Source organism: Manduca sexta, chromosome 13 (assembly GCF_014839805.1).
Source record: "Manduca sexta isolate Smith_Timp_Sample1 chromosome 13, JHU_Msex_v1.0, whole genome shotgun sequence".
Lineage (NCBI taxonomy): Eukaryota > Metazoa > Arthropoda > Insecta > Lepidoptera > Sphingidae > Manduca > Manduca sexta.
In genome coordinates, this window is record NC_051127.1 from 2,692,972 (window position 1) to 2,975,063 (window position 282,092).

Below are 282,092 nucleotides of genomic sequence, written 5' to 3' on the forward strand. Positions count from 1 at the left end.
ACAAACACGTCATTAGTAAACAAGTAATACCGCGATATCGCCACTTTCCTAACAACATTACAAACTTCGGCATAACCGAACGGCACCGTGCCGCGAGCCGAGTGGCGCAAAGGTCAGACGAGTAACTCGATCACGTCAATATGAGTTAACTAAGTTACTCCACTTACGAGGCTGATTGAGAGTAGACAGGTCTTAAATTTAAGTGAGTGGTGTGTGGCGAGACTGATTGTGATTTTAATGCGATGAAGTAAACGGCACGCTAACTTTATTGTAAGCATATTTATAATGCATATAGAAAAAGATATTAAAATATATTTTTACATTATGTTATGTTTACTTTCGTTGTTACCATTTTTTATTAATGTGGACATTGTTTCACGAATTTCATTATGAAAATCCATCTGCTATAATAATCTTAATATTAATTTGCAACCAACAGTATTAGATAGACAATTTAATAAGAAACATTTTGGTAGTTTAAAATTTTCAAAAATACCTAAAATTTATTCAGAAATTATTTGTAAATCTTTACATATTCCAACTCAAAACTCGTGCACCGTAAATATGTGAATGCTCAAGCCCGTTTGGTTGTTAAGGCAGATAAACAACTATAGTAATACGATACAACATTTATCGTTTATAACAATCATTTTGTTAGCACATACATATTTTTCTGTATGAAAACAATTTAATTGTCATTTTGTACAAACATGTTACATGGGTACCTACATTGAAACCAATTATCATGATTAATAATTAACTTCTTTGTTTTATAACATCGCATTAGTATTACAACTATTGTGGTATTATATGTATATATGTATAAATAATTCATAAATAAAGTTATTGTCAATTGTTTATTTTTTTACACTTTATCCAATAGTAACTGTTTATACAATCGTTATTTATTGTGTTATTTAATTATCATTTATATATAATAACTGCGACATATCGTTCCACAGTGAATCGTCATCTTGTGAACTTAAATGGTTTGTCAAAAAATATTCGTTGATCTTTTTTTTGTAATACGAATCTACATAAACTTTGAATTTATCTCATCTTTATTCCGAAAACGGTGTTTTACGCGGACAGAGTTGGCAACAGAGGCGAGTTACATAATATCTTGAAAATAGTCAAAATATATTGCGCACTGCCCGCGTTAAAATCCTTTTTCGCAACAAAAGTCACTAAATCACTGTACCGATCAAAAGCACCATCTTTAGGACGCCAGCGCCACCTAGATACTTAGATACTCAAAACTAAGGAACCGGGATAAAAAGTAGCCAATGTCTCAATCCAGGACATGGTCTATGCGTGCGCCAAATTTCACCCAAATCCATTTAGCTGTTTTTTAGTTTACTTCTAACAAACATTCAACATACTTTACCATTTATAGTATTAGCGACATAAGGTAGAAAGAAGTAACATTTCATAATGAAACATAAATAAAAGTTAATATATGCAACCCTTCGACAGACGCTGGTGTCAAAAAATCGAATTAATGCAAAATCGATTACCAATCAACACATCGATAACGAGCGAGATACAATCACCATCATGAGTCAGCACGCATGCCCACCATAAAAGGCAGGTGGTGCTTACCAGATGTCCACAACAGTCCATTAGCGGTGTGACGTGGGACGCATGCGTTATCCAACAGGTGGGATTTACGTGACAACATCGTTAAGATAAAATTAAAAAAGTAGTATTTAAATGGAATAAATTGCATCGGAACCGGGTTCGAATCCCAGATCGGCAATATTGTATTTTTGCTGAGTATCAGTCCGGAATCAGGAATTTGTGTCCGATAATAGATCCCCCACACCCACTATGTAACATTATGGGACGGAACATGCAGACGACAAGTGGGTGCCTTGGTTGAACCTCTGTCTACCCCACGTCGATAACTTTAACCGATGTAGACTTGATGTGTGTTTCGTTTGGAATAAATCGTAAAGGGTATTTAGGCGTTACTTTAAACATTGGTAACATTTGATGTCCACTAGAGAGCTTAGTTAGAACACACTGCAAGTCACATGAAAATTAAATGTAAAACAGATTATAGCTGTAATAAGCTGTGTTGAAATGACTACCTATTTACAATAGATACGAAAAAAAATTGTATTAATATTGCACACTACCCCACTACTCCCAAATGGTAAGTGGTAATAAACACATTAAAAGATACGTCAATCCAAGAGTTAATCCATTCGACTCAACACCGCTCGTGATTTCACGACGTACAAACACGTCCATTATTTTAGCGTTGACGTATCGGAATTAGCACGCGACTAAACAACGCCGTGGACACTGGACAGTGTCGTCCGGTCGGCCATTAGCGTTAAAAGCTTTATTGATTTCGCAAACGCACCCACGAGGGGGCCGAGTGCCCGCGCGGACACCGGAAGCCGGGCCACCAGCACGCGCAGGGTTGGCGAAACGATTACATTTATAGAAGGTAATTTATAAATTAAACCATATATTTGTCTGCGTAGCTAACAGTGTGCCAAAAATCATTAATAAATAAAAAATATTTTGCGCCAAAAATCTCGATTTTACTTGATAAATTTTTTGTGAATATGATGAGTGGATAAGTGTATGTTTGACTAAAATATGGTGTTGCCGGTCCGACAAATTCTCTTCGTATAATAGAAGACGCCTAAGGGCACGCCAAATTTATATCCAATATTTTTTATTAACATTTATTTTGTTCGAAATACATACTTTTTTTATTTTAAATCTATAATTAGAATGGTATGGTAATGGTATGGTAGTGTTATTTTCAAGAATACAAGTATATGGTTTCATTTATTAACGCAATGACAAACCCTGTGTAATATACTTAGTTGATACACCATACCATGTTTTATCATGTTAATGAATAGGCTAATGAATCAGATTTTAAAGCGCAAAATACGAATTCACGTTTACTACAAGACTTAGATCTTTCATCGTGCTGCGCGGAAGTTTGAGTTTCTAGCCAGCCGTAGCGATTGCTCCTGCACTTCTTACCTAGATCCACATCTACCACACTTAAAAATAATTATCATCCAACTTCATCTTTTATGTCAGAAACAATAGAGACAACCCTAAACACTATCAACAACTCGTTCCACTATCAGTTCGCTTACGTGATTAGTTAAATCACTCGGCCCTGCTATTTGTTAAACAAACGCCATGCAATTTTCAACCTTAACATTTCGCAATAAACTCGATATGGGATGTCGCGTGCGCTTTCCACCGGCAATTAGCTAGCAAAAAGCAGGCAGGCCAGTAACCCCGGCCAGTGCGAAAGTGAAAACAGTCACTTGTTGCCGAATGGAAGGAAGCGTGCCTCGATTGGCAACTAAGGTGGACAGTGCACTGTAAAAACAAAACTGCACTGAGGGAAAATCGCCCTTAAGCCCTACAGCCGAAGTGCGATCCTGCCAAACAGGATTTGCTATATCTAAGTTGATTATTATGGTTGAACTGTTTAATTATGCCAATTGAATAGTGTGGCAGATTAGGCTGTGCGGCTATGGACGTCGGCATTGATGATCCGATCACGTGATTGGCGGGGGCTAATTAAAATTCGCGAATGTATGACAATGTTGTTGTTAATTTTAATGAGTTATTGTATTGTTTAAGAATGCCTGCGAATGTGTTAATTTGAATTAATCGTTTCGTTTTGCTCGTTACTCTACAAGCCAAGTTCTCTTATATGAATTTTATATCATTTGTTATGTTTATGTATAATCTCGCAAATTTCTTTTTCATACCAATTTTTCGATGATTTCAGAGTCCTGACAGTCCCGATTTTGTTTCTCATAGTAACTACAAAGTTTTGATGGTGTCCAAGTTTACCTGAAACCAAATAAAATAACATTAAGAACATTACTAACGGTAGTTAGTACATTGTTAATAATAACGTAATTAACTTTCTCCACACCATTTAAGATATATGCAACTGTAAATTAGAATCATGTAGACATTTGACAGTAAAACAATTAGATCTCGATTTTTCAAAACGCTGCAAGCACCGGTCTAGAGTATAGATTCTTGAATCTAAATATTTTATACCTAATATAGCCAAATGCTTCGGCGGAATCGTTGTATTGCGTGCGCGATACTTCACCCCATGGGATCGAACACATATGAGAAAAGCAGGTGTCCTAATTGCACCATTGCCTGCTCCTCTGGAGATAAAGGCGTGAGAGGTATTATAGCTAAACGCTTTGGCAATGGCCATATTCTCCGTAAACTTATCAGAAACTCAGTAAGTATTCAAAACCAGAGTAAAACTTCGAAAATTGCGGTTATTTAGTTCTTTATCATCATCATCATCATTAGCCGCAGTATCTCCACTTCTGATCATGGGCCACACCCAAAGATTTCCAGCTCGACCTATTGAAAGCGGCCCACATCCAGCGACCTCTTGCGACTTTTATTTATTTAAATGAACATAACAGCCATTGAGTATGAATGTAATTGAGAAAGATCAAGCAAAATTTCACATAATAGGCAAGCAGCGCGAAACGCAAGTCAACAAATGCCAAAACTTTCTTCCATGGCAATTTTGTTCATGTTTTATTCAGATACCACAAACTGTTAACAACTACGCTAGTTAAATCAGAGAGTAGATCCATTTATGTAACATGCCTAACTAAAATGGTTATGCAAACAAATTCCACCCGTATGACGTTAACAATGACAAATTATTAAATTATAGGAATCTAGCTGAAATAGAAACGACGCGGCTTGGAACAAAGGCACACATACATGTACAATCTGTACAGTGTACACACACATACATACATAAGTGATGACGTGACGAACTATCACATTACACTAATTCACACCAAGTTAATTGTAACACATCAAAATGTAATTAACTCGACGGTATCAACAGTTACTTAATATAAATGAAACTAAATACAGGAAATTAATAATTAACGCCTTTCTACAATTGTTAACGTTAATAAAATACAAAAAATGGAAAATATCTTAGCGATAAACTTATCGATCGGATATGTCATTCTTATATTTACTTTTTTATTTTCTTTTATTATTCACGATTGTAGAAAGGTGTCTTGGCTGCGGCCAAATATTCGAATTATATACTTTCCCACTGTTGGCTATAAATGTCTTATACCATTGTATAGGATAAGGTAGTCTATCACGCTAGGCAAATGAGTGATGTTTATCACACACTACTCGACATAATTTTGTCGGCTGGATTTGGACTCGCGCACAGAGGGTTTTAATTTTTTTTTCCTTTACATGTGCTTTAGGAGATTGCTGCTTCTTGCAAAATTTCATGATTCTAAGTCAGTGGAGAGATATGGGTGTTGATTCCCTTTTGAAATCGTAAGATATGTGCCATAAACGGTCACATCTCTTGCTCGCATTGACTTACAAGTTTGATGTCCACAGCTGAAAATGAGCGTAAAGATCGAGTACCTATTTCAGTTTGTATAAATTACAACTTGGTAATCTGTTCTTGAAAAAAAGGGTCTAGTGATAGACAAACAGACTTACAGGATAACAAATTGATCCCATAAGAGTTCCTTATGAAACATGGAATCCTAAAAATATCTTACACATTCTAATTTATAACATCGCATCCATTTCATATAACAAAAGGTCCCCAGCACTTCCAGCATATATCATTTCAAAGCGCTCCGGCTGATTTATTACGCTCGCTGTGTGCAGCGCATGGCGCTTTTGAATTAATGATATCACTGTGTACTACCGACGCAGATTAATGTCAGGATTTAGTGAAATTAGCTGCTGTTTACGGACAACATATTTTTATGAGCATTCCCTCTGGGATATGAAAGAAAGAAAGAAAGAAAAATATTTATTTGCTCACAGAAATAGTAACAATATTGACCCTGTATTATATACTCCCACTATTGGGCACGAGCCTCGTCTACTACAGAGAGGGATTAGGCCTTAGTCCACTACGCTGGCCTAGTGCGAACTGGTAGACTTCACACACCTACCAAATCCCTATAGAGAACTTCTCAAGTTTGCAGGTTTCCTCACGATGTTTTCCTTCATCGTTAAAGCAAGCGCAATTCACAAAAAATACACCCATAATATCTAGAAAAGTCAAAGGTATGTGCCCTTGGGTTTCGAACCTGCGGACATTCGTCTCGGCAGTTCATTCAACAACCAACTAGGCTATCGTCACCTTTCAATATAATTTACAATAAATTTATGTAGTTATGATGTAGGAGGAAAAAATATGTACAGTAAAGTGGGTAGTGGGTATCTAGAGACGTAAGTACTCAGATACACAACCAGTGTGGATTACCATCCACACTGGTCGCATATACCTATGCGCACGTTCAATTCCAATCTGGCGTAAAAGTAGCCTTTAGATTTCAGAGGTTATCTAGCTTTCTATTAATAAGAATGATCTTAAAGTGTTTCTGAGATAACAGCGTTAAAAAAACAACAGGTATTCTTTCAGCTTTATGTTTCATCCTGGTAATGCTGGCACGGTATATTTATTCCGTGAAAAAAGGCGGGCGTAACCATGAGCGTTTTTTTTTATTTATTTCTTGAAATGACGAGAGGAGTTTGCCGTTCGCCTGATGGTAAATGACACGACCGCCCATAAACAGTAGAAACACCAACACCTTAAATTACAAAGTATTGTTCGGTATTCTACTGCGCTCGCCATCCTGAGACATGAGATATAAAGTCTTATTACGTCCAGTAGTTACACTGGCTACAAAGTTTTAGAGGCGTCATGGCATACAACTCTATAAACTAATGACGTCACACGGACTGCTGTAAAAATAAAAAGATCTACACTTTCTATTAAATAAACGAAAACACATTAATAATAGTAATTATAATAATAATTAGTGAAACTGTGTCCGCCGCAGAGATACCATTAATCAACTCTAAAGGACGGGACGAGATAACCAATTAAATTAGGTCTAATTAATTTACGTTACCAGAGATATTCATTTCTCCGCATTCCAACGAGATAAAGGAAATTTGTTTGTTTTATAAAATAACTAGGTTTTGTTCGCGGATTCGCCTTACCTATTACATACATACGTAAATCACTTTAATCATGTTTATAATACTAGTATGATATGTAATATCAACTTTAAACTACAATATTCGCTAATATCTATCCGACTACACTTTAACATACAAGAGACCTATCAATAATGGCCAGTTATTACTAAAAGGTATTACTAAAATTCGAAACTTAAACCAGTCTATTTCTTTTCGTACAATTTACTCCTACCAACATTCGCAACTAAACCCGTTCGGAGGAATTTAATAAATAAATAACAATATCGTTATATCTTGACGGCCTATACGTTTGTTTAATCAAAGTGTGTCACAAAACTAACCCAGTTACCCCACAACTAAACCCTTTAAAAGACACTTTAGCAACCCCCAAATGGTATCACCATGAACCCACACCCGCAGACGAATGATAACGAGAGGTCAGCAGGTCATTGACTGATAACGTGGCTGGTTGGCGCACCGGCCGCGACCTAATCACATCTACTGACTAAAGACTTACTTTAATAGCTGCAGATATCACTGAGGTGTGTGCTGAGTTTATGCGTTGAATTATGTTACGATTGTGCGTGTATAAAATAAATAAAATACTTTATTTATCACGTAGGCGAACAAAGTAGCACTTATGATACGTCAAAACAAAGCATAAGAATAATTATTATTATTTCTAAACAACTATTAAAATTACTTATATAACTATGGATATTTTAAATTAAGGATAAAATTTATACTAAAGACAAGGTACAAACCGAAGTAACCAGCTCGGGCTGGCAAGTAGGGGGAAATAGAAGGGTAACGCGTCGCGATCTTCACCGGCGAGGACATGAGCCCCAACCTAGCTAACCTACCAGCCTTTCACTACTGACTAGAGATTAACTTTAACAGCTGCAGATATCACTGAGGTGTGTGCTGAGTTTATGCGTTGGATTATGTTACGATTGTGCTTGTATTGATGTGGTTTTGTTTTATACGTGCAGGACAATCTGACCTTACTACACCTAACAGTAAGTGGAGTGTGGTCTAGTAGAATGTCGACTGACGAGAGATGATTACCCCTCGATAGTCGGCACAATTATGCCGGTTATATACAGACTGATTCCGGAACGCGACACTTACGTGGGCCACTATGGCGGGTTTTAACACCTTGTGTACGGTGGTCGCTGTCCGAGCCGATATATAATATATCCTACCACCAGAAAAATGGTTATGTAGGTATAATTGCAAGTATAATTTAATCTTGAAGGTGTACAGGTTCCACTTAAATTAATTATTTACCAATAAAGAGTTCAGGTGTTAATAAGTAGCAAAATATTTCTTAATCATTTCTTATGTACCAGGAGAATTTTATTGAAAAAACTACATTGTTCCCAGAATATTATAAAGCTGAAGAGTTTGTTTAATTGCGCTAAGCTCAGGAACTACTAAACAAATTTTGATTATTTTTTCTCTAATAGGAAACTATATTACTTCTGGGTGCTATAGGCTACTTTTTATCACAGAAAACTTTATTCACACAGGCGAAGCCGTAGGCAAAGCTAGTTGAATATAACAACGCCAATTTCTAACCTACGATATCTAACAATTGTATAAAATATATTGAAATCGTACATTCGTGACAAGAATTCAAAATTGGCATAGAAAATACACTTTTAACTAACATTACTATACAAATTATAGTCTTCACATGAATGAACCGAACAAGCAAGTTCCTTCACCCTTCCCGTAGTAAAATTAACAACTGAATTTCAGGTCACCGGTCCACTTGCTTGTATTCGTTTCCACTGTGAGTCAGCGCATAAGTTATTCACGTGGGGCAATTATTGTGCCCATAACAATTAGTGTGAAAATACCACGTCGACGTTTTCGGACATGACGGCCGAGGGCACGCAACACGTCACAGAAAAAAGGCATTTACGAACCCGCCATACACGCGCCGCGATTATTGGACCGGTGTCGGTCAATGTCGAAGATAACACAAATTCATTTGACTTCTTATCTTATATCAAGGCGAATCTTTGTGAAAATGTTTGGCTGTTTGTTATAAATATTTAGCAGAAACAGGTGAACGGATTTGGAGGAAATTTAGCACACAAGCAGTCCATGTCCTGGATTAAAATAAAGACTATTTTCAGTCCCGGTATCTTACACTCGGGAAATTTTATTTTTATCTGATTTGTTAAATAAATGGCGGATAGGCATAGTGATAAAGAGACTTTTGTAGCGGGAAAAAGATTGAACGCGAGCGATGCCGCGAGCAACACATAGTACATAATAAACACTTTAATACCGTACAAATACATTATGTAATCCAAAACTTTCAATTCATTAACCAGAGTCCACACCCCGACAAAGCATTATAACTAATTAAAATCAAGTTAAAAGGTATTGCTTTACGCACTCCGTCGCGAGTTGGAAACGTAATCTCTTCGCATAATGAACGGACAAACTTTTTGTCCGTCGACAAACTGCGGGCTAAGTTTATGAGTCCGCAAACTTCTTACTTCGTATTTCATTTCGTGGAGAAATGGCGCATTCGAAAACGGCTAAGCGTGGATTATTAATGGTTCTTAAATTTTCATGTCAACTTTAGCAGTAGAAATGTGAAATTAAATCGAAAATGTTTTTTTACAATTTACTAACAAGACAAGACAAGCGGCGATAGCCTAGTTGGGTGTGGAACGGACTTCCAAGACGAATGTCCGCAGGTTCAAATCCCAAGGGCACACACCTCTGACTTTTCTAAAATCATATGTGTATTCTTTGTGAATTTATAGTTCGCTTTAACGGTGAAGGAAAACATCGTGAGGAAACCTGCACATCTGAGAAGTTCTCTATAGGAATTTCGAAGGTGTGTGAAGTCTACCAATCCGCACTAGGCCAGCGTGGTGGACTAAGGCCTAATCCCTCTCAGTAGTAAAGGAGACCCGTGCTCAGCAGTGGGCGAGTATATAATACAGAGCTGATATTATTATTATTATGTTGTATCTTTCTCAATCTTATGTATTCAAGGCAGACGGTGACTTGCCCCCCACTAGATGGGCATCCCATAAGTGGCGTAAGCCAAGGACGCAACACCGGTGTGGGTGGCTTAAGAGTGTCGAGAGGTGTGCACCGATTTCACCATCGCGGGTCGCTGTCGCGTCCCGGAGCGGGTTTCCTCGCTATTACGCAGATTGAGCGCTTCCACCCTGGAGCTGAGGTTCTTAGCTCTTGCGACTTCCACCCCTAGCCAGCCAGTTAAGGCAAGCCAAGAGTCAGGGGGTCTCATTTAGCCCCTACGGAATCAGGGAACGCAGTGTCGCCACTCACCGTCGGCTCGCCACAAAGCCGCCCCTGCGGGCTTATTATTATTATTATTATACTAACAAAACGCACTACTTTTCCAACTCCTTATCTTTTTATTTGTTTGATTTAATTGCTGGATAAAGACAAATTAATGTTCTCTGAGACTCACTGAGCTTACCGCTCGGTGTCACAAAATGCGTGCCACTGCAGATCTTGGCTCACAGGAGACAGCACACACACGACAAAAAATGGGTGCAATAGTTGCGCCTCTGCCTGAGAAAAAGGAGTGATTGTATCGTATATCTTGTTCAACTGAGAGTTTAAAATGTTTATTGGCAACACTACGAGTATAGATATCGTATTCGCGAGACACTGCCATAAAACCAATAATAAAAAGTAGATCTATTTACATGATGTGTTTTGTTCGTGTACACTCGAGTTGGCAATCGTTAATCGAGTTTCCATCCAATCCATTGGTTCCCTTCGTGACCGTCGTGTGAGCAAGGTTACGTTTTATTTTCAGTGTTTAAAGTAACATTTAATACACTATTTGTAATTGGCTTAGCGCGGTTGGATCTCTGCCCGGGACAAAACGATGTTTTTTCTTTTTTCAATTGTTTCTCGTAAAGCGATTGTTACGGTGTGACGCACGCATGGCTTAGGGCACGTTCATTATGGAGTTTACGTTCCAAATATATTGTTTTCGACCGAATGATTAGACTGAACTGAAGTAATTTAATGATTAGTAATTAAACAAGCTACACAGCCTTTATAGCCGGAATATAATGATTATAGTGCTTGCACACTTCCTTGCCTGTACAGTCAGCCACAACGCTAGCTGAACGAATTAAAAATTTAACATCACCTTAAAACGGTTGTGTACTTATCATCCATTGTTTTTTCTTCACCAAAATAAACTTCAGAGTTTACTATTTAAACAAAAAAAAATTATTGCCATTAAAGTTAATGTGTAGAAGAGATTCTAAATTTTGAATTTGTTCCCTCACTTTTATGGCTGACGGTACAGACTTAGCCTCTGTATTATTTACGCTAAGCTGCGTGCACTATTTTAGTACCTATTATCTTTAAAACCTTCACCGTATCGTCGGGGTTAGTAAGGTTTTATGTAGCACTAAAGATAACTTTTATGCGTTTGAGGTCGGAACTTTTACCTCAGGTCAACATTTCTTGTGAAAATTTGTTGACATGCGCTTGATAGCGTGTTTAGGTACTTAGGTGGCACTCAGCGACCCCTCTCGCATAATGAGGCGCATCTCACCAACCATTATGTTCATGTTAATGACTTCCGTTATGAAATCTTATATGTCCATTTTAATTACAAGCCTTATTAATGGGAAAGTGTTAAGTTCTTATATGTTTTATTTAAGTTAATGAACGCTCATGTCTAAAAAAATGTTTACTAAATTGTTAAACTTACGACACAAATTTACTATTAATTCGTTCTAGTTCTTTTAACAATACATATTACTTAGTATTTGAACATATTATTTTATTGTATTATTTTTGCTCAGATCAAATAATTAAACCATAAAAGAAACACAACTGAAAATAGCTTATTTTATTAATAAATATATACGCCTGTGGTATCTGAACGCAAACCATACTATCCCTTAATCTACACCGGGGCTTGTTTCATCCAATTAGCTCGTCTCGTGCGCAGGTGAACGTTGCGTGCGTGTATGCGTGATTGCGTGCGTTATATATTATTGTTTATATATACCGTGGTGTGAACGCAGCCTAACATTCCAGCGATCGATTGGAATGTAATTGATTTGTGGAATTCATTTTATTATCGATTTTGTTCACCGATAAAAATAAATTTCGATGTGTGTTTTAGTATTGAGTTTATGCATTGGAATGTTAATTATTTTAATGATATTGACATTTATCTAATGTCGACTGGTAACACTAACAAATCGCGGTTTTTAAAAATAACTAATCGTTTCAAATCGCATCATATACGCGAATAAGCCGTAATCTGTACCTATTTTTTTTTTCATGTTTCTTGTAAGATGAATCATATACAAATTGTAGATAGATACAATACAATCACTTAGATTTCCCGTAAGAAACAAAACAACTAATTTTAAACTTAATAACATGTATCAAAGTCTCAAAACAGAGGATATACAAACTCAAATTTCCATACACGTGTCTCAAACATCATATCTCAGTGCACAGACATTATTAGTGACACCAAGCAATGATTGACAACAAGATGAAAGAGATTGCAAGTTGTTTGTACTCGGAAGCACTAGACCGATGGACACAAGCCAGCAACGTTTCAGCGTCATTAGTGATGGTTATTTATGTTTATACGTAATTTCATGTAATTATCGCGTAGAGTGTATGATTTTTTTGAGGTAACGTTTTGAATAGGGGACCGGCCTATGCTTGATTTTGTACATTATTCTATATGTAATCTATACTATTATATAAAGCTGAAGAGTTTGTTTGTTTGTTTGTTTGTTTGTTTGTTTGTTTGAACGCGCTAATCTCAGGAACTACCGGTCCAAACTGAAAAATTCTTTTTGCGTTGGATAGCCCTTTGTTCGTGGAGTGCTATAGGCTATATATCATCACGCTATACCCAATAGGAGCGGAGCAGTAATGACTAATCTCAGGAACTACCGGTCCAAACTGAAAATTTTTTTTGCGTTGGATAGCCTTTTGTTCGTGGAGTGCTATAGGCTATATATCATCACGCTATACCCAATAGGAGCAGAGCAGTAATGGCTAATCTCAGGAACTACCGGTTCGAACTAAAAATTCATTTTGTATTGGATAGCCCTTTGTTCGTGAAGTGCTATAGGCTATATATCATCACGCTATGACTAATAGGAGCACAGCAGTAATGGCTAATCTCAGAAACTAGGAGTTTGAACTGAATAATTCTTTTTGTGTTGGACAGCCCTTTGTTCCTGGAATGCTATAGGCTATATATATCGTCACGCTATGACCAATAGGAGCGGAGCAGTAATGAAACATGATGCAAAAACGGGGACAATTTATTAGTTTTGAGAGCTTCTGTTGCGTGCGCTGCGTAAACGGTTAAAGTTAAGCAACAATAATGTATGACGGGATTGTTCCTCTTAAAAAGTTCTACAAAAATATATCATAAAACAAAGTCCCCCACTGCATCGGTCTTCCCGAACGTGTTAAACTCAAAAACTACCCAACGTATTAGGATAAAATTTGGTATGGAGACAGTTTGAGACCCTGGGAAGAACATAGGCTCCCGGGAAAATATATAGCGTGACTTTTATAACGGAAAACTTTAGCCCGAAAAACTTTATAACGCGGGCGGAGCCGCGGGCAAAAGCTAGTGGTTAATAAAACGAAAAAGAAGCACTCCTGCGAAAACTGCATAAAAATTGTTAATAAATGAGCGAGTAATTCATATTTAAAATATTGTAATGTGCAGAAGTGGGCGCGATGTGGGGATATCGCTTCATCTCTTTCTTTCGCACGTGTCGTAATTCCCGATGACGTCACATGTGGGTATTTCGTCTCTTTTCTGTGTCCTGTAAATTACCCCTTCCACCGAAATTCAAAGACTTATAACTTGTTGATTTTTTACCGGATTTTAATAATTCCTTCTGTGTTATCATATATATTATATAAATATTTGATAATAGTAAAGAACAAAAATTAGTCCGGTACCCTATTTAGAACTGTCAATGGTGGAGTTAGATTTGTACCAAGATCTCATTCCTTGGACGGTGAGAGGCTCAGCCCAAGAGCCGATTCCTGCTACGGTTACGGTTGCATGCACATGCGCACCCCGCGACCTTCGATATTCGGGAGAAAGGGTCGAACGGCAGGGTTTTAGTCAGTAGACGGTTTATACCTGCGAACGGATTTCCCCGTGTTAAAAAAAATATTGTGTAGGTAGGTATGTGTGGTATGAATAGGCTGGCATCACAATTATAGCGGTCTTATCTTTTTTCTATTGCTTTGAATGACGAGACGAGATTGCCGTTCGCCTGATGGTAAGCGGTACGACCGCCCAGAAACAGTAGTAACACCATCCAAAACCTTGAATTACAAATATTGTTTGGTATTCCACTGCGCTCGCCATCCTGATTCCTGAGACATGAGGTGTTAAATCTCATTAATATATTCAGTAGTTACACTGGCTACAATGTTCTTCAAACCTGAACACAACATTGAACGCTCTGCTCGGCGGCAGAAATAAACATTGATAATATACACAACATACAAGAAGCTTACCACCAGTAAATAATTATAATTCTTTACCATAATTACATAATACGCAGATTTATTAGAAATAAGTTAATTGCGATGTATGTTCCGATTTCGATCGTTGCGAATAATTAATCTCAATATTATTCGCCGGAGCGAGCGGTAAATGGTTCCGTCCGAATAATTCGATACCATTACGCGCATTATATCAACCTTATTGAATATTTTGCTACGTTGATTAAATCTTTTGATTGATCGACCAATCGATCAAATCGACATTTTCCTTTGAATCGAAGTTATTTTTTTGGAAATTGTGAAATGAGCATGGGGCTCGCGTGGTGGCAAGCGATACGACTGCCCATAAACAGTAACAGTAGTTGTCTTACAATGTCAAATTTATATAGGTATTTCATCTTCGCAACAATTCTAATTACCATGTTTTATGCAAAATAAATTGATTTGATTTGTTAAATAATTTCTCTAATAGACAGCTGCACTGTCTCTTAGTAACAGATGCTGTTTTATAATTATCCTGGAAAATACTTATCCAAGGGGAAACTAGTAAAATCTGGTATAAACTATTACGTTATAGCAAAATAAAATATGATCGTCACATAATTATAATATCAGCCCTGTATTTCTTATATACTGTCCCACTGTTCGGCACGGGCCTACTCTACTACTGAGATTAGTCCTTAGTCCATCACACTGGGCTAGTGCGGATTGGTAGACTTCACACACCTACGAAATTCCTATACAGAACTTCTTAGGTGTGCAGGTTTCCTCACGATGTTTTCCTTCACCACGTCGTCACTTAGACGATGTATAATCAAAGAGTACCTTATTATCACAACGCACTCTCGCCCGAGTGAATTAGTGTGAAATGTAACCAGGGCTACCACATCTTAAATAATCAAGCGAGACGTGATTATATTTAATTAATCCGAGCTTGCACGGAGCAAAAATGACATTAAAGGTTATAGGTAAGAGTGGTACGGTATATTATTATTAAAATATAATATACCCGTTTTATTAAAATACTGTTATTAATATAATTATGTATAGAGTGTATTTGCTATATAATTTCTTTGTTTCGTCATTTTCATTATTTCTCGTTGGTATTTGTTATTGTTTATATAATTTAACAAACACTGTGGCCATTCGTGATTTATTGTATATTTATTAATTACATAAATAAGTGAGCTGCTCTAAACAAAACAAATAAAAAATGTTACTGCCTTAAAAAAAAATATAAATAAAAAAAATATTTAATATGTATTACCAACAAACGGGTTACCAATTCTGGAGTCCTTGTCTAATTGTAATGTGCCAACATATGTGTGTAAAAAGTAGACTCAAACAAACACAATTACAAGTCACAAGAAAACAAAATTCTCAATATCGTTTTATGTCGAATGGAGAACCTCCTTATTTGTTTAAAGTCGGTTAATAAGAAACTATTTTTTTTTTTTAGTAATATACACTGTAACTAATTTACACCTTAAAAGTTATTTTTAGTTCGGTTCACAACCATCGTAATCATAATTTTCTCTTTTTTTTTTAACTCTACGAAATACAAACAATCATTTTCTATCAGATACTTATGCTAATTAAACCCTACATTGACATCCATACAATCATAAAACCAAAACTTAATTACATTCACATAATAAAACAATAGAATTATCTAATACGAATCTGACAGCCCTATCCGTTAGAACAAAGCCGCACATAATCGTACATTTTCCCACGATACACGATAGCTATGAACTAAAGAACGCCGTCGCAACGCTTGCGCATCGACAAACATGCATACATCACGCAACGTAATTAAAAACGTAGTGTATTATGTTCTATAGCTGTTATTTGAGATATTAAGACCGTTGCTGTGTATAGATTTCTTCAAACTTTACGGCAATTAGAGATATCAGAATAGGGATGATTTTAGATAACCTTTAAAAATCTAGAGGAGGGGACAAGAAAATCGATTTAATAAAAATAAATTTATTCGATGATTGCAACACATGATAACAATTTACAACTTATAATATACTACGACCACCGCCTGTGTAATGCAGAGCTTAAGGGAAAGTCGACGAAGTAGTCTATTATTATGGGAAAAGCTTTTCAAGCGAGCGAAGCAGCAATCAAAATCTAGTCCTCTGTAGTAAAACTATAAATTAAAATTATTTACACACATACACACACGACATCACGCATTTATCCCCGAAGGGGTATGCAGAGGCGCAACTAGGGCACCCACTTTTCGCCAAGTGTGTTCCGTCCCATGATGTGATAGGGGGCGAGCTTATCGCCATATCGGGCACAAATTCCAGACTCCGGGCTGATACTGAGCAGAAAAACCCAAATATCACTTTGCCCGACCCAGAATTCGAACCCAGGACCGCAGAGCGCTATCGTACCGCGCATGCAGTACAACTACGCCACCGAGGCAGTCTAAAATTATTTACATCTACATTGATCCTACAATAGTTATATGTGACCTTCACACGAGTTAACTATTAAGGTCAATTAATGAACAAAACAAAAGCCAAGGTATTACGGAATCCGGATGAGCCGATACACTTCCGTCACCCAGTAACGGTCAATGGTGAAAGTGACCGTCACAGGTCGCCGGCACCGCTAACAATGTCGATTCAAACACTGCTGTATCGAAATGGTCGCAGTTTGATAACTGGGTGATATGGTACAGCATGAACTGACTCTTGGGTAGGTGGTGTTCGATTGTGGGCGTGGTATTCAAATAATTTTTTTGATATTATTATCTTCAATATTTATAATTTGAACTGTGATAAGGACGACGGACATGTTAGTCGGTAGACGACTGTAAGAGAGAGAAAAAGGCATATAGATTATATAAATAATATCTATGGTCTAACACCACATACCTCAGAGAAAATCTACACTACTAACCAACCATTTTACTGTTGTGTTCTATTTGATAAGTATGGATGCAGACCTAAAATACCCCTCTTGGATCTAAGTCTTTCAATGTTCATTGACAATCATAAAATACCCACGTTTCCCTTGCCCTTGTGAAAATTCATATACGAATGACTCAGTTGCTGATCTACCAGCCTTATAAAACAAACCATCCATCACTCTGACTCAGATTACAATTGACAAATGATTAACTAAACATGCGTAACAACTACGGGGAAATCAATTCGTATCACCAACTCTGTGGAAGCGATTTATCACCTTTATCTGCCTGTTATCATAAACTCAAGCTTCGTTGAAATTGTAACAGAAGCTAGGCAACGAGCTGATGAACTTATAAGCCACCACGACTTAGCACATGCGTAAAATGAGGTTAAGACAAATGGAGAAGATTGGTTGGATCGTTTGAGGGAGAAATGACAGGCGGAATGAAGTTTCAACTCTCACGTGACTTTTTTCTGCAAGTTACATCCGAGATGCACATTCATCTCTTAAACAAAGCGTGATTCGACGATATGAAATATTAAACAATAACCTTCGACCATCTGAACCTATCAAAATTCAAACAAAATAAATAAAACACCAAGCATTTCTTAATACTTTCAAGTCCAGGCAGATGCAAGAGCATATTCCCAATACCGTCGTGAATTCAGAAAATGCAGTAAAGTAGACGGAGCGAGCACGCTTTGAATTTCTGATATATGAACAACATTTCCCCGGAGGCATCCAAGAGGAGGCAAATGGCCTCCCGGTCCCTCCGTGTCTGATAGAATTTAAAATAGAAAGTGTTGCCAATGATGTAACTGCGTAAAAGGATGGCGCCGTGTTTCGAAATACAAGTTCTCTAAAGGTTATTTGATGACGTAATAGATCGGTTTGGTGAAATTGTCGCTTTGTTTACTTTCGCAGTTTTTATTAGTGTTTGTGACCAAAAACATTCGAGTGAACATAAAAGATCTCGTTTTAATAATGTCAGCTTTCTAATTTGGTTAAGCAGTTGTCATTTTCTGTTAAAATCCTCGAAGAGCTAAGCGTTATTGTGCCAAGCGCTGATGGAGGTAACATTCTTCGTTCCTCAACATCATATCGGGACCGAAAAGAACACCTTTGCCGTTCCGAAATTTTAAAAGTGTAGTAGATACAGCGTAGTACTCTTAAAATAAACAACAAAAATTTATTACAGCAAAATTGTATACTCAAGTACCTCGTTTTACGTAGGTCAGAATGTATAAATTTAATTATTTAGAAGGGCTTAATATAACAGCAATTTGATTAATGACTTTCAAATTATGCATTCAACTTAGGATTTAATAATTCAATATTCAATTATATTAACATTGACGTATTCTACCGAGATACTAACATATAACTGATTATAATAATATTTCATTCTTTTTGAATTATCGCTTGCTTTAACGGTGAAGGAAAACATCGTAAGGAAAGCTGAGAAATTCTCTATAGGCATTTTCGAGGGTGTGTGAAGTCTAGCAATCCGCACTAGGCCAGCGTGGTGGACTAAGGTCTAATCCCTCTCTGTAGTGGAGGAGGTCCGTGCCCAACAGTGGGACAGTACATAATACAGGGCTGATATAATAAGATTTGCATTTTAATGCCGATCAGCGACGATTGATTCCGATACATCTAGCAAATAATAATGTCATTAAAACTAAGGTGAATGTCAAAATATTAGCATTTATTATAAAACGTATAATATTATTTAAATTATTCAGTGGATTATAAATATCTACTAAACGTGTGTTCACTGTGTTATGTATACATAATCTGCTATATTTTACATATAAATTTCATCTAATAAAACTTTATTAATAGATGTTTTAAACTTTTAATAAACTATTATAATTACTTTTTGTTTACATTTTTGCTGTCGAGTCGCACAATTGTGCTAAACTAACTAAATAATAATTTAGACACAGTAATTTTTCGCCACTGTATTCACAATAATATATCTAAAATTTACTTAACAAAACATTATATTACTAAGAGCATATCTGGCTGAAGTCTTTAGGGACTAATAAATTTGTCCCTCTGAGCCTCTGAGCATAAGACGTGTCGCCCAATCCACTAATCTGAAGATCCTTGTCGAGGTCAATATAAATTTTCACAATTATTGCCAACTTACAAAAAAATCAATACTATTTCCTAATCGTATACTACAACATATGCGAAAGTTTTTGAAATGTTTGACACACACTCACGCCTTTAATCTCCGAAGGAGTAGGCAGAGGCGCAACTGGTGCACCCATATTAAGTCGTGCGTATTCCATCTCATAATGTGATAGGGGACGAGCCTATCGCCATATCGAGTAACAATTCCAATCTCCGAGTTGATAATGAACAAAAAAAACAATTTCACTTTGCCCGACGCCGCGATCGAACCCAACACCTCAACACTGCAGCCATAATCCTAGATATATACTGAAAAATACCTATAGCACTACATCAAAAAACACATCAACATACACGCAAACCACATAATGTCATATACCCGCTTATTACGTAATTTTAACACTGCGCCCGTTTATAATTAAGCCTCACAAGAGGCGGTAGTTGGCGTGCCTCACCGAAAATAACAGCCCGCTTGATGTTTAAGCACGAATAAATTGCAACGTTTTGCAATTTGCTCGCGCCATGAGACCTGATATTAGGTTAAACTGTCAAGGGAATGTGTTGAGGGGCTTGAAGCTTAATAAATACATGCAGAGCTACCTGTCGAGTCCTTTCTTCCCTCTATGGAGCGAGTCGTGGGTTCAGGAAGTACGTATGTATAGATCACAATACCCAAACAAGATATCTATATGTACTACCTAAATATTTGTATGTCATCGATTACTCAATTCATAGACGAGTGAACTAACGTGCAACTAAAGTCCAAATAGTCCAAAGACATTATCCACAACGCCATACGAAATGGTTAACTTAAAACATCATTAACTATTGCAAAACTACATAAAATTGCTTACAAATCGTTCATAACCACAATCTAAGATTATCCACACCTCAAAACGGTGTAGAGTTAACCGCTGCACTCGGAAGGGAGATATCTACAATTTTGCTTTAGTACTTTATTTAGTACTTTATTTAAAATGACTGCCTCGGTGGCGTAGTTGTATTGCATGTCCGGTACAATAGCGCTCTGAGGTCCTGGGTTCGAATCCCGGGTCGGGCAAAGTGATATTTGGGTTTTTCTGCTCAGTATCAGCCCGGGATCTGGAATTTGTGCCCGATATGGCGATAGACTCGCCCCCTATCACATCATGGGACGGAACATACTTGGCGAAAAGTGGGTGCCCTAGTTGCGCCTCTGCATACCCCTTCGGGGATAAATGCGTGATGTTATGTATGTTATGTATGTACTTTATTTAAACAGCTGAATGAGTTGTATGCCTGATGTAGAGACACAGTTACCCATTAACGGAAGCAACACCATCCATAACATTAAATTACAACTCACGGACAGCACTACACTGCACCCATTACCCTGGTATTACATTTCATATTATGTGTAGTAATTTATTTGAATCGAGGTAACTTTTATAACAAGGTCATCAAAACCTATCATTAACGTCATCAATGTCCTTGAATTGCTGGTGGTAGGTCTATTTTATTTCCGCCGGATATCGACCACCGTACACAAGGTATTAAAACCCGCGATAGTGATCACAACCCATAACCAGCGTATGTATACTCGGTTCCACCAGGCCGGCATAATTGTGTCGACTGTCGAGTGGCAATCATCTCTCGTCAGTCGGCATTCTCAATGGAATGTCGACTGACGACCACTCCACATACCACCAGGTGCAATGGGGTCACATTGATGTGACCATATCAAACAATGTCCAATATTGTCAAAACGGTATCATTTATATCCAAAATTAACCACCAAGACAATATCACATCAGACCATAATTGCTCCACAAGTTATACTAAAAATATTGCCCGATCATCTAACCCGTAATATTTACCAAGTCCTCGTGATTGCTTCACGTCTGATTACCGATAAGTGTTCTATTTCTTAGTTAAGTACTGGAACTAATAAGAAATCGAACGAGATTCTTTGTGTTAAAGTACGTTTTATTATTTGACGATGCGTAGGTACTTTTTGATTAAAGAACCACGCCTTTAATTTATAAATCCTTACAATTCTCTACATGCAAACTTCGAACATAATATCTACGAATAAAGAAACGTCTAGTTATTGTTCCGTGCAAATACGAAACGAGAAAAAAATATGCCTTGAAATGAGTGTTCATTGAGGAATAACACTTCAACTGTAAACAGGGATGTAATAAGGAAAACAAGGGACGTTGATTACGGAGAAAAGACGCAAAAATATTTTTTTTCATCAAGTTTAATTAGCATATAATTGGGATCTTACATTTGTATTTATTCTCTCTTTTAGTTCAAATATTATTACGCTATTTCCAATCTTTACCAGGATCTAAAAACGTTAACCGAACGAGCAACTATAACCAGAACGATGACAACATCTATGCGTAAAATACACTATAATTTCTTCCTAAACGCCTTCAGTTCAACCGTATCTGGTTGCAAGTTTACAAAAAGCGTTCGTTTTGCGATCGCCAGTCGTTGGCCGCTCGATTGAGCGCCGGCGCCCGTCGACCGTGTCGGGGAGAAAGTGTCGCGATTACTGCTCGATTTTATTCCCATTACGTCGGACGGAAGCAGGCGGGGCGCGCGGGGACTAGACCTCACGTTAATTTGCGATACAAGTAATGATTAGTGATTTTGCTGTCACTAGGCTGTGCGGAAGGTCCGAACTGTAAGAGAAACACGAAAATAATAATAGTACTTCTGTTTTATTATAGGTGTTGCTAATAAAAATAACGACAAGTAAAGTTATTGTAAACGTAAAAGTTAAATACGTTTGATATAAAACTATACAAACAAATCTTTTTGGTTCGTCTTATTCCTGTATGAGAACCATAAAACATTCCTAAATTTATTCGTATTAGAAATTCAAAGCAGTTGCACATGAAAAAACGTAATAAAGGCGATACTAATAAACTAAATTTCGCACATGACTTATTATAATGCATATTTGAATAGCCGTGACCATAATTCTATCTTGACAGGTTCGTGTTTAATAATTATAATTAATCCACAACACTCCAGGACACCTACAAATGCAAATACTAAAGCAATTGTCAATAAGTTTAGCAAATTCTTTTTATGAAGATAAAGTTTGGGGTGTGGAATGTTTTTCCTACAACAATGTCACTGAATCAAGGAAGTTTTTTTATATATTTTCTGTGTCTCCTCATATAATTTTCGTTTCTTTTCCAAATATCTAAAACAATTATAACCCACGGTTGCTTTCCGATTCCGTGCCGCACCGTCACAATCCCAAGTTCAGAGAAACTCAGGATGTCATGACGAAATGTGTCTTGAATACCTATTAGTGCATTTGAATTGCAATCTCGTAACTTAAGCAAGCGTGTTCGGTTTTAATCTTTGTCGATAGTTTGATTGGCTTCCGGAGGTTTTTGCTAGAAGTAAGTGGTCAAAACTGAGGATATCTATTTATTACCATAATAAAAATAAAACGTTACCTACGTCTATTGTAGAAAAAGTACTCTGTAATCACTTCATATCTCGTTCTGTTCCTCTCGGAATCGATGCGGAATCTTACAACGTTAACCCCACGAAAAAAGACCTTGTAATATGGAATTTTTAATATAACGCAACAGTTCTCCATGAATACAAACTTGATAATAATATATTGTCATATTTATATTAGCGACATGCCTCAAATTACTCACGAGGTGAACAACATAGTGGCTTCACATACGGAAGCCCAACTATATTCAATATAACATCAGAACAATGTGGGGTTTTCGTGAAAACGCCGGCATGCGACAAAGTTTTTGAAAATAGGTCACCAGGAAACGAGGACTTTTGCAATGTTAATGTGATGTTTGTTCTAATTTGGACTTTATGTGACAAGAGTTAGAGATCTTCAAAATAGTTTTACAGATCATAAACTACTTTATTCCTGAGGACTATAGGCTACTTCTCATCCGGGGAACGAGCTATTAACCCGAAAATGGTTTGATAATCCAGTATACCTACCTTCATCGAATAAAAAACAATATCAGCCTGTGAACAACCTACTTTTTTATCATATCTTCGCTACGGAGATATGTTGAATTGTAGTATAAAAAAAAAACCTTTCCGCATCGAACAACTCATAAACTTATCAATATAAATAATGATATACCAAGATAGTAAAAAAACAAAACGATACGGGTACTAAACAAAATTGTGCAATATCGAGTGTTTAGGTTATTGTTTATATTTCGTTAGCGAAAATGGGTCTGGGAATAAACAACAGCACAACACTATTTTTTCACATCATACATATCCTACGGGAGAGGAACGATCGTAGTTCCAACCGCAATACGCAGCATTTGTCATCAATAATCTGGGCTTTTTTGTTATTATCTAGAGAATGGCGCTTACCGTTAAGGGAATAAATATCTTGATCGTTTCACATTTAAATTGTTTATAAAGCTTAACATAAAAAAAAATTGTTAACAATGCAGAAATAGCAACTTACCGCCTCTTTTGATAAACGATTTCAATCTTAATCTTCGATAAAATCCCGAAAATAAACCAATCAAAATAAGTCATTTGTGGGTATCTCAACAAAAAACTATTCTGATTGGTCCATTCTACCGATCGATGGAAAAGAGCGACTGATTACTGAAATACCTACACAAATATTAAATCGTCCCCAAAGGCACCATCTGGTAAATAAAAACAAAAGAGGATCTCGTCCACGTCGATACCGCACCACTCGAGACCTGCCGAAGTTCCCCGAACAGCACTCGGCCGTCTCGTTACAGACTGTAGCACCCTCGACGGCCGGCAAGCAGTGGCCAACTTTATCGGCAAGCGACGATAAGTTTTCATAATGAGCGCTCGAGATCGACGAGGACCTCTGCCAAGTGCCGGGTTTACGTAAACTGGGGACTGCGCGTTACGTTAACGTTTGCGTTTAAGTTGCCGACGGCTGGGGTTGCTTTGAAATGTTTAATTGGAACTACATATTGCATTTTAGTCAAAGTGTAGGGATGATCGAACCCACAATTTTAAATGAACCACGAATTTTATATTTCTTTATTTTTTGATTCGCTTTAGTCCCCGCAACAGCCTAGGAAACGGGTATGTCGACGTCCACCAGTTTACCATGCCAGCAAACCGGTTTAAGCCCCGCAGTATCTTTGTTCGACGCATGACGGACTCCACGGTCCAGAATACAGCAAGGTAATATCCCCCACCACCATGCAAAACGCCAAAGCATGAACTGCATATAAAGCAATCCGTTGCTTTTATATCGTCACTGACGAGGCCTACCTACAATTGTACCATATCTATCTACAACATAACGTTTAAAATATACAAATATCCATAAATTTCCATATATAGAATATGTTTACAGAAGCGCATGCACAGGAAAGCGGCTTCCCGCCGGCGGCACGGCCAGCACCACGAGTACAACAAAATCTAAATTGTTTACGCGATTGCGTACGTGTTGCTACTTCAAAGGGGAATACATCAAAAGGTATTGAGATGTTCGTGTCGATAACGTAACAGCGACATTGTTACACTATAGTTTTTTATCCGTACGATCAAGTTTCAAAGAAATTAAAAGCATATTTAATGAGTATGTAAGTTGTAAATCGAATGCCGGTCCCCTTCTTGCTTAACGCCAAGACTAACCACAATAACAATAATAACACAGTCGAGTTGGATGCTACTAGAATTTATACTTGACTCAGCAATAAGCTCTTCTATTAAAAAGCTCTTCGACGGACGAGTGTAATGTTTACCACTCCGTCTAACCATTCGGGGGAAAACTAGTATAATTCAAAAAACATCAACCCATTGTCCTAGAGTCTATTTACCGAGTGACTATCTGAACTGATACTGATGGAAAAAGGTAATAAAACAAGACGAGGTCACATCTAAACGTCATAAAGCACATTAAAGTAATAACTTTCTCACCTATACAGCAATAAATTAGAAAGTAACCCTCTAAGGTAAATAAAACCGCAAGTAACTGTCGCAGAACATTAATTCAGAAATTTTACGAGTGGCACTTACCACCGAGATTATTGGAACCCGTTTTATTACTTCTAATAACTCTTTGTGTAATTGCGAAATATTTTATGAGATATCAGGGCAAAGACCTTTTAGTTTGTCATTGAAAAGAAGTCAAATGATAAATATTCAAACCATTATGTTACAAACAGAACAAATTGGTGTCAAATGGATCTGGATGTATAATTTTATATTGAAATAACAACTAAAAACGTCCACGTGTCAAATAGAAAACACAATAAATAATATCGATACTTTCTAAGAGTATAAATAAGTCTACTACTAAACAGTATCATTACTTTGTTCAATAAGTCGACTTCTTACGAGAATTTATCTTCATAGAAAGCTTCACCGTTATCCTTATAGAATTTCATATCTATACTAATGTTATAAAAAGGAAATTTCTTTAACTTTGTTTGTTTGTAGGGGCTAATGTCAGGAACTACTGGACCGATTTTGAAAATTCTTTCACTTTTAGGAAGCTAAATTACTCCTGAGTGCTATAGGCTACTTTTATTCCGGAGTAAATAAAGCGGGTATTTTATCCCGGAAAAACGTACCACGCAAGCGGAGCCACAGGCAAAAGCTAATTACGTTTACATATATTAACTAATTGATATACTTACATAAATTATTCAAGACCTGAAAATTTACACAATCGCTCACAAATAAAATAATGAGGAAATAATAAATGCGCCATAACTTTCAAGTGTTTAAACACTTGTACCAATATTTACTTTAATATTTAAAAGTGAATGTTCAAACACATTTAGTACTGAGTAGTGGCGACACAAACTACGTTTACCTAAGTAAAATAACTGCTTGTTTTAACGACGAGTTGACGATTGAGTAGGTTGGTATCCTGATGGTAGGATATCAGTAATCTCACATCCACCACACTAAACAAAGGTAAATACAAAACATAAATACATTGTAGGTCTTGAAGGACGGACTCTTCTAAGAAGTCAAGTTAAAATTGGAAATACCGTAAAAGGCGATTTATCACAGCAAGAACGATATATATCCTAAAATACCATCACGTTTCATTTCCCTAAGGGAAATGCAACGGATGCACCGAAACGATACATCCATAGTAATGAGGTAAAATCAAAGTTGGTAAAGTCAAGGAGATAAGAATTCTACTACGTGTAATATCGTTCGTCAAATTGAAAGAAAACTCAGTCAAGTTTAATTTGCAAGATAATTCTAATCAATTTACGTTACTCCTACTTTGTATGAAATTAAAAATTGTTAATTGATGCAATTCGTCAATTTCAAATATTTTAGATGTGTACCATAGTTACAATGCAATTAAAAAATCAAGACATCCACGAAAAAGAAGCCGAGAAAGAAATAATTATAAATCAATATATTTCTTACTTCTCTACATCACATTATTTGCCAAAGAGCTGCCACATCGCGGATTTCACGTAAAATAAATAACTACGGTCGGCCACCGCTGGATATGTTCAGCTTTGATCCCCGGACGTTCCCAGGGCAACTTTTAACTTTGCTCTCTCGACCCTAACGAATCGATTATGTATACTCTTTCGCGAACTTCGATTGGATTTCACTTACAAAGGTCATAAAGAGAAATATGTATATTGAAGCTAAACATAAAGAGAACTATTCTTTTATAGTCTTAATCGATTGACAGCATACAATGTGAAATTGAAACTGAAATACTGATGGCCAAATTTGTTTTAACTGCATAATCGTGTGTCGTTTGTTATGCGAGCACGTGACCCCACTGCACCTAATGATAAATGGAGGAGGGTCCAGTCAAAGTATCAATAACGAGGGATTAATACCACTCGCCAGTCAACACAATTATGTATAGACAAATAGTCCTTTAAGAAATTTTAAATTAGACAAATCAACAAGAATTAAAATCAAATTGGTGCCAATACTAGCTGAAACATTTTAAATCTAAATTAAATTGTACATCTTGCCACGTAAACACAATAGCAACGATAAATTGAAGCGTTGTAAAATAATACATGTCTAAATGTCGGTGCATATGCGTCTATCATTAGACGACAAAACAAATAGATCAAGTGTTAATGGAAATTCGCACGAAGGTGAAGTGGGTATCATCATCATTCATCACGGTATATTAGTCTACTATTACGCTATATAGAGTCGACCTAGATTAGTTCTAGAATGATCGTAACACACTTTAAATCTGCAAACATATAGCATTCTGGTTTGAAGAGCATCTACTGCATAACATAAAGTTTGCTTTTCATTGGCTTGAAATACAGCCTTCTTAAATGTAATAGTATACTTAAGCGTTCCATTTACGTCAAAAATGTGTTTTCATGTCTTATTTTATTAATTTCACTTCATAACTTCAAATTTTCTGCCCACTATGCACTTAGGCTAAGTATGTAATAAAACAACTTCGAAGAAGGTGAACGAAGTCTTCAAGATATGGGCCGGCTGGCCGCTGACGTCTGCATGTCAAAGGCATTGCTCGACATAAGGTCACAGTTCATATCGTGACTAAGTACCATTAAATCCAGACTAATTTAAAAATCTTACACCAATCTAGTTTATAGGCCCGTTATAGGTTGCTCCAAATAGTCCTCTGGCTTATTATTGTTTTTACTAGAATTAAAACTTGTTTTTCTAGTATTAGTTATTATTAGGACGTTATTTTAGTATATACCTCCTATCGTCATTGCGTGCTCAGCACGAGCCTTTTCTTGATAAATGGCATCTGCAAATTAATTTATTTGATATTCTTTACACCATCCATCAGTAACTAAGAATTATTTCACCTTGGCAAACAACAATTCATTCGAATAAATCAACTCAACTGTAATAAACCGTCTCGTAATCTCTAAAGACACTAAAGTTTGTTTAGAAACTAAGTTTAAAACAATCAGACACTTTCACCTTCGCAAATAATCAAAGTGAACAAATCTTTGAATGACAACGTAGGTATTGATGATAATATAAATGTTAAAAATTAAGAGAACGTTGCTTATCAGATGCATAAACCGCTAAATAGAATTGAATAAAATCTGGCACACAGATCAAGTCCTAGGAAAAGGAAAAAAGGAATATTTTAAAAAGTGTTCCACGTGGGCGGAGCTGTGAGCAAGCCAGTACTAAGTAAGCTCAATAAGGCATGCGCTTAACAATGCCTGGAACGATCCAGACAAATCGCTGAGGCTGTTCGCATAAACATAGAAATGGAACGGCGAAGGCGTGGGAAGAAAGGCCGGGATGCGACGCGTGGGCGACTATTCAAACTCGCGAAGAAACTAGAATGAAAGGATAAAATATGAAATCACTGAACGGTGAATAAAATGTTTACTGTAAAGCTTTGCGAGATACTTTATTACAAGAGAAGTGTATGATAAAAGTTTTTGACTAATTCTGCCTATTTTAACTACTATATCTTTAAGATAAAGTAGTAGCACCACGTGATTACAGGAATCAATGAACTTTGGCACATTTTGAGCAAACTGACGTTGTTTATCGAACCTCTCTGAGAAAACTGAATTTTATGACGAAATTTATCGCAATGGAAAATATATTGAGGGTTAAACACAAAATACGCGTCTGTGTGTTTAGTTGATTCTTTTCGATCATACTTAATCAACCTTGTTATTGAAGCATCACTAGTTTCTTAAAAGCTATTTTCTATTTCTTCGAAGAATTCAGAATCAGTACTAATAATATAAATTATTCATAAGTTAAATAGAAAGTAACCATCATTCAGAGTGCATCAAGTACACGTGAACCAAATCACGGGCAAATCCAATTTACCACATTATTTCATGACGCAACGCGGACTGCTCATCAAGCCATTGTGATGTCAGTCAATCCGATCCGATGAACACTTTCCCGTACTTTACATAACACCCCGATACGGCGAATCGTTGACGTCCAACGAAAAATATGCTTTCACCGTCCCATTATATTCTTATGAGATGTCATCGAGATTTGTCATTGTGTGGAGATTGATTCGAGTTTTATTTTATTGATAGCAATGACTTTCTTTCAAAGAAGCATCAGTTGTCTGATAGCGCCAGTATTTAATACTATACTAAGAAACATATACAGTTACCAGAAAGATACTTCTACATACTGTAGTTTGTATTTCTTTGTATATAAATATTACCAAAGCGTTAGATTAAATCACTAGGACCATAGCCTTATCTACATAATGAAAAATATTTGTTTTACTCGAAAGCATTCCGGAACATAGAAGGCAGCTCATTCGCGCAATTTCCATTCCTCGGGATTAATACATTTAAATGTTACATATAAATAACATTTGCTAAATATATTTATATACTACGGTCCCCGAAATCTACCTTCATATTTTCCAGCTAAAAAAATGGTAAGTAAAGAAAAAATCCGGAACACAATTACAGCAGACAACGGAACGCCCAACCGGAATCCAGCTTGCATACCTCCCTACCGCGTAGACGCGCTGTTAATCAAAGTGCCTCGAGATCTTGCAAAAGAATGCTAAATATAACGCTAAAGAAAAATTTTATGCGACGTCTTAAAATTGTTGCCTCCTATGGAAAATCCCTAATTTTGATGATCCAGATCGGCAATAAACTAAAAACAATCTTTCCACCGTCCAACCCTACTATCTTTACATGGTACATAAAAAAAATCACTAACCTAACTTACCTAATACTCATAACAACATTAACAACATAAAAACAATCACAGACGGTCAAGTTTCTCTCGTAGCCAATAGAAAGTGCATCGTCGATTCATATATCACTCAAAACGGAACGTAATCAGGTATAGAAACTGCAGCGGACCTAGACCGACTAGTCTTACCGCTAGATACGCAGCACACAGATTTCAACCGCCCACCTATCGGTACAAAAACATAATCTATCGATAGTCTAGATAGATTAGTGTGCGAGAGATCAGATGAAAGATTGTATATTTATTAGCCTTATTTGTGTGGTAATAGCGTATTGAAACTGGTGATGTACCGGCTTCTAGTACTATGTACTGAGTTTAATTAATCTTGTTTAAAACATCAATAGAGAAATTTTTGAACTCATCAAATTATGAAAGGTCGGCGAATTAGGGCAATCCTAAGCCTATCAGAGAGGAACACGAATTATTTATATATTTTTTTTTAATTTCTCGGCAAAGATCCCCCGGGACTTAATGGTAAGTGGAGTGGGGTCAAATACAATGTCGGCTGACGAGAGATAGTTACCTCTCGACAGTCGACACAATTTTGCCGGCTTGTTGGAACCGGATATAAACAATTGATTCCGGAACGCGACACACTTACTTGGGCCACTGTGGCAGGAATTCAGAATAATTCCTTTGGCCTTGGTTTGCGAAAAACTAAAACCTTTGCCATATCCTTTCTACTACATGCCCAGAGAATTAGATGTAGAAGATTGCTAACCGTGATACACAGTGGTTATTTTTCAGTACCTATTTAATAAAGGCAAACAACCTAACTTCATACCAGATTTTCCATTAACACGTAACGTGAATAACTGTTATGTTCAGGTGTCAAAACCTTTAATTGCAATGTCCATATTTGTAAATTAACACTCGCCTAGTGCTGTTAGTTGAATCGTCGCAAATTGGCTAATGGCGTGTTAAGTTTAATTATAGCGTTTAGATGGCCTTTGCTTTAAACAAACCACTAGTTCTGAAGTGTAACAAGTATGAAACTTGTTAGGATTAAGTTAAGTTAGGGAACACAAGCTAAAACGCATTACCAACTGTCGTCTTCTGTGCAATGTATTGGTTTGATTTAAAGCAGCATATTGAATATAAATTTTATTACATAGTGTTTTTAAATAGCCTTAAAACAATTCCGTGTTCTATTAAATTTAATTGAGTTCCGTTTCGGTCTCATGCATTTCCAGAATATTCATCGGGTCATGGATGTATGCCGATACCCAAGCCACAAATCAACCAATTTTTAATATACAATCTCAGTAATACCAGTTGCCGCATCTATGTCGCAAATGGTAGAATAATATATTCCACATCTTCATAACCAGCAGCAGTCATCAGTTCCCAACACACCCTCGGTTCTTCTCAAATATAAATCTATTGTTTTTGTAAACCGCAAGCAATAATTTAATAGCCTACAATATTCCTACGCCCTTGGTCGTAGCTGTATTATTTACTCACACACACAGCCTTAAAGCTCCAAACACGTATCAGACAGATACAAATAAAATCACACGCGTAGGATGTAAAGATATTTTTTGCATATCAAATGAAGCGTTAATTGCCGAGTTGGTGGAGGTCGTGACACATCACTCAGCACCTCAAATAAAATGTTCTTTGTGTGATGTTTCATTTATGAAAATATATTTTAATTGGGTATTGCTTTATGCCAAGACTTAATAATTGGACTTTCGAAATATACGGCTATCAAAGAAATTAAAATGAAAATCCGTTCTAGGCCCACTATTCTAGAATATAATAGTATACGAACTACTCGATTTCACTTCTAACTATATACTAATATAAGCATTTGCGGACAATGTACTAGTCATAACAACCAGTAACACCAACTGAACTTGAAACGGTTATCATCGCGCTCCGACGAATTGTTACATGGGGCAACAGAGTTAAACTAACATTTGGATAAGAAAAAACCCTAAAAAATCCTTTATGTGTACACACAACCAATATAAAATATCAAATTAAATTAGACGACCTCAAAATCGACCTCAAGACGCAGAAGTTCACGGCCACAATGCCGCTAGACAAATGACCTGAAGACCCAAAAAATAAACTCTAAAAAACACATTAACCGTATACAATATTACCAACATTTCATTGCGAAAACAAAAACGGTTCAGCCAATTAAAGTGCTCATTGTTGTGTCGCGTAATATGCTCTAGTGAATAAATTATACGAGATGGGATGCAAGTGTTGGTACACCTGCGCACGACGCACGGCGAGGCGTGACTGCAGCCTAGGGCTGTACTGACAAAATCCAAATAGAACGATATATACTAATACATAATGATGAAAAGCTTTTCTTTGTTTGCTTGAACGCGTTATTCTCAAGAACTACTAAAACGATTTTAAAAAGATTTCACTAATAGGAAGCTAATTACTCCTGAATGCTATAGGCTGCTTGTTATCGCGGGATTTTTTAAACGGGGGTCTAGCCGCAGACAAAAACCAGTATAGAATAAGAATAGAATATAACCCAAATCAATGTTTTGAGGAGATTTCAAGTTCTCTTTCTCACATAGAGGTTCCTGTCACCCTATATCCTCTGAGATGTGGCGCCCATGACTAACCGATTACGACTATCGTTAGTTATTTAGAATATCCGTGTAGGAATAAGGAAGAAACAAATTTCGGAGGTAAAAATATATAAATTTTTCCTTACGGCTTCTACTTATCAACCCAATTTACCTAATATCATTTTGTTAACTATTCATTGTATACTTGAATAAAAGTTAATTACATAGGCGCAATTTCATGTTTTTCAACTCGCTAAGTTAATAACACACAGACCATGCACATTTGAATGTGTCGCGAAATTACTGTTCCGTAGTTTTGAATAAATTACGTGAGATGAGTTGTGACAGCGCACGACGCTTCGCGACGCGTGACCGAAACGGTAATGGATAATCTTCAATAGCAGTACTTGAAATACGGTTTTGGAGCATCATTGGAGAGTTAGCAGCTAATTGGTAACATGTACGGTAAAAATAGATCTGGTACATTTTCTTAATAATTGATTAATTATTGAATGGTTCGTAGGATATATTAGGCCTTTAAACCTCAGCACAATCATAAGTAACTTTTGGATACTCATCACAGAATTACTTTTAGAAAGAAACACTTTAGATATTTCATGCACCAAGACGAAAACACAAAAGCGTTGAATTTTTTCTATAAAACAATATATATTCTAATAGGAAACTCACTACAGCCTACGACAGCCTACGACGCGACGTCGCTGAAGATGTCTAGTTTCCGTTTCCCGGTGCAACTGACTTTCTCCAACACATCTTCAAGGCGAGAATGATTTCCTGTTGTTTCCCATGACCTACTTCCATTTATTCCAGACCTTTCTCCGGCAGGCAGGGTGACGTAGAACATTTGATATTTAAAACTATCATCAAGGTCGACAAAGAAATCGATATCGTCAATATAAAAACTAATAACTAAATACCTAATAACGTCCGTATTTGAGTAAAGCGTACAATATATTGTTAATTTTCCTCATGAGTCACTGCATATGAAGATAGTGAATCCTTTCATAGTCTTTATGTTGTCTGTTTGTATATAAATTATCGTCATACAAATACACATCATGTTGGCATCGTTATTAACCTACCAAACTTTGAGCGTTTTACACGATCACGTTTCTTCTTCAAATTGATCCTCTGTGTTCATTCGTTTATTGTCCATTTTTCAAGAACTTTGCTCCGACTTGGGAGCCCACGTTTCGTACACTTCAAACACCTTTCATCATATTTACATACATAATGTCACTTGTAAATTGCATGTTTTGGTCAAATTAACTTGAAATTAATGGTTTTATGCACTCTCGGATTTCGGGTATTCTTGAACTGTCACTAAGTAATTCATCATAGTATGGTCTCTTATCAATCCTTCAACGAACTGCGCACAATGCACAATTTATTATTATTAATGATTCCAGCTACGAAGTAACAAGAATAATTATTTAAAATAAATAAACATAACGCACGCTGTCAGTCTGATGATTCAGAACGTAACAATATATGATTCACTGAAACTTTATCACGTAACGAAGGTGACAATGCGAAGTCAAGGGTACACGGTTTTGTATTTGTAGATGTTCAATATGATCTGGTGAAGAAGAATGTATGAAATCATTATTTATTTCAACAACTGCACGACATATTTCTGGTTCCTTAACGTGCAAAGATGATTCAAGAAAAGCGAAGAAAGAGCCGAGAGTTGAAGATATCGAATGTATTTTTAAACAGAAACCGGTTTTTACTTCACAGCCAAAGCAAATTGCGTGCAAACTGCGCTAAGTGTAGGCGACGGCACTCGAGAAAGAAACCTCATTTGTAAAAATTTAAAAAGAACAAGAACCACATAAAACCATTGTGAAAAAAGAAATAAATAACGGTGTTGCCAGAATACATCCAATACCGTTGATTACTGTAATGAGTTCTCTAAATCACCTTTGAACGAGCTCGCAGCATACACAACATGTACGTAGGTAAACAGATAAGCTGGCAGACCTAGCCTATATATATTGCATATGGGGCATTCCACGTGAAGCGGGCACGAAAAAAAACTCGATGTCTCAGATTTTCGTAATATTTGATTATGTTATACCTGTATATGTCCTCGATCCAGATACAAAATATTATTAAAGTATAAAGCCTGGTAAGCGAGTTAAAGGACTTTGAAGTTTTGACTGGCCGGCTGGTATACGCCACTTCGAATCCAATTATCAAGTTTTAAATGTTACAATAAAATAAATAAAGCAATGAAATAAATACTTCATTTAATGAGCTTTTGATTGTATTTTTGGAAATTGAAAAATGATTTTTTTCTTTGAAAAAATGTGTTTGAAAGTTACAAACTTGAATTTCACAAAGTTGGCATATTTATATTTTTTAATTTTTTTCTAAAAATAGCTACTATTGTATAGATAATCCCTGCGAAGTTTCATAATGGGCTGAGAAGTAGTTTAGGAGCTAGACCGATTACAGTGCCGAAGGGCGGCGGTCGCCAGAAAGAGCGAAGTAGTAAAACTTTCAATTAAACTAAATACTTTCGATTAGAGTATTTTATCATGTCTTGCATCGCTCTAACGATTCAATTACATCTGATTATAATATAAAAAAAAATATATTTATATTACTGACGGTGCACAACAACATTTTAAAAAGATTTAATTGTATTAACTTGTTATATTTCAAACAGGATTGTGGTAAAAATGCAGAATTTCATTTTCGTGGCACTTCACATGGCAGAAGGGCAATTTGACGGTCTCGGTGGTAACCTAAAACGCCTGGAGACACAGGCTAGTTTACATAACGCATCAAACAAAGCCATCACGATACTCGACCGCTTATACATATAAGCTAGAACATCAATGCCACAAACTCATATTTATTATTACTACTACTATTTATTATTATTATTCACATATATTTTAATATATTTTTCAGAATATAATGTACGTACGTAAAATCCTTAGTACTTTTATTAAAAACAGTGTCTTGCATAGTCTAAATACCAGAAATAAAAATAAATTGGTTGTCCCTAATCATAGGCTCTGTAAAACCAATAAATCTTTCTTAGTTAATAGCATTAAGTTCTATAATAAACTTCCCTTCGAAATTACCAATTTGACCGAACAAAAATTCAAGTGTTATGTTAAGCGTGAATTAATGTGTAAAGGATACTATACTGTATCTGATTACCTTAATGATAAGACGGTTTGGAAAGTTTGTCCTGCACACAATGACCCACCATGTTAGCACACATTAGTAATTAATTAACTGCCTAAAATGTCTTTGTTACATGTCTCACATGCTTTTTTATAATAATGACATTTCTATAGTTCTAATTTGACATAATCATATCATATCTTTATGAAATGTAATTTTTGAAAGACGACCACCCGATCATGTTGTGTTTGCCTGTTCAATATCACTATTTTTTTTTTTCTTTTCATGATTGAAAACTATGATTGTAAATGTAGGCGAATGCACGCTGTACGCCATTATTTAAGTATGAATCTATGTTCTCTTTTATTAGCTATCGCTAATTTTATTTTATGTCGCTCCAGGTTTAATCGATTGGATTTCATCTTATCCCATGGTAACGGTGATGTGCGTGCATTAGCTTATATAACTATTGTGACTATGTACAAGAAAGACTTGGAAAAAAATACAAAAGAAGTACTGAACAATTGATGACAAAAAAGAAAGCCCGGAGTTTCTTTCTGCCTTTCTTCTTCGGGTAGTCATCACTTAGGTAGCTAGTGAAAGGCTGGTAGGTTAGCTAGGTTAGGGCTCATGTCCTCGCCGGTGAGGATCGCGACGCGTTACCCTTCTATTTCCCCTACTTGCCAGCCCGAGCTGGTTACTTCGGTTTGTACCTAGTCTTTTGTATAAACTTTATCCCTAATTTAAAATCTCCATAGTTATATAAGTGATTTTAATAGTTGTTTAGAAATAATAATTATTCTTATTCTTTGTTTTGACGTATCATAAGTGCAACTTTGTTCGCCTACGTGATAAATAAAGTATTTTATTTATTTATTTTTTTTAATGTTTCAAACTTGTATTTCACAAAGTTGGCATATTTATATAATAACTTTTTTCTACTAAAATAGCCAATATTGTATATAGATTATCCTTGCCAAGTTTCAAATGTTGTTGTGCACCGTCAGTAATATAAATATATTTTTTTATATTATAATCAGATGTAATTGAATCGTTAGAGAGATGCAAAACATGATAAAATACTCTAATCGAAAGTATTTAGTTTAATTGAAAATTTTACTACTTCGCTCTTTCTGGCGACCGCCGCGCTTCGGCACTGTAATCGGTCTAGCTCCTAAACTACTTCTCAGCCCATTATGAAACTTCGCAGGGATTATCTATACAATAGCAGCTATTTTTAGAAAAAAAATTAAAAAAATATAAATATGCCAACTTTGTGAAATTCAAGTTTGTAACTTTCAAACACATTTTTTCAAAGAAAAAACATTTTTCAATTTCCAAAAATACAATCAAAAAGCTCATTAAATGAAGTATTTATTTCATTGCTTTATTTATTTTATTGTAACATTTAAAAACTTGATAATTGGATTCAAAGTGGCGTATACCAGCCGGCCAGTCAAAACTTCAAAGTCCTTTAACTCGCTTACCAGGCTTTATACTTTAATTAGGTCACTAATATTCATGATTTAGGCATAACAATTGACACAAAACTTAAATTTACCGTTCACATTGATAAAGTTCTAAACTCTGCATACAAATCACTTGGTTTTATCCTTAGAAACGGTAAAGAATTCAAAAAACCCTCCACAACATTAATGTTATACAATGGCTATGTCAGAAATAAGTTAGATTACTGTAGTGCTGTCTGGTCGCCACAGTATAAAGTTCACATCAATAGAATAGAGAATGTCCAAAAAAAACTGCTCTATCATCTGTTTTATCGTTTTAGACCACCTGCCCACATAAAGTCATATAAAGATAAACTTCAACATTTTAAATTACAATCTTTAAGCGAGAGAAGAGGCCTTTTGGACTTACTCTTCCTCCATAAAATTATAAATGGTGTAGTAGACGCACCTTCATTATTAAACAAATTTGTATTAAAAGTTCCTAATAGACCACCTCGCAAACCTGGACCCTTATTTCATGTTCGCTTCAATAGAACAAACACTGGGAAACAAGCACCTGTGCCTCGCCTGTCCTGTCTGTACAATCACACAGTTAGTGTCTGTTACGACATTGACATATTCGGTGATAAATTATCACAATTTAAAAAGAAAATATTAGCCATTGCTGAATCTTAAGTTTGTATTTTCTCCTTTTGTTTTTATTTTATTATTAAAATTTGTAGTATAAGGTTTGATTTAATTTTGTTTCTGTTACTTATATATATCTACATAATACATATTTATTTGGTTGTTTTGTATTTGAAATATTATATCAATATTATGTAAATATTTGTTATAGATCTCTATCGCAAATTGTTGCATTTAAATAGTTTTTTATTTCTTTTATAAGTATTGTAATAGTGTTATCTGTACAATTGATAAACTAAGTACTTGAGCATTTTCTATTGTCTTAAAGATTGTGGCTCATGCTGTGATTGCTTATAACCAGAGTTACAATTACGTAAGGTATTATAGCTATAAATATGTGTAGTTATTATAAGAATTATTGTAAACTCCGTTAGCAATCCTTATCCAATAAATAAATAAATAAATAAATAATATTTTGTATCTGGATCGAGGACATATACAGGTATAACATAATCAAATATTACGAAAATCTGAGACATCGAGTTTTTTTTCGTGCCCGCTTCACGTGGAATGCCCCATATTGTAAATCCGTTAGCGTGTGGTATAAACGTTCGGAATTCTCTGTTGGCCAATTTTACTGTCACAACGTTCAACTTTTTGTCCGTCTAGTCTATTTGTTTTCGTCAACGGTGACACAATTCAAGTTAACTATTTAGGTTCTGACAGCTGCTATTTAACAATATCTTGAATATTGTCAGAGCATTTACTTTAACTTTTTAATTTTTGCTGACGACATGACATTATTCTGTAACATGTTAAGACACGCTTCTTGTCCCTTCATGATAATTTTCAAACTTATTCAAACTGACTGCCTCGATGGCATAGTTGCCATTGTACACGGTACGATTACGACTATTGCGCTGAAGTCCTAGGTTTAAAATATAAGGACTGGATTTTTCCATCTTAAAAAAATACTTAATGGGAGATCCGAGTTAGGAAGTTGGCGGTATGACACCCCCGTTCTTCGGAAATTGCGTAAAGCCGTTGGTCCCGCGCCATCTCACCGGACTATAAGAGTGAAAGAACAAAGAGTGCACCTGTGTATTGGGCACACACTTGCACTATTATATCTCCTGCGTACTAAGCTGATCGCCGTTGAGATTGGCCGCAGTAGCCGAAATTCGGTTAGGAAAGTATCAGTCATTTTCAAACTTATTGCCGAATGACTTGCTGTTAATAAAATTTACACGGAACTTATTAAAGTCGAAGATACAAAACAGCATTACAATCTAATAAGAGATAACACGTTCCAGTACGTGAGTCGCATCTTCGACATAAAAGCGTTTCTATAATTCGATACCATTTTTCTTCTCACTCCAATGGCACAAAGTGAGTTATAGGATCAGTTTATCTAGAGCGGAACCATTTACGTTAGGCATTGGATGGCCTAAGGAATACAAATTACTGTAAAATAGAACATACAAAAGGAATTGCAAATAAATGTGACAGAAAAACAAAAGCATTGCATATTATGATGCGCACTTAGTTAATTAAAAATATAGAATATGGAACACGTGTGTACGATCAGAGGAAAAACAAAAGCCAAGTGCCATATGCAAGAGCTCTGACCTCACCATTCCTTACGTATTTAAACCACAAAAACGATTTAATAATTAAAAAGCGGTGTGTATCGGATTCCGCTTCGGAAGAATTTCATTAAAGATTTTTATTATGTGATTACTAATAGAATTGTATGATCTCCCATAAATTAAAAAATGATTTCTTTGATGATGTGCAATAGGATATATATTTGTGTGCACTAGTACGATGTATAAAGTGCGTCATGTTCATCTGTTTGTATAAATTGTACCCAGCTGTACACCACATTAAACAATTTCGGTATTGTGTAACGAAAAATAAGCAAATCCAGTAACATAAACTTGTATTCGAAGAGTAAATTACCGTGAACATGACTCAGTCGCATTTGTGATACATGCCAAAACTGTTTAATTGACACTCGAACATATAGCCAACATGTTAGATATAAACGTACACTGAAAGACATATGTTTGAGCAAAGAAACGATAATGGCCAAAACACTTATTTAGAAAAGACGTAGGCATTTATATTTCCTATTTTATAACACTTTCTTTTGCTTTGAATGACGAGACGAGCTTGCCGTTCGGCTGATGGTAAGCGATACGACCGCCCATAAACAGTAGAAACACCATCCAACATCTTAAATTACAAAGTATTATTTGGTATTGCATTGCACTCGCCATCCTAAGGTATGATATGTTGTATTATTATGTCCAGTAGTTACAATACAATGATGTTCAAACCGGAACAAAACAGTGACTACACACTGCTGCTTGGCGGCAGAAATAAACATTGCGGTGGTACCTACCCAGAAGGACGCTCACGTATGAAAAGCCTATACACCAGTAACACGCCAATTCACCATACTATGAATACACCAGTATTTTTCCTATTTTATAACACATCTAATTATGTTGCGAATATACGTTTGTTATTTGTGTTGTTAATTTATGCAACACAAACAAAACTTTCGTTTACGTAACTTAATATATTCTACGATGTTTTTTTTTCACCGCGATGGGTGATTTATGATTTTTTATTTTTATATTAAAGCTGAATTGGGCTATTAATAGAGCAAGTATGAATTCATTTTCTTATAAAGTACTATAGATTATTAAATATTTCTAGTGCTTGTGAAGAGTACTAGTAATTTATAGCAAAGAAATAACATGCATAAAAATATCAAGAGAACACAAATTTAATAATCCATTAGACAACTATCGTCTGCTCCAAGATATAAAAATATCAAGAGAACACAAATTTAATAATTCTTTAGATAACTAGCCTCTGCTAGATATTCTCTGATCTTGCATGATATACAAGGTATAGATCCCCAGATATGTCTCAAGATATCTCCAAACTTATAAGTTCAAAGGTAACTTATCGCAATACAAACAAAATGTAAAACACGATAATCCTATTAACAAATCCATTCCTATCTCCAACTGAACCGGCTCACACGAATAACCATGAAAAAACTAGGCGACAGATAAAATTGACGAAAAATGACCGTTAAACGTTCAGCTATGTCATCAGTCATGAGCGACCTATTGGACAATACCTTGCGGACGTTACGGGAAAAATAACACCTTTGTGCTATTGTGTTTTGATTGAAATACTTTGTTCACATTTTTGCGGTCCAATGCTATATGAAAAAAATATTAATTTATTTATTTTTATTTATTTATTATTATTAATCAAGTAACACAGACTCATTTGGGGTTAGTAATGAGTAATGTAAATGTAATAGTTAATGGAGTGAATGAAATTAAATACATCAATATAAAAACCTCATAACTTTTCTCCTTTAAAGGGTTAAGCATAGGCTCATTACGCTTACATTCCCTGACTACGTACGGTCTTATGTATTAGGGCGAGCTTCTGACTACTAACTGGGAACAATTCTAGAAATCGGGCTAAAACTAAGCCTGCGATCACAATATTCAAATACCTGACACGGGGTATTAACCCGACATCAGACATCGAAATACCTCTCGTCAGCTGATGCCTTACTGATAGTGATGATTACCTGTAGACAAAAAAAATAAGAATATTAAACCCATCGTCTATGTTTTTATTGCTTCAGTGTGTAGGCGCGCTGGCGGGCCACCTGGTGGTAAGCGGTTACCGTCAACCATGAACAGGGAATATACTTGCCAAGAAATATTCCTAAGACATGAAACTAAAATTTAGATTTTATTCACTCAAGAATGCCGGGCCTAGATCTCCACTGTAATAATTATGATTTCTAATTTTATCTTCTACCTTCTCATTATTATGTTTTAGATTTTAATTAAATATGTTGTTAGTGGTAAATGTTGTTTTCACCTATTAGTAGCACAAATATCAGATGCTGAACCTTATTGTTTTTTTTGTATTGATGTAATATGTAGTGCTGTCGGTGTACCTTATTACAAATAAATAAACTGACTCATCATAAGACGAAAAAAGCACAGCAACTATTCTGTTTACCTTCACGCAGATCAAAGCGTGATTTTACGTTAAAATGATTCGCCATCCAAAACGTGACTTGGAGACACGATGTCATCTGTCATGCGGCGAGTCGATCCATCAGCGTCTGAACAATGGACTGACTCATTTTGGATGCTGCGGGAAAATAACGCTTTTGTGCCATTGTGTTTGGGAAAATGTGGCTTTTTATTCACTGTACGTTTGATGGATTTTCCACTTTGTAATGATAGGTGTTGAGTGCAAAATTGGCATAACTCTAAAATTAAATATAAACGGTATGAATAGCGTGTAGTGGTTGTTATAATGCTGTACCCATATTGTATATTTACGTAGATAAAAAAAATTATTTTTCTATTCAACAGTGAATATGGGTATTTTGCGTAAGTAAATAAATAAAAATAGGCAAATTCTGATTCCATAAAAACAATTCTGCACATCAGGAATTACGAAGAAATTTAGCGAGATATAAACATGTATATTATAGCATTTTGCTTAAGGTAACCCATCACCCACTGTCACCAGACAGAAACAAAACATCTTCTTACCCATCCTTCATTATTACCTCTTTTTAGTGACCCCGTATGAGGTCGAGGGTCACCGAGGTGAATTCAGGTCGGTTAAAATTAATTTTCAACAAGTAACACAACTAGATACAACGACGAGAGGAAATAATATCAAAAGTAGGATATTCTACCATTTCGCTAGACAATAAGACGCGAGCGCGGCCGCTCGCTGTTACTGTTCCCACGCGTGTTACAGGGGGAAAATGAGAATAGCGCCTGACCGTTTGGAGTTAACTTATTTTATGTGATGAACTGGTTAGGTCTTGGGTTCAATCCAGACCGGGCAATCAGTTTTTAATGGTAGAAACACAGGAGCTGAGTAGAAATAGACTTGCTATGACATGATGGGATAAAATTAAGTCTAGTAAACCATCTACCAATATTATTATCTACACGATGATTGCATTCCAACTTATACTTCAACCTCTGGTCTACATATCACGAAATTCGAATTCAATTAAAAGAAAAATTTTCAACACACCTACCAATCCGATCAGACCTGCAATCAATTCTCCGAACCGATCAAACTCGACAAAAACATAATAAGCCAAATATCGCCGGGTCGTCGACCAAAACCCGACAAAAAGTGGGCCCCGGAAAAACGAGCTAACGGCACCGGGACATGGGGGCCGACGCGGAATCGTTTTAGATTCACCGAGCCAATTGCACGCACCGAGTAATTGTGTTTTACAAGCATTATATCCAATTATTGTGGAAGCACCGGTCGCTGGCGAGCGGTGGGCAAGACCGAATTACACTATATTATGGGTGTCCTGGACGCACCATGACATTTCGAAGTGATGCAACTGCTCTAGGAATCATTACGAAGTATTCAATGTGATAATTATAGCTTTTATCAGACTTATAATATTTCGTATATAACTTTAATGGGGAATTCCATCGCGTGCCATTCAGGGAAGCATAATTGTAGCATCAATATGACCTATTCACACAAATATCCATAAGTAAAAAATCGCAATCGAATTTAAATATATTACTAACACAATAGCTAACAAAAACAGCGCGAACCATTAATCTGCCAGAGAGCAAGCCGACTGTCGTATCACTTACGTTTTCGCAAACTGGGACGCGACCAGCGCCGCCGCATTTGCGATTCAATACCGTACGTGTGATTCACAAGCTATTATGTTACACGCTTGTTTACCAAACCGTTCTAATGCAAGTTGTTTTCCTAACACACTTTTTGTTTGATAGCTAGATATTACTTCCGCCAACGTTCATTCCGTCGGTAAATTTGTATATTAGGACGCTGTGCACAATTTGTTCTGAAAGTCAGTCTGTTAATTTAATTTTGCAATGTGTGTAGTTTATTGTGTATAATTAAAATACAAATCGTGCGATAGTGCGGCTTAGATAAACCATGTAACGATAATATAAACACAGAAACAAATTCAGATTTGTACTTAATATATCCAAAAGCTGCCAATGCTACAACAGATGATATATTACAAGACAATGTCTTAGGGATAGTAATTACTTACAAAATAACAATAAACAATGCTCTTTACTTATATTACACATTTAAACCACGTTCTTGCAACGTTTTCCCGCGGGCCGTCATTCAGCACATACGAGGAAACAAACGGATTATGAACATTCCGCATACACAATACGCGTCTAGATGGCTAGACTGCAGACAATTTCCTTGCGGCGTGGTGTGACTGCGCGTCTAAAATGCTCCATTGTTCAGATACTTCAGCTGCAAACAGGCTGGCTTATGGGACTGTTACGAACACGACTGCTGCTACAGAAATTCTATATCTGCACCACGTTAAATTGTCTGATCACGTCTGTCCAAAAATTTTGAAATTTTATTTTACGTTTTCTTTGTATAGGTCGACAGCGAAGCTTTGGAAACCTAATTCGTTCTCTACAAAATTATGATTGGTGTCGTTTGTTAGCAGCTATTCTGTCGCTGTCATCGTGTTGGGAACCGTACCTTAACTCGCCACAAGGCAGACAATAACCCTATCAATATAACATAACACAAACATCTGCGCAGCATCTGCTCAATGTTGTGGTTTCCATTGATAGGCGTATTCAAGTCATGATGAGTCGTGGGGCCCTCGAAATGAAAACAAATTTAAAAAGGTATTACATATGGAAGGTAATTTTATCTAATGTTATCCCCAACCCTCGAAATACATAGACCATGATAGTTGAAGAAATCAATATAAAACGCTCAATTCGTATGCCCATTAGAATCTCGATTAACCGTACTGATTATTGTCGTAAGGCATCCGGATATTCGAAAATCTGCATAATTAAATGTATGAATGAAAGCGATTATGTACATATAAACTATTATTAACAAGCTTTTGATCGCGGCTCCGACCGCGTTAATGACCATTCCCAAAATAAAGACTAGCCTAAAGCACTCGGGGGAAATTACTTTACTATTACAAAAAAAAATTGCTTATTGTTTTTTTAAATTTAATTTTCGATTAGCAATTTAAATAGTCCCGAATCCGTATAACTGAGGACCGAATTATAATCTATTACCCACAATATGCTTAACTTTACAATATTGGAAGACCATCCTCCAGTAGAATCATTTATTTCGAGCCGGGATTAAAAGCAAGATTATGAAACCTATTTAAATTGATACTATAATTCACTAAAAGTGTTTAGCCTATTTTTAATCTTCTTGTATGCGATTGGCTCCAAGATTCATGGTCCCTGGATATCGACGGCTGACGGTGCGCATATCACTTGACCTTGCCAACGTTGCGTAACACATTTATCTTCGGTTATTTATGTACACACGATATATTTTTACGACTTTTTAATAGCATTCTTTTGAATAATTAACGTTACGCATTGATAAGCTTTCGTTTCTGAGAGGGTACCGCAAGAATTTGTATATCATAGAAAAGTGGACAAAGTACGGGTTACCCCGTAAAATAATAATATCAGCCCTGTATTATATACTGTCCTACTGCTGGGCACGGGCCTCCTCTATTACTGAGAAGGCTTAGGCCTTAGTCCACCACGCTGGCCTAGTGCGGATTGGTAGACTCCACACACCCTCAAAATTCCTATAGAAAACTTCTCCAGTATGCAAGTTTCCTCACAAGCAAGCGATAATTCACAAATAATACAAACAATATATTTTTAGAAAAGTCAGAGTTGTGTGCCCTTGGGACTTGAACCTGGGCGACATTAGTCTCGGCAGTACCTTGCACACCCAACTAGGCTATCGCCGGTTATATTATACTTTATCATAATTGCATATCCACTATACCATCGATCCATTGTCGCCAATGGGATTCTCGATCCTAATACATTGTAACTGAGATGTTTTTTAGTTATTTACTACAATATGTAAAGGTATACCATATACATTCCATATTACAAATATCTGCATAATTGAAATCCCAATTGTCTTGAGAGAATACAAGCCTAAGAAACTTTGACAAAGTGTAAGTACGAAGTAATTTGTTGACACTTAAAGATCAATTAAACCACTCCAGCAAATGTCAAGTGTAGATAACGAGGCATTTGTTGATTTGAAATGCTTCAACTGGTCAGTACTGGAAAACTATTAGATGTTAAGTTTATTTTTACTTAATTCTTATTCAATTTAAAACGTTAGGCAATTAATGCCAATGAATTCTTCCTAATACATGAGTCTATTTGCCCCAATATTCGAAAGCCCATACAACCTTGCACCGAAAACCAACACAGATAATTGTTAAATCAATAATTAACCACAAAAACCCGCGGGCGAAATCCAATTACATAAAATATCAAAGTAACCCAACAACGCTCGCTCCATTTGGTAACGAGGCAATGCACTCAGTACAAGCGACCTTCTCTGGCGAGCAATAACTTATGTCTATTCAAATAGACGATGCAGCCATGACCCGGTTGATTACCTTAATCGTTGTTTTTCCACAACTAAATGACGAGACGAGCTGGTGGCAACTTGATTAAGGGCATACACAATAGAAACGCTGTTCGGAATTTGTGATCAAATAATTGAATATTGCACTATCCTTGGAGTCAAATTGCTGTACAATATCATAGTATTCAGTAATTACTATTAGTACAAAATAAATAGTGCTAACAAATCCTTCAATCCTAAAAAAATCTACTTGCAAGCAGACAAAAAATTATGGTAGCTACCCAGACAGACTTTCGCATAACAAAAGATATGTCATCCGTTGAAAACAAAATATTATTTAGAGGAACAAAAGCAAATTTGGCACTACAGATGCATTTATTTATGCAGTCTCAAGGTGAACGAGTCAAGAATTAGTTGCTACGTTAGTTTTAGAAACTATTAGTGTTATTTCTTTGATTATAGTCGATCGCTTGATGTAGAACATTTCTTTACATATACCACAAGACCTTTTAAAAGAATACAATATATTTTTACTTAATAAAATGAAGGCTCAACGAACAGTAACAACAGTGCCTCTCAAAGCCTAATATTTTGCACATAATAACACCATGATTGAGCAATAAACAAACATTTCTGGAAATTATTCCCCTAAAACATCGAAATCCATCTGCTAGTACTAAATAAAAGTAATATCGACGTAAATATCAATATAACTACAATTAAACCGTATTCCCCTGATGTCTATTGCTTTGTAGTGATCTAATTACGTCCTTTAAATCTTTCCACTTAATTAAACTTCAACAGCGATAATATTATTGTTTCCTATTAATACTTAACACAATAATACTGATAGGAAGCGTCATACAAGTCAATCACACGTCTTACACAATATCTTATGCTTGAGTGAGCTCTCGTTACTGGGATGTAAGACGATACCTTGATACGTGTCGCCATTACGGCTTTGTTGCCTTAGACCGAGAGCTACAAAAAAGGTTCGACTTATTTTGCTGGTGGTAGGGTGTATTTTATATCCGCCTGGATAGCGATCTCTGTACACAACGTGTTAAAACCCACTATAGTTGCCAATATAAGAGTGTCGCGTTCCAAGATCTGCCCTAGGATCAACCTGAGGATCGGCGCGGAAATTATTTATGCAGATTTAATATTAGGTCCAATGTGGTGCAGAGGCGGTTTGGGTAGTAATCGGAGATGATACTGGTGATAGGATATATTTTAAAACAGTCCGGATAATGACCACTGTACACAAGATTTTAAAACCCGCCATAGTGGCTCACGTGAGTCGCGTTCCGAGATCATCGGTATATCCGGTTCCAACAGGCCGGCAAAATTGTGTCGACTGCCGAGGAGTAATAATCTTTCGTCATTCGACATTATATCGGATCCCACTCCGCTTACCATCAAGTGCAGTGGAATCAATCTGCCCATATAAAAATCTATTTTTAAACCCAAGTACATTAGATTGCTCAATATATGACATGTTGATTTACATAATAATTTAATTTAAATAACTAAATAAAATGTTAAAAAATATACAATAAAACACACATCGCATTAGAGCATTTATCCCCAAAGGTACGGGTAGTGATGCAAGCCGTTAAGCCGGGGCACCAACTTTTCGACAAGTACGTAACACACCTTACTGTGGACGTTAATAAATGACTACAACAAAGAATAAACAACAGTATGTACTATAAATATATTTTAATCATTAAATGGGTTTTCCGAATTGCAGGAATCGTACAGTATAATGAAATAAAATGTTATAATTTTGATTTTCCGAGTGTTACATTGAGTTTGCGTAAATTTTTACTCTAGTGCCAATTCGGGCAGGACAGAGGCGCAACTGAAGCACCCCCTTTTCGCTGTACATATGTATTACGTCCCATGATGTGATAGCGGACTATCGTCTTATCAAGCACATTTCTAGACTCCAGGCTGATGTTGAGTAGAAACACCCAATATCACTGCCCCACCCGTAAATCGAACCTCGACGTCAGCACTGCAGTCGCACTGTACAACAACGCCACCGACGCAATACAAACAACAAAATTATATAATGACTAAAAACAGCCCGCAATACACTTCATCCACACATTCACGGCCTTAGCTTAAACATTTATAATTAATATTTAACCCAATCAGTGTTTTGTGTTTATTTCTCAAATTATTTACCGAAAAGTAAAAGTGGTTTCAATAATAAAATATTTTGAACGTGGGTCATTGTTATTTACAAACCATGTGCGGCTAATTAATGCGTGCCTAAAATAACTTTGTAATTACTCTATTTTTACGGCGATTTCAAACAATTACACAAAAACAGCAATAAATTTTGAGTAAAGCTTCATTATTAAATATCAAATTTAAACATCTCATAAAATGTGTCAAACATAATTATAAAGTTAATTACATATCATCCCAATAAAATGTCACCTGCAAACGGTAAATTTAATTGAAAAATATGTCTGATACCTATAACAGAGTTCATAACTTTAATAGCTCAGCAATAAACTTCGAGATAAATACATTCAGTATCGCCATTAGGTATACAACTATTATAAAAAATCTTTTATGAAGTGAGAGAGATAGACGGCGAGTAAGATTCGAAATTCAAAGAAGATTGAGGAAATCCAAAATTTATAAGCGAGAGTTTAAAAATATTACACAGGTAACTTAGGCGGTGGTTCGTAGAATAGAAAACAGTTTTTTATGACACGGCCAAGTGACGCCGTTGCATCTGGTAAGAGAGATGAGATATCATTACCCTTCGTCAGTCGACACAGTTATGCCGGCTTGTTGGAACCCGATTTACACAGGCTGATCCTGGAATGCCTCGGTGGCGTAGTTGTATTGCATGTCCGGTACAATAGCGCTCTGAGGTCCGGGTTCGAATCCCGGGTCGGGTAAAGTGATATTTGGGTTTTTCTGCTCAGTATCAACCCGGAGTCTGGAATTTGTGCCCGATATGGCGATAGGCTCGCCCCCTATCACATCATGGGACGGAACATACTTGGCGAAAAGTGGGTGCCCTAGTTGCGCCTCTGCATACCCCTTCGGGGATAAATGCGTGATGTTATGTATGTATGTATGTATGTATGATCCTGGAACGCAACATACTTACCTGTGCCACTACGGCGGGTTTAACACCTTGTGTACGTTGGTCGCTATCCAGGTGGATATAAAATATATTCCTACCAACAGCAATGGCTCTGCGCACAAAGGGGTAACTTTCGGAGACATAATAAATGACAGCTAACCTCGTTACTAACAAAACATCACATCGTGTGACGACGATGTGAATTTGCATAACCGGTGTTTGCACACGGCCGGTGACTCACGGCGCCATATCGGACCCTCGGTGATGGACGGCGCGAAACTTTTGCAATTACGAGAAGGGAAATTTGTTATACGATGCACAATTTTGAGAGGTTGGTTGGGACTGCTTGACTGAAAACTATGCAGACGATGTTTTTAAAAGGTGCGTTTTAAGGTGTATATTTGTATGTATATAGTTTCAAATAGAATGAAAAAAGAAATGGGAGACCCCGGTTATCGGAGATATGTAATTTATTCAATTACCTTATTGTATTAATTAACTCTGCGACATTAATCATTTAGAGGCATTCGTCAGCGTCAAAAATAAGACTACATTTGGCAATATTATCACAAAAATTTGGCGAAGGACGATTTAAGTGCCCAATCGCCCCTAAAATCGCACCAAATTTTTATGATCGATTATTAATCTTAACCAAAGGTTCCAAGACACAAAATACAATAAAGAATCACGCTACTCATTCACAAACCGATCATATAGCATCCGAGTGCGTCGTCCGACATCCAAAAGTCACCGATGTCATCGTCCATAATCCTAAGCCCACATAAGGTGATTTCAGGTCGTTGCTACATACAACGAATTAACTGCACACAGACTGTGTACGTGTGCCGCATGCCTTATTTTGTAATGACCGTGCTGCAAACTTTTGCTATAAAAACATAAAGGCTTAGCTGCATGTGTCAGTAATTTGATTGTCCGATGGTAAGCGAATATTAATAATGTCCGCAGGTTCAAATCCCAAGGGCACACACCTCTGACTTTTCTAAAAATCATGTGTGAATTTATCGTTCGCTTTAACGGTGAAGGAAAACATCGTGAGGAAACCTGCACATCTGAGAAGTTCTCTATAGGAATTTCGAAGGTGTGTGAAGTCTACCAATCTGCACTAGGCCAGCGTGGTGGACAAAGGCCTAATCCCTCTCAGTAGTAGAGGAGGCCCGTGCTCAGCAGTGGGCAAGTATATAATACAGGGCTGATATTATTATTAAACGAATATTTATAAAAAATTGCAACATAAGCCAGAACTTCAAATTATAAAATGCATAGCGGCATACTGGCAGCTCTTCAGTCGTCACCCTAATTTAGAAGATGGTAAGACTCACAATGGTCTGCAATTCATTGGCTAGTAATGCCCATAACCGGGGACACGGCAGTGTTTGGCTAAAAAAAACTAATATTTATTATATCTTATGATAAAGTTAATGCAAAATGGGAGACCTCTCTTTGCCCATCAATCTTGTTACCACTGACACCAATTTTAATATCGTTATCAATATATAATTTTCGAATCACGGGTCGGGAAGAGTAATATTAGCTTTATCTGCCCAGCAAGAGCTTAGAGTTTGGATTTATGCCCGTTATGGTGGTAGAATAGTCCCCTATCACATCATGAAATGGAACATGCTTGAAGAAAAGTGGGTAGCCTGATTGCACCTCTGCGTACTCCTTTAGTGATAAAAGGGCCATGTCCGTTTGTTTTGTTTTTCTTAATAATTACTGTAAGTTATTTTTGTCTCAATTAAAAGCCCTTTACAATGTCACAATTAACAATGCGTGTAAACCCCTGTCCACAATACACCACCGAAATATTTCAAAGTAAAATTGTTTAGAGGCGTTTCTACGTGGCATGTGCGTAAATTCTTAAATAATGCTTTACATTTTAGTCAAAATGGTGAATGTGTTAAGGTTTTAGAGTAAATTGAGGCATTATGTTGACGACGACTATTTCGTTGAGTATGTTGGAAAGAACGGTTTGTTTGATGGCACACGAGTTAGATCAGGGTTGTATTGTATATTATATAAGTTTACGCCGTTATTTATGATGATATAAGGACGGTTTCAGCTAGTACAGGCATTATTCGGCAAGGTCGATTTCATCGCATTATGTTAAGAGAGGGTATCGATATACTAAGCGCAAATTTAGTGGTCTCATCCAGGTTATATTGAAGCAGACGAGACCAATTGTAGTTGGAGTGATGAGACGAAATATTCAATATTATAATACATAGAAACAAATTTAATTACAGATATTTTTTTAAACTGTAATAAATTTTACACACATAATCTGCCCCCTCCTATTAGGAGACATATTCTGGATCATTTTATGACTAACTGCAATCGTGTCATTGAACAAAAAAGAATGAGGCAATTATTGGTTACTGGGGATTTCAATATGGGTTCTATAACTTGGAATTTCTCCAACAGTACCTTTGGTTCAGCAGTCACAAATATTAATAGTGAGCTTGCTACTATGCTCTTGAATTTTACTGCACTGAATGATCTCAAACAATATAACTATGTTTCCAATCCAATGAATAAAATCTTGGACCTAGTCCTTAGCAACGCGGCTATCTCAGATCTAATCCCCTGTAGCAATGCTCTTACAATAGTCGACCCTTTACATCCTCCTTTAAATTTTTCTTTGTCTATCCCAGGTGCGAAAAATATCGTTTGTAGGAATAATCCTAAATACTGTTTCTTCAAGGGAGATTACGATAAGATCATACAGTACCTGAACGCTGTTTGTTGGGAGGACGTACTTGATGTAAACGGTTCGGTAGATGAAATGACTTCTATTTTTTATTTCCATGTTCATGCGGCTATCGTAAAATACGTTCCCATGTCATCATTCAAGCAAAAGCGTTATCCCGTTTGGTTCTCTCGTGACTTAATCAACCTCTTAAGGGAAAAATTAAAGTACCGGAACAAACTACGGAAATTTAATAACAATCCACTTGATCAAATCGCCTTTGATTTGGTTAAGAAAAGAACGGAAAAACTAATGGCGACGTGCTACAATAATTACATATCTACTCTTGAGGAGAGTCTGCGCGCCAACCCTAAGCTCTTCTGGAGCTTTATTAAAAACAAAAAAAGGAATTGCAGTACCTATCCTGATGAAATGAAATTTAACGACGAAATCGCAAGTAATGCAATTGAATCCTCTAACCTTTTTGCTAAATGCTTTGCTACGGCTTACAACAATAATAGCACATTAGGTACTAGTTCCACTAAATCTTCTCCGCAAATTCCATTATTAACGAGCAATTACCTTACATTAATTAAATTTAAAGATAGCCAAGTACTTAAGGTTTTAAAAAGACTTGACCGCTATAAGGGTGCGGGGTCAGATGGCATCCCCTCTGTTTTTGTAGCAAACTGTGCCTCAGCTCTAGCGAAACCGTTGGCATTTATATACAATAAATCCCTGGCTACTGGAATATTTCCATCTATCTGGAAAAAAACATTGATTATTCCCCTTTACAAAAAATGGCAATAAGAATTTAATCAATAATTATAGACCTATTTCAATTTTGTCGGTATTTGCAAAAGTCTTTGAGAAATTGCTTCACCCTGTCCTCTCGTGGCATTTTAAACAACTTTTAAACGTACGTCAACATGGTTTTGCTGTTGCTAGATCTACTGCCACCAACCTCACCTCATTTATTAATGATGTTTCCATGGAGCTCGACCGTCGTTCCTCTATTGACGCGATTTATACGGACTTCAGTAAGGCTTTTGATAGAGTCAATCACACTGTTTTACTACATAAGCTTTCTGGCTATGGTTTCGCCGAACCTCTACTAAGCTGGTGCGCGTCATATCTATCAGAAAGAAATTCATCAGTGGTCGTAAATGGTTATTCTTCTGACCCATTCTTAATTAGGTCGGGGGTGCCTCAAGGGTCACACCTAGGTCCACTATTTTTTAATATGTTTGTCAATGACATTGGTGACTGCTTTCTCAACTCTAGTCATTACTTATTTGCCGATGACCTTAAATTTTTTAGACCAGTTAATGAGTTTGACGACGCTACCTTATTGCAGGATGATCTTGACCGTCTGGCAGTGTGGTGTGATTGCAATGATATGACTCTCAATGTCTCTAAATGCTCGTCGATGCGTTTTACGAGAAAAAATGGTGACACCCTTGATTTTGCCTATACAATAAAAAACTGCACTCTCACTAGAGTTTACAGCATAAAAGACCTGGGAGTTACACTCGACTGTAAACTACAGTTCAACTGCCATATAGACAACATTTGTGCCGGGGGATTTAAAAATCTAGGCTTTATTTTGCGCAATGGCAGAGACTTTAAGTCACCTAAAACAAAGATTCTGCTCTACAACTCATTCGTTCGTACTGGTTTGGAGTATTGCAGTGTGGTTTGGAACCCTTTCTATGATGTTTACGTTAAGAAGCTCGAAAGTGTTCAAAAGCGTTTTCTATGGCATTTAGTCTTCTCATCCAACCTGGGGAAAAAACTCGTAAAATATGACGACAGGCTAAAACACTACAATATGATGTCCCTGGCCGATCGGAGAACTCAGCTAGATATATTGTTCTTATACAAACTTGCGAACGGTATTCTAGACACTCCTTTACTTTTGTCTTGCCTAAAGTTCTCTGCCCCTCCAAAGCTTCCCCGTGCCTCAAGGTTTGAACTCCTGAAAACTACCACCTTTCAGTCTAACTTGGGTCAATATGCACCTATTAACCGGCTCATTCGAGAATTCAACGTCTTAGCTAAAACAAAGGATGTGGACCTGTTCTCTGTCGGTTTAAGCACACTTAAGAAGATTTTAAATTCTTAAATCGTAAATTTCGATACTCTGGTTTCAGCTTCTTTGTTTTAATTAAATATTTGTTTTATTAAATAATTGTTTACATATTTCAATTTTTATAATTATCTTATACTTATTAGAATTGTTTTATTTAATATTTTTGTTTAAACTAAATGTGATATAAGTAATTGATTTAATTTTGTTTCTTTTAATTTTAGGCTTTATTAGTCACTAAGATTTTTTTAATTGTAACAATTCCTTTGATTCATTTTAATTTCCTTATTTTTAATCTTTAGAGTATTATTATGATATGTTAATAATTTTAGAAACATATTTTTTTTTTGTCAAATAGAATTTGCATGCAGTCTTCACCTATAACTACAATGGCACTTAGCTAGTTAATATTACAACTTTATTATTGTTATATGTTTTGGTGTAATTTGTGTTGGTGATCAATAAAAAAAAAAAAAAAAAAAAAAAAAAATACTTAGTAAATAAAACTAACTCAACAACTAGTCACTACGGCGTAACACGAATTCTATTAGTTAATCTAAAGACAAAATTAAATTAAGCTTTTTTGCCGGACCCGACAATACTGAGACGTGACAATGGTCGTGAATCAGCGTTCGATCGGCGCGGGCGCAACACCCACGTACCGATCGCTTGAATCACCCTGTATTTACGCATTTAATTAAATAAAAATACTTAAGGTTCTTTGTTGTACTGCGATAAATGGTAAACTTATTGCCTTTTAGTACATTTTTTAACAGTGCTATCTCCCACGTCGCCGGAATTATTATAAATTGCTGTCTTCTTTCGAGCCTACAGAGTGGAAGACACAGAATTATATAAGTTGTTTGTGAAGAGACCACAAAATCCGATTTCCAAACAATATAGCAGATGTGATATTGTTTCTAGTTTATTGAAATGATTAATACAGCGACTCTCAGAGGATAGTCGTGAAATCGAACTCAACGTTTTTAGTTGCAACTTTGCGCTATCTTTTGACCCCGTTCTATGACAGGCGTTAGACGAACGATAGCAAAACGGGCATTAACAACTAATTTAGCGCGCGTTAACATGTGACATGTGTTAACATGTGAACGCCCCGATCAAAAATCATACAAAATACGTGTTTCGCGCCGCGTTTTGTCAACTCGCGTCGAACGTCTAGCGATAGCAAAACACGCGATAACAACTGCATTTAACGCGTGTTAGCATGCGAACGCCCCGATCAAAATACATACAAAATTCGTGCTCTCGCGCCTCTTTTGCTAACGCGCGTCTAACGCCCATCGTCTGCACCAGGTCTTTAATATAGTGTCATTAATCTCTTCGTGCATTCTCTTATTGGGTTAGGTACTTGCCATTTCGTTTTATAAACCCATTGCATTTTAACTAGCGTAATTAAAAAATTAAACGGGGCTTTTAGTAATACTAAATAAAGGACGTGCTATTTTTTTTTTTTTTTGGGAACTGCCGTGGTACCCCGCTAATGGTGTACAGGCGATCCCCCGGCTTAGCAACCACGGCAGCCCCTTGATGAGTTGGTGGGCCCTACCGCTATCACTGGAAGTTCGGTAGCCTCCAGCTAGGCGGTCTTAGGGCCCGGAAGGAAGAAGGGAGGGGATAGATGGAAGGAAGAGGAGTTATTAGGATGGTTGGAAGGAAGGGAAGGGAAATGTTCACGAACCCTTAGACAGGCCTTAATGTGAACTTAGCAACCAAGAGGCATACGCACGAGCTGTGCGCCTAGGGTCGCGGCAAATACGACCCCATGCATGGGCGTGCATTTGGTGTGGAGTCCAAGCGCACAAGAATTGCCTCTGGGGGGACGTGCTATTTTCAGATTAGTCCTCAGTACTTGCATGTTTAGGCAACAGGAAAATTAGATCCAGACAGACAAGCTCCGCAAAATGCCTGCGTTCAACATTATTATGTAGCAATTCCATAAATTACTTGAAAATGATATTAACAATTCTGCGTACAATTCCGATTAAGAAGAACAAAAGAACATAAAACTACAAGTTTTAAAATAATTCTGAGAACGTTTAAACATTATTGAACTTATCATATGAACCAGAACGTTAGTGAGGTCTGTCTCAAATACCTTTAAGATAACAGACAATGATTCATTCAGTTATACTAAAGTTTAAAGTAGTACTTTGAACTAAGCCTTATTCATAAGATTCATAATGTCATTAATGCAATTAAAGTTGTAAACGACTGTTTTTTTTTGTCATTAGAAGCGTTTACACTTACGTTTTTAAAAATATAATATTGTATGACAAATGAATTAAATTTTTTTTATAGAAAATGAGGGCAAGATCTTTCGTTCATGGCCTCAATTGCCATTTTTGTTTAAAATTTTAATTATATTGTAAACCTTCTACTGTATTGTCCAATACTAAAAGGTAATAAAACGAACATAATAATTGAATGATCAGTATAAACAACGAACCGGATAGCGGAGTTTACGTCGCCCCTGCAGACAATCTTTGACGATATAAGGGGCAAATAAATGATTTCAATCAACCTCCAAGCGTATTTTTTGACGATACCTACTAACCGAGACTTTGTTAGGGAATATAGTGTGGGATCAAATATACTGGGTGACAAAACTTGTCCTTGAAACTGACAATGGCGAAGGTTCATATAACTCGATTCCTAATGAGTTCCATTTCGTTATTTGTATATAATCTAATTAACATTATAATGATTTATAGACCGCATTTATGCGTTTAGTACTAGTGAATTAGTACTTATATATTGTGAAGGGTTCCCTTCAGAAAATTTCACCCTTCGCCACTGGAGGCTGGCATAAATATCTAAAATTGCCGAGTGATCCGCCAAGGTTATAACCGCCGGATTGATGTCATCTAAGGAACAGTACCAAGAAATCCCTGTGCCGGCATTTAAACCAAGACTACTTCATAGTGACGATGTACGCGTCAAGGGCGAGATAGAGAGTATATTGCGTTAATGATGAACAGAACGCGAGGTAGAAGTTAGAAAGCGAATTACCGAATGATTTCCGTAAAATAAAGTATTATGTTTTCGGATAATTTAAGAAATACGATATACTGTATACTGCACATAAACAGGCAGTCACCAACAGTCAGTGTTATAAATAGATATTCATTGAACATTTAAACAACACAATTTGTTGCTTATTATACCCACAAATGTGTTTACTACATAATTTCCTCATACAGAAGTCTTAAGCCTGCCAATAAATCTCATTATTTAATTATCATTATGTAAACATGTTAATGTACACTGCCATTATCTAATGAACCTTTACAAAAATAAACAAAGACTTGTTATTATGAAGCTAATTATAAACAAATAAAATGTTTTATTACCATTGGTCATAATAATAAAATGTAGGTACATACAATCAAATTTAATATTTAAGTCCTTCTAACAGGAGCCTTTTTTCTTTATGGTTTATCATGTGATTTTAACATACATAATATTTTGTGCAGACAATTAAGTATAACTTGTTTATATACCATCCTATTTATATCTTTTTAAATAGTTTGACACCTTATATTCCTAGTACAATTTTAAACCAAAATGAAATTAGCTTTGTAATTACTACATTTTATATAAGCCAACCTTGAGTTATGATTTATTTTGAACTGTAAAAAGGTTAGATGTATGAAATTGTTGGAAGTTAAAATTGTTCATTTTTACTTCGAAGGATATTTTTTCTCTGGCATGGTGTATTTACAATTGTATATGGTAATTTTAAATTATTTAAAAATAATGTGGTGCATAATATGAACTTAAATAATATATGGTCTTAATACAAACCAGTAAAGAATGAAAACTAAAATTTTCAAAATATAATATGTATTGTAAACAACTATAATAATACTAATAAATTGATGTCATTACTATTATGTTTCAAATAAACATAATTTATAATATTGTGATATGTTTTTCTTTTATAGGGCTATTATATATAAGCATTAATATTATGCAAGTAAGGAAAGAAAAAAAAACTCTGAACATAGTAACACAACTGTGGTATTCACAAGTCTCATACCCTTTTAAAATAATACCTATACTTCATATAGCAATTGTTTTCACGGTCAATTATTAGAACTGAAATATGCTGTATTACATTAAATAAATTAAAAGTTCTACATATTAAATAATATTTTTAAATGTACAATATAAACGGTAATTTAATTAAATATATAAAAAGCTACAATTGTGAAAGGTGAAATTTTCCAAATGGGAACCTGACAATGTATATGTACTAATATACATAAATGCAGTCTTCAAATCATTGTAATGATTATTAGATTTTTAAATTAAACTATTTTTCGGATTTTATCCCAGTTTTAATATTTTACTTTTCTCCCAATGTTTCGAAGACTTTGCAGCCTTCATGGTCAAAGGGGCGATTATAAGATTTAACATAAATTATGAAAGATAAGCTGGTAGGAATTAGGTTGTATGGATCTTTGCCACTGAAAAGTTATTAAAATTTTATTTTCCAGGAATAAATGATCATTGTTGCATTTAAATTCACAGTTGCCTTAAGTTTATTGGTTTAGGTATTTTATTTGTGATACATTCCCGGACTGTTATTTGTCATCATTTATTTATACAATTTATTTTTAGGTATACATTGTATTAATGTTATATAAATTTGTAATTCTGGTCTATGGGATAATTTTAGGAGTGTTCTTGTTTTGGTCACTTTTGGTATAAGTTTGAATGGGGTTTTTAAAGTAGTGAATTCTTTATGGCTAGAAATGCTTTTTAGTCTATAATTGGCTATTCAGACTCTTGAGATAAACATGAGAAAATCTCTAAGAAAGTTGTCAAATTTATGCTTTTAGTGATATGTAAATGTGAATGTAATATATGCTATTAAATTATACATTTAAAGTTTACAGTTTGGGTTCTATCTAAACATTTACCAAGTTCTAATAAGAAAACATATATGTATGTGTAAAAATTATACCATAACACATTATTTGACTTGAATAATAAATTGGTAACATAGAAATAATAGAAACAATAAGTTTAATGTTTCATGTCTGAGTCAAACATGAAGTTTTATAAAACATAGAGAAAGAAAGTAGAATGCAAAAACTCTGATACTGTGAAACCCACATATCTATGTCTAACTAAATAACTCTAAAGTGTGGAATTAATATTCTTATATTAACTTAAATACAAAACTAGTCAAGAAGTTAAATAACAATCCATTGCATTATTTAACTAACAATAAAACTGATATTGCATTATAACATCTAGACAATTCACATTGAAAATAAATGTGCGATAAATGTGCGAGCGGCAATTTGCGCGATAAGCTGCCATACGTCCAAGTAACGCCCATCGCATACTGTAAACATTGAGTCCAACGTACGTATGCAGGCACCGAACTAATCTAACCAACTTTATACCCAAATATTAACATAAACGATAACTTCAAAAGTTACTTTCAGACTTAACCATACCTGGGAATGCAGTTGGAAGGCGTCCTGTCCACTTCCCAGGCCGCAAAAAGTTTCATGGGAACAGGTTTCGATGAGTTAGTCATCTTTTCTGATTTATTTTTCTCGGTCATTGTAACAGCACTGCACTCGGCGGTTTCACAGCACAACACAAGTGTCGTTCACTATTTGCATTGTTATTTAATCACTAAACACGGCACTGGAATCATTATTGTACGAATACGGTGCGATGCCGACGCATACACAACAATACTCAATTAATATCATACCACGGCCGACTGAAAGATCGCGAGCAAGCCAACCGCGGCGTTCGATACATTTGACAGTTGCCTGACTGATGTTGCCATACTCTGTTAAATTTTTTACCGTAGTACAAAAAAAATTACTGCGTCTTTTTAGTATTTCTGAGCGACACATAATATATAAACATTATCTAAACAGTTTAGATTTTATTTCCCTGTTTATGAATACAAAAAAGTCACATGGATACTCTTCAGTCTACATTTAGATACAATGCAATAAATTTTAAATGCGTGTACCTATATAATGAAATTACAACGACGTTTAAGTCTACAATAGGTACTCAATATATAAATATTATTCTTTTGATGCTACGATTGTAACCAGGATTTTTCAATATTCGGTTGATTCAGCTGATGCCAGCAAGTGGACATGAATGTAACTACGAATACAAACACCAAAAAACCGGAAATAATTACCTGAGAAATATACTAGAAGATTTAACTGTAGCAATACTGTAGTGTCAAATGGCGTTTTACAGTAGCGTTCGGATAAAAATAAAATTATACGATAAATTAAAGGTGGTGTCCTCAGTAAAAGGGCTAACCGTATTTTTAGAAGGTACTATTATTATGACATAGATATTTAAAAAAATATATATTTCAACAATATGGTATATTTAAGTATTTTAGTTGTTTCAAAACTTATCTTTACTTTTTATTCATTTCTTATCTTATTCTTACTAATGTTATAAATGCCAAAGATCGTTAAAATTTTTAGATGTATTAATCTGGGCTTCATTGTAATATAATAAAATCAGATAATGGAACATTTTATCTATATATATAAATTTAGATATATTATAAATTATTTCCATTTCCTTCATCCGATTTTATTTATCTTTTTTTTTACTTAAGTTTTCTTAAACTTGGTGGAAGATTCGTATGGAAAGAAAAATTAAGAAAATTACGCAGAAAATTTAAAAATAAATACATGCTTAACGACTTTTTAACCTTGCGCTTAGGACAGTTCGTGCATTAGAGGCATGGGAATTTAGGAGACAGTTGTTTTTTTTTTCATGTTGGGATATAAGTAATATATTTTTCTGTACGTGTATGTCTATTGATAACGAACTTCTCCTAAACCGTTGGACCGATTTTGATGAAATTTTTATATTTTTGGGGCGCCCCTGGATAATTACGGTCACACTTGGACCTGAGAGATGGCAAGGTACTTGGGTTCTATGATTTATCTCCTTTTTATTTCTGTTGGGGGCGCTAAATTATAATAATATGTTTAACGTTAATATTTCAAAATCGAAAATTATTATTATTCGGATACAAAAAGCAAGTAATTGTATTTTGTGTAGGTGGTGTAGGCACTGGGCAACGGTATCATGTATACACGCATATTCATTATACATTATTGTGGGTGCACAATATACTGGTCTCTGGTGCATAATATGCTACCAACGAATCCTAAATAATTTTGGCCATATTGCCCGAAGACTGCCAGAAAACTGACAAATTGCTCAGAGGCGGCTCTAGCTCATGTGCCGCCCGTGTGCAAGAAATTCCTTGGCGGCCCCTAGGAGACAATGTAATCTATAATTTTGATAATATTAAATCAAAAGTTATTGTGTAAAGTAAAGAAGCCGCTTGCCGGCCTTAGTACGGGCGCAGGTTGTTTGAGAGCGCCAGTGTCACGAGCGACAGAGCGCCCGTGTGAGGCGCACGCTCTGCACAGTAGGTAAAGGCCGCTCTGAAACTGCTGTTTGTAGGGAAACTAGACGCTAGAAGACCACGTGGGCGAGCACCTATCCGTTGTATTGATCTGATCAAATAAAAAGTATAACAGGACTTTCTATTACCACTGCCCTGAGGAAAACCGAAGACGAGAGCTTGGCAAAAGCTTGTCATCGACACCGTCAAAAGGTTTCAAGACGGGCATGACCTTCAGTAATGAAGAACACGATCAAGAAGAAGATAAACGCACGTACAGCGTAAACACATAAATATTCAGACGAAACTTTAGTTTACCAATTGCCCTCAGCAGCATTAAAAGCCGGCAATGCATCTATGCCCTTGATATGGCAGATGTTCATGAGCGACGGTGATCAATTAACATCAGGTGAACCGTATGCTAGTTTGCCGTCGTTTATTATAAAAAAAAAGTTAAATAAAGAATAAAACATCCATCCAGAAAGAAATATTTATTTTACCTATAAAACTACAAAACAAAAAACAATTCAAAACGCATAGAAATTTGAAACTATAATAAGAAATCCTTATCGAAATAAAGGAATGTATATATTTCATTTATAACACTTATTTTTACCCAAAACCTTGAGAGATAACTTAAAACTAAAATACGACTAGATCTTACCCCATACGTTAGACGATAAAAAAGGCGTAAATAAAACTATTTAAATATGCCAAATACAATTGAAGTATTTCATGTTTTGGTACATTGTTTAAAAAATAAGTACCCACTAAATACACAATAAGTATTCACCAGTAAACAGCAATTAAGGGCGCTTTCCAACACAAATGTACAAGGATACCGATGGAGGTTGATAAACGGAGTAATATTATTCTATTACCCTTTCCCAACGGCTCCGCGCTAGGTAAGGCGACGCTGAGAAAATAAACTGATACCTTGGTGTTTTTTTTCCTAGCGTATCCCTCCCATTCTTCGTACATTTGTGATAGAAACGCACCCGAAAATGTATTAGCCGAATTAATTGTATACGTGTTTTTTCGTATGTCAACTTTCTGAAGAACACGGCGAAACACACAGGCATATTTAAACATTTTATGACAAAAATAATAATGCACGGTAATTTTTGTTAGTAAAAATGTATCAAAATTCTATCAAAACTATTTCAATAACCTATTAGAATCATAATTCATAATGCAATAAAGCGAAAATATGTCACAGAAAGAAGAATTCACGGATAATACAGAAGTCATGGCAAGATTTTTTTCCCATTTTTATGGGCACATAAAAACAGGCTTTATTGTGTGGCCTATAAAACTCACAATAAGTCAAGTTGTATTCCATTACATTATACCTGTTTATCATATTCTCCAATTCATTTCAAAATTTTATTTTGCAATAAGAAGTTGCCGGGCAAGACAAACATAACATTCAAATCAAATTCCAACTTTAAAGATTTCCATAAATTTTGCAGAAAATAAAAAAAAACTGTAGTAAAGTGCCTGCTTGTACAGTTTGGCAATATTTGGCCAAACATCGGGTCCAAGACGTTTAACTCATTTGGCAATCTCTGGCGGACAGTCAGGTTGGGAGGAGGGGTGCGCGGCGCGGAACGCTGGATGGTTCTCGAGCTCGCGGTCGATGCGCAGAATTATCGGGAACGGGCGCAGGTCCACGTGGAATCTGGCATAGGAAGATATTAGATTAATATATAATAATATCAGCCCTGTATCATATACATAGGGCACGGGCCTCCTCTACTACAGAGAGGAATTAGGCCTTAGTCCACCACACTGGCTTAGTGCGGCTTGGAAGACTTCACACATCCTCGAAAATTCCTATAAAGAATTTCTCAGGTATGCAGGTTTCCTCACGATGTCTTCCTTCGCCGTTAAAGTGAGCGATAATTCACAAAGAATACACACCAAATTTTTTAGATAAATCAGAAGTGTGTGCCCTTGGGATTTGAACATGCAGACATTCGTCTCGACAGTCCGTTCCACAATTAACTAGGCTATTAAATTAATATAACTAAAAATTAATTCGAAATGGCGTAATTAGTACAGTAAAATTGAACAAAATTTTAGTTCTATATGGATATTGTAGATCTGACATTTTTAGTTTAGTTAATACAGAACTCTAAAACAATAAGTATTGAATGTCCAATGACTTTCTTGCATGTCATACCTTCTGGCATTAAACACCTGTGGCACCAAGCAGCAGTCAGCCAGGGTGATCTCGTCCCCTACGCAATATTTCCCAGCTGTTGTAGAGAGTAGTTTCTCTACCGCTCTAAAGCCGCGGGTAATCCAGTGCTGCGACCATTCCTTTTTCTTTTCTCCTCCAACATAGATCAGAACTATCAGGTTCTGTAGTGGTTGGATTCCTGACGATATCACCTGAAAATTTGACAAAAATTCTGAATAAATATGGTATTTCTCAAATACAGAATTATTAGTTTTTTTCTAAATGCTGTTGTCGAATTCAATATGTTGATATTATACTTTTAAATGGACACTAAAATTTTTATATCCAATAAAAAAAACAGAAATTAGTTATCCTAATTGTTTTTTATTAAAACTAAAATTATATAAAAATGGGAGATATTTGATAGGTGTATAATTTAATTTTGACGACTGCCTTGGTGGGTGTGGAAAGGCTGCAGAGCCGAGATATTTAAACATAAGTTTTTTTTAAAGATACACTAGGTGTTAAGTATATTAAGATTAACAAAAGAAGGACAAGAATGGTATATTAACAGCAAAAAACATAATAATATGCTATACAAACCCAAGGAGTTGTCTTACCTCACAAATTTCACGAACTTTCGCCCTCTTGAGACAATTTTGAGGCATTAGTGGCCTTTGTGGTCTTGTTTCTTCTAAATAATGCATTATACTAAGAGACTCCACCAGTGTATGTCCATCTGCAAAATGTTATATTCTTAGTATAGCAATAAGTATAAGTAATATTAAAAAAGGAATGATAACTTAAAAACAACCAAAATAAAAAATATTCAATTTTGTTTTATTATTATCATGATGTCCTAAGTGGTCATAAATCTACCACTGCTTGTGGCTTGAAGTTCCCAAGGCAACACCAATAATATATTTAAAAAAAAAATGATGAAAACTAAGACATTAAAATAATTTTTATTTAAAAACACAATAAATTAGTTTTAATATGATTATCCTAAACAATATTGTGGTAAATATTAATCAACAGGGAAAGGAATTGAGACTTTCAAAAACTTATTGAACCAGCATCATAAGATATCACTCCATATCTATAATAAGCCGTTGTCAACCTGCGGAAGTGATTGCACTACTGCAAAGGCTTATTGTAGAGATAGAAACAGACTTACCTATACACAGTGAAGGAACCTGTTCCATTGGGTTGACTTCCCTGTACTCATTGCAATGTTGCTCTCCTCCACCTTTGATTAGGCTGACTGCCTTGATGTCATATGGAATCTCCTTTAGGTTCAGTGCAATACGCACCCGCCATGAGCATGAGCTTCGCCAGTATGAGTATAATACTGGCTGTAATAAAATAAGGTTTTAATTTTAATTTAAAATTAGAATTGAAAGTAGTTAATATTCAACCATGGACATAGTAGATATTCGACAAAAAAATTGATATTATGGCATGGTTAGATTGGTAAAAGTGTAAATATACACGGTAAATAAATTAATTATAATGTATATAAATAATAACTATGGTTTATTTACGTACCTTATCATTTTCAGTGGCATCAACCATTTTATATTATTTTTAAAAGATGGGATTGTAGGATTTATAAACCGACCTATTGCGTCTTCCGATTGAAATGTACAAGTTAAACAGGATCATATCAAGTTTATTTTTACAACATGATAAACCGGTATGCAAATAATGATAATTATGATACGCAGGTGTTATATTCATTTTATATCTCTATATCAACGAGATACGTACCTTAGCCATGGCAGAAATGTGCCCGTTATATTTTGAGTAGTAACTAATTTTGGCGGCGCTTTTCGACTTTTCCTCAAGGAAAATGCTGATTATTTGTAAATAAATATCAAAATATCACGGTACACAAGCGCCTTTATCAGTAAAATAGCAAAGTAGCTATTTCTTTATCGATAGCTTTTTTTAAAGTAATTCGGATACACGTTCAATATTTTGAAATCTTTGAATTAAAACGTGCATAATTTCATACATTATGATAAATTGCGAAAACTTTACTGCTACTATATTTATGGCACTAGAATAAAGATCTTCCGAAAAGTTAGCAAGAATATAAATTAGCAAATGTAGAAGTATGATAATGATAAATAAAGAGATTATCTTTTTTTGATTCTTTTATATTGTATTATTAACTGTAATATTCATGCACTTTTGATATCACTATCTCACATAAAAATATTATAAAAATCATTTTATATTAACACAAATTTAAATATTTTATAATTAAGTATCCAAATGCAACATTATTGTCAAATTATGAAATTGACATTGTCATATTGACATTTTGGCACTAAGGTTTACATCTTGTGGAAACCGCATGGGTTGTAGAAAATAATAATATTATTGAGTTACAATTTTCAAGTAAACATGGGTAAAAATAAAAATAAAAAGAGAGGTCCAGCAGCCAATGTATTTAAGGTAGCTGGAGCAAAAAGTCTTAAGAAAACAAAGGCTAAACCTGTTAATTTAGGCCTAAAAAATGTAAGTAAGCATTTTCTTGTTTTAACACATGAACAACGAAATATTTTAAATTGGTCAGGATGCTATATAGAACCATAAACAACAATCAATATAATGTAGGAGGAAGGTACAATAAATATAATAAAAAATATTGTTTTTCTTTTTTTAAAAACAAATCCAATGAAAGTAAAAGGTTTTATAGTACTCAAAAATAATTCATAAAATTTTTACCAAACTATACCCATGGCAGCCTAAATATTGTTATATATACTATATAATAAGAATTTCATTTACAGATTAAACAAAAGGTGTCGGACATTGACAAAGAGTTTGTGGAGATTACCAAGAACCCTAAACCAAGTCAACCTAAGAATGAAGTCAAAGGACCAACCAAAAAAATTGAGAACCCCGTTTCTAAGGAAGAGATGACGGACACTGCAGAACAGATAAATAAAATGGATTTATAACCTTAATTGTTTATTTAGTTTTAAGCAAATGAAATGGTATATATATGGTATAATTTTATTATTATAAAAGCATATACATATTTATTGATACAATCAGATCAGGCAGTCAGCTATCCGTTTATTTAATGATTTCTTGTGTTAATGGAATGTTAAATATTGAAATGAAGCTATTTTTCACATGTTATTGCAGTTTTTTATATTATAATTTTATACAGGTGTTTCAAAACTGTAGCTTTCCTGGTCATGGGAGAAACTCTGAAAAATAGTTTTCAATATGCATTTATTCTTTGTAAGGATAATATATGTTTATTTTTATAAAATAATATGAATGAATCCCTCCTATCCGAATTTAGGCCACAGTGGCTAATGTCAACAAAGATTAGCCAGGTAAGCAGGATATGTTATAGTGCACAAGTGTGTGCACTGTACATAGGTGCACTCTGTTCCTTCACTCTTATAGTTCGGTGAGACAGTAATCTGACATGACTGGAGAGAAATCAGGCACAGGACCAATGGCTTTACGTATTTTCTGAGGCACGGGGATATCACACTGCCAACTTCCTGACTCCGAGCTGCGACTGAGTAATTTTTAAGATGGAAAAACCTAATCACATTAATTTTGGCCTAACCCGGGATTCGAACCCAGGACCTCAGCGCGGTAGTCGTATTTGTATCGTGTACAATTACAACTACGCCACTGAGGCAATCATAAAATATTATAGTGACTATGAGTCAATTGTAATAGCTGCGATAAGTATTGAAAATAATTGCACCAGGATCTCTTGAATGTTTTCAGACATTACAAGTATTCAATGATATTATGAATGTTTTTTTTTGCATAGTCAAAACTAGGTTTTTCTCATGGTTTTGTCCGTTTGTAATCGTTTTTCGAGCAGTTTTAGTCCCGCTATTTATTTTCCCAGGATAAAAAGTCGCCTAGGTCCTCCCCAGGGTGTCTTCTTCATACTAAATTTCGTTAGTTTTGTGTTTATTGCATTCAGACAGACGCAGCGGAGACCTTGTTTAATAAAAGGTATATAAGGGTAGAAATAAGATACAAATTTATACATACTGCCCAAAATATCATTGTTCCGACAATAAAAGATGTATTGTTAATGTTGTCTTTTATTGTTAAAATTTAACAAAATATAACATTATGAAACACTTAAACTTACATATAAGATTTTAGTTAAAAATAAGTTAACAATGGTGAGTTCACAACATAGAAGGATTAATTCTTTCGTAGTCACGTAATTTGATTACGCAAAAGAAAGTGATGGGTATAAGTAAACCACCATGTAGCTAATACGTCATTCATGCGTGTGCGCCATTAAAATTATCATGAATGACATCTAGCAAAATATTATATGAAGTGATAGAAAATGCATGACTTATTGATTGATCCATTGGCAGCATAATAGTTATATGTTTACTGTTTAGAATTTTCTTGGAGGTTTCAATGAACCCAACGACATGCTCGACTAGAAGTTGAGTATGATTAAATATTTTTTTTCCAAATAATGACTTAATTTCTTTTCTATATTTAATATTTTGATCTTGTGCAGGTATATTTATTCCAACACAAGAATTTTATTTGCTGATACCAGTGGATCCCTAGAATATATCCCATAGAATAGTTTGTTAGTTTATTCCTCGTCTGTGAGGTCGGGTTCTGCTTTCTCATCTTCGCTGGCTTCAGCTTCTTCATCGTTAACCAGTTCAGGCTCTACCGGTGTCTCAGGGACGGCTTCAGGAGTTTCAGGTTCCTCAACGATAGGTTGTGGCTCGTCAGCGCTGAAAATTCAAATTTATTTTTTAGTTTTATACTAACAAAAAATCTGGAATCCCTATTTACCAATTTTAAAAACAATATATATTGAATAATAATCCAATGAGATAAAACCATTTACCTAGCTTCAGCAGGTAGATCGGCAGCAGAGCCGCTCTGTGACAACTCCTCCAGACGCGCGGCGGCCAACTCGGATTCTTGTCTCGCGATTTCTGCCAGTTCAGCAGCCTGGGGAGTATCAACAATCGTTTGTCTTTATCTTTACTTAGTTCGCTAGTCTCTTCTATCATTATTATAAATAATAAGATCTTGATTTGCTATTACATTTTTTTGTTCACTTAATTTTGTTCGTTTGAGAAGTCCTTGTTTAAAATTGAAATAGATAATATGGTCACTAATTTGTTACCTGTCTAGCAAGTTCCGCTTCGCGCTCTTCCTGTGCCTGTTTTTCTAATTCTTCCAGACGTGCGAGTTCTTCCTGTCGCCTTTGTTCAGCCTGCCTCTCTTCTTCTAACCTAGCTTCTTCAGCTAATTTGGCCTCTTCCGCTAGCCTAGCTTCCTCGGCTAATTTTACCTCCTCAGCCAATCTAGCTTCTTCGGCTAACCTGGCCTCCTCAGCCAAGCGGGCTTCCTCAGCTTTCTTGGCTTCCTCGGCCAATCGTTCTTCTTCAGCTTTGCGAGCCTCTTCGGCAAGCCTTGCTTCCTCAGCCTTCCGAGCTTCCTCCGCCAGGCGAGCCTCTTCAGCTTTACGAGCTTCTTCCTCAGCTTTCCTGGCCTCTTCTTCTGCTTTGCGTTTGGCTTCTTCAACCTTCCGTGCTTCTTCTTCTGCTTGTTTTTTCTCAGCAGCTTCACGTTCGGCCTATTTAAAATTATATAAAATTCAAAAGTATATTGCACAACGTTTGGAATTATCTAAATTTAGTTCTATAATAAAATTTTAATGTTTGTACTTACTTGAGCCTTGCGCTCAGCTTCACGTTTCGCTTCTTCCTTCAAAGCCCTGGAAGCAATTAACCTATGTTTAGAATTTTTCAAGTATTCTTATACCTCTATATATTTTTTCCTTTTGAGATATCCACTCACTTCTCTTCTGCCGCACGAGCTTCCTCCTGCCTCTTCCTCTTGATCTCAGCTAAGTCAGCCGCCGGAGCCAAGACAGGTTCGGCAGTAGTAGCGCGGAATCTGGCAGCACGTTCAGCTTTCGCGGCCTTCAATTCCAAGGCTGGGTCTTCCATCATTTGCGGTGCCTGGAACTTGCGGCTTGGCCTCCATGGTAGCAGTTTCACTGCACCAAGGCCAAGGTTACAAACGTTCTAATGAATGGCCACTGGTGAAACAATTAGCAACTTGCTACCAATCGTATCACTGTCAACGGCCGGTGTGATTATGGAGCGGCAAGCGCGCAGCACAACGCGAGCGATCATGACCTTTATCATCGAAGCTGTTAAACTTCAGCACCAAGCTTGATGGCAAAGCCCGTGAGTTTCGCAATAACTGTCGTATTCAGCTGCTCGCTTCATGCTGTGATGCGAATGGATAATGGGATTGCCACGAATATGATAACTGCACAAACTTAATGCAAATTGTGTTCAATGTATGTAAACGTGTGCTCTGAAATGTAAGACATTCCCTGGAGTTTGAGGTTTGATAATGTGGTAAACTAGGCTTAAGACCAAAATATAGTAAAATTTATTTTCTATTTTTATTCAATTTATTTATGTATGTTATTACGACATGTTAACAAACTTTCAGTTAGTAAGCGAAGTGTTACCTGAAGCCTGGACTTCGGCGCAAGGGTGTGACATCTAACGTGCGAATTAAAACTTCTACTAAATCGGTAAAAATCGTTTATTGTTAAATAAAAATCAGTCGAGTTAAGTGAAAACGAGACGTCTCGGTCACCGATATATCCACACAGAACATCATTCTGCGCAATAAAAATGACTAGAAAATAAAATCGTTCGTTGCAACTCGTAAAAGTGGTAACAAAAATAAATTATCTAAATAAAAAAATATACGATGTTAGTTGTAGCGCGTTATACCGAGATCAGGGTACGTGAGCGCGGCGCGGGCCGCGACTGACCTCATGGGTCATGGCGGGCGTGCCGACCCGCGCCGCGCTCACCCCTGCGCGTGCGTGGGCGGGAGGGAGCTACGCGCACTGCGCCGCCGTCGGCTGTTCCGGCGCGCTGCTCGCTGCAAGAGACACCACACAGTGTTAGACACGGACTTAATGCTTCATTTATTAATAATTTAGAGCCTCGACGCCGTCGGCGCGCGACCTTCATTTATCATATACTTTTAAGTTCAAGCGAAGGATGGTAAGCGAGTGGCTAGCGATGCGACTGTGGCGAGGTACCTGTGGCGTTCTCGATAGCCAGCCCGGCGGCCGCGAGCCTGTTCTTCGCATAGAAAGAGAGAAGGTTCACGTCATCCCTGATGCTGAGTTCCTTGTAGAGAGGCCTACGGTTGGAAAAGGCCTTTTTACCGGAGTAGTGCACGGCTGCGAGGTGACCGCGTCCTGGCGAGAACACCTCACTGTTACCACAGGGGTCACACTGGAAGTAAACTGTTAGTCAAAGGTCATACGGGACAGGAAAGGACGATGCACGACACAGAAGATAGTCACGGGGCGACGGTTTAATTTCGTCAGTTTTGTGTAACCATTGTTCGTGGTGTGCCGCGTCTTCAATACTTACCGGTGAACTTCTTAGCCGGCTCAGGGTAGAAAGAGATGTTGTGGATGTCGTTGGTGACGCTGCGCAGGGGCACCAATAGCTTGGCGACGTAAGCATCATTGCTGAAACGGTACGGGACGGGCTCTCCGTACGAGTATCTGTGCAAATAACATTAAAATCGTGGAAAGGACGGTAATTAACGAGTGCCGCGGGCATAGCGTCAAGGATCCAATGAAAATAAACAGTAAAACATTTTATTACGAACGAAGCCGGCAAACATCGGCTGGCATTTAACCAGTCTATAATTAACCCCGCTTTCGCGTACAGCGTGGTTCACACGTCACACGGCAAACACGCGGGAACATAATTTGGCTGTGAAAATTAACACCCACGACACGATACCCTCCCCGATAATGCTAAAGTGCCATATTTTACAGGTTCTTGAAGAATAACGCGTCTATATTTAGTAGTGACAACATTGTTGAGTTTTTTCTAGCGTCAGATGCGATTGCCAAAAGACATGCGACGTTGTTCTACCTTCAATGTCAGTGCCAGGGCGGTTTGATAGACGCATCAATGGGTTAGCTATTTCAGTACTGTTACATCAGGCCAAGAAAAACTTGACCTGGCATTAGACAGACCGCGAGGTCTTTCAGGTCTGACCGTGAACGCCAAGGTTGTTAAAGATTATTTTTGAGTTACGACCGTAGGAAAGTTGAAATCTTGACTACGAATCACGTAGCTCTACCCATAGAAGGACCTTCAAGAGAAGATCCGGTTACAATTTAAATGTGTAGTTGAGAGAATGTAACTTCAAATTACAACGCACAGGACAAGCTAAAATGGAGAAAATCATAAGAATTAAAATATGGCCAATATGTGAACTGTTTGTTACCATAGCATTGGACAGAGAAAGATATTGTGGAATGGAATCAGTTGAACATAATCGAGCTGTTAAGGATTCCCCATGTCGATCAGTACTCACGAGTAGATGGTTTCAAGGGGAGCGACGGACTTGGCGCGAGGCACGACGGAACGTGCGCGATGGATCAGCGCAGCAGTATCGGCGCGGATACGGCGAGTTTCATCTTCGAACGCCTGGAATTATACAATAGTGTACTCAATAACAGATTATTTAATGCTCATATTAGGCTGATTGGCAAGCAGTCAATAGATTAATTATTGTTTGGTTAAACGCCTGCCGCAAATTCGTCTGTTTTAACAGCTGACAATGTCTTTTAAGTCAAACCTTTGGGAAGTTCTTAAATCTCTACATAGACATTGTTTTTAAAGTATACCTTAGTGGCTTCAGATCGGAAGAAGTCGTCGACAGCCGATACGGCGAGAGCCGGGCGACGGCGGTACGCGATGCGGTCCAGCTCCCGAAGGATGACGGAGGGACGCACGCGCACGCGCACCACGTGGTGGGGTGGCTCCGGGTAAGTGACGAGTCGGGTCACCGAGCGGGAAGTCGGACGGTAGATCAGCTCAGCCTAGAATATGCATGGAAATACTTAGCAATGTACTAGAAATACCAACTCTCTAGGGTAGAGCGAAATGTACTGCTTAAAGCTCTTTTTTGGCATCGCTCGATAAATTTATCAAAGTGCTATCATTTTGGATGTTCGTACGATGCCAATGGTGTTAATTTTTCTCGGTCTACCCTAGGGTTGATCTTAAGCATGAAGTGCTGAGCAAAGCTGTGCTATAAGCCGATGTGCACGTGCCTTCATGATTAAATTAGATAATTAATGAATTCATCATGTTCTACTGTATGGCAATGTAAAATGTAGATCTCTACCATGCTGAGGATAATGTGAAATGGTTCTGAGCATAACTCTGGTGTAATGTTTATAATATTGTGTAATGGTAAAAACTATTTACATGATGTCTTAGAAAATCAATTGACTTTTTATACATAGTCTAATGTCGGGTGAAATAGAGTTTTGGAAATTATACAATGATAAAATTTCATCTTAGGTCATTATATCCTTACCTGAGAGCTCTTAGTAATATGTCATATCAGATATTGTTATTTAGGAATTTATTAGAATTTGTCGATGAAGATTGATGGAATAGACCTTGCTGAGTTTAGTAATAGACATAGCTTACAACATCTTATGCCTTAATTTGGCAACAATAGTCTTTGATATACCGATAAATTTGAGTAGATATCTACATAGCGTCAATTTATTACCGATGAATGATTTGCATCAATGTAGATCATCACAAATACTTTTGTGAATAGCATGAATTCAATTAACTGTACAGATTGAAGCCTTTCATGACAAGACTTATAAATAAGTAAATGTTTACAACCGTGGCAATCTCTGGAGCTTTACTGACGGGAAACAGTCACTCATATACAGAAATGTGTGGAAAATTTCGATGAATATAACATAATGCGACCTTGTAATGGAAATGAATTATTGGAGCGTGCTCGTGGAAACGAATATCTACAAATGATGCATTTGATAATTTATGAATAGTGAATTTTGACAGTAACCATATTACTGCAATTTTCGGATTTTCGTCTATTTAATTAGTAGTTGACTTGAGTACATCCTTTATAAAACTTTAATACTACCTAGGTATTCTAAATTTATAACCACTGTGTTGGAACGTAATTTCTTACAATTGAGACTTACGCTTGGTTAAGCGTAGGTATGGCTGTTTAATTGTATTTCTAACCATGTAAGTAAATACTTTCGGATGATTTGAAACACTTTCTTACCTAAACGCGAATCGTTTCAAACCGTTTGCCAGTATTAAAATCTCCAAAAAAACATGACAATATATTGTATGTTACTACATTATTTCAGCGGTAAAGTTTGAATGTGATTTGTAGTTTTTTTTATTTCCTATCAATGCGAAGTACATGAAACACCCGGACCTTTAGAAAGTTGCTTTAAAACCAACAGCTATTGATGTGCAGCACATGTAACTTCCCTACAGTAGTTGGCAGAAAAGTTTCGTGAAGTCAAATGGCAAGTTCAATGCCAACTCGTGAACATTAGCTCTTCTCATTAGTTTACGTTACACTTCATAGAATCGATATATCCAGAACCTACTTATGTTACATTATATAGCATTTTGTCTCATATAAACAAATTTTCGGAGGACTCCAAGATGTGTTTGTTTCACTATGAGTTGTTGACTACCTATGTTATCACTACTACTAAGTATTAACTATTGTTTTTGTCTACAAACCATTGATATCTAGAATCACATTCATCTTAATTAATAACAAAGCCGTTTCCGCTACTTAATCAAATGATTTAAATATCCAATTCTACTGATACATAAGTAATTATTTGCGCGTTTCGATGTTCGTTAGTTAACTATGATGCATATAACGTAAATATAATTTATAGCGGGTGTTTATAATATGCCAAATCACAGAGCTATTTTAGCTTGGTTCTTACTGCGTCTCAATGGCGGCGTGAATCATACCGTGGCGGGTAAAATTAGACTTCTGTTGCGCACACGCCTGCGTACTGGAAAATTATAAAGCTTGTACACAGATGTGTATCGAAATACAGAAGGTTGTGCATTGTAGGAAGAAATAAATAAGTTAATAACTTATTTAGCATTGAAAATTGATTTTGTTTGTATATTTCTTTCAGTTTCCGAGTGGAGCTGCTATTGGATATAGCAGACAGAATTTCTATTTGTGTAATGCAAACAAAGTTTCCCTTTATCTTACTTTGAATTTAACCGTCATTCGCATTAACTATCTAATTATCTACTAAAGTAGTTAAAAATATTTGATTATGTATCTTCTTTCAAACCTCCGATGAGAAAGCTCACCTAATCCATTTATTTATTACTATAGATTAAGAACAAATTGAATTTTTTCCTGCATGTACACTTAGCTTTATTGTCCATGTTTCAAAATAATGTTGTTATTATTACACAATTATTCAAATAACGTTACTTGTAAAAACATAATGTTTAGGCACAAAATGTGCGAAAACATTTCAACATATGGAGGTTTATTTTTAGTTGAATCCCATATAAATAACATCCGTTGCCGCTTTGAAAACATACAGTAACGTAAAACATAATACTATAGGTAATAGGTACTTAATCATTGAACTACATAATTGCTAACAGTACCTAAGTAATAATAAGTCACTTATTCCTAATAATAATATGAGCCATTATGACGAAATGTAAATTCCAGGTTTTATAAGCATTCATGGGCTCCTTTTTTATAGAATGAAGAAAATTTTAATAGTAGAAATAAATAAAAAACCCTCACCAGGACAGTGTGGTAGACAAAGACTAATTTAAGGCATATACTTGTGAGAAGAAGGCTATGTCCAGCAGTGGGACAGTTTATCATACTTATTAATATTAAGTATTTGGAGTGTAGCCATTTGGAGAAGTTTATTTAGAGAAAACCAAATACTAAAATTATTCTATTGCTATAATTTAATAAATTAATTTCGTAGGGAAATTTTACTGAATAATATTCAATTTCATAAGACATTTTAGATGTACAGATGTGTACAATTATTAAACCACCAAACTAAATAAAAGCAATTAGATAATACTCCTTTAAACAAAACATAATCTTTACTTAGATTTTCGCAACATTAAACAGACATCTCCTAATATTCTAAATAACCAGCTAAAACAAATCATGTAACGAATTGCGAAAACATATCAAATTTCTTCCGTTTTTATCGCATCCTGAGAGATTTATGTTTTCGAACGATTTCTATGAAAACAAGCAAAATGGACGCTGTGAGATGTTACGTCAGGTTTTAATGAGTTGGGTGTAAACATTCCTGCGGCCTTCGTTTTGGTGCCAACAATTTTCCCATGGCTCCCAAGCTTTTGTTATCTCTCGTCGCCTAGGGATATCCGTTTGCTGTTTTCAATGGTTCTCAAAATAATTGACTGCCGGAGCATTTTTCTAACTAATACTAGAGTATTTTGCAGACAATGTAAATAAAGTAATCTGAGGTTTATCAGTTTGCAACAGATAAGAACATTTTGTTTCTAATGCAATTCATGATAAAGGGAATTGAAATGAACATAAGTGAAACATCTATTTATAAATTTCATGGTAAACTTTTGAGTGAGTTTATAATGTTTGTTTACGCTGTCTTCTCTGTTGAAAGATATTCTACATTGATTCTAGTCGTTATGTGAGCTGCAGTTCAAATGCCTAATGGCGGTTGACATGATATATACCTAAACCGATTTATTTAATCGGAAATCTATTTTATATGCAGATTTTAATTATAGTTACAACGCAGTAATTCTTGGAACGGAAATTAGGTATTTGGAACAGTCAGGACATTCTAAATTCAAGCGCAATTGAAATTTTAAAGAAAATAACTAGCAAGGCACGAAGAAATGAATTATCGGATTTCACATGTTCTAAAAACGTTAAATCAAACGTCAATGACAAAACATTTAAAATATTGAACAAACTTTACTACGTTCGAACAGATTTCGCGTAGTATGTTTTAAAAAAACTTTGCATTAATGACTTTGGCAGAATGCCACTGATACTATTGTATCGGACATTCAAAAGCTGAATTTTCTCGGTATTGTGTCGACGGATATTTTGTTTTACTGTAAATACTTTTTTTATAAACACAAAAGACCCTTTGACTTTCTCTTTATACTTGTAGAAGAGGCAATCAAATAATTGATTTGCCTAAGTGGTCAAGTTCTGCATATCCATATCTTACCTTAGGAATCGTCGCATTGTAACTTTTATGCATGCGCAGTAATGATAAGCTATCCTATTATTTTGACTTTTATTTCTGGGAAATATAACTTTAGTTCAAAATAAGTTACTTTTATATATAAACTACATTCTATAGCTCAATAGAAGACAGTTTCATATTTGCTTCATATTAAACCACGGCCAAAGCGAGGTTATTTGTCGCCTGGTTGATGCAATTTATATTCCGCACCAAACATTGAATCTAGCTTCTTATATATTTCGATTCTTGCGTCTTGTATCTTGTACTTTATAAATAGAATACAGCCTAAAATACTTACTATAAAATGATAAAGTTAATGTTTCCTGAGACCGTCATTTCATGACATAGGTACTACCTCAATGCTTTAACCCATTTTTAGGTCGCAATAAAGAGTGACTGTTTTGTATCATGACTACTTTCATTATTCAGTTGGTACATAAATATATGCTGTATATTCCACTACTATACAATGAACTGCCCAACTGACGAGGAAGAAATTTATATAATTCCACCACGCGTTGTTTATGCAATTTACATTCATTGAACTATCAAATCTTTTACAGCATTGTCCGATGCCGTATGTTAGACACAAGTCCAAGCTCAAGTCTTGCATAATTTTAATATTACACGCAATAAATCAAAAGTACTACACAATATAATTGAGATGAAACAATTCCAAGATTAATGTTCTCAAGATTTTTCACTGGCAGTGGTGACACATTGATTAAAAATGTGCCAACGTGTCATCATAGAGTTTGGCAACGAGTGTAAGAGCGAGTGTACGGCTCAGGTGGTAAACAATAGCTGAAAATATTATTTTAGTATCTTTTAATTGGGACGAGGATAGATATGTACTTATGTATTATTTAATGTGCAGAATAAAATCAGTACAGTTAATCTTTTATTGCACTAATATTCTTTTCCGTCGTAAAAAAGATGATCTGTAAAATATTTTATTTGCAGAAAATGTTTGCGTAATTCGCATGGGTATATTTATTTTCCAATGGCATGAAGAAAAGTCTTTCGTAAATTATAAGTAGAACTACGGATATCATCATCAGATGATTTGTATTATTAGATTTTTCATATGATTTAAGTAGATGTAACATTAATTTATATTCTAGACTCATTTATCTTAATTAAACTGATTATCCTTTCAATTTCATTCTGTTCCTCAAATATTTGCTAAAAGGATCAAGACTAGCAATATAGTATGTTGAAACCTATACTATTTGTTATATAAATCTCAAAATATATATATTTAGAATTGCGAAACGAATCGAGTGTTATCTGGCAACGTGAAGACATTTCTCTCAGAATTTCACATTCTACATCTGTTTTTAATCGGTACACACATTTTGTTCTAAAAACGTCAAATGAGAGCACCTGTGAAAAGAATCGCTTCAGAGTTCATAATCGTGTCAGTTTTATTTTGTCCTAATGTTATTATGATTTATCAGGAGTGACAACTAGATATTATTAAACATCTTTTTTACTGTCATGACTCAATATAAGTTGCTGTTAATCTATTGTACTGGAAAAACCTTGATACATAAGCAACAATTATAAATATACCTAATAGTCAAATATTTTCTATAACCCACAACATTAATGGTAACTTATCAATCAAAATGAACACATATATAAATCTCATGATTACTGAATAGGTAAGTCAATAGAGTTTGAAATTAGTGCCAAAAGTTTGCATATATCCATGCTTAATTTCCTGATATTTGTGCAAAACCTTCGCAGGATCTATCAACTACATATGTAGTCGCTATTGACAAACAGATTATTTAAATTCCACAATTTTCATTAACGCTAGCAGTATAAAAGGCTTAATTAAACTTACGAAGAACAATTCGCAGGAAATGCGAATCAGTAGGCCTAAGTAAAAATTAAACGCAATTTATGAGTGTTATAATACCGCTACTTCGCAGCACTGTATATAAACTAGCTACTTAATGAATGTGTAAGATAGGTGGATGTATTTACATTTTCATTTACAATAAGGTGCTTAATGCGATTATAAAAAAGCACCAGCAAAAGCAGAACCAGCATGTTTTAACATTTTATAGGTAGGTTTTGAAGGAGAAAAATTATCTACTGCCATGTTTGTGTGTTTTTAAAGTATTTTAGAATTACGAAAGGATAGTGTTATGATTTATAAAGAAGAATTTATAATACAATATAACCGTAAATAGAATCAATTCAAAGTAATAAATTTAGTGACTATACACTCTGTTTAGGATGTATGATCAATGGTCGATCAATGCGTGATAGGTGAGCCCACGCAAAACCTGTGCCTTTCATGAGGTGCGAATTCACTGAATGTGCCATTCCGAAGCTCTGGTGCTGACGCAAAGCCTATGGGCAGACATCTTCGCCTAGAGAGCAGTGCATTTGATAATTCTTGATTTTGGCTAACAATTTTAAAAAATAGTCATTCCATCTTTAGTTAATTACATACGTATCTATTTGGTTCATTTCGTATTATACAATAGCGAAGTTTTAAATGTAACTACAGGATGTTTATAGTAGTTGTCTAGAAATGACAGCATTTTATTATGTAGCAAAATCTTTATTATAAAGTACTGGTATTTCGGGACGGATTCTTCATTTAAGGCGATACCTCAAGGTCCATTTTCATACATTTTGTTTCACCTTTAATCTGGGTAACTAAACAAGTATTGGCAAGTAAAGAATTTAAATTCACGTCTAGTTAGTGATTAGTTCTCGCAGTTGAAAGAAAAACGTAAAAATAATTAATAATCATGGATATTTCGGCCTTTAAAATTTAATATGACGAAATTTTAAAAATAAAATTCGACAGGTTTATGTCGTTTTCAAAGGACTTTAAAAAAAATAACCAGGATCATAAATTCGAATGCGGAACTTAATGGAGATGACCATTCATTAAAAAACATATGTTCAGCCAAAATCATTATGGAGTATTTACATCGTTGTTTACAAGCATCGAACGCGTACTCACCTGAGACAACTTCGGTATGTAGTCGATGTACGGGATGTGATAGTACGGGAGAAGTGACGACAGATAGTACACCGAGGTCAGAGGCTGCGGCGGACAACGAAACTTGTCATTTGTTTGTCACATTCGGTTCAAAATAGGGGTAATAAGCGATATAGAAACCAAAATGGCGCGAGAATTTAAAGGTCGTAGGACCGTAACCAGAATTTTGTGGATACAAAATAGTCCTTAAAAATAAATATTATTTTTGAAGGAATTTCTAATTTAGGAATGCATTATGATTTCTTATGTTTAGGCTAGTATAATACATTAAAATAAGCTATTTTCCGGATTTTTAAGACCGCAGCTTCATGGGCAATTTTGTATAATTGTTAAATGTAGCTAGATATTGTAACTTTGACTTTTTGGACGACCAACTCTTCAGTTCCCCCCGTGACTATGAAGGCTGCAGTCTTCGAAACGTTGGGAGAAATCACTACATAGTATAAAACAAAGTCGCTTTCTCTGTCCCGATGTGTGCTTAAATCTTTAAAACTACGCAACGGATTTTGATGCGGTTTTTTTTGATAGAGTGATTCAAGAGGAAGGTTTATATGTATAATAATAACATCCATTAAATAGTCAGCATTGCACCCGTGCGAAGCCGTGGCGGGTCGCTAGTTAATAATATAAAAAACTGAGATAAAATCCGGAAAATAGTTTCACATAATATGCATCTTTTTTGAGTTGCGCCTCTATCGAGCCCTTCAGGGATGGAAGGCGTGTGAGTATTTTTATCTGTCTTAAATCAATTATTACGTCACGTCGCATTGTATTAGTAATATGTTTGTTTATTGACAACGCCAAAGTATCTGTGTTGAGTAAGAACACTAGCTTTTCCTTTTTTTCAAACATTTTTTCGATTGTTCTTAATGAAGTTTCAGTGGTAGGGGGTTTAAATCTCCACCATATTTTCTCTGGCTACGGCCCTGTGACAAAGTTTTACAAGCGTACCTACATTGCGTAAATTTATTATTATAATACCCAATTTTGACAATTTTGACATAAACGAAGTAAAATTTTCAGGAAAGGTAAATTTCTAGATCTTCATATCCTACTATAATTTTCAATGCTTAAAATTATTTATATTTACGGAAACGCTTTTCCAATAATTGGCACGTAGAGAATGTGATTTCTTTGTAGAGTTATTTCTTCATGAAGTCAATAATTCATAACATCCTCTTAACATATTATATACTTATTATAATATTGTGTATAGTTGTGTAAATTGTATACACGACATAAATATTCTTTGGGATTCATCGTGTTGTGGTGTAGATAGTTGTCTTAAAATTTATAAATTTGTGAATACGTATATGTTTGATTCCGTTTCATTCCATTTTTTTTGCCCATCACCTAACAAGTGTACTTATTAACTAGTAGGCAATGCTTCTCTCTGTTTACTCGTGCATGTATGTATTGTAGTCAATAAAGATAAGTATAAGGAACCTAGTATATCCAACAGTAGATGGATATATATTTGTAGTTATTATGTACCTACTTACAAACCACTTACTTAATAAACATCATTGTCCATACATTTTGTAAATAATAGGAAAACAACTAGAAAAGAGTAAGGTAAATAACTGTTAGTCCACAAAGACCGAGTTCATCATCAGTCTTGGCTTATAGTGTCGAGGTGTCGTGTAACAGTACACGAAGAAAATAGAGCATGTTAAAAACGCAAGCTTTATTAAAAACTCAGTCTAAGTCACATTTAATAAATAATTTGTAAGATATAAAGAAAAATAACATCAATAAGCTAAGATCCACGTCTACTTGTCTAGTTAAAGTAGAGTGATCACATTGCGTTACAGCGAATACTGATTAGGTAGTTACGGGAAAATTTACGACGTATCTAGGAGAAGATGGGACAGGACAGGGACGCGGTACACGGGGTGCGGGGCGCAAGGAGCAGGGCGGGAGCCGGGACGCTACACGCGGTAATGGTAATGGCGGTAGGTGGTGCCGTAGGGCAGGCGGCCGCTGCTGGTCGACGAGTACGAGTAGCCGCCGGGGCCGCCGAGGCTGCTGGAGCGCTCGCTCGTATACGAGTAGCCGCCGGGGCCGCTGCCGGCGCGACGCTCCACCGTGTTGCTGTACGAGCTGCGTTGCGGCAGCCCGCTGCCCGTCGAGCGCTCCGTCTTGCTCGTGTAAGAATACGAGTACTGCTCCTCCGCACGCCGCGGCAGCGGGTCGCGGTCCACCACCACGTAGTGACGCGGCGTCTGCAACAACCGCGCCCTTAGCCGCCGCCCGCCAACACCGCGCCCGCACCCACCCTCGCACCGACCCGACTGACTGACTAAACTAGCGAGCGAAAGCGACACACGACAGCGACGCGCACGAGCGTCGTTCAGTACGAGGCGTAGTTACTATAGTAGACGTGGCGATGCGCCGCGTGCAGCGGCCGCCCGTGCGCCTGCGCCAGCAGCACGTCCATGTGATCGCGAGGCGTGCCCAGCGGGTCCGCCTCGAACGCGCGCTCCCGCTGTCCCACAGCGGCGAGCACACGGGCGCGCGTTTGCTCGCGCGGCGACACGTACGGCGCAAGCGGCGCCAGCTTCGACTCCGGCTTGGGCGCGATGTTTTGCTTGATGACGGGGTCGAGCACGGAGGCGCGCGCGCCAGGCCGCGTGCGTCGTCCGAACGCCGTCACCGGATCCGGCACGAGGCTCGGCCGCGGCACGAACGGCACCTTCTCCCAGTCGCCGATGGTCGGCCGCTGCAAGCGGAGAAGTCGCCGTTAGTCGGGCGGGCGCGACTCCAGCCGCGGCTATATTTGGCGCGCCCGGCGGCTCCGCTTTCCGACTCCGTTTCTCGATACGAAATGACCCACTTGCGGATCGCCGCCGCGATCCTCCGGCGCAGATTCTACGCGATGCGAGAGCGCAACCGAGGATCGGCCGAGGAGTCAAGCTTCCACTTAACGTAAGCAATTATGTTTACAAGCAAAATATTCAACGGAATCAAGTGAACACTTGGGAAGACGGCAATGAACACTCCTCGTCGTTTACATTGGAAACAACCGAACGAACACAAGTACGCCTAAGTGACTAGGGCGACTGACAGTCGTCTAAGGACACGATCGAGGGTCGAGCTGGTGCGAGGGGCGTCCGGCTCCCAGGGGTGAGTGGGGCGAGGTGCGAGGTGCGATGCACGCTCGGTGGGTGTTAGGGGGCGGCGGCGCACTCACCGTTACGCTGTAGCTGGACCTGTAGGGCCGGCGGGTCGTGTAGAAGTCACTCTCGTAAACCATGGTTGCTGCACTTGCGCTCGTTCGACTATCACTCGCGACGGTTGCTCCTCGACTGGCGGTCCAGCACGCCGCGACGCCCGAGACGCCGCGCGCTACGCGTCCACGGTATTTTTAGATCACTGTCATTGCAATTTCTACGTCACTGTCGGATCTCTCTTACGAATTTTTGAAATGTTAAAGCGGTGGCGTTGTGATGTCCACAAGTGGGTGAAGGATGTCATGTGGGGTATGCAACTAAGTCCTAAGGACTGATCAAAATAGCCGATCTGATGACGCAGCAGATCTCAACGGATTATTATCCGATGATTCAACGGATAAATGTGGTAGGATACAACCCTCAGACGGCCGTGTGATCGTGCATGGGTTGCGTGTGGGCCGGACGCGGTGCGCGTAGGGAGGACGTGAGAATTTTCATTTACGTAGGAAGGTTTGATTCATGCTGAATGAGTTAGTTTTCTGCGCTTCTTACATCCTATGGAAAATGCGGGAATGTTTCCATGTATTTTTAGTGAAGTACTTAATTTATGTAGGTAGAACAAGATCGCGTAATATTGTTATTTTGGTCAATCTCCATTTTTGTAACAGAAGACAGACAAAAACAAATGAGTAAATTATGACCACAATATATAAATAGTTAGGTATTTCTTTACCCTGAACACGCTGTTAAAGTTTATCTAGCGAAAAGATCGGTTTTGGAATATTCCGATATTATAATTTCTACCTTGAGTTACTCATCGGACATGTTTTATCAACATGGAATATTTAGTTCAAATACAAAATAAATCATCTATCGACCCTAACCAAGTACTACATACGTAGTATTATTCAGTAGAATACTAGCCTAACACTTTCAACGTTATCCAGCCAAATGTAAGTAGCAGTCAAGTAGCTTACACTAGACAGGCCCAGTATATTTTTTTTTTCGAGGAGACTTAATATTTTGGTTTTCTGACCTAACCAACATCTGACCCTCTAATGCTCAGATATCATTAATACGGCAGTAGCTGCGCCCCTGTTGAGTACATAGAGATCAAGAAATACAGGTAGATATGTGCTGCTTCAGTTACAGTTTCATAACGTTTTGTTCAAAGGAAGTGGTTGAATCGTTAGATTACCAGCCAGTGCTGCTAGGAACATACAGATTTATCTATATTTAAAAGGATTTAACATACTACAGATTTGAAATGGATTTAGATACATACGTATACCTATAGATTTTTATGTTGCAAATACCAACAATGTGTACTAAATTGGGAGCATTGATAAAAAGAAATATAACAGTTTTGGGACCTAAAAATTAGGGCACTACTACTAAAATCTATACTTCAGATTTTTCATGTTACAAATACAGGTATATGTCCCGGCAACCTGGAGGCACAGGTACTGGCACAGATTTATATTCTTACCTATATACTGAACTTATTGAAGTGTAGGAAGAAAGGTATTCATTCATAACACAGTGAATTTTGTAGGGTTAACTCGATTCTTAATCATCGAAATCATGATGTTAGAGTTTAAGCTTCGACTATAAGTTTGTATGATTGAATATAGAATACAGTTGCTGAGATTAGCGCGTTCAAACAAATTCTTCAGCTTTATATTAACCCCCTTATTCATAAACCTTTTTATCTAAGGACGAAGTAAAGCTGTGATAACAAGCTTATAGGGCCGTTGTGATTGGCTACTATTGTTGTATCTCAATATTAGCCAATCACAACGGCCCTATGTTTACGCACTGAGAAACAGACTTGTTATCACAGCTTTACTCGGTCGTTAGATAAAAAACGTCTATGAATAAGGGGGTTAGTGTAATACTTACATATTAATTACTCGCTACACCCGCATTCTCCAACGTATGCACGAGTACAATGCTGCAAACGTAGTCTACTTATAAAATGATAAATAATGGTGGTAAGTATCTGTTATTTAAAGTATTCCTTGGCTACAAAATAAATGAAAAGAAAGAATGTTTTTCTTAGCTTCATGAAGCAAGCAAGCATCAAAAGGGATAGTATTCGAACCCCAAGATTGTTGATCTAAGACAAAATAATAATTAGATACTTATTTACGTGGCAGGTACTTATAACACTTATAATTAGATACAGTTCTAGAAGGAAGTTTAATAGGGACGATACTTGCATCCTAGGGATTAAAATAAGCTCACGCCTCCTTCAAGGGATGAGCAGTATCATAAATTAGTAGTTCCATAGCCAAATGTTTGGTGTGAAAATAGATTACTAAAACAAAGCAATGCCCTATTGTGAATGTTTGTAGGCGAAGGTGACCGCGTACTGTCAGGGCGGTCGTTTTTCAACGCATAAAACTGCATAAACGTTTCATTTTAACGCGTCTGTTTACAAATTTTGGAAATTATAATTATGTTGAAATGCAAGGGCATTTATTTTCTTTACGATGACTACGCAAACGGCCTCTGCAGTCACTCTAGATTAATATATTTACGAGTAAATGTAAATTATTTTTTATAGTAGGACGGCCAAGGGGCAAATGAAGTAATCGTACATAAACATTTACCAGACATCATGACTTTGTTGCTAGCTAAATAGGATCCCTGTACCTAGAGGAAAACTAATAAGGTAAATATTGATTTTTTGTGGCTGCAGACTCTCGCTGACCATACATACATAAAGTAATGAGAAATATTTGTTTGTTCAACAAAGATTACAGTTCTGTTACAGTCTTTCTGTTTCAATACTCGGCAGTGAATATTTCAGGTATTAAGCATTAGGACCTTACCTTATGTATTACCTAAGGCATAATCTCCACCCGAGAAAATTCTTATGCGTTAGGTCTTCACACTGAATGCTCTACCCTGCACGGGGGACATTTGTCGCGACCCTAGGCACACAATTAAGTATGTATTCCTCATGGTTGCCAATTCGCATTGAGACCTATAAGGGCTCGCGAACAGTTCTTAGCCTTCTACCCTCCTCCCATCCTAAGAGGTTTCCTTATCCTTGACAACTATCCCCTCTCAACTCTCGTCTAGGACCCTGCAGACGCTAAGCCGGGGGATTCCAGTATCCCATTCGCGGGTTCCCCGGTGTCGACTGCGGAGTCTGATAAAAATAAGGCAGAATAATCTGAACGCCCTGCTCGCCATTTTAGATCTAACGCCATCTTTATGAATTCGTAAAAATAGTCCAGAATCCGACATTTGTTATTGTTTACGTTTTAGCTCATAATGCAACGCATTTTGCATCGAAAGCAATGCGTTTACTTCATTCGAACTCGCGTGTTTTGGCGAATGTCCCAAATTTTCATGATTTATATTTCACCGGAAATCGGGGAATTTAACGTCCTCTAAATAAAATAAGATAAACTTACTGATGCACATCTGTAGTCGTTGATGTCTCATCCTCTCCCAGCGACAGTCCCGAGCCGAAGTTCAAAACCCGTTAGTGGGTTGCCCTCAACGTAGTTCTTTAACTTTCAAGGGTTGCGAGCGCCTAAAGCGCTCACCCAAAAGTCGGGCGTGTTTGTATAAGCCGACCCATGTCAAGCATCAGACGTATGTTAAAAAAAATACTAATACGCAAAGAAATCCGGTATTGGTATTGAAATGGAGGAAAACAGTTATTGCAGATTTAACCGGCAACATCAAAGTGGAATCCCAGGTATATACTTAATCGAAGATTTGCAGACATGTATTAAATATATTTATTATTTATAATTTATTACCATCATTTATTGCTAGTCAACTATTTCAGTCTTCAACCAGGTGTTTCTGGATTTGAATAACTTGATTTCCAACAGGGGGATAACCCTGTTCAACATAGACTTCAGATTTTAAGAACTGTGTATCAGTAATAAATATCTTCATACAACATCGAGCTACAAAAAGAAATAAACTGATACTCTATAGTAAATATTACACATTGGCTTTCATTATCATCTGCCTCAGGATGTCCACTACTCAACATCCCTCAAAGATATTCACACGGGCTTTAGAGAAAAGTTCCCTGTTGGAATGTTTGTAGGCTTAATAATCGTTTAGTATCGGCGTCGTAGAGCGTCTTTAACACACCCATATCATGTTTTAAGCATCTATGTTACGTAAAGCATTGTGTAGAATTTTAATATTTCCTGAATGTGTGGTGTATAACAGGGGAGAAAAATTTTGTTAATAATACAACAATAACCAAAAGATTTGTAAACTTAAATTATTTATTTCTCCTTTTACAAAATGACCTTTAATTAAGAATTTACAATAATTTTTCTCGTCATCCGAATGCTTCTACGCGTAGATCAATCACAGAAGACCGGGAGCGGTCGACTTAGAAATTTGGACCCAGAAACTTAAGTCAGTAAGTTTTCCATAATAATATAATCTAGATCTAGACGGCAAATCAAACACCCGGTGTCCCAGACCCACTGCTTTATTGACTTACCAGTGTTTCCATACAATAAATCATAACAATTCAGGTCAAACAAAACAACATGTGCCGAACTTAATATAAATAGGTCAAAACCGTCTGGCGCGTCTGGCGGAGTCTCGGGTGTGCCGCGTCGAGCCGTGCCTGCCCTGCAGCCTGCAGTCTGCTGCCGTCGAGTCCCGGTCTGCAGCCGCCGAAGAGTCGATACACATCGACACTCGCGGATCCCCAATATATATAACTTTTCTTACAAATTTATAATTTATTTCGTTACTTCCTATCTATGTCGGTCGACTGACCCTAGAGTCACCGAGTCGTGTTCGCGGATATTACTTGGCGCCGATTCCCACTTGGTAATTTGGAATTGGGCGGAATTCGCGAGGGAGAGAGCGACGGGCGTCGAGTCGCCGACCAGAGCCCGCCGCTCGCTCCCGGCGCCCGCCACGAGTACAGCTCGCACATTTGTACAAAACGTCTGCTGGCCATACTCGACATATTATAAGACTCGATTACATTGTGATGTCACACCGCCCTACTGCTGCGTTGGTTTTCTGACAGTCGCATTCTAGCTCCGTATAAATAATGAAAAAGTTAATGTGACGCTAGTCATTCGTCGAGATGAATCTGCTTACTTTGGCAAGATCAGTCTGTTTTGTATTACGCTATCTATCATAGCTTCATGACAATGAATTGTTATCGTATAAAAGACAACAAGGCAACCGGACAAGGCCTGTTCAATGTTTATGTACAGTCGCGCCGTGAGCGGACGCGCGTAGTCATTCGTGAAGCGTTACGGCGTCAGGAAACCAACGACCGCGGCGATAATGTGGAATAAATGAGAACCGTTCCCCGTGGATGGTGTGTCAGTCTGAACCGGAGTCGGCTAGGTGGCGGCGGTGGAGCGGCGGCGGTGGAGCGGGGTGCGGCGCTACTGCGAGGGGTACTGCGCCGAGGGCATGGCGGACGCGTACATGAGCGGCTGCGGCGCGCCGCCCCACCCCGCGCCCGCCGCGCCGCCCGCGCCGCCGCCGCCCATGCTCATGCGGTACCCCGCTGCAACAAACACAACCAGTTACTACTTGTGAAGACAATCAGCGCTGTCAAATACATCGTTCTCAATTATTATTCGTCATTCGTTTCTATCATATTATGCTATAAATATAATGAGGTAGTTTGAAATTTTCTATTGGTAAAAAAAAACAGCTTCAAAAACACAAAAATTACCCTCTACATCCAAAATATAATAACAAATAAATAACAATATGTACCATTAGACGAGAAACTGTTTGGTTACATACAGTTAATGTAGCCGCATGATAACGCCTCGAGGCGAGCGATAATGTCAGCTGATAAGTAAAAGTCAAATATCCGTACATTGTCATAAAAAGTACAGCAATATTGGTAAATGTGTATGTAATAATTAGTATAATTTTCGATGAAATAAGGTAGTTGAAATTAAAAAATACATATCCATTCAAAATGTAAAGATTTGTGAATTATCAAAATCCGCTCAATTGACCGAAATTACCAAAGGATATTGATCCATACTCCCAAGTTGAGTGCAGATGTCTTATCAGAATCAAGTGTGATTGATTAATTTTCGAGCTTGAATTGCAATTTTCGATCAAGCTTGATCCATTCAGCTCATAAATTAAACATTAATGTTCAAAGTCAACGAAATTACTGTACATTATGAGACTTAAAATTTGTCTCAAAGCGACAAGCGCAGTGCAATGCAGTAATCTTTAATTAAAAATGTTATGTTAATATAACCAATGAGTAAGGTATGTGGTCCTTCATAATTATGGTAAATAGCGGACAAAAGAAAAACCGGTCGAAGGTAACAGCTTGGTTACTGCACGTGTGACGAAGACTGCAAGGGGTATGGAAATAATTCACCTAGCAACGGACAGAAAGATGTACTGAGCTGACTGCTAATCTTCACTGGTTCGAGAGGCATTACAAGCAGATCCTCACAATTTGGCAAGGAATAGACTTGGCTCATTCAATTGCAAAAAAATCCTAATTCCTGGACTTTCGAGACAACATAAGAGAGACTGAGATTACCATCAGACGAGCGGCTTATTCGTCTCGTCAGTAAAAGATGGTATGCTGGTATATTTACCTGCCGCTGCAGCTTGGGGATTGCTATAGGCGGCCGCGTACTGCTGGTAGTAGCCGGGCGCCATGTAACCTTGTAGCGCCGGGTAGCCCTGCAACAGTCAAACACACAATTTAGTATACATGGCAAATAAATTTCCAGAGGCGGTTTTAGGGTGAGGCGAACTGGACAACCGCTCTGTAGCCTCACGTTTGCAGGGGCCTCACGCGGTGCCCTGGAGAATATTTCAATTTCAGTATATTTCAGTACTAGTTTTATGAGTAGAATCAGTTTCAATTTGTTTTTCAACATCCATTATTTATGGCCACGAACAATTACTAATTTAATTAAGTTAGTTTTATTTACCAATGTTTATCTGCTAATCATCAACGCCTATTTTAAGTTTTAACACTGTTTTAAAAGTAAGTCAGGTATTATAATATTAAAATCCATGACACACTTAGAAATATACGTTTCTTTGAAATTGGTTTTATAAAAACAACGTACCAATGTTATTTCAATGAAAATGGACACAATTAAAATATCTATTTTCCAACACAATCACAGACGGACATTTCACGTCTTGCGAAACTTAATTAATATTCAAGAATATTTTACAAGCGTTTGTGTGGCTTAACAATAGGTGAATTTGCATGCATTTCACGCGCCCGTTCAGACGTACGATACGAAAACATTGTCGTCATTTGGCGGATATTTACGTCCAATTTGTGGTAAAGTTACAGACCATAGTCATATTCACGTGCGTTCAGAAACGGTTTTTTTAGGCTTATAAAAATTTAAGGGTGTACCCAAGATTTTGTAGGTATCAGGATTTCAAGTGACTTATTCTGATAAGTTGCGAGGTGAATAAACCAAAAATCGTCTTGATGTAACCCTAAATATTTGAACTGGTAACTCCAATCTCCATGGTGACCTCAATGATAATTTCTCTATTTTTTTCTTCTAATGTGTCGACTGTTGAATAATAATGTAATTTACCTTATTTAGGCACGTTGACAAGTTTCCCCATCCCTTTTGGCCGCGGGCCAACAGAAGTTAACGCTTTATTACAATGTTTGCTGTCGAGGGCGCGTCACAAACGAGTTTTTGCAACTTCCATTCTTTCATTTTTTTCACTACGCTTACAGTGTAGTCAGTACGGAAATTGAATTAATATAATAACGGCAATAACAATGAATTTGTACAATGTATGATTGTACGTTTTCTTTACAACCAAAATACCCATTGATATCATAATTATCTTTCTTGAGAAATGAGACAACTTTGCATATTCACAGAAATTGGTTTTTGCAGTTGATAAATTATCTGCGCTTGCGTTTTTATTGTTGTGACTTTACTTCTCCTGATGTTTATTAACGGAATAATAGTATAAGTTATTCAGAAGTATGAAGTCATTGTTTAATTGAGGTATAAAAATGGTATTTAAAAATAGGCTACAGCTTGGCAGTACCCGGCATTAAATTAGACGATCGAAAGCAATGAAAAATATGTTATTACTGGATTTAACAGCAACTGATCTCCAAACTAGTTATTATGGTGAAATTTCAATCAAAACGTTATTGACCAACGTCGTCAAACTTGACTGAGGTTAGGTACATATCTTTTCACCAATAGCTGGTTAGATACTCGTAATTAAATAACAGTAGAAGTGCTTACGAAAACACGCCTTTTTTCCATCTCCATAAAAGTCACAAAATACATACTCGTACAAACAAATTGACCAAGTTTCGTCAAGAAAAAAGTATTACAAGCCAAAGTTATCGAGTGACGTAATATCTCGCGACCAAGTCAGCTAGGATCAACTTATCACGAGAGGCGATTTGTCGAATTACATAACATAATGTAACAATCAACACGATAAAGACGAAAGTGCGAATCATCAAGATAAAATATTAATAGACTTTAAAAGAAGTGATAATTGGGTTACATGCATCGATAAATATGTACTACGTACTAGATTTGGCGATCCGAACATTAACTGTGTTCAGCTGCAATCCATTCAAACTAACTTTAGTATGATCAATATTGACAGATTGTAGTAATGTACGCAGTGGCGCTCATGATATAAAAACTCGAGTCTAAGTGTAAACCTGGATTTGAATAAAAAATATTAGTCAAATAAGTAAAAATATTTGTTGCTTAATTGAATAAATAGGTTGTGTGACGTTTTGGTTGCCATTTTAGTTCAGATTTCGAACAAATAGTTTATATGGACGTTCGTGTCTATAGAATATACGTCAATGGTTACGTGACTTTAAAATAAAACGCTGGATGCAGGCCGCTTTTGACAGGTCTGTTTGGAAATCTTTAGGAGGATGTTGAGCAGGGGACTAGTGGCTGATGATAATGATGACTTTAAACATGGAACGTGTAATAAAATTGTAAAATATGATCTTTCTTCGTTGTTTATGGCGGTACCATTGTCGAAAATAGTATTATTTGGCTTTTTGGGTGTTATGGTAAATTCATTACGTTATGATATTAAATGCGAAGGCAGGCTGACGAAAGACGAGGGTCTTGTGTGGTTCTATCTGAACTTATTTTAAGTTTATGACATTGTCCAATATGTGTGGAACATAACTATGGGAGTATATTAACTTTTAATTTATGTATAAGTTTGGTTGTTGAAGTGCCATGTATTACCTCGAATTAGTTCAAACCTTCATTTTGATATAATGAGGTGATCAATGTCTATATGCTTTTTAAATAGTAGAAGGAATTTTACATATTTTTTTTCCGAGATATTTAAGATATATAAATATAAGTTTTACCTTTCTATCACGCATATTATTTATTATATTTGGCGTCAAAGCTACACCTAATTCAAATTTTATCGCGAAATGACAATGATAAAGAATTGTTTCCTTTTACTTAGCACTTGAATTTTTTGATACAATTAGCCTACCTAGATGAAGATGGATGTACCATTCCATACATATAAAACCGATTTGTCGTAACAAGTAAACCAATAACTGCATCATACTTAAAAGTAATACCAACCGCACGGCCTCCCCGCAAAGATTTCCAGATCGACCTATTGAAAGCGGCCCGCATCCAACGACCAAAGAAAAAAATAAGTATAAAACCATAAAAATTCATAACGTCAGAGAACATTTGAGCACATAAAAAACTAAACCATTACAAAGATCGCAACTAATTTGTGAGATAACGTTATCTCGGCCCGTGCGTGCCGAACGAGGCGTAGTTTTCATATTCAACGTGAATCATGAGGAGATAAGTTTGCTAACATTATCGGGAATTACTATCTGTGTGGTACAATCGGGTTCCTTGAAGCTACGTGCCGACTGTCACGGGATATCGTTCAGAAACCATAATGTTAGAGAGTTATAGTCTTTTTCTTTTGATTTATGTATTTATGTCTAGTCAGCCAGTAAAGTATATCAGTCAATAAAGTAAACCACCTGATGATTTTAAAAGAAAAAACGATTGTTAATATGAAGACGAAAAGTTAAATGGCAATTTCAAATTTTAAATTTGTTGAGCTAATTTTCTGACTGACTGTACTTAGATTTGAGAGATACTCTGTCTAGTAGAATGAATATATTTACCTGGGAAAATTACTATTCTAGTATGCAAAGTTTAGGCTGAACTGTGATACGGAAATATTTGATGCTACGGTTTGGTGATCAAGCAAACCTAATACTATCAAAAACTTGATATAAATATACACTGAAAACGCACAATCAATATCAAATACACAATAAATTTATACTATTATCAAGAAAGTAACCATAACCTCGTCGTCAATGTGAAAAATATAAAATTGCACATATCTCTATAGGACGTGCCATCCAATTTCCTAGAACGATAACAAAACTGCACAAAGAAATTGTTAGTACAGTCGATAAATAATCAATTAACACGATACGATTGCTTTTCTCTAGATAAGGGGGTCCGTACACGGCGAAACTTGCACAACAAATAAAAAATGGTCATACGTCAAGCGATAATCATAGGATCAGTCATATTCAAACGAAATATTTTTATAGAAGCTGTTTGCTTGTGGTAGGATATATTTTATATCCGCCCGGAGAGCGCCTACTATACACAAGGTGTCAAAACCCGCCATAGTGGCCCACTGTGTTGCGTTCCGGGATCAGCCTGTGTATATCTGTGTGACATAATAGTGTCGACTGCCGACGAGTAATCATGTCTCGTCAGCCAACATTCTATGTATGTACATAAAAATATGCATGTATTACTAATTGGTACACTCGTGTTTGTGGTATTAGCGATGTGTTTCTCAAACAACTAACCACTAACGACACGCAATAAATTAAGTATCTAGACCAATATAATAATATAGGTTTCAAGTAAATAAATAAATAAAAGGCACTATACTACTCCGATTGAAATGTAAACTTAAAATTACATCCTTGGGGTTCACCTAAAGTTCTCGTTTGTTTTGAGTTGGGAGTGTTGAAGTTTTTGATCTAGGTAAAATCCCGTAACGTTTTCGGGAAAAGCCTTCATTGCTCGACAATATTAATAAACAACCTCGTTATTGTCAATAAATACTTTTAAAAACTTACCTATCTTATGGGTGACTTTTTAGCTCTCCAATTATTCGACGTGCATATTTTATTACAACTACGTTTAACAACGATTTATGATATTTTGTGGAATTAATTTTGCATAAATTAACTCGGTAAAATTTGTTACGGCTTTTCAAGTTGAACTTAATATCACAATCATGGAAACAATATCAACAGAATGTACTCTAAAAACTCACATTAAATTTATCTACATCTATTCACCTATTTCGATGGCTCCTAAATAAACTATCGTAACTGGAAAAATTGCGACATTCACATTTTAGTGTTTCGCTATCTTAGTACTGTTTACTACCAAACCCATTCAATTCAAAACTTAATAAAGGAAAAAAAACTTCATTAACATCATTTACTAACTTTTTTTAATGGGTTTTGGTAGAAAGTAGTACCTTAATAACGAAAAAATAAACAAGAGAATATAGCTATTTTTTTAGATACGATAGTTTACTTAGGAACCATCGATTTATCCAATATAATTTACATTGACATTCACTCTGTACTTATGAATGAAGTGCTTACTCTTGAGTGACTTGTAAAACATTTTATAATCGAGTGCGAGTGGGGTAGACTTTAGAAATAAGTATTACTATGTTCATAAAACCTGTTTTACAAGTTTCAAGTTTTTTTTTTAATTTATCGTGCTGAGAGCTAATGTAGATAGTACTCATTTTAATACCATTTATTTGGAAGTATAGATTAGACTGGAACTCTTGAATTTGGTTGGGTTATACATTTATGTGACGAAAAGCATTTATTCAGGAATTATGAACAGGCTTTGAATGTTTAATCGATGATTAATCATTGTTGGGTTTTTCCTTGGGGTAATTAATTTTAGTCAAATACAATAAACTTACTGACTAAATATATTTATTGATAAGGTATTTATTTATAAAGTATTGTTAAGTTTGGGGCTTTTCCTGCACCCCGGAAAACCCCGCAAACTTGAATTTTAAGGAAACTTCGTCAATGAAGTTTGCGTACGAATTATACTGAGCAATATGAATTACAAGATATTACCAGACACAACTTTCTCATAATATTACGTAATTAATTAAAAAAATACCTTCCTATTGTGTTTCCAAATAATATCTCACTAAAAAAACTACCCATCATTTCCAACATAAAATAAATATCATATTATTTGTGTGTACTTAAATAACAAAAGTTTAGCAAGCCGTCAAATAACAGCGGTTGGTGCCATCCATTTAATATCACTCAATATGATTTGCATTGTCTATTAAAATTTATTAGGTGATAATGTTTCGTTAAACTTTGAAATGATTGCAGCGTGAGGTTGATAGTGAAACATAATTATGTGTTGACACGCCATTGTTTTCGACAAAAGCAACCAAAATGTTGAAATAAAAACTGTTTGTGTTCAGTTTTCCTGTTTTTATTTAGTATCACGGAGTTTCGATAAAAAAAAGAAAAAAAAAACGAAACCAAAAGATTAATAATAAAATATTTAATGTTACCTACCTAAGCCCTTGTGGCAGTTTTTACACAAATCTAAGTTGTTTTTGCAAAAACATAATGGTTTATTGTTTTTTTTTTAGTCTGACTTTCTATTACTGCACGCAAAATCACATTCTAAGCCAAACAAAGTTTCAATAATACAACAGTAAAATAAAAGGCAAGCGAGACACGGTCAGTCAGAAATTGTTGGTGTAATGCAACAACAGACCACTGCTTGGCGGAATAATATGTGGCGACTGGCCGCTCGATACGATCTCATCGATTAACTTTGATATTGTTTAGACATTTTAATGTCACGAAATCGATAACTACACCAAATTTACTTGAATGATCGAACATGATCGTGTGAAACCGGCTTTAGCAGATATAACACTGTATACAATATCTGCTATTAAATGTAGTTATTATAAAGGTGAAAGTTTGTGAAGACGTTTTCATATTTGTTATCCAATCACTCATAAACCATTGAATGAAATTTGGCACATAGACCGATGCCTTAAGTATTTTGTATTACAGACCAACTTTTATGTTGGTAATGCACTTCCGGGATATAATATACAATACATGATATATTGATATAATTTTTTTTTAATTTAACTTTTAATTATTTTATTTGTTTGATCATGCTATATTTTTAATCTAATGTTGAAATTTAAATAATGCAAATTATAATATACAATCTATGACATATTGCTAATTTTTTTTATTTTACTTTCTATTATTTTGTTCATTTGATCATGCTATATTTTAATCTATTTTTGAAGTCTAAATAAAAGAGTAAAAGCTAATAAAATTGTTATTTACCTGAGCGTACCAGTATCCCATTCCTTGTTGGTACGGGTAGGGGTATTGGGTCTGCGCCCCCATCGAGGGCGGTGGCGCTGACGCAGCATTTGAACTCTGGAATCGGCATCACACACATGTGAGGTATCACAATAGAAACATAAAAGCATGGGTACCACGAGGAATCTATCGCCAATTTGTTACGAAAAATATGGATTTATGTATATCAAAGATTCGCGGTTACGAGCATAAATTGATATTAATGTGGCCTTTTATAATTTTAATCCCACTATGAGGAAAATATTGTCTCAGAGAATATATTTCAGATATAATATAATAAAAATTACTTTTTTCAAGGTTATTGATCATAATGCATTGTTTTTGATTGCCTGAAATTAAGATGCTAAAGCACCAATGGCAACTGACGAAATTTATTTTAATTATTTCTGAGTATATTACACAATTTATATGTTCAATTCCTCATACAACTTTTAACTAGCTCTCATAGAAATATTAATGTATAATTCTAATTAAAATTATTTTTTTAACACAATTCAGTAGATACCTTCTATAAACTTTATCTGTACTATACAACCTAATATATACACATTTCATTTGAACAATAAGGAACAGTTTCAGTAGAGGTCAATTGCACACATCCTAGTTGACTACTCAAGGCAATCACTAGACGCATCCATTTATTGAGTTTATATTTTTTATACTAAATGAGGAGTTGCTTGATCATATGCGCCGCGCCTATCTATAAACAATAGCAATGCTACTAGAGCTTTGCATTACTGTGATCTTAGGCACAGTGTGGCCTATCACCCCGAGACAAAATATATATTTTTGAGTAATTACATATGTCTATGCTAAAATTTAACATTGTATGCAATTTAACTAACAATTGTGAAGAATTTAATATATGTGAATGATATTGTTTCCCTCAATATTTTATGATGTATCACTTTGTATGCCTGTTGTAATGTTAATTTCAAATATAGGTTATTTTTTCATTGTCACATCTCTATTTTATGCATTCTACACTTATTTAACAAAAGTTGTCCAATAAACAATATAAATAGTTTGTTGGAAAAACCTCATATTGACTGCAATATAGTTGGACAATAAAATGTCTATATTTACTCAACAAAGAGAACACAGAAAATTTGGAAAATATGAAATAATAAAAATAAATTAAAATTTCAATTAGAGTAATGTACTTTGTAATATGCAACCTTGAGTCATAATGTAAATATATAAAGATGCTTTTAACACAATCCATATTTTCAGTAAATGTTGGCCACTAAAGGAAAAAACTAAAAATACAATGTTGCGACAATAAACAATACATAATACACAAATGAGAGAGAGCCCCTAACCTGGTCGGGGACCGCGGAGTTCACATCAGCAGCGTGTCGAACCTGCGGGCCAAAGTCACTACAAATGGACCGGAAGTCATCTCATCACACCTTACTACTCATCACTATAGTATACTGGTTTGACAACAAATTATATTTTTTAGGTTACAATAAAAAAGTTTTATTTCTTATTTCATGTGTCCATTGTACAAACAGGCAATGATGTGCAAAATAATTGCCTTTGTTTTTATAATCTGTGGTCAAACCATATTTGCCTTTTGTCCGTGTGCCAACTGCATAAGGGTTATAATTCAGACAAAGGTTTGACTAAATGCCAGATATGCTACATGCAGCATCTGAAATTCCTGGCTCACTGATAATGTAACACTGTTAGTAAATTTTGTTCCTGTACAATAATCATTACTTTAACAATTATAATTTGCTTGAGAAAAATTTTGTTTGCAAGGTAACCATGGTCACATGTTCATTTGATAAATTCAATGGATTTTATACATCTGTTTATTTATTTATGTTATAATTAATCTTGAGTAACTATTATTCATACAGCAAACAAAAGATGTGTGTTAATAATGAATGAGAGTGAATGTTTAATTCATTCGAATCACAATATTCAATGTTGTTGGCAGGAATCCAATAAAAATTATTGTAAAAATATGTAAAATAATGTAATAACTGTTTGAAACCCATGGACTGCCATCTGACATGTGTAAATATAGCACTTGTTTGTAAACAATGTGCCATGTTGACTTGTGTTGTGCGAACATTCTTGCTTTAACATTCTGTATGTCCAGTGTATATAGAAAAATAAGAATATTATAAGAAAATATGTTTAAAAAAGTTTTGAAAACTTACAGAAATCTGTTTGCAGACCTGATGAAAGTAACATGTTGGATTAAATTTATTCATTTCGAACATAAATATAAAATGAATGTTACATGATTAATGAATCAAAACAATGTTATTTCATGAGTATGAAAATTAAGCATTAAAAATGGATGGAATGAATACAAACCTGGTTCTCGCCGCCTCCATTCTCTTTCCCCCAGAAACATTTCACTGTGTGCCCGCTAATTTCTGTGTTGTGTGTGGCTTCTATAGCGTGAGCGGCTGCTTCTTTTGTTGTAAACCTAATGAATGCATATCCTTTGTCCCTGAACACTCGTATGTCCTGTATCTGACCAAACTGTGAGAATGTGTTCTGCATTAGGTCCTCGGTGATAACATTGCTTGTGAATCCGCCACAGTACACTGTGGTGTTTGTGGGTGAGCTCTGGTTGTACACCTCGTCAAATGTGGGCTGTTTTGCTCTCTTGCTGCTCGGCGCACCGTCGTTAGCGCCTTTTGTGGGCGGTTTGCGCGTTGACCAGTTGGTGCGTATGGAGCGGGAGCCTAGCCACTGTCCATTCATCGCCTGGATGGCGGCCTCTGCGTCAGCCTTCTTAACGAACGATACGAATGCGTACCCTTTAGACTTGAGCGTTTGTGGGTCGCGGACTATCCGACAGTTCGATATCTCACCAAAGGGAGCGAAGGCGTCGCGCAGGATGTGCGTCTCGATCTCGGGCGACAGGTCGCCCACGAATATGTGGTGGTGATTGCTAGTGTCCGTCTTCGGTTGGTTCCCGGGACTCGTCGCCCAGTTAACCTTCATTTCCTTGTCGAGGACCACTCGCTTGTTCATGGCGGCCAGCGCTGTTGCCGCCGCCGTGTGACTCGTGAACTCCAAGAAGGCATATGGATCGTTGCCCGGTTCTCGTATAATCTTACAACCTTTTACTTCGCCTATTTGTCCGAATAAAGTACATATAAATACTTCTGTTACACCCGGGTCCAAATTACCGACGTAGAGAGTTTTCGGGTGGCTTTCGTCGCCCATATTAGCTTATATCGTAATCTAGCGATTACTTAATTACGACTATTAACACGGATATCGATACTGATCGCTAAACGACGTGTTATTTCATCACATAAAACATTGGATGACGGATAATAGAAAGAAAAATGTCGCAAACAGAGCCTAGAACTTCTCGAAAGACGTTGCTGTTGACTCGTGAAACGTTCACTTTTCGGAAACAAACGCATCTATAGACGAATTTCCGGTGGAATACATTTGAAAATAGGGCGGGAAAAATAGATAAAATTGTATAAAAAATACAAATATATGATAAAATATACAATACTCCATTACGTTAACAAATACGACATAAAAAAGTTAATAGTAGAGCATTTTGAATTAAAAATACATAAAATAAAAATCTAACTTTCATCGGCATAAGCAATATAAACAGATGTCCAGAGACTTGATGCAAATCTTTCCGGAAACGAGTGTCATTTTGAAAGTCTATGACTCATCGTAAAAGTGCTATTTGGTTTACAGGTCGTACATGTATTAATCGCACTATGATTGGTCTATCGAATACATAAGAGAATATTAACCTATCAAATTGTATGCAGTGTTTACAATGAATGGCTACAATAAATAAAAATTGACTATAGACAAAACTAATTTTCCGAAATAGAAAACCAAGAATTTGCGCAAGTTCGCATCCTAAAATAATATTTATTTCTAAATAATTATTTTTTTTATATTTTATAAAGGAATACTTTTTACTTTCATCAATTTAAACAGGATATCACGTAGATTTTCTGAAAAGCATAATATTATGATTACGCTTCAAGTTATTAAATATTCTTGCACCCAAATAAATTAAATAATCACATTGTATTGTAGGGTAAACAAACAACAAAATAATCAATTATTGGCGAATCTAATATTTATTTTATAATTTTTTTCTTTTTGTGTCATAAAAAAAATCTTGAGCAATGTATGTATCCGAAATTGAAAATGTTTCAAGTGCGACTTTTTTGACAGATGATTAACGACAAGACAACTTGTCGTACGAAGATAAGTTTTTAAGTTATTGAACAAAATTGTAATTAAAACATGATAATTTCGACTCCATTATCATTCTAGTCAATATATCTTTGACAGTATTAACGGAAAGGTTTCGTTTCTCACATAAAACATTTGTACCTGCTCGAGGTTAAATACCAATAGTTAAGTACACGTATGCAACGTTAGCTGTGGTCAAATTTGTGTGATTTTTATGTGAATAAAACTGAAATGACGTGACGTGAACTTTCGGCAAGTTACTAAGACAATATGTTGCCCCTCACGCAAAAGGACACGCGGGCTTCGCGCGGTCTTTTCTCCGGCCTCAAAGAGAAGTTTCAAAACTGGCTACGACTGATCTATTCTGATAAAAATTCAAGGAATTTATTCCTCTTCCTGATTCTTAACTTGTCGTTTGCATTTGTCGAACTTTTTTACGGAGTATGGACAAACAGTTTAGGTGAGTGCTTTTTTTATAGATTAAGTGTCTTTATTCTTAGCATTATTTTTTTTTATTTGTGGAATTTAAACTGACATATATTATCTTTGCTTTATAACATATATTTCTTTATATGATTCATATTTTAGTCATATCTGACCTATGCTATTGCTATACATATGTATTCAGTATGTTTTGGTCTGATTATAATTTATGATTTCATTGCACTTTGTGGTTAAACATTGGTCTTAAATAAAATCATGTTACTTAATTTTGAAAACAGTAATATAATAAGTAGTTCCTATAAGAATTTTCCATATGGCACATGTTGCCAATTATGTTTTAGAATACTAAGTAAATTATGTATAAAATTATCCTTTTTTACATTATGTTGTAACATAGGCCTATCATAATTTAGGTTATCAGTATCAGGCCATTACACAGGTATAAATACTATGACCTGCATGTGGTCTTCAAGTTTGCTGGCTACTAGACTTATATAAAATCACAAGCAATTTAAAATGATCTTAAAGACCAAAGATATTAAACTTATATAGTTAGTTATAGACTGGACATCAGGGAAAAGTTTTGCTCCAATTGGTAAAAAGTAATTGTCTTATTTCAAATGTTTGTGTGACAAGATGACAGCATCTGTAGATATTAATACAAAAATAATATATCTACAGATAATATGCTAATATTCGCTATATACATAAATGTGTGAAGCATAATATGGAAAACATTTAAGTATTTTACATAGATTTTTTGTTATTTTATACAAGATCGAGTAACCATCACATCATTGCAAAATGTTTGTATGGCAATCTTCCCAATGTCCATGCTATATAATAGAATACTTTGCTAAAAACTGATCTGTAATTATAAGTTTTATGTTACAATGATAAGGTAAAGATAAATAGAGACCATCATAGACATTATAAAACCTCAAGGCATGACATTGAGTAAAATGATTGTATATGTTTGTAATTTCTTATAAAAATGATAATTATAATTTTATAATAATTTAAGAAACACTACATTAGAACAATTGTATTATTTATCTATTAGTTACTTATTCTAATTTATGATTTTTATGTTCATTTCAAAATGTTACTAAATGTCATAATAAGCTTTAATTCAGTTTAATAACTTATAATGTTTCAACCACCCTGCTAGGTAAATGTGATTTTGTATGAAGGTATGAAATGAAGAACAAGAAATGTATGAAAATATACTCACCCATAAACAAATACCCTGAACTTACTTCACTCTAGTAGAAAATGGTTGTTTATTGTTAAATTTTTGTGATGACTAAGTCATCAAGGATTAGTTAGTAAAAGCTAATGTAGAAACCAATTACTTAATTTCACAGTGACTGTCACTAAACAGCCGTAGCCATGAGATATATATATATATATATAGTACATAGGAAAAAAATGAATAAATTTCTTTATGGAATATATGTTTGCAGGTTTAATATCAGATGCATTCCACATGTTCTTCGACTGCACGGGCCTGGTGGCCGGGCTGGCCGCGTCGCTCGTGTCCAAATGGCGCGCGAACGAACGATTCTCACTCACAGGATACTCCAGGGCTGAGGTGTTGGCAGGATTCGTGAATGGACTGTTTTGTTGTTCATCGCGTTCTTCATCATGAGCGAGGCTGTTGAAAGGGCTATTGAGCCTCCTGAGGTAAGATATCATGCAGTACCCGACGGCTTAAATGCAGATTTGGTACATAAAATTTTCAGAATGGTGGATATACTGAAAGTGGAATCTAAAATATGCGTTAAGGCGTTGCCCTTGGCATGAAACGGCGTGCTAACTGCATATTTAGAATCTATCTATATCCTCTTAATAAATACTACATATAGGAAAAAAATAGAACGTAAAATTTCTACAATATGATATCTTTACTTTTAGTAGGTTAAACTTTTAAAATATACAGAACATTTATTTATTAAATATAATTTTACAGGAGTTAGTTTTAGTTTTTAAAGAAATTATTCGTAAATATTTGTATATTCTCGACCGTAACTGATGCATTGTAAATGTATGAAACGAATGCTCAAAGCCATTTCCATAAAATATCAGTAAAAATAATAATAATCTTAAAAAATGTCTATTGTAGAGAAGATGCACCTGTAAAGGCTATATATAAAAAAGCTGTATAGATTATTATTACTGTAAATCTATCTATACTATTATATAAAGCTGAAGAGTTTGTTTGTTTGTTTGTTTGTTTGTTTGTTTGTTTGTTTGAACGCGCTAATCTCAGGAACTACTGGTCCAAACTGAAAAATTCTTTTTGCGTTGGATAGCCCTATGTTCGTGGAGTGCTATAGGCTATATATCATCACGCTATACCCAATAGGAGCGGAGCAGTAATGCCTAATCTCAGGAACTATCGGTCCGAACTGAAAAATTCTTTTGCGTTGGATAGCCCTTTGTTCGTGGAGTGCTATAGGCTATATATCATCACGCTATACCCAATAGGAGCGGAGCAGTAATGGCTAATCTCAGGAACTACCGGTCCAAACTGAAAAATTCTTTTTGCGTTGGATAGCCTTTTGTTCGTGGAGTGCTATAGGCTATATATCATCACGCTATACCCAATAGGAGCGGAGCAGTAATGGCTAATCTCAGGAACTACCGGTTCGAACTAAAAAAAATCATTTTGTATTGGATAGCCCTTTGTTCGGGAAGTGCTATAGGCTATATATCATCACGCTATGACCAATAGGAGCGGAGCAGTAACGGCTAATCTCAGAAACTAGGAGTTTGAACTGAATAATTCTTTTGTGTTGGATAGCCCTTTGTTCCTGGAATGCTATAGGCTATATATATCATCACGCTATACCCAATAGGAGCGGAGCAGTAATGGCTAATCTCAGGAACTACCGGTCCAAACTGAAAAATTCTTTTTGCGTTGGATAGCCTTTTGTTCGTGGAGTGCTATAGGCTATATATCATCACGCTATACCCAATAGGAGCGGAGCAGTAATGGCTAATCTCAGGAACTACCGGTTCGAACTAAAAACATCATTTTGTATTGGATAGCCCTTTGTTCGTGAAGTGCTATAGGCTATATATCATCACGCTATGACCAATAGGAGCAGAGCAGTAACGGCTAATCTCAGAAACTAGGAGTTTGAACTGAATAATTCTTTTTGTGTTGGATAGCCCTTTGTTCCTGGAATGCTATAGGCTATATATATCATCACGCTATGCCCAATAGGAGCGGAGCAGTAATCGCTAATCTCAGGAACTACCGGTTCGAACTGAAAAAATATTTTTTGTGTTGGATAGCCCTTTGTTCCTGGAGTGCTATAGGTTATATATCGTCACACTATGACCAATAGGAGCGGAGCAGTAATGAAACATGATGCAAAAACGGGGACAATTTATTAGTTTTGAGAGCTTCTGTTGCGTGCGCTGCGTAAACGGTTAAAGTTATGCAACAATAATGTATGACGGGATTGTTCCTCTTAAAAAGTTCTACAAAAATATATCATAAAACAAAGTCCCCCGCTGCATCGGTCTGCCCGAACGTGTTAAATTCAAAAACTACCCAACGTATTAGGATAAAATTTGGTATGGAGGCAGTTTGAGACCCTGGGAAGAACATAGGCTCCCGGGAAAATATATAGCGTGACTTTTATAACGGAAAACTTTAGCCCGAAAAACTTTATAACGCGGGCGGAGCCGCGGGCAAAAGCTAGTATTAAATAATGCAATTATTTCAACTATTATATCTTAACATGCTAATCTCAGTTTTTTCTGACTTCTCTGCGTTTTCGATCTATTAGATTTTCGTCGCAGTTACCAGGGCAGCATTAAGCGTTCAAGTATGCAACTAATTATGATCTGAGACGTATTCGCAATATCCATAAAATTCTGATTATTTTCGGTGATGCCTCGATGGCGTAGTTGTATTGTGTGCCCGATATGACGGCTGCTCCAAAAAAGTGGGTTCACATTTCGGGTCAGGTACAAATATATTGAATTTTTCTACACAGTATTAGCCTAGAGTCTGAAATTTGTGCCCGATTTCGATATATGTAGGATAGGCTTAATATACAGGCTCACTCAGGCTCGGTCCCTAACTATGGGATGAAACACGCTGGGCGAGACGTGGGTGCCCTGGTAGCACCCCTGCCTACCTCATCGGTGATAAGAGCGTGATATGTTTGTTTTTTATAATTATTTTTGTATCTTACTTATTACATAATATATCCAACTCCTAACTTTCTATTTGATTAATTTCGTTGCGGGATAAAGACAGATTAGTGTTCCCTGAAACTTACTTAGCTTCAACGCTCGGTGTCATAAAATGCGTGACGCTGCTGATCCTGGCGCACAGGAGTGGTAGTGGTGGGTGTGAGGATGAAAAAAGTCTCTTTATTATATAATATTATAATTTAGCTGGCTACATATTGGATTTTGCCTACAGCTCCGCCCGCGTGAAATAGTTTTTCTGGGATAAATATTTTCCAGTGATGAACGTAGTCATTCAGTATTATTGTAGCTATTAGTGAAACATTTTCAAATGGCTAGTAATTCCTGGGATTAGAGCGTTCAAACAAATCAGCTTCATATTAATAAATATTATAATCGTATTTTCCCGGGATAAAAAGCCCTATAGCATTGGGGAGTAATGTAGTTTCCTATCAGTAAAAAAATTTCAAAATAGGTTTAGTAATTCCTGAGATGATCGCGGTTAAACAAACCAGCTTTATATTAGCATATATTATAATCGTCGTTATCGCGTTTTCGTTAGTACAGAACGTGTTGTATCTAGTCTATTGTAATCATACGTTAGTTATCAATCGACATGGAGATAAACGGCAGGCTCTATAAATAATTGATAGCATTGTCTTGATAAGTCATTATTTCGTTACTACACAACACGTGAACGATTTGCACGTGTTACCGTTACTATACGAGTATTTATTATTTAATGCCTATCTCTAACTGCCATGTAGATGTTTTTCTAATAATTTAAATAAATATATTGGATATTAACCTTTATGGGCCTAACTTCTCCCAGTAGTAGAGGAGGCCCGAGTCCAGCAATGGGGCAGTATGACTTTCTTCTTCGGGTAGTCATCGCTGAAGTAGCTAGGGAAAGGCTGGTAGGTTAGCTAGGTTAGGGCTTTTATTGTCCTCACCGGTGAGGATCGCGATTCGTTCCTCAACGATGAGGAAAATTAAGCATGCAACTGTAGCAAATTGTTTTTAACGCATTTACGTACTTAAATATGATGCTATTGAGGGCCCGGCCGTGTCATTGAACATTTTGAATCAATGATTTATTTAAGAATTGATTACTTTTAAATTGTTTCACGGTTGGAAGATGTCATAAAAATTATTATTGATTAAACTTGGAACATTGATTAATGTGTAAGATATATATAATATTATTATGTTATATCTAACAACACCAATTCTGGTACTTCTGCTTCTAACGTCAAGTATTATCATCAGCCCTGTATTATAATACTCTCCCTCTGCTGGGCACGGGCCTCATCTACTGCTGAGAGGGATTAGGCCTTAGTCCACCACGCTGGCTTAGTGCGGATTGGTAGACTTCACACATCCTCAAAATTCCTATAGAAAACTTCTCAGGTATGCAAGTTCCCTCACGATGTTTTCCTTCACCGTTAAAGCAAGCGATAATTCACAAAGAACACACACTTAATTTTTTAGAAAACTCAGAGGTGTGTGCCCGTGGGTTTTGAACCTGCGGACATTCGTCTCCGCAGTCCGTTCCATACCCAACTAGACCATCGCTGCTATAAGTCAAGTATATTGCGACCTAAATATAATAGTATTACAATGAAAAGTTTGAACTGTGTCAATCGCCTGCTTTATCGATATAGGTAATCCTGTAAAGTTCAGAATGGCCAATATGTCGGAACTTCCCCGGATCGCTGCCCAAAGAGATTTTAATATAGGCCGTCGTGTACGAATCGAAACAGAATTTGCCACATTATTGAAATCGACAGTATTTCCCCTCGATGACGTCACGTTTTACACGGTGATAAATTAAACCCAATAAAGAATTGTGATAAAAATACAAGTAATTATCTCATTGTTTTGATGTCTGCATTCACAGTATACTAATTGTTAAAGCTGATTGTCAGGGAGTACTATACCGTCTAAGGGGGTATATCCGTCTATTTGCAATTACGTGTGTTCTTATTGTAGGACAGCTTCGATAGCCGTATCAATAACTAGGGGATTTTTTTGAGTCTTGGCTTAATGAACATCAAAAGCTTTCCTTCGAATAGAACTCCCGTAATTGCATGAGACGGATATGCCGCCGTAGACGCTATAAGGCCCTCTGATGATATTTATTTGTTTGAATGTGCTAAAGTATGAAATTACTACTTCAATTCCAAATATACTGTTAAGAAGCTACAAGATTCATGAATGCTAGACCAGTTTAGTCCTTTTTGAAAAGATTTCTTGTCTAAAATAGGATCAAAATAGGGGTCGATTGGTAGATATTCGATTTGGATTCATTTATCCAAACATTAATGTTTCGTGGTTTACGTATGTCAATAAATAGGTATCGACGAATGATTTTAAGTAATTTATGCAATGATAAGGGTACAACGCCATTATTCATTAGTAATCGTAACCTTAAATGAAATTATGCCTTTATTAAACTTAGCTTCTAGTTAAATGATAACGAAATACAAATGGCGTGGAAAAATACCTATTACTATTTTATTTTATATTCATGTATAATGTACGTTGTATAGGTACAGATATATTAGGATATATCAGTGGCGAACGGACCATATAATCCGATTCCTGCCAGTTTCCTTTCGAAATTTATGTACAATCTAATAACCATTAGAATTATTTATGGACCGTATTTATTCATAGTAGTACCTGTATTATTTTGTATCGGGTTCCCTTTTGGAAAACATTACCCTACGCCACTGCAGTATTTGCTGGCTTAGTACCATAGAATCTATCTACCAGTAAATCTCCATATAATTAGTTTTGTATGATCTAAACGAGTAAATAAGTCGTCGGATCGTAATTAATTACCTGCGCCTGAACAGCCATGATACCTAAGCAGACGTCTGTGCGTTATCGATTTCTAAGAAATGAGGACGAGGGTAGAGTTTTTTTGTTTGAAATCATGTTAGGGAGAGCATGGGAATATTCGTTTACACGGCTCGTTTTAATCTATACATATTATAAGACAAAGTCCCCTTTGTCTGTCTGTATGTTATCAATTTTCTCAAAATCTACTGAATTGATTTTTATGAAATTTGGTATGGAAATAGCTTAAGACCTTGGGAAGGTTATAGGTTACTTCCCATCTCGGGAAAAATATATAGCGGGACTTTTATCTCGAAAACTCCATCACGTGGGTGAAGCCGCGAGCAAAAGCTAATTAATAACAATAAAGAGAAAGTTCTTTTTATTATAGATATTCTGGAACCCGGTGGTCTTTCACCATCATCATCATTTACTGGTTTTTCGCTTCCGTGTATTAAAAACTAACTCATCTGAATTCATGGCAATTTAACCTTTAACGAAGTTTTTATTCTCAACTTTCACGTGCCCAATTACGTCACTGTGTTCGACATGGCGTCCGATTGTAATTATGTCGAAATTGCATTGGCAAACTGTTAATAATATTCGTCGTTCGGTGATCACGTATTTCCACCATTTTGTCCCCTTTGTGCCAGTAATAAGTAATGACCGTTATGACACGACACAGATTCGAATCCACGTGCGGCGGTCGGCTTTCTTTTCTATAGGCTTTTGAGGCATGGTTGCCAAAGTAGGGAATAATGTGTATGACTTGATTTTGTAATTGTTGAACGTATTTTGATGAGGTTTTTGTGAAATAGCTTTAGAGATTTTTTATATCGATTTAATGGGTTACATTTTCATTAAATGGCGAAAGTGCAAAGTCATTGCTTGTGTAGTTTTTATTTCGATTGAACAGTTCGCCATTTGTATTAGTCTTTTGTGATAGAGAATGATAATACATATTTACGGAGTATAATTCTGGAATTATACTGGAACCTGGGTTCCATGCTGATGTTAAACACTAAAATCAGTTAATCCCGCCCCCAAATCGAACCTGAGACCTCAGCGTGGCAGTCGCTCTACGTACTAAATACAACGCCACTAACTGAACTTAAAAAACTTTAAATAAACGAACCCAATCCCTTTTTTGATCTGTCTCAAAATTGGACCAATCACGACGAAGTTTTTTTTTAAAAGCATACAAATTAGTAATTTTAATTGGTTCATTCTCAGAACCGGATTGAAGATTGAGATTGGGATCGCTTATTGAAAACGGCTGTAAAGCGGTTTATATTAATTGAATAAATACCATAATATAATATATGCTACAATATTATCAATGTCAAGATTAAATTTCATACTCCATATTGTTTAAACAGGTTTCATCAAAACTAGTTGACCTATCACGTTTACAATAAATACAGACATCTGTAACAAATTAGTTGGTTCAGAATTATTTGTATGAAGATTTTCCTTATTTTATTAGCTGTGACGTATGTTAATCTTTAAGTTCTATGCTGCTCTGGTGAAATTTAATAAAAAGAAATCATTTTCTCACACTTATAATATTATAGATCAAAGTGATGCTTGTAGATGAAAAGAACATTTGCGTAAAAAATAATTATAAATTCAATGTAACAGCATTTGATCTAACAACTCCCTCCTTTGCAGGTGAAACACGAGCGACTCCTAGTGGTGTCGATCCTTGGGTTCCTGGTGAACCTGGTGGGCATATACGCGTTCCACCACGGGCACGGGCACGGTCACGGCGGGCACGGCCACTCGCACGGCGGGCACGGCCACTCCCACAACCACCACGGCCACTCGCACGACGACGATGCCCCCACCGGCGCCGGCTCCGCCATCATGCGCGGCGTGTTCCTCCACGTCCTGGCCGACACGCTGGGATCAGTGGGTGTGATAGTGTCCGCCATACTAATGCAGATGTTCGGCTGGATGCGCGCCGACCCCATCTGCTCCATGGCCATCGCGTTGTTAATCGCCGGCAGTGTGTTACCTTTAGTGCGCGACTCAGCTGGCGTGCTGATGCAACGGACTCCCACCTCGATAGAACGCGCGCTGCCCAACTTGTACACGCGGGTGGTGGGGCTGGCGGGCGTGCACGCGGTGCAGGAGCCCCACTTCTGGACGCTGTGCAGTGACGTCCACGTCGGCGCCATCAAGCTGGAGGTGGCGCGGGAAGTGGACCCGCGCTACGTCACGGAACAAACCGCCAGGATCTTCAGGGAGGCGGGCGTCAAGCATCTCACGGTGCAACTTGACTACTCCCCGCTCTGATGGTATGAGATTGTAGGATCACAAATGTACAGAGGTCCCGATGGGCCGTTATGTATATAAGGAAATCTAAGTTAATGTACGAGTAAACTTGGTGCAATTACGTGTAATAGTATGATTTTTGATGTGAATAAATTTATTTGTCCGTAGAACATTAGTTGTGTTGTGGGCGTCTGATGTGGCAACATTTATATGTTCTATACTTTTTATATATCCCTTTACTTCCACATTCCGCTCTTTTTTATTAATGTTTTGGTATGTTTCCTGTTTTCGTACCAAGTTCAAAGCAAAAATGCTATTAATATGTAAATTGCTTTTAACAGCTCCTGTTCGTATTATTGCAATTTAACCAAAACAGTTAACATTTCTTAAATGTCAAAATAACAAATCATTGTATTCTCTCATTTGGTGTCATTTTAAATGAGTATTTTCTATAGCACTAGCATACAGTGGTGGTAAACATTTTGGCCAATATTTCTCTATCGGCTTTCAACACATAAAAATTGATTTAATTTCGTCCACTCTTAACTGCTTATTTATGTCGAAATAAAATAATACATAATAAAATTTTTATAATTTAAAAGAATAAAATACCAAGTCTTGTATGCCATATCTATAGAAAATGACTGTTAATTGTTCCCAATCTATGGTATTACTGTACAAACATGAAAGTGCATAATTTATGATTAGTTTCTAAACGAATTGAATGCATTTTTTAGTCGAATTAGATGGTTGTTTTTGTTACTGGGGGTAATATTTATTAACGCCTGGCGTTGAGTTTAATATTGACCTAGAGATTTACAGTCTTACTTATAAAAATTCGCAAAGATATGCTTAGTTAAAACGCAAATTTACTCGATCAGCTGTTAGTCAAAACCCGCCATCTTGCCTTCTAACAAGGTTTAAACTAGGAACCGGTGATGTTTTTGACAGCTATTTAAGCAATTCTTAATCACCTCTCAACGCTAAAACAACTTTATAAGTAAGACTGTTAGTGTCAATTAAGACTTAAATAAAATGGCTCTCAACATTTCTTGGTTAGTGCAGACGAAGGGCCGATAAAGAAATTAAACGATAGTTGAATTGGCCTTTAATTCTTGCATATAGAGCCGATTTTAGAATGTCAAAGCGCAGACGACATGTAGTAAAATTATTAATGAGCCGTATGAACAAGAAAATATAGTTCAATTTCAATTATTGTTAGTCTACGCCGCAAGTCTGCGCTGACGATATAATGTTTAGTAAACGTCCAAATTTTTATAATTATTTTAAAATTAAATAGTAAATTAATATAAATTTTTTGTTGAAATCTAAGCATTCTTTGGAATATTATTTTTAAAATTACATGCAACATAATTATGAATTTTGTAATCTATTATTCTAACCGTTTAGCATTGATTTTATATATACATGTATGTATAAACGTGATAAGCATTCTGAAGAATGTAATTGGAAATAAATTTTACACTTAATAAAAAAATTAGTTACCGAATTCTAATTTTTATTACCCCTAATTTAAGATTATTCGAATTAAAAATGATATAAGGAATAGTCTTGAGCAAACATTCATATCCACGTTAACTATTTTCTCTCGTGTTCATCTGCTTTGGAGTATGTAAAATATACTAACTTATAGGGGCTGAAGTATTTCGTTAACAGAATTTAGTATTTTTAACCCCCGCTTGTCAGCAAAAGTAATCAAATGTCGTACCCCCTTCCATGCTTACATTACAAGCCTTCTTTATTGTTACTTATTTATAAAAAGTAATTAAATAAATATTTCTGACGTAATTACTGTTCGACCTCCCCAACCCTCTTGTGTTTTTTATAAAAGCTCCGCAAAGAGGCTTCACTGCACCTGGTGTTAAGCAAAGTGAAGCTCACAAATGTGCCGATCAAAGATACAAGCATCTCTGGATGATCGGCACAGTCATGCCGGCCTGTATAATTGCTTCTTCACGCTCCTTTTGAAGGACCATAAAAAAGTGTTTAGATTTTTTTTATTTCCTTTGTCATCGAAAATAAGCAAATCGAAGACTTAGGGGAGTCTTCGATTTGCATTCAGTGTTTACGTAATACCGGAACCGCCGTTACAGCTAAAGTATTTGTATGTTCAACGTGCTAATCTATCCGTGCTCAACCATTTTTTATTCAGGCCACAATATCTTAGTAATGATGTCTCCAGGCACAAAGGAAATTCACTGACCTAAAAGTGACTAAAAATGTAATTAAGATTCATCACTTTATTTTATTAAAAATAGTCAATGCACTAAATTACTTATTAGTTTCTGCTGCTCCGCCCGCGTGTTCCCGGGATAAAAAGTATCCCACGTTCTGCTTAGGGCCTCAAAATATCTCCACAATTTAATAGAAATCCATTCTGTAGTTTTAAGACACAGCAGAAGAATTTGTTTTATTTATCATATCTAAGGAGCCATATAGCCCATGCGATTTCGGCTTTTTTTTTTTCATTTTTTGTAAGATTTTTGAAGTCTGGCCTCTCGCAGATGCTTTGACGGCTACTGGTTAAATATAAGAGTGTTAAAATCTGTGTAGTGCTTCGATTCCGAAAAGTCTTGATTAGGTACATACATAATCTGCGAATGCTTTAGGTAGCCTAGAGCACTCGCAGATTGTGAAGGTACCCATTTATCCCACATTTATACGATGTAAAATGATAAACAAAACTAATATTTTAAATATATATTTTCACATCCGCAAACACATGAATGCAATCATTTACAAACAAAATTATTTAAATAAGACATCTGTTAAGTATACCAAAAAATCTTATTGGTTTATTTAAATTAAAAAGTACAAGATCTATAACCACGCGTGAAGTCACTGGCCGCTTTGTGATGTGAACGACTTTGATCGATGGTAGTGTTGCCAACAAAAAAAAATAACCTGGCAACACCTAACAGAAGAAAACAAATGGGGGACACTTCATGACTATTTTTTTATAAAACTTTTTATTTAGTAGTCAACGACTTCACGCGTGTTAAATACTAATTATTGTGCTATTCAATGAGCTTCTTAGCCTTGAAGTACCGGCGAAGGTATAGGACCTGCCACGTCGCCAGCCCCAGGAGGCAGACCATGGAGAATATGCTGAAGAATAGTACTCGGTTGTTTGTGGATTCTGGAACAAGATTATAAACGAAACTGTGATCAAATTATTTTTTCTTTTATTTCTATTGTGTGACGGTTTTTGAATTTGTATAGGATATTTCCAAAGCTGTATTAAAATTGAATGTGGCAGTGAATAAATAAAATATAAAAGTAACCTGACAATAGGTAGTAAGATTACTACAGTGGATATTTACATTCTTGAAAGTTAACACTCGATCGCCATATTGATTGGTACCTACATAATGCTTATGACAAAAAAAAAACAAACGAAATGAGAATCTCCTCCTTTTTTGAAGTCGGTTCGGCCGGTTTGGTTGCGATAAAATGTAGATAAAGTTTGCTTTTTATTACGCGAATGCTATACATTGAAATTAAACGAGTTTTAGGTATTGAATCGCCGTTTTTAATTTATTTTTTGTCCCGAAGTTTCGAAGGCTTTCAAAACATCTCACCATTGGTATCCCTCATTTCCTCCTCCCTCTTGCGCATCATAGTGAAGTCCTGGACGATGGCTTCTGACAAATCCTCTAATCGCTTCAGCTCCATCTCAACTGGCTTCAACTTTGCCGCCTCGCCAATCTGTGGAGTCACGCACATTCATAACTATTTCAAACTGACTATTACCATCATGGCCTTATAATTTTCATGTACACTTTATTAAGATTCATATAATTGTAGACATAGAGATGTTATTACAATAAATCTTAACCATAAGACCGCCTTCAAATTATGTTGTCTTTGATCCATATCAATTGATATTTACCTTGACGCATGACCATAGTCCTGAAGCCGTGAGGCTAACTTTAAGGCGCCCTAAAAGGTTGTTTTATAATACCAAAGTTTCAGCCACGGTAATATAGTACATAGTATATATTAATTATTGTTTAAATATAAATAATACATGCACATTCACACAATGTTAATAGTAAAATTATATTTCATCAGTATATCACACAATATATAATGTGAATGAATATTATTTTAGCTAATAAGACACAATACATAACAGAAGTTAGTATTAGCATCAGTTCCAAAACACAATACAGTTTTTGGCAGTAAATATTACACATTCTCATTTTATTTAAATAGCTCCACATTTTTCATCTGTGTTTTTTTTATACTGCTACAGCAATGTGACCTCACTGCATCTGATGGTAAGTGGAATTTGTCAATATGAGTAGGTGTATTTTAAACCATTTAATTTTTGATAGTGGGGCTTAAAGTTAACAAAGCATTGACAACTCAGGGCCCTTATTCTGTATGATAGTGTAAACGCGTAACGCGGCCGTGTCATGTTATCTTCGAGAAATGTACGTGAAATGGTATTCTGTAAGCCAAATTTCTATAGTCCTAAACATTATGCGTTGTGTTACGTGCTTGTTACGCACTGTTAAAATAACGTGCGGGATAGAGAATAAGGCACCTGCTATATGTCACATAGTTCTGAGTGATGGTGATAAACACTCTGTGAAGCTTGAACTTACTAATTATCTCTTTCTGAAGCCAATGTGTTTTATTTACTCTAGAATATTATAATACGACGATAATTTAATGATTTTCTTTCTTTAAGTTTTAATAAGTTTGAGATTTAAAGAAAGATTATTTTCATTACTAATTAGTGTTTATTGGTATTATTGCAATTTGGAATATGGATTTACAGGGTTTTCTGTTAGATAGGGTACTGGACAATAATATATAATTAATTTTGTGTCGTAATGATTGTTATTTTAATGATAATTATTAAACATAAGTGCAAGATATTTGTTACTACAACTTCACTTAGCACCACAAAATCAATACAGATTGTGCAGTTAGTGAGTTTAATATCCAAAACATTATTACCCAAGGATTCTGGTCGTCGACAATGTGCCCACCGACAATAAAGAAACATATTAAAAAGTGAAATAAAAGCATAAAGAATAATATCAAGCTTGCAAAATCATGGCGTTCCAAATGTGAGAAATATTTAAATAGGTTATCAGAATAAATATAATTATTTTATTTACTAGATGGTAAATCTATTAAGGCGATACCTCAAGGTCCATTTTCATACATTTTGTTTCGGCTTTAATCTGGGTAACTAAACAAGTTAATATGACGAAAATTTAATATGACGAAATTTTAAAGGCCGAAATATCCATGATTATTAATTATTTTTACATTTTTCTTTCAATTGCGAGAACTAATCACTAACTAGACGTGAATTTAAATTCTTTACTTGCCAATACTTGTTTAGTTACCCAGATTAAAGCCGAAACAAAATGTATGAAAATGGACCTTGAGGTATCGCCTTAATATAAAAATGAATACCTATATCTCTCAGTCAAGCCATAACATAAGAATGATTTAACCAATTTAATTATTTTTTTCCTAATTTTCTTGCACTTTGTAGAATGTTCCTACAGATAGAAAAATTAAGAAAATTTCCAAAAACTTAACAACTATTTCGATTCGCGCGTTCGTTGTATATATAAATAATAATAATTATATTAATCAGCCCTGTATTACATACTGTCTCACTGCTGGGCACGGACCTCCAATACTAAGGAGAGGGATAAAATTGTATATTTTCTTTTATTTTATTACATTTGATTTATGTGCATTTTTTCACGAATGTCCGCAGGTTCAAGACCCAAGAGCACACACCTCTGACTTTTCTAAAATCATGTGTGTATTCTTTGTGATTTATCGTTCCCTTTAACAGTGAAGGAAAACATCGTGAGGAAACCTGCACATCTGAATTCTCTATAGGAATTATGAAGATGTGTGAAGTCTACCAATTCGCACTAGGCCAGCGTGGTGGACTAAGGCCTAATCCCTCTCAGTAGTAGGAAGGCCCGTGCCCAACAGTGGGACAGTATATAATACATGTATAATATTAATATGTGCATTTTGAAATATCACATAGTGCCAATATGGTTTTCAGTACAAATTAAACGAAAAGCCGCATCCGAATATTCATAGCTAAGGACATCTAGTCTCTTATACAAGAGGTTTGCTGCTGTACTCCCTAGCGTCGGCAAGGGGTTGTAAGACTGGAGAAAATGGCATAACTCTACCTCATCCTTTAAGGCGATACCTCAAGGTCCATTTTCATACATTTTGTTTCACCTTTAATCTGGGTAACTAAACAAGTATTGGCAAGTAAAGAATTTAAATTCACGTTAAATTTAATATTACGAAATTTTAAAGGCAGAAATATCCATGATTATTAATTATTTTTACGTTTTTCTTTCAACTGCGAGAACTAATCACTAACTAGACGTGAATTTAAATTCTTTACTTGCCAATACTTGTTTAGTTACCCAGATTAAAGGTGAAACAAAATGTATGAAAATGGACCTTGAGGTATCGCCTTAAGTGTAGGTAGGAATAATGCCTTTTTTACATTGACAAAACAAACACCCAAAGGTGGCAGAAACAATTTTACGCAGCATTATTGCTAGAACTATGACATAATATTATTTAATATCACAACATAGAAAGTAGTCATACTTTTGTATAAAAAATTCTGAAGCATTTATTTAATTATTTTTTTTTTTATATTTTAAGATCACTTATAATGCTATTTCTGATACACTATTCAAATATTTCGGTATTTATTTATAGAAACGCCATGTTGTATCAAAAGTATAAACAAGTTTATAAATTAAATAGATTATAACTTGTAATTTGCATACATCTAATGTGGTTATAAATATAAATTATAATATAGCCTTCAAAATTTAAAATATTACAACACTTACCCCTTCATAGTTTTTAGCCTCAATTCCAATTTTAATGTCTAATGTAACATCTTGGCTGACTCCGCGACGTTCTGGAATGTTCATTGTGATCATCATAAATCATATAAATGATGTTTAATTACAGTATAATTATTTATTACACATTTATAAACTTATTGGTGTAGAGCAGCATGTTTAGTGTACAAAACCAAGGGGGTTATGAACTTCATCCCCTAGTCGGACTATAAAAATATTTGGCTTTTGCTTTAGAAATAACTTGCAAGTTGTACAGTTTTAAATTTGCGCTGGAAAATGTGAATATCCACATCATCTATAACACCAGTCAATACAGAGCAGAAAGAACAACCAGACAGATCTAAACATTGAAATTAAACTATTTTTCAGATTTTATCATGGTATTTACATCTTTTCAGTTGTATTAAAACATAAAAAAAACTAAATATTAAAACATAAATAAAAACCGCGATAAAATCCGAAAAAATAGTTTAATTTTGATGTCTAACATTCATGTTAACGTAAGAAATCATCAGATAGTTCTATCTCGTTCTCTAAGAATATATAGGTGAACTTATACAGGGTCCTTTTAACAATGCTAAGGTGAAGGCTGCTCTCATTATGCAAGATTATAGATTTTATTACAAGGTGTTGCTTGAAGCTCTGCCTGCGTAATAAACCTTTACGGCTACAAAATTCCCTTAAACACACTATAGCTGTTAATAGAACCACCTGTACTGTGCCAGAGGCATCTACATATGAGAAAAGCCTATTATTTCCCATGGCTCCAAATTACTACCATAAAAAAGCCTATGTGTTAAACCAGGTCAGTCTATCATCATGCCAAATTTCCCTAAATCCATTCTGCTGTTTCTTCATTTACTTTTAACAAGCATCCAAACATTATCACAAAGTTATGCATTTATGATATCAGAAGAGTATGGAGTAGCATATGATGTTAACCAGATATTGAGAAACAGATTTTAATTCATAGTAACACTGCATCTAGTGAGTACAGTGCAGTCAAAATATAATAACAATAAAATTATAAATAGATTTGTTAAAGTGACCCCACTGAGCCTAGTGGTAACTGAAGTAGGGTCGAGATAGTGTGTTTTATGAGATCATTATTTCTCATTAGCCTACACTATTATGCATGTGTGTTCAAAATTGGATATACAAAGGCTGACCCGGAACTTGACACACATACATCATGTATAATAATATATTGTAACTCACAATGATCACATAAATAATACTGATCTAGATTTTTACTAAACATTCAGTAAAAAAAATTGCTGGAAGGAGTAGGTATGGCTCAGATCTACAGACTTTATACTTTTTATATTAGATGCAATGGATTGAGTGGGTTAAAATTTCTTAAGATATTTTAACAAGATTATTACAAAATATTTCATACCTAAAAATTTGTATACTAAGAAATTCAGAACTCTACTCACCTGGTGGTACTCTTGATATGAAACAAACTTCAAAATTGTCATATGTGTCTGTTACAAATGAGAATTTCCCTTTAGTTATTGAATCTTTCTGTGATAATATGTGTCCTTTTGAATCTCTAATCTGTTAACAAAAATACATCTGTGAAATTAGATTCAATAAAATGTTTGACTAATAATTTTAGTATACTTTCTTTATCCAAGTGAGTGGTCAAGCACTTTCACATCAAAGGACTTTACAGCAAGTAAACAAGGTGTAGGGTTATGTATATAGGGTTGTCAAACATTTTTTACATATCAGAATGAAAAGGACTTAAATGTTAAACTGCCATGTCTTGTTAAAGATCTGGGTGGTGTGACTACTGTCTGTGGGGAATTGTAGAACTTATAATCAGTAAAATAATTTACTTGTTATCTTGTGTACACTGACCATATAAACAGTATGTTGTACTATAGGTATGGAATAAAGATTGTTGTATTTTTATGTGGTTAATTATGAATATTCATATGTATCATAATCGTAAGATAGTAGGAATAACATGGAATGGCTATTTATAACTTGATGCGTAATTTTATCAATCAATAATAACATCGTTTACGTTATTTAAAAATATGAAACCGTCTATGTGGCTTAATAAGACCATAAATGAGGCTGTAGCGCCCACGAATATTGAGCGATTTAGATAACCACAATTCGAGGGGAACATTCGAAATGGATATAACTGTGGTGTGGAAACAAAACTTACAATATAGTCGATTCTTTGTCCGGCTACTTCTGTGACTTCGTAGTCTCCTGCCACGAGCACATTAGCGTGGAGTTCCTCCTTCAAACACTTCTGTGTGTTCGGCGCGAGGCTCCACATTAGTGCGTCGGTTCCATGCCATATCACGCTCAGTATAAATAATACCCAGTACATTTCCATGTTATAAACTGTTATTACTAGCTATACCGTAATAAATAAGTCACAATTCATAACAGAAAATAACCGAAAACAAACATATTCTGTGTCAAAAAAGACCGATGAGTTGGCCTAAGAGAAACGACGTCGACCTTTAAGAAATAGTTGCCATGTTTAACATAAAAAGTAATAGAATGGAACGTGTTTATGGAAATAATAGGATGTAAGAAAATTTTTGTTTATATTGGTTATAAAATGACTTAAATTATTGTTAGGGTATATTTTTATGAACGTTGTTTCATAAATAAAATTAATAATGTATGTAAACAACAATAAGGTAGACATGTTTGTTCAAAATGTACATATATATCGTTGTTGGTTGGCCGTTGAATAAGAAAAACAATGCATAAAATCAATAAAATCATCGTACGACGCTATAGCATATATATTCCAAATAAAATCCTATTGGATGTGGTAACAAAAAAGAGAAAAAACACAGAACCTGAGACAAAACCTTGTTGCTTGTTCTTGTTCTGAGGACAAAACTCTGAGGACAAAACCGCACTCTTTTGACAGCTGACCTGCAAATGGCAACATTTTTATTGCGTTTCGTGAACTTTGTTCGTAACTTGCAATATTTGGCATAAATAATTTGTCTCCAAATTATATATTACAGATGTATCTCAGGAGTGACAGGGATACAAAACACGGCAATCATTATTTAAACGTAAATTGAATGCAGTAAAGACATTTCCCAGAAAAGTGCATTCTGCATTTTGAGGATAAATAACAGTTGTCTAACCTTATTTTCCTTTTACTGTATTAATTTGTAATAGCAGGACTATTTCTCGTTGATATAATTTCAGTGGTTACTTTGAAAATGTGCAAAAGAACTGCAAAAAACGTTTTTGTGTCAGAAATATTGTGAAATCACTAATTGCAACTTTGGCATTTTGACAGCTGCATAGTTCTACTTTTCGAGAAAAAAACGCTTTTATAGCTTTATCAGTGCATATTTACGTCTTCAATACTGCAACGAAGTTATATCAACTTGTTTACGCATTCTTTGGTTCTTGTTTTTGTAAGTATTTTGGTTTTATTAATAGAAGATATATGTTTATATAATATGTATATTTTGATCGCAGCTCCACTAATTTTAGTATTTATTGGGAACATGAGCAAAATACAAAATTCGGAACGCCTGAATCCACTGAAATTTTAAAAGTTTATCACCAAAATGCATTACTTGTATGAATGCAATATTATGTGGTACGGCCTCATGTACCAATTGACTATAGATCATTCCATTTTCTAACTTGAAAAAATAAACTCTCATTTATATTGTATTTTTTAATTAACGTAATCTATGTAGTTTGAAAACTAAGTATGTGCTTAAAGTATGTGAAAATAAACTCTACTCTCATTTTTAGATAAAGTAATTATAATTTTAAATAATAATATTGACTTTTTTTTCCAGTCTAAGTAATGTAACTTCAAGTTGTTGCAAATTCAAAGTGATATGTGTTTACTATGTAGACAGGTGACATGTGGAAGATTTTAAATTGGCAAAATTATATTATTAAAAATCTTACATACACCTGCAAAGTCAAAGAGAATGATTTTATAATTTTATTTAACTTACAACAGTGATCCAAATTCACCAACGAGAATGATTTTAAAATTTTATTTAACTTACAACATTCATCCAAATTCACCAATGTTCAGTAGTAATAACAATGTTATAAACATTAATTTACTCAGTTATAAACTCAGAGAGATGAAAAAACCAAAACGTTAATTTGGGCGAGCAAAGCAGATCTCTCATATAGATAGTCTGAGTGACAACACATAACACAAGTGAATACCTACAAAATGATTTACTTGTGTTGTACACCCCTGATTATAATTCCTTTGTTGATATAAAAAAAAAAATATTTAAGACAGTAGGTAACAAGTTTACAATATTAGACTATAGTAACCATAATAACTGCATTAGTATAACCTGTGTCGCAGTTATTATGCCCACCACAAGACTTAATTATAAAGATAAATGTACATCGTTCAGTTGACATAATAGCCAAAAGAGAAAAGACATATCAATGGCATTGATTCAAGCATGAATTTTAGATAACCAATCAGTAAATGGTATATATAATAATATTATTCATATCTGCTGGACTATTTTGTTTTTCTCTGTAATGGCAAAATAAGTTAGCAACATAATATGTTAATTAATGATAGTGCAGAAGTCCAAGGTTGAGAAACTATACAAACTTTGCTAAATATTACTATGAACTAATACATTATAAAAACATATCACGCTTTTAGACCAAAAAGTCTGAAGTACTTGTCCTTGGATTTAGAACCTGTGAACATTCATCTTGGTAGTTTTCCACTCACAATTAGGCTATTTTAGAACTGGTATTATATAAAAATATTGTTATATTAATATTTAAGAAAAACATCATATACCTTTTTAGGTGCATGGAGGCATGTCAGATTTGTCATAAAGTTCATATAATGCAGAAATAAAATTTATGTTATACATATTACAAATATATTACATTGTCTGTTGAATTTTGACCACTGGACAAACACTTATTTTATATAAAAATGTGATATTCCACATGATGATGTAATATTTTATAACCTTTATTTATTTCCCTTATATTTTCGCTTTTTATGACAAAGACATTTTATATAAAAATTAAAATGATTAAACATACAACAAGATGACATATAATAATTATACAACTAGTTATTCCCTGTTTATTTTTTTAGATAAGATTTAAAAAAAAAACGTTGTTGCGCAATAAATGGTTTTATATCAAATATCTTATTGAAAATTAAGCTATTGAATAAAATAATTATCTTCAAAAGTTATTATTTCAGGCAATAAATATTGTAGTTTAACCAGTGACCAACAGATGGCGCTAGTTGTGTATGTGAGAAAATATAAAGGTTTCTTTTTAAATCGAAATATGGAGATCTCATTATTTCCAATTTATTTGATTAAACTACAAAAAATAAATTTGTATAGGTGATAACAAATTTTGTGTAATAAATTCTCGTATATTAGAGACATATGCGCGTATTGCTATTCGCTGCTGCGTAATCTATATTTGGTGGCAATGTTGTGGTGTTACATGTGGTAATAGTATTTATATACATAAATTCTGCTTCTCTAATATTATCTTGGTGTTAGATTATTATTAGAGTAATGTAAAATACTTACAATTCAATGTAAAATGTCAAAATATTTTTTTAAAGCCAATGTTTACCAATTATTTTTTTTTCACAAAGTACTAAAATCTTATGCACTTTAAAATATGTTTTGGCATATTGGCAGGAGGGTGTGTTCCCTTTGCCTGTATAAAAAATAAATAATTTTACGAACGATTTGTATGTATTTCAGGTACATTTGGACATGTCACGGCGGAGTTTCCAGTATTGGGGCTTCAAGAACTATCTGAGAATATGTCATGGACAGCCAGACATTCTAGTTGTCTAAGGTAAGTGTATTTTTTTGCAGACTTACCAGGCTACCGGAGAATTATTATGTACCATTTCTTCATGCCATTATTCATTTTTAAAAGGAACGATCCAAATTGCTTTCATATCGACCGCAAAATGGCCCATAAAAATAGGTTTGTTCAACATTCTTTAGGATGACTTTTTTATGTCTACTCTTACTATTGATCCGGGGCGAAGGGTGCAATTTTCCGAAAGGAAACCCAACACAACATATTATAGTTAAGTACTAACATGCATAAATAGTGACTGCAAATCGTTGTAATGATAATTAGATTTTATGTAAATTAAGAAAGAGAAGCCGGCAGGAATCGGGTTATATGAACCTTTGGCCACCGCTATTGATTCTAGGATAGAGATTCGGATAGTTTATTGAAATTGGCCGTAAGTTTTATTGTGTGGCGGTAATAGAAGTGTCAACGGATCAACAAACTATGATGACTTGTAAACGGTATAATTAAATAGAAAACTAAATACTTTCTGATTGCCTGAGTAAGCATCAGGACCTGGGATCCTATAGCAAACTTATGAACACAGTGCGACTATATAACGAGAAGGTATTTCGCCCATAAAATATTCACAGATTCGAAAGATATTAATATTTTTTTACAAAAATGACGCATGGCTTTCGTTTCTGGACTGTGTTGTGACAACCAAAATTATAATTTACGGATCTCCATGACGTGGGAGTCGCGGGCTTTACTCTGATGTAGTTTTTTTTTATGACGGATGATCTACCGCCGGTATTACGTTGAATTATGTTGTCTCCTTGCTTTAACAACATAACAAATGTCTACAGTTCATAAAATATATGTGGTCGGGTTACCAGGCGTTCGCACAAACTAGGACAATAATGGTATTTCATCCCTTGTGAGGAAGATAAAGTTGAAGACTCATTGAGACTTTCAGCTACATAGGCCGGAATCTCGGATTATTCGTTTTTCTTTCTTCTTTCTTTCGATGACAACCCTGCGTGATGGTGCATTTCGACGTTTTTGACCCTAAGAGAATGGCTTTTCATTTTTTTTATAGTAATTTAAACATCTATTTGGACCTCTCAATTGGTACGTTCCAGATCCAGCCTGTCTTAAATATACACTCTGTACACAAACCTAGTTAGGTAGTAACTAGACTTGATTCTATCGTATACAATTGTATCTTTAATATGATTTATTCCATCATTAGTCTAACGGCAGCGTTAGAGTTCAAACTGCGGTCTGTGATATTTTGGTTTCCATTTCTAAATCGTCCAATTAAAATCGATACAAGATTTTCGATTCGAATAAAATACACTTGAGTATTCCACTTTTATAACTAATACCATATCAGGCGATTAGAGAAGAGAAATATGCTTGGTTAACCATTGATGCACTGTCCTCCCTCTGCCTACCCCTTGGGTGGTTAAGACGTGAATTTATGTATTTGTTAATTTTAAAACGAACATTACAGCTTCCACGGTTCACATAGAATATTAATTGTTAGAATTAATTGCGGATTTCGATAGATCGATTTCTGATCGATTAATTGACCCTAATAGTATCGATGCAGTCACATGTGCCCTAATTCCGATGGGTAATCTCATTGGAAAGTTGGCCTTTATTTATGAACTATCCATGTTCTTTGTACTCTGTAACGTACTTTGTACTTCGTTCTATGATTTGGTCCTTTTGTAATAAAGACTATTCCTATATCGAGAAAGTCTTAAGATGCTCTTAGAGACCACGCAATAATTGGTTTAAATAATATTTTCAGCTTTTGGCATTACAAAAATAAGACCTTAGTAAAAACCTATCTTAATAACTATTCCATTAAGTCCTTCCCTCACTATATTCGCATATTTTAAGAGAACTTTTGAAAGACAACTTTCTTTTGGCAAATATATCCGCCACCATACTGCAATTGTAAATAAAGGTACTTTTAAGTTATTTTTTTAAAAATAACGTTATCGGAATAAAACTATTTCGGAGTTTATTCCGTTTTTTGTATTATGATTTTCTCCCGACGTTTCGAAGAATGTGCAGCTTTCATGGTTAAGAGGCGGACTGAGTTGTTGGTCGTCCAACACGGTCCAACGTTACAATATCTTCCTACATTTTACAATTATACAAAATGTTATAAATTGAAAATAGAAATTATTACAAGTAATTTTAATTTAGCTCAATATATTTTAATCAAATATAAGACCATGAAGAGTCGGTAGAGCGGTCCCTACATGATATATTTTAGTTCTTAAAATGTTTTAAAACAAAACATAGTTTTCAGCAGCCAATATTAAATTAAGTATTATTCAAAGAAAAACGGAAAGGTAGCCCAAAACATCACATATTTATTTTGGGTTAACGAAGCTTAACCTAAGCTCTTTGAAGCCGCAACTCACGAGATTATCTATTTTTAAAGCCAACGTATATTATCGTAATCATTATGTTAAATTTTATTTCTTTCAATTGCTTGACGCGTGGTAGTTAGTTAAGTACTTCCGGGTTACTGTAAGCCATTGCTTTACTACTGTGCAGAGATGTATTTAGTTGACTAAAAGTTTGTTAAGAAATAGGTCCCAACAAGAACCTAATACGATATATTTAACATAATATTTTATTCGCGAAATGATACGGACATGGAATACTTGAAACACATAATTATTAGCAATTTACAAACATGCCACGAGGTTTAAATTAAATTTATAATGACTAATGAAGCCGATATTGTATTTGTTAACCTTTATAACAATACAAAACATCTTATTATTAAGTATTTTAATATCAGACTGTTTAGATTGCAAAATCTTCATTTCAATGAATAGTTGATACCGCATTAAATTTTCTATAGTCTGTGGTATCGAAGGGCCCATATTACCCGATTCCTACCGGCTTCCCTTCATATAGAATCATATTATTAGAACGATTTGCAGACCGCATTCATGCTTATTAGTATCTGTATACATTAGGTCGGGTTCCTTTTCCAAAAAAATCACATTTCGCCACTGATAGCCTGACCAGGCAAATAAAAAACCTATAAGAGATTAGTTCCATATTTTACCACAACATAGCAAGGCTTTTTATTTTTCTCGACCTGGTATATATTAATAGACTTTGCATAATTTATTACCTGTATATTTTAAAACCTATACAATTATATATTTATTTTCGTAAGCTAAAAACATATTACCGGTTTGTTAATGTTAATACGTTTGAAGCGTTTTTATGATCATAACTAGAGAGTCTAATGGCTATTTAAATTTTTAAATTAGCTCACGATTATAAAGTGTTGTCTAGTTAGTATTTGAGTTAGTACGTCAAAGCTCAGTAGAGGTTAGAAAATGAACCTATAGATTTTCATAATTTTATGTAACACTAGCTTTTGCTCGCGGCTTCGCTCGCCTGAAGGAGTTTTCCGGGATATTTTTTTTCCGAATTGCTTGATGTGTATCGTTACATTTTGACCAAATTACACAAATCATTATAAATTGTAGCCTATGTGTTATTCTGATGTATAACCAATATTATTGTAAAGTTTCGTCCAAATCCGTTCAGTAGTTTTTTGGTGGAACAGGAACAAATATACATCCATCCTCACAGACTTTCGCATTTATAATATTAGTAACACTAGGTTCTGCTCCCCGCTTTAAAAGCCTTAGTCTTTACAAAATCCCTCAACAACTGAACCAGTCCAAAGCGCCATCTATACGACGCCAGCGACATCTATTTAAACCACAAGTTAAATTAATAATGTCCTACGGCAGCTAGAGACCGTGATAAAAAGACGCCTATATGATAATCAAAGACATGTTCTATATGTGTGCTAAATTTTAATTCAATTACGTTCATCTGTTTTTTTTTCTTTATAACGAACATGTTCATAAACTTTCGCATTTTTAATGTAGATAAGACATTTGTGTACATCATATGTTTTTGCTTCCAAGGGGATAGTCAGTGGCGAAACTAGTGCATCTACGCTTTGCTGAACGATTTCTTTCCAGTCATTCATGATGGCACGACATTATGGCCTTAACGGACCTGTATTTTTCCGAATTTAAAAACCTTGCACAAATGATGGTATGTCGACTTGTGTTTGGACCCAGGACACCACTGGTTTCTAAGTCTACACATCTGTACGTAAATTCTACAGGCGTTAGTTAACAGTGGTGTGGTGGAGGCCAAATGGGCCAGATGGTGAATTAATCAATTTATGGTTTCCACTTAAAGGGCTATGGTTCTATAAACATCTTATTTGTTTTTACTTTAAATTAATGTACTTAAGTCCTATTCGTACATGTGACGAACTTCTGTCCTTCGCGCTTTCTCTCGCTCTCTACTTCCTTGGCAAGATCAATGATGATCCAGCATTCACACCTTTTCTTCATGATTCTGGCATACCACTGCTCCTGAAAACGGTTTGATTTCGCAATGTCATAAAACAATAATTTAAAAAATATATTCCATATAGATATCGATATCTTAACAAAATATTTTGCAATATTTAGGAATGTAGGCAGAATTGAAATCTAGACAGATAAACATTTACACAATGCGGCCATTTTGACAAATCCAATCACGATTAGAATTTGTTATAAATTATTCTAGTATCCACTTCACGAATGGCAATAGTCATTGTCTGGTATATTGGATACGAACAAAGGAAAAGATTATGTCCAACGAGCTATTGGTGGAATATTAATACGATTATCTACCTGATAAAAAGTGTGGATGGATGCACGGCACACGTCATAGATACCAGCAGCGGCAAGACGGAGAAGATGGCGCCTCGCGCTGCGTTGCCGCGCCGCCCGCCAGTCGCTCAACGCACCGAGCGTTGTGTTAGTCCATGATTAATGGTATAAGTATAGTTTGCGCTCAACGTGCGCGCGATAATCCAATGTAACTTGCACTAATGACGTAACGCAATGAAAACGAGAGTGCTCCGGTATCGCGTTGGCGCGAATTTGCGCCTTATGCCCGGTCCATACCCATTCAGGTGGCTCGGCCGTGACAATGCGCGCGACGGCCGGCGGGCGGGCGGGGGCGCCGGCGAGGTTGGGGGGCGCGCCGCAAATGTGGGTCGCTCGCGACTTGAGTCAAGTTCAAGGCCACACACTGAGGGGAGGGGGCGCCGTTCGCCCATAGATGGCGTTGCGCGAGCCGAAGTTCGAAAATTTTGCGAGCCCGGGGGTGCGGGGCGGGGCGCGAGTCCGTGCTGCGGGAACGAATTTTCGGTGCAACACATACAACACGGTGCACTCGCGTACGGAACGTCGCGACGCGCGGTACTTTCGCGCTACCTAGACCAACAGTTGAGCACTAACCTAGACACAACAAGCCGGCCGACATGGATTGGATGGAGATGGAGGATGTGGTGAGTACGTTTGCTAAACCTCCCACCTCGACAGATGGACGGCGCGGCGGCGAGCCTTCGTCGGAGAATATTTTCGGCAAAATATGTTTTGCCTTGACCTATCCTAACATTTTATCATCGCCGCTGGACTTGGTCGCTGAATTTTTATCAGTATTTACATTATATTTCCTCTATAAAGTTTGTGTTATTTAAGTGGGTATCGTGTTTGGTTTTATGGAATATTGACGAGGTTTTCAAAACCACTGAAACTTCCACGTCGATATTATTAAAAAGCTAGTCTTATTACAATTCTAATAATTTAATTAATATCGCTACAAATATTTACTTTAATAATCATTTTCATTAATCTGTTTATTATTTACTATTGCGTTCTAATACATTTGCGTATATTTATCGCATATAATACGTTTCATTCTAATGCTTTCTTATCTTTGGTTGTTGTTCACGTTTGTAAGTACAGCTCAATTTTTTATGCTATTTTAATATGGCATAAACTACCCTATTTTTATATTATGTACGTTATATTCTGCCGTACAGTTGCGTAATATTCGAAATTTAAATTATATTTTTTATATTTCAAACACAATATTGTTACTGGCTGAAAATAATGAAAAAGAAAAAATAACGTGTTGAAAATGTTTATGATCAAAATGGCTACATGTGTAGTGTATTTGAAAGTGAAATTTGGCCGGCCGCCTCCGAAACGCCGGCACGCATAGAGGCGACGCGTACCCGACCTGCCTCAACGCGTGGAGATCAATAGCCGCCTACCATGATATTATGCTTCTAGCGTTCTAACGGTTACACAGCCGTTCTATTTAGTCATACATCAAAAACACCGAGAATACTTAGTTTTTTTTTTTTGACAATCGTCCAATAAGAATTTCCGTTTTTACGGCCGGTGTTATGCAGCAGCGATCAATTGCCGGTGTTTAGTTTTTTTTTTCGTATCTCAATACCGGGAATAGTCAGACGGGCTTTTTGTCGATTTAGACAACTGTGCAATAAGGATTGCCGCTTTTCTGAATGCTCTAATGAATACTCGATTAAATGAATCGTCTTTTTGTATATTCGAATAGATACGAGATTGATGACAGCTGATGAAGTACATTATGTTTTGGGGAAACACTGGAATCATTAAGAGATTTTTGGTATAATTACACGTCTTCAATTCGAAGTCTATGAAGTACTATGACGTCATTGTTTACTAATTAAGTACAAGAGGCTTGTTTCGGGCTTAGACTAGTTATTATTGGATGAATTGATTATGTATGAAATTGTTGTACCGTGTTTTTCAGTTTTCAGTGCTGTTTTACGTAAAGTTGACGCATTAGACAAAGATTAGGTTTTTGAATATTTTACGGTCATTTCCTTTTGCGAAATAGTCAATATTTATAGATAGTCTAGATTTGTAGGACCATAACATGGAAATTTGGATTATGTTTTAACAGGTTTTGATACAAGCCTTTTCCTTACGGTAGTATTCTTATTCGTTTATTAATTGAAAAATCATGTCTCACGTAATTTACACGAATAAATTGATTTGCAGGACTTATATTTTTTTTTGTAAAAAAAAAAATCCTAAAAAATAATATAACATTGTGGTTAGTCTTATTGTGAAAAATATAGGTTAATATACTATAGTACGAAATGGAAATAGTATCCGCAAAATAATCGAAATATTATAAAAAAACTATTTTTTGTAAATTTTACATTGGAATTTACAAAACTCCGGACAATGAACTATAAAACACCACAATGTAAAAACTTCCATGATCAAATTAGTAACTTCACAATGACCTAAAAAGACAACACATAAACAAACAAACACGTGAGTCAGTCTATACTCTGTGTATAAAGCAATCCTTTCTTTATCCTGCAAAAACATTCAATCACACTCATTAATGTATTAAAAAACTAAGATGGTCAATATTATTTACATACTCTTCACAATCTGGTGAAAAAAAACTTCCTTATTTTTTTTTTAAATTTAACATATTGCAAGGTGACGTAACGAAAAAATCTCACTAATAATGAATAAAAATAAAACAATGGTAATATGTAAATTCATATTTAACAGTTAATATAAATCTGCGTGAAAAAAGAAAATAATTGTATTGTTACGAAATAAACACTTAACCATCAATTACATTTTTTAAAAGCCTGTGTCACTTTTGTAGTTCTGTTTGTGGCACTGGTCTATAAAGAATCGTTAATATAATGGATATAAAAGCGCGGTTTTAAATATGCTCTGATGTAATGTGTTCCTGTAGATGCACAGTGAGGGATTAAGGTAGAAGACATTAATACATTATGGACCTCCCATAAAAAAAAACAAATTGAAATCCATTATATACTGACTCTATTACTGAGAAAAATTATATTGCGCAATATAAAATATTTCCGACCGCGTGTGTATATTGTATAATTTACGCGATATTTATCAATATGTCGACGTTTGAAGATGCACGTCGGCAACTGTTTTAATATAAATCAGCATATACTTTTAATATATCAATTATATTAAAAAACGGTTCGAGCTAATTCCATTCCTCAAAAATTTTGGATCATATTTAATACCGATAAGATGTTGAAAACGTCAATTACTAAAAATATATATATCTAAAAGACATTCAAGTTATCTACAACACAATATAATATAAAATATCACAAATTCTGCTAGTGACGGGATGTTCTCACCTTTTTTTAATTAATTCAAAACCGCATTCAAACAATGCTTGTAACCTTGTCAGTGAATTATAATCGGCCATGCTTTATCACGCGCGGTATCAAAATGAAAGTTGGATAGTTTTATTTTGGTGAAGTTTACGTTATGTATCTAATCTTCGCGATGCATTATGATATAATATGACCTCGCACGTTATCAGCGTTCCGTTGTTGCACTCGGCCCGGCTGACACATATTCGCATTCGATTCCGCGTTTTTTTAACGTTTGTTATTAATTATGTTTTTCCTGAACGATTTCGTACGGTAAAGTTCAGAGGATTGGCTTTTGTTGTCTAGGATTTTGAGGTTACTAATCGAATTTTGATTGGCAACTATTATTATATCACAAGTCAGGGAGACAGGTAGTTTAATTTGGTAAATCATTACCGTTTGAATTTATTGAATTTGCGTCTCAAAATATGTAAATGGGTTTTTTGGGTCCCCGTTCGACCTCTAAGTCCGTCACTTGCCTCTATAAAGATCTCTACAAAACAATATATTTCAATTTAGAATATTTATTTAGTATCGTAAGTGTGCTTATTTCTCGAAATAAACACGTGTCCGAAGCCACAATAAAATATTTTAGTATTCTTTACTCGTCACGACGATGATGTATATGTAATGGGTGAGTGGAAACCACCGTGACGTCATGCGATCAAAATTATGTGACATTTTCGTAATTTTCTTTTGACTTTGAGCCGCTTCTTAGCAGTATTCAATATTGTTGAGAATTTAGATTTAAGTAGTTACTTCGAAGTGTGAGGATTGATTCGGAGAAAACGTAACAGGGAAACGGCTTACCGCCATTTTTAATAATCTTCACTCCTTTCGATCTATCTCAAAAATGGATCAGAACAAAGTTTTATTTGACATGCTTACAAATGAGTTATTTTGATTGGTTCGTTCTAGGAATCGGATTGAAGATTGAGATTCGGATCGCTTATTGAAAAATTTCAGGGTTTGAGTGGAAAGTAAGTAATTGTCTTTATGAATTCAAAATTGAAATTTGCAACTATTAATTAATATTTGTTTTAACATATTGGAGGGCGAATGGTCTTCCTCAGAAGTAGTTGGTGACAAGCAGGCGGCCGGTCTAAACTAAAGGCCGGTGTATACGAAGTTTTTAAACCACCTAACGAAGCCTTTCAAACGCAAATGAAACGAGTTATGAGCTCTTGAACGCGCCTTAAACCACATTAATTTATACAGCTATCGAAATCATCGAACCAAAATTTATAAAATAAATAAAATAAAATGCTTTATTCATCACGTAGGCGAACATGGTTGCACTTATAATAAGTCAAGGTACATGAGAATATTTAATTATTACTTAAATAAAGTCGCTTATATAACTAAACACATTTTATATTAAACCTACAATAAACGAAAGACAAAGAAGCTAGCTTGGACTGGCAGGAAAGAAGAATTAAAATAGATGTTTGTAATCTTAATAAAAATAAAGGGAAGAACGCGAATGTGTTGTCACTAAACAATAGTTTCATATTTTTTTATCTAAATCTATTTTAAACATGCAATATGTCTTGTATACCAAATGTCTAACTATTCTTATTACTCGTGTTATATGAAGTTAAATAAATATTGTATTATGTCTGTCTGGCCTTGTACGATTCAAGAATAATACCTATCTAGACCAATCTCTAGGGTATACGATGCTCTGAACGCAGTCGGATTAAGTAATAAATTAGGTAATATATCATTGTAATGTATTGGTGATGTAATTTTGATATTTTCACGGCATTTTTGGTTTATTGGCAGCGTATATGGTTATGAAAGGTTATAAGTTCGAATTTTTCCATTTGGCAATTGTGTCTTGGGCTTCGTTTTCGGAATTTCAAGTAGTGTTAGTTGGTCACTATATAGTCAATAATATATTATAATGTCTGTAGGTTTTATTAATTGTCAACATTTGCAATAATATCATATTGTGATCTAGCTTTTGGAAGCTCTAAACTCTTTAATTTTTATAACTGAAAATAGGCAAGGTGCAGTAAATTTTCCGATGGTTATTACTATCATTTATGAATATACTGCCATAGGAATTGTATATACTGGTGACGTTTAAGTTAGTGGGAGTCGGAGAGGATGTTAGGTCACTGGTTACCTACAAGTTATTCTCAGTTCGTAAAGCTCGTGAAATCATAATGTTCTAGTATATTATTTAATAATAACTGATATTTTTTTACTAAGTCAGATATCAATCTTATAGATTTTAGAAAGCGCTTAATATAATGATTCAGAATGCCTCGTGGTTCAGTTTAGTAACTTCGTCATTATCTCGGCGTTTCGAAGGGAAAAAGTAAAAATACATTAACTATATTATATATATACCTTAGATTAATAGTGGACGTGTCTTTCTTTTTCAATTCCTCATATCACAATGAAACTTATAATCCGTCCAGCCAACCTTAACACGTAGATACGGCAGAAAACGATGATTATCATATTTAATTCAATAAAAGACAACTTGGTGTCTTCGACGGAAGCTTTTAACTTTAGTCTGCGTTTTCTATTACATTTTTTTTTATTGCTTTGAATGACGAGACGAGCTTGCCGTTCGCCTGATGGTGAGCGATACGACCGCCCCTAAGCAATAGAAACACCATCCAACACCTTAAATTACAAAGTATTATTTGCTATTCCACTGCGCTCGCCATCCTGAGACGTGAGATGTTAAGTCTCATCATGTCCAGTAGTTACACTGGCTACAATGTCCTTCAAACCGGAACACAACAGTGACTACACCTTGCTGCTTGGCGGAAGAAATAAACATTGCGGTGGTACCTACCTAGGCGGACTCTCACATATGAGAGACCTACCACCAGTAAACCATACCCCGATTGTACTGTGACTTACACTCAAACTACATACCTATAAGTAAGATTTCGCACGCGTTTCACGCGCTAGATTCTCTTACGATAGGATATCGCTCGACCTTTGCCCGTGGGCGATCGTGGTCACGGTCCTCGTGGATTGATAACGTTGCCAATTGCACTTCCGTGTTTAGACAGCCGCAGGCAGCAACTTATGTGAATTTTGATACTGATAAACGCTGAAGAGTGGGTTAACAGTGCGGCTGTTGTCAGGCCTTTGAATTATATTTTTACTAGCTCACCCGACAGACGTTATTTCAGTTGACAGTTATTTCAATCAATTGGCAGTTATATAAAATGTATATTTTCGTTAAGCTTTCTTAAGTTTTCTAATTATCCGCACAATTTTTTGAATTTTTTTTCTCATAAGAACCCTCTCCTGACAATAACAAACAAAAATTTGTGACATCTGTCCCGCCGTTCATGCGTGATGGCGTGACCAAGGGAAATAGGAATTAATTTTTATATATATAGATAGATAAGATTATATAGATTTAATTTCTACTCTAATTTTGCTTTCAATTTAAGAATCGCCACAACACATGGCACTATAGTAAAATATTTCAATTTGCCGCTAAATGCCGCGCGGAGATAAGTTTTTTTATTATAGTTTAGTCTTGTATAGTCCTTAGGGTGATTAAATTTGATGTAGGAAGTGATCTATGAAACTTTGCTGATCCAGTCCTTTTTTGTACTAATAAGCTATTATATGCGCATGCGCTGGTATTTTTTGTCACAGGTTTTCTATGCTAGTCGCATTGCTGTGTCAGGAAAATATAGAGGATTTTAGGCTCTATCCACGTCAAACAAAGATCCAAATAAGATGAATGTATAATGTATATACTAAGATATAGCGGGTAAATTTATCTGTTAATCCAACAATAGGTCGATTTATTATAATTTATCAATTATAATTCATTTTGAAGTTCACACGGATATCTAATATTAGAACATGAAAATTCATTTCGTTATAGAAGTTATTTGTTTTTTAAATGTCATTCTTTAAATACAAGGAAAATACAATAAATCAAGTTGTGATTATTGTTTGTGAGTTTTTTGGTAAAATGGATTTTATGCCGTGGTGATACGGACCGATGTTGAATTTAGTTAATCCGATACATTAAAATAACATTAAGGATTCAAAAACTGGAATGATTGAAATCGAGTTATAAACTAGGGGAATATAAGTGTTTAAAGTGGGCAGGGAGTTTTCTGTCCCGCTCTCGCATATTGGAAAATTGTACAGATTTAGGGCTAATTGTATTGTGACGTCACTGATACCTCGTGCTGTCTCTGTCTGGTAAACTTAATTTTTATCCACTTTGAATGTATTTGTGTAGTTTTTCATGCATTTTTCGCGTCGTACAGTGTGGAAGTACTTCCTGAAATAAAAATCAAAACGTTAATAACCCACATTATTTCATGATTACCAAAAGAATTTCTATCACAGTAATTTTATAGATCAACAAATTTACATAATATAGTATAAAATAAACATGCACGTTTCACACCCACATATATATTATCAGTAGTATAGACAGACCTCCAGACATGTTTGAACAGTGTGTCACCCAGTTAGCGGACGTTACATAATTCACAGACGGACATGGCATATTTTTTATATATATATAATGCAATTTGCATCGGGCCGCGATCAAACGAATATCGGGGACCTTGGTTTATGTATCGCCGTCTGTCGTCAAGTCGATATATTAAATGTTAAGTTTTTTTGCACGTATAAGGGCCTTTATTGTTGTTTCGGTGTTCGTTTTAAAATCATGTTTTTGTTTTATTGCTTTGAATGACGAGACGAGCTTGCCGTTCGCGTGATGGTAAGCGATACGGCCGCCCATAAGCAGTAGAAACACCATCCAACACCTTGAATTAAAAAGTAATAATAATATCAGCCCTGTATTATATACTTGCCCACTGCTGAGCACGGGCCTCCTCTACTACTGAGAGGGATTAGGCCTTAGTCCACCACGCTGGCCTAGTGCGGATTGGTAGACTTCACACACCTTCGAAATTCCTATACAGAACTTCTCAGGTATGCAGGTTTCCTCACGATGTTTTCCTTCACAGTTAAAGCGAACGATAAATTCACAAAGAATACACACATAATTTTTAGAAAAGTCACAGGTGTGTGCCCCTGTTTGATTACAAAGTATTGTTTGGTATTTAACTGCGCTAGCCATCTTGAGACATGAGATGTTAAGTCTTATTATTTCCAGTAGTATATGTATATGTTATATGTATAGTATATGTATTAGGTTTTTTTTTGTTATGGCAATGTAATTAACTATCTCGGGGCCCTATTCCGTCTACGGGGGCGAATCCGCCTTTTTCGAACTACTTCTAATTGATGGACAGCTATGATAGCCGTATAGGTAAATACTTAAATAGTTCCTTTTTTTTACGCTGCAATGAAAGCTGTTCGACGGAATTGCCCCTTGGTTTTAATTAGGAATAGAAAATACATTTTAGTTTACGCTTTTTGCATTTTCAAGGGTAGGCAGAGGTGTACTGCCACATTTTGCGAGCTGTTACGTTCCATGTAATAGGGGAGGAACTTATTCCCACTTGCTGGCAACAATTCCGGACTCTGCATCAAGTTTATATTAGGCTTGAAAAACCTAATACTATTTAGACCGTCCCGAGATTCAAACCTGGGATATTCCAGGAAGAACTAGGTACAGGATGTATAAATTTATAGTTTTTCTTGAGTTATCTATATGGTTTTATATAAATATTGGTATGAATGTTTTATGGTACTACAGTCTTTTAGAAAACTGTGTATTTGTACTAATGATGTTCATGGAACACAGCATCCTAAATTAAAAGAGATTGATTAATGTTATCTTTGTTGGAAATTCCGAATCACGTGATTGTTATGAATCAGAACATTTGGAAATCATTAGTTCATCTGAAACGGAAAAGGCTGAATCATATTGGATCATGTTTTTAAGATTAAGGTGCAGTTTTTTTTTGTTAAGTTTGCGCGATCTTTTGTATTGTCGATAATTTTAAATGGATTAAAACCTAATTGAGTGCAATGGTAAAGAACTGCATTAGTATCTTCATGGTTTATGAAAATCCACTTAGTAGGGATAACAATCTTGGTTTATCTATGTTCATACAAATTGTTGCGATATTTTTCACAGTTTTGTTTTTAATAAGTGAATTCTGGACTGTCTCGGTGAGGTAGTTGTATTACGGTACGACTGCAGTGCTGAAGTCTCAGGTTCGATCGCCGGGTCGAGAAGTGATATTGGGTTTTTCTATTCAGTATCAGCTCGGAGTCTGCAATTCGTGCACGATATGGCGATAGGCTCGCTTCATCATAACATGGAAGGAATACGCATGGCGGCAAGTAGGTGCACCAGTTGGGCCTCTGTCTACCCCTTCGTGGATTAAAGGCGTGCGTGTGTGAATTTTTTATGTATACTGTAGAAATCGAAACTGGTAATGATTTGTTAGAAGATATGGTTACATTTCTGTCTACCACATGTTATACAACAGTGATTGTAACGTGACGCTAACTCAGGCACAACACAGAGCATACTGGCGTAGAGCATGTAACGGTACATGTCGGTGTTTATGTTTTTGTTCTATCTAGATTCAAAGCGCAGGCGCTGATAAAAAAATGCGCACACACACGACGGAATGCGATATTCAACGTTAAAAATACACAATAATCGCGTCGGCGGCAACACCGCCAGTAGTGACATGCCGGAACATAACAGCGATGCGTTTACTATTGCCGGTTGTGTTGAGACGCACGCCGGCCAGCCTTCCACAGTCCCAGCGATATGCTCCGATCGTTTCGCCGAATTCGCAATTGAATACGGGCCGGGGTGTGCGGGGCGCGAGGGGGGGCTCGAGCGGGAGATTTGGCTGTTGGCCTTGACAATGAACCGCCGGCGCGCACACATCCGCAACGTTTGTTATGTGTTCGATAAACACACACACACGCACAGAAGTTATTCCACGAATAGCCTCCTCCTACACAATTAGGTATAGGGTTGCCGGTCGTTATTGATTTTTTTTCGTGTCTAACTGTGTAAAAAATTCAAGGTAATGTACTTACTGTATAGTATCGTGAAAATGTGGTTAATATTGGTGATAGTTTAGTTATACGACGCCATTGGCATGATATCCCTTTCTCGGTATCAAAGTATTGTGTTATTATGATGGTCCCTAAAATTCAAGCTATCTCCCATACTAATTTCCAAAAAGCCGTGAAAATACGATAAGCATTACTATGATTATACTATATTATACTGTTGCTTAAATCTAAATAATATCCTCTGTCTTACTGCTTAAAAATTCACGTATTGATCAACCGAAAATGACCCATATTTTATTCAACGATACATTTCATAATTTCACCAAATTATCGTGTAATAGATAAGGTTGCTAGCATGTGATTAATGCAGTAGGTAATATAAATGCGACAAAAGCGAACTGTTTTGGTATATTTGCATTTTTTACAATATTTAACGATATTACGTACCTATCTATCGAACGCAATGGTTCTCTTTTATTGTTATGGGTGCGGTGAGGGATCACAACCTTCTAAACACTCACACTGTTACACCAAGTCTGGTTCCTCCACCGTCTTTTGGTAAGATAAATGAGTATTTTAAAGGGGGATTTTTAGGGCTGTCGGTAATCCCACTAACAGCTAAGTTGCCATTTTACGTAATTCTTCTGTAAGGCAACTTAGGATCGTAGCCGAATTCATTCTTCTACATACATTTTCCACACCTCCCAATTGTCATAAGTGAGATTTGGCCTTATGTTTACATTCCTTAGCATTATGCCAGCGTTTATACCTACTTATTACTCGTAATTAATCTTCTTGATGTCAGTTCTACATTTGGCACTAGAAAATCGCGAGAAAAATCACCAAAAACACGATCATATATGTCTATTTATATATAGAATTACTCACACGTGCTAAAACACGCTTTGTGATAAATATAGCGATAGTGACTGTAGATGCAGTGTTTTTTTTTATGCAAAAATAAATTGTCCCAACACTGAAATTCTTTATATCCCACTACAAAGATGAAAATTATGACAAAATTCAAACGAAGACGTTTTATTTTTGCAAAAAAATGACGAGTGTTCAGTTTAATGACGGACGCTTCGTCATTCAAAAAACGTCAGCCAAAAGTCGTGCAATGTTTTGTCATTTGTGCATCGTACATAAGAGTTGTAGCCAAGTGCGTGGTACATAAGAGTTGTTGTAGTGTTGTTTGCCTACGGTGTAGTCTACAGCATGAATGGGCTGGTTTAACCGTCTTATAATGAATAGGCGATGTTTAATCACACATTTGATTATTACTAATAGTTGTAAATATAAATCCTTTTGGTTTTCTATTCTAGTCTAGTCTCGGTAACTTCACTTGCATCTTTACATATTGCTCCACAAAACATAGATTTTAGTATGTACAAAAAACACACATTACATACATTAAAAGTAGATTTCATTCGCTCTGAAATGTTGAACATAAAATTTCTAGAAAATGATTTCATAATTCGCCTATTCACTCACACGACTCGTTGAAAACTATTTTTTTTGTAAAAAAAATTAAAGTGCCAACCCTAATGCCGAAAACCCACAATAGTGTGCGAGCAGGCGCGCCGTGCGACGCCGCGTGCCTGCCCTAAGACAACTTATACATAGACAGCCTAGGGCCCAGACGGGACGTTTGATACCTCCCAGAGATTTGGCGGGCGCGCGTGTGTGCGTGCCGGCGACGGCGGCTTTTTGCACACTTTCTTATATCGACTGTGTTGACTTGTTCTATGATGTATACGGAATTTGTATGAGTTTCGGAATAAAATTGTATGACAGAAAATATATTATTATTTCTGAATTGCTGAAACGTAGTCATGGAAAACGCGCTAGATATGAGAGTCAGATTTTCCATTAAATTTCTATTTGAATCGATAGTTAAACTAATTAAAAATGGCTACAGTTTTAATAGAATGCTTATTATGTAGTAATGAATATAGGACCGGGTAGTATTTGATATGTGGCAGTGGTGAAGGGTGAAATTTTTCAAAATGTAACCCGAGGCAAACAAAAATTTTGCAGTTAAAATATCGCGGTCAATTTAACACAAAACAAAAACTAAGACAAACGTAAATAAACCTAAAAGGGAAGCCGGTAGGAATCGAGTTGTAAAGACGCTTCGCCCGTGGTACGTGGTTCTAATGGTAGGTGGTTAGTTCTATTAGTCCGCGACGCTATCAAATGTGGATAGGTAGATCGCAAATGTTCCATGCTTTACATACTTTTATTGTGAATTTCTCGTTTAGCAATTTTTTTAGTTTTCCTTCCCTTTTAACTCGAGTTCTCGGTAATGATAGAATTAATTTGATTTCCTTAAAGAAATTTAAATATAATTTTAAAAAAAATGATATGAAATTTTAAAGTATGTTGTTAAAGTTGAGATTACGACAGATGTTGACTGCTATGATGCAATGTGAAGATGTCACCTTTACTCGGTCACATATTGCTACTAAAGAATCGTATTCACTACGCGACAGTTAAAATCACAACCTAAAACGCACTATGTTAAAAAATATGACATGAGCAGCGCCATGTTGCGAATTAGCAAGTGTCATATTGCGTAGATCACTTACGTTTTCAAAAATATCTGAAATTATTTGTCGCGTCAATCCCAGATTGTACAGAGATGAAAAAATTTAAATGTATTCAAAATAATGATTTCTTATGTTTACGCGAATGTTAGACATTAAAATTAGACTACTTTTCGTCCCTCCTACGACCACGAAGGCTGCAAAGTATTCGAAACGTCGGGAGAAAAATAAAATGTTAAAATCGCGATAAAATCCGAAAATTAGTTTAATTTTAATACTCAAAATAATTTCCTACTAAGTAAAAACTAAAATCCAATTATCATGCCCTTCTTGATTCCCGTTCTTCTCTTGTTTCGTAACTAGCGGGTAAAGGTTTACGAAATAAAGTATTCAAATAAATTATTATGTTTATCATTATAGGTACAGACAGTTTACCTTCGGATTCTTTTTATATCTTAATATTTGATTATTACGACGCATTGCCGAAGGATAACTGATGATGCCAGAGATGATAAAAGGATGACACGGAACGCATACAAATTACAGTTACTATACATCGGTCCAACCGTTTGTTTTACTTTGACATAAGCACGGTTATAAAGTTCCATAATTACATGGAATCATAGACAAACAAATTGTTCATGGACGCTTTTTCCAATAGTGAGGTATCCGATTTTAATAGATCGATATTTATTGAGCCCACGCGTTGTTTATTGATTATTCGTCTTATACTTTAAAAGCTGTGGCAGTGTATCTAAAATATTCTCATTTTATATACATAAATATATTATGTTTGATCGTATCAAATAATAAATAATTATGTCTGCCGTATTTGTTTGTTTTAATATATAAGATATTACCATTTGAACGCCTCGGTGTATTAATTACCAATTCAAAATTAACATAATTTATCAATGTGTAAAATCGATCATAACTTTATCATTAATTTTATCGATCGTTATAAGAAATTTAATCGGTAACGCATTAGCACACCACTAATTGATTAGTACTCGAGCTGTCAAAAGTAAAATAAATGGTTGGACGAAGTATAAGCGATAGCATATTAAACTGTCTTCGATGAAGTGTCAAACGTTTACTGCATTTACTCGTATTGGCTTCGAACTGAGACTACGCCCGTGCATAAGTCCTTTCGCCACGTAAAAGTAACCTTTAGGGCTCGGGGATAAGAGTCTACGTTTGTAGTTAAGATCAAGGGCTGGTTTCGCAACTTCTGAGCGTATACTACTCCTCATATGAATGTATAAGCCAAAAATAAAAGTCATAATCATTTATGCTCCCAAATTAATGGTAATGAAATAAGTACTTATATTTGTAGTACTGGCAATTTGCTCCCATGGGAGCTAATGTAATTTTTAATATTTTTGAATAGATGGCGTTCGCGTCGAGTTTTTGAGATTTTTGTAGAGGAATAGGGTTTACACGCAGGCGAAGCCGCGAGCAACGCTTAGTAATAAAGCAACGAGTATAAACGGTCACAGAGACTAATCTATCAACTAGTATTAAAAAAAAATAATCATGTATTGGATTTAATATCTATATATATAAAAATAAATCCCTATTTCCCTTGGTCACGCCATCACGCATGAACGGCTGGACCGATTTCACTATTTTTTTTGTATGTTTTTTATTGTCCGGAGAAGGTTCTTATGAATGAAAAAAAAACAAATAATTGCGCGGAAATTTAGAGAATTTAAGAAAACTTAACGAAACTATTAATTTTATTTAACTAACAATTGTTTGAAATAACTGTCAGCGATTGACAGAATGCGCGCTGCAAATTCATAGTTAAGACGGGACGTTGTCGGATCAGCTAGTTAATAATAATATCTAATGTAACCAACGCCCGTTATGAGGCCAAAGTTCTTTCCGCCAACCAACCGGACCAGACTTAAATATCAATTGTCTATTTTAAACTTGATTATAAATCGCCTGGGAAACATTTTATTGTCAGAGTTAGGGTTACATCATGTTAGTTTGTAACAAAAAGTTGTATACCGTAATAAATTGTAAATATATGAGTATATCTCGAGTTAAATGTCCGTAACGAATTATTATAATTTCTCTGTTATCTATTTTTTGTTTTCTTAATAAATTAGTTTATATTATTTAAAAGAACGAATGTATTTAAACAAACAAAATCAAACACAGTAAATTTCGTAACAAACTTCCGCAAAAACTATTTCGTTGCATACATTAATTTCTATACTCATATAGGGGTTGTGTTTCGAATATTTTCGCAAAGGCATATTCACAATCGACAGTAACTGAATATTAAAAAAAGAGAATAAAGTCGAATTAAGAATAATAACACCATTTCTGTTTTTAGAAGGTGCATGCAATACGAACAAGTTTCATGAAGGGGTTAAATATTAGTACATAAAGACCATTTTGTATATGACATCGAGCCCTTTTCCAAACGGTCTAGGGATCGATAGGGTCTACCGATTTAAATCATGGCTAGAACGAATAAAATGAAAGTATAATACATGAAGGATATTTCCAAAACTGCCAACCCTATTCAGGTCGCAAGGCCACAACCAAACTTCGGTCGCGATTCGTTGCTGGAACAAGGTTGCATTCGCGTCTAGTGCTTTTTGCAAGTCTGCCGCGTCTGGGCATCCTATGACATCAGTAGGATGCATTTTGTCTAAAAGTTTTGCTGGTATGTTGGTCAAGGTTGCCAAATGTTGGCGGCCAAGGTCAGTTTGCTTTGGCATTGGCATATATTCATGTGCGGGATTAGTCTCTATTATACTCTATGACTAATGTGTTATAATGCTAATCTAATCAAATTTATTTGTAAATATATTTAGATATATTGCAATAGACTGAATAATTAAATTTCCTTAAATTAACATATAAGAAATGTATACAAATATAAGGTTTTAAATAAAATAAAATATGTAAATGTGAAGGTTGTAAGTAGTCTATGACTCCGAGCATTCATCAACAGAGAAAGCATATATTGATGAGGAGATATTGTAAGTTTCTTTTCGAATAATTTAACATTATCTATATATTCAATATCTGGACGAAATTTATATATCTGGCCCCTTTATAAATGGTTTTCCGAAAGAGCACAGAGGCCTTATCACTACATAGTATAAAACAAAGTTGCTTTCTCTGTCCCTATGTGTGCTTAAATCTTTAAAAATACGCAACGGATTTTGATGCGGTTTTTTTTAATAGATAGAGTGATTCAAGAGGAAGTTTTATATGTATAATATTAACATCCATTAAATAGTGGAGAAATATTGTTATTTTGTTATGTTATACCCGTGCGAAGCCAGAGCGGGCCGCTATGTTTTTATATACAACGTTCACAGTTTTTCTGTAGTGTATTTAGTATCAGCATTGCACCCGTGCGAAGCCGGGGCGGGTCGCTAGTATTCTCTATGACAATGTAAACTCGTAACAATCTAGTCTACTCGAACGATTTCCAGACTGCATTTATAAGAGCCTAAAAATTGAACGGAGTTCCATTTTGAAAAATTTCATTCTTCGCCACTGCAGTTATTTGGTGAACTGAAATTATTCGCCGTAATGTTTTAATATATGTATTTGGTGCGTAACAATGAACCTGACCTTTGATCATAAAATGTTATATTCATTTGTAAATATTTTAACTTAGTATTGTCTTTTGATACCTACTAAATCTCAGGTTTGCTAGAGTTTATGGGTATTATAATTTAGTATCTTTCCGCTTTCTTTTATAGTTGCACGGCACAGCGGTTCCTCTGCAACCGATGGTAAGTGGAGTGGGGTCCAATAGAATGTCGACTGACGAGAGATGATTACCCCATTCGACACAATTATGCCGGCCTATAGGATCCCTGAACGCGACTCTTACGTGAGCCACTATGGCGAGTTTTAACACCTTGTGTTCGGTGGTCGCTATCCGGACGGATGTAAAATATATCCTACCACGAGCAAAAGAAGTTAACTATGATTAAAATATTTAGACATACGATTACTCCAAACAGGTAGAGTCTAAATTTAAATAACATCGTAGAAAAGCGAATGGATACCAATATATTATTAGCTTCCCTATAAGTTCTCAGACTACTTTTTGTTTCGTCCTTTGTTAATTTTTTGTTAGTCTATTAATTCCCTAGTCCAGACTATGCTTTGTCTAGATTCTCGACTGCACCAAGGTCGCTTGCAGTTTCCTGCATATATACCGCTACACGTGTAAGTTGGCGTGTGTCTATACTAGAGTGATTTGCTAGCTTTTAGGAAGGCGTTCTCATATACAGGGTCATTTTGATATTACGTTACTAAATGAAACCACATACTCATCTTCACCTTTGCTGACATTGTGCCAAAGGTAATCCATTAATAACTAATATTTTCACGAAAAATCTGGTTTTAGTTTTCTGATTTTTTGATCATTTTATAGTTCAATGCGAATATGGCGTGTGCTTGGATGTATTTGTGACTGAAAGTATGATGATGTTGCCACTACAACGAATTACTAGTAGTAGTGGCTTTAGGGCGCGTAAAATTTAAATTACTTTTCATTAATATTTATTTCGTCCGAAACATACACCTTTTACTTTACATCTCAAGTAACTTATTGTAAAGTGGTATTTCGAAGTAAATCAGTACCTATGTCGTTTTATTTAGAAATGCCATGTCAAAATGATCCTGTATATGGCGGAGCGCAGCGCACAGAATGTTATACTGTCAAACTATTATCGACATTGTCTTCATTGATATAAAAGTTCAAAATCAATTAACATAACATTAAATTGCATTACATTGATTTGTTAATTAATTTATTATTGCAATGAAGACAATTTCCATAATAGTTTGATAGTATAAAATTCTCTGCGCTGCACTCCGCTATGTGTGCACCGCCATCTTAGGTTTCTAAATAGTTGTAACGACATCCTTTATTTGTTGAATGTACATATTTCAGTGTGTTTGCATAATAAAAATATGCAATTCATTTTTGTACTGGCAACGATAACTTTAAAACGAAAAGAAGTGACGCCTTCAAAGCAGGTTTATTATTTACCTAGGCAGGCCACAGTGCCTGAATAAACAAGCGTTCCATTGCTCACTTACAATACTTGCATTCGACCTTAGACATAAAGCACAGTCTGCCCGCGCCCGAACTATTCAAGTCCATATTCAGACGTTTCCACTAATTGGTTCGTTGCTATTAAAACTTTTTTGCACTCCTTGCGATTAGTAGGTTTTTATGTTCGGACTATTATTTTTTACGGCTCGCTGATTATTTGATGTTAATAATATTCTTTAGTTGTTACTTAAAGAATTAATATATTAGCGTATAAACAACGTTGGTTACGTCAGTAGTATAATAAAAATAGCCCTGTGTTATATACTGTCCATTGCAGAGCCCGGGACTCATCTACTACTAAAAGGGTTTGGGCCTTAGTCCACCACGCTGGCTTAGGGGGCATTCCACGTGAAGCGGGCACGAAAAAAAACTCGATGTCTCAGATTTTCGTAATATTTGATTATGTTATACCTGTATATGTCCTCGATCCAGATACAAAATATTATTAAAGTGTAAAGCCTGGTAAGCGAGTTAAAGGACTTTGAAGTATTGACTGGCCGGCTGGTATACGCCACTTCGAATCCAATTATCAAGTTTTTAAATGTTACAATAAAATAAATAAAGCAATGAAATAAATACTTCATTTAATGAGCTTTTTTATTGTATTTTTGGAAATTGAAAAATGTTTTTTTTTCTTTGAAAAAATATGTTTGAAAGTTTCAAACTTGAATTTCACAAAGTTGGCATATTTTTATTTTTTTATTTTTTTTCTAAAAATAGCTCCTATTGTATAGATAATTCCTGCGAAGTTTCATAATGGGCTGAGAAGTAGTTTAGGAGCTAGACCGATTACAGTGCCGAAGCGCGGTGGTCGCCAGAAAGAGCGAAGTAGTAAAAACTTTCAATTAAACTAAATACTTTCGATTAGACTATTTTATCATGTTTTGCATCGCTCTAACGATTCAATTACATCTGATTATAATATAAAAAAATATATTTATATTACTGACGGTGTACAACAACATTTAAACTAATATTTGTTTGCTACTTTTTTTTTGAAGTTGCTATAAAATTTAGCTTATTAAAGATAAGTAAATAATGAAACCTATAGCATGAAAAAAAAGGAAAACACTAAAAGGTCGCAAACAGAAATTGGTTGTTTGACGATTCCCACAACTTGGAAATTATGGAATGGGTCATTATTTTATTAAAAGTGCGATTTATGTATATTAGATTGTACCTATAGGCGGGATACCTTTAGGAAAACTTCACCTTTCAGCACTGGTGCCTACCACTTCGCCTTAGACGCGTGAACTTATGTTAGAGCCATTACATCGGATGTAGTTTGAAGTAAATTTTTAGAGTGTACGTACATATGAGGGTATTCAAAAGCCACGTCGTATATGCGTTTTATTATCTCTGTGCATTTCTTGAAGTCACGTGGGTTTTTTAATGTTCAAATCAATTAAACCACTAGTAAACTAGAACTAGAGTAATACTAGTAGTACTATTATTAAACTATGTACATTTAAATCTCGGCCAAATGTAAGAATTATATAACAAAAATTGTTTAATATAAGCTAAGTTAAACATTGTAGACTCAACATAATAAAATAAAGATTTCTCAAGGTTTCACAAGCTTACCGCTAAATATGTTGTAGTGTCATAAAATATATATCGTTTTATGATTTAAAATTTAGATTGTGATTTGACGTTTCAGAGCGGAATCCATCTTTGATCAAGGTCAATGGAAATGATAATAAATTATATTCGGCTAATTCTTGCTAACCGACATTTTCTTTAAACACTTCAAAGCAAATAGGTTTTGGAGTATTTATAACCTCAAGTGAAGTGTATACTAGATTGAAAAGAAAACTAACTAATTTTAATACAAAAATTATAGAAAGTAACTTCTACTGGCCATCTGCCCCCGAAATATTGGTCTCACTCTAAGTTTTTACAAGATTACGAATTGCCTATTTCTTAGTGTAAGACTTTTAAATTATGTAATGATCCAAGAACAGGCTTTCTTTCCTACTGAGGTTTTTAGTCCACTTGGCATCGGGTTGGTAGACTACGTCTCTTCGGAATTCCTATAGCGAACCATTGAGAATGCATGCGCTTCTTCAAAAAACATGTTTGGATCTGATTTATTTCTATTAGCGAACTGGAAATCTAAAAGGTGTATTTTTATATCTAGTTAGAGACTTTTGGGTAATGAATATTGACATTTCGAAGATTTTGGCATTCATTTTTGTAAATATACCAATGTCCACTGTAGTGATATATTGAAGTTTTGTTAATTTTGTATTTGTTTATTGAGAACCTCCTCCTTTTTAGTTTATGTGTATATAAAAGAATAATTGTTCTAAATGTTTAAAATGTTTATTTATTACACTTTTTATAAATGAAATATAAAGATGAACTTAATGCCGAAAGTATTTCTACTATACAGATAATGTTATAATACAATTAAATATAAATAAATGTAAGTCAGGATTATTCGCGAGTTATAGTAATAAAGGTAAAAACAAATCAATTGTTAAAGTGTAATCGATTAAAATAATCGATGTAGTGTTTTTTCAACATATTATGTTATGTAGGAGTGTCAATGCCCCAGGTAGGCGGCGCGACGGATACAATTATTATTTAAAACGAATAATTACTGGGGTTAACTCACTAATTATCACATTAATGTAAACAAGAATAATAAACTTCAATTATATTATTGTTCTTTTTTCAAGTGTCAATCGGAATTAAAAAAAGCATTCGTTATATAAATTTTTTTTTTTTTTCTTATATTGACTAATGTATTTACATTAACTTTGTATTTCATATACCGGCTTAAAACACGCATACATAATTGTCACATGACAAAATAAATCGAAATCAATTAAAGACCATGCACAAATTAAACATCTCTACCTGTAAACACGTTGCATTTACCTCACAACCCAAAAAACCGGAAAATTCATACAAACATAAGTCGAGTGTCGTCATACAATCTACATACAAAGTGGTTGGTATATAATTTACTGAACGGACCAATAGGATCGTCGGCCCTTGGCACGACTTCAGGGAATGTACGTATTGCATCGCAGCGTATGAAGGGACCAATCTGAGCTGTTACCACGTGGTGTCGCGTTGGGCGGCGCGCGCGCATGGTGGGGACGAGGCGGGCACCACGAGCCCAGCTGCCGGATACGCAATGCGTGCAGTGCGTGCCGCGTTGTGCGTGCGCGCCGTTCACCATTAGGCGGCGATTATTTTTTTTTTGTCATAAACGTGATTTCTTCCTTATAAATATGACATAAATTCGATCAGTTGAGTGTAATATAATAAAACAATAAGAAATTAATCTGAATTCAAACATACGTATATTTATTTTTATTCTAATAAAATTGTGTTAAATGTTGAAAATGTGCCCTTTGGATGACGCGTGGATGTTTTCAGACATCGTCACCTCGCTGGAGATGATCGATCATAATGTGAGTTTATATTTTGAACAAGTTAACGTCGAGACGAACATATCGCTGGCCAAACGCCACACCTACTGGCTGACTAAACAAAACATTGAACTTGTACCTAGGCCAGCTAGGAGTGATCTTTCCTACGGTTACTATCAAAGGTCTCTAGTTGTTGTTATTCATTATTAGGTATATTGTACAAAATTTTGCTTTACATTTTTAATTTATATATATTACGCCAAGTCGAAAAGCAAGGGGTAACCTTCGCATTCAGACCATTACCTAACAAAATGACAGTGATCTTTCCTTTTGTGATAGAGAACCCGACCTAACATATATTAATATGCATAAATTCGTACGGCAATAATTCTAATGATGATTAGATTTTTAAAAATTGAGAATGGGATGTCGATAGGAATCGGGTTATATGCTTTACTACTGAGTTTTAACATGGCAATTAAATTATAAATTAGTGCGTACAGGGATATCGAGTGAAATATATTACGCTCTCCCATTATCGTTCGATATTGGTCTACAATAATTTTATCAATAAACGATGTTATCGTACATATCGCCGTTTCAACACGACAATAATTTAGGGGTCGAGGTTAACATGTTTATGGCTAACTCCTGATTAAAATACTTGTTTGATCACATCTTAGTAAACGCAACTGAAATATAAGATGACCAAATGAAAAGTAACCTTAAGTGTTTTGCCAAAAAACCGCTAATCGAGTGAGCTAATATTGACGGTTAAAAGGTTAATTGACGTAAACGACCTTTTTTTTTATTTAATTAGGTTAAAAAACGTAGAAAAAAGAGCTGATTTTAAATATGTATGAAACTTATGTCGCAAAATATTTAATTTAATATTTAATAATAATATTTACTTCCTTGAAATTGTTAGGAGATTTTACCATACTATCTAGAGTACGAAGGACAAACATATAAGTCAAATTTATAATTCTAACCTTATAAAGGATAAAAAATACAAACAAGTATGACCATTGACCGGTCATATAATATTTTGTTGGTTTTCCTCAATAAAACATATTTTCCCTTGTTTTTAATATCACCTTCTTAATTATTTCTTGGTTAGACACAATGCAAAAGAGACAAGTTTGCAATGGTATATGTTTATTTATTTATTATTTTTTTCTCTAGATATTGTATAGTAAATAATTACTATAGGTGTTTCATGATATAAAAAATATTCGTATGCTAAAATACGACTCGGTCAAATTAAAAATGTCATTTTAACAATGCATCAATTGTCTCACTTTTATATTTAGTTAAGTTCCAATCTATTTGGTTGATAATTTTTATTTGACCACTGAGTTTTCACCCTTCAAAATAACATTTAACATAACACTTATTGTTTGTGGAAATGTTAAGATGTCTGAAATATACCGCCATTCGGATTTTGATAAATTTTGCTGCACAGTTTTATCAAATAAGAGATAACAAGCTACATTTTATTACGGAAAATGGGATTCTCGGTAAAGTACACAGTGGAATTTTTATTCCGGGAACAAACAGGCTACCTTTCGTTAAGGAAAATGTACTTATGTCCCGGCAAAATACTCAGTGATTTTTTTATACCGGGATCTTTGAAATCCGCGCGTGGAAATGTTAGCGACGCGTAGTTGAATAATTTACGCTTATTTATTGAGTTTGTGGAAAATTTCGCTATGTCTACGCAATAATTGATTACTAGCGTGGCAATGTAGAGTAGTAAAGTATGTTACAGATAAAGTTACGTTGTTTACATTCGTCTAAGTGTTACAATGTCGATAATGTTACGTAACAAATTATTAATTCTTGATAATTATAGTGTAAAAATAGAGACGTTCAACTAACCTTCTCGCAGTTATACTTATAACTAAACGAGTGGTTTTGATCTGCTGTTGGTAGGGAGTTTTTCAATGTTATGTTTTTTATTCGTGTTTGGACTTTGTCGTATGTGTGTCGATCTGATTGATGCCTATTTTGAGTAACAGCCCAATCCACTCATTTGGACATTGGCGAAATTAAATTACGCTGGAGACATGATTTCGAAAATAATGGTAGGAGATGTAAAAATAGGTAAAAAGGTAACATTTCTCACAGCTAAGCTTGTATGTATGATGCTACGGATTTTCTTGAACTCTTTTCTGTAATTTCCACCTACTTTATGAACTATGCTATATGTTTCGAAGTAAGTGGTGATTCGTTCAGAATAGTGATAGATTGCCTAAGAATCATATTTGCTATATTATTATATTTGCACAAAAAAAAACATTATATATTTTTTTAATCACTCAATACAGGTCAGTCGTGTAATATGTATTGTGTGTTAAAATTATAATAAAAAATCATTCTAGACGATGAAATACTGAATTGTATGCAATTCTCGCTTAATTACAAATCATTGTTTTCGCTAGCGACGTAATTTCGTCATATTAAATTTTAAAGGCCGAAATATCCATGATTATTAATTATTTTTACGTTTTTCTTTCAACTGCGAGAACTAATCACTAACTAGACGTGAATTTAAATTCTTTACTTGCCAATACTTGTTTAGTTACCCAGATTAAAGGTGAAACAAAATGTATGAAAATGGCCCTTAAGCTATAACCTTAAAGCAAATATAAATTTATAATGAAATTACATATTAACTATTTAGAAAAACATCGAATTATATTACAATTAATGGTTTTGTGTAAATGTAATGAATAAACAAAACACACTCATGCATCATTTTTGACATAATTAAAATAAGCATTGTAAATAAAATTATAATTTATTAAATGGAAATTTAATTTTATTGAATGAACGACAGCGTGAAATATATCCTATGCTATTCGCACACGGTCTATTTTGGAGTGTTATTTTCGAAAAGCGTATTTGTAAGTCACTGTGTCAGTGCTCCGGAGTTACCTACGTGTTCGGTCTGTGTACACGTGTTCCATAGATATATGCACATCTAGCGCATAGAAGTGCATCGAAGTTTCAATGTCACGTGTCATCGACCCCTCGACACTTGTTGCACTTTTTACGGCAACATTTCGATGAGTGAGACGATATGTTTTCCAATTCAAGTTTTGTTTGAACGTTTGTTGGGTGTTGCCTGTGTGTGCAGTGATGTATGCGCGTGTGATTCGTATCACGATTTAGTTATTGATAGGTTTGTTTGCGCTACAAATTATTCTGGATTTTTAAATAAAGTTACAATTGTAAATTTTAAACAGTTGAAATCAATTGATTTGAATATTCAACTTGGAAAATTTATTTTTATTTTTAAATCTTCTATTTGAATTTAAATCCGTTATATTTTATTCTTTTTTTGAATTTCGATTTTTTAACAGTCATCCAAGTTCGAGAATTTTCTTCGCATAGATGCTTCAGTCTTTAGCGTTCTATGGCTACCATAGTCCATAGTTATTGAATATCAATACTGGTCCACTTCCGCGTTCTGCCTTCAGTCTTCAGACACATAAGTCGTCCGACATTGACTTAATGCTCGGTATGGCGATAGGGGCGCCCGCTATCACATCATTAGCACTACACATAACTGGCATTTGAATAAATCTTAAAATTGCTGCAATCGCGGAATATTTTGTACAATTTAATGATAAGAAAAATATTATTAAAGTATGTTACTTCCTGTTACAAATTGTTAGTACCGTAATTTAACCACGGAGATAATGTTGACGCATACACGTGAATATTTTGAGTACAAATAATTTTTTTGGACAAAAACCCTAGTTTTGCTTACAACTACACCGGTCACAAATTGCAGGCAAGTTACTAAAAACAAAAAAAAACTCAATTTTCCGGTAGTACCCAAACATGGTTTTAGGCCTGTAACTTGGGATACCAAAAATAATCATACATAATATGATTAGTATTTTTAATACGTTTGCTCGGTGAGAACTTAAATAAAAATAAAGATTGAATAAGTAATATCAACAGTGAGGTATAAAAACATTATGTATGTCTTGTTTGAAACATTATGTACGGCTGTGGTGACGTAACGAGACATTTCGTAAGACAATTCGATCCGGGTTCGATTCCAATTCATAATTAGATATTTTTCGAAGTTGAAATTTGTTTGGCAAATGTTGTAACCGATAATTTTCCGTTGTATCTGATACATGGGTAACTTACCATGGGGTATATACAAGATATACCTTGCAGAGGTCAGAGGAAATTTTCCTAAAGGCAACTCTCACACACACACACACACACACACTAAAACAACATATAGATATTGGTAACTCGACACAACATACAGATATTGAAATTAAACTAATTTCCGGATTCTATCGCGGTTTTAGTATTTTATTTTCTCCCGACGTTTCGAAGACTTTGCAGCCTTCATGGTCACGGGGAGGACTGAGGTGTTGTTCATCCGTAAATATAAGAAATCATTACAACATATAGATACTAATAAGCATAAATGCGGTTTGCAAATCGTTCTAATGATACTTAGATTCTACATAAATTAAGAAATGGAAGTCGGCAGGAATCGTGTTATATGGACCCTTCCCTACTGATACCTTACTACAGGGTTAAAACTATTTTTTTTCCTTTTTATTTACGCACAATGGCCGACTACTTTACGGTCTAAGTGTGGAAAAAGGAACCCATAACCAAAACTAAATATTTGACCGACACGTGCAATTATTTGTTATTTAACGCAATCTATATTTATAAAATGAATCCATATTTCCCTTGGTCACGCCATCACGCGTGAACGGCTGGACCGATATCACTATTTTTTTGTTGTTGTGTTTGTTGTTGTCAGAAGGTTCTTATGAAAGAAAAAATTCAAAAAAATGCGCGGAAAATTAGAATATTTAAGAAAACTTAACGAAAATATGAATTTTGTATAACTATCAATTGTTTGAAATAACTGTCAGCGATTGACAGAATGCGCGCTGCAAATTCATAGTTAAGACGGGACGTCTGTCGGGTCAACTAGTTAAATAAAAATATAAACCTAAAGTTTACTTTGTAAAGCGGTAATGATGTATAAGTTTATTATTCGATAACATTTGAACTGTCAGCGTGTTTGGTTATTAATATTATTTGTGACGCATTTTACTCGCGAGTTCGATGCGCAAAAACTGAATGTCTTCAGCCGTGTTCAATAAACGATGCTGATCTCTACCTTCAATCCGGTTTTGAGAATGAACCAATCAAGTTACAAAACTAATTATTTAGATTTTACACGCTTTAATGTCACTACTGTCTTTATTGTCCCTCTTAATAGTAGAGGAGGGCCGTGCCCAACAGTGGGACAGTATATAATACAGGGCTGATATTATTATTATTATAATGTCACTCCTATCCATGGGCGCCGCTGAGATTGTTTTTAGGGAAATGCAACTGCAATCTACACACTATAGTAGGTACTACATATTTTTTTTTATTTTTTTTTATAAAATCCTTTGTATAATATGATAAACCATTATAAAAACTCTGTGGTCGATAGTTTCCAGTGTCATTCAGTTATATTTAATGTAATTTGTTTATAGACAAGGGGGTGCACGTGCACCCCCTCCCGGCGCTTATGATACTATCCCTCGTAGGCGAATATATCGGAACGCCAAAATCACTCTTATTGTTATAAACACACACATCATATTCGCAGTAAACTAAGAATTGATTGAAAAAAACAGTCAAATGGAATCGGAATTTTTTGCAAAAATATTCATTATTTCTGGATATTTTTTCACAATGTTAGCAGCAATAAAGACGAGTATGTGGTTTCGTGAGTAACGCAATGTAAAAATGTCCCTGTATACGATTATGTAATCACATACTAGCTGTATTAATTAACTATAACATTTCGATATAACATATTGAGTATCATTTTATAAGATACAATTTCTTCTAATTGAACCTAAATTTGTCCTGTAATAGAAATATATTATACCCATTTGTAAAAATCTGACAATATGCCTTCTCCATTTAATATTGAAAGTATTTCAAATTTCTTGCACCGAGTAATTTTTTTACTTCATAAATAACCAGAGACAAATTTACACCCTGCGTAATAATGACAATTGATATATAAAAAAAACTCAAAAACATATAAAAAAAAAACGTTTGCTATTATTTAGAATAATGTGTCCTACTAAAAAATGACTAGATTTTTCTATTAGATGCCTGCGATAGTGATTCACACAAAGAAATACAGCACCAGAGTAAATAATGCGTGTAACATTTAAGATAATGCACGGCATAAAACATTTGCCGTCCACGCTTTATTTTCGTCGCTCGCATTGTAAATCTTGTAATTTTTACATCACACGCACCGCATTGTCTCCGTCCATTTCGGCAACAAAAATAAAAAAAGATGGCGCCGAAAACGCATTGCGTCATTTATGTAACAGTTGCGAGTTGGGACGACGTTTGAATTATTTAATAGGCATCGGTGTATGACCGCCCGATGGTGCTGGCAAGGGCGTCATCTCCAAAAAATCCGAGAGTCTCGGCACCGGCGCGGAATTGACAATTTGGAAAATGAGCTGAAACAGAAACTCAGTAAACTCGTGAAGAGAAGTTACAATACCCATTAATCTATAAATGTAATGTAATGTTTTTGTATGTCGTTATTTTTTGTTCAACTTTATTCTCAAATCTTATCATCTTGATAGAGCTTTTGTACCTACAGCTTTGTCTAATTATATTATTGATTGTCCCGGACGCGTAGTTGTATTACGGTGTAGTTCTCAGTTGATTTTTCAGCATCAGAATTTGTGTCCTATATCGGGATAGGTTCGCCTTATGGTACTAAATACAACGGCGAAAAGTGGGTGCTGCGCCTTTGACTACTCCTTCGGGGATAAAAGGTGTGAGAGTATGAGTATATTATTGATCATGAACAATGTTGGTTACGAATAAATTACACCAAATTCTAAATTCAAAATGTGCCTCGTGTTCATCGTTCGTGCAAACAAGGCCTTAACGTAGCAGCGGATGGCGGTTGGCGGCTGCGTGTTCCGCGGGCGGGCGAGCCTCGCGGCGTCGCGCCGTGCCGTAGGTCGGGCACAATGTCGATGGCCGCGCAATGTCACCCCGTGCGGAGATATTCGGCCGCCTCCCCCGCCTCCCCCGCCTGTGCCCCGCGCCGCCCGCGCGACGCACCACCCCCGCCGACACCTCGCGCGCCCACCAGGCCCAGGCCCAAAATCAGCCGGCTCGCATCATTTCCGAACGGCGTGGCGGCATCCTTTGAATCTGGTGGGCCTTTTTGCGCATCAAGACCATGTTCAGTATTTCGAGTATGTCACGTTGCTTTAAATGTCGAGTATTTCAGCAATGCTCTGAGGAACTGGTTAAACATGGCGTGATGCGTAAGAACGGCGCGTCTTTTGTGACGCAATTGTGTTCTGAGTCAGTGCGTGCCACGTGGTGGAGCACACGCGACACATATACTTGAAGATTATGTAAATGAAGTTGTTTTACAGTTTTAACGATCGGTACGCGTGGAACATGTTATTCTGGTTACCGCGCGATAACCGATCCGTTTGAGGAATTCAGCATCAAAATCTATAGATTTGTTCCCTTTGTTCGATTGTAAAATGTCTCGTAGCGACGTGTTTTACCTATTTTGATAAAAGCGTTCTTATTTGCTTTTTTATGTTTATTGAGTACTGATTTGTGATAAAAAGATTGGACTTATATCTTATTATAAAAGTTACTAAAATTCTAAGTATAAGCAGTAACTTGTAAAATTAACAACAATTTTCCTGTAGTTGACTCCTTTTAGAAAAAATACAATTTTAATGAGAACCGTTTCTCAGAAATACTTTAAAAACCAAATAGTATAATAAAGTTGTTCCAAAATCTAGGAAAAAAATGTATCTGTGACTTCAGCGGCTGCGCACGACACTGACACAGCCTCTCGGTGGTGGTAGGTCAGTGCTGGTAATGGTGGTGGTTATATAACGAGCCACGCGCCGGCGGCAGGTGCCGTCGTGTTGCGGTCGTCCGCGTGATATTGGGCGCCGGCGGTCGTCGACCCCGAGCTATCTGCGTTATTTAGCCCGGCCCCAATGTCGGCGCAATGTCGAATTACAAGTTCACGGACCTAGTAGCGAGACGCCGCTGCGTGCCTCGTTATAACTACATACGAAACGCTTTTTATACAACATCATCTCGATGTTGTTTATCTATGTTCTATATTTGAATGACTAATTGTGATGTTTGCTTTTTTTTTACATCAATTAATAAACCTCTTTGACACGTGAAGAGTTTAAAAAGTGACGTTCCATTTTCAAATGTTGTGCGTTTGAAAATTTTCCCCCGGTTTTTGTTTATGGTTGTTTTACACGTGAAAAGTATAGATGTTTTTGTACGAAGTGTTTGTACCCGTGTAAAGTTTATCTATGTCAAAGAAGGACGATTTTTATAAATAACTAGCTTTTGCCCGCGGCTCCGCCCGCGTTATAAAGTTATTCAGGCTAAAGTTTTCCGTTATAAAAATAGTAGTTTCCCGGGAGCCTATGTTCTTCCCAGGGTCTCAAACTGTCTCCATACCAAATTTCATCTTAATACGTTAGGTAGTTGTTGAGTTTAACACGTTAAGGCAGACAGATGCAGCGGGGGACTTTGTTATATTATTTAGAACTTTTAAGTGAAACAATCCCGTCATACATCATTGTTGCATAACTTTAACCGTTTACGCAGCGCAGGCAACGGAAGCTCTCAAAACTCATAATTTTCCCCGTTTTTGCAACATGTTTCATTACTGCTCCGCTCCTATTGGTCATAGCATGATGATATATAGCCTATAGCATTCCAGGAACAAAGGGCTATCCAACACAAAAAAGATTTTTTCAGTTCAAACCGGTAGTTCCTGAGATTAGCCATTACTGCTCCGCTCCTATTGGTCATAGCGTGATGATATATAGCCTATAGCACTCCACGAATAAAGGGCTATCCAACGCAAAAAGAATTTTTCAGTTTGGACCGGTAGTTCCTGAGATTAGCCATTACTGCCCCGCTCCTATTGGGTATAGCGTGATGATATATAGCCTATAGCACTCCACAAACAAAGGGCTATCCAACGCAAAAAGAATTTTTCAGTTTGGACCGGTAGTTCCTGAGATTAGCCATTACTGCCCCGCTCCTATTGGGTATAGCGTGATGATATATAGCCTATAGCACTCCACGAACAAAGGGCTATCCAACGCAAAAAGAATTTTTCAGTTTGGACCAGTAGTTCCTGAGATTAGCGCGTTCAAACAAACAAACAAACAAACAAACAAACAAACAAACAAACAAACTCTTCAGCTTTATATAATAGTATAGATATTTATCAGGATGTCGCGCCGCTAGATGTCTAGTGCTGTTGGCAATAAGTTAGCACTTCCTATCAGTTAATTTTCCGATTTTATCGCGATAATCATAATGTAAACTAATCCTTTGTTTTGTATGAAAATAATGACTCAGCTAACGAACTATAAAATATAATTAACATAACTAGTCTACAATTATACTATTTTTATATTTTAATGCACAATAATTGGGTGCAGCGGTGCATAATGCATACTCACATGCCAAAATTGCAGAGAAAAAAAAAACAAATATATGTATGTGCTTACTAGCTTTTGCTCGTGGCTTCGCCCGCATTAAAGAGTTTTTTCGGGGAAATTTATTTCAGAACTTGGAGTAATTTTTTTGTTTACTTTTTTTCAAATGATTCACAATTTATCATATATTAATTAGCTTTTGCTCGCAGCTTCGCGTGAAGGAGTTTTCCGGGATAAAAGTCCCGCTAAATATTTCCCTGGGATAGAAAGTAGCCTATGTCCTTCCCAGGCTATCAAACTAACTCCATACTTACCTAATTTGGTCGTAATCCGTTGAGTTTTTGAGTGTATCGAGTTCAGACAGGCAGACAGGTGGGGTGGGGACTGTGTTGTATAATGTATTTTTAGATTTTTTTAAGAGGAACAATTCCGTCATGCTTTTTAGTTGCTTAACTTTATCCGTTTTCGCAACGGAAGCACTCAAACGGAATATTTTTTTGCCGTTTTCGCAATATTTTTCATTGATGTTTCGCTCGTATTGGTCAAAGTATGAAGTGAGTATACAGCCTATAGCCTTCCTAGATAAATAGGCCTTCCTACTAACAGAATCTTTCAATTCGAACAAGTATTTCCTGAAATTAGAGATTTAAAACAAACAAACCAACAAACTCTTCAGCTTTATTTAACAGTATAGATTTTTTTTTATCACAAAGGAGTTCTAAGTGTCGTAGTATAATACTTAAAAAACATGTTAGTCATTAGTTAAAAACTGCAGGCTATAAAAATAATTATTTTGGTTTTATTTTACTGACGCTAATGGAAGGTAATTAATATAATTTTATGTTTTATTTGTAGGGACTATGACGATAGAAGAAAAGTAGGCATTGTGGCTTTCTGGCGAGAAGCGTTTTAGGATCAGTAGGGGTACATCCAGTAATGTGTCAGTAGAGGGGAATGGTGAAGTAGGGAATCCGACACAACTTATACGTACTAAAAATATACATAAATGCGGTTTACAAATCCTTCTAATGATAATTAGATTTTACATAAATTACGAAAGAGAAGTCGGCAGGAATCGGGTATATGGAACTTCGTAATTGTCAGTCAATCAGGTTAGTATAATTCTGGGGACCAAGAGATTTAACTGCGTAGCACCTCAATAAGCAACATATTACGTAGTTGTTTTTGAAAATGTTTGTTTTTGTAGATATAATTAATGATCTTTCCATATCGTTTTTCTGATATAACAAAGTTTCGCGTGGCAGCCGTTGATCACACTTAATATCCGATGAAAATAATTCAAAGACAAGCATTTTTTGTCCCGCACTCGGCGGCTGCGCGCGGGTCGTTTCGCGTGGCGAAAAGGTGGGGTTCAACGTGTGTTTAGAATGTATGGTATAGGTATAACGAGCAGCCAGCACTCGGTCTCTGGGCTGTGGGTCGCGGCGACCTCGATCGCGCGGAAACCGTGCGCCGGTCAAGGCCAACGTCTAGACGCACCCCCCTCCCGCCGCCACCGCGCATCACCCGCCCCTGGCTCCTCACCCCCGCCGGGTGGGCCCCACGATCCCCCAACGCCCCGTCCCCACGCAACACAGCGCTGCCTATTTTCGCCGCCCGTTGAATTTTCCCAGGCGAAAATTTCTGCGCTTGAGAATCCTGACCTGCCTCAATCGGATCGTTGTTTGTCACGTGGCTGGACTCTTTGCGATGTTATTTTAACGTTGCAAGTGATCAGGTATGCTTCGGTGATTGGTTAAAAATAAACGTGACGGAAGTTGTTTGTAGCCGGTTTTTTTTATTGTATTTGAGTTTGAGGCGTTGTTGGTCTGCTCTCGTATGATTTGGTAGAAAATGAAATTAATTGGCATTTAAACATGACAAGATTTGATGGCCATGTCGTTAAAAAAATATATAATTATATTTCATAGTTAATCAAGTTGACGTTAAATATAATCTATGGTTGCAAATGGCGTCGTTCAACTTCTAGTGTTTGGGTTGAATCTATCCATACTGGATCATTGTCTAGTTAGTTGGGTAAGAGCTCTATCTGTTGCATCATTGCCAACTCTTGCCAGTAATTGAAACAATTCACCACCTGAGAGTGAGTCATTGTTAATGAATATCTTGCCAAAGGAATTATTATGTCTCCGTCAGAACAAGGAATGAGTTTGAAATAAAACTTCTTTTAGGATTTTATCGTGGTTTTTTATATTATAGTTTTCCCCCGACGTTTCAAAGATTTTGCAACCTTCTGGCCGTTTCTAATATTAGCATAAATGTTAGAAATCATAATGACAAACGAGATTAGGAAGCAATATTAGCAAAGGGATATATTAACAACCAGATTCCTGCCGACTTCCCTTTCGTAAATGTATGTAAAATCGAATTATCATTAGCACACTTACAAACCGTATATTTGTATATTATGTCGGATTCCCTATCGGAAGATTTCATCTTTCGCCACTGCTGGAAGCCGAGTACATTTATCTGGACTTCGAAAAAGCGAATCTGTCACATCACACCAGTTTTCACTAAGACAGTGGTTCTACCTCAGTCGAGATAGTAAAAACTGTTTACAGTTAAACTATTGCATTTTTATGTGCATTTTAAAAACAATTACTAGTTTATCGCAAGGATATATCGCTCGTGTTGCCGTAGATATAATTGCCGCGGCAATTCGCAGATTATCTGGATAAAGCAATTTTATCTATCCGCACATGCAATTTGTGCATTCGACTCGTATATATATGTATTTTAGGTATATAATATATATAGCTATTCGGTCGTATGATACAAAAAAGTGTTACATTTGTAAACAAATTGTGTTTTTTCGGCTGTCAATTTGATTGCGTTTTGTAATCTCATTTTATTATTGTTATGACTGTTTTTAGATGTACGATGTATTCTTAATAGTTAATATAAATCATTCTTGTATTATGTACTATCCTATTGCGCAGAACTTCGTCTCGTTAAGTATTTAGACTACTCATGAGAGTTTGAAAATTGTATGTTGAATTCAAGTTATGATATATTGAAGTCTGATTTGGTAATAGAGATGGAATGTAAACAAATTAGGTAACTGATAAAAAAATAATACTGAATTTAGATTATTTTATTAAAAAACAAATCCAGTCATAATTGTGAAATAAAAATACAATTTGCGTAACTTTTAATTGCATAGTTTTTTTTTCAATCAATTTCAGTGTATAGTTCTTAGAGATATATTTCTACATACAGTTTTATATTCAAATTCGATTAAGTAATTAAGGATTTCGCACAAAAATAAACGTTTACGTAGGCATACCATTACTGAAATTGACGACGATGAAAAATACTTTTTAAAAATTAATTGACTTTCCTCGAAACGTTTGAAGGTAATTGAAAAATAAATTTAAGTTTCCCTTTGTTTTCTTCGGTGATTAAATGTCGCAGTCAACAAAAGTTCGCGTTTAAACGGACATTTTTAATGTGGCTCGCTGTTTAAACTGGGACAAATAGGGGATGAGGCTGATGCTCCTAATAGTTCTGCGTAATATTTTATAATACCATTGTCTTTTATTGCATCAGGGTTATGACGACATCAAACAAATACACATCACGCATTGTCACGGAAAGGATAGGCAGAGGTGCCAGGACACCTACTTTTCACCATGTGTGTTATGTCCCATGATGTGATAGGGCCATAAATTACAGATTCTGGGATGATGCTGAGTACAAATACCGTATGCATTTAATAATTATAATTTATTTATTCAGCAAAATATAATCAGACTCACTTTTGATGCCTTATCATTAAATCAACAAAAAAATTCCCACAAGATAGGTTAATTCTGTACACGTGACATGATTTATAACTAAGGAAAGTGATTTATTTGTTTGGCCTCTTACGCAATATAGATGCTTGGGAAAATTTCGCGAAAACCAATTAATTAGTAAAAACCTAATCACAAACTTTGGAGACATATTTTAACTTTTAAATGAAATTTCGCCGTTCCAATTTCGTTTTGTAATTTCGTAATGTTTAATATTTTTGTTGTTTATACTGGTTACAGAGATAAAACGCGAAATGTAATACTTCATTATTCCTGTCTGTGTTTTTATCTCGAAAAGAGGTCAAATGATGTCGATTTTTAATTTTCTTTGCCTAGCTGTAACTGGTAAGGATGATATGATACCGATCTGTTTCATAGAAACGTTTAAATATGCATGCTGATGGCGTTAGTGACTTTCACTTATCATCAGCTTTAGAATATCCATTACTGAACACTGATCTCTAAAGATATCAGCCCGAAGAGGTTTACATTCAACGACTTCCTATGACCAAATCGACTGTCCACACAATAAAAATCTGTATAGTTATGCATTAATTTAAGCTATAAGAAGAAAAGTTAGGTTAGGCCCCTGATTCAATCAATATGCTCAGTATAATTAAGGCTGCGTAATTTTGTTGATAGTCGATAGATTCGACGTCAGTTAGAAAATTCATTTCGACTGTACAAGTTATCGGTTGTAGTTAAAAAAAACTATACAAGTATTGATACACGGTGAAATGTGTAAAAATGCTAATAACTAATTCCCACTTCAAGTATATTTGCAAAGAAAACTATTAACCAATACTCTTTTTTATATTCTGTTTTTCCTACAAGTTTTTATATATATAAGTATAAAGATTAGTTACTTGGAATATCGACATTGTCCCACAAAAATCCTTTAGTTATACCAATTTTAGAGAACTATAAGGCACGTGACGCAGTAACTACGATAGGTAGCCTGCCTACGTGATCGATCAGTCAGTTTCCATCATGATTCTTGAGGACTGGTCCAACACAATGGGCGGATAATTATTCGTGTATAAATATTAGGTATACGAAACTCGTCTAGCATTAGTTGCAACTCAAGGCCGGTGCATCGTTTGCCGACATATTGCGTCATCGCAACATTTTTAACAGCTAATCAGAGGTTTTTTGTATACTGCGTTGGGAATTTTCTGACTTATATATTTAAATATAACCTCATTCCTGTTATAAGTATTTTTTTTTAAGTTGGTGGATGCAAGGCGGCTGTCTATGTCACATTAATATAGCAAGTATTATGTTCTTTATATATCGGAATATAACCTCATTCTTTTTATAAGTTGATTATTTAAGTTGCTAGACGCAAGAGTGGTATCTCTGTCTCTGTCTTGTGTTCCGATTTTAAAAGTATTCGTCACTCGATTATTATGTCAATAACAATATCTTCTGTGCTGCACTAAACACATTACAGTATTAAGTAATGAAGTTGGGTGTTATTTTCTGCTGATGTTGTGGACTTTAATCTCACGCCAAACGATTTACTGCCCTAAAATAAAAGATTCTAATTTCAATTTTCAATCTGATTCCGAGAATGAACCAATCAAAATAACTCATTTGTAAGCATGTCAAATAAAACTTTGTTCTGATTGGACCATTTTTGTGATAGATAGAAAAAGCGATCGCGATCTTTTATTGAAAATCGCGGATAATCGTTACTCTTTTTTAAAAAAACTCAACATATTGTATATAAGGCCAAATTTACAATATATTAGGAAGAGTATAATATAATAATGATTCTTGTATTATTATTTATTTTAGTTTAATTTTGTGTAATCTATTAAACTATATGTGTGTAGGTAAAGATGAATATTAAAACCCCCCAGAACCGTAAATAACCAATGGTTCTTCGTTTTCATAAATATATAATATTAATAACGAATGAAAGTGAAAATTTATTACATTCCACTCCACTTGAATAACACTCATTTCTCTTAAAAGGTAATAGGTTTCTTTCATGTTTGCGTATTCTCGGAGCTTCTGCGATTTCGCTCGACATACGCAGACGATTTTCCGCGAAGCGATTTGCGTTTTTGGCAATGGTGACTTAAAAAGGGCAGTCTGGTATATATAAAACTATGATACTATAAGTAAGTATATCGGTATAAGACACACCCATCACGCCGTTTATCCCCGAGGGGTACAGAGGCGCAATTGGTGAACTTGTCGCCATGTGTGTTTCGTTTCATATGTGATAGAGAGGGAGCCTATTGCCATATCGGGCGTAAATTATAGACTCCCGGGTGATAATGAGTAGAAACCCAATATTACATTGCCCGACCCGGGACTCGAACCCAGGACCTCAGAGCGGTAATGATACCGCGCACGCGATACTTCTACGTCACCCGGGCAGATATAAGATGTGATAATAATTATTTTTAAGTCTTAGGGCTTGTTAATATCTAAGGAAAAACTTTCCGTGTGTTAACAGTTTAACATAAATTGCGTTGAAAAAAATCAATAAGAAAGCTATAAAATTTTGAAATTACACCTTATACTGGTCAGAATATCAGAAACGCGCAATGTGGCTAAACATTTAAGGATAAACATTTTTGAGCATTCATCAAGAGATGCAGGCGAAAAACGTAAATAATAACTTTCCAATAGGAGTCATTATCGTCTAACACTTATTGTTTAATAAAAAATTAAATCTATCAGTTCTCGTGGACCATTTCATGCCGAAAACAAGACAGCGTGACTACAATATCAAGCTATAAATATAATTATTCTCGTTATATTCACACAAATGTCTGTCGGATTACGGATGGCGATGCAACTGTACAAATACTCAAGCACTCGTCGTCGAGCGATTTCGTATCTTTGCATAAAAATTCTTATCACATTGATAAGGTGTGGAAAATTACTGGGCCCAAGCGGTGCGGTGTTGAGGTTGGTCCGGGTCGCATTGTTGTCTATTGGTAGGTGTGACGTCATAGTATTTGATTAGATATGTCCGCTATGTCGATAACGCTTCGTGTCTATTGTGTTGGATGTTGTCGAAATGTTTTGGGGCTAGCGGCTTGGATTGAAATGTGCTGTTAGCTTTATCATATAAAGATATGAACGAGTGTCTCACTTTTGATATGTAGGAAATAATATAAGTAAATTGCGTGGAACGTTGTATCTTCAAATTAAATATCAGAGCGCAGTGAAGGTATTTGTGATGGCGGCCATATGATGTAGATAAAATGGGTACATAACGTACTGTTGTGTACTCCAGTCTGCGGAACAAAATTTAAATAAAGAATAGAAATTACGAATTTAGCTTTCAAGTATTGAATCAAATGTAGAATAGTAGTTCATGACAGGGGATGCGAGTGTGTTCAAGAGTACTGAAAAACAACGCAAACCGTCTACCCGCAAAACACGCGAATATCTGTAGGTGTGCCTATAATAAACCTTTTACAAATACATAACCGACACGTCTACATTAAAGAGCCTCTCCTACGTCGTATAATTGTATATAATCAAACACGCCCGCGTGTTTACATAAGAATATTCGAGATATTGACATGTATGCAATGTAAAGCAGGTTTTCCGTAGCGCGCGAGACCGCTCGCCGCTCCCCGCCGCGCCTCCGCGCGCCGAACGATAAATCCTTGTTTATTTTTAATGTCCAATCGCAAATATTTTGGCCAGTTACGGTGGGAAACTGTTTTGCGCCCAATTCCAAGGCGTGAAGGTTAATTTCTATTTGAAGTTTTTTTTATGGAATATTTGATATGTTAATGTTTAGTTTTGTAATATGATTTATACATGTATTTTTATGTAATTTGGCTAGTAATAATAGCTACATAAGCCATGCCAGGCGTAGCTCTCACGAAGTCAGGAGTCGACATCATTTTTGTCATGAACGTATACATCATACCCGCGATTGTTCAATAGAGATTGACACTTGACAAGGGTTTCAGGGTATTTATAGACAGATATTAGCATAGATTAATGATATACATTTCAAAACACATGGTTTGTTGCTCAAGCGATGTATTTTCTAGTATTTTTCGCAGTTCTAAAACAGATTTCTATTTTAAAAGTGACGCGTGGCATATTCCCACGTAATCCTACCTGAACTAAAGTGAGATTGCGTCCGCCATTGTCGATGAATTATGCAAATTAGACTCCACCCGGCGGCTAACCCTTTCAAACAGTTGCGTATACTTTAAACTATGTAATGCTTCATCCAAGCAGCTCACTCCAATAAGAGGAGACTGCGTCAAGAAAAATATAAGTTACATAGCCCGCAGCCACATTAACGCACAATTGCGTCGGAAAAAATATGTAATACACCACCCAGTGGGTCGTGAAGTGAGGCAACATCGCCTATAACGTTATGTAAAGTTTGGACTGACCAACTTCAACAGATAACTTTGTGTAACGAAAAAATCTGTTATACCTACGACCAAGGACAAAGCGACCAAGCTACGGCGATATTGTGAAAAACTAGGATTCAGTACAGCACTCAAGCCTACCCCAATAGGTTACGTCAAAAATGTAATATAAGACCCTGTCTGTGGACTAAGTACTACGCACGAAAATATATAAAATTGGGGGCTCAGAGGCCTGCCTCAACAACGGTGCGGTTGAGCCGCCGCCCGCCGCCCGCGCCGCCCGCGCTGCCGCCTAGTCCAAATGACGTTTATCTATGAAGGTGAGACCACGGGCGCGCGGTCGTCGAACTCTCCTACGTATTATATACGTACATGTTATGTACAACGGTTGATCGCAAATAGTGCGCCACATTTCGCTATCAGGTGTTCGCAGAATTTTTACACATTTTCACATACAATCTTTGCGTTGCTAATTTTATTTATGATAAAAATTGTTTGTCACTCCGTCGCGTTTTCGATCACGTTGTACCTACTCGTGTTGATTTCTGGCGGCGTATTGCGGATGAACGATTTCCTCTACCGAGGCAATACGTATTCGACTCGCGCTTTTTGTGTCCGCCGAGAAGCGTTGACGAGTTACCGAGAGTCCGAAACGCTTAGGTATCCCTGCCGTGTGATGTATCTGCAATAATAATTCGATGTTTCCGTCTGGGCTAGACTTGAACGCTTATAAAATATCGTTTTATGTAAATTGTACGTTTTGTGTTAAGACTTAAGAATTGTAGTCGTGGCGTAGAACAGTTTCGGCGGTTCAACCTCGAATGGTTCGGTGTTTCGTTGCGGATGAATAGGTTCGTCCGATTTTAACTGTTAAGTATATAGACTATGTCATAATTAATGTATACTGTTGAATTATAGCATAGGCAGAGAGTATACCCTCACACGACTATCACTGCAACTCTCATAAATTGTCGATAATATATATGTCTTTTTATGACATAGAGCGATGCTCGGAGATTTTCTGACACGAACACTAGGCTGTCCCGCCAACAACGAAATTTGTCAATTCGAAGTTGATTCGTGTTTTAAAGGGTAGATAGTGAATAATAGAGTCCGGTCACCTTTTGCGCTGATACCAGTACGATTAGGAACTTATTTCGGAGGAAAATCATTGAATGCTTTCAATTTAGGAACACCCTTTTAAAATACAAGTGTCGACTTCTCCTTAATCAACTTCGGTAGAAATCAAGTAGAAAAAACCCAAGTATTGCCCGACTTCGAAGCCTGGTCCACATATTAAACGCAGCGAACAAGCCAAAGACGATATAGTTTGACCAAAGAGTCCTTGTTGAGTAATAGAAATAGTTGCTCAAGTTTCCAATGCCACAACGACTCCATTGTGAAGGGTCTCTCGTACATTTGGAACACCCACATAATTCGTGACTCGAACAATATTCAGCCTAAATACAGACGACACTTATCGATTTTGCGTAATGAAAGGTTTATTTTTGTTTACATTTCGTTGGATGATGGTCGGTATTTGTTTTTTTCCGTTGTGTTTAATGCCACGATCGGCGACAGTCGCTTGGCATAAATCATTGCTTGTTAGAATATTATATAGCTAATGTTAGGTATTTTGGTGAAAGGATTGTGGAATTATTTAAACGAAATGTTGTTGTGAGGTGGGCCTTTTCCGTCTACGGGGGCGAATCCGTCATCAATTACGGACGTTCTAATTGTAAAGCTCTGATAGTATAGTATGAAAATTATATGTAAATAGGATTTAGACTCTTTTACTTTTACGGCTATTAAAGCTGTCCTTCGATTAGACTGTTCGTAATTGCAATAAGACGGATTTCCCCTCATAGACGGAATAGCCCCCCCCCCCCCCTCTCCGATTATATAAAGAAGCTGTAGAGGCATACAAGATTTTTTTGACAACATTGGTCTATGTTCCCACTCTACTTCGTGAGTGAAAAGCTTAAAATTGTATGTTCTATTTTCGAAAATAAAATTGACTTGTCTATTCATATAAACTTCAGATGTTAAATCTAAGATAGCAATGTTATTTTTTTGTGTACAACGGAATGCGACTAAACATTCATGTTGTAATGTCGAACGAGACGGATTTCGTTGAAGTTTAAATATAAACAGGTAATGGCCTTCAACAATTATTATGTCTAGGGCACAAAGTCAATTCTAATGCTTTGTATACTGCATACAATCTTAGTAACTTAAACAAGTTACCTACTTCGTTCAAACAACGCCATTTTTAAAATCGTTCCCTATTTTCGCTTCGCCCTTTGCAATTTGGCCCAAATTTGGCAGCGTCGCGGGTTCAACTCCGTCTACAGGATGTCAGCTGCTGCCGCCGCAGAATTCCCACTAACACGTCATCAACAACTAATCAATGGCAACCGATTTTGACAAATAAGCAAAGGTTACGTTGACCCCTGCCACCGTGACCTACCTCAACTGAAATTCCGTTGACGCGTCGCTCACGTTCCGTTTTCGCCTATTCATTATCGCACCGAGCCGAATCGATGTGTCTGGCAGTTTTTGCGCGTTATATACAATTCAAATTTAGAATGGGTTGACTTTTGTCGATGGTAATTAGTCAATGTCACTTAATATAAATCAGTGGCGATGTTCGACAATTTTAAATAAAGAATGCAATTAATGGCCAGTGTATAAAAGTTAGAAAACTGATTTTAAAAAATGGCATCGAAACGATTTCTAAAAATTTGTCTCTGGAACATGAAAAGAAAAAATGCTTTCAATTTCGAATCCATGATTGTTATTTAATTGTTTGTTGTTATATAAGTGTACAATATCTCTTGGTCTCTCGTGGCTCGCCGGCGAGCCAAGACAGCTACATGACATTTGCGTGTGTCACGGGATTATAACCTTATATACTACATAATAAGGTTATTTTTCCGTCACACGCGTAGCTGTTTGACAAGTCATGACGGGATATAAAAAAAAACAATATAAAAGTGTATACATTAATTATAAACAATTGTTATTGTGCATATATCCGTCGCGTTATGAAACGCTCATCGTTATTATTTGCAAATGATCATCATAGATATATTGAGTGCAACATTCATTATGTTTCGCTTGCATCATTGTCATTAAAATTTGCAATGTCAACGGTGCGTTGAACTCGCGGTTGGATCCTTGAAAGTTTTTTTTTATTATCATAGATAATGTTGTTTTCACAGTGGTTCTCGATTTAAATAAGAGATGATGTGTTTTTGTGAAAACGTTAGTGTGTTTTGCCAACATCGGTGACCTTTGTGGCACATATTTGATTTAATTTTGCGTTTGTTTTAAAGTGAATAATACATTTTTCATTACCTAAGACTATTGACCTATTATGTTTTGTTTTTAATCGTCCGAGCAATTAACAATTTTATTTTTGGTGTAGACATAACATTTTTTTTTAATTTTAATTATAATTATATCACATAAATACATCGGCGGTTGTTTTAGTGTCCGTCAGTTGATACCGTCCGCGTCATTCAGTTTTCTTTTGTTTTTGGAATCGTCGATTAGTTTATTAATAAACACAATGCTGACTAAATGCATTTAACAGGAAGAATGTCGAGTATTGACATTTGAAACTTGAATGCGAACTTTTTTTTATTATATTATGTATTTTTGTGTCGTATTGATAACATAATTTACCTTTTTATTAATATACCTACATTTTTGATGCAAAAGTATACACGTGATCTTATGATAGAATAGAGGACGAGTATATTGTATTGTTATCCTCCATCCTAGTGGAGGTCATAAGTGATAATTTATTAAGTATCCGCTGAAATAGACCTCAATCTAGCGGTAGATATATGCGAAGGTCCGTCTGAGTACCACCGCAATGACCATTATTGTTTTCTACCGTCAAGCAGCAGTGTAAGTGCACTGTTGTGTTCAGGTGTGATCGATATTGTAGCCGGTGTAATTTCTAGGCATTATGAGACTTAACATCTTTTGCCTCGGGGGTCAAGCCTAGTAGGATGCTATGCATTAGTTTGATATACAAAGTTCTCTATGATGCTTCTACTGTTTATGGGCGGTCGTATCAGGCGAACGGCAAGTAAAGCTCCTCTCGTCATTCAACTGTAATAGAAAAAAAAAAATCATTACTTTGAGCAAATTTACATTATCACTATCCCTTGCAGGTGCAAATGATGTCGGCAGTAAGTGGCGAGCCGATGCTACGTCGTGTGAAGCAAGAGACCGACCCGCCGCCGCAGTACTCCACCGAGCCGCCGGCGCCGCACGCGCAGCCGCTCCACCCGCGCCCGATGCCCATGATGCAGCCGCCAGAGGTGAGCACCAAACGGACAGCCGAGGTGAAACAGGAGCGCGCGTGCCTCCAGCCGCTGCAGGCGAGGCAGATATACGCCATGCTGCCGCCGAAGGTGAGATGTAGTTTGTATCTAATGAGCGGGGAGCAGGCTCATCGTGATGTCAGCAGTTTTTGCGAGCAGAGCCAGCTCATGTCGGCGGGTAGGGGCAAAATTTTAAACCTTTGAGCTCAATCGGAGGGCTACGAGCAAGAAGCTTCTTCGTGTAAGGTTTACCAGCAGTTTTTGGGGCGGAGACAGCTGGGAGTTTGACAGCGGGACAACATACTTTATATAATATACCAAACTGAGGTCTATCGGTTCGGTGAGGTACCGGGTTTGTCATCCAGCAGTAGATATATTACTTTGCATGTGGGAGCAGACGGTGCTCAAGGCATTTCCGTTGTCACCAGCGGTAGAAGTTCTTCACTACCAAGTTGATCTGCTCAAATTGTACTACTTAGACATCCTTAATCACTGAATAACTTCAACCTCTATTCGTATGGTTTACACAAACCACATAAGAATGACCCCTCATAATTTTTAATCTAGGTACCGTTGTCTCCCCAACAGCTGGAGTTGGAGACGAAGGACGTGAAGTTCTGCGTGTCTCCCGAAGACGGTTCTATAGTGGGCAACACCAGCCCTGAGCAGCAGCACTGCTCGTCGACCACAGCCGCCGCCGCCAGCGGGGCCAGGGATGATGACGCGCCTCGCAGACTCTGTCTCGTCTGTGGTGATGTCGCCTCAGGATTCCATTACGGTGTGGCCAGCTGTGAAGCTTGCAAGGCGTTCTTCAAGAGGACCATACAGGTTGGTCTCATTGTTTTTAGGTTGGGAAGATGAGGTTTTTAAGATGATGGTATACCGTATTTAAAGGAGAATAAATGTAAACTAATATTTAATATCTCTTTTGAAGTTATTGATAAGTCTGAACAAATACTTTGTAAAATAATGTACAAAGTTTACATTTTGTTTGATGTGTCCTTGAATATGGTATAGCAAGAGAATATTGTGTTAGCCTTGTTGACTTACTGGCTTGCTTTCAATCGATGTTGCAGACAGTAACAACCGTATTGCGATTAGTATACATGTCAGTCGACTACCTTCGATCAAGGCTGCTTAAGGTCTATATCTCTTCTTCCTCATTCCTATTCCACTCGTCAACAACGGTAACGCGCAGAAATTCACATTCAATGATTACATATATCACTTACCTGACTGGCAATATATGTAAAAATACTCAAATGCCAGAAATATTTTTATACGTGTAAAATTTAAATGTCAACAATTTTATTACAAAAGAAAAACACGCTTTGGTTTTGTATCGAGTGTGGAGGAACGAAAGCGACGAAACGTTGGACAGATGCGTTAAAAAAATAGAATTTGGCACCGGCCACAGTCGAAAATGGATGTACGCTGTTGCGCCGAGAGCTAACACGAGTATCAATTCTTCAACTGTCAGTTTGATACTATAGAAAAATTTTAAGTGGTTCGTGACTATACTTGAGCTATAAATCATTCGTAACGATGCCTAGGTCAGGAATTGTTGTAACACAAATAGCGTTTCGAATTACTCATGTGAGTTTATTTGTATCGCTGGAAACAGTGGTTCAAACAGGTGTTACTTCTATGAGATAACTGACTTTTGCTCGTAGCTTCGACCGCGTGAGGCAGTTTGCCCCGGGATAAGAAGTAGCCTATAACCTTCCCAGGGTCTTAAACTATCTCCATGCCAAATTTCATAAAAACCCGTAAAGCAGATTTTGAGAAAATCGATAACATACGGACAGACAGAAAAGGGGGACTTTATAATATGTATAACTGTTTGCCTTTGAATATAAATGAAATAAACAATTTTTTGGGGCTTAATGTTACTGAGAACATCATAAATTATCAACCAAATATTGTCTCTAAATAAACATATTTTTGCATGAGGTCAATAGGACTTGTCTATGTAATTGAAGCTCGGGTGTTGCTAATATTTATGGCAGATGACATTAATCATCACACGAGCTGCTGGCGTCATCGTTCGTGTGTATTTAATAAAGGAATATTTTTTGTAATATGTAATGTCTATGAATCGCTGTGAGTCGCTTTGTCGGGTAAAGATTTTTGACCGAAAAATTAGATTACATCCGAATCACATATCCGCGCAGGTTTACTGACGTTTTTGATAAACCACTCCAAATTTAATCTTTGATCCTATCCCACTAATAAACCGGTCAAAATGTCCTTTGCGTTCTGATTAGTCTATTTTCGCGATGGATTGAAGAAAGCGTTTGGAATTGCTTATTGAGAACTCCGGTTCATCTATCTTCCTGTCCAATAATTCCCCTCCTACAATGTCGACGAATTGGCATTCTTATGATCTGTTTAAAGCTATGATATGTGATTGCTTATCACGTATCATGTAAACCTACTTTTAAGTTAATTGTCACTTTGTACAAATTTGCCGACAAGGAACTGTTTGCCAGTACTTGTTAGTACGCCGTGGGGATATAAGACTCAAATATCCACTTTGCTGCGCCAACGCAGCTCTCTGCAGAGCAATAGAAAGCTCTGGGCTGTGTTGGTTTTTCTTACGAGCCAGGGTGGCATTTACCATCAGTTGTCACCTGCTACTAAAGGAATACCGGTAGAGGTTACAAAAAAAAAAACAGTAGTAACCGTAACGCAGATGCTTGCGCAGGGCAACATAGAGTACACGTGTCCCGCGTCAAACGAATGCGAGATCAACAAGCGGAGGCGGAAGGCGTGCCAGGCGTGCCGTTTCCGCAAGTGCCTGCGCACGGGCATGCTGCGCGAGGGCGTGCGGCTGGACCGCGTGCGCGGCGGCCGGCAGAAGTACCGCCGCGCGCCCGACCAGGCGCTGCACCAGCCGCGCCCGCAGCTCGACGACATCAAGGTGCGTCAGCCTCTATAAGGGATTTTTTTATTTTATCGTGCAAAGGAAGCCATGTTCGTACTGCTTTGTTGAAATGGTCACTTGTAGATCTATTAACGGTAAAAAAGCGTGGACTATAAATGTCTTGTAATTTTTCAATTATTTTTTTTATTTTGTTTTTTTTTTCTGTGTATTTTGTATTGTGGTATATACCGTCTTCTATTTGGTTTAATACTCTTTGCACTTCACTTTACCATCAACCCTATAACCTCCATTCCAGGTGCTGGAAGCGTTGTCTTCATACGAGCCGGACCTGTACACGTGCTCGCCGCCGCCCAGCGGCGTGACGGACCCCACGGCCAAGACCCTTACGATGCTCGCGGACTTATACGACAAGGAGCTGGTCGGAGTGATCGGCTGGGCCAAGCAGATACCTGGATTCACGGATCTTCAGTTGAATGATCAGGTAATATTCAATACCACACAACTGACCGGCACTATTGGCGTAGTATAGTCCGGAATAAAGTGATGCGTGTAGGGGTCACGACCCTCAGCAATAAGGATCATATAGGTGTAGTACTGATTGAATAGCAACCATAGAACAGTGATGAAGGGTGAAATTTATCAAAAGGCAACCTGAAAAAAACAGTTGCCTTAGTTAACATATCGCGGCCAATTTAAAAGAAAACAAAAACTAAGACAAACGTAAATAAACCTAAAAGGGAAGCCGGTAGGAATCGGCTTGTGTGAACGCTTCGCCACTGCCGTAGACATAAAACAATTAGATAGATATTTATCACGAGGATGACTAAAGACAGCTCGAATTATTCTGGTTGTCATTGCGAAACGCGGTCTCGTAGGTCGATATTATGTCTGCACTACAAAGTTTCCTCTGTTTTTGTTAAAATTCTAACCTAACCTAACCTAACCGTCGAACTGCAGATATTTGTATTGTATTCTACCTTATATGAATTTAGTGAATCATTGTTAGAAAACAAAACATTTTGGCATGATTAATAAGTTGTCATATCTTGTAATATGATTTAAAATTTTTAAGAATATCTTTACTCTAAAATATTATTACGTCATTAATGGACAGAGTGTGAGATCGTGATTTTACTTATATTGTGTATTTATTATAACCATATTGTAGCAAATAAATGTTAAAATAATGTCACGTTTGTGATCAGATGCGGCTGTTACAAAGCACATGGGCGGAGATGCTGAGCCTGATGCTGGCGTACAGATCCATGTCGGGCGGCGGCGGCGGCGCGCTGCGGCTGCGGTTCGCGACCGACCTCTCGCTCGACGAGCAGCAGGCCAAGGACATCGGCGCCCACGACCTGTACCTGCAGGTAATGTGCATGTGGCGTTATACAAATTATTTTAATTATTAAGGAAATGTATATGTTCCTTAATGAAATCGTGAGTAGTTGAGGTTCTTATTGGTTCTGGAAATTTTGCTCGCTATACGGAGAAATCGTGACAGCATGTCACATTGATCTTCTTCATGTCTGTCGTTTGCAAGGCAGTCCACTTTGGTCGAGTTGGTCCATTCATGTTGTAGATTTAGCTATTATTAAACGATGCATTCTGTTGTACGTGCGTATGTAGTAAGGCAGTGTGCGTGTGCAGGTGTGCGGCGTGGCGCGGCGGCTGGAGCGCGCGGCGGCGCTGCGCGAGGAGTGCTACCTGCTGAAGGCGCTGGCGCTCGCCAACTCCGAGGCGCGCCTCGACGAGCACGCCGCGCTGCGCCGCTTCCGCGACCACATCCTCGCCGCGCTCAACGACGCCGTCTCCGCGCTCAGGTACTGCTCCACCACCACCTCCACCACACTGACCCAACACTAACCACCCGGGGGGGTCGAATTACGTATCAAATAGCGGAACCTCGCTACCCCCCCTCTCTCCCCCTCGCCCCTTTGCGAAACACAATTTCCTTTTAAACGTACGCGAATCACGAAAACCCCCTGAGAAACATTATGAAAAAAAAAAACACTAACCACCGCGTGTCCAACAGGCCGTACAACGCGAACGCGGCGCTGCAGCAGCTGCTGCTGGTGCTGCCGGCGCTGCGGCTGGCGGACGTGGCGGTGCGGCGCTTCTGGTCGGGCGTGCACCGCGACCGGCGCGCGCCCATGAACAAGCTGTTCGTGGAGATGCTGGAGGCGAGCCTGCGGTAGACCGGCGGCGGACGCCACCCTTGGCTGTGATGTGACGGGCAGACGCACGCGACATGTACAAATGGACGGATCTAGTACAAAACTTGTTACTATTTTTGTATTATATTAAAAAAAATTATATTCTAGTTTTACTGTGCTGTGTTGTTGTCGGCGCGTGCGGCGGCGCGGCGTTGTCGTCGATGATCGATGCCGTCGGGTCGGATTTGTCAAACACGAGCTTGGCTGTATCTCCTGAAATATAGTCAAATACTTTACCTAGAAACTATACGAGGTAGATTATGAGTTGAACTTTTATTACTCAAGTTAATAAACAACGAAGTGAATTATTCAACATCACAATTTTAATCACAGAATTCGACAAATCCAACCAGACGAGAGACGAGCGGTGAGCATATCTTAACTTTTTCAAAGCAAATAGTACAAAATTTTTGACTCCTAGTAAATGTTAACGCATACGTAGCCGCGACCGTGGCGCGCGTCGGCTCGACGTGCGAGCCGTATTCGGCGCATTTATCTTTTTAAAAAATGTGCTGTTTTTTGTTTGACACGCCACTGTTTTGTGTTGTGTATAGGAACGTGATGCACTGTCGTTTTTGTTGACTATGTTGTTGGTAAAGAACAAACTGAGGTTTAGGATTTAGGCGTAAAGAGTTAACTCTTGATATTATATGAGCTCCGTGGCGCAGCGGGACTGGCGGTACATGTAAGCGGAGTTGCGGTTATTAAGAAAATTTCGTGAGGTTTCTGAGTATGTAGTGCACGGTGCATACCACAAGACCATACTTGTTTGTGTTATTATTATTTATAAATATCGATAAACATTGTGTCCGATATCTCAGTTTATTTTTTATCGATACATGTATATTGATTGCTCATAAAATTATTTTGAGTCGATAGTGACGCAGCAAAATTAACTATTGTAAAATAATTTGTTATGAACGGATTTATTGAGAGTTTTGAATCTATTGAATCTTTGTCGACAGTTGTGATGTATGAAATTTTATTGTTTGGTATAAATTACGTTTTATGTTTGTAAAATTATTTATGTTTGAATCAAAGATTTCTGTCATATCGATGTAAATTTAAATCGATATAATGACATTTATAATCGATACTATTGAGGAATTGTGATTTGTAAACGTACATGGTGTATGTCTAAATATATTATTTATCATCGAAAATTATTGTACAAAATCATATCGTTGTAAATATTGCAGATTGCGCTTTTCAAAAAAATTGTGAAATTTTAGGAATTGCTCCTTAGACGGTCAGAGTTATCTCATTTCGGGAACTAAATGTAGATAGAAGGCAGTGCTCGGTTTCGTTGTTTACATATTATAGTTCTAACAGCACCGTATTGTCTGCAGATGATTTATTTTAAAGTACATAGCAATACTATAGATATATTTTATATGCCTGTTCCACTAATGTACATTGTACCAGACTCTGGGTTTAATGTAGTGAGATTGATGTCTAAGTAATATGCATGTGTGTTTCCTATGTTCTTTGAGAATCAACACTATATTGTCTAGACTGGTATTGTATCTCAGTATAGCTTGTTTCATTTTATATATAAATATATATACTAGTATAACACGCTGCGTTTCTCTGTTGTATTGTTAAGTAAATTAAATGCTTATATTACTGTACATAACAATTATTATATGCAGTGGCGCCCTTAAACAATGCGAGGCCCCGGGCGAAAGCAACAAAAGTTCCCCAGTTTTAACAGTTCGTCGATAAGATTGTAAAAAAAGATCCTCCAAGATACGGCGTGAGGTTCCTTTGGTTGCCCGGTTCGCCTCCTCCTAAGGCCGGCTCTGCCTATAAGAAGTCTGATGTAAATGTAATGCATTGGAGATACATTTTATAAAGGATAGCACAAAATGTTGCATTGTCATTCAGCTCGGCTAAGACGTCAAACGACGTCACAGCGCGGTTGATTCTCAGAGAATATCATGTAATAAAGTATCCTTATGTACAAAATATATTTATGTAATGATAAAGTAGTGGAACAGTGTTGGAACATCCGAATACCTCAGTAACCTGTTACCAATCATATATCATAATACTAACGAAATATACTTATTTATGTATATAATGCTAAGATCATTTGAGCAGTTTTTTTCTACTATTTTATACTTGTGACGGCGTGATGTGTTCGCTTCGGCCGCCGAGCTGCGAGCCGCGTTTGTTTACATCGTTCCGTGCATTTCTACGACTGATGTTTTCGGCCACTTTTACGTCGCTGTGAGAACAAAATTGTGAATATTTTTTGACAATAATACGTAAGCGGCCATAACAAGCCGCTGACGTCACGAACCTATCGGCTACGAACAAGCTATGAAGGTTGTAAAATGAATTTTAATGTGGTTCTCATGCCAACGTTATTAAACTATGTATATTTTATAGTGTTTAGTTCGGTGTGATGGATACAAAATGTCAATCGACTATAGTCGATTTAGTTGTAGTGCTAGCTCTTGGCGTGACGACCACATAATATAAATAAACAAATTCCAAAACTGATGTGTATAACGACTTATGTTGTAGTTATTCTTATGTTAAGAATATTTACTTTTATTTAATAGTTGTAATGTTTTCACGTAACGCGGTGGTGTCAGGGTGTGAGTGATGTGCCAGAAACATATGTAGTTATTAAGTTTATAAAATATAAATCTGTTATTGATCTGCGATTACTTTAGTTGTGAGTTGGAGTTATGTGTGTAAGGTTGCGGCACGAGCGGGATGTTGTGCTGTAGAGTGGATCTTACCCGTAGTACTGTTGTGTATGGACAGCTCGCTGGAGCGCTCACCGTCGCTGTAGTGTAGGCATCCATAGATAATACCACGGGCTTTATAATCTCCGGTGTTGCCAACAACGCGGGATTTTATAAATTAGAACATTAAATTCACAGTATTTCGTGTATCACATTGGGAACGCCTAAGTATAGCTTTTTATTTTATAAGATTATCGGCAGCTCCCATTCCCGAACGCAACCCTACGGTTTTGTTGACTGATTAATAAAAAAAACACAAAAGTAGTTGTTAAAGTGTGTGGAGTACATTGGCGTATATAATTTAATTGAGATCGTAATGTAATCTCAGATCAAATGTTTTTAGAACACTAGGTGAGTCCAACCGTACCACGTGTCTTAGTTTTGTATTTAATGAGAATTCGTACCTTATTTTTTCTTTACATAATGTTGTTAATGTGACCGGTACCGGAATAATGTCAAATAAAAGTATAAAAAATTATTTGTTCTTTGTATTTTATTTTTTTGTTTACCTGGTTTCTATTTATATTGTTACTATTAACTATGATATCCCAGTTTTCATTAATTGATCTATCCTATTAAGTAAGCAAGACAAGATTGGTTATATATTTTTTTATGAACATTGAGGATAAAAAAATAAACTTTCTCGATATATCTTATTTTATCACGGGTCAACACGAATTTTGACCGAGATATGAGGGTATAAAATTTCGATAGATATTTGGCCTGACAAAGTTTGCTTTTGTATCCAGGAGAATGATTGATCAATATTTTAGGAAAGTCGCGGTTAAAATTTTTAATTATTAATAAATTGAAACGAATATATTTATATGTCCAGATTTATCAACTTTAACTATCATATCAAATTTAAAAATTGTGGAAAAAGTTTAAAAGTGAATCCTATTCCTTTTTCTTTCATGTTTATAGATACTTTCTCTCACTAGATCCCAAATCAAAGAGGATTATAATATATATGGAAAATCCCAAATATAGTCCCCAATCATATTTTCACTGGATTGGCCTTGATAACATTGTTCGAAGTCCATGATAATTAAATGCAAACATTCTCCTAGTTCTTGTTTATCTAAATAGTCCATTGAAAAGTTACATTTGGGGTTGCGTTTTTTAGAGGACGCAATTTTATTTTTTTGAAGTGTAGGGGGCGTCTGTGTAAAGCTAAAACCAAGTTTGTGGGGTCGCCACCCTTGTCCCACGGCCGCCATCTTGAAAATAGGGGTTGAAATGGTTTTTACTATGTATCTCTTAAACTATTTATCTGACAAAATAAATTATAAACATTTTTGTTGCAAATTAAATTCTCTACAACTTTGGTTCAGTAACTTTTTGTCGTAAAACTATAAATAAAAAAGTTATAAGCGAAAATGTTAAGAAATTCAATGTTAAGCAAAGTCCATTGCAACGTCATCAGAACGTGTGTTTATAAGGTTCATAATACTTTTTTTTGTACTCTCATTACGTACAACACAAACCCGCGGTTGTCGGCTTTTACGCGAATTACTTGGATCCTGAATCGCTTTGGCACAGATGAAGCAATTGTTCACAAAAACATTTTTTTATGAACTGTTTCGGAAGTTACTGTACATATTGCGTGTTATTGTTATTACGTGGACAATCGAACCGATAATGTTGTTCGTCGTCGCAGCAGCAGCTCCAGTAGTTTATCGTCAGTTTCAGAAGCTCCAGAGCCAGACTTTGATTTTGTGAACAATTGCTTCATCTGTGCCAAAGCGATTCATAATCCAAGTAATTCGCGTACAAGGCGACAACCGCGGGTTTGTGTTGTACGTAATGAGAGTACAAAAAAAAGTATTATGAACCTTATAAACACACGTTCTGATGACGTTGCAATGGACATTGCTTAACATTGAATTTCTTAACTTTTTCGCTTATAACTTTTTATTTATAGTTCTACGACAAAAAGTTACTGGACCAAAGTTGTAGAGAATTTAATTTGCAACAAAAACTGTTTATAATTTAATTTGTCAGATAAATAGTTTAAGAGATACATAGTAAAAACCATTTCAACCCCTATTTTCAAGATGGCGGCCGTGGGACAAGGGTGGCGACCCCACAAACTTGGTTATAGCTTTACACTGACCCCCCCTACACTTCAAAAAAATAAAATTGCGTCCTCTAAAAAACGCAAGGTAAGGCCTAAAAAATGTAACATTTCAATGGACTAAAATGATGATGTAACATATTATGTGCTTTTAGAGACATTCTGCAACCCATAGCTTTAAGGTGGTAGCTCAAGGTCCATTTTCATACATTTTGTTTCGGCTTTAATCTGGGTAACTAAACAAGTATTGGCAAGTAAAGAATTTAAATTCACGTCTAGTTAGTGATTAGTTCTCGCAGTTGAAGAAAAACGTAAAAATAATTAATAATCATGGATATTTCTGCCTTTAAAATTTCGTCATATTAAATTTTAAAGGCCGAAATATCCATGATTATTAATTATTTTTACATTTTTCTTCAACTGCGAGAACTAATCACTAACTAGACGTGAATTTAAATTCTTTACTTGCCAATACTTGTTTAGTTACCCAGATTAAAGCCGAAACAAAATGTATGAAAATGGACCTTGAGCTACCACCTTAAAGTCTTGTAATATGTTATCAACTAGCTTTCGGTAATTTTTAAATTGTTATTCCAACTTTTTTGTTTAGCAATAGTAAGTCATTTTGGAAATTCTTCACTGGTAATAAGTTTCTTAACTTGTGGGCTAACAAAAATTCCAGCTTTTGTCTTTGCATCTGACATCTTTGGAAAAAATATATTTAATATTTAAAAAGTCTAAAAGCTTGAGGCCTTTCATTTCATTTATCTTTTTTACGATTTTTTTCATAAGTCCAAATTTGATGTGTAAGGGCGGCACAGTTTCAGGTTCAGCTATAGGTTCACATTTAACTTTTTGCTTTCCAACACAAAATTCGGAAATTTCACGTTAGATACCTCAACAATTTAATAAATTTATTTTAAATCATAACTCAAATAAATATTGTTATCATAAGTGATATGTAACTACTTATCACAATACCAAATGTTGTGTGATTTGTTCATATATTTTTTTTGTATGACAAAAATTAGGAAATAGGATATTCGGGATATTTTCAGAATATGTTTTTTTTTTTTAGATGGGAGGTATTTATTTGGTTGTTAATGAAGCGAAATTATAAGATTATTTTCATTTTAGGATAATATTAACCATAATCCACAAAACCAAGTATTTTACAAAGTTAACATTTCGATCTTTGTTGTATTTTATTTGATTTTACTATACTATGTATTAATAACTACTCTGTTTTTAATTATATGTCGGGTCTTTATTTCAAAATATCGTATATAATAAAAAAATTACTTATTTTCAAAACGCCTACTCAAATAACGGCCTATAGTAACAGGAACATTTGTCGCAACGTGCCGTCAGGCGCTTCCACCAACTGATTTTGATATCACCATTATTGAGGATGTGTATAATATAGACTGTCATATAAAATATTCTGATACACTCTGTAGATTTTATTATATTGAAAAAAAATAGTTGATTTGATTTTGTTTTTCTTTTTTATTGCCTCTTCAATGATTTCCCGTTCGCTTGATGGTAAGCGATACGACCGCCTAATAACTTGAATTACAAATTATTCCATTGCGCTCGCCATTGTGAGACGTGAGATGTTAGGTCTCATTATGTTCAGTAGTTACACTGGCTACAATGTCCTTCAAACCGGAACACAACAGTGACTGGACACTGCTGCTTGGCGGCCGAAATAGACATTGCGGTGGTACTTAACCAGGCGGACTTTCACATATGAGAGACCTGCTACTAGTGAAATGTCTTACCCTTCTGCACTAAAGGTATTTGGTAAACTACTAAAAGAAATAAAAAAGGTAACTATGTGTCCTTTGTAATTCGGTTATTAAGAATAATTTTCTTTTTACATATTTTGAAAAAGTGGATTTTGCGTTGTTACTCTATCAAATTATTTCAAATACAAAACTTATTTTTAATTACATTACGACACATTTTTAAATGCTTTTGGCATACATACCTGTGTACGTTTTTTATAGAATTTATTATTTTTGTTATATACAATAATGTACAAAATCAAATATAAGAAAATACTTTAATGGTTAATAAGTGGTTACACAATAAGGAAAAGTAGGGTTTTCTCATTAAAATGTTATAACAATAACACTCTTTTTCACTTAAACATATTTATTTACATCAGACATAATAATAGTCTAAGAGCCTGTGAACCCCAGACCTTCGTTATTTTATAAAAGCTGAAAGTTTGTCAGCGCATGCTCCCAACACAGGTAACAACGATGGGCCATTATGAAGTTTGGGCTACAGTGGCTTTGGCAGGTACACGGTACTAAAGGTGTGTAAAAGGTGTGTGTGTATCAAAAACGTCTAGCTAACGAGTAAACATTATTTACTTATTACCCAAGTACATACATACATACATAACATCACGCATTTATGGGTATGCAGAGGCGCAACTAGGGCACCCACTTTTCGCCAAGTATGTTCCGTCCCATGATGTGATAGGGGGCGAGCCTATCGCCATATCGGGCACAAATTCCAGACTCCGGGCTGATACTGAGCAGAAAAACCCAAATATCACTTTGCCCGACCCGGGATTCGAACCCAGGACCTCAGAGCGCTATTGTACCGGACATGCAATACAACTACGCCACCGAGGCAGTCAAGTACTATATATAAAAATCAGCTTTTATACTATAACGTAAATAAAATTATAATTTCATGAACATTAAGGTTGTCTGGCAAGGGATTTTCACGATGTTAAGTGTCTGTTAATAAATAACGTGATTTTTAATAATTTTCTGAAGGTAATACCAAAAAATCTCACTTTATTATTTGATGAAACTGTAGCCCAAACTTCATAATGGCCCATCGTTGTTACCTGTGTTGGGAGCATGCGCTGACAAACTTTCAGCTTTTATAAAATAACGAAGGTCTGGGGTTCACGGGCTCTTGCTCTATAATAACATTATACAATAGCAAATTGGTCATACAATAGTTCTCTAACTTTGTAATACTCTTCTGAAAGAACGCCTTCTAGCGCCACGCGGCCGTTTTCCAACTGAAACCACAAAAAAATTATACAATATACAGGGTGTAACATGATTGTTGGACCAATTTAAACAGGTGTCAGGTCCCAGTATTTTGCACAGATATCTATGTGTGTGATATTCAGAGATTAAAGTGATTTTTTTTTATTAAATTTCGGCTAAACTTTTATAGCAAGCATTCAAATTAGTTGCTTTGTATTCCATAAGAATTGCCACAACCCAAACGACGCTAAATCAAAAACACAACACACAAGAAATGTGTCTTTTTATATGGATTTACCATACACTATTTCTAATTTTACGACCGTGGTGACGCGTCCAGTCACATCGACACCTCCGACGACACCTGCTCCGTTATGTACAGATGTAGTGTGTGTACTTATATATAAGCTATGTAATGTATTGTAATAAGTTAGTATTAGAGAGACGAATGTCCGCAGGTTCAAATCTCAAGGGCACACATCTCTGACGTTTCTAAAAAAATTATGTTTGTATTCTTTGTGAATTTATCGTTCGCTTTAACGGTGAGGGAAAACATCGTGAGGAAACCTGCATACCTGAGAAGTTCTCTATAGGAATTTCGAGAGTGTGTGAAGTCTACCAATCCGCACTAGGCTAGCGTGGTGGACTAAGGCCTAATCCCTCTCAGTAGTGAGGAGGCCTGTGCTCAGCAGTGGGCAAGTTATAATACAGGGCTGATATTATTATTATATATTTTTGCATTACACAGACACGTACCCGTCGTATGGCGAGCGAGCCGTTGCAGCACTCGAGCGCGCCGCCGCTGAACTCGGCGCCGAGCCCGAGCCGCGCCAGCGCCGCGCGCAGCTCGGAGAGGCGCGCCGTGTTGACGAACGCCGCCGCGTGCGCCGCGCCCGCGCTCTCCGCCGCCTCCAGGCACATCGACACGTCCGACGGCGCCTCCTCTGTTAACACATGCGCAACATTACTTTAAACCTGTACAGTATACACGCTTATTTATACAGATATTACTAAAAGAAAAAGTTTGTAAGACTGTTTGTAGGGGTAAACCAATTTTTAAATTTTTTATCGATATAAAACTATTTTAATTAATTTTTAAATCTATTTTGGATTTTATCGCGATTTTTTATATTATAATTTTCTCCTGATATTTCGAAGACTGGAGTTTTCATGGTCGCGGGACGAACTGATGATGATACTGGTATAGGTCGTTCGAAAAGTCAACCTATCTACATAGATAGGTACAAATAGTTTTATATCGATAACACATTCTCGTAAACATAAAAATGAATCCACGCTTGAAAGAAAATATCTAAGCGACATGTATACTGAAAATGAATTATATAAATATTTTGAATTGTTAGATTTTTCTGCGTCGTTTCATCTAGGTTTTGTAACTTTATGACAATTTTAATATCATTAAAAATATTTTAATAAAGCAATTTTTTTAAATGAATTTTCTTATTAAGTCACTCCATTCAAAGGTAACCGATAGTCGCTTAGACATGGTATCGTTAGAAGCGTGGAGACGTGTGCGTGAGGTGGTGTGCTTGCCGGTGGTGGCGTCGTTCTCGCGCTGCGTGGCGCGCGGCACGACGCGCGCGGCGAGCCAGGCGAGCTCGGCGCCGCCCGCGCTGCGCCACGCCAGGCTGCGCATCAGCCCGTCCGTCAGCTTCACCTGCAATGCAATACATTATTGTCTTCGTCAAATATAGAAATAATCCTAACTTTTAAATTATTTTGTCTCCTGCTTTCTTTGGAGGAATGTGGACAATTAATATTTCCAACTCCTCTCTATCTTTCTATTTGATTAATTTCGTTGCGGGATAATGACAAATTAATGTTCCCTGAGACTCGCTGAGCTTCACTGCTCGGTGTCATAAAATGCGTGCCATTGCGGATCCCGGCTTACAGGAGTTGTAGTGGTGGGTGTGAGAGCGGGAAAGTCTCTGTAATCCTAACTTTATTGTCTGGAGATATCGGAAGTGAAAATATATATTTATAAAAATTTAACCTTTTCTTTAATTGGCGACATGTACAGTGTTGTAAAGAGAAGATATCATTGATAGCTTCACTAGTTGATTTTCGGGTTTAAAGTGAAGTTAGTCTTTGTTATATTATTATGAAATTTTTTTATGAAGCTTATGCATTTATAACAAAACTAAAAGTAACAAAACTTACCTTTTTTAAAAAAAATATGCTGCTACTCTAATTTTATTTTATTTTAAATTAAATTTAAAAATATATTCATAAATCTAAATGCGTTTTATATGAAAAATTTAAATTCTACATGTTTTGCAGCTTCAGCAGTATTTTCTCACCTGATAGATATGGGACTCAGTAGTAGCATCGACCGTGTCACCGTTGCTAGGGAAGAACACCTTCTCTATGTTCTCACTCGCACAGTGTTTTCTGTGAACGAATTCATTCATGTAAAATGGTAATTTCCTAATATAGTAGACAATAATATGATATGGCGAAATATAAAGCAATGTACATGAATTTAGTGCAGATTAGACAAGTTCAAAATGATGAGGTAAAGTATATATTGCAGTGTACAATAACGTAGTTTAGTATAGTAAAGTTTAGTGCACGTTAGTGAAGTGTATTTCAGTTTAGTGCAATTTAGTGAAGTGTAGTGTAAATTAGTGCACTACTTACTTCAGCACGGCTGCGGCGTGCGGCGGCGCCCTGAGCGCGACGAGTGCTCGCGGCTTGGAGTGCGCGATGAGGCGCAGCAGCGACTCGCCGTCCGCGCGGCCCTCCAGCTCCACGTGCTGGATGCTGGCGCGGATCTGCACCGACCGCACCGACACCATGCACTTACTGGGGATCTCCGTCATCTCCTCTGTGGAATACATTTCATTTATACGGACACGACTTTATGGTAAGTGGAGTACGGTCCAGATAGTGTCGACTAACGAGAGATGATTACCCCTCGCCAGTCGACACAATTATGCCGGGCTGTTTGAAACCAGATATACACAGGGTGATCCCAAAATGTGAAACATATACGTAAGCCACTATGGCGTGTTTTACATCTTGTGTACGATGGCCGCTATTTAGGTGATACAAATATCCTACCACTAGTAAGTTAATACATTCTCATTTATTTTAGCTAGTGATGACATATATGCTGGGTGCTTTCTACAAGTCAGTCTAAAAATCGTTATCTGCACATATTATGAGCCTAATAATGATCATATCTGAATATAACGTTGAAAACTTGAGGGAAGATGGACGTGAAAATGTGATAACTAGACAGAAACATTGATATCGGGTAAGTAAGTTAGTTTCTCATTAAGTTGTGTTTAGAATATGCTCTGCACTTACCATCTGGCTCTTGTTTCGGCGGCGGCACGGGTGGCACGTCTCTGATTTCTCCTTCCGCATCTACTATCTCCGCCAGTCTGTAATCTTCAGGCTGCCGAGAGTAACACAACAATCTAGATAGATTATACAGTATTATTTATATAACTTTTAAGTTTCATTTTAGGAATTATTAGGGCAAATGTTTTAGGCAAACCAGACGTGGATGTCCATACAACAACTGTAAGTTCACTGGTGTTAGCACCATCGTTCTGAATATAGCTCACAGCATCATAGTGTAAATTTCTCGCACTAGTAAGTGGCGATGCCTTAATAACATAAAAACTGGTGAAATGTTTCTATACATTTTAATATAGTGTTATAACGCTTTTATTCCACTATCAACTGACATCACGGTAGTAGCATAAAAATATAGTGAACTAGTGATTCACTATTTTTTCAGTTTAAATTACAGCTGTCGCAGTGACCTTGATCAGCTCTCCGTAGTCATCAGCCCTGGTCCGCTCCTCGTGGAAGGGGTACATGGCGTGGTGCCGCTTGTTGGTCTTGAAGCAGCCGCCGTGGCGTACGTCGTGGCGCACCGGGATGTCGTGCCGTCCCGTCACCACCCACATCTCTAACTCGCCGTCGGAATCCGAATCGGACGATATGCCCGCTGTCTCTTCCCTGTAACAGAGAACAGTTGTCATGTGATCTTAGTCCTGTGTACTTGTCTGTTGTCTACGTATATCCTTATTTACACTGCATGTTAATTATTGAAAATATAATCGTTTTAAAAAATTATCTATATCTGTATTTCTACAATGTATATTAATTTTGCTTTACACTTTTATAGTCAGGAAAATAAAAAAAAAAGTTGCGATTGGGCACTACTACTGCTTTTAATTTTAAAATAGGGTACTAAATAGGGGACCGGCCTATGCTTGATTTTGTACATTATTCTATATGTAATGGTTAATAATAAGAAAAATAAGCACACCTGCGAAAACTGCATAAAAATTGGGTAAAAATTGGGCGATTAATTCATGATTAAAATATTATAATGTGCAGAAGTGGGCGCAATGTGGGGATATCGCTTCATCTCTTTCTTTCGCACGCGTCGTAATTCCCGATGACGTCACACGTGGCTATTTCGTCTCTTTTCTGTTTCTTGTTAATTACCCCTTCTACCGAAATTCAAAGACTTATAACTAGTTAATTTTTTACCGGATTTTAATAATTCCTTCTGTGTTATAATTTATATTATGTAAATATTTGATAATAGTAAAGAACAAAAATGAGTCCGGTACCCTATTATTGTACTAACAATACAAGAAATTAGTACCCAATTCTACCACAAGATGGCGAAGTTTTTTATTTTTCTGGTCAGGCTATAACAATCGTATATTATCACAAATTTATGCGTTATAATATAAAGTAGGGAAATAGGCGATGTATTCGCGGGTATCGCATAACGTCATATAATATAAAGCTTGTTCTATATCCAATTTATTAGTGAAATTATAGGTTTATGCCAAAATTGCTAATACGCACTTGACAGTGTTATTGATCTTGGCGCGCTGCTGCTGCAGGAACTCCTCGAGCTCGGCGCCCTCGAGGCGGACCCGGCGGCGGACGGTCAGCTCTAGCGTGCGGTCACCTCCCTTCTCTATCAGGTCGCGTGCCAACGTTCCTGGCGAGGTCCTGATAAATACAAAACACGGTCATTTTATAATAAGTATAAATAATTTTCTTAAAAAAATTCATGAAGAATACTACTAAATGTTTTAGAGGCCTTAATAAAGGAAAGGAATATGAATTAGGCGAGGAAATTATCATTAAATTTCGTATGGAAATTTTTACAGAACATAATATTATGTACTGCAATAGCAAGCTGCAACTTCATGATCGCTCTATATATAATAATAATAATATCAGCCCTGTATTATATACTTGCCCACTGCTGAGCACGGGCCTCCTCTACTACTGAGAGGGATTAGGCCTTAGTCCACCACGCTGGTCTAGTGCGGATTGGTAGACTTCACACACCTTCGAAATTCCTATAGAGAACTCTCGGATGTGCAGGTTTCCTCACGATGTTTTCCTTCACCGTTAAAGCGAACGATAAATTCACAAAGAGTACACACATGATTTTTTTTTTAGAAAAGTCAGAGGTCCGCAGGTTCAAAGCCCTTGGGATTTGAACCTGCGGACATTCGTCTTGGCAGTCCGTTAAACACCCAACTAGGCTATCGCCGCTTTATAGATCGCTCTATAGTTGACACAAAAGCAACTGGGTCACTAATTTATAAAAAGGACAATGCCCAAAACCAGGCTATCTTTGCGTCAGTCATGCGTCTTAACCAAATATTCACGAAAAATCATCATTTTAATTATTACTACATTTGTATTTATTTCTGTCATAAGCGAATGGGGGTTTAAAAGATATGAAAAAAAAAGTTGTTTAATTGTTGCAAATGAAACACCGGATAATGTACTGCCAATATGGCGAATTGATACCAATTCATAACAAATTCCCTTTTTAAATGGAATAAAAAAGTAAATATTATGTACAATAAATGTGCCCGTACTTGAATCTATAATATATGTATTAAATATATTATTCATCTCAAATATATTGTTCTAAAATAATATATTTTACTTAATAATTATGACCAAACTCCAAATAGCGGGTAAAAAAGAGAAAATATTAATTGTTCCAAAAACAAACAAATAGCGACTTGTATTTGCATTGACAGAAATACAATAGTCGGCTAAAACATGTCTGGACTTTATTTTTAATTAATGAATATATGGGTACAGATTTTTATTACACTGGCAACAGAAATTAATGACATTTTGACATTTTAGATTTGTTTGAATGTTAAATCATTAAAATACTTTAATATATTTTATCTTACTAAAGATCGGAGTGTATTTTAATGTTGAGTTGAAAAATCCTCTTTTAAAAAACATCGTGTATAGTGTGCGTTTCGAACTTTGAGACGGAAGGCTTTTAGTAAGCAACACAATGTCGTCTAGAGCCTAGACCCAGGACAGTTAATCGAGACGGCATATCCCGGCGGTGTATTGACTGCACCTTTGCGGCGCCACAGCAAAGACAAGTATATTCCTTGGACGAGCTGTCCAGTTTGTAAGTTATGTAGATTATTATTAACATACCCACATTGTCGGAAATATTTTGCCAAACTTAAAGACAACAGTTTAATAATAACAATAATCTGAACATGTTTACTCAACTTCTACATTATATTTTAGGTTTCAAGGCTGAAATGAATTTATGCTGCCTGCTGGAGATCAGCTAATAGAGAGGTTCACAGACAACAACAACATGGCATGACCCGACCAGCGCTGCAAGAAGTCATTCACTCACTTCAGGAGTATATATAACCGTGCTGCGGCTATATTAAATTCTTGTTTTTATTTTGGGATGCCAAGAATATATATATACCTCTATTAAAAATATACATCTATATAAAAATATGCATCGGATTTCGTATTTCTGGTTTTATTTTTCTTTCCCTATGATAAATAACTATTAGCCTAATCAGGCTGTGAAGTGAGTTCCTGGGTTCGATTTCCAGGCCAAGCAACATTTTATCTCGGTATTTTTAACATGAGTTGCCTGGGATCGGAATCCTCCAAATAGGGTTGGCGTCAGGCATGAGGCCGGCCATAAAAATTAAGCTGGATCAATTCTACAATATGTTTTGACGCCATATTGGAGTGAGATAATGGTAGGTGGAAATAAAAATTAGGTAATCCATTTAATAGAATAAGTCGTAAGTCAGAAAAACATATACACAAAAGGTCAGGTGACATATGTATGCTCTGTGAAAAAACTAATATTCCGCCATAATATGTTAGAAGTTTTATTGGAGTTTCGTCTTATCAGATATTTTAGGACCTATCAGTTGCTTATGAGGGCGATTAAAGCTAGGTGAAAAGACCGTCCACTAATCGCTTATAGCAATAACCAGTAGGTACTGCAATATTGAGCTTAATCAGGCACATAGGTACTTTCTACCTTACATTATTGCAGTCCATACTTAACCTCAAAATAACCGCCCTATAAAAATTCTGATTACTCCGAACTCCCATCGAATATCTAATTGTTTTCAATTTGTATAAAAATTAGGATATATTCGCCATAGTTTTGTGAAGGTTTTGTACAGATGCAAGCATAGCCCAACTCTCATACAAAAATGGGCATTCTCCTTTACAATACAAGAATCATAGGAAGGTTATAGGAACGGAATGCATACATAGGTTTAATAGCCATATAACTTTTCCATGCCACTAACCTTGCAGTCAATACTATAGAGTTCTGCGGGTTGGGAGCCCACAGTAGGAACAGGTCGCGGGCGAATCCCGCCTCGAGGTCCGGGAAGGAGGCGAGCACCAGCTTGGGTCCCGGGGTGCGTGTGACCTCGGCGACCGAGTGGCAGAGATGCAGGTGCCGCAGAGCGAACGGGTTACTACGCGCACCTTCAAATGCTCTCGTCAGTTTGTCGCTCATCCATTCGATCTGAAAGGCAAATAAATCAGTCCTGTATTATATATTGTCCCAATGCTGGGCATATGTCTCCTCTACTATGGAAAGGGAATAGGCCTCAGTCAATCACGTTGGAAAAAATTTATGATTGTAAACATTATTTCTTTTTTTTTAAAGTCATAGTGCCTGTGTACAAACATTTCATATTTTCCCCACTAAGAGAAAAGTGCAATAATGTTAACTCTGAGAAAAACTGCAAATGCAAATTAATGATATTACTTTAAACCAATTTACATAATAAAACAACTTTTTTTTATAGTATATTATCAGTACAAAGCTTCGTAATCTCTCAGTGAGGCTAACATAAGGGCTCGGTCGCAAAAAGCCGAATCATTACTGCAAATTACTTGAAAACCCAACATTGAACAAGTATAAATTCATATGAAACAAATAAAGTTTCGCTATACGGACTTGCGACTTGGCAAACTCCACCACGTTGTAGCTGACGTTGGACAGCAGCAGCAGAGAGTAGGCCACCAGCCCCGAGTCCTTGTTGCGCCACAGCTGGTCCAGCATGTGCGCCAGCTCGAGCACGCGGCCCGCCGTGTCCGTGCACACCAGCACGCACCCGCCTCCGCGCAGGGTCGTTAGGATTGTTGCTGGGAGGGTAATATGGAATATATTTGATTATGATAGCTGAATTTCAGCCACGGTGGTCAATCTGTACGGATCACGTATCTGTACGTATCAGCCAAGTACGCAGGAGATATTGTATACACTTTTCATTCATAATATGTATAGCGGTGGACTGTATGCAAAAGGCATTCTCTCCTAGTGAACCTAAGGGTGGTGCAGAGATAAATAAGGTAGGTCCATCAAGGATCAAGATATTATACTGCACTAGTGTGTGTCCAATACACAGGTGCACTCTCTATTCCTTCAATCACATGACCAGATAGAGATCAGGCGTAGGAACACAGGTATCACATAGCAAACTTCTTGACTGTGAGCTGCAACTGAGTAATTTTTAATAGGGAAAAACCCAGCATAATTAATTAGGCCTGACCTGGGATTGAACTCAGGACCTAATAGCGGTAGACATACTAGTACCGTTACAATTATAACTACGTTACTGAAGCAGTCAGCAATGTACAAGTACATTCTTAAGATCACCCTTAAGATTTAGTATCAGCATTATGTGTGTGTTAAATTAATCTCTGCAACATGTATAAAAATATATTGCATCAAGCTTGATTGGATTGTATAGATAATTTGTAAGTTTCTATGAGGACTTAATTGGATTGTAATTTGTAAGTCTGTATGACCATAATGGTTCTTGTAGCTAAAACTGGTCATTCTTTTCCCTTTGTATATTGCATGGTTGTTTGCAACTTAAAAACTTACAATAACCATAAATTAGGGCTCAGACTGATCTTAAAATACTATTTTATTACATTTAAATGTTATTGTAGAAAAAGACTCATGGACTCAATACAAATGGAGCCAACAATAAAACCCAATATCTCAAACTTACTCATAAGCTTCTCATCTCTCAACCTCCGTCTTTGCTGCACATAATCAGCATTGGTAGCCCCGAGCAGCATCAGCGAGGGTCTCATCAGCTTCTCTATCTCACAGCCATTAAGATGCCGCTCCTTCTTGTGGTTGATATCTGGTGCATACACTATATCTTCCTCGCCAGGTGCGGTGATACGCCAGACCGTGCCTCCAAGGGAGTGGCCTGCTGGTAGTGGAGTTATGCGGAGGCCTAGGCCTTTTCCTGGAAATACGGATAAGAACTTTACTAGATATATATCATTTATATTAAATTATAATAAGCAGAGTGGCTGTTGGTAAATGGAGCAGTGCTGAAATCAAGATTTGCTTGAGAAAACATTGTTGTCCCTTCTTAGTTGATACAATTATGCTGACTTTTTCAAATCAGAAACATAAGTAATCCCAGAACAAGATACACTTATATCATCCACTGTAGAGGATTTTAGACCTTGTTATGGTGGGAATAAATTCTTATACGTACTATTGATCTGACTGGAAACTTTGAAACTGATTCATCATTAATTTTAATTATTTATTATATAATGCTCTTATAATGAATATTAATATACCTTTCATGTCAACACTTTGGTTGTACTTGAGCTGCACAATCCTATCAAACGCCAAGTCAACGTCGTCCAATGTAAACAGATCGAAATCCGATACATTCCTGTGGGACTGGAAAATATATTTTATGAATAGAATTAATTTTTATAAACTGATGGTAAGATACTAAAAGGAATATGTAATTTTAACCACACATCTATACTCTGCAGGAGGCACAGCAAGGAATCATAAGCGTGAGTGCGGAGGGCACCTCAACTTGAGTCGTCTTCTCTTGCCTCGCTCCCGCGCGGTTCGCTCGACGTCAGTTTATTTACTTGAGTCAAAAGTCTAGAGGGACTAGGCCTGCTTTGGTTGATTTAAATGCACATGCAGTGAGCTATTTTGTCTTATTATTGTCATTTACCATCTTTTTATATATCAATTAAATGTAAGAGGAGACATCCTCTTACATTTAATTGATATACACATAGATATAGATATATTTGCCAGCAACATACAATGCTATAGTCATAGTCATTTCTATTACATCCAACTTGTAGTGTCATCTTCACTTGTCTCGACGCTATGAGGTGCACACCCGAGTGTGGGTATAGGGCATGGATGCACAGACCGCGGCCCGCCGGTCAAATACTGGTGGCCCGCCGACAGCAAAAATAATACTCTTGTACATTCGAAAAATATTGAATTCTATTCCAGCCAGCCAGCTTATTTGATTCTACCTATATATGTGAACAAACTTTTTCAAGACTAAATAATAATAAAACAAAAAATCGAAACCGCCTTGCAAATGAAAGTTTGGAAGCAGTTTTACGTGTTGCTACAAGTAAATTTGAGCCAAATATAAAAAAAGATTGTAAGCACTATGCAGTGCCACGCTTCAAATTAATAAATTCTTTTTCAATTTTAATAAATTATTATCAATTCTTTATTGTCTTTAATTACCTATACTTCAGCCGGCTGGCCCGCCATCAGTTCATGATTTGCCCGAGTGGCCCCTAGTCTTAATAAGTCTGTGCAACCATGGTATAGGATATGAAAATACATGCAGTACATTTGTTGCATTGATACCTAATTTTATTGTCAATGGGTGACTTATTTCTTAGTTTTTGTATTTGACATTAAATACCTTTTGCATAAGGACAATTCAATGTTATCAAACTAATATTATTTCATTTGCAACAATAGCTTGTTCCTTATCTAAATACTAGCTTCTGCCCAGGTATCTGCCCATATGAATAATTTTTCTGGAAAAAAGTCACACCATATATTAAACCCAGGATAAAAGTATTCTGTAGCACTCAGGGTTAATATAGCTTCCTATTAGTGTATGAATTATCAAATTCGATTCAGTACTTCCTGAAATTAGCCCCTACAAATCTATAAACAAACAAACTCAAACTATTTCTCTTTATATTAATATAGATAAAGTACAGATAAAGAAAAAACAACTACCTGATATAAGTCATACATGAACATCTGTCCCATTTTGTACACGGGCAGGGTGGCATAGATGGGACAGTTGAGGCCGAGTTTACCAACAGCATAAGGCAAGGCTCCAAGATGCATGGGGTCTGAGTGTGATAACAGCACTGCATCTACAGAATTTATATGCCTGGAATTCAATAAAATATTGCTTTGTTACTCTATCATTGTATCACAAATACATAATTTTTTAGATCTTATTTACATAAAACAAGTGTTTTAGAAATAATCTGCAAGTATATACAAAAGTTTTTGAGCCATCTCTCGTTAAAATTAGGTGGTAGAAACCGAGTACAATATTTGCTTTTTATACCATTTGCCTCTAATAATGTTGCTTAAATGATCCTATGTTAAGCATGTGTAGAGCACATAATGATATAAGTAAAGACCTAGATATTTTCTCACTAAGTCTAAATAGTTATATAAGTAAATGTCTAACTAGAGTGATTGTATAGCACTTAAAAATTGCCTTATCTATTTGTAATTTAGTATTTCAAGTTGTAATGTTATGCGTAGCTTTTATCAGATTTTGAATTTGGCACTGTTAACACTATTATATGTATCTCTTGTATAAGTAATTATAAATTATACTCTGTAGCTATTCCTTAATAAAATAAAATAATATAAGTATGCTCTCGTGTTGGACCCAGGGAGCATGCTAATGGGCAGCTTTGTGTTATACCTTTGCATAATATTTTTTTAATTTATGTGTAACAAAACTATTCCTTAGGTGCAGTTGATGTTAATGTTTTGTAACTTTATTGAAACATACTGTTTTGTTATTTGTACATCATTAAAACGTGGTTTCATATTAAAACATAGTTCGGTATTTGTTGGCTTTTGGAATAGGATTGATTAAACAAATTACATCGGAAAATGGAAATTGTTGTGTACAAAACATAACCTCAAATACTAACCGTTTCAACTCCTTCATGAAGTCCATATCAAATTTCTCGTCCCATCCGCAGTCCAGCAGGAATTTAAACTCGTCCACTTGCAGCACGTAACATGGTGGTGTTTCATTCCCAGCACCAGAGAGACAGTGCAACTTGATAATGGAAGTCATTTTCGGCGGCTTCTTGTTTTACCAAAGATAGAAATACGATTTATATTGTGTTAAAGCATTGTTTAGCAGATAATATTATTGTTAATTTTGATGGAGAAAGAAAATTATGATTGTATTTTGTAATATAACAAAAAAACTGAGTCGGTATTATTAGTGTATTATCTACGGTTGATATGTCGCCAGTCGTCGTGTCAAACAAGAAATTCGAAAACAATTTGAAACAGATTAAATATTTGTTACGTTTCGTTTAATAAAGAATCTTTTATAATACAATACTTGTTGCATAAAAATCTAATCTAATTGATCAATAAAAAAAGAAAACAATAATTCTACTAAAATTTTTGTAATTATAATTCACCCAAATGCTCAATAAACTCGGCAATCTGTGACTAGGTACCTATGTTCTTAAACTGTCTCGAAACTGAACTTTGGTTGCATTTAATGTCTAGCCTTTTCCTGCTTGATGTTTCTTTCCACTTCGAAAAGTAGGTTCAAGTGCGTGTATAATTTGTTTTTGTGCAAATAAAAAGATTTGAAAAATATTAATTTATTCAATTCAACACATTTTATTTCTTGTATTGAAATAAAAAGAGCAGCACAGGGTATTCTAGCCATTTGTTAAAATTCATAACAAACAGGAACAGTAAAATATCACTTTTTATCATCACTTGGTATTTTCTTGACTATACCAACTATCCATTCTTTTAAATCCTGATAATTATTTTGATTAGTTAAATTCATAACTGTTTTGTATTCAGTTTCATCTTTCTTCACGGATTCATTACCTATGCCTTCTTCTTTATTAGGAGTGACTTCTATAACATCACTTGTATCTGAATTGTTTTTATTATAAATATTACCAAGTAAACTAGGTTTTACAATTGATTCACAGCTTTTTGTACCAAACGACGTACTACTTATGACTTTCATTGAAGTAGTTTCACTGCCTGAATCAATGATGTCGTCCAATTTTTTATTCTCTTGCAAGTTATGTTGTTTGTTGAACACTAATGATATTTTGTTCGGTGTAGTGATTTGCCTTTCTAGCATGTTTTCGAGAGGAATTCTTGGGGCCCTCGCAGTTATTTCTGCTAGAGGACAATGCACTTGAGTTCCTTGATTTGTTGAAGCTTTTTGGTGGATCCTCATATACCTGGCTTCAAGTCTGGCGTCTGAAATATTTATCTGTTTAGAATTTTAATAATACTTTTCTTATATAAATGGGTTGATAAGCTGATGGTGAATTATTTACCATTAATAACTTTGACGATAAAATGCAGTATCAAAAATCCGATAAATCCTGAGATAGTGAGTGCTGCATACAACCCCCATTCGGACCATGACATTGACTGAAATACCAAAAGAATTAATTCGGTAAGACACATTTAGAATTACAATATTTAGTACATAATTTGTGAATATACAAACCATATTAAAGGCCGTAGCATCTAAAAGTCGCCACTCATTCCCTTATTATAACCAGTAAATCCATTATTTTACTACCAGACTGTCATCCTTTATGTCATTGAGTTTTAATGAAAGAGTTTTATATGCATACGAACTGCGAACGACGAATATAAATATTCGTCATAATGACCTTACACCTGGTATACGCGGACCACCGCACGAATTTTAGTCGTAATGGTTTTATAGCCAATGGTTCAGTGTAGGTTATATCCAAGGAATGCTATAATCCTGTTTCCACTCAGATTTCCGTTCATAGCCGTTGTAAGGTATGTCCAACGTGGCAAATTGTCTATGGCATAAATTTCAAAATCATGTACTGCCCAAATAAAACATTGATCTTGCCGCGCTTTAGTTCATCTTTAACCTTTTCCCAATTATCGTTATTTCCCTTTTTTGGTAGCTGAGACTTTTTTTTTGGTAATTTTATCTTGTCGACCCCAGAAAAATGTATCCATTGATGATTAAATAGAACTCCGCATTGGCAGACGTTTCAATAGAATGTTATTAGGTACCTAGTAAAACGTTGGTTACGGAACTCCGTTAGGAACCCTTCATTTTCATGCGAAGGAGTAAATTATTGGCTGCACGCGACACGTGATTTCTCTAGACAAGTGAAATGTATTAAATCCGTTTGTCGACAAATTTCTTAATATTAATAATGAGTTAAGGTGAGTCGGGGGAAGTGCGCCATAAAATTTTCATAGCTGGATTCAATGCAAAATAATTTCTTTTTGTGCTGACTTAAGAATATAATTTTATTAATTTAAGAATATTTGGTATTTTGTGATAACAACCTATAGCCATTCAAGGAAATTGGACCATAAATTAATAATATTTTGCTCAAAGTAAAAAAAAATGGTAGTAGGCGCACTTGCCTCCGGAAATGGGGTAAGTGCGCCTGTGTAAAAAAAAACGCCAATATGAAACATTATAAAGAAAACACTCATTTTAGTCCATAGAGAAATAAGTTTTACTCGCAATGCTCTTGGATAATTTTTAATCACTCAATATTATAACAAACTATGGCTGTCAAATGAAATTCGGGGTAAGTGCGCCATATATATGTAAATCAGGGCTTCAAAACATTTTAGATTTTTTTTTTGCTATATAAGATTTTTGCTATATTACAGTTTTGTGTGCGGATATGTTGGAATAAAAAAATGGTAGCCCTAATATAAAATCCATTTTATTTCTAAAAACTAAAATAACATACAAAAATGTAGAAATTAACAATTTCGAATGCGTTATAACTCAATTACTTAGAATTTGGCCTTATGACATTTGATATGTTTTAGCTGCATTATATCCAGATAACGTGCCTGATCGAACAGTTGGAACCTATTCACGTAAAGTTGCTCTAGACCAAGGTATTTCAGTTTTTCTTTTGTAAAAACGAATTAACTAATACGCCCTTTTATTTAAGTTGGCTCGAAACAAAATACCTTGAGTACAAAAAATTCTGCTGTTAAGTATAACATTTTTATAATAATAATTCATATTAGTAAAACTTATTCTCAAAAAAGGTTGGTTATATATGGATCAGGGGCAAGTGCGCCATACGACTATTAACTGTGGCGCACTTGCCCTACTCGACAATTTTTAAGTACATTTTTTCGCATTGCTAAAAATCCTTTATTTTAGTATATATAAATAAAATTCAGACAGGAAGTTAAAATAAAAGGTTTAAACTATGTATTCACCTTACTGGTTTACAGAAATATGTTAAATATCTTGAAATATTTGATGTTATCTTTCACGGGGTCATCTCTGTTTACAGGTCTAAATGACACTTAAAATAAAATGGCGAATAAATCGTATTAAAATGAACATAGCCATTTATGTTTTTTAGTGGAACTGTATTTCAGTTAGTAGCATCGATATAAGATTGCGGTAATTGTATAACATCAATAGTTTTCGATTTATTTAGGGTAGGTGCACTTACCCCGTCGGCGCACTTGCCCCGACTGACCTTATATAACAGTTTGGATTTTGGAATTTGTGTCCGATATGGCGATAGGCTTGGCTATCACATCATGGAACGTAACAAACATGGTGAAGTGGGTCTTTCACTTGCACCCCTGCCTACTCTTTCGGGGATAAATGCGTGGGTCTTTTGTTTTTATAGCATAGGCACATGCAAGTGGATTACCTAATTCTGAATAGTCTATCGCCATTGATCTATAACACGAGAAGAATCGTTTAATTGACAGCCTTCAGGGAGAGAAGAGGCTTTAGAAGAAGGAGGTATTTCAGCTGCTAAAATTATCGCTCGCTAAAAATTAAGGTATTTTCACCATATGATTTTGTGTGAGCAGCGCCGCGCCGGTCCAACAGTATTGTTGTAGCTCAGTGTACTAGGTGGGTCGCCAAAAATATACGAAGACGCTGAATGAGCGTGCGTAAAACAATATCGCGTATAAAATCACTTACTGGTGGTCTCTTATATGTGAAAGTCCGCCATACCACTCCAATGTCTATTTCTGCAGCCTAGCAGCAGTGTGTAGTCACTGTGTGTTCCGGTTTGAAGGACATTGTAGCCAGTGTAACTACTGGACATATTAAGACTTAACATTCCATGTTTCAGGATGACGAGCGCAATGGAATACCAAACAATACTTTGTGTGTGTAATTCAAAGTGTTGGATGGTGTTTCTATTGTTTATGGGCGATCGTTATCGCTTACTATGAGGAGAACGGGAAGCTCATCTCGTCATTCAAAGCAATAAAAATAAATAAAAAAAAAAATTATATTTTGTACCCTACTGGATTTAGTTTTTTATTACATAGGTACACAAACAGTACATAATATATAGGTATTCAACAGCCTAATACACTTTGTGTTTGAGCTTTGTATGAGAGTGTGGCATTACCCGGTCGAACCGTGACCATCCTGCTGTACACACCTCAGCTGTCTATAGAATGATCCCCAATTCAAGTCTATCGTGAACGGACCATTAATATTACATTGCAATACTAGTTTTATCACATTGTATGCTTTTTTGAAAAAAATGTTATTAAATGACTTTGAAGAGCAACATAACTTGTATTTCATGACAAGGAGGTGTAAATAATGGTGCTCCGGATATTAGAAATAACATTATAGAGTCGCTAACACAACAAGGAAATTATAAAACCTCGTCATGTTGTGGTAAAATACAACATTAACTATAATTTTGATACATAACAGAATACAGGAAAGACAGAGTTGAGCAATAGTGAAGTGATTTCCACACGAGGTCAGTCTGAAGATTACACGCGCGTAAAATTCTGTAAACTTTGTTTTGACTCTACTACGTCTTGTAATACTGTTTTATTTCCTTTAACGGCATTTTTCTGGTAGTCATGTTTTACTGCCCGTGTGGTCTGGGAAGCGTTGCTTTACCGTTAATAAACTATTTAATTTTATTATCACTTAATAAAAAAGCGACGATGGCCTAGTTGATCGTGGAACGGAGTGCTGAGATGAATTTCCGCAGGTTCAAATCCCAAGGGCACACACCTCTGACTTTTCTAAAAAACTGATGTGTGTATTCTTTGTGAATTATCTTGCTTTAACGGTGAAGGAAAAACATCGTGAGGAAACCTGTATACCTGAGAAATTCTCTATAGGTATTTTCGAGGGTGTGTGAAGTATACAAATCCGCACTAGGCCAGCGTGGTGGACTAAGGCCTAATCCCTCTCAGTAGTAGAGTGCGCCCAACTGTGGGACAGTATATAATACTGGGCTGGTATTATAATAAGGTATGGATATTAAATATTATTTACCTCAGCAATTGTAGTAACGAAGTTTTAATAGTAATGTAGTGTGTCTCGGTAAAAAACATCTGCGCGGCGTCTATTACATTTGAGGACAACATGAACGTAGAAAAAAATAAATAAAAACCTATTAATTTTCAGAACTATTTATTTATTTGTCTGTGTTCATGGCCATAAAGCTGAGATTTAAATTTCGAACACATCAAATTTAAAAAATAGTTTGTAAATTATATGCACTTATGAATCTATGATACCGTTAAACGTGAAGCATTTCTTCAGCTATGCACGTGAATTCTCAGAGGTAAATTGTCAACAGCACGCCTAATATACAACGGGATAGTTAGCTGGATGTACAGTGGCATAGTCCACGGGCCTAATTAACCAATATTGACTACGTAGACTCTCCGAACTAGACGCGCCAACCGATACTACGTGGAGTTGGGAATGCATTCAGGCTAGAGTAGGTGTCTGATATTTGAATTTTATCGGGAATTTATGTGTTGCACTGGTATAAGTTATGCAATTTTATAATTAATTGTTTGTGAATTATAGCTGGGTTTTAAAAGAACGCTAGATTGTCCTTAAACTCATTGACGTATATTCTATAGACACGAACGTCCATATAAAATATTTGTTCAGAATCTGAAGTTAGAACTAAAGTTCGCTGCAGCGCTAAAACATCAAACGTCGTCTAACCAAATTTTAAACATGCAGTGCTAAAGCGCTTTAAACAGAGTATAAGTAAAATGGCAACCAAATAACGGATTGCAGTACACTTCAGTTGAACGCAGTGAGTTTTCGGAACGCCAGATCTAATAAGTAGTACATATTATACTTGTATGTCGATGCCTTGAAACTTATTTTTTTTTTTCACAATTGATACAGTAAATGTTTCTGGTATCAGCTACCTAACTAATATAGATGCAAAAACGAAATGTTTCTTAGCATCTAATATTCTTCTCCAGTCCTTTTTTCTTGTCCAAGTCTCTTGATTCCTTTTCCGAATCAACAGACCCTTGCAATTAACTATATCAAATATAAACTTGTCCCCTATTTTTCATTCAACCGCGATTCTTCCGTTAGTTTTCTTTACCAATACTTGAAAGATTTCGTAGTTGAACGTAGTTTCCGAATTTAACAGGCTTGAACCGAACTTTGGTGCTTGGTAGCGGCAACTTATTCGACGCGACGCATGCCTAATAGTGCCTGATCGGCTGCCGGGCTAATACGAATGTAGATTCCTCGTGCCGGCAAATTATGCAAACATATTGAGTGCGCCAACTGGAGAATAGATGCTGAAGTGAATGGCAATTATGCTTGTATTAGTTTATTGGGTAGAAGTGCTACATTTTTATGCTTATAAGAAGTGTAAACGAAGAGAATTAAATTAAAATAATAAATTACCTAAAGAAAAAAATATTTTAGGGGAAATTAGCATGCCACTTATTAGCCTTGTAGAAATATTCAGATTTAGTCGATTATCGACTATTGGTAGTATATTGACCGTGATTTACTTACGCACAAGATTTTTGCTTTTCTCAATCGATATTTTAACGGTTGCTAAATCCTCATGCATGTATTGCAGAAAATAATGTGCAATTTTATTTTTGAAAGACTAGATAAGCAGAGTTTTTCTGATAGCGAGCCGACAGTGAAGATCACGTAACATTAGGTGACCATTAGTATTAGCCCGGAGTCTGGAATTTGTGCCCGATATGGATCGGAGGATCGGAGGATCGTCTCTTATCACATCATGGGACGGAACACACTTGGTGAAAAGTGGGTGTCCTGGTTGCGCCTCCGCATACCTCTTCGGGGATAAATGCGTGATGTGTGTGTGTAAAAAAGCTATCATAAAAATATTGGTACACGTGGATACAATCTGTTCTATTGTCAAATTGATCAAGAGTTAAATCAAAACGATTAATTTTGCAAATCTTTAAGTCACCAGCTTTAAACATTTTATAACGAAGTAACTTTTAGTTAGTAGAAGCAAGACGTTTACGAACCTTTGTAACTAAACTCCGAGACATCGACCACAGCGATATCAACTTGCAAAGCTGTAAGCATAATGTATGTTGTTATTTCTTAGTAAATGTAGATTACATCAAGAATGTATTTAGTTTTAAAAAACATTTAGCATGTCTTGGAATTTCTACGCAAATTCCAATAATTGTAATTAGTTATAAAAACTTTTGATCATAATTATAATTGGTGTTGAATTCGAAGTTACTGATTGCTTTGGATCAATTTGGATTTAACAACCAATGATTGGTTGTTAATCTTAACAAATTAAAATGGCTGCTCTGTAGCAATTAGTTAATTTAATGTAGTAGAAATAATGTCAAGCAATGAAATAATTTCTCGACGGTTACCAAAATATGTCAACCTCCATGAAAATTGGCCGGCTCCGGAAGGCATTTGTTGGATCGAGCCCTTAACTTGCGGTTTTGACTATGAGTATACAATATACATATTTAATTGGTGCATTAGTCACTTAGCTTAATCAAAGTGTGTTAGGCTGTTGAATATAATATTATGTACGTATTTAATAAAAAAACTCAATCCAGCTGGGTACAAAATATTTATTTATTATTTCTATTGCTTTGAATGACGAGATGAGCTTCCCTTTCTCCTGATTGTAAGTGATACGACCGCCCATAAGCAGTAGGAAAACCATCCAACATCTCGAATTACAAATAATTGTCTGGTAATCCACTGCGCTCGCCATCCTGAGACATGGGATGTTAAGTCTTAATATGTTCAGTAGTTACATTGACTATAATGTTCTTCAAACCTGAACACAACAGTGATTACACACTGCTGCTTCGCGGCAGAAATAGACATTGCGGTGGTACATGTACCCAGACGGTCTCTCTCATATTACAGACCTTAGACCTACCACTAGTACCTCTTGTTAATGATTGTAGGTATAGGTATAAATTTAAATACGTATAAATCTTATTGAAAAGATTCTAAACTCACAAGAATTTTGAGATCAATCGTTGATAAGGAATAATGCTAAATACAAAACAAATGCAAATGTCCAAAGCGTCAGAATTAATTAAAAAACTTCCATAACTTATATAGTTGTATTAGTGGAATAGAGCTAAGGAAGCCGGCGAACTGCTAATTCAAACTTTAGACTCATTACTCAGTGACAACAAAGAGTCGCACACAAAGAAAATAAAAGGGGAAACTTTTGGTCCACATTCGGGCGTACCAGCGGCCCCACTAAATGAAATGGTTCTTTTATTTCCACTCACTGAATTGTCGACGTGTTTGATGGAACTTTCGTCCTTCGATGCGGTTGATTTTACTCTTAAAGCGTTCATATCAGGATTTCTTTTACTTATAATAGATTCCAGACAAACATTGCGGTTAATCGTTGTTTTCAGAATGACTTAATTACCCTTTCTTTCTTTGAATTGATTGAGTTTGGCTTTGAGTTCTTTTGAAGCGCCCCTTCTTTTAAAAGTATTATTATTTAATAATCGATGAAGTAACACTGAGCCCGGCTCGATGTCTAGCTTTTATGTTTATGTTAGAGTTGAATCTAAAATTGAGTATACAGGCATTTTGACACAAACGAATGACGATATAAGCTTGACTTGGTATAACATATAAACGTACTTTGTCAGCAGGTACTTCAAAATAATATCTCATGTGTATGGTATCATGTTTTTAATACAATTTTCCTCATAATAATACGAGCCCTGTATTATAATAGTGCCCCACTGTTGGTGCACGAGCATCCTCTACTATAGAGAGGGATCAGGCTTTAGTCATCACACTGGCCTAGTGCGGATGAACAGACTTCCCATACCCTAATAATTCTCAGAGAATTTCTCAGGTATACAGGTTTCTTCAAGATGTTTTTCTTCACCGTTCAAGCAAGCTAAATTTCACAAAGTATACACACATAACTGTAGAAATGTCAAAGGTGTGTGCCCTTGTGTTTTTTACCTGCGGACATTCATCTCGGCAGTCCGTCCCACTCCTTACTAGGCTTTTATATACTTCCCTCATATAAGGAGTAAGGTCATAATTCATACGTATTCATATTTATAAGTTTGAAAGTAGATATAGAGTTTTTCTAGCACAGCCCGTCTCCTAAGTTAACTTAGATTTCTTCAACAGAATTTCGTTAGGAATGTGTCTTCAGATAAAGTTTAGTGACATTTTGCGGGGAATTTTGATGCCGCTGAGATCGTTTTATACATGTTAACTTCTTTGTTTTTATTGCTCATTTTCCACAGATTTGCTAACTTTTAATGTTTTGAAGTTACACAATTTGCTTAATCTATTTGAGTAATTTCATTTAAATATGCGTTTGTTTGGGATTTCAAAAAACAGTAGGTACTAGGGGTTGCCCGCGGCTTCGTCCACGAGTCGTATAGTTGGAGGTCGCCTCCGCGAAACAACGTGGCCTAGATTATTTTCTAAAGGATTTCGGTTATCAAAGAAAGTTTTGTTAAAATTGGTTTAGTAACTCACACACGATTACTTGGATACTTGGATATCCAGTTGTATACACAAATAGACGACCAGACAAAAATATTAGGGCTCAATTTCCCTAGTACAAGTGCACCAATTTTTTCTTTGAAACCAGTGAGATCCTCTTGTTCTCGACACAAATAGAACTTACTGGGGATACTAGATTTAAATTTAGCTCGCAAATTTATAGAATACATGTTCCATTTCTGTCTACCCATTCAGGGTTACAAATTGGTTACAAGTTTATGAAGTCCGTAGCTGAACATAACCCTTTAAGATTTCCAGTTTAAAATAAGATATAAGTCACCATTACAAATATTAATTTGCAACAAATCTCACCACCCAAAAGCATATCACATCATCCTAATACACCCAAAATTCATTGCAACACTTTGCAATCAAGGTAATGTTGCCAGCGTCAGGTGCGTTCCGTTTCGCATTCGCCAACCCGCGAATTTATAACTGGCAACACTGACACGTTGATTTATCTTCGGCAAACAATTTTGCCACGCTATAGGTATTACGTTACCGTCGTAATGTAGATCGCACACTATTTTTCAACTTTTATTGGTTTTGCGTGATACGTTCTCAATATGGCCGTTGGTTTTTGAATATTTTGTGATAAAATTTTGCGGTTTTCGAATTTGCGGTTTTATTTTTGTGCGAATGGTATCGCAAATCGTCTTACTTGCTATGAATGGACCATTATCAAAAATAAAATTTTGTATTACAAATTAACTTGCATTGCACTGTATTCGTTACCTTTTGACATAATATCTAGATCTACCTATATATATCTAGCTGAAGAGTTTATTTGAACGCGCTAATCTCGGAAACTACTGGTTTGAAAAGATTTTTTTTTAGTGTTGGATAGCCCTTTGTTCGTGGAAGGCTATGGGCTATATAACATGCTATGACTAATAAGAGCGGAGCATCAATAAAAAATGTACATAATCGGGGAAAATTCATTAATTTTCAATGCTTCCGTTCTGTGTGCCGCTTAAGCGATTAAAGTTACGCAACAAATATGTATGACGGAATTGTTCCTCTTAAAAATATATAGCGGGACTTTCATTCCGAAAAACTCTTTCACGCGAGCGAAGCCGCGAGCAAAAACTAGTTATCCATAATGTCTATTGACTAGGAGTAACTGCTTAGCACTAACACATTTTATCATGTCTTAATGCCCTGTAATATAGGCTACAATGTCTTGAATGTAAAACATAAGAAGCATTACAGATTTCGTTGAAATTACTTTGAAACACTCAAAACTTATCTCGTTGATGACATGCATTTGCAACAATTAATCTTCTATTCAATTAGAAATTGCTCCATTTTCTAATTAATCAAGCTTAGATTCAAGACCTTTGTCTATTCAATGGCTTTAATTTGCATCCATAAACTAAGATATAGTTATATTAGTTTTGCCTTTTAGTAATAGATATATATCGGCTTTAATAATGTTTTATACCTTAATTGTTATAGCTTAACAAATACTCTGTTTCTTTTGTCGTTGAATATAGCTTTACGTGATTAAACAAATCACTGAATAATATAATTATTATAAGGGTTTATAACATTCCTACTAAGGCGCATTATTAATACGAGCCCTATATTATATACTGATCCACTGCTAGGGATTGGCTTCTTATTCCACTACGCTTTACTGTGCGGGAAGGCGCGGAAGTTCTTCTTATTCTAGAAAGAATTAGTTAACAGGCTAGTGCGCTCTGTGGCGTTATACAACTAACTTTAAACGACCCTAAAATTAAGGTTAAAATGTCTCTTTAGTTCATTATTTTGTGTCTCTTTGCTGTAGAACGAAGTCGACAATTAATATTTGCGACTCCTCCGTATCTTTCTATTTGATTAATTTCGTTGCGGGATAAAGACAGATTAGTGTTCCCAGAGACTCGCCGAGCTTCACTGCTCGGTGTCATAAAATGCGTGACGCTGTTGATCCTGGTTTACAGGAGTTGTAATGGCGGGTGTAGGGCGGGTTTTCGTAAGTAAGTACGATTCTAATGATCATTGTTTATATTTCTTTAGAAAACTTATTCGTAAGCTAGTTTCTGTTTAACATGCGGTTAGTTATTTTCTTTTTGTCTATATTTCTGAGGTCTTTAGGTCATGTGAAGCCGCCATTCATAGCTAGTAGAATCTAATAATGGTATGTTCACTGTCCACAACGAAAATGTCCATTATTAACCGCAAAAGTAGCCATCATGAACACCGAAGCATTCACTGTCCACCATTCGACCAACATAAAACGTCCTCACGTTCCAATTTGAAAAATATTTGCCTTTTTGACGCGATTACGGCGAAGTTTGTGGGCACCGTCAAACTAGTTTTGTCACGTATTGATGGATGATTCGTGAATTTTTTATCCGGTGTAATCCTTTGTTTTGGCTGGCAGTGTAAGATTGATGGCTTTGTGTCTGCTCGATTCGGTTAGAGTTGTCTGTGGTTTTAATATTGGAGGCTGTTGATATAAACTCTCGACGTAAACAGTGGAGTATGAGAATATTTAGTCATGATTCATGAGCCTAGTTTGCTTGTGTCGCTGATATGCCTTCATTGGATGTGTATGTGTGTGTGTGCGTGTTTGTGTGCGCATAAAAAGTAGTAGTGACGCACGGTGACATTCTAAAAGGGAAACCGACACAACATAAAGGAACTAATATGCATAAATGCTGTCTGCAAATCGCTCTAATGATAATTAGATTCTACAGAAATTCTAGATAAAGAGAAGCCGGCAGGAATCGGATTAAATTGACTCTTTGCTACTGAAAAGTAGCCCAAGTTAGTATAATTAATTCATGTCTTAAGTCGTGGTCTATTGAGTGTTAAATTGCATCCATCAGTTAAGCGATTTTTGTGTTTAATTATACACAAACTTTCGCGAATCGATACTAATATAAACGAGAAAGTAACTGTCAATCTGTTACTTTTACGACCATTGAACCGATTTTGATGAAATTCTGTACGGAGTCAGCTTAAACCATAATAAAGGACACAGATTACCCTTTATCCTGGAAAAGAAGATAATAAAACTTTTAACCTGGAAGAACTATCACGCAGGTGAAGTTGCGAACACCTACGTATAAAATCGTGTCGCAATCGTGACGCGATCGTGTCGTAGCGTGTAACCTATGTTAGTGTTAATTAATTTGTGTTTCATAACCGAACGATTGATGAATCGTATCGGAGACGGCGAACAAGTGTGATGAATAGACAGGCTCATACTGAGCGAATGATACATTACCTCGTTGTGCGTGTTTAATGTATATAGCAGGGCTGGAATGGGGACGAGTTAGAGTGGGCCCCACAGAGAATTGACAAGGGTATCCTCCGTGTTAGTGTCTCGTAACACAGCCCTGTTCTTTTTCTTGTGTCTCTCCAACAAGCAGTGACGAAGCGTCTTTACAACTCTATTCCTACCGGCTTCCCTTTTAGGTTTAGCCACGATATGAATACTAGGCCTTTTCCTTTGCATCGGGTTACCTTTTGAAAAAATTTCGTTTCGCCTCTGCCAACTAGAAGATTAACAGCAGGCTCAGCATATCTTCTTTTGTCCTTTGCAAGGCGCGCATTTCTAGAGCACTTGCAGTCCCCGTCCACTGGCGGATGTTCCGTAACGGTTTTTTCCGTACGGCTGTGTTATCTTCGTGAAATTTGCATGGAATGGTATTCTGTATGCCAATTTCTATTTATAAACTCGATGTGGTTACGTGTTACGAACTGTCAAAATAAGTTATGATATAGAGGAGAGTCGTGCTTTATTTATTCATGCATATCAGCGTACAATAACCGCTAGGAGACTTGATCAAAAGTTTGTTTTTAAATGCGAGATAAATTGGTTGCTAGGTAGATATGTGAAAACTTCCCCCAGAAGTTTGCAGAAGCATTATGTATTTTTTCGGGATAAAATTTAGCTGTATGACAAAATAATGTATGATCTATCTGTGGGCCTAATTTTTTCAATTCCGTGCAATGCTTTATATATTTATATCCAAACATCCACACCTCCAAATGACATCTTAAACTTTCTCATTTGTATACATAAGATTTCTGAAACTCCGTGGTCTAAATACGACCCTGTCTATTGAACAAGTGTTGCCATTGTTACTCAAATTGATTCTATTGCTTATTTTCTGATTACTTCCAATGTGTGATGAAAAGAAATACATTTTATTAATCGTAGTTATTTTTGGTGAATTCAATTAGGGATTTTAAGAATAGAGACACATACTTACTATTTGTCGATTTATTAGTCTAGTAGTGTAAGTGGGCTGTGGACCGGGAGGTTCAGGGTTCGCATCCCAGTTTAGGCAGGTGTTCTTATAGTCCTATACAATTATAATTTCTTGACGTTGGGTTGCCAGCTGGTTTTGAAAATTGAAAATAGACTGAATTGTTTCTATATGTTCCAAAAAATATATACCACGTTGAAGTGAGTAAAGGCGGAACACGACCTGAAGGAATACGAGACTTAACTGTTAATAATAGGACGATAAGTGCAGTGCAGTACTCTATGATATAATGTTTTAGGTATTGCTAATGTTTAGGTAGTGATACACAGGCACTTTTAGGGTAGCTAGGGTAGTAGCATCTTATTTATTTAGTTGTATATAATATATTTAACCCTAACATGTAATACATTTTTATTCTATAAAGCTGAAGAGTTTGTTTGAACTTGCTAAACTCAAGAACTACTGGTTCGAACTGAAAAAATCATTTAGTGTTGAATAGCTCAATTATTGATAATGCTATAACTATATGTATCTACATCATGCTATGACCAACAGGAGCGGAGTATTAATTAAAAATGTTGTAAAAACTGAGAAAATTCCTTTTGAGAGCTTCCGTGCATGCAATCCTGTATGACAGAATATTTCCTCTTAAAACATTTTAAAAAACATATTTAAAACCAAATTCTCCCACTGCATCTGTCCGCCTGTCTGAACGCGACAAACTCAAAAACTACCCAACGGATTTCGATGAAATTTGGTATATAGTTCCAGACTCTGGGAAGTGCAAAGGCTACGTTCTATTCCGTCGTCCGTTCGTTCGTTAATATATATTAAATATTTCTAATAAACAACAAAAATACAAAAGAGTAACAAACGCACATTCAGGCAGTACAAAGCGAATAAATCCATGTGGTCTCTATCCACCACCGACGACAGTTAAAGCCTCAGCAGAAACAATTTATACCATCCGCTCGGCGGTTAAACTAGTACTGCACAACTTTTGTTTACCAGACTGTTATGGACTTAATCTTGTGGAAGATTGCGTTAAGCTGGCTTCGTGAGGAGCACGGGATGTGCGGCGCTGCAGGATAAACTTAATAATAGTAGAATTGTGTAAACCTGCTTGAATTTCGTCCTGCCCAATTTCGACCTAGGCGCCCAATCTGAGCGGAAATCAGACTGTACGCAGGAGTATGTAGTGCAGAAGTGTGCGCAATACACAGGTTCACTCTTTTATTTTAATCTCATAGTCCGGTGAGACGGTAATCAGACATGACCGGAGAGATCAGGCACAAGACCAACGGCTTAAGGTATATTCCGAGGCATGGGGGTGTCACACCGCCAAAGATGGAAAATACCAGTCATAATGTTTTTGACTCAACCGAGGATTCGAATGTAAATCCTCAGTGCGATATTCGTACTCTTACCGTGCATGCATTACAACTATGTCACCGAGGCAGTCGCATTTAACCTACCTAGTAAGTAATGGTGGAAACTTTATGCTCCGGATAGCCATTGTATTCAAATAAAACCTGCCATAGTAACAACGTGTGACGCGTTCTGGGGTCACATTGTGTACATCCAGGCTGGCATAATTCTGTCGATTGGCAAGGGACAATCATCTCTCGTCAATCGACACAGGTACTTTGATTAATTTCTTTGCAGAATTAAGATAGGTTAATGTGCCTTGAAACTCCCAAGCTTCACCGGTTTGTGTCATAAAATGCCACTGCTGATCTTGAGTTACAGGATTTGTAGGGGTGGTATGTGGACGAGAAACTCACAAATGGCCGCCAGGAAGGTAATTTTGCCATGCTTATATTTTTTTTTGCGTTAGATTCCGCAGTATACACAAAGTGCAGCTCCTCGCCTATTACAGCAAGTTTAAACTGAAACTTGCCCACAATGCGCTCATAAGTTTAACGCAATAACCTTAGTTTTATTTCTGTACAGCTTTACTATTAATTGGATACATGGGTTAATTGCGAATATGCATATCGCTGGCTCACTATTACAAGGCTTTATTTATTAAACGAACAACTTAGAAATACGATGCCTGATTGATACAAGGTTTGAAACAAAAGCTAAATGTTTTAATTACGAGTCGTCACAGCATGCATATAATCTATATATATAAAAATGAATCCCTATTTCCCTTGGTCACGCCATCACGCGTGAACGGCTGGACCGATTTCACTATTTTTTTTGTTGTGTTCGTTCTTGTCAGGAGAAGGATCTTATGAAAGAAATCTTATTGAGAACGTCATTCGTTTAGCTTAAGCTTTTGTTAAATATATTATCTTGAACCTTTAGCTTGTAAGCTATTAGTTTATTCGTAATTGATGAAATAAGAATTTATATAAGATTTATTTTAAAGAAAGTTTAAATATTTAATTAATCGGCGCCATGTTTTTATGAGCTCGTAAAGATTTTACTCGTACTTAATTTTTTACATTTATTTGCAATGATAAATATTTTTGTACACATTATATTTTCAGTTTTCTGATCTATACTTAAGTTTTATGTTTTATTTTTTTATTTCTTTTTTTTTTTTTTTTTACTGTTTTATCTATTTCCAAAATTGGAATCAGCGTAACTATGGTAGTTTTGTGTGGTTGTTATTGCTATCTTAGGGCGACAAACGCAGTGCATTGCTATATAGTACTACATATGTAGTTTAAAGTTCCGAGTAGTATGCCTTATGCCTACCATTTACGGTTTAAAATCAAACGAGAGAAATTCTGACCGAGTAATTAATTAGAAAAAAGAACTAAGCCAGAATTCCAAATTCAAACGAGTTCTTTTTTAAATATGGAGCAATGAAACCAATGAACAAAAGTCGTACATAAAAGAATCCGAGTTATTCATCTCGACATTACGTTTACAGAAATTACTAATTGCGCACTCATTTTTCCCGCGTTTTATGCTCGGATAATAAACTTGACATAAAATTGTTAATAATTGCCGTGGATGTTTTACGCGGCCGTAATGACTCAAAAGAAAGGAGCCGGGCCGTAACCGCGGCTTACATTTAGGGTTTTTAATTAAAGACGTCCCGAGAAGTCGCCATTAATCCACTGCTTCTCGCTCTAATAAAAGGGTTCCTTTACTCGGATACGTGAAATACCAGAGTCGGTATATACAAACAAACATAGATTTTGTTTTGTTTTTATTTGTGTCGGTCATATTTCTTGTTATAAGCTTTTCTTGTTAGTAATTGTAATTAGATTTACCGATTTCTGTTAAAAATAATTTCCTTATCCTCATCAGCCTATAACTGTCCACTGCTGAACATAGGCCTCCTCTAGAGCGCGCCACGTTGCTCGGCCCTCCGCTCTCCTCCAGCGTCCACCGGCGATCCTGCGAATGTCGTCGGACCAGCGGGTCGGAGGTCGTCCTACGCTACGCTTACCGAGACGCGGTCTCCATTCTAGGACTCGTCTGCTCCAGCGGCCATCGGTCCTACGACAGATATAGCCAGCCCACTGCCACTTCAGCTTGCTTATTCTCCGAGCTGTCATGTTATATGTAAAAAAAAAATTCGCTATTCCTAAATGATAACCTCTTGTCTATTGGAAAATACCATACTTGATGGTTAGTAGAAGTATTTTAGGTCGACCGGTTTTCTGAAAATAAAAACATTGTCTCAACGAAGCCGGTATTTATAGGATAAAACCGCTACGCAGCTCTACAATTTCGTACACGATTTTAGATTTAATCTTCATACGTAATATATGGCCTAAAATATAACGTTATTTGGCGGGGTAACAACAGAGATCATTGTAATCTTTGACAGGGATTTACAGCTCCCGAAGCACAAAGGTCTTTGCTAGCAATTGGGTCACGTAGCCAAAAACGATATGAAATTTTGTGACGCATCCAATTTTTTTTTATTTTTGTAATTCAACGTGACGCTCTGACAAAAATACAAATTAATAAGAATCACCTGGCGACCTGGGTTATTTTTCTTTGTGAAATACATTGTTTTCGTTCCATTTTTAAAAACTGAACGCTTGGGAACACCGAAATGTCGCGGTGAAGCCATTTTACATTGGAATTGTCTGTAATGTTTTATAAAGAAAGGCTCGATTGTATTATTTTATTTTTAATAGCGCTTTTGTTTTTTTAAACAAAATAGTTCTAAAGTGGAATTAGGGATTTTTTTTAACTTTGAAGGATGGAAGGTTAAGGCACATCATAGCCTCGAGGCTTTGTGATTGTAAGCCTCTATGGACAGGTGAGGTTTTGAAGCCGTTCGTCATTCTATACGGCTTTAGGCATTTTAGGGGTACTCTAATGTTACTGATGGATCCTGTTAAGCCTATATCGCCTGTATACTTAGATATACAAAAACATTTTGTATCTACCGCTTTTATAAATGTTTTATGTGACAGATGGAAAATTAAAGTCAACATGAATTTTCAAACAATATTTACATTAATTAATTGAAACATATGTAGGATATTAAATATGTTTTTTGATTTCGTACATTATAATGTGTAGTGGTTTATGAAACTCAACATTTCAATAAGCCTTTTGTGAATATTTTGCTTTTAAACAAATTGTAATCTCTATTGACATAGGATGGCTGAAAAATGGACGCTATGTTTGTATGTTGAATGTATTTTGTAAGCTACATGCTTACATAAGTTACTTACGGTAATTACTAACGCGAAAACTTCTTAAGTCGGTTACAGTAACACGTCATTATTTTTTTATTAAATGATAATTATTTAATTGTAAAATTGCTAAATATAGAGAGAGATATTTCTATACAAATTGTCATACACTTAATGAATCTTTCCTAGTGAAATTTTTGCCACGGCGACCAATCTCAACAGAGTACAGCGAGGTACGTAGGAAATATTATAGTTCATAAGTGTGTGCGCAATATACAGGTGCACTCTCTGTTCCTTCACTCTCATAGACGGCAATTCGACATGACCGGAGATCAAACGCAGGACCAACGACTTTACGTACTTTTAGGCACGGGGTATCACACCGCCAACCTCCTGACTTCGAGATGCGACTGAGCAATTTTTAAGACGGAAAACCCCAGTCACAATTATTTTGGCCCATTCCGGAATTTTATCCCCGGACCTCAGCGTGGCAGGCGTACTCGTGTCGTGTACGCACAACTACGCCACCGAACAAGTCACTCTATAATGTATACATATGTGGGAATAGTTAATCTAGTATTAGTCTGTTTGAGTTGCTGGCTGGTTATACAATATATTGAATGACGGTAACATGTCAGTTGAAATTAGGACGTATGAAGTAATAATAATATCAGCCCTGTATTATATACCGTCCCACTGTTAGGCACGGGCCTCCTGTACTACTGAGAGGGATTAGGCCTTAGTCCGCCACGGTGGTCTATTGCGGATTGGTAGACTTCACACACCCTCGAAAATATCTATAGAGAATTTCTCAGGTATGCAGGTTTCCTCACGATGTTTTCCCTCACCGTTAAAGCGAACGATAAATTCACAAAGAATACATACATAATTTTTTTAGAAACGTCAGAGGTGTGTGCCCTTGAGATTTGAACCTGCGGACATTCGTCTCGGCAGTCCGTTCCACAACCAACTAGGCTATCGCCGCTTATTATATATGAAGTAAATAAGATGTAACGATTAATAATAAAATTATCCAGAAGTTCGCTATTTTTTAATTTCACCATCCCACATTCTACATATACTACAAACCAGTATAAATTGGACCACAGCTCCACGCAGTCGTGTGCACCAAGTACAATATAAAACGATTAGCATAGCCGGCAATCCAATAAGTTCTCTTTACGCGTGTAACAATTGTTCGGATCGGCCGGCTGGACCAATTTGCGTGCGTTGTGGACATGAATCGATTCGGAACGGCTCAGACGCTTTCAGCCGGAATATACTCTTAGCTGCAACGCAGACGTTATGTTTATTGCATTTTTGGTATTAAAATATAAAAATAAATCTGTTTTCCGCTATACGATATTATATTTTATGGTGAAGCACTAACCATAGGGGAGAATAAAAATATGATAAAAATATTTGCTTTATTATTTTATGACTAGTTTCGATTCCGAATTGTACATCAAAGTTGAAACACTCTTATTCTCAGTTGAACAAAGACAATGTTTAGTAAAATTTTAAGCTCTCAGGAGACTGCTAGGAGTTGAGAGGAATGACCAATGACTGGAAAAAATCTGGCCAGATTTTTTGTAAAAAAAATATTGTAGAAAAAAATTCACTAGGTTTTGTCATTTGTTTCGTATTCGCTAACGATATTATGTAGAATGAAGCTCTAAAGGGACCTCTATGAGTTGAGAGGAATGACATTTTTTGTAAAAATTCACTAGTTTTTGTCATTTGTTACGTATCCGATAACGAGTTGGTCACGCATGTGCAGTCCTTTATACTAACACCTGGATGTTGTTGGATTAAAATAAACTGTTTTGTGTTATCAATACGGTGCACCGTTCTAGTGGTTTCCGAAGCTGCAGTTTCCTCCTTATTTGCATAAGTATATTTCTCGTGGCTCCGGTTGTTTCGAGTTGTTTTCTTCTATCAAAAGTTGAAACAAAAAATAGTTTGTATTTTTCGATTGCTGTAGGATATCTCGCATCAGTCAATATTTTATATAACAATATTAGCCCTGTCTTATATACTGCCCCACTGCTGGGCACGGGCCTTCTTTACTACTGAGAGAGGACTTAGTCCGCTATCGGGCTATTACGGATTGGCAGACTTCACATATCCTCAAAATACTTATAGACAACTTCTTGAATTCTTATAAAACACTACTCAACTTATAGATTACTAAAAGATGTTTTCCTTCACCGTTAAAGCAAGCTGTAATTTATGAAGAATACACAGATAACTTGACAAAAGTCAGAGATGCGTTTTCTTGGATTTTGAACTTGCGGACATTCGTCCCAACAGTGCGTACCTCTCTCAAGTAGGTTAACACGAGTTTTAAAAGTTGACCAGTTTATAATAGTTTAAGTTTTTGGTACCTTCACCCTTTTAATTACAAATATACCTAAAGTATTAATTTGCAATTTGGGTACCAAATCTTACACCATTGGACACTAACTATAGAATTACTCCCTCTCTATAAACATTGCAAATAATATTCAAGCAAAGCCGCGAGAAACCCGTTTCATAGATTGAAAATACCCGCCAAATAGCAAACGCAAACTGTGGAATATTATAAAAACATGATAGCATGGCTTCACAACGGTCGAGCGAGCACCGAACCAATGGCCCGTGAACTGTAATGAACCACTGCATAAAATGATAGTGTTTTATTCAATCACGGGGAAAAATTAGGAATTTAAAACTTTGCATAGCCGTCATTTTGTTTTTAACGGTTTTTGTCTTTCATCATTTTTCGCAAGTTATAAGTAATAATAATTATTGTTTTATAATGATTTTACTGCCTTGGCGGCGTAATTGTATTGCGGGGCGGTACGACAGTTACTATTAAGACCCAGGTTTGAATCTCGGGTTGGTAAAGTGACATTTGGATTTTTCTTTTCATATAGCCCGGAGTTTTGAATTGGGCCCGATATGGCGATAGCTTCGCCCTCTCTGGGACGGAACTTGAAAAATGAGTGTCCTGATTGCACCTCTGCTTACCCTTTCGGGGATTTAGTGATATGTGTGTTTATGTGGTATTAATTAATGGTTTTACTGTTTTGTTTATTGGTGCATGTCACTGAATTTTGAAATAATTTTGCTTGCGGCTCGAGTATGGTGTATGACGTTTCCACGTACGGTCGAACCTAATTAATGTTTTGTAACAACACGAGGTTCAACAATAATACATGGGTACAACATATATGGTATAGTGTACTTGAGGCAAAAATATCCGACCCTTTTTAAACCGAGCTGTGCTTTAAAGCCGATTAATTTAATCATATGTATGTTGTTTTGTGAATTATCGCTTACTTTAATGGTAAAGAAAAACATCGTGAGAAAGCCTGGGAAATTTTCTAAAGCAATTTTGAGGGTGAAGTCTTCAATCCACACTAGGCCTGTGAGACGAAGAATTTAATGATAATAATTAATAGACCGGTTTTTGAACATCAAACCAGTAAAAGAAACAAAATATTTTTCTTACGTACAAATAAATAAGTAAAAAAAATATATCAATTTTAACAAAGGGCATCAATGTATACAGAGTGCTTTTATGGTGTCAGGATAGATGCCAATTGAAAAAAGAAAATAAATTTTGATCACATTTTTTTTATTTTCTCTTTCAGAAAACAAACGGTACAACATACACAAATAAATGAAACCTAATTACTTAACAAATATCATAAAAAAATCCAACAAAAAAAACTATATTTACGCATTTTTTAAAACAGAATATTTATTATGTACTATTTAAATACAATTATCATGCTTCTACTTCTATAAAACAATATGAGAGCAGTAAATTCAGGACTTCCGTTCGTGTACTTCCATCATACCATTATTACAATCAATTATACCGCGCATTTCACAACAATAGTCCAAAGAGAATATAATCACTACGTTTTACAATAGTCGTTCCAATACCCTTGCTATATTATTTTACAAAGACATTCCATATTTAAACTGCTATTAAAAGCAAACATTACAATGTAGGTTGAAACTCAATGCATAAATACTCTTTGCCTAACATAATATAAACAGCTCTCAATGAACGCAACCATATCCTTGATGATCAGGTGTTTAACATTATGGTTTCCCCCTTGCTATAAAATAATAAACAATATCACGCATTATAAAGGCAATAATAAGTTTGATTTCTGACGTATAATATTTTCCGCCTACTTCACTTTTGTGTGAGGAGAGATAGATGAAGAAACAGTAAATCTGTATTAATAGATACTACTCAGTTTTGCTCTGAAGTGAGTATCAGCTGAGAGCCTGTCAAATTAAAGTCCATATTTTAAAATAGTCTATTTAATAAATATAGCATCTCAGATGAAATGACAGTATACGACGAATTTTGACAAGTGAGTTTTATTTATTTAATAACGCCGATAAGTTAGTTCATAATATAAATATCTACTTGAGATCCTACTCAAAAGTGAGATGGATTAATACGTAGCTAATACTATAAAGGTGAATTTTGTCAGTTTGTTCGAAAGGTTTAATCTCCCGAATGTGCACTTGAGATCCTACTTAGAGGTGTGGTTGATTTATTAATGTGGCGCTAAGACTCTTGCAGATTGCAGTGCAATTATGTTTACTAAATAAATATCCTAAATTACCTCAATATTCAGTATTTAAACCGACAAATAAATTAGGAACGAGCATCTACTTTAGTGTGAACCTAAGTATAAAATAAGCTGCACGAAAAGAACATAATTTAATTTAACAAGGCACTCACCCGATTTCTTTTGTTTGATAATCACGACTGGAAACATTCAACTTTGCGTGTTGCCAACAAAAAAGTTTAAAAGAGTGTGAAACGTAAATTTAAAATTACCTTAAGGTGGTAGCTCAAGGTCCATTTTCATACATTTTGTTTCGGCTTTAATCTGGGTAACTAAACAAGTATTGGCAAGTAAAGAATTTAAATTCACGTCTAGTTAGTGATTAGTTCTCGCAGTTGAAGAAAAACGTAAAAATAATTAATAATCATGGATATTTCGGCCTTTAAAATTTAATATGACGAAATTTTAAAGGCAGAAATATCCATGATTATTAATTATTTTTACATTTTTCTTTCAACTGCGAGAACTAATCACTAACTAGACGTGAATTTAAATTCTTTACTTGCCAATACTTGTTTAGTTACCCAGATTAGAGCCGAAACAAAATGTATGAAAATGGACCTTGAGCTACCACCTTAATGTATTCGGGGCCCCGTCATTTTGGCGGGAAAGGGCCGCGCGCTCCGCTATTAGTCTCGCCTCGTTAAACACAAGATCAAGACCTAATGAGCCACGCATATGGTTTAGTGCACTCGCAGGATCAAAAATTATAATCCTTTGCGCCATTGTACTTTGAACTACATTTACGTTATCCTTCCTAAACATCACAGGCCATTGTGAGATGGTTCTTGCCGACTGTTGCTTAACAACAAGGATTCCAATGTGGTTTGATCAAAATTCACATTTATTGCAGTAGCATAAGATATAAAATTGCAAGACTGTTTAGCTATCGTGAAGATGGTTTCAAGAATGGAACTATTCTGGAGTTGGGCAATAACTTTTATACGTGTGAATGAGTTTACATTTTCCCTTTTTTCATTTGTGTTATCAAAGCGAGCTCTCACACGTAAGAGATTGGGAGTTGGATAAAATAGAAATGCATTTACCCCGTATTTGTGTATATTTTTGAGATATAAGTAGTAAAAAGACAAGGGCGCCTTTATCTGTCTTCGAAATGACATAGTTAATTCGATACAGAATCCGCACATGTGCGGAAAGCATTTCGCATTCGAAATTTAAATAAGCGTTCCGTTCCTGTTCCCGCGCTCAAATTAAATAGGCTCGTCATTTTTTTTCCGACGCAACATTTTTATGCCAGCTATATTAAATTCGTAGATTACAAAGAATAAAAAATGAAATAAACGTCAAGTGTGACCGTTTAAGTGCGCGGTGGTGAATGGGCCGGCTTATATTTTGCGTAATGAGTTCTGTGCGGAGGTTGGTGGCATGTAATTGAGTCGATTGCCGCCAGTTCCGTCGGATTTTTTAATGGTATAGCATGTGTATTGGGCGTGAACTTTGTCATTAGGTTTTACGAGGGTGTGACTGGCTGGTTAGAATATACGACTGGCAGTTGTAACACGCTCAAGCACGAGTAGAGGAAAAATAAAAGAATTTTATTAAATTAAGAACGTTTTTATTTGTTTGAATTATTATATTATAATGTGTCAGTTTGCCTAATCATGTCATTTTGTACATTTATATTTAGATTGTTGGTTGATTAATGTATTCGTTTGTTGATAGCTATTAGCGCAAAAATAATAGTTTTCAATAGCGAATTATAAACTGCAATGATTTTAAATTTAAATAATCCAACCAAACCCATAGTATTTCATAGTTAACGGCCGTATAACTATGAAAAGCTTCGGAAATTTTAAAATCACTTCAAACAAAAAAACTTATAGGAATCCATAGATTCACATAACGCAAATAACCCGACGGCCGGTCCATTTTAAATTTCCATTTGTAACACAAAAGGGTTTAAAGTGCGTAACAATATTAACACTTTTCGATTGAAAACCAATCTGTACGGTCGGCTTGAATTGCAAATTCGGACAAATCTCACTAATTGCCGTGACGTCATGCCGATATGGCCCAAGTTTCGGTCCAACTTTGTAAATTTGCCCGAATCGAGCAATTTGGACAATATTAAAAGTTCGTGATTCCGATTCTATCGAGTTGTTCGTGATTTAGCACTGTTAAGTTACATTTGATATTCTAATTACTTAACTTCAACTGTAAACGTTTTAAACTGTGCATAGAATATCGCGGTATCGTTTGCTTTCATTTATTATGAATTCTTTCACGCATTAATAGGATAAGAGCTTTTAATTATTTACCGAAATGCAACGACATTGACATCTTCTGTGATAAGATTTATGGTTTCAAAAATAAGTTAAAATTGGAAATTTCGGTCATGAAAATACCTAAAGGAGTTCGCCATATTGTGCGTGTGTTTGTGTGTGTGTTTTGTAAATTCTTATGTAACCTATTTAAATAATTAAAGTTAACATCTAAATGGCTGCTCACATTAAGATCCTACCTATAATTGAAGTATTTATTTGTAGTAGTGTTTTTTTTGGGTCACAATAATTACTTTCAAAAAATATTTTTTATGTTGATTTTAACTTTATGTAAGCTGTAGATACCTTTTAAAGGTAATCATACGCTCTTATACTGAATAATATAATAATAATGATATCAGCCCTGTATTATTTACTGTCCCACTGTTGGGCACGGGCCTCCTCTACTACTGAGAGAGATTAGGCCTTAGTCCACCACGCTGGCCTAGTGCGGTTTGGTAGACTTCACACAGCCTCGAAAATTCCTAATAGAGAATTTCTCACATATGCAGGTTTCCTCACGATGTTTTCCTTCACCGTTAAAGCAAGCGATAATTCACAAAGAATGCATCTATAATTTTTTTTTTTCTATGTACTTCGTAGTAACATCATTCCTTGTACTGAATACCTTTGTATTAAAAAATGTACTGTATGTATTATGTAAGGTATCTCTAATAAAAAAAGAGTCAAGGAGAAAGTCTTGATGTAATATTTCGTAGTAACATCATTCCTTGAGGACAGAGTTCTGAGATTATATAGACCGGAGATTTGAAGATGGTCATAAAAAAATTGTACTCATGCGATGGTTACTAAATTTACTGTGAAATAGCAAACAAACTTTATACTTTTTTCCGTATCGTGATTTGCACGTTTTTAATGCGTATTAATATATTTTCTGTAAATATGTTATTATTGCATTAATATCTAACGCTTTCAGTAGTAGAGGAGGCCCGTGCTCAGCAGTGGGACAGTATATAATAAAGGGCTGATATTATTATTTATTTTATCTAACGCTGTGTCGTTTTGTCACGGACATTTCAAATAAGACAACGACTTATTACCAATCAGTAATAACTTTTGGGGCAAAAATCTAGAACTAACCGGTCTAGAACTAACTATATTATCTTTGCTTGGTGATAACTGTCGGTAATAGCTTTAAGAAGATAGCATAACGCTAGATCTCTACCCAAGTACATTAAATATTAAGTTTCATGATGCTCAGTAATGTATTACAATATCTAACTGAGACAATGGTGCTTGTCAACTGCTTCGCGAAGGAACTAGACAAAGCTATAGTACCCACACAGATATACTTTTGCATATGAGTGACGTAATAGCATTTTTTAAGATATTTTCACATGATCTATAAATAATTTTTTAGAGTAGGTTTTGGACCGTACCAAGGAAAGTTTTAATGAGTCTTTCTTTCTCAAATTTGGCAAAGAAAGGAACAAAACAGTAGCTTAAAGACGTTTATTTAAAAGGTAGGTTATATTTTGTATCCTCCCGGATAGCGACCACCGTACACAAGGAGTTAAAACCCGCCATAGTGGCTCACGTCAATATGTTGTGGTTCGGAATCAGCCTATGTATATCTAGTTCAAACGGCCGGCATAATTGTGTCGACTGGCGAGGGATGTTCTCTCGACAGTTGACACTCTTATTAAACCCTACTCTACTTACCATCAGGTGTAGTGGAGTCATTTTGTCTCGCCCATTTAGGACGGGGCTGGAAATTACTTGGTGATATTATTTTTTCCATACAGATGCTCAGATTTATATCAGTCACATTATCTTTGCAAGTTTAATATTAGCACACGTTCATGATATTTATCTTCTTAGAATCTAATAACCTTGTACGAAACGCGCTTGCATTTTGTTTTTATTCAGAAAGAATTATGACATTTTTTGTGTTATATTCGCAGTTATTTGTATTGTGCCTCAGTTAATATCAATTCTTTTCTGTTTTCATAATATAAATTCTTTTTAGACCTTGTTTTTCGCTGCTTTGCACAATAATATCGAAGATGTCGTTAATTTTAAATTTAAATATAAGTGGTTCTTTTTTCAAATAATTCTGTTCTTAATTTGAAATTGGCATAATGTACGGCAATTGCAAAAAAAAAATATATATATTTGTTCAGTACTGTCAACTTTATCGATATGTAAACTACGTAGATATGGGATTATATTTTATTTTTTAGTTTTCTAAACTTGGTGTGTTGGTTTCTCACTAAACTCAACGCCCGATTTGAGCGAGGCCTGCCTTATGCATATAAATAGCCCGTTGCATTGCGAGCATGATCCCTTATCAACAGCTTCCAGACGTTTTCGTTTACATAAAACAATTTTGATAAATAGATTGTGCGTGGACGGAACGTTAATTGTAAACGAAAACAAAGTGGGCTTTGGCGGTAAATCTAAATAAGTTTTTTTTGTTTTTAGCGCGGGGAAGTAACCAAATTGGGAAAACAAGGATGATTAATAGGATCTGATTTGAAAATAAAATTGATTTACGTAAATAAATTTAGTTTATAATATATTTTTTATAAAACCTGATGATTGCTGACAACGCTGTAAACTTACTGAAGGTTTAACTACTATAAATTTCATAGTAGAGTTCTTCGACAAATTGACGTCTGTACCGCGCCTAATTTAAAAAAATCACCTTAAATCTTTATACAATATACCTAAAGCAATTAATACAAATTCTTTAATCCTTAACATTTAATCCACGAAAGATATTCGAACGTCGCCCTCCAAACTAGTACACAGTAAAAACAACTCATACGATAAAAAAAACAATAGCAACACCGCAGTATAAATTCAAGTGCGTGGATTGATGGCGTCGTTTGTAAGGGGGAGTCGTGACAAACGGCTCATGTATTTCATACGAGGAGTAAAGATCAAAAGCGAACGATTTTTATCCTCTCCCGCCAATACGCATTATCGAATTGTTGATATTTTTACCGAGATACGGTTGAGTGTTTCCTTTTGTGTTGAGTGTAGTTTTGTTAATACTTTGTTGATATTTTATTGATACGTTGTATTTCTTCTTTCTGCCTTTAATAGGTGTTCTTGGAGTTTGTGTTAGTTATATTGATACGTAAACCATTTCTAAGTAATTCAAATAAGTCGTAAAAAAACAGTCTTCCGCTCCATAGAGTATGTACACTACCTTGGCATATGGCCCTAACTATGCGTAATATATTACTTTTTTACGAATCTCGTTTCTTATTTGAAAAAAGAATTATTTTAAAATAAATCCGCAACTAACACAGATAACACATTTTAAATATTAAAACAGATATAAAAAGCATCACGTATTTTTTATAAGGCAACTAACAAGATTTAAATAAATATTTTTTGAAAATAGAACAGAATTTATATTAACTCAGGCACAATAAATTGCAATTGAAAGAAATAAGCAAAAGCGAGATAGCTCCGTTATTTTCAAACATATCATTTTGTAAATGCAAGATGGGTATACCGTAAGATTAGAGTATAAATTATAATGGAGACGGGAGGAAGTCATCTAAGAAGTTAGCTTATGCTCAATCCCATGGGAACGAGGCACTTAGCATTAGCCTGTGTATCCACAGTCCCTGAAACCCTTAAGGTTCTAATGAGTTCTAAAATAATTTACGTGTGACCTACAAACAGGACTAACGGCCTTATATTTTAGAGCTACTTATGCCTCTATGTGCATCGACAGGGTTTTGAATCGCAAGATTTTAAAAAGCAAAATTTTTAGTCTACGAAATTCGTTTAAAAAATATATATTTCGCCCTCTCGGCGAAGATATATTTTTTTAAACGAATTTCATATTTTGTCATACTATCGGTTCGAATTTCATATTTTGTCATACTGTTGGTACTAGCTAGTCCTATTTTTAAAAATACTTGATTATAAATCGATTTATATCTAGTGTTCTATATTCCTCTATCGAAAACGTAAATCCTACGCTGCACCGTCACACGTACGGACCCCAAAAAGGCTCCTTAACACCCAACTTCTTTTGATCTGGCACTCCTTTTGTATCGAGTAAATGGAGTCACGCGCTGCCTTAAATGTCACGACTCGGTTCAAACTCGATCTTGTTACGTATCAAGTGATATCGATTCTGGATTATGCCGGCAGCCGGCTCCGGGCACGTGTGATACGGATTTTGGCAAGTTTGTTAACGTCGCCCATTCATGCTGGCATGTTGGATTTAATCCTCAGATGTTGGTTAATTAATAGATTTGTCAAGTTTTGAATTTAGAACTGTTTTGTTTTGTATTGAATATGATCGCTGGTGAGTAATTTAGTGTGTTGATTAAGAGATGGCGCTCATCGTATTTATTTTGAATTTAGAATATTTATTGACATTTATTTTTGTGTAAATAAAACCTGAGATACAGAAACTAATATCATTGATAGATTGAAGGCTGTATGGCTGAGAGCGTTTGCCTTCTCCTTAAGGAGTAAATCAAACCGAAAAAATGATAGATTGACAATCGTTATAAAATAGACACATTGAAAATATTTAAATTTTATTACCAATCCAGAAGAAAGCAAACAGTAAATATTAATACGAGTATAAAATACGACCAATGCTAACATTTCCATTATGAAAACCGAAACTATAACCACAAAACATTTCTGTATCCGCAACGTGTAAATACATTTTCATTTTGTTGTAGTCATTGATCGACCATCGAAGCGTCAGCGTGTGGATGACGCCCAATTCTAAACTGATTGTGAAATCTGTCAGGAGCCCGGCAGCTCGGATTAAATGGCTCACGCGTTTGCGTTGCCTTTATAAAATAACGTAATCAGCAAACGAGGCGTAAAGGAAAAAGGTATTTCTTGAATTGTTTTCACATTAATCAACTTTATCTCAATATTAGGACTAGCATTTTTACTTGTAGGCTGATCAGGGACATAAAAAACCTTGCCGTGTAGTAAATATGGAACTAGCTTCTTGTATTGACGTCTTTAAAATGAGGAAGCAAAAGTGGCGCCCTCTAAGCAGGTCTTTTATTTTGCTGGTCAGGCTATATAAAGGACTGAATGAAATTTTTTAATAGTTCAGAATTTAAATGTTGTAGCCATCATTTCCAATTCCAATAAACACCAAATGTTAGCACCATATCTATAATATATTCTTACAGAGTCATTTTGACAATGCTTTAATAAAAGAAACCACATAATCGCCTTTACCTCTGATAACGTTATGCCAAAAATCCAGTTTGACTTTTCTGATTTTCGATCATCTTGCAATTTACTACGAATATGGCGTGTGAAAATGTGATGTTACCGCTGCGATGAATTTTCTTAGAATAGTAGTAGTGGCATTAGGACGTGTAAAATATTTTTTATTGACATAAATATTTTGTTTACTTATTCTTTTTTATTCATCTACGTTTTGAGTAACTTATTGTAATTTGTAAAGTATTAATACAAGAAGATAAGAACATGGTTTCTTTCATTAACGGAAAATGACAATACTACAGCTTCGTGACAGAATTGAATAGCGATTTTTGCTACATAATCTAACTCTGGCCCCTGATTTAGACATTCCCCGAATACAGACGATTAGTCACGAACACGAGTGTGTAAACAGCGAATTCATTCTTAGATTTGTACACGAATTTATGCACAGTTATTCGCCAATAGTCTAAATAAAGCATAACACATGACATGACAACTATATAGTAACACTAATTCAAAAACAGTTAGCTCGTATAACAAAAATGAAAAAAGCTATATCACAGATATACATTCAACAGGGCGTTCATGTAATATGAACGTCGAGTCGTTAAGAGAAAATTAGCAGAAAAGTGTGAGAGAGATACAGTAATTATGCGGTCTATAGTTGTCTTATTCTAGAGTTCTGATTGCTTCACTCGATAAGCTTGCAGGAATCATAGAGATCTAAACACACGCCTTCCTCACTCACTAAATTCACTTTAAACATATATTGGTCTGTTAGTAGCTTTGTATCATTTTACAAAGTGATTAATTCGGTGGTATTTCTAAGTCGATTCTCTATATCCGTGGTCAAAACCCATCAGTATTAAATATTGACATCTGTCAAAATACTTGAAAGCGATCAATCATTTGATTTGATGCTGCTGAGCGCACAATAACTTGCGCGATACGACGTGCGATGCCTCATCGTTAGTTTGCCTAGATTTGCCTAACCAAAGAGTATAGACTCCTTTTATAAATCATTGGTATAGACCTTAGAATGTCTAGAAATGACGCGACATTTGCTTAAGGCGCGAAAAAAAATAACTTTCAATGTAACTAGTACATAGAAAATACAACACGCACACTATACCGTGTTACATCATTATGAACTCACAAATTAATAAATCTCAAACATTTGTCTCTTTTATACATACTACAATAGTTTTTTACATCACTTGTCTCTTTTACACACATTACAGTAGTTTTTTATATGTGAATAAGTATTAATTGCTCTTATACTTTGGCAGAACCGAAATCAAGCCACGTTTTTTATATTGTCTATGTTATAGACGGTAAAAATATTTTACAAAAAATGGCCAACAAATATAGCAATTTATAAATATCCAATGACCCGCAGCCTGTCCTCAGAGTCCACCATAAATCCCCATGCAATAACCGTACACATAAAACATTCGGCAACAGCCACCCGAATCGAAAAACAAACTTGAGTTATTCTCTTGCGGATTCCAATTTTCCCTTGCCATAACATTCCTTGGACAAATTTCATTACGTTTCTTTAGAACAGCACTCGTAACTCTCATTTAGATTCGTAAACACTAGACCGATCCTGGTGGACTGTGGTTCTCAAGTTGGTGGCGACGCTTCAAATGCTCGCTTTTATTTGCCCCTTTCTATCAAAAAAAAATGTTGATAATTATACTTTGGAACTTTAAGTTCTGGTTTTCGTCTGTGTGAGAGTTACGCAGTCTATTTTGTTTGGACCTGTGCTGTCCAGATTTTATTCATCATTCCTGATTCATTACAAAAGGGTAATGTACATGTATAAATTATAATTGCTAGTATTTTTAAATTTATTCATAATAATAAACAAGAAAGGAAATAGTTATCTCACAATGTTTCTGTCAATGTTGAATGGAAATGTTACCATACTTTCAAAAATATATTCATCGAAAGCATAGAAAAGTGCACGCAGCTCAAACCAGGTAGTTGGTCATCATTTGCGAGGGATTGGTTCAGCAGTGGACAAGGCCTGGCTGATTTATTGACTGAAAAGGTCTCTGTAATGTGGAGGATGAAGACCAGTTTCCTTTCCAAAATAAAATTATGAAAGCCTATACAATCAATCTAGACATTATTCAATAAAAATTTTGAAAGTTGCTTGTGGTAGGATATATTTATATCCGCCCGGATAGCGACCACCGTACGTACACAAGGTGTCAAAATCCGCCAGACTCGCCAACGTGTGTCGCGTTCCGGGATCAGCCGGTGTATATCCGGTTTTAACAGGCCAGTAGAATTGTGTCGACTGTCGAGGAATCATTTCTTGTCAGTCAACATTGTATTTGTTGCCGCCATCATCGCGGATTGCACCGGCGCAGGCAGTTCGCCGAGGGGCGGGGTTCTCAACCGCTCGACCGGCACCCGCGCGCCTCCTGCCACTCAGCTCTCGAACGCAGTCACAATCGGGCACTTTACTTGTTTTACTTCCTATATTATAACGGTATTAAACCTATGTACTACAGTCCACATAATATGTTTTATTTGCAAGTCCAATCATCGGCTTAAACAGTATTAGACCCAACTCTACCATCAGGTGCAGTAGTCACTTTCCCATGCTAGTATAAAAAAGGCTTCTTATGATAGTAAATAATAAGAGCGTTGCCAAAGTTTGAGAACCGTCGCGCTAAAGCTGGGACAATATCTTCTTGTTGTGTTCTCCAAGGTTGAATGAGAGCACTAGCTTTTCGCTTTTACGTCTGCTTTTAAAAATAATGTATCTTACATTATGTTGCATACATCTTTGATCATAAGCACTTGCACTTAGCGTAATGTGGATGCTTTTGCTTAAGAAACTGTTTATTTTATACAACTATATTGTAGGACGAGTAAATACTAGCCTATTGGTTAGTGGCCCGATTGTATTCAAATAGTATTGAATACTAGGTGTTGCTCGTGGCTTCACCCGCGTGGCAAGCCTATCTCGTCATAAAAGTCCCTAATCCATAGCGCCATCGGTACACCAGCGCCATCTATTATTTAGATTAAAAGTTAATAAATTACAAGGATAAATAAAATAAAGCCTATGTTAATGCAAAAATTGCTCTATTCGTGTGACAAATTTCACCCAAATCCGTTCGGCAGTTCCTGCTATTAGTTCTAACAAACATTTAAAGATATTTACGTACTATAGTTACAAAATTATATGAAAATAAAATATTAGTAAGATAAGTTTAACCAGAGCGTATTACAAATACATATTTCGAAGTTCCAAATCTCCTTTCCGTAATCTAATCCGTATATTTTTCGTTTAAGGTTGACAGATGTATTTGATATGTCCATTACTCGCAGAGATCACAATAATATGGTGGTGACTAGCTCGTTGTCGTCTAATAAAAACTCATTAAAATTAAATAACGAAGTATGCATTACGCTATCTTGAAAAATAATTTTAAAGACCAGTTTCAAAAGTTTTAATTAAATTTTATTTAACAGTTATCATATTAAACATCCAATGTAAATATTACTCATTTGATTACCATTTATTTAAGAGCATATATTATTGACTTTTGTATTTGATCGGTTTATAAATTTATATGAAAAATAGCGTACTCAGAAGTAGTAAAACAGACCCTAAATGTCATTTGAAATCGCATACATAAGCCTAAGCATCTGCAGTCTTAATTTAAAACCAGAAATTCGTGTGGACATTCGACAGTCCACGTCCACAGGGCTCGCGCGTGACCTGAATGTTACCGTAAACATGAATTCAAAACAAATTATGTCCACGGTTAATACGTGACGGACTTTAATTACCAACATTTTAACGATATTATTATATGAGATTGTATTTAGGAAGCTTACGTTTGAGGCTTATTGAGAATGTGATAGGGTTTACTTTGGAAGTCATGACATGTATAGAATGTTGGTTAGGTAATCTACCAATGCCACGTGTTAGATGTGTATAATAGAACGCATTGGTGATATTGTTTTGTTAAAATTGATGTAAAATGACAGCTTTGCTTGCTTTTCATGGAGTACCGTTGATCTTTCTTCTTTGTAATATACCCTAACCTTTTCATGGAGTACCGTTGATCTTTGTAATATACCCTAAGCTTTGTCACAGTCAAGATGGCTCTGGTTTTAAGAGTGTTTAGGTCGTGATTATTTACGACCAGGAGAGAAACCATGCTGGTCCCCTATAATATGGTGGTACCAATCACCATCCTACTTCAAACGACCGCCAAAGAAATATTCAAATTTTCCAAATTCCAGAATTCCGATGTTTGATCCAAAGTTCTAAATTCAAATCATCCAGAGCTAAGCCGTAATCGTCACAAACCACTCGCAGTTGTGTATTGTGATGTCACACAGTCATGTGCTAATCAATCATCCGCAGCTCTGATTAGCACGTGCAGGAGTCAACAACCTTTGGCATAGATAAATGATTTTTTTTTTTCATTTGAGATTTTGGCACGCGAGATCTAGGCAAATGGTGTAATGCTTCAGAAGTTATAATGGATAAAGAACACATAGGTGATGTCGACGCGAGCACGTCAAACGCTAATCAATCATTCCCGGGTTTGATTTACATACTAGCGATGGAGTTGTAAACATTTGGCAACTTGGAATGGGAAAAATATGGCGCATATTAGATATTTTTTTGCTATATAATTTTATGTAAAATGTAACATGTATTGTGCCGTATTGGTTATAATTTGTTATCAATAACTACACCTATCTCAATATGATGATGTAATTAATTGTAGAAAGCAACTTGTTTTTCTCTGCGGTCGGTAATGTATCGAACACTGTTTAATATTCTATAAAAGTAGAGAAATCAATAAAATTGACTTATTTGCTGCAAATTTCTAATTCCGGCAATTAACTGACAAATAAACAGATAATTCTAAACGCAACAATGCAACATCTGTTTTCTGTGCGTAAATGATACCACTCCAGTCGGCCCATTTATGTTGTAGAAAAACTGTCCCTATCATTTCTAGGTCTACTTCACTACCAGTATAAAAATTGAAGCTTTAGTTTTTCTCGATCCCTCTCGGAATAATTAAGAGGCAGAGTTTGTACACTCGAGTCGTTTCCCACGACCATTATTTTTAGCAAAATTATCGTTTATTTTTAGCGCGAAATAATTTTAATATTTTGTACAAAATATTATTAAAATGTTTACAAACTCTGCATTAGGTTTTGTTGGCGCCAGAATTTCTATACGATATTTTTTAATGTCCTATTCACATGTGGACGTAAAGCATTGTTTTTTAATTTATTTAGGTTGGTTTTTAAAAAGTAACAAGTCTACGAATTACGACTTGGACAATAAAAGGCACGATGAGAGTGGAGGCATACATATTCATAAATATATAGTGTGACCAGGAATATAAAAACCTTTTAGTGGCGCTTGTTATACTTTCAAAGTTTCAAAGGACAAGAAATTAGTTCCCTATCAATAGGGAGGCTTTTCATAGTAATAATAATAATAATAATACCCCCCCATGGGGACCACCTTGCCGTGGTGGGGGGGCTTACCGGAAGTAGGGCTAAATTAAATCGTCCGACCATCTGGACTAACCTTTTAATGTAGGTTCTGGATTTTGAATCAGAAACACCTTGATTTTTAATTGACCTTCCCAAACTAAGTGTTCCCAAAACCTTTTTCACTATGGAGAATCGTAATAATAGATACAGTTTACGGCCGCTACCCGGGGGTCGCCGGGGCACATTTGGAGCCAACGCTGGATGTGACAGCATACGGACCGTTGGCGGTGGGGGACTGAGCAGGCGGGTTCCCCCCGAAAAATCGACTACAGCCGAAATACCACAGGAAGTAATTCCTGACAATCATTCATCATATTCTGTACCACCGTCATCACCATCAACTTTATTTCCATCCATCCCATCGTCACCAGCTGCTTATCCAGATACTATTCATCAATCTTCATATTCAACGAGTGACTCATCATCAATTATAAATATTTATCCTACTGGGGATGTTGTGCAGGAGGCAACTTTCGCTAACAGCACTGCACCCGCCTCAGTTGGAACAGGTCAGCGCAAAAAATGGTCTGAAGAAATGAATATCTTTATCATGCGCACCTATTTCATAATTACAGCATTAGGAACAAACATAAAACATTATTTAACGCCGTTATTTGAACAATTTACAGAGAAATTCCCAGAAATGCAGGCAACAAAACAAAGACTAGGAGATCAACGTAGGGCAATAGTTTCAAAAAAATTGCTGACACAAGACAAAATTAATCAAATTAAGCTCGAAGTACAACAATACCTTAAAGACCACCCACAGACTGACTCTACCATTACTCACAATACAGATAGGATAAAATGGACTAATGACATTAATGAAACTATAATGCGCACATATTATAAAATAACACACCTGGAAAGTAATACAACGGCCTATCGCCAGAAATTGCATCAAGAAATAATTACAGTATGTCCATCTATTGCACACACTACAGAACAGAGAATTGCTGATCAAAGAAGATTGATAGTTAAAAATAAATATATACCAAATCAGAGACTTAACCAGATCAGAGAAGAAGTCAGTAGAGAAATCATAGCTAATAGAGTAAATACTATATTCCCTAATACAACACAAAGTGATACTGATTCCATAAACCAGAACTGTACTTTAGATACAGATTTTGAAACGCATCCCTTAACTACACAAGAACAAGAAAACCCAACATCTCTTTCAATAGATATCCAAAACAATTAGAACAAACTTTTATTGAAACCTTAGAAACATATACAAATACACATCCCACGGCAAGACCTTCTATCCCAAAACAGAAACCATCGAAGAAATTGTCATGCTTAGTTCATTTTTTAAACACAAATATTATACCCAAATTCATTAATTCTGAAACTGATTTTGGCACGACAATAGGAATTGTATATACTGCTGCTTACGCAGCAGCAAAACTCAACGGAACTAAGTTAATAAAACCAAATACCGAAATCCGACCTATTGATAAAATACCAAAATGGCAGCAACATATGCAAAAACGAATAGAAGAACTACGCACCCATATAGCTAGATTAATAGAATTCATTAAAGGTAACCAGAGTCCAGCATTAAAAAAGAAAGTTGACTTGATAAAAAAGAAGTATCGAATACATTCTCAACATGAAAGTCCTAATACTGATTTAACACATTTTCTTGACACCCTTAAACAAAAACTTAACGTACTAACAAGCCGGTTGCGACGTTATAAACAGACTACACTACGTAAAACCCAAAATAGGTTGTTCACAAATAATGAAAAAGTTTTTTATAGGAAACTAACACACACCACAGTTAATAATCTACCTTTAGGAGACAACCTAGCAGAAATGCCTACAAAGGAATCGTTACGGGACTTTTGGTCTGGAATCTGGTCTAACCCAGTAGTTCATACAGATAGTGCATGGATTAAGGAAGATGAGGATAGGATTAAAAATTTAACACACATGGAATTTGAAAATATTGGGTTAGATACGTTAAAAATGTTATAAATAGAACACACAATTGGAAGGCGACAGGTTCAGATAAATTACATAACTTTTGGTATAAAAAATTTACGAGCATACACGAACTTTTACTTACACACATCAATAATTTCATTAAATCTCCACACACACTCCCACATTACATAACCGAAGGCATCACCTATATGATCCCTAAAGATACCTCTGATGTAGTAAACCCTGCCAAATATCGGCCGATAACATGTTTGCAAAGTATTTACAAAATTATTACATCCTGCATTACCGAAGTTTTGTACAAGCACATCAGAGAAAATAACTTATTGGCAGAAGAACAGAAAGGATGCTGTAGAAACAGCCAAGGATGTAAAGAACAGCTGACTATCGATACAGTTGCCAGTAAACAAGCTTACGCAAAAAGAAACATCTACACCATGTATATTGACTATAGAAAGGCCTATGATTCAATCCCACATAGTTGGTTAATATATATTCTAAAACATTATCGAATTCACCCCACAATAATAAAATTTTTAGAAACTGCCATGTTATCATGGAAAACTACTTTGAAACTTCACAGCCACAATGAAACCATAGAGACTGAGCCCATTAACATTAGGCGAGGCATATACCAAGGTGATGCGTTGAGCCCTCTCTGGTTTTGCCTCGCATTGAATCCATTATCTTGTTTACTCAACAACACCAAAAAAGGATTTAAAATAAAATATGATAATACCCATTATAACCTAACCCATTTACTGTACATGGATGACATTAAATTGTTTGGTAGCACACTTTCAGAAATTCATACACTAGCAGACATTACAAAAACATTCAGTAATGATATCCACATGGAATTTGGAATCGATAAATGTGGAATTCAATCTGTACGTAAAGGACAAATAGAAGAGAACACATACACCATCGACAACAATACACAAATAGACCCAATAGACGATACACAGGGTTACAAATATTTAGGATACCAACAATCGCGCCAGATACACCAGAAACAGACAAAGAAAACATTAAAAGAGAAATTTAGGACAAGATTACACAAGATCCTCAACACTCACCTTAACTCCCGTAACACTATAAAAGCCATAAATACATATGCTATACCAATACTCACCTACTCTTTTGGAATAATCAAATGGTCACAAACAGAGCTTAAAAACTTACAAAGAATGATTAATGTTATTATGACAAAATACCGGAAACACCACCCCCGAGCATGTGTACAGCGTCAGACTCTACCTAGAGCTGAAGGAGGTAGAGGACTGATTGACATCCAAAACCTACACAATAAACAGATTCAGACACTACGTGCATTCTTCCACTCAAAAGCACAGCATTCAAACCTCCATCAAGCAACAGTCCGAGCAGATAACAAACACACACCACTTATTCTGACCAATCCATCTATACAATTAAATCACACATCTCACACACAGAAACTGGATGCCTGGGCTCAAAAATCTCTCCACGGACGGCATCTTCTCGACTTAACTAACCCCAACGTTGACAAAGTAGCGTCAAACGAGTGGTTAAAAGAGGAGAGCTGTTTCCTGAAACGGAGGGGTTTATGATCGCCATCCAGGACCAGACCATAGATACAAAAATTACCGAAAATATATAATTCGTGACCCTGCTGCACAAAACGATGCATGCCGACACTGTCATAGTAGTTCTGAGACAATACAGCATATTACTGGAGCATGTAAATCTATTACACAGTCGGACTATAAACACAGGCATGACCAGGTAGCATCAATTATCCATCAGTATTTAGCTTACAAATACAAATTAATTAAAGAAAAAAACTGCATATTACAAATACTCCCCTCAAACCATACTAGATTCAGATGATTACAGAATGTACTGGGACAGGACTATTATGACAGACAAAACAGTTCACTTTAACAGACCGGACATCACTTTTCATGATAAAAAGAACAGTTCAGTATACCTTATAGACATCGCCATACCAAACACCCACAATTTGCAAACTACACATACAGAAAAACTAGCCAAGTACACTGACTTGGCTATCGAACTCTAAAACGCAGTGGCGAGTGGACACCGTCCGCACAATACCCATTATTATTTCATCTACAGGAGTTGTCCCCAAATCCATACACACTAGTCTCAAGACGTTACAAATTCATCCACTTACATACATCCTCATTCAGAAAGCTGTCATACTTAATACTTGCAGGCTCGTCCGGAAATTTTTATCAATAAACTCATAATAACATTATTACTCTCATCCACCCGTCATTTCCGTTTTGGCCAAAAGCCCGCGGAATGATGTAATTTCGCCATTAAATGGTAGAAACTAGTTAAAATTTAAAATAATAATAATAATAATATCAGCCCTGTATTATATACTTGCCCACTGCTGAGCACGGGCCTCCTCTACTACTGAGAGGGAATAGGCCTTAGTCCACCACGCTGGCCTAGTGCGGATTGGAAGACTTCACGCACACCCTCGAAATTCCTATAGAGAACTTCTCAGGTATGCAGGTTTCCTCACGATCTTTTACTTCACTGTTAAAGCAAGCGATAATTCACAAAGAATACACACATAATTTTTTTAGACAAATCAGAGGTGTGTGCCCTTGGGATTTGAACCTGCGGACATTCGTCTCGGCAGTCCGTTCCACAACCAACTAGGTTATCGCCGCTTTTATCATAGTAAGTGAACTTTTTAATAAGGTATTGACATTGATATTTTACTGACTAGATTAATTAAAATAGAACTATAACTATATTATACATTTACAATTGGCAATAAAAACAGACACAGCTTAGGTATAATACCTATTATAAAAAAGGATAATATACAACCAATTATATTACATTTTGAAGATTATTTCTTACATTTGGAACAAACCTATATACCCAGATATTTGCAAATGCTTTTGTAAAACCCTTTTCATGGCTCATGATGGGCTAAATTAGACCTATTTCGACTATTTATAAGCGCAATAAAGTCGAATTGAACTCGATTTGGTGGAATTAAACTGGTTCTTTATGGAATGTTCTTGTTATGTAATTTTAGTGTTTTGTTTTGTTGGAAATGAGCGGGTAAGTAGTAGAACTGGTAGCCTAGTAATGTGGGCTTGATGGAATATACTTTTGTTGTTGGTAGTAGGATATATTTTATATCCGCCCGGATAGCAATAAAAAGCATAAAAGATGTTGAAACCCTCCGAAGTGGCCACGTAAGTGTGTCGCGTTCCGGGATCAGCTTGTATATATCCAGTAGCAACAGGCCGGCATAATTGTGGTGACTGTCGAGGGTTAATCATCTCTCGTCAGTCTATGTTCTATTGGACCCCCCTCCACTTACCATCAGGTGCAGCGGGGTCACTTTCTCGTCCACGTATTAAAAAAAATATTGCAAACACGCCTCAGAAAAGATTTGGGCTTGTTTCTATGATCGTAGATTGCTTGACGTCAACCAGTCTGACGGATGCAGCCGTAAGCAAAAAATATTAAAAAAATCTAGCTTGAGTTTAAGTACGGGATTCGAACCCAGGACCTCCACTGCCCATATCCGCATGACCAACGTAGCAGTGTCAAAATTAAAAATGTTGGTCAATAAAACTTCTCAATGGCAATAAACACGTGCAAAGTTGATGTTAATAAATCATGCCATCAATATTTCAACTCACGTAGCTCTGAATATTTATCTACGAGTAACTTTTACACATCACGACACGGATACGATACGACATCCACACGATTTATATCGGTGATGATTTTACCACACGCTCTATTAGAAGAATTATCAAAAACAGCAACTGTTGAACGTTTAGATGCCTATACTTTCGTGAAAACCGAAAGATATTTACAAAATAGGGGACCGTCTTATGCTTGATGCGTAATATATATATAATATAATATCAGCCCTGTATTATATACTGTCTCAATGTTGGGCACGAGCCTCCTTTACTACTGAGAGGGATTAGCCTTTAGTCCACCACGCTGGCCTAATGCGGATTGGTAGACTTCACACACCCTCGAAATTCCTATAGAGAACTCCTCAGACATGCAGGTTTTCTCACGATGTTTTCTTTCACCGTTAAAGCAAGCGATAATTCACAAAGAATACACACATAATTTTAGAAAAGTCAGAAGTGTGTGTCCTTGGGATTTGAACCTGCGTTCATTCCTCTCGGCAGTCCGTTTCACAACCAACTGGCCATCGCCGCTTTTTCATACGCAATGTACAAAACATTATTCTATATGTAATGGTTATTAATACCTTTCCCTAAAAACACGCAGATAATTTGACATTAGAACCATAATAATTAACTATTCGATATCGTTAAAAAGATATCGATTAGAATCGTTTATTAAAACGAACATAACTCAATACAATCGATACATTAAGCACGTCGTAAACTAACAATCGCGATTCGCGAACAATAAACAGACTTATTCCTCTATTTAACCACATCTGGTTATATTTTACAGCCGGTATAGCGTATAAATAACGAATCGGACAGATTTACGATCGTTTACGGCAAATTACGCGGGGCAATTATGCGTAAACATGAAAATTAAAAGTTCCGATCGTTCGCGCTTAACTTGCTTGTTAGCGCGGCTGGACTTTTTTATTTTGTTCATTGTATAATCTATATATCTTAATAAATTACAAAATAGACTAAACAAAATGGCCATTTACAGGTTTTCGCGAGTATGTAACAGAGTAACTACCAGTTGTGAAGGGTGAAATTTTTCAAAAGGTTACTCGAATTGAAGAAAGGAGTAAATAAATCTACAAAGGGAAGTCGTTAGGAATCGAGTTGTGTGGACGCTTCGCTACTGGTAGGTACTATGTAGAAGTTTATAATATCAGTCCAGTATTATATACTGTCCCACTGTTGGACACGGGTCTCTTATATTACTGAGAGGGATTAGGCCTTTGTCCACCCCGCTGGCCTAGAGCGGATTGGTAGGCTTCACACACACTCGAAATTCCATAGAGAACTTCTCAGTTATGCAGGTTTCCTCACGATGTTTTCCTTTATCGTTAAAGCAAGCGATAATTCACAAAGAATATACACAATTTTTTTTGAAAAGTGAAGGCTGAGGTGTGTGCCCTTGGGATTTGAACCTGCGGACATTGGTCTCGGCAGTCCGTTCCACAACCAACGAGGCTATCGCCGCTAATGCAGAGGTTTATATAACATTATAAGTAACAGTAGTTAATAATTAACCGCCACTCTTTCGACTTAAGTCAAGCTTCGTAAAGAAAGAAATACTTAGCAACTGACGCAATGTAGTAATGCTTGTATTGAAACGATCTTTGTCAATTTTTTCGCAAAATGTGTTAAAATTCTTAAACACTGTTTTTTTATACAGATACATGCGTGATATTATGTTATGTCGCTATGCGTCATGTCTACATAATACGAAGAACGTTAAACGACAAAGTCTACAAAATAGTACTTTGCACTCCATTGCGCTCGCGATCTTGAGATATCGCAGTTGAATTTGTAATGCTTGGAAAAAGTAATAAAACGTTACATACCACCTGATGTTTAGTACCGTTTACCTTAATATTAATGTTGACGCTCTCAGAGGTAGCGGGGCTCTTGAGTGGCCAGTATAGGAATAAAAAGTAGGACATATATCTTAGGACGTGGTTAGTCTTAGAACTATATAAAATAAGGCTTCTGAATCCGTTCAGCGGTGTCGGCGGTAACTTCTAACAACCGAACATGTTCACAAACTTAAAAAACTTATTAGTATTAGAAGTTCATAGATACTGCTTGGCTAAGAAATGCTCACCGAAGGGAACCAATAAGGTGGATTTTCTATCACACGTGATTTGTATGCGGCCGTATCAAGAGTTAATATCGTATATAAGGAAGAAGAAAGAAAGAAAAGTAATTTATTTGTCACGATAGACATGCAAGGAACTAAAGTATGAGGGAAAAAAAGTTTAACATTATTAACAAGTATAATTAGTAACAAGTATCAGAACTAAATCTATCTAAATATGTCCAAAAGTGCAAAGACTATGATGGCTTTTATAACAATCTGTATAACTAAAATCACATTATTATACTCTAATCATAATAAACACACAACATACATCGTTACCATACGCCAAACTTCGCACAAAGCTCTTAATTTTTTAGAAACTCTCCAAGTCAGTAACTCGGTTTCCGGGGATAATCAAATTTGGCAACAAAATTCAGTTTTGCTAAGTCGCAATCCTGGCCTTCGGAATTAATAACGGAGATTAATCTTGACCGGAGTTGAGATGCTGGGTTAATGTTTGAACTATTGGTCGAAGATGCCTCATGCATTAGCGTTTGTTTAAGCCATTGTAGTGTATTTAAATTGTGGAGATATACAGGGTAATTTTGACATTGTGTTGCTAAATAAAACCACATACATATCTCATTAAATAAAACTTTTTTTCGGATTTTATCGCGGCTATTAATAATATTATAATTTTCTCATTTTCTCCTGACGTTACGAAGACTACAGCCTTTATGGTCGCGAGGGAGCTGAGGTGTAGATCGTCCGAAATAAAATAAAAAAATGCTGGTACAAAATAAAATAAAAGATTGCTGGTGACTGTCTACATCGTATATTATAATACGACTGCAGTGCTGGGCCACGGGCCGATGCCTGGGTCGGGCAAAATGATATTAGGTTTTTCTACTTAGTAGTTATTAGGTTTTCCAGCAGACTTAACACTACAATGACAATAATTAAAATATCATAACTTATAGCTATAATGTAAGCCCAAGTTAGGAAAACTCAACATGTATATAATTGAATCTAAAAATGACTTAAGCCGGTACCAGCCCTAGGTCGATAATTTGTACCCATAGGCTTATACCCTATCACATGAGACGGAATACGCACGGCGAAGAGTGAATGCACCACTTGCTTTACCCTACTTACCTACCTCTTTGGGGATAGAAGCCATGTGTATCTGTGGAACTACACTGATCAAAACACTAGTAACGAACTGCCGCGTCTGTACAATGGTTTGACGAGTACATGCCGTATATTGGCCACATACGTATACTTCCGTATGCATAAGTAACACTCGCGTATAAATTTGAACAATGTACCCGCGGACATAGTATACTCGCAGTGAGACAACGGAAATAACAATTTAACATATAAATGTACTGATATATAAAGGTTATTAATGGTAAATATTAGCCATAAGGGATCGTTCAAATATTAGAGGGTTGGGTGTAAGACTGTGATTTTCTTATTTTAGATGACAAGGTTAGGGGATAGGGGGGTGGTCTACGTAGTGATTATGTCTGTAATATTCATATCATTATTTTTATATATTTATATAATTTTTTATTTCACATTAAGTAAACATTATTCTTACCTACTTATGCTTATGTAAGCATGAGAGGGGGGGGGGGGGGGATTTCGTTTACTTACTTACAAACGGCTCGGGTGGGTAAAAAAGATACCGAAACTGAACAACCCTTAACTTAAAAATAAAACACTTAACTTCCAAGGCGAGTAAACAGCTGGGCCCTTATTCTGTATGATAGTGTAAACGCGTAACGCGGCCGTGTCATGTTATCTAGTTAGGTGTTAGGCCCTAGGGGCCTTATTTTCTATCCCGCACGTTATTTTGACAGTGTGTAACAAGCACGTAACACAACGCATCATGTTTTGGACTATAGAAATTTGGCTTACAGAATACCATTCCACGCACATTTCTCGAAGATAACATGACACGGCCGCGTTACGCGTTTACACTATCATACAGAATAAGGGCCCTGGTCTATTACACCGAGTTTTCAATAAATGGTAGGCACATTTCAAATAACTCCTAAAAACTAGGATTTTAAATAGTATGGAACTGCACTGCGCCTATTATCGTAAACATTAGTTAAGCCATCTTACTTGCTCTGCTTACCAGCTGGCCTGTTCACACTCAATCCATAAAGACTGCCTCTCCCCACTGATTCAGCGGTAGACACACCACTGGCATTGACATTTAATATGAAATTGGTTAATTGAAGCTAAATGGGCTTAGAGGTAAGCGCCCTCGTGCGAGACCACCGGCGAAATGGAGGAAACAAATCACTAAACCTTCGCAACTTAAACTGCACGATGCAGTTCACGCCCCCGATAGAACCAGGTGGAGGGCGCTTATAGAGTCACCTCCTTATTCATAGATGTTATTTATGACTGCCTCGGTGGCGTAGTTGTACTGCATGCGCGGTACGGCAGCGCTCTGAGGTCCTAGGTTCGAATCCCAGGTCGGGCAAAGTGATATTTGGGTTTTTCTGCTCAATATCAGCCCGGAGTCTGGAATTTGTGCCCGATATGGCGATAGGCTCGCCCCCTATCACATTCTGGGACGGAACACACTTGGCGAAAAGTGGGTGCCCTGGTTGCACCTCTGCATACCCCCTCGGGGATAAATGCGTGTGCGTGTGCGTTATCTATCTAAGGACGGAGCTTCTTCTTCTTCGTTAACCCTTTTTAACCTTCTCAGTGTAGGCCTCCTTTAACATTTTCCATTTACTGCGGCATTGAGCTCTTTTTATCCAGTTCGATCCGGCGACTTTCTTCATGTCGTCTTTCCAGCGCATTTGTGGTCTTCCTCGGGGGCGATTTTTGCCCATGGCTTCCATGGCAACATTTACTTGAATGGAAGCCAAGGACGGAGCATTGCCGTGATAACAAGTCTGTTTCTCAGTTTTGTTTATCTGACGGCTTGCTGTTTGTTCAGCTTTGTTTATTTGGCAGCCAACTAGATTCAAGTTGTATCTCAATATTAGCCAATCACAACGGCCCTATGTCTACGCACTGCGAAGGCTGCCATACCGTCAACACTGAGAACAGACTTGTTATCACAGCAAAGATAGAGCTTAGATAAATAACGTCTATGAATAAGGTTGTCAGTCTATTGCGGTCATGATCCTCAGCATTGAGGGAACGACTGGATGGGCTTAGAGGCCCCGTTGCTTAACCTGAGATGCCTTCAAAGACGCCTGATATATATGTGAAGGTATTTAAAAGACTCTAATCCACAGTGCACAATTTGTAATCTGCTACCACGCGTTGCTACTAGAAGACAGATTTGCATAACTACATGGCCTTTAGCTATGTCTCAAGGCGACGGGGTAATTGCTCGAAGGAGCTGTAGAAGACAGCGCGCCCCAGCGTGTTATTAATGACGACCATGCCCTCCCCTTATTTACAAGTCATTAACCGAGCCCTGCAGAATCCGTGTTGCGATCAAATATGGCCGACAACTATGAATTACATGTTATTGTAAACAAGTTTAAAGTTTACGGTTCTGTGTTTACATAAGCATCACGTTTATTTTCCTTTTCAAGTAGACAGTATACCAAGTGCACAACCCAGCTGCGTGAGATCCTATGTTCATTTCATTGATAACAGGTTGAGCAATTTTTTTTCGCAGGCAAAAACGCGTTATTGCAGCACTTTTTTTTTTGGCGGATAAACTACGCGTAATTGCGAGATTCTTAATCATCTTACTAAAAAGAAATCCAATACCTGCACACATTACATAGTCGCAGCGACCTTTTTATTTATCAGAAGGGAAGGCAAATAATATTTTGCAAGTAAACGCCTTATCTGTCACAGAGTTGCTAACTTAGTTGATTAATCAGGTAAACTTTGGTACCGGGCTCTTGAATTTCTACGCGAACTTCTGTTAACTTGCGCTGTCTTCGATTGTTGTATTAAATATGGTGGAAGTTTAATTTTGGAAGGTTGGGGTTGATTCAAAAATAGAATTCGATGGACTCTTCATTTGACTTAAGCTTTGTTGTCTTGACAACGATTTTACATACATACATAAATACATACATACATAGTATCACGCCTTTATCCCATAGGGGTAGGCAGAGACTATATATTGCCACTTTGCACGGTCCTGGCATACTTCTCGCGCTTCCTCAACCTTCATTAATCCTTTCATGCATTCCCTCCGGTTCCGGGTACTTTTGACCTGGCCTTTATTGAGAATGTCAGATATCTGACATTCGAAGGTTCGGTGCGGTCGACCCCTACTGGCTCTTCCATCCACATTCGCCTTATAAACCCTCTTTGTCAGTCTCTTATCATCCATCCTCTCCAAATGCCCAAACCACCTTAGCATTTTAGACAACGATTTTAGACCTTAATTATTAAAATAATTTTCCGCGTTGGTCATTCTTAGAATGATATTCATTTCAAATCATAATAATTGCTAGTAACTAGATTTTGAAAACGTCTTTGTCGGCGTGATATGTTTTTCAGAATGTCACTGTTTTGTTTTCCAGTATGAAGGTAAACTATTATATCGATGGCTTATCATGAAACGGTTCTATGTTACATTTAATGTATAAATTATATTACACGATTCTAAGCCTTTTTCAGTAAAAAATTTCAATAATTTCGAAAAATAATGAAAGGTGGAACCATGAATTATTGTCTTTTCTAATATTTAACAACATATAATTTTTTATCTCTTTGCAACATAAGTAAAAATTTACACATGATCGTTTAATAGTGACCCAGCGATTTTTTGATTCAGAACTTGGTTTTTCTATACGTCAAATATTCAAATCCAATCCGATATTGAGAGGTCTAATATTCATACATGGAACTCAATATATACTTTAAAAATGTTTTCGAACCCTGATCCAACTTCCATTTTACATTTCAACCAAAACGTCCTCCGGAGAATAACTACGTCATCGAAGTTACTAATCTCAACTCGAAATTACCAAGTAAAACAAGATATTGTTGTGTTTCGTCAGTTGTTTTAAACATTTTTTTTCTTGAGCAACTCCGGCACGTTCGGAAACTTTGCACAAACAGCCCCAACTTAAGATTAATGGTTTGTAAATAAACCCTGGTGGATTCGGTATTCTGATTTTTTTTTCTGTTGGTTGGCAGTAAGTTTTGTCGCGTTCGGTTGGCTGTCCTGTCAGTATGAGTGGCTGATTGATTCGTCTTTTGTTTGGTTAAATTCCTATTCATTGCGGGTTCATTGTGAAGAATTGACTAGATTTTATTAAAATCTTTAGCAAATGTCTTAATGTAAGCAAAATATTGATAATGAATCTATTATTTTAGTTCTTCCTAATATTATAAATATCTTAGTCGCCCTGTTTTTCATGTTCTCACAATTAAACCACTGAATCGGTTTCCATGAAATTTGGTATAACAAAGTCTACTTTCAATTCTCGAAAAATATGAAACGGGTCTTGTACCACTAAAAAAGTTTTAGGTACATTCTGATGGTGCCGCAAGAAAATGATTGTAAATCTAAAAGGTTTTAAACTGTTTGAAATATCTATGAATAAACTAATTAATGAGAGTATTGTCTTTAATTTCCCTATCTTATATAACTTTATAGATGCAAAAGTTTCTGAAGACTTGGAGTTTTGTTAAAAGTAAACGCATCCCTCGCCGTGTGGTTCCGAATGTTTGGCACACGGATAGAACGCCTTGGATTAACATGTACACATATATACTCACGCCTTTTATCCCGAAAGGGTAGGCAGAGTCGTAACTGGTATACCCGCTTTCCACTGTGTATTCAGTCTCATGATATGAATGGAGGGGAGCCTATCGCTATATCGGACATAATATCCGCAATCCGGGCTAGTACTAAGCAGAAAAACCTACTATCACTTTGCCCGACCCAAGGATCGAACCCGAGACCTCTGCACTGCACCCTAATATAACTACGCTACCGTAGCAGTCAGGCAAAGAATTGACATGTATTAAAAAGTAAACTACGTAAGCAAAATAACTGTTCTAATGGATGTAAGGCACTGACACTGTCAACTTGCATTGAATACTCTAATGAAAATGATTGTTGTTGACATGTCGAGCAACACTACACTAAACTTCAACATAGTGATAATGTTTCTTGACTTCTAGTAATGTCCGTGCGACGCCTCAATACCAAGAGGTTGACGTTGCTCTAGAGTCTAGATGAAAGCAGCGTCAAGCATTTGCTGGACTAGATCCTATTGGCAATGTTGTGGTGGGGAATATACCATCAACATTGGGTGAGCTTCTGAGTATATCTCTAGGTATTCACCTAACTATACATAAAAACCCGGACCTCAAAGCACTTAAATTTTTGGTAATTATGTTTACGAACCAGTGGCCAATAAATGTTATTCTTTTCTTTTTTTCTTTTCATTCTTTTCTTGCTTTTCTTTCTTTTGTTTTTTTTATTGCTTTTCTTTCGTTTCTTTCTTTTCTTTCGTTTGTTTCGTTTCTTTTGTTTCTTTTGTTTCTTTTGTTTCTTTTGTTTCTTTTGTTTCTTTTCTTTCTTTTCTTTCTTTTCTTTCTTTTCTTTCTTTTCTACACTAAAATACGCCTCATTAGCCACAGATTGCCAAAACGAATTACCATGAACAAACGCATTGCAAACAATATTTGCAACATAACAATTAGTGGTTCCTAGCTGTGACGTGGTAAGAATAGTCTACATCACTAGAAGGATGCAACAAAGAGATTTTAATTAAAATGGGAACCGGCCGGCTGCAAGATGTGTTCTTAAGACTTTTACATTTAAATTAACCATGCCAGTGTAAATTAACAAGATTTTTTCTTTGTACAATACTCTTTGTTGCAGAAAATGCTCGTTGTGGGTTTCGTTGTGACTTAATTAATTTTTTAGACGAATGTGAAATAAGTATATAGCCATATATTTCACATTGTGATTTGTAAATTGTTTATAATTTAATTTGCAGTTATTATGATTTATTTTGCAAACGAACGGTAAGGAAAGGTAGGTTGGTTGAAATTATTATAAAAAGTGTGAATATGACCCATTGCAGGGCCGGATCTACCTAAGGGCTGCTTGGGCTGCAGCCCAGGGCCCCGAGGTTACAAGGGGCACCCAGACTCCGCTAAAAACAAAAGGCGTTAATATGAATTTAAAAAATGGTTGTCTGTAAAGTCGGTTTACGGACGATATTTTTACGTAATAATGTCATAAAAAAACATTGATGAAAAATTGCATACTTCTATGAATTGAGTTAAAGGGGTAAATACGTGTAAAAGGATGTTTTCATGCTGATTTCCATTAATTTTTTTAAGGTATAAAAAATTAATATTATTTGCGTCAACTATTGTGTCACTATTGTGGACAACAATGTCAAACCATCGACAATAAAATAATTTTATCACTTCTTTCCATAAATTGTGATCTAACAAAAGACTTGCAATGTGATGACCAAATAAAAGAATTTGCAGCACAAAAATGCAGAAAGGTTGATCTATAAATTATAATTTATATAACATAACTGTCACACACATAACCTGTTAATTTATTTTCCTAATTCATAATAAATAAATAAAATTATTTTATTGTTTTTTTTATATTCTTATATATATCACTATTTCGGTTTCTCTTTCACCCAAAGGTTGCCTGGAAGAGATTGCTACCACAGCAATAAGGTCGCCTTTTGTACAACTAATACTTGCATAGATTTAAGTAATATTTATGTTTTTTTGTGCAATAAAGAATACATAATAATAATATATTATTCTAGAAACAGATTTTTGACATGGCTATTAGTTGAGTACTTAGATAGGTCCCTAAGTAGCCCAGGGCCCCACAAATTCTAGATCCGCCCCTGACCCATTGCGAAGTTATAGCGCTTGGGGAAGGAAGGGCGATGTCTGGTCCATCGAAAACGTCACTTACGTTTACTTTGAGTTGAAATTATAGCATCTATATTTAACCTGTGGCCCGCTCAACTTATCGAGCTTACAATCTGGCTTAAAAAATTATACTAAAACCAAAGAAAAATATTCCCAAGATCCCTTAAATTATATGCTCACTCTCACACTCATAATTAAAACATTGAATTTGAATTAAGTAAGTTTTAGGCACTCGATAAATTGTAATTGTAAACTCGTTGTAGCTCGAAGAAACATAACTAACAGCTGATTTCAATAGAAGAAATAGATTTCTAGAATCAATTAATAAAAACTACATTTTTTTCTGCATGTCAAAAAAAACTTTGTTCTCATTGATCCGTTTTTGAGATAGATCGAAATGGTATAGTTTATTCAAAATGGCGGTTAAACATCGTTGAGGTCCATATAGAAAAGGTTGAGTAAGGCTGCGTCTTCAGTTGCTCATATTGGTTATTAGCAGACAAGTCAGGTTGGCCGAGTGGTCTACGGCGCCAGATTTAAGCTCTGGTTCCCGAGAGGGAGCGTGGGTTCGAACCCCACACCTGACATTCTTAATGTATTTTTACCGCTCCATTAAACAATGATTGTTGGATTTTTCTAAACTATCGCAATTGCTGACTACGCGTTTGGTATATTTTTACCGCTCTAGTAAAAAATATGTTTGGATTTTCTAGACTATCCCAATTGCTGACTACGCTTTAATTTTAAGAAGAAACCAATCACATAATAAAATAAATTTGTTATGTACTGTTACAACCCTATCTTATATGTATCGAATGAAACCTTATTGTAGCCAGTGTAACTACTGGACATAATAAGACTTACATCTCATGTAGGATGGCGAGCGCAGTGGAATACGAAACAATACTTTGTAATTCAAGGTGTTGGATGGTGTTTCTACTGTTTATGGACGGTCGTATAGCTGACGATCAGGCGAACGACAAACTCGTCTCGTCAATCAAAGTAATAAAAAAAATGTCTACGCTGTCTTGCTGTTGTACGATCAGCAACAAAAGTCGATGAACAGATACTAATTTACAAAACACCTGAACATTGAAACGGACCATAAATCACTTACCAAAGAAGAGTACGTGGTAGCTCAACGACGATTTACGAAATTTTCGTCATATTAAATTTTAAAGGCCGAAATATCCATGATTATTAATTATTTTTACATTTTTCTTTCAACTGCGAGAACTAATCACTAACTAGACGTGAATTTAAATTCTTTACTTGCCAATACTTGTTTAGTTACCCAGATTAAAGCCGAAACAAAATGTATGAAAATGGACCTTGAGCTACCACCTTAAGGTTATCATTTCAATATGGATACCCAAGTATAGGATTGGCTGAAAAGAAACTGACGTTTACGTTGAATCCTTCGAAGAGAATCTCCTGCCAGAATAATTTTGAATTTACATATTTGTTCTTTAAACCGGCCAGTGCTCTATAAAATAGGATGTTTAAAATGTAACTAACCTATTCCTATTAATGTTATAATATTACTTACTAAAGTATTATGATGTTTTGTCCATACTTAAAAATGTATAATTCTGGTTATTAACTAAAATATATACTATTATATAAATCTGAAAAGTTTGTTTGTTTGAATGCGCTAAACTCAGGAACTGCTTAACCGATTTTGAAAATATTTCACTAATAGGAAGCTACATTACTCTTAAGCGCTATACGATACTTTCTATCCCGGGTAAATATAAAGCAAGACTTTAGTCCTTGAAAAACATTTTCACGCAGGCGGAGTAGCGAGCCAGTATGTTATGAAATAACAATTTAATTGATATTCTGGGCTGTTGGAAAAAAAGCTTGTATATAAAACAAAGAATTTGCTAATTTTAGCCACATTTGTATTTATTACAGATCATAAAAAATTGCTAGTAATGTTTAGCAGTGAATGTTTTGACGGCGTTCAGCTACTTTTGTAGTTCAATGATGTCAAGTTGTTTTGTATTTAAATTAATCAGTAACTTATGGTGAATGATAATGATTAGGAAATATTGGAAACAAATTATGTTCAACGACTTCTGTTGCTGACTGTACCATTCCATTGCAATAATGCCAATTTGCCATTTTTCCAATAAATATTTCATTCCATTTACTTACATCAATTGATAATGTCCGCTCTATATAATCCTCTTTGTTCAAATATAAATCTCAAGAACACGCCTTCGCAAAACTTTGCATAGCACATTTAACTAATCCACACAAACATAGTGTACAATGAAAAACTAAGTGCAAATCTTAATTAGTAAGTTAAGAAAATTATTCACTAGTTAAGTAACACTTAATTCCGGCAGCAAGTTTTCAGTTAAGGCGGTATGTGCTAACTTTGTTTCTTTATTTCATGCCTTTAAAGTGAGAATGAGGTTTTATTCAAATAACTAGTTGACCCAACAGACGTTGTCCCGTCTTAACTACGAATTTGCAGCGCGCATTCTGTCAATCCCTGATAGTTATTTCAAACAATTGTCAGTTATATAAAATTAATATTTTCGTTAAGTTTTCTTAAATTTTCTAATTTTCCGCGCAATTTTTTCTTTCATAAGAACCTTCTCCTGACAACAACAACAAACACAAAAAAAAATAGTGAAATCGGTCCAGCCGTTCACGCGTGATGGCGTGACCAAGAGAAATAGGGATTGATTTTTATATATATAGATTACTGACTGCCTCGGTGGAGAAATTGTGTTGCGTGCGCAGCGACTTTCGCTCTGGAGTCCTGGGTTCGGATTGCGGGTTAGGTTTTTCTGCTGTGTTTGACGGCAGAAGTAGATAATGAGGCGGGATTTAGGAATTATATCTACATCCATAGTTGCAAATGACTAGGGTTGAAAATTGAAACTAATTTCTCTCTTTTTTAGCTCCTCATACATTTAAATTTTTTCATAAATATTTTTGGCTAACATAGCAATTAATATTTTTTATATTATTAAAGCGTAAAACTAACAATCAAACATTTCTTTAATTTTATTACTCAGACTTACTAGATTGTGATTAAAAGTCCAAACACGCGCCTTTATATGGGATGATTACTTACTTCATCAAATAACAACAAAACAAGATATGTTCCCGAATTCGTCCCCTTAAACGTAAATTAATTAGGAGAATGCATGTTCGTCCCGTTTACAAGCCCCTTGTAACGCTTCGTTTAACTGCGCACTGCTTTTGATTACATAGGCGATGCAATAAACACAGTAAAAATGTAAATTGGTGTTTGAAAAGAAAAATGTGAGAAGTTGCGTGCAGTGTGAAGTATGACTGCTTAGTGAACACAAGAGAACTGACCTGAAGTTAATCGTATTATTTAGCAATTATTTTTACAATATACTACTTATGTATGGCTGGCTTACATCCTGTGTAAATTACTTTTATTCGGGAAAATATACAAGGGTACTTTTATCCCGGAAAAACATTTTCACGCGGGTGGAGCTGCGAGCAAGAGTTAGTCTCTTATAATGGTAGGCTTTAACGGTGAAGGAAAACATCGTGAGGAAACTTGCATACTTGAATTCTACATTCAAATTTCGAAGGTATGTGAAGGCTGTCAATGCGCACTACACCACCGTAGTGGACTAAAGCCTAAATTCTCTCAGTAGTAGAGAATGCCCTTGTCTATCAGAGGGTAGTATAATACAGGGTTGATCAGTGGCGAAGGGTGAAATTTTCCAAAAACGGAACCCATACACAGTGATTTAAATTTTTATGAGTGTAGGCCATATGTCCGCCGTCCCATGTAGATAGATTTATGTACGTATGTAGGTTTCTTAAATACTTAATAATTTTCCATTTGTTTATTTTATAGAAGGCACTAAAGTTAATAAACGAATGATTAAATAAATTGAGTGAGCGCCCTCTAAAATCTGCAACTAAGAGGCTTCCGCCCGCAAGCCGCGGCCTATACGGTCTATTTACAAATCCAGGACTACCCATACAACATATACTTAGATACTAATATACATGAATGCGGTGTGCAAATCGTTCTAATAATAATTCGATTTTACATAATTATAGGGACCCTTCGCCGCTCGGGTTGATATTATATTATTAAGGAATAAGTGTAGAATAAAGTTGGCATCATTAGTGCACTATAATGCTTGTACAATTATACTCAATTCTAAAGTAAAGCGGTGTACACACTAGCAACTATAACAGTTTTGCCTTATCAGAAGTTATAGAGTGCACGTGTACTGATTTTGCCGTGCTTTGAACCGTTTTATTTGAATTTTTATCGGAAACTTAAAACTTTGTACTTATTTATAGTTGAAGTGACTAAAGCGTTATGGAAACATTTATAGAATTTATTTATTTATTTCATTTTAGGAAGGCTTACAGACTAATTTACAATTATACAATAATATATTCTAACAAATTGCTGACAATAAGCCTCCACCTATAGAATATTATATTTATGAGCTGTGTGCCGCATCATATCCATTTTCCACTCAGAGTCGGCCCGATACTTATGGTAAAACAAACCCTTTTTGACTAATTAAGTTTGATTCCACCCAAAAGGTTTGGGTGGAATCAAACTTTTGAATTTATACTTTGTTATAAATACATTTTTTGCCTTCTGAAAGTCTTTAGCCATCAACAAGATCAATGAATATAATGCTTAGATTAGATTAGCAAGTTCTTGCAGCAATATATTCCAACTTATCACAAGTCCTGCAAGATTTAAAATTTCCAGAAACTAGCTTCCCGTGATTTTTAACAGATTGCTTGCGGAATTCAACTTCTGAGTTTTCTTGCTAATATTAACTTTGCTTAACGATTAAAGAAAGGGAGTTTACCCCGGAACTTGTCCCCTAAATCAGCAATAACAATTAATTTGGCATACACCGACCTTCCTCGGCTCCGGTTGATTCACTAACGAGCCGGTAGAGATTAGCTCAATAGACGTCTAGGCACGTTCGGGCAAAACTCGCCATAATGACATTCGCGTTTCAAAGTCAAAATGTGACAATCGTATCATGACGTTTGTGTAAGACTCAAAGGAGTTTAAGATCGTTATGTTTTACTAGCATTTGTTCGTGACTCCGCTTTTGAAGACTCTTGAATGTGCATTTTTCAATTTAAATATTTGTCATTTTCTAACTTCGTACGTTTATTTCTACCAGAGTTCCAACATTATATTGGACATTGGGAAGATTGTTATACAAAAAAATTGTGCTCATACAATGTTTACTCAATCTCTCGTGAAATAGCAATGTTAAATACTTAAACATTTTTCAATATTGGAATTAGCCCGTTTTTAAGGAGAATATTTTCTGAAAATACGTTGTTTTTGTTAATATCTAGGACGCTGTGATTTCTTGACACACGGATATTTTAAATAAGACAGAGACTTATTACCAATTAGTAATAACTTGTGGATTACAAATTTGGTCTTGATATCCAGTCTATAACTGCTTAATATCCTTCTATTTCCCCCTACTTTCCAGCCCGAGTTAGTTACTTCGGTTTGTACCTTGTTTTTAGTATAAATTTTATGCCTAATTTAAAATGTCCATAGTTATATAAGTAATTTTAATAGTTGTTTAGAAATAATAATAATTATTCTTATTCTTTGTTTTGACGTATCATAAGTGCAACTTTGTTCGTCTACGTGATAAATAAAGTATTTTTTTTTATTTTTAATGTCTGATTTGTACCAAACATCCACACATCTCTACAAAATACACTTTTTCAGTATGCAGCTAATGTTATCAATACTTTTTTTTATAAATACGTGTCCATTTAGATTTTGTTTTGCATTTTAATCAATAATGCATCGGAATACAGTCATATTAAATTTACAAAAATTTGCTTCCTTTTAATTTCCTAGGTGTATAAGGTCCTTGTCACTTTAACTTAAGGCGATACCTCAAGGTCCATTTTCATACATTTTGATGAATCTGGGTAACTAAACAAGTATTGGCAAGTAAAGAATTTAAATTCACGTCTAGTTAGTGATTAGTTCTCGCAGTTGAAAGAAAAAAGTAAAAATAATTAATAATCATGGATATTTCTGCCTTTAAAATTTCGTCATACTAAATTTTAAAGGCCGAAATATCCATGATTATTAATTATTTTTACGTTTTTCTTTCAACTGCGAGAACTAATCACTAACTAGACGTGAATTTAAATTCTTTACTTGCCAATACTTGTTTAGTTACCCAGATTAAAGCCGAAACAAAATGTATGAAAATGGACCTTGAGGTATCGCCTTAAGATATATTTTTCATAAAAACTTTATGTTGGTCATCAACATATTTTTGTTGGTTGTTCAATCTGGTAAAAAAACAGAATATAGGTCGATAAATATTCTTCCGCCAATTTTTTCCATAAGCGGTTAAGTAGGAACTAATATCAATTATTATAAGTGGCCTTCATTATAATAAGTCGTTCAGACAGCAATTACGGCGCCGGTATCTGCTTAAAAATTGTTTATGAGAAAAATTTGAAGTGGTACAGGTGGGGTTTTAAGTTTAGAGTTCCTTGTAATTTTATGAAAAGCTCCTTGAACTTACAATAATCATATATCAGTAGTAGAGAAGACCCGTGCTCAATAGTGGGACAATATATAACACAGCGCTGATATTATTATTATTATATTATAGTGCAGCGGCGTTCAGTATTGTGTAATTTAAAGTCAGCGTTGCCAGACGTCCCGATTTTGGCGGGACGTCCCGATTTTTAAATCAAAATTAAATGTCCCGCGCGGTACAGGCTTAGTCCCGTTTTCGGGATAACTCGACCGTGTGTGTTGAAAAAGCGCGCGCGCAGGTGCGCGAGTGGTGCGGTGCGTCACGAATAACAATCTGAGACAAATAAGTACTTATTCAATTTGTTTTAGTGCTTGTGACTATTATATTTTGAAAACACCATTTTTTTCTAATGAATAAACCTTTTTTACTGTGGCTTTGATTTTTGTTTTTAAATTATTTCTTTTTCGGAAAACCATGAAGACTCAACTACAATATCACGATAGGGTAAATCTGATATAAAATATATTTTTATTTTATGGCCATTTTTGCTATTTATTGTCATGTAAACATAATTTAAAACTTAAATAAAAAGATTAATATTTAAAAACTTATATACGTTTTTTTCTATGTCCCGCTTTCGATGAAAGAATCCCGCTTTTTTTCACTCAAAGTTTCGAAATCCTGACTTGGGCAAAAAAAATATCTGGCAACGCTGATTAAAGTTCTAATTGTTGTCGCTTAGTATTTATGGGCAGTCGCTTAGCAGGCGTGGTGTATCAGTGAATTAAAATATTCCCAATCATCATTCAAAAGAAACAAATTGTTGGATATTATTATATATTTACTAATTCCTTATAAATTCTATCTTCTGGGATTATATTTTAATAATGCATTTGACCTCACACTCTTCTGTCGTAAAATTCTATATATTTCATCAAAACTAGTTCGCGTCAAATACTGTTGGATTAGATCGTAAAAAACACAATTTTATGTTTTAACTCATCACATTTTGGACATAAAATGTTTCATTTATAAATAAATGTAAAGTTTTTCGCGTCGTGCGCTGCACGGTTTTAAAACTAAATTAAACGGTCGTAAAGTCTTCAAAGGTTTTTAAAAAAATAAACTGTTTTACATTGACATTTGAAGATAAACAAATCGAAGATGATAAGAGAAAAGAAAATGAATTAAGCGCCAATATCATTATATCTGAGTAAGTTCTTATTTATTTTTAAAATAGTAATTTTTAGAAATAAATTCTTTTCATACGAAATTTTGTAAAGCGCTCAAATATACCTCGAAAATTTTCTCAAAGATAATCGTATTAAAAATTGAAATCTCGCCTAAGGAACCTGCACGCCATTATTTTTAATATTCTACGGAGGTTAATTACTCGGAATTGTTACTTGCCGTGGTGGAATGCTTAATATTTTCCCGGAAAAGCTTTCAGACAAACTTTGCGCTAAGTCTTCGACTTACGAAAGACGTATGTAAAATATTATTAGCAACTGTTTACGTTAGGGACTAGGTCTTGCTCGCGGCTTTGTTCGCGTGAAAAGCCTTTTCTGCTATAAAGTCCCTAAAACTCTGCAAGATTCTAGCGCCATCTTTTAGGTAGTTAGATTTAAAACTTAAATTATTTTTTACTAGCTTCCGCTCGCAGCTTCGCCCGCGTGGATTTCGGACTTCAAAAATGGAGCCGGTCGCGAACGTTTGAGAATGTTCGTTTTAGGAAGCTACTTGCTAGGTGATTCGCTAGCCTCTAGGTGCCAAGCAAGCCGCCTGCCTGTGCGTTCGCGACCTTATATATATACAAAAGTAATCCTTATAGCATGATTCAGTATTCACGCATGATGGTTTATTATTAGCGTATTTCATGTATAACTTTGGTGTTTCTATACCGATTTCTATGATTCTTTTTATGGAATATTTAATAATGTTAACTTTTTAATTAGGGATGACTGAGAGTGTTATAAACGTAAGAGTAGACAAATATAATAAGAAAGCTTCGAACTGCTAAGCTATCGGGAGTTACACGTGTTATTGTGAGTCAACCATAAAAGATAGACACATGCTGTCGTGGGATATTTTTTACATAATTTTAAGGAGAACATTTCCGTCATACATGATTTCTGTGTAGCTTTAACCATTAAGGTTGCACACGCGACGGAAGCTTAAAAAATGGAGTAACTTCTCCCGTTTTCCCAACATTTCCCTTCACTGCTCTGCTCCTATTAATTGTAGCGTGATAAAAAGTATACTATAACCAGCACAGGAGTATGACAAATAATTGTACCAAGTTTCGTTAAAATCCGTCGAGTAGTTTTTGTTTCTATAACGGTTATACAGACAGACAGACAGACAGACAGACAAAAATTTTACTAATTGCATTTTTGGCATCAGTATCGATCCCTAATCACCCCCTGATAGTTATTTTGGAAATATATTTCATGTACAGAATTGACCTCTCTACAGATTTATTATAAGTATAGAAGAAGATAGATAGTAGCAAATAATCGGGTAAAAATGTAGTCTGTATGTTAATCCAAGATATGGTTTACTCGTGTGCCAAACTCCATTCTAATTCGTTCAACTGTTTCTGTGTTTACTTCTAACAAGTATACAAACATCCAAAAATGTTTACAATATTTATATATTAATAAGATAAGGTAAGAAGAACAAACGATATCATTTTTGTTATGAAACTAATTTCCTAATTATTTATGTTGATACGGGTATTAAATTATTAATGATCTTCGAATTGTGATGATTTGAATTATACGGTTTTTATAGCTGTACTAATGTCAGGGGGGGGGGGGGTAACATTATAGTGTGAATTAGCCATGTTTAGTGTGAAATAAAAAAAAATAGCACTTATTAATTGAAAGTCTACCTAAAGGCGTAAAATTTAAGACGTTAAGTGCAAAGTTATAAAGGTCTAATAATGATGTTTTTTTCTAACAAACGATGGTAAGCTTGAGAGATTTCCTCACAAAACCTTCTACACGCATACACCTTTTATCTAAGAAGGGGCTCAACTAGTGCTTCCACTTTCCACCGTTTGGATTCCTTCCGATAATGTGATAGGGAGCGAGGCTCAAATTCTAGACTCCACGCAGATGTTGAGTAAGAAATCCCCATATTAACCCGGGATTCCAACCCGAAACCTCAGCACTGCAATCGTACCATAATACAACTGCGCCACCGAGGCAGTAACAACATCTTAATTATGATAAAAATTCTTTTAAATGGACATCTAACTTTGCTTGTCGCTATCCTAGAACTTGGTCGTTAAAGCTAACATTTTGAGTCCTTAGTTTAATTTTAGTTTTTACCCAACTACGTTTATCACTATCAACTCTTACGGTTTTAAAAGCACTTTATTTTAAGTGCAAGAGAAAATGAAATTCTTGGCTTTGTTACGTCGCGTCGTCGGCAAATAGGTCATTGTGAGTAAAGAATTGCAAATAACAACACGCTTCTGTACCGCGAGGGTGAACGGAAATTTCCACTGCACTATGAGGTTTTTTAATATTACTAGGTCTTGGGAACCCGTGTGGGTAACTTTATTAGAGTTCAGGTGCTGGCGGCGCAGAGATGGTTGCGTTGGTCAATTTCTGTTGCGAGAAGCCGAGGCATTTATATACTAAACAACTAAAATAGGCGTGATGTTTTGATGATGCGCTGGGATTGAGTTTTGTCCACCTTTTAACCATTCTGAACCGCTTAAGGCTACTTCGTAAGACCGGCGACGTTACATAACATTTCAAGTTTTGTATTGTATCGTTTGTGAAATTTACTAACCGCCATTTTTAAAAATCTTTTTTCTTTATATATTTAAAAATGGACCAATCAGAACAAAGAATTTTTTGACATGCGTACAAATGACTCATTTTAAAATTGAATTTGGAATCTAAAAACGGTTGTAAGTCTTGTCTCAGTTGTATTTTTTTTAAAAACACTTTTTATTAATTTGAATATAGAACATTATTTCGGTAAAGCGCTATTTAAAACGTAAATAACATCCTAACTAAAATTTAATTTGGACCAACGCGATCCGCTGAAGTGCTCGTTTGTTTGGTTATTTGAAGCTGTTTGCGCTGTGCTGTTTGTTTATATGAATTATATATTATCTGCCTACCGTGTAAATAGCGTTAATGTTTTTGATATTTAATGATAATGGTTATGAATACTACATTTTACCTAGTTATTTCATTATTCGTTATCGGCTATTCGCGCCTTCGAACGGTTAGCACTAATTATAATCTAGTCAGACTGCTGGTGATCTGAAGCCACCATCCTTTATAGAATCACTCACTGGGTGAATATGAAGATTATTTAAAAAATCATTAAAATCGTTGCAGCCATTTGGTGTACGTATACATACATTCATTTAGGTATGTAAAAATATTTATTTGTTTTGTTATTTCTTACAATGACGAGACGACCTTGCCATTCGCCTGATGGTAAGCGATACGACCGCCCATAAACAGTAGAAACACTATCTAACACGTTGAATTACAGAGTATTGTTTGGTATTCCACTGCGCTCGCCATCCTGAGACGTTAGATGTTAAGTCTTATTATATCTAGTAGTTACACTGGATACAATATCCTTCAAACCGGATCACAACAGTGACTACACACTGCTATTTGGCGGCAGAAACAGATATTGCGGTGGTACCTACCCAGCTAGATTGCATATCGCTTATTGCGCTCTTTTAACAACTGCCACTTCTTTAAAATTCAGTAATACACAATTTCATTACTTTTGACTTCTTGATTAATTACCATCAAGAAACATGTAAGCCAACCCTAAAAATGACACAGTATTATTAAATTCACAAACCTAACCTTAAAATATTACCAACTTTAAAGTGTTCCCGAACCGAGAATATCGTACATAAAATTAAATATACGGAAAGAATAACATGGTTATCTGTAATAGAAATCTCTGGATTTATCGGGTTTGCGGGCGCACTGGCTTCCAAATGAAATATAGGCTTTGGTTGGTTTTTTTGAGACACCACTGCTATTGGCGCGCTCTCTGAGATTCGGGGGGATTTTTGCATTCGCCCCTGTTTAGTGATATATTTTCGCGAAGGAACTTCTGCGAAAATTGAGGTATATTTGGATGAGTTTGTAGTGGAATTTTGTTTACGTGGGTCAACTAAATGTAGGGAGTTAATGGTCTCTGACCATTCTGTAGAAAAAGATGAGAGATGCAATTGTGAGAAACGTAAAATTTCTTTGTCTTTTGTCGTATCTACTTTCTTTTTACTCAACTGTATATATTGGGATTATTTTTGAGTGCGACTACCACGCTGAGGTTATGGGTTCGAATCCCTGTTGAGCCAAAATAATTTAGACTGCGTTTTTCCATCTTAAAAATTATACATTCGCAGCTCGGAGTCGAAAGAAAGCACGTAAAGCCCTTGGTCCTGCGCCTGATCTCTCTCCGGTCATGTCGGATTGCTGTCTCACCGAACCATGAGAGTGAAGGAACAGATAGTGCACATGTGTATTGCGCACACACTTGTGTACTACAATATCTTCTGCGTACTTGGTTGATCTCCGTTGAGATTAGAAATTCGAAAAAATTCGAAAAATTCGAAGTTCGGCTAGGAGAAATTTATTTATTCATTGATTCATATATTTAAATTTTATTCTGAAACAATGGCGAGTACAAGAGGCTAGGAGTGCAGAACCGTAAGCGTAAACTAGTCTAAAATTTCTTTACATAATTTCTCTCAAGTTTAAATTTTCAAATAAATTCTGGTATTAGCCTGCAAAAATAATTTTATTAGACCCGTCATTCTAGATCTTTCCATACGAAGAAAACAATTTATGTGATAAGATTTCTGGAAATTGCTTTCTGTCTTTCTTTTCGTTTCCATTCAATTTATTGGCCGTTACAAACTGAATGATATTTATTACTAAGATAATTTATTGAGGCCTCAGAGTCTGCTATAAAATCTTTTTCAATACTTTTTGTTTATTGTTTTGTATTTTGTGATGCTAGATTTATTGTATTGTCTAAATTCCTAACTGTTTAAAAATTATGCTAACTTAACTGATCTGCTACCACGAGAACCAGGTGTACTGTGATTGGTAGAATATTAATAATGGTCAAGGCATTGGTGAAACATTTGATAGTCATTGTTTTGTTGAGAACTTATCTTCTTGTACTTCTTGTTTCTTCATAGTACGAGAAGCATTTAAAATAATTTTATGGTACTGAGCATGTATTAAAAAGCTGCGATGGCCTAATTGGGAGTGGAACGGAATGCCGAGACGAATGCCCGTAGGTTTAAATCCTAAGGACACACACCTCTGTCTTTTCTAAACTTATGTGTGTATTTGTGAACTATCGCTTGCTTTAACGGTGAAGGAAAAATTGTGACGAAGCCTGCATACCTAAGAAGTTCTCTATAAGAAATTTAAGGGTATATGAAGTCTGCCCATCTGCACTAGGCCAGCGTGGTGGACTAAGTCCTAATCCATTTCAATAGTAGAGCAGACCCGAGTCCAGCAGTGGGACAGAATATTGACATAAGATCGTGATGATCTCCCCGAAGGTTATCAAGTCAATATCGAGTCGGTTTTTACCTATACTTTCTGATACAGATATAATATGAAATGTTATACCTGCCGTTCATACTACAACTCCATTATGAGAAATGAATTTCACCAAGTTTCTGAGAAACGACATAGCCTATTTGTCATCAGTACAATCCTTTATCAAATACTCCTCACAGAATGACAGAAAATATGAAGGAAAAGCCGATACCTGGAAAATAAACATGGAGATAAACGTGCGTGTGTGTACTCGCGAATCGAATCAAAGTGTACCTCATTTGCGAGGAACGAGGTCTCCGCGCCGCTGTAAATACGCGTATCTTCGGTGTAGGTATTGTTCGAAGCTTGGCTCAGACAAACGAGATTTTCCAAAATAGTTCCAATGTACATAAATAAACAAATAAAAGGTTTTTTGCCAGAATAGCATATGTATAAGCCACCAAGGTTTACGAACAAAAAATTCTATAGTCATCTGACATTTGTTTTAAGATATTAAAAGTAAAATATATTTAGATACGTTTTCACATTATCATTGTTAGTATTATGACATTATTGTTAGCATCTGATGGTATGAGTGATGTCGTCAAGATAAAGTATTGAATGGCAACAGATGGCTATCTCATACCACTTTACACAACCATGTCTTAGGAGGATATAAAAAAAATGAAATAATATGCATGGATGTTATCATGTTCTGACACAGCGGCTGATGTATTAACAATGCACTTTTTTAATTTTATTATTAACTGCCATTTTCTAATGTAACATTACGAAACCGTAGGCAATTTCGCGCAATACGCTACTACAAAAACAATTTTACTGATAAGTCACTCGTACGCGAGGGGCCGTTCAATGAGTATCACACGTCTATTTCTACCGCCAAGCAGCAGTGTGCATTGCGTTCCAGTTTGAAGGTCATTGAAGCCAGCGTATACTGGGCATTATTAGACTGAACATGTTTTGTATCAGGGTATGCGCAGCGGAGTGTCACACAGTTTGTAATTCAAAATTCTGAATGATACAATGGCTTTTTTTTTTTATTTTATTATTTGTTTAGGGTTTTTGTTCACAAGAACATACCAACCCCATTGTATCATACAGTAGAAATTACATAGATTGAGAAATTGACGTACAAACTACATATCTAGATGATGGTCGCTAAATTACAGAGCCGCTTTGCCACATCAGTCCTGGGACACGACAGGATGGACTGAATCAAACCTACATCTAATTTATTAAGTTTAAATTGCCTAAAAAATTCTTCCCTTTCTATTTTTTTTTGATACAATGGCTATGAATGGCAGTATCACTTATCAAACGATCGGCATGCTCATCTCGTCCATCAATTTTCAAGTTAAAAAAGGCTATATTTAGTACGATAGTCGCCATTATATTGACCAGTCTTGCTTTCCATACTCAAGAACTAAGTTCGTAGATACACAACATTTATAATAACTAGTAACATAAATACTTTTGATATACAACGATGTCGATGATTATGAGATGTAGGGCGGGGGGAGGTCGTCGACCTCTCTCGTATGCGGGCAGGTGCATTCGTCGGTTCATTGCGCGGCTGCGCTCTTGTCATATTGCATCGCACTTTGCCATTGATGTTGGATGGAAATCGTTTTTCAAAAAATGATGCAATATAACCGTTATATAAGAATTGAATCTTTCACCCCCTTATTCATAGACGTTATTTATCTAAGGACGGAGCATTACTGTGATAATAAGTCTGTATATCAGCCTTGTTTATCTGATAGGTTGCTGTTTGTTCACCTTTGTTTATCTGACAGCCAACTAGATTGGTGTTTTTTCTCAATATTAGCCAATCACAATGGCCCTATGTCTACGCACTGCGAAGGCTGCCATACCGTCAGCACTAAGAAACAGACTTGTTATCACAGCAATGCTCCGTCCTTAGATAAAAAACGTCTAAGAATAAGGGGGTTAATCTATATTTATATATTAAAATGAATAGTTATTTCCTTCGGTCATCCCATCATGCGTAAACGGAAGGAACAATTTCGCTAATTCTTTTTTTGTTTCGTTGAAAAAAAGGAAGTTGAGCGAAACATTAGAGAATTAACGACAATATAAATTGTACATAATTGTTAGGTTTTTGACAGCATGACAAATAACTCTCAGTGATTGACAGCATTCGCAATGCAAATACTGGTGGTAGATCTCTCATATGTGAGAGTCCGCCTGAGTTGGTACCTCCGCAATGTCTATTTCTGCCGCCAAGCAGCAATGTATAGTCACTGTTGTGTTCCGGTTTGAAGCATATTGTAGCCAGTGTAACTACTGGATACAGACTTAATATCTCATGTCGCAGGATGGCGAGCGCAGTGGAATGCCAAGCAATACTTTGTAATGCAAGGTGTTGGATGGGCATAAATTCCAGACTGCGGGCTGATACTGAGAAGAAAAAACAAATATCAATTTGCCGGACCTGGGAATCGAATCCAGAGCGTTGCCGTACCGCCCATGCAGTACAACGACGCCACCGAGTTTATTTCAGACCATTCATTGCATAAAGTCCCTCATATTTGCGGTGTTACTGCATACAACATCCTACCCCAATGTCCGCGTCACTTCAACACCAAAGCAAAACATTCCGTCAGCCATTACTACAAGATTCAAAACCCGTTCACTCACCACCGCCAAAATCTACCTCAAAATATATGCGGAGAACATTTTCATGGGAATAATGTGGTAGTTTTAATAGTGCAATTGCTTAGATTGTTGATTTTTTTTTGTTTTTAATTTAAAGTGAGAGGCTGTCTTAAAGCACGTTATTAAATCTTCACATAGGTTTCTTTTTATTCAAATACTAAGAAGCGAGGAAGGGTAAGTATTTTAACCAACTAAGTATGTATACATTTTATGTCCCATTCTATAGTCGTTTTTAGTAAACATATTTTGACAAATGTGGTGTCTATTGAGTATGTATGAAACAATATTAAGTCTTCCTAGTGGAACATTTTTTCTTTGGTCTATTTAAAATGATTCTGATGGAGCTTTAGGTTCGGGTTCAAATACAGTTTTCACTACATTCCAACCTCTAAGGCGACTTTGCGGTCATGGGATCACTGATCTTACGGTCCAGCGTTAAACCTGATTAGAAATTTAAATATCTTTCTATGTTTATACAGAGAATTCTCACGTTTCCAAAAATCTGTACTAATAATTATTTCTCGCGTCTTTTCGTTTGTCTAACCTCAGAAACTCTTGAACCAATTGCGATGACACTTCCAAGCTTATATAGTAGGCAGACAAAGCCACGAGTAATAGGAGCATAATACTTTTTATATTCCATAACTCAAATATTAAGCATTAAAGTAATTTCCTTTGATCTGTAAGTGTCCGATAATGTATTTGCTGAGTGCCAGCGTCGGAACATCCCTTGAATTAATTATGCGTTTAATTAATTTTTTTCACCCTCCGTACCTGTTTCGGTTCGGATTTTTCCATTAGTTTTATGTTTTCTAATTAGGTCAGATGTTCATAGTATTACGGTTGATGACGACAGTATTTTTTTTAGTAGATCTAGCTGTTTTAAATATTCGTTTTTGTAAGTGTGTGAAGGAAATTGTACCTTAGTGTACTGATAATAATATTTATCGTTAATGTGATTTGCGAAACAATTTGGATATTTGACTGTTGTATATATAAAGGCATATATTGCTATATATAGAATGATATCGGGACAATACTTATTATTCCTCAATTAATATACACAATTCGTTTTAATACGAAAAAGAAAAAAAATTACTGAATATTTATTTATAAAAAGAACCTAAATACGATGTCATAAAATTATATTTAAGAAGGTAGTTTTTTAGTCAAAAATTGCTAAGATTCATAATTCTAGTTTTCTAGCTTTCATTAGTCATTTCATACAACATGATAATTCTTACCATATTGAATTGTCATTCTTTCAAAAATTGTCTCTTACTGACATTTGGTATTCATCGACGAACTTCAATTTAACGTGTGATCTACATAGTATTTGTTACTTACTAAGTACGTGTTGTCCATAATTTTATGCAAGATTTATGACTGATTTATGAATATTAATTCGTCATAGCTATCATTTAAATATAAACAAAAAATCTGATTTTATATTTATAATGTCTTACTTCTTCTATATACTCGTATCTCACTTTCTTTGGTAATTAAAACTTTTGGGTGTATATAAATTCTAACCTAGAAATAAAAAGGATAGGTACACAACGAGGTTTTTGAACACAACAGCGTTGCTTGAGGGCAGAAGTAGATAAAGTGTTGGTATTCAGACTATAAGAGACCAACATAGATAACTTTCTCGTAAGATTATGAGCACTTTATATGCACTGTTTTATGTAAGTCGCATCTGTGAATTCACCAAGAGTTTTAAAGTTTGCAGACGTGTCTAGCAATAATATATGTACAAAGCTTTCAGTTTCCCAAGTGATTTACTGAGCTATTTTATAAGGGCAAGCAGGAAGGATGGTTTTATATTTTGTTTATTTATTAACATTATAAATACTTACGCGAGACATATTAAATTACTAGACAGCAGTGGCGAAGGATCCATATAACCCGATTCATGCCGGCTTCCCTTTTCTAATTATTTAAAATCGAATTAGAACGATCTGCAGACCGCATTTATGCATATTAGTACCTATGTATATTTCGGCTTCCCTTTTGGAAAATTTCACCTTTCGCCACTGCTAGACAGCAAAACAGACACAAAAGCGGCGATAGCCTAGAACGGACTGTCGAGACGAATGTCCGCAGGTTCTAATCCCAAGGACAACACCTTCGATTTTTCTAATTAATTATGTGTATTCTTTGTGAATTATCACTTGCTTTAACGGTGAAGGAAAACATTGTGAGGAAACCTGCATACCTGAGAAATTCTATATACGAATTTTGAGGATGTGTGAAGTCTACCAATCCGCACTAGGCCAGCGTGGTGGACTAAGGCCTCTCAGTAGAAGAGGAGGCCCGTGCCCAGCATTAGGACAGTTTATAATACAGGGCTCAGGTTATAAAACAGACACGTATTCTTAGTCGGAATTGTCGACCAGTCATCACCGCCCATGACGCTTGAATTAGTTTCTTTTATTTAAAAACATGTATGAGCCGTTTCTCATTCTAACTTTATAATAATACAATAACAGCCTTGTATTATATACTGAACCATTGCCGAGCACGGGCCTCCTCTATTGACAGGACTTAGTCTAATTTTCCGTATGTCATAAGTAAATGTTGCTGTCATTCGGCCATGAAATAATCTCCTAGGCTATTGTTTTATTTTTTCGTGTGCATAATTTTCCAATTCGAAACACTCCTTACATAGACTGGACATTCTAGGAGTATGTATAATACAATTACTGGGGTTTCCCCTTTGCAGATTCATGATGGTTCCCTAGCCAGTCCAAATTTATAGAGTACTCTTTGAACTCCCCATGATCCGTCAAAACGGTTTTGAATTTGTTCAGCTACTTTGTGGCTGACAGCATGGGTGCCTCCAAGATTATTTAGGGAGGTGCATCTGCATAAGTAGGTACTACATATCATTTTATTTTCAAATTAAATTCGCGCGGGTATGTGATTATATTAAGCCATAATAAAACCTCTGTGGTCCATTGTTTCTATTGTCATTCAGTTATTTGTATTGTGATTTGTTCCAGTTGCACGTGCCCCCCCCTTGCACCCCCTCCCGGCGCCCATGGCTAACTACAAAATTTAATAACTTTTAAAGTCGATTTTAATTAGTTGTACCTACAATTATACATTCCTATTGGTCTAATTCCAGACATTAATCCATAACTCGTATAACCTCTAATGTATTAATTCCTAACCGATTTTCCCTAATTAATCATCTGATATTACCAGTCTTTAACCGTTCAACCCTTTTGACACAATAACGTGATTATTTCAGAGGCCCTAAATTGGTTTTGAGGTTATTGTGTGAATGCGTTTGACCCCGCGCACGTCCTTTAGGGCCGTTAGGGGTTTTATAGCTCCGGCTAGTAATTTATTAACATTTACTTTATAACAAGCGTGTACCGTTTGTAGGTCTATCTATAAAGTTATGTTTGAATCCGTTATTTTTTATACGAACACGGGAAATTTGCCGCACCTGATGGTAAGTCGAGTTGGGTCCAATAGAATGTCGATTGACGAGAGATGATTACCTCGGCAGTTGACACAATTATGCCGGCTTGTTGGAACCGGATATATATAGGCTGATCCCGGAACGCGACACACTTACTTCGGCCGCTATGGCGGGTTTTAACCACATGTGTACGATGGTGCTATGTGGGCGGATGTATAATATACCACCAGCCAAAATTTTACTGCCTCGGCGTAGTTGTATTATGGTACGGGAGTGATGAGGTCTCGGGTTCGGTCCTGGTTCAAGTAAGTGATATTGGGGTTTTGTACTTAGTATCAGCCTACTGCTCGATATGGCGATAGGCTCGCTCTATCACATCAGCACGGAATACGCACGGTGAAAAGTAGGTGCACTAGTAGTGCCTCTGCCTACACCTAGAAACTACGTTATTGCTAAGTATTATAGACCTCTTTTTGTTTGGGGAACTGATATTAATGCAAGCAAGAGTAAATACAAAAGCAAACTCAAATGGAATTACGCATTTTATCAAGATAAAAAACTCCATGATTTGATTCGGGATATAAGCTATGTGCCTAATTTCATACAAATCTAACAATTAATATTTATTCGGTATTGGCTTAAGTTTGCTCAATCTTATATTCAGTATAGACGACAGTAGTTGCTTTTCTTCATTACATTTCACTGAGGCATGTAATTAAACGACTACTTCAATATAAAAATATAAAGAAGATTAATAACTTGAGTAGATGTTTTCTGGAATGTTTGCTATTAATCTTGGTTTATTAGTTTTCATAACTTCAACCGCGTCTGTGGAGTTCTCGTCTAGTTGCCGGGTTAGTATTAAAGTGAAATATTATTCTAATTATTGGACATTGTGGGAATTTGGGATGTCTGAAGACTGGGGAAGAATTAAGATATATATTGTTCTATTATACAAAGTTTTGGGTAGACTTGGTTTATTTTTAACGTATGCTTAATATTAGAGTTTTGGGAAGAACGCCGAGGACCACAGAGGGCGTTATATATTTGATACAATTGTCATTGTCAGATTTGACTGTATGCTGTTTAGACCTCAAAAAAGGTCCCCAGAAAAGAACGTAGACAATTTTTCGCCACGTGCGCCCAAGTAGCTAAGACTGCCCTTGAAATATATTAAGCCATAAGGGTTCCATTTTTATCTACAGAATACATAGTTCAGCATAACGCGTCTATACAACAATCTCGTGTATGGTATTGACGCGTTAGCTTTTTTGTGGCCTCCTACAATGTTAGAGTGGTAGTATATAGTAATATTTCTAAAATACCTATGTACAGAAGTTCACGAACCATTAGTAATGGCCATGATTTGCGGTGAACACTTCTTAAGTGGCTCACCCACATGCAGCGTCTGCTACAAAAACTCTAAATAATATCTCCAGCAATACCGCAGCAACCACCTAAGACAAGATGGCGGCTTGTGTTTTGAGATACCACCATGGCAGCACCGGCCGGTTGAGTTAGATCAACATCTGGAGAAGCTCCGGGAGCGGTGGGGCAACTCCACCAGAAGGTCGATGATGAGGAGTTCGCAAGTGGCTTTGGGAAACAGGTATATATTATGTATTTAATTAATAATGAGATAATTAATTGTCTTGAGCTGATATATACACACGAGTGTTCAAAACACTGAAAATACTACTCAGAATTATGTTATTTTCTTTTGGTTTGTAAATATTTGATATTGCCCAGTAACTACATTAGGTACAATGAACATGAAATTAGTATACAAGTTTCTGCATATTGTTGGTTTATAGTGGTATAATGTGTATTTATGACGCCGTGGGAGGACCTATAATTGGCTACCAAAGACATTGAACGAGAGTAAAAAATAAGGTCATTTCAATAAAGACGAGTCATGTGTACCCCGCTCTCACTATCCACTGCTACATGCGAAAAAGGAAAATATTTTTTTTTTCCATATTTTAACAACAATCTCCTCCCCGTCGCAAACACGTTAGGCCATTCGAGTTAATAGCAAAAATAGAGAAACTGGCATTTATATTTTATCGAGTGGCATAACAGTATAACTTTTGAAATCGACAATTATATTTTACTAAAGAGCATTCAAGGTCACCAAAAGTCTAATGATTTCAGTGAAATAACAAGATACATAGATACGGTCTTGGCACCATTCTTGGACACTTATCACAGGAACATTCAGAACGCATATCAACAAATGACAGGGAAGATCCTGCGCAAGATAAAGGAAGAGATCAACACAGCTATACAGAAGAAGCAGCAGATTTACGCGGAACTGACTGATTTGGCTAATGAGCTAAAGGTTCCAGGTAAGACAATTCGTGTTATGCTAAAGATCAGGCATCCTTTACGTTTACTTCAGTCTAGGGTGCAACTTAGCTACAATATTTAGATGGTCTTCAAAGAAGCTACTCTAAATATAGTGGTGTATGGCCCAGTGTTTAAAATGTGGATAAACCAGTGAGGTATACAGCCAAAGAAAATGAAGATTTATTAGTTGATCGCAGAACGCATAAACCAACAATTAGGTCATCTTATTAGTGGACTAATATTCATCAAAAATCCTAAAAGTGATTGTGTAAATTAGTATGTCCTGATAACATTGCACCTTTACATGTATACACACTCGTGCCCTCATCCCATAGTGGTAGGTAGAAACGATGGAGCGCCACATACTATAATCTTGACACAACTCTTTCACATTCATAGTTCTACTTATACATTTACGCCGATTAAGGGTGCCTCACCTGCCCTTTTCGCAGATCATTTATTTGCAATATTTCTCAGGCACTCCCTTCCAGCCGTGCTCATCCACATTCACATGTTATACATTTATGTAGCTATAATATACATTATTAAAATGCATCCTAATTCTTTGTAGCTATGTGCGACGAAGAACGTAGGGCAGCAAGAACCCTTGCAAGTAAGCACGTTGCACAGGTCTACGGGTGCTCTGAAGAAGCGAGAGCATCTATTGCGAAGATGGGCACCTACGCTGAAGAGATGATAGGCATCACCAGGAACCACATGCAAGCGACCATGTACGACGCCACCAGAGCCTTCGGTGCGCATGCGCAGAGAAAGATGCAGAAGTAATATAATATTTTGCGTACATCTTGGTTTTAATATGTCATTAGTCTTAGTAATAAGAAATACTCAAGACAGGTTAAGTAGAATTAATATGAAACAACTAGTCACGTCAAATTAGGTGCAATTATTGGATTTTTTATGTAAACGAGATTTTCCCAGTCAGAAGAATGGTTAAGGGAATTGAGAAGGTAGGGGGGGTTAATTAGTCATAATAATGAATAGTATAATTGTTTTTGGCAAGAATTCTAGTTTTATTGAACTTGTAATATTTTTTTACAGGATAATGTATGAAATTTAATGACTTTATATTCCAGATCCGACATAGCCTCAAGCCTCAAAGATTTATCGAAAGCAGCTGTGGCGCTGGGATATGAATTGGACTTAAGCCTGACAAACGCCAGGCGTCACAACGAGCAGTCGTGTGAGCATCTCTCTTCCTGTTGCAGCAGGGCTCGGAGACAGACCGAGGATGCTGTATCAGAACTAAGAGATCAGATGTACCAGTGTGTCTACGCTTAATAAATTTTCTTCAAATTATCATTGCATTTTTAGTCTTCTTATGTTCTTTGATGTTCTAGTTTAATTTGTCTATAGTAATTACCACTGCCTTGGTGGCGTAATTGTACAATGGTGTGACTGCAATCGATACCCAGCTCGGCTAAAGAGATGTTGGGTTTTCACAGTATCAGTAGGGTAGAATTTATGCCCGATATAGCTATGGGCTCGCCCTCTTTCATACCATGAAAGTGGGTGCATAAGTTCCGCCTTTGCCCTTCGGAGAAAAAAGGCGTGAGTGTGGGTGTAATTATTGGGTCTAAGGAGATTTAGCATCTAATCATTAAGGTTATTATTTATAACATGGCATGACAAGGTAAAGAAGAAAAAGAAAAGGTGCTTGATGGTAAGCGTGAAGTGTTTTGATACACTAACAACAAAACTAAGTGTGTTGCATATATACAGGCTGATCCCGGAGGATCAGCCTGTGTATATTCAGTTTCAACAGGCCGGCATAATTGTGTCGACTGCGGAGGAGCAATCACCTCACGTCAGTCGACATTCTTTTGGACCCTACTGCACTTACCATCAGGAGTAGTGGGGTCACTTTGCTATATAAGTATAAAAATAAACCCAGATTTTTCATTACATGTATGCACTGAATTGGAATCAACATCCTAAGATATTAATTAGGACCACGAGCTAACTGCATATTATATTTTGGGAAACTAAATTCAGAGAATAGTTAATGACCCCTCGACTATATTCAGCATTAATCTTTAGCTCTAACAAAGGCAACCATTATTTAAAAGAACAAAATGAATATGCTAAGTTAGGTTTAAAGTTTATTTGTTGTGATAATTAAATTCAAACACATCCAGATACATTATTCATGCGTTTGTTATACCTTTTATAATGCATTCCGGCTCCAATTGAGTTTTGGACACCGCGATAAATATTTATGTTTCTACTGGAATACATATTAAGTAGTCTGGATCTTATATAAACAAATGCAAATGTAATAAAATTAATATTGACAGCTCTCGGTCGCCATATTTTTGTGTTTCGGACCCCGCGATCAACACCGGGAGAAACCTGCTAATGTTTCGGGCTTTGCTACTGCAGAGGCCTGGAGGAAAGTTGGGAGGCGATATATCGGGAAGGAAAGTATAGGAGAAGGAGAAAGGAAGCCTCTTAGGATGGGCGAAGGGGAGAAGGCCAAATGTTCGCGAGCCCGAATAGATCTTAATGTATTGTTAGTGGGGGAAAGTAAAAGGAAGCCTCTTAAGATGTGCGGAGGGGAGAAGACCAGGAAATGTTCGGAAGCCCTCATAGATCTCAATGTGTAGTTACAACCATGAGGTGTACACACTTTACTGTGTGCCTAGGGCCGCGACAAATGTTCCCTCTTGCATGGGCGTGCATTCCGAAGACCGAGCGCACAAGAATTGCCTTGGACGGTTGTTGCCATATAGTGCCATGTCAGTTGACAGTGTTTAAAACTGCAGCAAGGCATATGAGATTGAACCTTAGACCTCAGCATTTCAGTCGTAGCAAAATACAATCACGCCACAGAGGCAGTAACTCATACGTAAGTGAATAAATTAAAGCAGACTGGAATCGACATGCGTTTTACCCAGGGTTCACAACTTTATATCAACATGAAGTTTTGGCTTAAGTTTACATAGAGCTAGGAACTCTTTACTACAAGCTTTACCCAAATATAATGTAGATTCGAATATCAGTGGTGTAGAAGTGACTTTTTAATTATAGACTTTTATACTCAAATGAAAGCAATTAATTTAGGTCATCTGGAAAGCGATCATCAGTCGTAAAGACGTAAATTTGTGTTAGAGTGGCAACTACTTTATCTACCATTATGGGAAGAGATTGATAGTGGGAAAGAGGCCATTATAGGATTGTTTAGGTAACACAACCGATGGTCGTTAGCATAGATTTCTACAGTAGTACTACCTTTTCTTGTATTGGGTTTTTTGACTCTGCCTTTTTTTTGGTTTTGGGAAGAAAGTGATCTATGACTACCGCCCAGCCTTGGTGGAGGGCGACTAGGCGATTATGTTGGGGTCACCGAGCCTTATGACCCCGCGTTGAGCCGCCCGATTTGATGACGATCTTCGGTCTACCGCCGGGCCAAGTCCCTAACCCTATATACAGCTAAACCTACGCAACGGCCTACCAACCAAAACTCCGAGGTGGCCCTCTTCAGCGCATTAGGGATGTCTGCGGGCTTCTCTGACTGAAGTGTCTAACTCGTCGTCCGCAGTCGCTCATGCGCGGTGTCGCCTGGTGCGACCCGTCTCCTATCTTAAGAACTTAAAAATTAATCTGTAGACTTCTTCTAAGTAAAGGATATTCAGATACTGACGTTTTCATATTATCATTATTAGTATTAATTGAATGAAAATTGTCTTCTTTTACAAATAGGTATTTGATACACCCACGTCTTTTATCCCCAAAAAGGTAGGCAAAAGTGCAACTGGTGCACTCACATTCTGCCGTATGTTTTCCGCCCCATGATGTTACAGGGGCTAGCCTATCGCCATCTTGGAGACTAATTCCTGACTCCGAGCTGATACTGAGTAGAAAAACCAGCTATCACTTTGCCCGATCCAGGGATCAACCCCAGAGACCTTTGTACTGGAGTACTAATACAACTACGCCACCGAGGCAATCATCAAAAAGGTGAAACAACAAAAAATCCAATCGGAACTCTAAATTGTCGCGAAGCTACCGTCTTCTCAGTTCGGGGCTGGACCCTTGTCCCAAATGTCCCGTCTAATCATGGCCCCTCTAATTCTCAGTTATTCAACAAAGCGTAATGAAATTATTCAAATATTTAGACAACACGGCAGACCGCTAATAAATTTAGATTAGTTCGACCGCAATTAAACGAGCGATGGTATTTGAATTGGCAATGATTTTGGCTATGCTATTTTACTTGTTCCGGGTTTTGGCCTGTATTGAGTGGAGTGATTTTAGAATAGACGTTGAAGAAAACGTCATAAGGAAGCATAGTTTGCAATTTCGTTTACTTGGACTACATAATTATATGCAGTAGTTTTTTTAAAGTGATTTGGAAAAATAATCTATGAGATATAAAATGATTTTTACAAATCGGTACATAATCGGCCAAGTTCTGTGGTAACAAACATAAACAAAATACACGTCGAATTGATAACCTTATCTTTTTTTGAAGTTGGTTAAAAATACTAATTAGTTATTAGATAATTTAATGACGTTACGCATATTTAGATTTTTTTGTTCACTTGGTACTCTCGATGTTACGCTTTTATGATCACGGGCGAACTGAAAAAAAACCGTATATGTTTTATTTCAATGTAAACATAAGAAATCATTACTTCATAGATCAATTAAAATTGTATTATGTCTCAGGATGGCTTGCGCAATAGAATACCAAACAATACTTTGTAATTCAAAATGATGGATGGTGTTTCTACTATTTATGGGCGGTCGTATCGCTTACCATCAGGCGAACGGCAAGCTCGTCTTATCATTCAAAGCAAAAAAAATATGATAGAAAAATCCAACACGATGTTAGACGCGAGCAAAGTCCACTTACTGACAAAATGCCAACTCGCTCTAAGTCAGCTTTTATAGGGGCGCAGCATAATGACACTGAACCTGATGGTAAGTGGAGTGGGATCCAATAGAATGTCGACTGACGAGAGATGATTATTTCAATCCTAAACTATGTCGACTGACGAGAGATGATTATTTCAATAATAAACTATGTCGACTGACGAGTGATGATTATTTCAATCCTAAATTATTATAGCACTTACGCCATATAATCAATGCTAGTTATGCGGTATATTATCCCTAACGAGTAAACCGATAACACATAATACAAGATCAGCTATAAAAATACAAATAGTAACAAATCCATAAACGTTTTAATGTACAGCTAAAATGTAACGCGACTCGCTATAAAGCGTTCCGTTCCATAAGAGAGCATCTCAGACGGAAGTTATGTTCTGATATATGAACTGATGGGTGAGTTTGTTCGCGATTTGTGAAGACTATTTTATCGTTTTGGTTATTGTGGTTATGCATTACTGTCTGGATAATATGTCCCACTGGGCATGGGCCGCTGAGAGATAGGTTTTGGTCCACCAAGCTGGTGGTAGGATATATTTTATATCCGCGATAGCGACCACCATACACAAGTTATTAAAACCCGTCATAGAAGCCCACGTAAGTGTCGCGTTCCGGGATCACCATGTATTTCCACTTCCAACAGGCCGGCATAATTGTGGCGATTGTCGAGGGATAATCATCTCTAGTCAATCGACATTCTATTAGACCACTCCACTTACCATCAAGTGCAGCGGAGTCACTTTGTCGTGCACGTATTAAAAAAACAAACTTCATTAGACCCATTGTATCATACGTTGCATCGGTGCCTGCGTGGTGTACGATTGCCTTGCTGAGCTCTCAGGTTCTCGCTTCAGGTAAAGTAATTTTAGTTAATCCTCAGTATCAGCCCGAAGTCTGGAATTTTTACCTGGTATGGCGATAACGGTGAAGGAAAACATCGTGAGGAAACCTGCACATCTGAGAAGTTCTCTATAGGAATTTCGAAGGTGTGTGAAGTCTACCAATCCGCACTAGGCCAGCGTGGTGGACTAAGGCCTAATCCCTCTCAGTAGTAGAGGAGGCCCGTGCTCAGCAGTGGGCAAGTATATAATACAGGGCTGATATTATTATGGCGATAAGTTCAGCTATCACATCATGGTACACTTGGCGAAGAATGGGTCATGGGTGTATTACCTTTCCCTATATTGGAGCATAAAAGGCGTGACTATATGCATATACATATCTAAAAACATGCACGCTCAAAGGGTACAATAAACTTCATTAAACCGATAGTATCTTCCGGTGGGCTCGCATCCGCAGTGCACGCTTTGTCTATTTAATAGGCGGGTCGCGTGTCGCGGCCGCGCCCGAGAAGCCTTTGTTTTTGCAAATATGCTAACCTACATTTGTTGGTAATGGATGGGGACGTGTGGTTCTGTACATGTATTGTTATGGAGTAGCTTAAGAGTTCTGTTTTAGCGAGTTGTTTTGTAGGTGTTTGGTGTGCAAAGCCCTTTCGCGTTGGTATGAGGCTAGGTCTTTGTTAAGGGAGTGTTTATTTGGGGGTTTGAGGCTAGGTTTCTGTATCTAGGTAGGCACCGTTGTCTATTTCTGCCTTCAAGCAGTGCAAGCATTTTATTGATTTTATCCTGTCCTAAAAGGAGTTAAAATCCTATAACACGAGAATAGTGCTACCAATCAAGGCCATGACGCGAACTTGGCGAAAAGTGGGTGTTCTGGTTGCAACTCTGCCTACTTCTTCAGGAATAAAGGCGTGTCTTTGTGTAATATTCTCACCATAACATTATAAAGTAATAAAAATTAACCATTCGTTCCTCACAATTGTAAAAAAGTTAATGAAAATCTACAATTGAAACTACATCGAAAATGACCTCAGCCCACGGTACCCTGAACCACGACACACAAAATACACCTGACAAGTTGCCCTCGGCAGTTTTGTCATAAAAATATCATACATGAATACAGTAATGCGCCGTACGGCATTCCGCTTTCGGCAGATTATTGTTTGCCGAGCTATGCCTTCGAATATTTTATGTTACGCATCGCTGCATTGTTCTTAGTGGATTGTATGATGTTCTTTGAGTATATTGGTGCGTTTCTTTATTTTAAGACGGCGCTGGTAAATATGTATTTATTAGTTCTAGAAATTTCTATCCAAAGTCAGAGGGCTCTGTAATGTACCCATAACTTAGGTATAGTCCCACAAACTTATCTGGCCCGGTGAGAAAGTCGCTGTTACGTCAGCGAATGGCATGCAGATTGACTTTTCACAACGACGTCGTTTGTTCCTCTTTCGGCCACCGGGCCAGATAAGTTTGTGGCACTATATTCAATGTGATTGGCTCGGTGTCACACCAGCAGAGCAGGCGTCACTCTCCAGTAGTCTGTCCCTTACCTTACGGCAGCTGTCACCCGACTGTTTCCATATATATATTATAATTCTCTTTGTCCAACTGTCCCCACTACCCGTGTGATCGAGACGTCACTCGAGTGGTGCCACTCTTATACTTATGTTGCTACGGCCAACATGTTTAGGATACACAAACAAAACAGGCCCTATTCCACCTACGGGGGCAAATCAGTCTTTTTTGCAATTACGGGCGTTCTTATCGAAGGACAACTTTAATATGTGGTTGAGGGTACATAGGGGATGTTATGCTGCTTTTATCTGTACGGCAGATACGGTATTTGCAAAAAGACGGACTTGCACCCATAGATGGAAAAGGGCCCTTTACCTTACTTGAATATGTTGTATTATTAGGCGGTGTTCCCTTTTTTCTAGTACTGTTTTATGTCATATAAACCTTGACTACGGGTATATATAATTCTGAAATAAGTAAGTTAGTTGTTAGTTCTGATCTCTGGTATTACTAGTCTGATACTGTAATTTCATTTACCAATAGAAAAGTACACTAAACAGATGTTTCACAAGTTTTAAGTACTTTATTTGACAGTTATTGTGTTAAACAACTATAGTACTCATTTACTTACTACCATCTATTTAAGAGCATAGATTAGTGACTTTTGTATATGATTGGCTTACATCTTAATGTGATGCTTTACTCAAAAGTTGTAAACAGGCCTTTATCGTCATTGCTATTGGGTACATTCAACTCGAGAACGGAACAATGCGCGGTTGAATATACAACCAAAAGCAAATCTAAATGTGGATATATAAGCTTGTTATTATTTATTATATCACAAGCAATTAAACAAGGCAGTTGTTTCATACAATAAAATACAATAAATGAGCAAAATAATGATCCTTTAGTGTTAATTTATACGTCAATGAAACTACCATTAATTACTGTTTTACGACATATTTTATTGCGCAACTAAATATATCTGGATATTGTCAGCGGGGAAACGCTAATATAATATACATCATCGATATATTATGTACTACGTACTAGATTTGGCGTTTCGAACATTCACTGTGCTCAACTGATTTGAACTGATATCCATTCAAACTGAGTTTAGTATGATGAATATCAACTTGTGGTTGTGCTCGGAATGGCCCGCATGATATGAAAAGTCGAGTCTAAGTGTACACCTGGATTTAAATAAAAAATATAATTCAAATAAGTAAATTTATTTGTTGTTCAAGTGAATAAATTGGTTATAACAGTGCCATTTTAGTTCAGATTTCGAACAAATAGTTTATATGGACGTTCGTGTTTATAGAATATACGTCAATGGTATACATTCCTTTTCGTACAATGGAATGACATTTTTGACTTATAATAGGCTCTACAACTCCATTTTTTAACCGACTTCAAAACAAAGGAGGAGGTTATCAATTCGACGTGATTTTTTTTTTTTTTCTTGATTAAAGTAATGTATAATTTAATCTAGGACATAATCTATCCATGTGCCAAACTCCATCCAAATTCATTCACAGGTTATATTATTGCGTTTATTGATAACAAACATTTAATCATTCGGGTTTATAATATTACCCCCTTATTCATAGAAGTTTTTTTTTTATCTAAGGACGGAGCAAAGCTGTGATAACAAGTCTGTTTTCAAGTACTGACGGTATGGCAGCCTTCGCAGTGCGTAGACATAGGGTCGTTGTTATATTGTTGTATCTCAATATTAGCCAATCACAACGGCCCTATGTTTTTCAATGCCGTTGGACATTGAGAAACAGACTTGTTATTACAGCATTACTCCGTCCTCAGTAAAAAAACGTCTATGAATAAGCGGGTTAATCTATACTAATATTATAAAGCTGAAGAGTTTGTTTGTTTATTGAACGCGCTAATTTCAGGAACTACTAAACCGATTTTGATTTTTTTTACACTAATAGCAAGCAACATTATTCTTGAGTGATTTATGTTAATTATATCCCGGAAAAACTTTTTCTAAGCATGCACAACCTACACCAGCGGCAGACAGCCCCCTGCTGCCCGCCGGCGACCCCCCGATGGCCCCTATTAGTCGCCTTTTACGACAGACAGGGGATACCGTGGTGGAATTCTCCAAACGCCCCCAGTCCACAGGGCGGGAGACGCCGGTCAGTCGTCCACCCGGCGCCTCCTACGTCTTCTCTGGCGGCGAGAGGGATCCTCCCTTTCCCGATCCCTCTCGGCACTTTCCTTCTGCGAGAGGACCATCTCGCAGAAGTGGGCCACCGCACGCCAGGCCCTCTGGCTGCCGACCATGGAAGCGACCACTGCCGGCAGCGAGAGGTCATCTCCGACGACCGACCTTAGAGCGCTGCGCTCTTCGTCCCAGGCTGGGCAAGACTCCAGAGTATATTGGGCCGTATCCAACGGGCAGTTGTCACAGTGGTGACACACGGCTGCCACCTCAGCCCCTACGATATGACACAGATACTCACCGAAGCAGCCATGCCCGGTGATTACCTGCGTCAATCGGAAGGTTGCCGCACCGTGGCGCCTGTCCAGCCACTCAGCAAAGACAGGTCGCACTGCCGCGACGGTCCGGAGCCCCGCTGATGGGACCTCCAGTCTGAGACGCCATTCCTCCACGGCGGCTCGCCGTAGGGAGGCCCTCTTGGCCTCTACTTCCTTCGGGGCCGGGAACTGCCCACGACTGATCGCCTCCTCCCTCCAATGAAAGGTGTTGGAGAGAGATTTGGCGTCCAGATCCCAGGGCAGAAATCCGGCCAAAAGACAAGCCGCCTCGAACGAGACAGTGCGGTACGCCCTGATCGCCCGCTGCGCCATCACGCGCTGCGGGCGCCGCAGGAGAGCGGCAGAACGCGCTCTCAGGGCGTCAGCCCAAACCGGGCTGCTATATAGTGCCATGGACCGCACGACCCCGTGGTACAACCTTCGGCAAGGAATACTAGGACCTTCCAGGTTGGGCAGCAGGCTAGAAAGAGCGCCCGCTGCCCGGGACAATTTCGTCTTCAACTTCATGAAGTGGGTGCGAAAGTCCCACCAGCTATCTAAAATTAGACCCAAATACGTCATATCTTTGCCGATGGGAATCCGCATCCCTTCCACAACGATGTGGGCACCGGCTGGTGGCCCTCTCCGAGGCCCGTGAAAGCAAATGGCCTCAGTTTTCTCGAGGGCCACCTTCAACCCTAACCGGCGAATCCTACTAACTACGTGGCCGGTGCCCACTGCCGCCAAGATTGCTGCGCCCTGGAAGGTCCCAGATGTCGCCGTGACCAATGTGTCATCAGCGTAACACGTCACGTCGACGCCCCGGAGATTGGCACCACGGAGCACCCAGTCGTATCCGATGTTCCACAGGAGTGGGCCCAAGACCGAGCCCTGTGGGACACCGCACGACATCGCTCTTCGGTGCCACCCGTTGGCACCCGGATACACCACGTCTCTGTTAGAGAGATACGCGTGCACCAGACGCCGAATATAGGGCGGTACCATGTGGTACCGCAGTGCCTCGGGGATGCACGGCCAGGGTAGCGAATTAAACGCGTTTGAAATGTCCAATGAGACTGCCAACACCACTTTGCCCCTGGCCACTGCATCATCATCATCATCCGCCTGTGACTTGACCCACAGTTCTTGCGAAGCCTAGGTAAAGCTAAAGTTAGTATGATTATACATTAATAAGATAACATTAGATATTTAATGTATTTTTTTTATAATAATAATATCAGCCCTTTATTGTATACTGTCCTACTGTCGGGCTCGGGACTCCTCTATGAGGGATTAGGCCTTAGTCCACCACGCTTGCCTTGTGCGGATTGGTAGACTTCACACACCTTCAAAATTCTTACAGAAAACTTCTCAGGTGTGCAGGTTTGCTTACGATATTTTCCTTCACTGTTAAAGCAAGCGATAATTCACAAAAAATACACAC

At 36.2% G+C, this 282,092-nt stretch overlaps 9 protein-coding genes, 3 long non-coding RNA genes and 1 other non-coding gene across 35 annotated transcripts; 5 read left to right on the top strand and 8 right to left on the bottom strand.

Moving 5' to 3' along the window:
• Positions 1-3,807: 3,807 nt before the first annotated feature.
• LOC119189176 lies at positions 3,808-60,370 on the bottom strand. Its single transcript, XR_005112289.1, has 2 exons — positions 60,049-60,370; positions 3,808-3,846 (listed from the first exon to the last, which is right to left on the bottom strand). It is a non-coding gene; the product is annotated as an uncharacterized LOC119189176 (long non-coding RNA).
• A 2,112-nt stretch (positions 60,371-62,482) lies between these two features.
• LOC115453589 (probable maleylacetoacetate isomerase 2) lies at positions 62,483-66,120 on the bottom strand. 2 transcript variants are annotated; one of them, XM_030182309.2, is made up of 5 exons: positions 65,962-66,120; positions 65,369-65,546; positions 64,812-64,930; positions 64,192-64,403; positions 62,483-63,687 (listed from the first exon to the last, which is right to left on the bottom strand). In XM_030182309.2, exons 1-5 carry the CDS (start codon positions 65,968-65,970, stop codon positions 63,561-63,563), a joined length of 645 nt encoding a protein of 214 aa, XP_030038169.1. In that variant the 5' UTR covers positions 65,971-66,120; the 3' UTR covers positions 62,483-63,560. The 2 variants fall into 2 exon arrangements, with proteins under 2 accessions (XP_030038169.1, XP_030038161.1); XM_030182301.2 differs by having other exon boundaries at positions 65,740-65,966.
• Positions 66,121-66,503: 383 nt separating this feature from the next.
• On the top strand, positions 66,504-67,347 carry LOC115453623. The gene is made up of 2 exons (XR_003939582.2): positions 66,504-66,717; positions 66,993-67,347. It is a non-coding gene; the product is annotated as an uncharacterized LOC115453623 (long non-coding RNA).
• Positions 67,348-68,272: 925 nt separating this feature from the next.
• On the bottom strand, positions 68,273-83,790 carry LOC115453603 (uncharacterized protein CG45076). Of its 3 annotated transcripts, none has more exons than XM_030182321.2 (11): positions 83,584-83,790; positions 80,352-80,435; positions 72,929-73,123; positions 72,616-72,728; positions 71,652-71,788; positions 71,312-71,473; positions 70,036-70,237; positions 69,907-69,967; positions 69,359-69,811; positions 69,074-69,180; positions 68,273-68,957 (listed from the first exon to the last, which is right to left on the bottom strand). In XM_030182321.2, exons 1-11 carry the CDS (start codon positions 83,644-83,646, stop codon positions 68,810-68,812), a joined length of 1,725 nt encoding a protein of 574 aa, XP_030038181.2. In that variant the 5' UTR covers positions 83,647-83,790; the 3' UTR covers positions 68,273-68,809. The 3 variants fall into 3 exon arrangements, with proteins under 3 accessions (XP_030038181.2, XP_030038188.2, XP_030038197.2); XM_030182328.2 differs by having other exon boundaries at positions 69,907-69,952; positions 83,584-83,784; XM_030182337.2 differs by lacking the exon at positions 80,352-80,435 and having other exon boundaries at positions 83,584-83,783.
• Positions 83,791-87,813: 4,023 nt separating this feature from the next.
• Positions 87,814-100,455, bottom strand: LOC115453148 (nucleolysin TIAR). 2 transcript variants are annotated; one of them, XM_030181814.2, is made up of 5 exons: positions 99,390-100,455; positions 98,378-98,419; positions 97,017-97,112; positions 90,166-90,253; positions 87,814-89,093 (listed from the first exon to the last, which is right to left on the bottom strand). In XM_030181814.2, the coding sequence occupies exons 1-5, from the start codon at positions 100,251-100,253 to the stop codon at positions 88,969-88,971; spliced, it is 1,215 nt and encodes a 404-aa protein (XP_030037674.1). In that variant the 5' UTR covers positions 100,254-100,455; the 3' UTR covers positions 87,814-88,968. The 2 variants fall into 2 exon arrangements, with proteins under 2 accessions (XP_030037674.1, XP_030037682.1); XM_030181822.2 differs by lacking the exon at positions 98,378-98,419 and having other exon boundaries at positions 99,390-100,454.
• Positions 100,456-101,228: 773 nt separating this feature from the next.
• Positions 101,229-112,557, top strand: LOC115453265 (zinc transporter 7). Its single transcript, XM_030181958.2, is given in 4 exon segments — positions 101,229-101,730; positions 103,181-103,336; positions 103,339-103,400; positions 110,442-112,557. Coding segments are annotated over 4 exon segments (1,035 nt in total). The 5' UTR covers positions 101,229-101,540; the 3' UTR covers positions 111,069-112,557.
• Positions 112,558-113,753: 1,196 nt separating this feature from the next.
• Positions 113,754-120,477, bottom strand: LOC115453364 (transmembrane emp24 domain-containing protein bai). 2 transcript variants are annotated; one of them, XM_030182069.1, is made up of 6 exons: positions 120,141-120,477; positions 119,398-119,518; positions 117,944-118,014; positions 116,040-116,048; positions 114,650-114,776; positions 113,754-114,207 (listed from the first exon to the last, which is right to left on the bottom strand). In XM_030182069.1, exons 1-6 carry the CDS (start codon positions 120,315-120,317, stop codon positions 114,086-114,088), a joined length of 627 nt encoding a protein of 208 aa, XP_030037929.1. In that variant the 5' UTR covers positions 120,318-120,477; the 3' UTR covers positions 113,754-114,085. The 2 variants fall into 2 exon arrangements, with proteins under 2 accessions (XP_030037929.1, XP_030037937.1); XM_030182077.1 differs by lacking the exon at positions 116,040-116,048.
• A 526-nt stretch (positions 120,478-121,003) lies between these two features.
• LOC115453274 (steroid hormone receptor ERR2) lies at positions 121,004-180,309 on the top strand. Of its 14 annotated transcripts, XM_030182005.2 has the most exons (10): positions 121,004-121,374; positions 123,709-123,805; positions 145,144-145,176; positions 171,817-172,059; positions 172,537-172,797; positions 174,665-174,892; positions 175,152-175,337; positions 176,062-176,226; positions 176,507-176,679; positions 176,892-180,309. In XM_030182005.2, exons 3-10 carry the CDS (start codon positions 145,174-145,176, stop codon positions 177,052-177,054), a joined length of 1,422 nt encoding a protein of 473 aa, XP_030037865.1. In that variant the 5' UTR covers positions 121,004-121,374; positions 123,709-123,805; positions 145,144-145,173; the 3' UTR covers positions 177,055-180,309. The 14 variants fall into 14 exon arrangements, with proteins under 14 accessions (XP_030037865.1, XP_037294188.1, XP_030037872.1 ...); XM_037438291.1 differs by lacking the exon at positions 145,144-145,176 and having other exon boundaries at positions 171,817-171,966; XM_030182012.2 differs by lacking the exon at positions 145,144-145,176 and having other exon boundaries at positions 121,005-121,374.
• Positions 123,681-128,812, bottom strand: LOC115453383. The gene is made up of 2 exons (XR_003939560.2): positions 128,512-128,812; positions 123,681-128,205 (listed from the first exon to the last, which is right to left on the bottom strand). It is a non-coding gene; the product is annotated as an uncharacterized LOC115453383 (long non-coding RNA).
• Positions 180,310-183,962: 3,653 nt separating the features above from the next.
• Positions 183,963-197,633, bottom strand: LOC115453477 (probable cleavage and polyadenylation specificity factor subunit 2). Its single transcript, XM_030182176.2, has 15 exons — positions 197,277-197,633; positions 196,330-196,489; positions 194,883-194,988; positions 194,291-194,536; positions 193,228-193,415; positions 192,566-192,789; positions 189,795-189,944; positions 188,729-188,927; positions 188,265-188,355; positions 187,593-187,779; positions 187,253-187,343; positions 186,486-186,609; positions 185,688-185,875; positions 184,865-184,960; positions 183,963-184,092 (listed from the first exon to the last, which is right to left on the bottom strand). The coding sequence occupies exons 1-14, from the start codon at positions 197,423-197,425 to the stop codon at positions 184,868-184,870; spliced, it is 2,196 nt and encodes a 731-aa protein (XP_030038036.1). The 5' UTR covers positions 197,426-197,633; the 3' UTR covers positions 183,963-184,092; positions 184,865-184,867.
• Positions 197,634-197,956: 323 nt separating this feature from the next.
• LOC115453544 lies at positions 197,957-199,132 on the bottom strand. 2 transcript variants are annotated; one of them, XR_003939575.2, is made up of 3 exons: positions 198,854-199,118; positions 198,678-198,774; positions 197,957-198,610 (listed from the first exon to the last, which is right to left on the bottom strand). XR_003939575.2 is itself a non-coding variant. In XM_030182249.2 (3 exons), the coding sequence occupies exons 1-3, from the start codon at positions 198,854-198,856 to the stop codon at positions 198,077-198,079; spliced, it is 621 nt and encodes a 206-aa protein (XP_030038109.1). In that variant the 5' UTR covers positions 198,857-199,132; the 3' UTR covers positions 197,957-198,076. The 2 variants fall into 2 exon arrangements, 1 of the variants encoding a protein (XP_030038109.1); XM_030182249.2 differs by having other exon boundaries at positions 197,957-198,597; positions 198,854-199,132.
• A 50,680-nt stretch (positions 199,133-249,812) lies between these two features.
• On the top strand, positions 249,813-249,896 carry Trnal-uaa. The gene has a single exon. It is a non-coding gene; the product is annotated as a tRNA-Leu (tRNA).
• A 10,225-nt stretch (positions 249,897-260,121) lies between these two features.
• LOC115453557 lies at positions 260,122-272,189 on the top strand. 4 transcript variants are annotated; one of them, XM_037438281.1, is made up of 5 exons: positions 260,122-260,230; positions 269,963-270,132; positions 270,678-270,871; positions 271,444-271,654; positions 271,967-272,189. In XM_037438281.1, exons 2-5 carry the CDS (start codon positions 270,098-270,100, stop codon positions 272,169-272,171), a joined length of 645 nt encoding a protein of 214 aa, XP_037294178.1. In that variant the 5' UTR covers positions 260,122-260,230; positions 269,963-270,097; the 3' UTR covers positions 272,172-272,189. The 4 variants fall into 4 exon arrangements, with proteins under 4 accessions (XP_037294178.1, XP_030038130.2, XP_030038138.2 ...); XM_030182270.2 differs by lacking the exon at positions 260,122-260,230 and adding an exon at positions 269,202-269,377 and having other exon boundaries at positions 270,011-270,132; XM_030182278.2 differs by lacking the exon at positions 260,122-260,230 and adding an exon at positions 269,203-269,377 and having other exon boundaries at positions 269,974-270,132.
• The last annotated feature ends 9,903 nt before the right edge of the window (positions 272,190-282,092 follow it).

Excerpts from the sequence above, each read along its gene's own strand:
- LOC115453148 (XM_030181814.2), bottom strand. The coding sequence starts at position 100,253 with ATGGGCGACGAAAGCCACCCGAAAACTCTCTACGTCGGTAATTTGGAC. Across the intron at positions 97,113-98,377 it reads ACTCCGCGGTCCCCGACCAG|AGTTCAAATGCTGCGTCAGC; the intron begins GTTAGGGGCTCT and ends TGCCGATTCCAG. Across the intron at positions 90,254-97,016 it reads TGGGATACTGGTACGCTCAG|GGCTACCCGGCGCTACAAGG; the intron begins GTAAATAACAAT and ends TGACTGTTGCAG.
- LOC115453274 (XM_030181967.2), top strand. The coding sequence starts at position 149,864 with ATGTTGAAAATGTGCCCTTTGGATGACGCGTGGATGTTTTCAGACATC. Across the intron at positions 149,942-171,816 it reads TGGAGATGATCGATCATAAT|GTGCAAATGATGTCGGCAGT; the intron begins GTGAGTTTATAT and ends TATCCCTTGCAG. Across the intron at positions 172,798-174,664 it reads TCTTCAAGAGGACCATACAG|ATGCTTGCGCAGGGCAACAT; the intron begins GTTGGTCTCATT and ends ACCGTAACGCAG.
- LOC115453603 (XM_030182321.2), bottom strand. The coding sequence starts at position 83,646 with ATGGTTTACGAGAGTGACTTCTACACGACCCGCCGGCCCTACAGGTCC. Across the intron at positions 80,436-83,583 it reads GGTCCAGCTACAGCGTAACG|CCTCTGACCTCGGTGTACTA; the intron begins GTGAGTGCGCCG and ends TGTCCGCCGCAG. Across the intron at positions 71,789-72,615 it reads CCCCTTGAAACCATCTACTC|ATACTCGTACGGAGAGCCCG; the intron begins GTGAGTACTGAT and ends TTATTTGCACAG.
- LOC115453557 (XM_030182263.2), top strand. The coding sequence starts at position 269,291 with ATGTTTTCTGGAATGTTTGCTATTAATCTTGGTTTATTAGTTTTCATA. Across the intron at positions 270,872-271,443 it reads TAATGAGCTAAAGGTTCCAG|CTATGTGCGACGAAGAACGT; the intron begins GTAAGACAATTC and ends AATTCTTTGTAG. Across the intron at positions 271,655-271,966 it reads GCGCAGAGAAAGATGCAGAA|ATCCGACATAGCCTCAAGCC; the intron begins GTAATATAATAT and ends TTTATATTCCAG.
- LOC115453544 (XM_030182249.2), bottom strand. Across the intron at positions 198,598-198,677 it reads TATCGTCAAAGTTATTAATG|ACGCCAGACTTGAAGCCAGG; the intron begins GTAAATAATTCA and ends TAAATATTTCAG.
- LOC115453477 (XM_030182176.2), bottom strand. The coding sequence starts at position 197,425 with ATGACTTCCATTATCAAGTTGCACTGTCTCTCTGGTGCTGGGAATGAA. Across the intron at positions 193,416-194,290 it reads GAGAGATGAGAAGCTTATGA|CAACAATCCTAACGACCCTG; the intron begins GTAAGTTTGAGA and ends TTACCCTCCCAG. Across the intron at positions 186,610-187,252 it reads CTGAGTCCCATATCTATCAG|GTGAAGCTGACGGACGGGCT; the intron begins GTGAGAAAATAC and ends ATTGCATTGCAG.
- LOC115453589 (XM_030182301.2), bottom strand. The coding sequence starts at position 65,766 with ATGGTTGATGCCACTGAAAATGATAAG. Across the intron at positions 64,931-65,368 it reads GGTTCCTTCACTGTGTATAG|ATGGACATACACTGGTGGAG; the intron begins GTAAGTCTGTTT and ends AACATTTTGCAG. Across the intron at positions 64,404-64,811 it reads AAGTTCGTGAAATTTGTGAG|GTGATATCGTCAGGAATCCA; the intron begins GTAAGACAACTC and ends TCAAATTTTCAG.
- LOC115453364 (XM_030182069.1), bottom strand. The coding sequence starts at position 120,317 with ATGGAAATGTACTGGGTATTATTTATACTGAGCGTGATATGGCATGGA. Across the intron at positions 119,519-120,140 it reads GACAAAGAATCGACTATATT|ATTAGAGATTCAAAAGGACA; the intron begins GTAAGTTTTGTT and ends TTTTGTTAACAG. Across the intron at positions 118,015-119,397 it reads CATATCAAGAGTACCACCAG|AACGTCGCGGAGTCAGCCAA; the intron begins GTGAGTAGAGTT and ends TGAACATTCCAG.